At 41.0% G+C, this 288,358-nt stretch overlaps 6 protein-coding genes across 11 annotated transcripts in view; all 6 read right to left on the bottom strand.

The window, feature by feature from the left end:
* Positions 1-36,905: 36,905 nt before the first annotated feature.
* On the bottom strand, positions 36,906-40,821 carry LOC129841891 (L-rhamnose-binding lectin CSL2-like). Its single transcript, XM_055910238.1, has 9 exons — positions 40,791-40,821; positions 40,461-40,492; positions 39,658-39,715; positions 39,491-39,577; positions 39,397-39,445; positions 39,100-39,209; positions 38,914-38,971; positions 37,088-37,221; positions 36,906-37,012 (listed from the first exon to the last, which is right to left on the bottom strand). The coding sequence occupies exons 1-9, from the start codon at positions 40,819-40,821 to the stop codon at positions 36,906-36,908; spliced, it is 666 nt and encodes a 221-aa protein (XP_055766213.1).
* Positions 40,822-60,517: 19,696 nt separating this feature from the next.
* LOC129841890 (L-rhamnose-binding lectin CSL2) lies at positions 60,518-70,378 on the bottom strand. Of its 2 annotated transcripts, none has more exons than XM_055910237.1 (10): positions 70,272-70,378; positions 68,445-68,547; positions 68,079-68,114; positions 65,452-65,505; positions 65,236-65,371; positions 63,500-63,609; positions 63,322-63,366; positions 61,053-61,191; positions 60,854-60,961; positions 60,518-60,756 (listed from the first exon to the last, which is right to left on the bottom strand). In XM_055910237.1, the coding sequence occupies exons 2-9, from the start codon at positions 68,473-68,475 to the stop codon at positions 60,856-60,858; spliced, it is 657 nt and encodes a 218-aa protein (XP_055766212.1). In that variant the 5' UTR covers positions 68,476-68,547; positions 70,272-70,378; the 3' UTR covers positions 60,518-60,756; positions 60,854-60,855. The 2 variants fall into 2 exon arrangements, with proteins under 2 accessions (XP_055766212.1, XP_055766211.1); XM_055910236.1 differs by having other exon boundaries at positions 60,834-60,961; positions 70,272-70,376.
* A 7,275-nt stretch (positions 70,379-77,653) lies between these two features.
* On the bottom strand, positions 77,654-214,451 carry LOC129841889 (L-rhamnose-binding lectin CSL2-like). Of its 2 annotated transcripts, none has more exons than XM_055910233.1 (9): positions 214,372-214,451; positions 213,270-213,305; positions 212,122-212,175; positions 211,906-212,041; positions 211,061-211,170; positions 210,888-210,932; positions 207,711-207,849; positions 78,420-78,547; positions 77,654-78,220 (listed from the first exon to the last, which is right to left on the bottom strand). In XM_055910233.1, the coding sequence occupies exons 1-8, from the start codon at positions 214,400-214,402 to the stop codon at positions 78,442-78,444; spliced, it is 657 nt and encodes a 218-aa protein (XP_055766208.1). In that variant the 5' UTR covers positions 214,403-214,451; the 3' UTR covers positions 77,654-78,220; positions 78,420-78,441. The 2 variants fall into 2 exon arrangements, with proteins under 2 accessions (XP_055766208.1, XP_055766210.1); XM_055910235.1 differs by having other exon boundaries at positions 78,440-78,547.
* A 325-nt stretch (positions 214,452-214,776) lies between these two features.
* Positions 214,777-259,099, bottom strand: LOC129841900 (myocardin-like). Of its 2 annotated transcripts, none has more exons than XM_055910251.1 (15): positions 258,809-259,099; positions 246,722-246,897; positions 241,657-241,704; positions 241,471-241,526; positions 240,512-240,578; positions 229,973-230,098; positions 229,677-229,873; positions 228,232-228,372; positions 221,292-221,460; positions 220,958-221,135; positions 220,651-220,795; positions 219,801-220,457; positions 219,202-219,339; positions 218,932-218,986; positions 214,777-218,811 (listed from the first exon to the last, which is right to left on the bottom strand). In XM_055910251.1, exons 2-15 carry the CDS (start codon positions 246,774-246,776, stop codon positions 218,384-218,386), a joined length of 2,460 nt encoding a protein of 819 aa, XP_055766226.1. In that variant the 5' UTR covers positions 246,777-246,897; positions 258,809-259,099; the 3' UTR covers positions 214,777-218,383. The 2 variants fall into 2 exon arrangements, with proteins under 2 accessions (XP_055766226.1, XP_055766227.1); XM_055910252.1 differs by having other exon boundaries at positions 220,651-220,792.
* Positions 259,100-273,248: 14,149 nt separating this feature from the next.
* Positions 273,249-283,225, bottom strand: LOC129841842 (transcription factor Sp8-like). Of its 3 annotated transcripts, XM_055910159.1 has the most exons (4): positions 282,788-283,225; positions 279,614-279,771; positions 277,160-278,640; positions 273,249-275,450 (listed from the first exon to the last, which is right to left on the bottom strand). In XM_055910159.1, exons 2-4 carry the CDS (start codon positions 279,720-279,722, stop codon positions 275,100-275,102), a joined length of 1,941 nt encoding a protein of 646 aa, XP_055766134.1. In that variant the 5' UTR covers positions 279,723-279,771; positions 282,788-283,225; the 3' UTR covers positions 273,249-275,099. The 3 variants fall into 3 exon arrangements, with proteins under 3 accessions (XP_055766134.1, XP_055766133.1, XP_055766132.1); XM_055910158.1 differs by lacking the exon at positions 282,788-283,225 and having other exon boundaries at positions 279,614-281,582; XM_055910157.1 differs by lacking the exon at positions 282,788-283,225 and having other exon boundaries at positions 277,160-279,704.
* Positions 283,226-283,325: 100 nt separating this feature from the next.
* Positions 283,326-288,358, bottom strand: part of ntd5 (ntl-dependent gene 5) — a 37,932-nt gene continuing 32,899 nt past the window's right edge. Inside the window, exons 4-8 of the mRNA XM_055910161.1 lie at positions 285,753-285,864; positions 284,924-284,997; positions 284,287-284,466; positions 283,962-284,159; positions 283,326-283,772 (exon numbers count right to left, since the gene is read on the bottom strand). Coding sequence (XP_055766136.1) covers positions 283,690-283,772; positions 283,962-284,159; positions 284,287-284,466; positions 284,924-284,997; positions 285,753-285,864 — 647 coding nt within the window. The 3' untranslated portion in view covers positions 283,326-283,689. The remainder of the gene's footprint in view (positions 283,773-283,961; positions 284,160-284,286; positions 284,467-284,923; positions 284,998-285,752; positions 285,865-288,358) is intronic.

The raw sequence follows: 288,358 nt of genomic DNA, 5'->3' as shown, positions 1-288,358 counted from the left end.
ACATGATGTTGTTAGAAGAATATATACAACACGTGGTAGAGAGAAGACACATATGATGTTGTTAGAAGAATATATACAACACGTGGTAGAGAGAAGACACACATGATGTTGTTAGAAGAATATATACAGCACGTGGTAGAGAAGACACACATGATGTTGTTAGAAGAATATATACAACACGTGGTAGAGAGAAGACACACATGATGTTGTTAGAAGAATATATACAACACGTGGTAGAGAGAAGACACACATGATGTTGTTAGAAGAATATATACAACACGTGGTAGAGAGAAGACACACATGATGTTGTTAGAAGAATATATACAACACGTGGTAGAGAGAAGACACATGATGTTGTTAGAAGAATATATACAACACGTGGTAGAGAGAAGACACACATGATGTTGTTAGAAGAATATATACAACACGTGGTGGAGAGAAGACACACATGATGTTGTTAGAAGAATATATACAACACGTGGTAGAGAGAAGACACATGATGTTTTTAGAAGAATATATACAACACGTGGTAGAGAGAAGACACACATGATGTTGTTAGAAGAATATATACAACACGTGGTAGAGAGAAGACACACATGATGTTGTTAGAAGAATATATACAACACGTGGTAGAGAGAAGACACACATGATGTTGTTAGAAGAATATATACAACACGTGGTAGAGAGAAGACACACATGATGTTGTTAGAAGAATATATACAACACGTGGTAGAGAGAAGACACATGATGTTGTTAGCAGAATATATACAACACGTGGTAGAGAGAAGACACACATGATGTTGTTAGAAGAATATATACAACACGTGGTGGAGAGAAGACACACATGATGTTGTTAGAAGAATATATACAACACGTGGTAGAGAGAAGACACATGATGTTTTTAGAAGAATATAAACAACACGTGGTAGAGAGAAGACACACATGATGTTGTTAGAAGAATATATACAACACGTGGTAGAGAAGACACACATGATGTTGTTAGAAGAATATATACAACACGTGGTAGAGAGAAGACACACATGATGTTGTTAGAAGAATATATACAACACATGGTAGAGAGAAGACACATGATGTTTTTAGAAGAATATAAACAACACGTGGTAGAGAGAAGACACACATGATGTTGTTAGAAGAATATATACAACACGTGGTAGAGAGAAGACACATGATGTTGTTAGAAGAATATATACAACACGTGGTAGAGAGAAGACACACATGATGTTGTTAGAAGAATATATACAACACGTGGTGGAGAGAAGACACACATGATGTTGTTAGAAGAATATATACAACACGTGGTAGAGAGAAGACACATGATGTTTTTAGAAGAATATATACAACACGTGGTAGAGAGAAGACACACATGATGTTGTTAGAAGAATATATACAACACGTGGTAGAGAGAAGACACACATGATGTTGTTAGAAGAATATATACAACACGTGGTAGAGAGAAGACACACATGATGTTGTTAGAAGAATATATACAACACGTGGTAGAGAGAAGACACACATGATGTTGTTAGAAGAATATATACAACACGTGGTAGAGAGAAGACACATGATGTTGTTAGAAGAATATATACAACACGTGGTAGAGAGAAGACACACATGATGTTGTTAGAAGAATATATACAACACGTGGTGGAGAGAAGACACACATGATGTTGTTAGAAGAATATATACAACACGTGGTAGAGAGAAGACACATGATGTTTTTAGAAGAATATAAACAACACGTGGTAGAGAGAAGACACACATGATGTTGTTAGAAGAATATATACAACACGTGGTAGAGAAGACACACATGATGTTGTTAGAAGAATATATACAACACGTGGTAGAGAGAAGACACACATGATGTTGTTAGAAGAATATATACAACACGTGGTAGAGAGAAGACACATGATGTTTTTAGAAGAATATAAACAACACGTGGTAGAGAGAAGACACACATGATGTTGTTAGAAGAATATATACAACACGTGGTAGAGAAGACACACATGATGTTGTTAGAAGAATATATACAACACGTGGTAGAGAGAAGACACACATGATGTTGTTGGAAGAATATAAACAACACGTGGTAGAGAGAAGACACACATGATGTTGTTAGAAGAATATATACAACACGTGGTAGAGAAGACACACATGATGTTGTTAGAAGAATATATACAACACGTGGTAGAGGGAAGACACACATGATGTTGTTAGAAGAATGTATACAACACGTGGTAGAGAGAAGACACATGATGTTGTTAGAAGAATATATACAACACGTGGTAGAGAGAAGACACACATGATGTTGTTAGAAGAATATATACAACACGTGGTAGAGGGAAGACACACATGATTTTGTTAGAAGAATATATACAACACGTGGTAGAGAGAAGACACATGATGTTTTTAGAAGAATATATACAACACGTGGTAGAGGGAAGACACACATGATGTTGTTAGAAGAATATATACAACACGTGGTAGAGGGAAGACACACATGATGTTGTTAGAAGAATATATACAACACGTGGTAGAGAGAAGACACACATGATGTTGTTAGAAGAATATATACAACACGTGGTAGAGAGAAGACACACATGATGTTGTTAGAAGAATATATACAACACGTGGTAGAGAGAAGACACACATGATGTTGTTAGAAGAATATATACAACACGTGGTAGAGAGAAGACACACATGATGTTGTTAGAAGAATATATACAACACGTGGTAGAGAGAAGACACACATGATGTTGTTAGAAGAATATATACAACACGTGGTAGAGGGAAGACACACATGATGTTGTTAGAAGAATATATACAACACGTGGTAGAGAGAAGACACACATGATGTTGTTAGAAGAATATATACAACACGTGGTAGAGAGAAGACACACATGATGTTGTTAGAAGAATATATACAACACGTGGTAGAGAGAAGACACACATGATGTTGTTAGAAGAATATATACAACACGTGGTAGAGAGAAGACACACATGATGTTGTTAGAAGAATATATACAACACGTGGTAGAGAGAAGACACACATGATGTTGTTAGAAGAATATATACAACACGTGGTAGAGAGAAGACACACATGATGTTGTTAGAAGAATATATACAACACGTGGTAGAGAGAAGACACACATGATGTTGTTAGAAGAATATATACAACACGTGGTAGAGAGAAGACACACATGTTGTTGTTAGAAGAATATATACAACACGTGGTAGAGAGAAGACACACATGATGTTGTTGGAAGAATATATACAACACGTGGTAGAGAAGACACACATGATGTTGTTAGAAGAATATATACAACACGTGGTAGAGAGAAGACACACATGATGTTGTTAGAAGAATATATACAACACGTGGTAGAGAGAAGACACACATGATGTTGTTAGAAGAATATATACAACACGTGGTAGAGAGAAGACACATATGATGTTGTTAGAAGAATATATACAACACGTGGTAGAGAGAAGACACACATGATGTTGTTAGAAGAATATATACAGCACGTGGTAGAGAAGACACACATGATGTTGTTAGAAGAATATATACAACACGTGGTAGAGAGAAGACACACATGATGTTGTTAGAAGAATATATACAACACGTGGTAGAGAGAAGACACACATGATGTTGTTAGAAGAATATATACAACACGTGGTAGAGAGAAGACACACATGATGTTGTTAGAAGAATATATACAACACGTGGTAGAGAGAAGACACATGATGTTGTTAGAAGAATATATACAACACGTGGTAGAGAGAAGACACACATGATGTTGTTAGAAGAATATATACAACACGTGGTAGAGAAGACACACATGATGTTGTTAGAAGAATATATACAACACGTGGTAGAGAGAAGACACACATGATGTTGTTAGAAGAATATATACAACACGTGGTAGAGAAGACACACATGATGTTGTTAGAAGAATATATACAACACGTGGTAGAGAGAAGACACACATGATGTTGTTAGAAGAATATAAACAACACGTGGTAGAGAGAAGACACACATGATGTTGTTAGAAGAATATATACAACACGTGGTAGAGGGAAGACACACATGATGTTGTTAGAAGAATATATACAACACGTGGTAGAGAGAAGACACACATGATGTTGTTAGAAGAATATATACAACACGTGGTAGAGAGAAGACACACATGATGTTGTTAGAAGAATAAATACAACACATGGTATAAAGGGAGTACACTGAAAGGTTATTCTAAGATGGACATTGAGGTCCGTCTGTGTGTGTGTATGTGTGTGTACTGTATGTGTGTATAAGTGTGTACTGTATGTGTGTATGTATGTGTAATGTATGTGTGTATGTGTGTGTACTGTATGTTTGTACGTGTGTATACTGTATGTGTGTATGTATGTGTACTGTATGTGTGTGTACGTTATGTGTATATGTGTGTGTACTGAGTATGTGTGTGTACTGTTTGTGTGTATGTGTGTGTACTGTATGTGTGTGTACTGTATGTGTGTATGTGTGTACTGTATGTGTATATGTGTGTGTATGTGTGTGTACTGTATGTGTGTGTACTGTATGTGTGTATGTGTGTGTATTGTATGTGTGTATGTGTGTGTACTGTATGTGTGTGAACTGTATGTGTGTATACTGTATGTATGTGTATGTGTGTGTACTGTATGTGTGTGTACTGTATGTGTGTGTACTGTATGTGTGTGTACTGTATGTGTGTATGTGTGTGTACTGTATGTATGTGTATGTGTGTGTACTGTTTGTGTGTGTACTGTACTGTATGTGTGTGCACTTTATGTGTGTACTGTATGTGTGTACTGTATGTGTGTACTGTGTGTGTACTGTATGTGTGTACTGTGTGTGTATTGTATGTGTGTGTACTGTATGTGTGTGTGTACTGTATGTGTGTGTACTGTATGTGTGTGCACTGTATGTGTGCACTGTATGTGTGTACTGTGTGTACTGTATGTGTGTGTACTGTATGTGTGTACTGTGTGTGTACTATATGTGTGTGTACTGTATGTGTGTACTGTGTGTGTACTGTATGTGTGTGTACTGTATGTGTGTATGTGTGTGTGTGTGTGTGTGTACTGTATTTGTGTGCACTGTATGTGTGTACTGTGTGTGTACTGTATGTGTGTACTGTATGTGTGTGTACTGTATGTGTGTGTACTGTATGTGTGTACTGTGTGTGTACTGTATGTGTGTGTACTGTATGTGTGTGTACTGTATGTGTGTGCACTGTATGTGTGTACTGTGTGTGTACTGTATGTGTGTGTACTGTATGTGTGTATGTGTGTGTACTGTATGTGTGTGTGTACTGTATGTGTGTATTTGTGTGTACTGTATGTGTGTGTGTACTGTATGTGTGTATTTCTGTGTACTGTATGTGTGTGTACTGTATGTGTGTACTGTGTGTGTACTGTATGTGTGTGTACTGTATGTGTGTGTGTATGTGTGTGTACTGTATGTGTGTATGTGTGTGTACTGTATGTGTGTGTACTGTATGTGTGTACTGTGTGTGTACTGTATGTGTGTGTACTGTATGTGTGTATGTGTGTGTGTGTGTACTGTATGTGTGTGCACTGTATGTGTGTACTGTGTGTGTACTGTATGTGTGTGTACTGTATGTGTGTGTGTGTGTACTGTATGTGTGTATGTGTGTGTACTGTATGTGTGTGTACTGTATGTGTGTATGGGTGTGTACTGTATGTGTGTATGTGTGTGTATTGTATGTGTGTATGTGTGTGTACTGTATGTATGTATGTGTGTGTATTGTATGTGTGTATGTGTGTGTACTGTATGTATGTGTTCCCAACAGATCTACACAATCTACTCCACATTTTAAAGTAAAAGAAAGTTATACACATTTTTTTTAATCTACATTTTCTTAATTTAAATATCATAATTGGATAAGTCTACACTGAGTTAATACATACAAGCATCTTCGGCAGCCATTACAGCTGTGAATTATTTTCAATAAGATTCTACCAACTCTTAGGACAACATATATCCATTAAGTTGCTCAGGCTCAGTAAATTTGTTTTGGGGATCATTGATGGACAGCAATATTTAAACCTTGCCTAGGAATTTTTAAGCAGATTTAAGTCAGGACTGAGACTAGACCACTCAAAAACACCCAACACCTCTTGGAAAGCCATCCTGGTGTGTTTTTCTGGCATTAAAATGTGTGTAATTGTCTTTCTGAAAAACAAAACACGATAACTGAAAATACAAAGGGATCAACAACATAGCATTCACTCCATATTACTGGCCTTTATGACAAAGTGAGAAGAAAACCTGTGTTAAAAGGCTGTTCAGTAATACAGACAGCACAGCCAATCAATACACTTTTTGGCCTAAATTAAAAACTACAAGGTTGGGTCAAATCCAATATACATGTAATACATTTACATTACATTTTAGTCATTTAGCAGACGCTCTTATCCAGAGCGACTTACAGTAGAGTGCATACATTTTATTACATTTTACATACTGAGACAAGGATATCCCTACCGGCCAAACCCTCCCTAACCCGGACGACGCTATGCCAATTGTGCGTCGCCCCACGGACCTCCCAGTTGCGGCCGGCTGCGACAGAGCCTGGGCGCAAACCCAGAGACTCTGGTGGCGCAGCTAGCACTGCGATGCAGTGCCCTAGACCACTGCGCCACCCAGGAGGTATAATACAGAGTGAAACCCTCTATTTTCAAATATTGTGGTAACAGGATCATGTTAGGGGTATGCTTGTCATCGGCAGGGACTGGAGAGTTTGTCAGGATCAAAATAAATATGAAAGCAGTAAAGCCCAGGTAAACACCCGCCTCAGTCTTCTGAGAACCTAAACCTGGGATATAGTTTTATTTTTCAGCAAGACAATTACACACATTCTAATGCCAAAGACAAACCAGAATTAATTCCAAGAGGTATTACGTGTGAGTGGTCTACTCTGTCTTGCCTTTATGAAAATCAGAGACAAGGTTTGAATATTGCTCTCCATCAATGATTCCCACCCAAATAATTTGCTTGAGAAAGTTTGACAAAAACAATGGATATATGTTGCCTTAAGAGCTGTGTGAAGTTGGCAGAATCTTATTCCAAATGATTCTCAGCTGTAACAGCTGTTATGGCTGCCAAAGGTGTCTCCACCAAGTATTAACTCAGGGGGGTGGAGACTTATCCAATTATTATATACTTAGTTTTTTTTCTTAATTTGGAACATTTTCTATAACTTTGTTTCACTTTGAAGAAGTGGAGTTTGTGCAGATCTGTAGGTTAAACATCAAATGTGACCCCTATTTAGATGTCCTTTAAGGCAGCAAACAGGGTTGTAGACATTCTATAGGCATATATGTATGTATATAATATATATGGATTAAGGATCCATTTGGGAAACAACTAATGTGTGTCCAGATCACAAACAGAGGACTGTATATAGTGTCCCCTTGTGACAGTAAAGCATATCTGAATATCTCATCGTTCTATTTTGGATGGTATATTTCAACAATACATTCTGTAGTTCTGCCCGTGCAAATAAAGCCTATCTGAATATCTCTGGTTCTATTTTGAGGAGATGTAAGTAAACCCTGTGATGAATAGTTTAAAAAGCCCCTAGCAGGGAGAATGGTAATGACTACACAGTCTTGATTCTGTAAAACAGATCACATTCTTTTCATCCTTCTCCAGCTCAGAGAGCGTCTATTACAACGTCCCATATAGCTCCAGGCCAGTCTTCTCTCTCTCTCTCTCTCTCTCTCTCTCTCTCTCTCTCTCTCTCTCTCTCTCTCTCTCTCTCTCTCTCTCTCTCTCTCTCTCTCTCTCTCTCTCTCTCTCTCTCTCTCTCTCTCTCTCTCTCTCTCTCTCTCTCTCTCTCTCTCTCTCTCTCTCTCTCTCTCTCTCTCTCTCTCTCTCTCTCTCTCTCTCTCTCTCTCTCTCTCTCTCTCTCGCTCCCCCCACCTTCCATGTCTCTACCTCTCAGCTCTCTCGCTCTTTCACTCTCCCGACTCTCTCTCTCGTCTGCATTCGTTTACACCTTCACCATCTCCCTTTTATTTGCAATTGAAAGTGATGAAATCCGACCACAGAGAGGTAATTTGCAAGATTGTGGAAATAAAGGAGAGAGAGGAAAGGAGGAGAGGAGAAAATGACAATACTGTCATCCCCTACTTCGAAGCGAGAGGGAAGATGAGAAACAGGAGGTGGTAGAGAAAGGCGAGAAAGAGGAGTGAAAATGGGCCAGAGAGGACAGCAGAGGAGAATAGAGGAGAGGAGAGGAGAGGAGAGGAAAGAAGAAAAGAGAAGAGAAGAGAGGAGAGGAGAGGAGAGGAGAGGAGAGGAGAGGAGAGGAGAGGAGAGGAGATGAGAGGAGATGAGATGAGATGAGATGAGATGAGATGAGATGAGATGAGAGGAGAGGAGAGGAGAGGAGAGGAGAGGAGAGGAGAGGAGAGGAGAGGAGAGGAGAGGAGAGGAGAGGAGAGGAGAGGAGAGGAGAAGAAAATATGTATATACTTTCCTCCTTTCTAGAGCATAACAGATAGGCCCAGCCACACAGTGACATGCTATACAAGGTTGGTAATGCATAAGGACATCAGGTGTGGTGGCATTGTGCTGGTGTGGTGTGAGCAGCTGCTATCTGGCTGTGTGTACCTGGTACAGCCCTATTATGGAGACATCAGAGGAGCAACACAGCTCTGACAGAGACAAACAGGTCACCTTAACCTGGGCTAGAGGATAAATTATTTCCCCCTCCGCTCCATCGCAGACCCACCCCTGCTATCCTCTACATCCCTCCATCCCCCTCTCCCTCTAAACTACCATCCCCTGCCTCTCTCTCCATCCCCTACCTCTCCCTCTAAACGTCCATTCCTCCACACCCTCCTCTCCCTGTAAACGTCCATCCCCCCATCCCCTGCCTCTCCCTCCATCCCCTGCCTCTCCCTGTCCCCATCCCTCCATCCCTCTCTCCTCTATACTGTGTGTACTGGTAGGGACTGGGGAGACAAGGTGTTGAGAAGAGAACATAGTGTACTGTGACCTTACTAACAGACCACTGGGTCTTGTAGTGCATGCACGTCCATGTTCCCACATGCACACACACAGTCACACACACAGATGTTTGGTTTGGCACAAACTTACAGTGATAGTACAGCAGCAAAGTGTAGCACTGAACCTGTTGCCGCAGACACAGAGAAGTCCAGTATGAAACGACACAGCCTTTTTAACTCTGACACTTGGTTCTCCCTTAACTGTCATAGAGAGGGACAACTGATGTCTGGTCTGACACCTTCCTGGTTCTCCCTTAACTGTCATAAAGAGGGACAACTGATGTCTGGTCTGACACCTTCCTGGTTCTCCCTTAACTGTCATAGAGAGGGACAACTGATGTCTGGTCTGACACCTTCCTGGTTCTCCCTTAACTGTCATAGAGAGGGACAACTGATGTCTGGTCTGACACCTTCCTGGTTCTCCCTTAACTGTCATAGAGAGGGACAACTGATGTCTGGTCTGACACCTTCCTGGTTCTCCCTTAACTATCATAGAGAGGGACAACTGATGTCTGGTCTGACACCTTCCTGGTTCTCCCTTAACTATCATAGAGAGGGACAACTGATGTCTGGTATGACACCTTCCTGGTTCTCCCTTAACTATCATAGAGAGGGACAACTGATGTCTGGTCTGACACCTTCCTGGTTCTCCCTTAACTGTCATAGAGAGGGACAACTGGTGTCTGGTCTGACACCTTCCTGGTTCTCCCTTAACTGTCATAGAGAGGGACAACTGGTGTCTGGTCTGACACCTTCCTGGTTCTCCCTTAACTATCATAGAGAGGGACAACTGATGTCTGGTCTGACACCTTCCTGGTTCTCCCTTAACTATCATAGAGAGGGACAACTGATGTCTGGTCTGACACCTTCCTGGTTCTCCCTTAACTATCATAGAGAGGGACAACTGATGTCTGGTATGACACCTTCCTGGTTCTCCCTTAACTATCATAGAGAGGGACAACTGATGTCTGGTCTGACACCTTCCTGGTTCTCCCTTAACTGTCATAGAGAGGGACAACTGGTGTCTGGTCTGACACCTTCCTGGTTCTCCCTTAACTGTCATAGAGAGGGACAACTGGTGTCTGGTCTGACACCTTCCTGGTTCTCCCTTAACTGTCATAGAGAGGGACAACTGGTGTCTGGTCTGACACCTTCCTGGTTCTCCCTTAACTGTCATAGAGAGGGACAACTGATGTCTGGTCTGACACCTTCCTGGTTCTCCCTTAACTATCATAGAGAGGGACAACTGATGTCTGGTCTGACACCTTCCTGGTTCTCCCTTAACTATCATAGAGAGGGACAACTGATGTCTGGTCTGACACCTTCCTGGTTCTCCCATAACTATCATAGAGAGGGACAACTGATGTCTGGTCTGACACCTTCCTGGTTCTCCCTTAACTATCATAGAGAGGAACAACTGATGTCTGGTCTGACACCTTCCTGGTTCTCCCTTAACTATCATAGAGAGGGACAACTGATGTCTGGTCTGACACCTTCCTGGTTCTCCCTTAACTGTCATAGAGAGGGACAACTGATGTCTGGTCTGACACCTTCCTGGTTCTCCCTTAACTATCATAGAGAGGGACAACTGATGTCTGGTCTGACACCTTCCTGGTTCTCCCTTAACTATCATAGAGAGGGACAACTGATGTCTGGTCTGACACCTTCCTGGTTCTCCCATAACTATCATAGAGAGGGACAACTGATGTCTGGTCTGACACGTGGTTCTCCCTTAACTATCATAGAGAGGGACAACTGATGTCTGGTCTGACACCTTCCTGGTTCTCCCTTAACTGTCATAGAGAGGGACAACTGATGTCTGGTCTGACACCTTCCTGGTTCTCCCTTAACTGTCATAGAGAGGGACAACTGATGTCTGGTCTGACACCTTCCTGGTTCTCCCTTAACTATCATAGAGAGGGACAACTGATGTCTGGTCTGACACCTTCCTGGTTCTCCCTTAACTATCATAGAGAGGGACAACTGATGTCTGGTCTGACACCTTCCTGGTTCTCCCTTAACTGTCATAGAGAGGGACAACTGATGTCTGGTCTGACACCTTCCTGGTTCTCCCTTAACTGTCATAGAAAGGGACAACTGATGTCTGGTCTGACACCTTCCTGGTTCTCCCTTAACTGTCATGGAGAGACACAACTGATGTCTGGTCTGACACCTTCCTGGTTCTCCCTTAACTGTCATAGAAAGGGACAACTGATGTCTGGTCTGACACCTTTCTGGTTCTCCCTTAACTGTCATAGAAAGGGACAACTGATGTCTGGTCTGACACCTTCCTGGTTCTCCCTTAACTGTCATAGAGAGGGACAACTGATGTCTGGTCTGACACCTTCCTGGTTCTCCCTTAACTGTCATAGAGAGGGACAACTGATGTCTGGTCTGACACCTTCCTGGTTCTCCCTTAACTGTCATAGAGAGACACAACTGATGTCTGATCTGACACCTTCCTGGTTCTCCCTTAACTGTCATAGAGAGGGACAACTGATGTCTGGTCTGACACCTTCCTGGTTCTCCCTTAACTGTCATAGAGAGACACAACTGATGTCTGGTCTGACACCTTCCTGGTTCTCCCTTAACTGTCATAGAAAGGGACAACTGATGTCTGGTCTGACACCTTCCTGGTTCTCCCTTAACTGTCATAGAGAGGGACAACTGATGTCTGGTCTGACACCTTCCTGGTTCTCCCTTAACTGTCATAGAAAGGGACAACTGACGTCTAACTCTGTTGCCACTGCTTCGAAGCTCCTCGTCACACGTCCTCTAAAAAAGCCCCGGAGCATCAGCATTTAATAACATTCAGATGAGACAGGTGTCTTCACACACTCAGCTGTGTGTGTCATCTCATCAAGCGAAGAGCTTGTGTGTGTGTGTGTGTGTGTGTGTGTGTGTGTGTGTGTGTGTGTGTGTGTGTGTGTGTGTGTGTGTGTGTGTGTGTGTGTGTGTGTGTGTGTGTGTGTGTGTGTGTGTGTGTGTGTGTGTGTGCCTTTGTGTGTGGGCCTTTGTGTGTGTGTAGGCATGCATGTATAAGCATGTGCCATCTCATCCAGTGGAAAGTGTGTGTTTTTGTGTGTCTGCTGTGATGGCGTAAATCATTGGAGATGAGTGGAAGGCTGGTGCTGCTCTCTCCATCTGTCTCTGTCTGCGGGGGTGAGGTATTTTACACTGGCGAAGGATAGAGGGAGGAGGGAGAAAGTGAAGCATGCCTTTAGCTGTGCGGGATGGGTGGAGGGAGGGAGGGAGTCTCTGAAAGATGAATGCTGTAGTATCAGTGGGCAGGGGCAGCATACTATTAGTACTAATGAGAACATAGTCTTTACCTCGTAGATTTATCCAGATCTAGATATGCAAATAAACAATGCCCCCTTGGCAACAGGCAGCCCACTCCGCCCCCATCATCTTCCCCCTCCCCTACAATGTAACATTAATGAATATGAATTGGGAGATGTGGTGTGATTTGGGTGGAAGCCAGCAGAGGAAGGAGATGTTCGGGGCCCTCAAGGCTCCATGCAGGAAAAGCTATAGCTACCTCCTGTCCTCCAGAGCAGTAGTGTCTGCTGGTTTTAGTTCTCACCTCCAGGGACACCAGGTGGGAGCTCCCTCTGAGCAATTAGTGACATTAACAGACCAATTAAGAGCCCGAAGAAGCTGAGAAAACCAGCAGACCCTGCAGCTCCCCAGGACTTCCCTTGTTCCCTAATGCCTTCCCCAGACATGTGATAGGTGATCCATCTCTTCTCTAATTTACCTTCACTTCAAATCAGAGCATGCAATATGTGATTGGACAACCAGCAGCATCCGAAGCAGTGAAATCTGAGGTAAGCTGGTTGCAGCTATAGTCTCATGCAGTAGCCTACCCTGAGATTCCGACCCACGTCTTGTCTTCAACATAGCAATAAGGATTATGAAATATTTCAGGGACTGAAAGGGAACGAAAGAGTCTTCTTTGGTCATCCATGCATGGCTTGGTTCTTTGATAAGGTTGCCTTAGCATGAAGACTCTCCACAGAACTATTCCAGAACAGAACTTAGAATGACTGAGGAACAGAGGAACAGAACAGTGGAACGGGTGGGTAGAACCCTGCTAGAAGTCAACATCACAAATATCTTTATGGGCCGGAAAGAGTTAAATTAAGCAAATACAAAATATTCCAAATGAACTCGGTACACATCGAGCAACACGGGGAAAAGAGACTGTCGGGACCATGTCATCATACATTATTACTACAAAGACTGTGTTCAACATCTCCATCTCTCTCTTCTGTGTAGGATCGATGTAGGATGTATTTCCCTGCAGTCTCTCCAGTACAGTGATGTGTAGACAGATTCCTCAGAGCCTCTATCTAATCTCCTTGATCATAACACCTGACCCTCTCAGCTCAGTCTGCTGTGAAGGCTATGTGCTTCCTAGGAGGCCAACACGCTAGCTCTCTAAATATACATGCTGCAGGCATGAAAGAAACATGGCGGCGAGATAATTCCCCTCTCTATCGCTGTGTCTATACTGATGTCTGTACTGCGCAGGATGTTCTACTGATGTCTAGGAACAGTGATCATAGAGTCATAAAATAAGGATGTAAATGAAATGTCCTGTGTCTATATTGATGGATTTACAACCCTAGGAGACTCAAGGCCTAAGGTCCGGTTTGCTCCTAGCAGAACTCGGCTAGGGGAAGCAAACGTCTGTTCCTCGCAATACTCCCTTAAAAAGAAGGAATATTGCTGTTTGTCCCTCTTGAGATGCCGTAGCAACAACATAGCCAGTATACGTCCTCAAAATAATCAGAATCTACGACAAATCAAGAAATCTGTAATTGTTTTTGACATTTTCGCTGAGGAGGTCTAACTAAGATGTTTGGTGCGATATTTCTCAAGTGAAGAAAATGTGCATGGAAACTAGTAGTTTCTCGTTGAATGACAACAAACCCTTCATTGAAGAATCCCATCCATAGTTCCCACTCCTACTAGGAGTAGTACTGTTGACCAATCACCAACGAAGGGGCGTAGACTTTGGCAGCTGAACTTCAACTTGCCTCAAGAAAAGCAATCTGTGTGCTCGAACAGCCCCCCCCCCCCCCCCCCCAATAAAAGACTGCAGAAAAACAAAACAAACAAAAGCGGAACAAAATGTTATGATAATATATGTGCGAACTGTTTCGACTAGGAAGCAGGCGACAGACATAACACTTTCACCTCATGTACATGGTGAGGTAAAGGGGTGTGACTGTCAGTACAGTATCACACACACATGCACGCACAAACACACACTCAAACATGTGCTCAAACATGCTTTATTTTTCTCTCCTGCTTTCTCCCGCTACACACACACACATCCACCTGCTGAGGTCAATGTCATCTCTCTCTGTCCATGGTCGTATAGAGAGAGCATACGGGATTAAGGATGCAGGGGGAAGTTAGTTAATCCCCATAGGGCAGAGTAGTGACCTTGTAGAGACAGGATAGGCTTTGTACACTCATTAACATGTACGAAGGACTGAAGCAGGGCCAGGGGCGCACACACACATACACACACACACACACACACACACATACATACACACACACATACACACATACACACATACACACACACACACATACACACACACATACACACACACATACACACACACACACACACACACATATACACACACACATATACACACACACATACACACACACACATACACACACATACACACATACACACACACACACATACACACACACACACACACACACACACACATACACACACAGCATCTATTTTTCCTTATTACCAAACATTCAGCTGGAGGCAAGGTTACTTCATTACTAGTGTGAGGGTGGTGGTGGTGGTGAGGTGGGCTACCTGACTAGGCCTCAGACATTGACTATGGGCTGTAGGCTGGCTCTTGTCCTGACTGAGAAATATAACCTACACAGTATTACTTACAGTAAACCAACCAATCCACTTACTAAAAGGCTACATCCAGTAATGTTTGGGACAATGTTAAGGATAATCCATTCTAAAATGCCCGTGACATAATATTATGTTTTGTGCTAATTAAAATTAAAATTATATTTCCAATTACCGTGAAATGTATTAGTTTCAAATAAATGTGTATTGTATTTTATTTTGAGGTGTAGGCTGTTTTTGTAGTGTGTGGATCCCATTGAATTCTACCTTTTCAAGGGTATGGGACCATTTCCGGTTTCAGGCAGTTTACTCGTAAATCAGGAGGCCTGGTGATGTGTAGACAGTGTGCTGTTCATGAGGCTCTCATGTATTAGCCATTTTGGGAGGTGTTTGGGTGGTGGTGTTTTTCAATGGAAACCTCTTTGAAGTACAACTATTCTTTACCCTTGAATTACTGGACTGTACATTTGTAAATATCATCACTGTTGCACTGTGGGCATACAGTGTAACACTGTAAATCAAACCATCTACTGTCCAACTGTGTGCCCAAAACCCAAAGAACTATGGTGCTGGATCCGCCATCCCACTGTTGAACTGAGTAACAGGTTAGATTCTCCCATCACCCTAAACAACCCCAGGCCTCATTTGAATGGCTTAGCCTGGAGTAATCTTTTACCTTTGTTCTGTTACATCACACATTCCTTGGCTATGTTCTCAAAATATTCCACGAGGACACGATTTCCATGTATTGGGTCAACAACACCAGTGTGTATAAAGAAGGGGACTGAGCCCAGTAGACTACATTAGTTCTGAAGAGACATTGTTTCAGAATGAGGGGTGTTGTAGATCTGCTGGTGTTGCAGTACTGTCTGTCTGGGACATGAGCTCAGGGGGAGAGTGGAGGGGACAGAGAAAGATATCACTGAACAGTGTCACAGTGAAGGAGGAAAGAGCAAGGAGAGGGATGCTGAATAGTTGACTACCCAGCCTTGCATCTGGACTGAGGAACATGGTGGTGGAACAGAGAGTGGAGCTGAGGAACATGGTGGTGGAACAGAGAGTGGAGCTGAGGAACATGGTGGTGGAACAGAGAGTGGAGCTGAGGAACATGGTGGTGGAACAGAGAGTGGAGCTGAGGAACATGGTGGTGGAACAGAGAGTGGAGCTGAGGAACATGGTGGTGGAACAGAGAGTGGAGCTGAGGAACATGGTGGTGGAACAGAGAGTGGAGCTGAGGAACATGGTGGTGGAACAGAGAGTGGAGCTGAGGAACATGGTGGTGGAACAGAGAGTGGAGCTGAGGAACATGGTGGTGGAACAGAGAGTGGAGCTGAGGAACATGGTGGTGGAACAGAGAGTGGAGCTGAGGAACATGGTGGTGGAACAGAGAGTGGAGCTGAGGAACATGGTGGTGGAACAGAGAGTGGAGCTGAGGAACATGGTGGTGGAACAGAGAGTGGAGCTGAGGAACATGGGAGCCAGAGTGACAGCCAGGTGGACAAATTGAAAGGAGAGGTGGAGGGGTTGAAGAGAGAGTATGCAGGTGAAGTGCTGTACTAAATGACTGCGTAAAGGTATTGTATTTTTCCAACCTGGTCCATATAAGTGTTGGCATCTGAACATGAAAGAGCATTTCCTGTAATTCCAGTCCACACAGGTGAACTATCAGCCATGGGGGCTAGACTGAGCGCTAGTGAGAGCCAGGTGAAGGAGCTGCAGAAAGATGGAGTGAACCAGAGAGTGGAGATGAGTGTCACTAAGTGTAAAGGCAGTCATTGTTGTTCTCCCCCTTAGACGAGGAGGAGCATGGATAGGACCAAGATGCGGATTGAGGGAAATAAGCCATCTTTTAATGAAAACAGCAAACAAGCCACTACAAAACTACAAAACAACAAACGTGACTAACCTTCAACCGTCCATGTGTGGACACAGGAACAAACACCCACAAAACCCCAGTGAGACCCTGGCTGCCTTAGTATGACTCTCAATTAGAGACAAACGATACACACCTGTCTCTAATTGAGAATCATACCAGGCCGAACACAAAACCCAACCTAGAAATACAAAACATAGACTGCCCACCCAAAACACACGCCCTGACCATAAACACATACCAAAACAACATAAAACAGGTCAGGACCGTTACACTAAGACTGAACTGCAGTTCCACAAAAACAAGGTGGAGGAACTGGAGAGAGAAGACAGGTAAAGAAGACAGGTAAAGAAGACAGGTAAAGAAGACAGGTAAAGCCCAGAAGTTACCTCTAGCCTTATTACTTTGATGTAGAAAGAAGCTGTTTGTTTGAATTCATCAACGCATAATTTACATTTTCTTTACATGCCATTTTAGCACTAGATGGCAGATTGACAGCCAGTGAGGGCCAGGTGGAGGAGCTGAAGACAGAGAACAGAGGGAAAGTAAGACAGCTACATGTCCTCTGATTACTTTGATCAACAAAGACATGGTTTGTTGAAGTCATCAACAGTTTATTTGTATTGTTACATGATATCCTAGGACTTGGGACCAGAGTGACAGTCAGTGGAGGAGCTGAAGACAGAGAATGCATGTAAGACATGGATATTCATATACTTATAAAGCGATTTGAAGGCTGTTTATGTGAACTATTTACAACAAGTTTTTGTGTTTTATTCAATATGGGTCAGAAAGTCTATTTTTTATATTGTTGCAGTTTTGGGGGGCAGAGTGACAGCCACAGAGAGAGGTGGAGGAACTGAAGACAGTCAATTCAGGTAAGACGAACGCAGTCTTGCAGAACAAGAGGTGTTACTATTTTCTGTTATTATCTTCAGCATAATATTAACCATGTTGTCATTGTGTATGCATGTGAACACTTTCCTTTGTTCACAGAGACACCAAAGGTGGCATTCTCTGCTGCTTTAGGTAGTACAGTGGGACCCTTCAATTCTGAAACCACTCTGATCTACACCAATGTCATCACTAACATCAGCCAGGCCTACTGACATCACCCTGATCTCCACCAATGTCATCACCAACATCAGCCAGGCCTACTGACATCACCCTGATCTCAACCAATGTCATCACCAACATCAGCCAGGCCTACTGACATCACCCTGATCTCCACCAATGTCATCACCAACATCAGCCAGGCCTACTGACATCACCCTGATCTCCACCAATGTCATCACCAACATCAGCCAGGCCTACTGACATCACCCTGATCTCAACCAATGTCATCACTAACATCAGCCAGGCCTACTGACATCACCCTGATCTCCACCAATGTCATCACTAACATCTGCCAGGCCTACTGACATCACCCTGATCTCAACCAATGTCATCACCAACATCAGCCAGGCCTACTGACATCACCCTGATCTCCACCAATGTCATCACCAACATCAGCCAGGCCTACTGACATCACCCTGATCTCAACCAATGACATCACCAACATCAGCCAGGCCTGCAATCCAGTTACAGGTAGTGCACACACATCAATCTACATGTATGAACACACATGTCCATAGGGACCAGATACAGACACTGAGTCTCAATAACAGGCTGCTCCAGTGTCTATGAAAGACTGAGTGTTGATCTCGCTCTGTTTCCTCTGATGCAGGTTTCTTCACAGTACCAGTGAGAGGACTCTACTTCTTCAGGTTCCCAAGCCATGGTGACGGCTCATCATCTTACGTGGGTGCAGCCTTGTACAAGAATGACCAGATGATAATGCAGGTGCATCAGTATAACTATGGATGTGATCCGGATGTATCCAGTGCAGCAACTCTAGAGCTGGAGGAGGTGGATTTGGTCTGCCGCGCCTCTACTCTACTTACAGATTACATGATGACTCAAAAAAACACAACATCTTAAGTGATCTTCCCTATGTAATGATGCATGAGATCCAATTGTTTCTGTATACAAAAATCCAAGTATTTTTGTGTCATTTACTGTCAGTGTTGAATTTAATTTTGGAAAAGATCTTCTCATTGTTTAAATTCTACACATCTGGTGAATGGTGTTGAGTAAGTGAGGGAAGAGGATTTTGAGTTTGCACTTTTGAAGAAAGAGAGAGAAATAAATAAAAAAGAAGGAAAGAGAGAGAGAGTTGGGGTGAGAGGGGGATGAGAGAGAGAGGAAGGAGGTAGATTTGTAAGAGCTCAGCTGTGTCCTTCAGATGTAGCTCTGTCCCTCTGTGGGGAGCAGCTGCACCATGACACACACAGGCCTGGGCTACATTCAAGATCACAACGCTCTGCAATGTTTCTATTTTCTGTTCACCATAATACAGAGGAGGCTGCTGGGAGCAGCTAAAGGAGGACGGGTACAGTGGAATGGCTGGAATGAATGGAACAGAGTCAAACGTGTTGTTTCCATATGTTTGACGTGTTTGATACGGTTCCATTAATACTGTACCATTTCAGCCATTACAAAGAGCCCTTCCTCCTATAGATCCTCCCACCAGCCTCCTCTGTCGTAAAGCTTAGTAACATTTTGCTCTGTAGCTCTATGGTTTAACTTAGACAACCTTACGAAAACCACCACTGACAGATGCTCATTCAGTAACAACATACAGTAGGCCTATATTCAACACAAACACCATAATACACAGTTATGTTGTGACTTTTGGCTAATGAATATTCAAGATAAAGTATTGATTAATTACTGGAATAATTAAATGATCTGATTTGATTAATTTGGTTATCCTATCCAAATTCATATTAGAGGGCACCATTAAGGGTTGGATGTAGAGAAACCCTTGAATTAACTCTATCAGTAGCAGTTGTTAAAAGTTATACCGTTAATTACTATATCAACAATATAATCCAGTCAATTTGACTATATTCTCATTCTGAATAGCCAATAAACTCTGGCGCCTGGAAGACTTGCTGATAATCCCCCGTAACACGTGAGTCAGAAATGATGGTCGGCTGATTGGCTGAGAGTGTCAGTCTTTTGACACTCAGAGTGGTAAAACGGGAAGAGAGAGGAGTTAAGTTTTACCTTGTGATAGGGCGTAAGCAACTCCGTCAAAGGAAGGACTGCCCCCCTTTCACGCCATTTAATGCAGGCACAGGGAATATATGTTCTCCAACACCTACCACTGAGGGGCCTTTGTCAATAAAAACCTGTAAATGTTGGTCTGTAGGGTGTGTGTTTTCACTCGTGGGCTCTTGTTACAACAGTGACTAAAAGTGAGTTAAACATTAATGTAAGTGTGAGTGGAGCTGCCAAGACCGTAACCACCTATTGTGAACTAACAGAGAGGTAGACAGATGGAGAGAACTGAGGGGAATAGAATCACCTGTAGCTAGCCGCATTGAAGCATTCGGACATCCCGAAGCTCCGCCATGCGCTTGCCATGCAGCTGTCCCCGGCCAAGTTTGCCTTCAGGGTAAATGAAGAATGTCTCATCACCCTTCCTCCTTGTTTATTCTGGCTGTTAAATGGATAGTAAGCAGCCTATGGCTCTGTTTCACTCAGGGACATGACAAAAGAAAGAGGAGGTGTAACAGTTGTAACTTTACGTCGTCCCCTCACCCCGACACGGGCGTGAACCAGGGACCCTCTGCACACATCAACAACAGTCAACCACGAAGCGTCGTTACCCATCGCTCCACAAAAGCCGCGGCCCTTGCAGAGCAAGGGGCAACACTACTTAAGTCTCAGAGCAAGTGACGTAACTGATTGAAATGCTACTAGCGCGTACCCGCTAACTAGCTAGCCATTTCACATCCGTTACACTCACCCCCCTTTCAACCTCCTCCTTTTCCGCAGCAACCAGTGATCCGGGTCAACAGCATCAATGTAACAGTATAACTTTACGTCGTCCCCTCGCCCCGACACGGGCGCGAACCAGGGACCTTCTGCACACATCAACAACTGACACCCACGAAGCGTCGTTACCCATCGCTCCACAAAAGCCACGGCCCTTGCAGAGCAAGGGGCAACACTACTTAAGTCTCAGAGCAAGTGACGTAACTGATTGAAATGCTACTAGCGCGTACCCGCTAACTAGCTAGCCATTTCACATCCGTTACAGAGGCATAGCACAGACAGTGGTATGGGGAGTTCTGGCACTGACAAACTTCAGATTTTTGTGATTGGCCAGCTGTTTGAACTACGGAAAGCTTAAACTTTACATTTTCCACAACGTCTATATCCAATTTGCCAAACGTTTGTTATGGCATATTTTAAAATTGTATGTTATGACACCTTTTTTTGAGTAAGTCTAACTTGTGTTTTATAACCATTTTCCAAATAATTATTTCCTGTTAAACTAGTCCACTGGGATGAACATAATCTAACAGCTTGTCATTAGAAGTAAATGTATGCAACCTAGACCTAGGTTGAATTGGGATGCAGGTTGTTGAAGCGGCCTTCGAATAGGCTTGAGATTCTAATGCCAATTTAAATTGGCAGTTTTATCATATTCAATTGCTTGAAGTTCCGTCTTTCCCCTAATGCGATTCGGATCAATTTAACCCCTTACTGTCCCTATAGGGACAAACTTCAGCTGATTGAGATTCATAGCACACACTCTATACTATCTGTGACTGCAGTGTCCTATCCTGCCTGGTTGGATTTGTGTGTGTGTGTGTGTGTGTGTGTGTGTGTGTGTGTGTGTGTGTGTGTGTGTGTGTGTGTGTGTGTGTGTGTGTGTGTGTGTGTGTGTGTGTGTGTGTGTGTGTGTGTGTGTGTGTGTGTGTGTGTGTGTGTGTGTGTGTGTTTTATGGTTTATACAGGCATGGATATCCATTTCACTTAGCCTGCTGATTGTGTGTGAACAAACCCAAGGGAAGGTCTTCAGAGAAACAGTCTTCCCTCTGACGGAATCACACAACAGAACAGTTTATTTATTCAGTGTTTGTGGGGATTCATTCAATAAAGATTGAATGACAGAGCAGAAAATACCCTAATATACTGCAATAAGGACACACGTTGGTTTATAACAACAAAGAGGCATTTTCTATGTAACCTCCATTGTCCTCCAAGAGTGGCTGAATACACAGTATCTCACACAGTACCATGGCTCAATAAGTCATCTATATTCCATTAGCAATGATCCCTTTTGGGGCACTGGGCAAATGTTTAGGTCTTGTGAGGGGAAACCTGAACATTGTGAGAATTTTACAGTGAACACTGAGGCTGTACCCTTACAGCTTTAGACAGTAGCCAATAGGCTATTGTGGCTATTTGAGCATAATGTAGGCCTACCAACCAAACCAATGGAGCAAATCCCATAACATTATCACATGGAAATAGCTTTTGAGTTCTATGATATAGCCTACAGTAGCCTATATGTGGTGTTTAATGCAGGCCTACATTGCATGAGACTTCTAAAACATGAATTAAGGATGTTTTACTTGGTCTGTAACACCATGTGCCAAATAGGTGACTGTAAATTGCATTGTATTGTGTTGTATGATGCAAGAAAACACTTTACAAAATAACATGTATTATTATTACCATACAGAGAATTAGACAATGTAGGCTACCCCTCTACCTATTGGCATAGATGCATATTCAAGCCTGTCTCAAAATACAACACTGCCCCTTTAATTAAGACGTAAGCTTTTTACATGACTGGCTTTTCAAAGACATCTTGAAATGTAGTCTACACGTTTTGTGCTCTTGCAAGAAGCAGTAACTCCCCATTACAGACCTATACCCATCTATAACTGGATTAATAACTCGCTAACTAACCAAGAATATCAACAAATGTGCAGACGCGCGGATCTGTGCACTGATCTTAAAGGCGCATTCACTGATTGAAACTCAGGTAGTGATGGGCATTCCGGCTCTTTTCAGTGAGCCGTCTCTTTTGACTCCCAAACGGCTCTTTAAAAAAGATATGTTTTGTATTTTTTCAAGTCAAACAGTTTGCGATAGTTTGACTATGATTGGTGTTAAAACTATTCTAATTAAATTATTAAATGAAATCATACTCTACCTTGACCACAATGTATTTAAAAATGCATTGGTTTGTTATGAAAAAGAATGCTATTAAACATTTGCATTTAAAGTATAACTTTTTCATGTTTATAAACAAAGAGCATATAAATCTAAACATTCAAAACGAATACAATCTGAACAGCATAATAGAATATTGCACCATATCAAAGAAAAATAAATAACAATTTGCAAAACTGCAGCATGCCACAAATTGAAATAAATGTAAAAAAGAAGGATGCTATTACACATGTGTATTTAAAGTATAACTTTTGTAATGTATATAAACAAAGTGCATATAAATGTAACAATTCAAAACGAATACAATCTGAACAGCATAATAGAATATTGCACCATATCAAAGAAAAATAAATAACAATGTGCAAAACTGCAGCATCCCACTTAAAACATTAAACTGGTCCCTCTTTTCTCTCTCTTCTTTACTACCATGTTATAACCAGCAGCATACTGCAATGCTGACCATATTTTGCTTTATGAGAGATTTGCATTCAGAAGTCTCACTTTCGAGGGGCTGATGTGAGAGCCGGCTCTTAGAGCCGACTCGTTCGCGAACGAACCATCACTAATTGAAAGACTGCTGGTGGGCTACCCCCACCAATATAATTATACTCCGTTGCGCTCTGGTTCTGCCTACAACAAAATCCCAGACTCAATCTTAAAAAGTTACATTCGTTTTTCTTTGTTGCGTTGAAAATGGCCTGATGTAATGTTGATTCGCTCACAGAAAAAACTTTGATCTATATAGTGCAAACTAATGGGGCGAAATCAGTGAAGTTCAATGTCTTGCATCTCTGCGCAGCATGGCATTTCTTCTGTGCTGCAGTCCTGGAGGAAATGCGCGGCCCGGCACACACGCAGTTTAGAGGGAACATCGCTAATTAACCTAATTAGCCTTTGGATCTTTGTCACATTTACACAAAGAGCATCCCACCGAGTACCATACCTGTATCTCACACATAACTAATGTTTAAGTATAGATAACCTGAGGTTAGTGAGATACTCAAGGGCAGAGCTGGAGACCTGGAGCCCTCTGGTCACAGGCAGGCTAGAGCCTTCTTTTTACATTGGCCTATCTACAGTATGTTAAATTGGTACACTGGATCGTTTCTTAGAATGTTTAAAGGTCTTTCCTCCCTAAGATCAGAACAGAAAAATGTTTAAAGGTCTTTCCTCCCCAAAACCAGAACAGAAGAAAGTTTAAAAGTATTTTCTCCCCAAGATCAGAATAGAAGAATGTTTAAAGGTGTGGTCTTTCCTCCCCAAGGTCAGGAGAAAAACACTCCAGGATCCAACATGTGGAAGAGGCCTTCAGGATATTCTTTATATGCAGTGCTAAAAGACATGTAGTCTGGTTAGTGTGGACAGTGCTGCAGTGTGATATCCCAGTCAGCTGGAGCCAGGGCAGGGTGAGCTACCGCTGTCTCTGTTCTTTCAGTCAGCTCAGCATTTTCCTCCTCTGCCACAGCTGGTCAGGCCAAGAAGAAGGTCAGGGGTCAGACAGACAGACATTCCAAAGGCATCTCTCCCCTCAGAACAGCTGTTTTATGCCCCCCGCACAATGATACAGTATGTGTTTTCAATGTGGCTATGGCTGTACCATGTACAATCTAGGGGTCAGGAACGTCATTCGGAGACCTGAAGAGTAATCAATATTAGTCTTGAATGGTTCCCTATGGACTATAGGCCATAGCATAGCAACAAGAGAGGATCTGGTCCATTAGATCATAAGACACATGCTACTGTAGTAGTAAACCACCATTCTGTGTGTTAAAGAGCATTGATGTGGACTGTTTCTATTCCATAAGGCCATGTGATACAGGCTACTCAGCTACTGATCCGCCATTCTGTACCCTATAGAGTAAAGAGTATTGATGTTGGCTGGCTGTACGATACAGACTAGTACAACTGTGGCTTTGAACAATTAGCCATCCTCCTGCTTCTCCTCCCAGGGGTTATAATTGCACAGCAACCCTCTCGCTGGAGCGCCACAGAAATCGAACCGCAGCGGCCTTCCGCCAGTGATCAAAGCCTGAGCCCACATCTTACCAGTCCCCAAAGAGAAGGAAAGAGATAACGAAGAGAGAAGAGAAGAGAAGACAGAAACAGAGAAAGGGAGGGAATCCACGCAGTTCATCTCCCATCTTGGCAGCACTGGCTGCTTTACATATTGTGCACCTTTCTCTTTTTAATTCCCATAACAGGAAATGGTTATCGCAGGATGCCCAGAGGGAGAGCAAAGACGAGAAAGGTCATTACCCAAGATCCTTCAATATCCTTCTTTACACCCTGGTCACAGCTTTGGTCTTACCCATGTGAATACACACACTCTCTCACACGCTTGCACATGCACGTACACACACACACAGACACACACACACACACTTACCCCTGAATGGATTAGATGTTGTCTAATTTCATTTATTTTTCGATAGGTCTTCTTTCTAGATGCTTCTAGGGTATGGTTGAGTTGCAGTGGCGGTCAGTGCCGTTTAAGATGTGGGAAGACTATTTTTTTTCTTATTTCTTTAACAGCATATTGGATGGATGTCTGTCATTCATATTCCATTCCCCAGTTCAATGTAACAACGATAGGTTTAGGCCGCTCAAATGTTCCCTATACCCATCATGAGGTTGCTACAACCTAGCCTATAAATTAAAGTTTACAACGTAGGTGCACACAGGTCGAAAAAATTTGAGGTGACAGACAGTGACACATGGACAGACAGTGACACATTCCATACCGCCTTGTATCTAACTGATATAGGGTGTAATCATTAGTCCAACAGTTGCAAACGAAAGTTTCTCTTAACATATTCAGGTATGTTTATCCCCGTTTTGTTCCATTTGCTTCCATTTAAGAAACGTTTTTCAACAGAATTATCAGAATAAATACACTCCTGATCACACGTAAACACAGTTCACTTTCATAGCAGCCACGTTGTGTTCCTTCTCGTGTCTATGTGCTCTCCTCCTCTCACCTTTTCCCTTTGCTTGTGGACTTCAATTCACAACACATCAGCTGTATGTAACTAGGCGAAAAAACCTTTCCAAGCCAAACCATATCATAACCGCTACACACAGCCTGCATCGTTGTCACCATATTAGCCAAAGTAACGTCATTGTCAACATAGCTAATATAACTAATGCGTTAGTAAACCCACTTCATTCATGTAGTAACGTTACAGTGTATAGTCTGTAAGGAGTTTAGCACTTACACCGGGTGGCCCCGGTGGCAATACATTTGTAAAACCAAAAGCTTAACTTGACTTGGAAGAGTTCTAGTGTTGGGTTGGATAGTCATAGCCAGCGAGCTAACATAGCATCTCTCTGTCTGAGCAGGGTGTTTCAGTAGGCTAAACTGGAAGAAATAGATTTGTTCAAAACTGTTCAACTATTGTCTTTCTCTCTCTTTGAGTCAACTACTCAACTAGCTAGCTGTAGCTTGTGCTTTCAGTATTAGATTAATACTCTGATCCTTTGACTGGGTGGACAACATGTCAGTTCATGCTACAAGAGCTCTGATTGTCACGGCCGTTTAAAGGAGTGGACCAAGGTGCAGCGCGATTGGAATACATCTTTTAATTCCACGAAGAACACTTAACAAACTAACAAAATAACAAACTAACAAACGAACAAACGAAACGTGAAGCCAACGTAGTGCTCACAGGCAACTAAACATGGACAACTACCCACCAAACCAACATGGAAAATGGCAAACTAAATAGGCTCCCCAATCAGAGACAACGATAAACAGCTCTCTGATTGGGAACCCACTCAGGCCACCATAAACCTACAACCCCTAGACAATACAAAATCCCCATAGATAACAAAAAACCCTAGACAAGACAAAAAACCCTAGACAAGACAAAAAATAAACAAACCACCTGTCATGTTTTTGATCATCATGTCTTGTCCCTGTGCTTCCCTCTGCTGGTCTTATTAGGTTCTTTCCCTCTTTCTATCCTTCTCTCTCCTCCTCCCTTTCTCCCTCTCCCGCTCTCTCTCTATCGTTCCGTTCCTGCTCCCAGCTGTTTCTCATTCTCCTAACGACCTCATTTACTCTTTCACACCTGTCCCCTATTTTTGCCCTCATTAGAGTTCCTATTTCTTCCTCTGTTTTCCGCTTCAGTCCTTGTCGGATTCTTGTTTGATGTTTGCTGTTCTGTGTCCTTGTTCCGCCCTGTCGTGTTTTTGCCTTCATCAGATGCTGCATGTGAGCAGGTGTCTAGTGGTCGCGTCTCCAGTCGTTCATCTCTACTGACGAGAGGATTTCAGTTTTCCTGTTTTGTTTTTACCTTAGATATATCAGGAGTATCGTTTTTGTCTAAGACTGGAATAAAGACTCTGTTTCTATTACGTCGCTTTTGGGTCCTCCTTCATCAGCATAACAGAAGAATCCGACCAAGAATGGACCCAGCGACTACGGATTCTCGCAAGACTGCCATCGAGATCCAGGGAGAAGTGCTCGGTAGACACGAGCAGGAATTGTCTGCTGCTCGTCATGCCGTTGAGACCCTGGCCGCTCATGTCTCCGATCTCTCAGGACAGTTTCAGAGTCTTCGTCTCGTGCCACCAGCTACTTCCTGGTCTTCCAGGTCTCCGGAACCTAGGGTTAATAACCCACCTTGTTACTCTGGGCAGCCCACTGAGTGTCGCTCCTTTTTCACCCAGTGTGATATTGTGTTCTCTCTCCAGCCCAACACATACTCAGGAGAGAGAGCTCGGATCGCTTACGTCATATTGCTCCTGACTGGTCGGGCTCGGGAGTGGGGCACAGCTATCTGGGAGGCAAGGGCTGAGTGTTCTAACGTTTATCAGAACTTTAAGGAGGAGATGATACGCGTTTTTGATCGTTCTGTTTTTGGGAAGGAGGCTTCCAGGGTCCTGGCTTCCCTATGTCAAGGTGATCGATCCATAACGGATTACTCTATAGAGTTTCGCACTCTTGCTGCATCCAGTGACTGGAACGAGCCGGCGTTGCTCGCTCGTTTTCTGGAGGGACTTCACGCTGAGGTTAAGGATGAGATTCTCTCCCGGGAGGTTCCTTCCAGCGTGGACTCTTTGATTGCACTCGCCATCCGCATAGAACGACGGGTAGATCTTCGTCACCGAGCTCGTGGAAGAGAGCTCGCGTTAACGGTGTTTCCCCTCTCCGCATCTCAACCATCTTCTCCCATCAGCTCAGAGACTGAGCCCATGCAGCTGGGAGGTATTCGCATCTCGACTAAGGAGAGGGAACGGAGAATCACCAACCGCCTTTGTCTCTATTGCGGTTCTGCTGGACATTTTGTCATATCATGTCCAGTAAAAGCCAGAGCTCATCAGTAAGCGGAGGGCTACTGGTGAGCGCTACTACTCAGGTCTCTCCATCAAGATCCTGTACTACCTTGTCGGTCCATCTACGCTGGACCGGTTCGGCTGCTTCCTGCAGTGCCTTGATAGACTCTGGGGCTGAGGGTTGTTTTATGGACGAAGCATGGGCTCGGAAACATGAGATTCCTCTCAGACAGTTAGGGAGGCCCACGCCCATGTTCGCCTTAGATGGTAGTTCTCTCCCCAGTATCAGATGTGAGACACTACCTTTAACCCTCACAGTATCTGGTAACCACAGTGAGACCATTTCCTTTTTGATTTTTCGTTCACCTTTTACACCTGTTGTTTTGGGTCATCCCTGGCTAGTATGTCATAATCCTTCTATTAATTGGTCTAGTAATTCTATCCTATCCTGGAATGTTTCTTGTCATGTGAAGTGTTTAATGTCTGCTATACCTCCTGTTTCTTCTGTCCCCTCTACTCAGGAGGAACCTGGTGATTTGACAGGAGTGCCGGAGGAATATCATGATCTACGCACGGTCTTCAGTCGGTCCAGAGCCAGCTCTCTTCCTCCTCACCGGTCGTATGATTGTTGTATTGATCTCCTTCCGGGGACCACTCCTCCTCGGGGTAGACTATTCTCTCTGTCGGCTCCCGAACGTAAGGCTCTCGAGGATTATCTGTCTGTTTCTCTCGACGCCGGTACTGTGGTGCCTTCTTCCTCTCCCGCCGGAGCGGGGTTTTTCTTTGTTAAGAAGAAGGACGGTACTCTGCGCCCCTGCGTGGATTATCGAGGGCTGAATGACATAACGGTTAAGAATCGTTATCCGCTTCCCCTTATGTCGTCAGCCTTCGAGATGCTGCAGGGAGCCAGGTTCTTTACTAAGTTGGACCTTCGTAACGCTTACCATCTCGTACGCATCAGAGAGGGGGACGAGTGGAAAACGGCGTTTAACACTCCGTTAGGGCATTTTGAATACCGGGTTCTGCCGTTCGGTCTCTCTAATGCTCCAGCTGTCTTTCAGGCATTAGTTAATGATGTACTGAGAGACATGCTGAACATCTTTGTTTTCGTTTACCTTGACGATATCCTGATTTTTTCACCGTCACTCGAGATTCATGTTCAGCACGTTCGACGTGTACTCCAGCGCCTTTTAGAGAATTGTCTCTACGTGAAGGCTGAGAAGTGCGCCTTTCATGTCTCCTCTGTCACTTTTCTCGGTTCTGTTATTTCCGCTGAAGGCATTCAGATGGATCCCGCTAAGGTCCAGGCTGTCAGCGATTGGCCTGTTCCTAAGTCACGTGTCGAGTTGCAGCGCTTTCTCGGTTTCGCTAATTTCTATCGGCGTTTCATTCGTAATTTCGGTCAAGTGGCTGCCCCTCTCACAGCTCTGACTTCTGTCAAGACTTGCTTTAAGTGGTCCGGTTCCGCCCAGGGAGCTTTTGATCTCCTCAAGAAGCGTTTTACATCCGCCCCTATCCTTGTTACTCCTGACGTCACTAAACAATTCATTGTCGAGGTTGACGCTTCAGAGGTGGGCGTGGGAGCCATTCTGTCCCAGCGCTTCCAGTCTGATGATAAGGTTCATCCTTGCGCTTACTTTTCTCATCGCCTGTCGCCATCGGAACGCAACTATGATGTGGGTAACCGCGAACTGCTCGCTATCCGCTTAGCCATAGGCGAATGGCGACAGTGGTTGGAGGGGGCGACCGTTCCTTTTGTCGTTTGGACTGACCATAAGAACCTTGAGTACATCCGTTCTGCCAAACGACTTAATGCACGTCAAGCTCGTTGGGCGTTGTTTTTCGCTCGTTTCGAGTTCGTGATTTCCTATCGCCCGGGAAATAAGAACACCAAGCCTGATGCCTTATCCCGTCTCTTTAGTTCTTCTGTGGTTTCTACCGACCCCGAGGGGATTCTTCCTGAAGGGCGTGTTGTCGGGTTGACTGTCTGGGGAATTGAGAGACAGGTAAAGCAAGCACTCACTCACACTGCGTCGCCGCGCGCTTGTCCTAGTAACCTTCTGTTTGTTCCTGTCTCTACTCGTCTGGCTGTTCTTCAGTGGGCTCATTCTGCCAAGTTAGCTGGCCACCCCGGCGTTCGGGGTACGCTTGCTTCTATTCGCCAGCGGTTTTGGTGGCCTACTCAGGAGCGGGACACGCGCCGTTTCGTGGCTGCTTGTTCGGACTGCGCGCAGACTAAGTCAGGTAACTCTCCTCCTGCCGGTCGTCTCAGACCGCTTCCCATTCCTTCTCGACCATGGTCTCACATCGCCTTAGACTTTATTACCGGTCTGCCTTCGTCTGCGGGGAAGACTGTGATTCTTACGGTTATCGATAGGTTCTCTAAGGCGGCACATTTCATTCCCCTCGCTAAGCTTCCTTCCGCTAAGGAGACGGCACAAATCATCATTGAGAATGTGTTCAGAATTCATGGCCTCCCGTTAGACGCCGTTTCAGACAGAGGTCCGCAATTCACGTCACAGTTTTGGAGGGAGTTCTGTCGTTTGATTGGTGCTTCCGTCAGTCTCTCTTCCGGATTTCATCCCCAGTCTAACGGTCAAGCAGAAAGGGCCAATCAGTCGATTGGTCGCATTTTACGCAGCCTTTCGTTTCGAAACCCTGCGTCTTGGGCAGAACAGCTCCCCTGGGCTGAGTACGCTCACAACTCGCTTCCTTCGTCTGCTACCGGGCTATCTCCGTTTCAGAGTAGTCTTGGTTACCAGCCTCCTCTGTTCTCGTCCCAGCTCGCCGAGTCCAGCGTTCCCTCCGCTCAGGCTTTTGTCCAACGTTGTGAGCGCACTTGGAGGAGGGTCAGGTCTGCACTTTGCCGTTACAGGGCGCAGACTGTGAGAGCCGCCAATAAACGTAGGATTAAGAGTCCTAGGTATTGTCGCGGTCAGAGAGTGTGGCTTTCCACTCGTAACCTTCCCCTTACGACAGCTTCTCGCAAGTTGACTCCGCGGTTCATTGGTCCGTTCCGTGTCTCTCAGGTCGTCAATCCTGTCGCTGTGCGACTGCTTCTTCCGCGACATCTTCGTCGCGTCCACCCTGTCTTCCATGTCTCTTGTGTCAAGCCTTTTCTTCGCGCTCCCGTTCGTCTTCCCTCCCCCCCTCCCGTCCTTGTCGAGGGCGCACCTATTTACAAGGTACGGAAGATCATGGACATGCGTTCTCGGGGACGTGGTCACCAGTATTTAGTGGATTGGGAGGGTTACGGTCCTGAGGAGAGGAGTTGGGTTCCATCTCGGGATGTGCTGGACCGTTCGTTGATTGATGATTTCCTTCGTTGCCGCCAGGGTTCCTCCTCGAGTGCGCCAGGAGGCGCTCGGTGAGTGGGGGGGTACTGTCATGTTTTTGATCATCATGTCTTGTCCCTGTGCTTCCCTCTGCTGGTCTTATTAGGTTCTTTCCCTCTTTCTATCCTTCTCTCTCCTCCTCCCTTTCTCCCTCTCCCGCTCTCTCTCTATCGTTCCGTTCCTGCTCCCAGCTGTTTCTCATTCTCCTAACGACCTCATTTACTCTTTCACACCTGTCCCCTATTTTTGCCCTCATTAGAGTTCCTATTTCTTCCTCTGTTTTCCGCTTCAGTCCTTGTCGGATTCTTGTTTGATGTTTGCTGTTCTGTGTCCTTGTTCCGCCCTGTCGTGTTTTTGCCTTCATCAGATGCTGCATGTGAGCAGGTGTCTAGTGGTCGCGTCTCCAGTCGTTCATCTCTACTGACGAGAGGATTTCAGTTTTCCTGTTTTGTTTTTACCTTAGATATATCAGGAGTATCGTTTTTGTCTAAGACTGGAATAAAGACTCTGTTTCTATTACGTCGCTTTTGGGTCCTCCTTCATCAGCATAACACCACCCCTTGTCACACCCTGACCTAACCAAATAATAAAAGCAAATATAACTAAAGTCAGGGCGTGACACTGATAGGTTGGAGGACGTCCTCCGGAAGTTGTCATAATTGCTGTGTAAATCTATGGAAGATGGTGAGAACCATGAGCCTCCTAGGTTTTGTATTGAAGTCAATGTACCCAGAGGAGGATGGAAGCTAGCTGTCCTCCCTCTACACCATGGTGCTACCCTACAGAGTGCAGTTGAGGCTACTGTAGACCTTCATTGCAAAATAATCTGTTTTAATCAATTATTTGGTGATGTGGTTATATTTAGTATAGTTTTATCTAAAAAGGATTCACTGAGGAGTATGGTCCTCCCTTCCTCCTCCGAGGAGCTTCCACTGTTGTTGGACTTCAACAAAAGGCTTTGACATGTTAATGCTTTAGAAGCGGTGTTTGTGAGACATCATATGGTGGCGTTAGCCTGTGATCTGCAGGCTTGTGACTGAATCTATAGACAGGGGTTGTGGTTGTATCTATACAAGCCTGGCTTTGATGGTTCAAACTGGAATAGTGTTGGATCTGCACTAGAGATGTGCAGTTTGCAAACTATTTGTTATTTTTACTAACTCGCAAGACATGATTCGTTTTTCTAAGTGACTTGTTTATTTTAGTAATTCATTTGACTTGCTGGCCACTATGAGACCTACAGCAGAATTGATACACACTCCTCGGGCTCAGCGGCTCCAGAGACATGCTCCCACCAACAACTGTCTGTCATATATTCGCGCAGGGAAATAGATTATGCTGCTGGCAGCAGGCAGAATATTTTTTTTTACAACTGATCATTAATCGCATGGTGCAAGAATAAATGCAATTAATTGATTATTGAATGTTATTACGGAGACAGCTTTATTGAACCAAAACAATCTTATTTGTTTGCCTAGCAATCAAGCATACTGGAGCTGTCATTTGTGACTGAGACTCGTAAAAGTGGGCTTTAATAGAACTCCCTCCTTGAGCGGGTGTTCGTGGGGCGGGAACACGGTTATAATTAGTACACTGTGAATTGACCGCAAGAATCCAAAACAGATATAGTACTTGACAAAAACAGAATAATTTCAAACCTTGATTACATTGCGATACTGTGACGGCCCTGAATATGTCTTAACCGTCTCAGTGCTTCTCCTTCCAATAGGGCGCTTCCTCTTTAATTCCCAGAATTGGGTTTTTTGTTAAAATAACGTGCCCAACGTAGACGGACATTTCGTAGAATATGCATATAATTTACAGATTAGGATAGAAAACACTCCAAAGTTTCCAAAACTGTCAAAATAGTGTCTGTGAGAATAAGAATACTTATTCTGCAAGCGAAATCCTGAGAAAAAGTAACCCGGAAGTGATTTTTAAAATGTTGTATCTTTGTTTCCTGGCCCGTCTAACCTCCATTTAAAGGGGTATCAACCAGATTACTTCTCCAATGGCTTCCTCAGGCTGTGACCAGGCTTTAGACATAGTTTCAGGCTTTTATTTAGAAAAATGAACGAGATCTTTCAAAACTAATCAGGTGTCCTCGGAATATTTCCTGCGAGCGCGGGAGGAGCTCACCATTTTCCTTTTCTCTCTTAATGAATAGGTTATGCTCCGGTTGAAATATGATCGATTATGTTTGTTAAAGACAACCTGAAGTTTGATTATAAAAAACATTTGAAATGTTTCTACGACCATTTCGGATACTTTTTGGGATTTATTGAACAGAACACGGCTTTTGTTTTCTCAAAATAATACGCAACCCAAATGGCGTTTTTTTGTGATAAAAGTAATATTTATCGAACAAAAATAACATTTGTTGTGTAACTGGGAGTCTCGTGAGTGGAAACACCCGAAGATTATCAAAGGTAAGCGATTAATTTTATTGCTTTTCTTACTTTCGTGACCAAGCTAACCAAGCTAATATAAGGCTAAGCTGTTATAGCATTGAAAGCTACACTCACAAAAGCTTGGATTTCTTTCGCTGTAAAATATATTTTCAAAATCTGACATGATAGGTTGATTAACAACAAGCTAAGCTGTGTTTTGGTATATTTCACTTGTGATTGCATGATTATAGATATTTTTTGTAATATTTTTTAATCTGATACGTTTGGAAATTTTCATCTTCCTTTCAGGACCGGAAACGAGGCTGTAGTTCTCATCATAACGAGCAACACAAATGGCATTTTTTTGTGATAAAAGTAATATTTATCGAACAAAAAGAAGATTTGTTGTGTAACTGGGAGTCTCGTGAGTGGAAACGTACGAAGATTATCTAAGGTAAGCGATTAGTTTTATTGCTTTTCTGACTTTTGTGACCATGCTAATTTGGGGCTAGCTGATGTAGCATTGAAAGCTACACTCACAAAAGCTTGGATTTCTTTCACTGTAAAATATATTTTCAAAATCTGACACGATAGGTGGATTAACAACAAGCTAAACTGTGTTTTGGTATAGTTCACTTGTGATTGCAGGATTATAAATATTTTTAGTAATATTTTTGAATTTGGCGCCCTGCAATTCAGCGGTTGTTTAGGAAAGTGAACCCGTATTCGGTATCCATAGCGCAGAAAAGTTAAATAGCCAGCAACAGTTGCGCCAAAGTGGGGTTGTGATGAAGACTCGAATGAGGATGTGTTCAACCCTCTTCTCTATTCCGTTTGTTTTGTTGTATTTAAAAGTGTGCCTTGTAGGCTAATAGCACGTTCTGTTGGCAGATTGGGTTGTCTGACTGAGCGACTGACTACAACCATTTTGGATATGGTATTATTTGTTTTGGTGTGATGTATACCGTGATTATTTATGTGGTCAGTTTTAGTTGAAGACTTATTGAGCTTTGATATTCTTTATGGTTGTGTGCTAAAAGAGTTGATATTTTGATTGTATGATTGAGACTGGGTTTACACTACACTTGTATGAACGGACAAACATTGCGTACCTAAGGTCACTTGAGTTCCCTGAACTCCTTTACCGGGCTCATTATTTGTTATATTATTATGTGTGTGTGATCATTTATGTTGGTAATACAACCCACGCAAAAGAATACAGTTGTATTGAAGTTATCTCCAATGTTTTAAGGGTTTATGAAAAGTGTATTACCATCCAGACTTTGACATGAGTCCTTTGTATTGGTTTAGATTTGACGGACCAGATGGGACTCATTCCCTCCCAAACCAAAAGGAGAAACCAATATTTTCTCTGGTAGGCACAACCTACCTGGCACCCCTATAAACAATAACCTCAAGTCAAACCCGTTACAATACGATCACATACTGTATGTCTCTATGTGTGGGAATACTTGGGAACAGTTTTTTCATGTATACATTGAATATTCATTTATCGTCCAACATCCCTATGTTTTGGCTTTGTAAGTAGAGCCCAGGTTTGTGGAGGGAAACCTTTCTATTCAAGCAGACTGGTCTGTCTCATGAAGACCTGTGAATGGAACAGTGACTATGCTCTGTCCTCCTTGTGTGGGAGTCAATTAGAGCATTTCATTTTGGCCTGATTTTGGCTAAATTAGTGTCACGTTTATGAATGTATATCTTATTTTCATCAAGTGTAAATATGAGCACCCCATTGCTTTTGCAACTGCACCTTTGCCCTTGAAGTCCTGCGTCCACGTGTGGACTACCATCTCCTTTGGACGCCAGGTCCCTGTAAATTCTTAATAGCGCAAAGAATTGAAAATGTTCTTCCCCTTCATGTCGCTGGGTTGGACAGTGAGGTAGTGACAGATGCTACAGTAACTCAGGTCTCAGTGTATGGACACTTGCTGCTCTGGACCCATTTCATGTACCAGAATGATACTATGGGTGAAAAGATTCTCACCTTAACAGTAAAGGCTGCAGGCTCTATCAACAAAATACACAAGCACTCTGGTACCCTTTAAACCATTATCCGTTCTGTATCTCACACACGGAATCAAACGTAAATGGTTGGAACTGTACATTGCTAAACATGACCCAATAGCCAGCGAAGTAAGACATGTAGAGGGGGGGGGGCTCATTTTGAAAGTGTGCTGCTTATTTGACTGTTACAGATGGAGCAGACCTTCACTGACAAGCTTCTAAACTACCAGCCCCTCATATCACACTTGGACATAAGTTAGTGGCACTGATATTTGGTAGTCTGGGCCACATAGACTGACAGTACCTTGGCTTCCAGATTGCAGGCCTGCCTAAGACTAAAGCAAAGTAACTAGTGAGGTACTGCTCTGTTTCAGCTGTGATGGGCAGCCTAGCTGTATGGATAAGAATGTGTGTTTTGTATGCTTAGTGTCCATGTATCCAAGACCTTTGAATCCTTCTTGATGTAATAATGATAGCATGAACATGACTCTTTTGTTCAATATTACTATTTCATTTAGATCAACCACCTCAGTTCAGAAAATAAAAGAGAAATGCTTTAGTACACAAACTATTATATCAATGTTATTTGAAGAGTTTATTTTGGGTTTCATGTTTTATTTCTCCATGTGTCCTTCTGACCGCACGTTGCTTTTAGAAAACGTTCCTAAACAGTGTTGATCGTAAATGCCGATGCCAAAATAAAGAATAAATGTAATTGACAAACCTTGACAAGAAAATTATAGATTTTACTAAATTTTGAGATTCATGTGGAAGAGGAGAGAGGACAGGAAAGACAGATCCACCCGATGAAGATATACCAGAAGTATCTGATCTTCATGTTCATCAGAGAAGATCTCCTGCAAGACAAAAACAGTCAGCCTCAGCATTCTACTTCCCAGTCGTGTGAGTGCGTTAGTGTGCGTGCCTCACGTTTAGCCACAGGTGTAAGCCACATCCAGGTACTTGTAGGTTCCTACACAGGGATCCCCATACAGAGAACTGGACGCCGGGACGTCACACTGGCTCTTCCCATCACAACAGTGTGTGTCAACAACAGGTACAGGTTAACAGTACAGTAACGCGTTTAAAATAGTACACTGCAGGTTTCAGTAACTCTCTGCCACCTTACTGGCAGTGGTGGATTGGCTGAGGCAGTTGGTGTTGGCTAGTTGGTTAGCGGGCCGTTTAAAGGAACACACGAGCTGGTCACGGCGGCCATAGTTGGCACTGTGGATCTGGATCGTACATCTGAGGGAGGAGGAGAGGTAAGACTGGATGTCTGGTGTGTGCTAGTGATGGTAATATAAACCATATATGATACTGCTCTACTATATAATATATATCATAAGACAGAAGAATACTGTACAGCCGAGTTGACGAGCTTTACCACATTCTAATAGAGCATCAGAGCCTTACCACATTCTAGTAGAGCATCAGAGCCTTACCACATTCTAGTAGAGCATCAGAGCCTTCCCACATTCTAGTAGAGCATCAGAGCCTTACCACATTCTAATAGAACATCAGAGCCTCCCCACATTTTAGTAGAGCATCAGAGCCTCCCCACATTCTAATAGAGCATCAGAGCCTCCCCACATTCTAATAGAGCATCAGAGCCCTACCACATTCTAATAGAGCATCAGAGCCCTACCACATTCTAGTAGAGCATCAGAGCCTTCCCACATTCTAGTAGAGCATCAGAGCCTTACCACATTCTAATAGAACATCAGAGCCTCCCCACATTTTAGTAGAGCATCAGAGCCTCCCCACATTCTAATAGAGCATCAGAGCCTCCCCACATTCTAATAGAGCATCAGAGCCCTACCACATTCTAATAGAGCATCAGAGCCCTACCACATTCTAGTAGAGCATCAGAGCCCTACCACATTCTAGTAGAGCATCAGAGCCTTACCACATTCTAGTAGAGCATCAGAGCCTTACCACATTCTAGTAGAACATCAGAGCCTTACCACATTCTAGTAGAGCATCAGAGCCTCCCCACATTCTAATAGAGCATCAGAGCCTCCCCACATTCTAATAGAGCATCAGAGCCCTACCACATTCTAATAGAGCATCAGAGCCCTACCACATTCTAGTAGAGCATCAGAGCCTTCCCACATTCTAGTAGAGCATCAGAGCCTTACCACATTCTAATAGAACATCAGAGCCTCCCCACATTTTAGTAGAGCATCAGAGCCTCCCCACATTCTAATAGAGCATCAGAGCCTCCCCACATTCTAATAGAGCATCAGAGCCCTACCACATTCTAATAGAGCATCAGAGCCCTACCACATTCTAGTAGAGCATCAGAGCCCTACCACATTCTAGTAGAGCATCAGAGCCTTACCACATTCTAGTAGAGCATCAGAGCCTTACCACATTCTAGTAGAACATCAGAGCCTTACCACATTCTAGTAGAGCATCAGAGCCTTACCACATTCTAGTAGAGCATCAGAGCCTTACCACATTCTAGTAGAATATCAGAGCCTTACCACATTCTAGTAGAGCATCAGAGCCCTACCACATTCTAGTAGAGCATCAGAGCCTCCCCAAATTCTAGTAGAGCATCAGAGCCTTACCACATTCTAGTAGAACATCAGAGCCTTACCACATTCTAGTAGAACATCAGAGCCTTACCACATTCTAGTAGAACATCAGAGCCTTACCACATTCTAATAGAGCATCAGAGCCTTACCACATTCTAGGAGAGCATCAGAGCCTTACCACATTCTAGTAGAGCATCAGAGCCTTACCACATTCTAGTAGAGCATCAGAGCCTTACCACATTCTAGTAGAGCATCAGAGCCTTACCACATTCTAGTAGAGCATCAGAGCCTTACCACATTCTAGTAGAGCACCAGAGCCTCCCCACATTCTAGTAGAACATCAGAGCCTTACCACATTCTAGTAGAACATCAGAGCCTTACCACATTCTAGTAGAACATCAGAGCCTTACCACATTCTAGGAGAGCATCAGAGCCTTCACACGTGATGCTGCGTGCTGCCAGGACAAACAAACAGGAATTACACACCACACTGGCCACTGCTGGGCAGACATAAATAAAGACATACCTTTTCATAGCAGACATTAGCCTGGTGTAGTATTATTATACATAGAAACAGACTGACTTGCTAGGATGCAGGTGTAGGTGGTTTCCAGGTATTTGTAGATTCCAACACAGGGGTCAGAAGTACGGAAGACTTCAGTGTTCACTTCACACACCCGTTTCCCATTGCACCTGGGGGATATCAGGAGGTAAGGATTTAATCAAAGGCGTTGTCGAAAAGCATGCGTCGCTTGACATTTAAAGCAGACATCTGCAGTGTTTACCGGGAACGTCAGGACAATTGGCTTAAAAAAAAAAAGGCACATTGATGATTATGCGGCCTATCTTTATCAAATAAACACTGTGTGTGACTGAGTACCTCTGTGAGAGGAGCTCCAGGGTGCCTGTCTTTATCAAATTAACACTGGCTGAGTACCTCTGTGAGGACCTCTAGGGTGCCTGTCTTTGAACACTGTGTTGGTCAGCAGGTCTTCCTTCTCTGCAGGTGGTTCTGTCAGTCCGACCGTACAGAGCTCTCTCAATGAAGATCACTCCAGAATCTAGCAGGGCAAGAAACACAATGTAAAGAAACAGACAGCACTATGGAGAGACCATCAGGATAGAATGTGTGTGTTCTTACCACAGTTCAGGAACTGGACGTTTTCTCCATTGTCACAGGTGACCACTCTCGTCGCTGAGTGAGAAACAATCACTGTCACATTAACTGAACAAAAGATATAAAACGCAACAAATAATGTGTTGGTCCCATGTTTCATGAGCAAAAAATTTAAAAATCCCAGTAATTTTCCATATGCACAGAAAGTTCAAATGTTCTGCACAAATTTGTTTACATCCCGTTTAGTGAGCATTTGTCCTTTGCCAAGATAATTCATCCACCTGATAGGTGTGGCAAATCAAGAAGCTGATTAAACAGCATGATCATTACACAGGTGCACCTTGTGCTGGGGACAATAAAATACCACTCTAAAATGTTCAGTCAACACAATGCCACAGATGTCTCAAGTTGAGGGTGCAATTGTTATGCTGACTGCAGTAGTGTCCACCAGAGCTGTTGCCAGAGAATATAATTTTAATTTCTTTACCACAAGCCACCTCCATTTTTGAGAATTTGGCAATACATCTAACCGGCCTCAACTGCAGACCATGTGTAATCACGCCAACGCAGGACCTCCACATCCGGCTTCTTCACCTGCGGGATTGTCTGAGAGAAGGGAGGGGGGTGCTGAGAATTATTTCTGCCTGTAATAAACCCTTGTGAGGAAAATCTAATTATAATTGGCTGGGCCTGGCGCCAATGAGTGGGGGCCCACGGTGGGTCATGAATTCGCCATGTGAAATCCACTGGATAGGACCTAATGAATTTATTTCAATTGACCGATTTCTTTATATGAACTGTAGCTCAGTAAAATCTTTGAAATTGATAGTTGATAGTGTACAGCAAACTGCAGCCAGCACTGAAACACATCACACAGCTAGTTCAGCTTTTCTAACCTTGGTCAGTCTCTTCGCAATTCTTTACAGGAGAAGAGTAGTGTACAGCATATACAGTAAGTATATACATACTGTACAGTATATAGTATGGTACAGAGTATAGACAGACATGGAACATCACCTAATACAGGATGGTATATACTAGACCTGGGTCAAACTGTTTATATTAGACTTCAGTTACTTTCAAATAAACATACATTTAGAACCATCTGGAAAATACTGGAATGAAAATACATATTTGTTACAATTCAGTATACTCACAGGTGAATGCAGTCAGTTTTAAAAGGAGCATGATGCTGGGTACAGGTGTTTAGTAACAGGTAAGATGCTACGGATGGTCACCTGGCCAAATAAAGCTTTGATTAACATGTGATACTTGCCAAGGACAGATCCTTGTTCGCAAAGCATCAACCAGGAACACTAAACACAACAGATTAGCAGTCATCTTGGCAACACATAACTAAAATCTCACGCCAGCTCAAACCACAAGTACTGTGATGTGCCGTCCTCCCTTTACTCAGTCACCACAGCATGAAGCCAATTTTAGTTATGTTTGTATTTTATTTTCTCTGGGTGTCAATTTACCCGTGATTATGTAACTTAATACTGATTGTTTGCCTAAAAATGTAGTTAATTCTCCGATAGGGAGATCATTTAACCAGTGCTTACTTTCAGCCAGATGGCATCTTTCAGTTTTGGACTGTTTCATTCAGGAACCTATTTGGCCGGATCCAGTACCTTTTGTTGCAAGAACAATTATGAACTTTTTGCAATGTAAAAATGAGTACTGAGCGTTTAACCGAAATGTGTTATTTTTCCAACTAACAGACCAATGTCAGTTCTATTTGAATTACATTTTGTTTAGGTTTTTCTGTGAGCTCAATGCGAATGTTCCCTGGAGATAAATCAGATCCAGCCTGAACTGTGTAATGTAAGAGGGAGTTGTAGTTTTGCAACAGGCCAATATTCTACATAGTGTAGTGCATAACATAGTAAATAACTACAATAACCATAGTCCATTGCGTATATACGGTGTTTTTCTTTTATACCTGGTACAGAAGAACGTGCGATTGTGAGGGGATAGAGAGAGCTGTTGCATAGTGTCGTGGCAATTTCCTGTATTACCAAATGAGGAGAGTTACAAACCACACACCAGTCAGAGTTATACTTATATTTCATCTTTAATAATATGAGCTTTACCATAGCCCTGTGACTTTCAACAATTCACTATCTATAATGAATTGTTGAGAGTCCCTACAAAAGAATACCAAGATATTTTATAGCCAAGATACACCCCTCTCAACTTACATGACGAACCACAGATCTCAGGAACTCTTCACAAAGGGCCTTTTACTTGAGAAAGGAGTATCCCTTAGCCAGATTGCATTCGCTATAAATTATCGCTCAGTTTTGTCTCTAAAACGAGGTTCTAATCAAATCAAATGTATTTATATAGCCCTTCGTACATCAGCTGATATCTCAAAGTGCTGTACAGAAACCCAGCCTAAAACCCCAAACAGCAAGCAATGCAGGTGTAGAAGCACGGTGGCTAGGAAAAACTCCCTAGAAAGGCCAAAACCTAGGAAGAAACCTAGAGAGGAACCAGGCTATGAGGGGTGGCCAGTCCTCTTCTGGCTGTGCCGGGTGGAGATTATAACAGAACATGGCCAAGATGTACAAATGTTCATAAATGACCAGCATGGTCAAATAATAATAATCACAGTAGTTATCGAGGGTGCAGCAACTCAGCACCTCAGGAGTAAATGTCAGCTGGCTTTTTTAGCACGTCCGGTGAACAGGTCAGGGTTCCATAGCCGCAGGCAAAACAGTTGAAACTGGAGCAGCAGCAAGGCCAGGTGGACTGGGGACAGCAAGGAGTCATCATGACAGGTAGTCCTGACGCATGGTCCTAGGGCTCAGGTCCTCCGAGAGAGAGTGAAAGAAAGAGAGAAGGAGAGAATTAGAGAGAGCATACTTAAATTCACACAAGACACCGGATAAGACAGGAGAAGTCCTCCAGATATAACAAACTGACCCTAGCCCCCCGACACATTAACTACTGCAGCATAAATACTGGAGGCTGAGACAGGAGGGGTCAGGAGACACTGTGGCCCTATCCGATGATACCCCCGGACAGGGCCAAACAGGAAGGATATAACCCCACCCACTTTTGCCAAAGCACAGCCCCCACACCACTAGAGGGAAATCTTCAACCACCAACTTAACATCCTGAGACAAGGCCGAGTATAGCCCACAAAGATCTCCGCCACGGCACAAACCAAGGGGGGGGCGCCAACCCAGACGGGAAGATCACGTCAGTGACTCAACCCACTCAAGTGACGCACCCCTCCTAGGGACGGCATGAAAGAGCACCAGTAAGCCAGTGACTCAGCCACTGTAATAGGGTTAGAGGCAGAGAATCCCAGTGGAGAGAGGGGAACCGGTCAGGCAGAGACAGCAAGGGCGGTTTGTTGCTCCAGAGCCGTTCCGTTCATCTTCACACTCCTGGGCCAGACTACACTCAATCATATGACCTACTGAAGAGATAAGTCTTCAGTAAAGACTTAAAGGTTGAGACCGAGTCTGCGTCTCTCACATGGGTAGGCAGACCATTCCATAAAAATGGAGATCTATAGGAGAAAGCCCTGCCTCCCGCTGTTTGCTTAGAAATTCTAGGGACAATTAGGAGGCCTGCGTCTTATGACCGTAGCGTACGTGTAGGTATGTACGGCAGGACCAACTCGGAAAGATAGGTAGGAGCAAGCCCATGTAACGCTTTGTAGGTTAACAGTAAAACCTTGAAATCAGCCCTTGCCTTAACAGGAAGCTAGTGTAGGGAAGCAAGCACTGGAGTAATATGATCCAATTTTTTGGTTCTAGTCAGGATTCTAGCAGCCGTATTTAGCACTAACTGAAGTTTATTTAGTGCTTTATCCGGGTAGCCGGAAAGTAGAGCATTGCAGTAGTCTAACCTAGAAGTAACAAAAGTGTGGATTAATTTTTCTGCATCATTTTTGGACAGAAAATTCGAATTTTTGCAATGTTACGTAGATGGAAAAAAGCTGTCCTTGAAACAGTCTTGATATGTTCGTCAAAAGAGAGATCAGGGTCCAGAGTAACGCCGAGGTCCTTCACAGATTTATTTGAGACTACTTTACAACCATCAAGATTAATTGTCAGATTCAACAGAAGATCTCTTTGTTTCTTTGGACCTAGAACAAGCATCTCTGTTTTGTCCGAGTTTAAAAGTAGAACGTTTTCAGCCATCCACTTCCTTATGTCTGAAACACAGGCTTCTAGCAAGGGCAATTTTGGGGCTTCACCATGTTTCATTGAAATGTACAGCTGTGTGTCATCCGCATAGCAGTGAAAGTTAACATTATGTTTTCGAATGACATCCCCAAGAGGTAAAATATATAGTGAAAACAACAGTGGTCCTAAAACGGAACCTTGAGGAACACCGAAATGTACAGTTGATTTGTCAGAGGACAAACCATTCACAGAGACAAACTGATATCTTTCCAACAGATAAGATCTAAACCAGGCCAGAACTTGTCCGTGTAGACCCATTTCGGTTTCCAATCTCTCCAAAAGAATGTGGCGATCGATGGTATCAAAGGCAGCACTAAGGTCTAGTAGCACGAGGACAGATGCAGAGCCTCGGTCTGACGCCATTAAAAGGTAATTTACCACCTTCACAAGTGCAGTCTCAGTGCTATGATAGGGTCTAAAACCAGACTGAAGCATTTCGTATACATTGTTTGTCTTCAGGAAGGCAGTGAGTTGCTGCGCAACAGCTTTTTCAAAAAAAATTGAGAGGAATGGAAGATTCTATATAGGCCGATCATTTTTTATATTTTCTGGGTCAAGGTTTGGCTTTTTCAAGAGAGGCTTTATTACTGCCACTTTTTTAGTGAGTTTGGTACACATCCGGTGGATAGAGAGCCGTTTATTATGTTCAACATAGGAGGGCCGAGCACAGGAAGCAGCTCTTTCAGTAGTTTAGTTGGAATAGGGTCCAGTATGCAGCTTGAAGGTTTAGAGGCCATGATTATTTTCATCATTGTGTCAAGAGATATTGTACTAAAACACTTAAGTGTCTCTTGATCCTAGGTCCTGGCAGAGTTGTGCAGACTCAGGACAGCTGAGCTTTGGAGGAATACGCAGATTTAAAGAGGAGTCCGTAATTTTCTTTCTAATGATCATGATCTTTTCCTCAAAGAAGTTCATGAATTTATTACTGCTGAAGTGTAAGCCATCCTCACTTGGGGAATGCTGCTTTTTAGTTAGCTTTGCGACAGTATCAAAAATAAATTTAGGATTGTTCTTATTTTCCTCAATTAAGTTGGAAAAATAGGATGATCGAGCAGCAGTGAGGGCTCTTCGATACTGCACGGTACTGTCTTTCCAAGCTAGTCGGAAGACTTCCAGTTTGGTGTGGCACATATTTCCGTTCCAATTTTGTGGAAGCTTGCTTGTATATTCTGTTTACCAGGGAGCTAGTTTCTTATGACAAATATTTTTAGATTTTATGGGTGCGACTGCATATAGGGTATTGCGCAAGGTTAAATTGAGTTCCTCAGTTAGGTGGTTAACTGATTAACTGAGATGCTTGTTCTCTGACGTCCTTGGGTAGGCAGAAGGAGTCTGGAAGGACATCAAGGAATCTTTGTGTTGTCTGAGAATTTATAGCACAACTTTTGATGCTCCTTGGTTGGGGTCTGAGCAGATTATTTGTTGCGATTGCAAACGTAATAAAATGGTGGTCCGATAGTCCAGGATTATGAGGAAAAACATTAAGATCTACAACATTTATTCCATGGGACAAAACTAGGTCCAGAGTATGACTGTGGCAGTGTGTAGGTCCAGAGACATGTTGAACAAAACCCACTGAGTCGATGATGGATCCAAAAGCCTTTTGGAGTGGGTCTGTGGACTTTTCCATGTGAATATTAAAATCACCAAAAATTAGAATAATATCTGCTATGACTACAAGGTCCGATAAGAATTCAGGGAACTCAGTGAGGAACGCTGTATATGGCCCAGGAGGCCTGTAAACAGTAGCTATAAAAAGTGATTGAGTAGGCTGCATAGATTTCATGACTAGAAGCTCAAAAGACGAAAACATGGGCCTCCCGGGTGGCGCAGTGGTCTAGGGCACTGCATCACAGTGCTAACTGCGCCACCAGAGTCTCTGGGTTCGCGCCCAGGCTCTGTCGCAGCCGGCCGCGACCGGGAGGTCCGTGGGGCGACGCACAATTGGCATAGCGTCGTCCGGGGTAGGGAGGGTTTGGCCGGTAGGGATATCCTTGTCTCATCGCGCTCCAGCGACTCCTGTGGCGGGCCGGGCGCAGTGCGCGCCAACCAAGGGGGCCAGGTACACGGTGTTTCCTCCGACACATTGGTGCGGCTGGCTTCCGGGTTGGAGGCGCGCTGTGTTAAGAAGCAGTACGGCTGGTTGGGTTGTGCTTCGGAGGACGCATGGCTTTCGACCTTCGTCTCTCCCGAGCCCGTACGGGAGTTGTAGGGATGAGACAAGGTAGTAATTACTGGCGATTGGATAACACGAAAAATTGGGGAGAAAATGGGATAAAAATAAAAAAAAAAAAAAAAAAAGACGAAAACATTTTTTTTTGTAAATTGAAATTTGCTATCGTAAATGTTAGCAACACCTCCGCCTTTGCGGGATGCACGGGGGATATGGTCACTAGTGTAACCAGGAGGTGAGGCCTCATTTAACACAGTAAATTCATCAGGCTTAAGCCAGGTTTCAGTCAGGCCAATCACATCAAGATTATGATCAGTGATTAGTTCATTGACTATAACTGCCTTTGAAGTGAGGGATCTAACATTAAGTAGCCCTATTTTGAGATGTGAGGCATCACGATCTCTTTCAATAATGGCAGGAATGGAGGAGGTCTTTATCCTAGTGAGATTGCTAAGGCGAACACCGCCATGTTTAGTTTTGCCCAACCTAGGTCGAGGCACAGACAGTCTCAATGGGGATAGCTGAACTGACTACACTGACTATGCTAGTGGCAGACTCCACTAAGCTGGCAGGCTGGCTAACAGCCTGCTGCCTGGCCTGAACCCCATCTCATTGTGGAGCTAGAGGAGTTAAAGCCCTGTCTATGTTGGTAGATAAGATGAGAGCACCCCTCCAGCTAGGATGGAGTCCGTCACTCCTCAGCAGGCCAGGCTTGGTCCTGTTTGTGGGTGAGTCCCAGAAAGAGGGCCAATTATCTACAAATTCTATCTTTTGGGAGGGGCAGAAAACAGTTTTCAACCAGCGATTGAGTTGTGAGACTCTGCTGTAGAGCTCATCACTCCCCCTAAATGGGAGGGGGCCAGAGACAATTACTCGATGCCGACATATCTTTCTAGCTGATTTACACGCTGAAGCTATGTTGCACTTGGTGACCTCTGACTGTTTCATCCTAACATCGTTGGTGCCGACGTGGATAACAATATCTCTATACTCGCCAGTTTTAGCTTTAGCCAGCACCATCTTCAGATTAGCCTTAACGTCGGTAGCCCTGCCCCCTGGTAAACAGTGTATGATCGCTGGGTGATTCGTTTTAAGTCTAATACTGCGGGTAATGGAGTCGCCAATGACTAGGGTTTTCAATTTGTCAGAGCTAATGGTGGGAAGCTTCGGCATCTCAGACCCCGTAACGGGAGGAGTAGAGACAAGAGAAGACTCGGCTTCAGACTCCGACTCGCTGCTTAATGGGGAAAACCGGTTGAAAGTTTCTGTCGGCTGAATGAGCGACACCGGTTGAGCATTCCTACAGCATTTCCCTCCAGAAACAATGAGAAAGTTGTCCGGCTGCGGGGACTGTGCGAGGGGATTTATACTACTATCTGTACTTACTGGTGGCACAGACGCTGTTTCATCCTTTCCTACACTGAAATTACCCTTGCCTAACGATTGCGTCTGAAGCTGGGCTTGCAGCACATCTATCCTCGCCGTAAGACGATCGTTCTCCTGTATATTATGAGTACAGCGACTGCAATTAGAAGGCATCATGTTAATAATGTTACTACTTAGCTTCGGCTGTTGAAGGTGCTGACGAACAATGTCCAGATAAAACGTCCGGAGTTAAAAAGTTGAAAGAAAAAAAAAATTGAGGGAAAAACTAAAAATATAAACAGTAATTAAAAAGTAAAAACCGTAAAGTTGTCAGGTAGCAAAGTAAGGTTGGCAACAAAACGCACAGCAACACGTCTGCAAGTTCAAGAGGAAGTGACGAAGTCACTCGTTCCTGGTGCTTCATAGTACCAAAACATTACCTCATCCAAGGCATGACTCAATTGTTAACTCTATGTACTCCCATCTCAAGTAAACCCCCTCTTCTCCCCACTCCTGGACAAGCTCACTGAGGGGAGTGACTTGCGCACAGACATTGTGGAGCCAAGAGATAATTGGTTCCCCCTTAATCACGCCATCCCTTCACATGGTTTAACAGATACATTCACATATGAAGACAATGTTCCATTCTGACCTCTCCCCTCTCTGGGCCCCAAGTGACTGAGCCCTAGCTGAGAAGGGAAAAGTGCAGCTGCCAACAGTATAGTCCAAAGGGATACATTCTAATGACAAGTATCTCACATAAGCATATTATGTAAATAAAACATCTTATTTATCTATGTTCACCAACTAATTCTGATTCATCCTCCACAATAGCTATGCATCTAAAAAATGAAAAATACATGATCTAAGTCACAGGTGTCCAACTCATTCCACGGAGGGCCGAGTGTCAGCGGGTTTTCGCTCCTCCCTTGTACTTGATTGATGAATTAACATCACTAATTAGTTAGGAACTCCCCACACCTGGTTGTCTAGGGCTTTATTGAAAGAAAAACCAAAAACCTGCAGACACTAGGCCCTCCGTGGAATGAGTTTGACACCCCTGATCTAAGTGATTGATAGTTGCTATTTAGCAGTCAAAAGTATGCCCTATGTACTTTGAAGACCTTCGTATGACGAACGTGACACTGCAACTCATCTCTGGCGTTGCACTTAATTTATTTCCTCATAGAATCCTAGCCGCACGGGTTCTGGAGGAGCTGCAGCTGTCTATTTTTTTATTTCACCTTTATTTAACCAGGTAGGCTAGTTGAGGACAAGTTCTCATTTACAACTGCGACCTGGCCAAGATAAATCACAGCAGTTCGACACATACAACAACACAGAGTTACACATGGAATAAACAAACATACAGTCAATAATACAGTAGAAAAAAGAAAACTCTATATACAGTGTGTGCAAATGAGGTAAGATAGAGGTAAGCCATTAAATAGGCCATGGTGGCAAAGTAATTACAGTATAGCAATTAGACACTGGAATGGTAGATGTACAGAATATTAATGTGCAAGTAAAGATACTGGGGTGCAAAGGAGCAAGATAAATAAATAAATACAGTATGAGGTAGTTGGATGGGCTATGTACAGGTGGGCTATGTACAGGTGCAGTGATCTGTGAGCTGCTCTGACAGCTGGTGCTTAAAGCTAGTGAGAGAAATATAACACTCCAGCTTCATTGATTTTTGCAGTTCGTTCCAGTCATTGGCAGCAGAGAACTGGAAGGAATGGCGGCCAAATGAGGAATTGGCTTTGGGGGTGACCAGTGAGCTATACCTGCTGGAGCGCGTGCTACGGGTGGGTGCTGCTATGGTAACCAGTGAGCTGAGATAAGGCGGTGCTTTACCTAGCAGAGACTTGTAGATGACCTGGAGCCAGTGGGATTGGTGACGAGTATGAAGCGATGACCAACCGACGAGAGCGTACAGGTCGCAGTGGTGGGTAATATATGGGGCTTTGGTGACAAAACGGATTGCACTGTGATAAACTGTATCCAATTTGTTGAGTAGAGTGTTGGAGGCTATTTTATAGATGACATCGCCGAAGTCGAGGATCGGTAGGATGGTCAGTTTTACGAGGGTATGTTTGGCAGCATGAGTGAAGGATGCTTTGTTGCGAAATAGGAAGCCGATTCTAGATTTCATTTTGGATTGGAGATGCTTAATGTGAGTCTGGAAGGAGAGTTTACAGTCTAGCCAGACACCTAGGTATTTGTAGCTGTCCACATATTCTAAGTCAGAACCGTCCAGAGTAGTGATCCTGGACGGGTGGGTAGCGATCGGTTGAAGAGCATGCACTTAGTTTTACTTGCATTTAAGAGCAGTTGGAGGCCACAGAAGGAGAGTTGTATGGAATTGAAGCACGTCTGGAGGTTAGTTAACAAAGTGTCCAAAGAAGGGCCAGAAGTATACAGAATGGTGTCGTCTGCGTAGAGGTGGATCAGAGAATCACCAGCAGCGAGAGCGACATCATTGATGTATACAGAGAAGAGAGTCGGCCCGAGAATTGAACAGTGTGGCACCCCCATAGAGACTGCAAGAGGTCCGGACAACAGGCCCTCCGATTTGACACACTTAACTCTATCAGAGAAGTAGTTGGTGAACCAGGCAAGGCAATCATTTGAGAAAAATTCAGAAAAACATAGAAAAATTCAGAATAGCCTACTACACCATGAGGCCTAGAATTTAGCCAGAGGATTAATAGCATATTATATATATCCTAGCTGTGGATTGTGTGTCGCCCAATAACAAGGCATAGCCTAAATTCGGGAACGCGCTGCAAATGTCAGTTAACAGTATACAGACATCAGGAATTTCCCAATATTTCAAATACAATCGCGGGAAAAGACAAGTTGAAGCCAATGCCTCTTGCTGAAAAGGCAACACTACTGTCTGTTGCATGCCACAACAATATTTGAACAATTTCCAAATATGGATTCCCAATAACATTCAGCCGTGGGCCGAACAAGAGCGATAGGCTTTAGACACGAACACGTCGACAGTGAACTGCCCGTTAATGGGTGAGCCAGTGAAACGAAAGCATTTTTAGGACCAATGTGTGCGTGTCTCCACACATCCAGGTCTGCCATTGATGGATTCAAGACAAGACAGTTATATTGATCTCCGATTCAGTTGGTCTGTCAAAATATCCTGTCACTTCGCTCATTTATGCTGTATTGAAGGTTTTGCCAAAGTCTCCAGTCATGTAAAATAATGCAGAATCGCATGACGGAAATTTATAAAAGGCCAACATTTTCCTAGACTCCAGGCGACAAAAAATAAATTCCCCATGTGTGCAACTTCTGTAAGCGCCTATACTCCACGCAAATGCGATGACATGCATGCAATGCCTAAATTATAAAGCTGTTTTTTTTCTCCCCGTGCGTTCCGGTACCTCCCCAGGTCACCCGCCTCTCACGCTCACTTTTTGTTCTGGCAAATCCCAATTTACAAATTAAGGACGGAATTTAAAAAGTTTTCATGCACCTGTCTTCCCTCATACATGACTACGCCATATGTGAGTGAATCGCAAGACCGCATTCCCTTGGTATTTCAATACTACAATCTCCTATTATAATAGATTTCAACATAATTTACACTATTGACTATGTCCTTTGTTGTTTCTTTACTGGACCTATTACAGATTTAAACTTTGATTATTTCAAGTTGTTTGTATTGTTTGATCATATCACCTTGAGCTGGCGTGTTTCTCTAAAAGGAGCGTGCTCTTGTATAAATGCGCATCCTATAGCACGGGTCCGAAATTACATTCAGCCCCGTTTGCCGATTTTTTGCTCGAGGGGATTCTATCAATGACCCAGGTGAACCGGGTAAGCGTTGATTGCATTTGTTTAGGAAACGGGCCGCCTCCCGGGCATGAGCTGGCTGCCCCAAATTTGGCCGACGACGAAGTGTACATGCCATGCCTACGTCACTGGGCCCCTAATCAATCAATCAATCACACTTTATTGGTATGGTAATATTTCCCTAATTTGTCACAAAATCTCAAACTGTCCTTTTAATATGGAAAAATGTACCAGCTAATTTACAGGGGTTTCTGTTTATTTTATTTATTTCTGTAAAATTCTTAGGCGGGTCATGTAAGTGGTAATTTTCGGGATGAAAAAACTGTTTCAGTGCCAACTTAAATGACCAAAAGCAGATAGAAAGCATGCAGAAAAAATATTGAACACCTATATATTTTGAATAATATCTTCTTTGAGAACCAACAATCCTATAAAAGCTACACAGTCGGGGAGAAAAAAAGAGGTTAACGCTACAGTCATGCATTTCTACAGGCAGAGGTTAACACTACAGTACACACTGCAGGTTTCAGGGAACATGCCCTTTGATATTTGAGCAGAGGAACACCACATTAACCATGGCAAAATGCATAAAATTGTAGGAAATTAGCTTTAAAATTGAAAAATTGTCTCTCAGCTCCATGCCAAACTGTGTAGAATTGCAGAAAATGTGCTTCAAAACAGCAACATTTTCTCTCCGCTGCTAAGATACTGTACCTTTAACTTGCTAGCTAATCAAATTTAAATGTTGATTACTTCTACTTGCCATTGTCATTCACCTGATGATAAGACAATACATTACTTTTTTGGGGGTAATATATGATGGGGATCCGGTTTTCCTGGGTGGGGGTACCTGGGTAAGAAAGGTTTGAAAACCCCTGCATTAGATGATGTAGGCTACAATCAGTCAATCCCATTTTAGCAATATATACAGTATGCTACGAGCCACCTTGTTGAGTTCATTACCTTATACATACGTTTATATGAGTACATGATGACTGATAATATTCTGGAAACTCTCAATCAAGACATGTGGAAGTCCTAAAATGTTTCATGGTTATTTAAACAGCATTTATTAGTATCAATGGATATTTGATTAATCCATTACTATAAATAGTTAACGATGCGGTAAATTGAATTTGGGGTCAGATTTTGTGACTTAGTAAATAGTCCTACTCTTGAATTCACCAAAAATAAATCCTCTGTATGGCTTCAACCTCATGATCTACTTACCTGGGTGAGTTTTAGTCGGAGTAATGTATGTTTGTGTGGAAGCTACATTGAAATGTCCAGAAATGTTATTAACCTGTTGAGGCTGGGGGCGCTGTTGTCACTATTTATGCTAATCGTGTAATTTTTGAAACGGCTTCCCACAAAATTCTTGATCGTACAATATGCATATTATTATTATTATTGGATAGAAAACAGTCTATAGTTTCTATAGGAGTTGAAATTTTGTCTCTAAGTGGAACAGAACCCATTCTACAGCAATTTCCCTGACATGGAGTCAGATTTCAGAAATGTTGGCCCCTGATCTGGAGTCAGTTAAAAGGCCACAGTTATTGCTATGAGTATACGGACACTGCTTACGTCTTCCCCTGGATGCCTTTACGTGATGACGATTTGAATGGGGTCGATTGCGCGTTCACAGGCACTACAAATTAAAAAACCCTGAGGCTAGTCACTCTTTTGGAGCTGCGTCATGCGCCTGGAGGACACCGACCCGCACCTGTTCCAAGCATTAGTGGAGGGAGTAATATTACTCTGGTCATGTTTCTACTCGTTATAGGAGTTAAAAACATCATAAGGTAGTTAATTTAAAGCGTTTTATAGCAATTTATATCCGTTTAGTGCGATTTTGGGACATTTATTTCTGAAACGCTGTGAATGGCTGGGCACGCTTCCAGTTCATCCCGAACGCAGTTGGCATTTCCACATGGCAAGAGGACAGCTTTCCACCAAAAGACGATTAGACCCAAGAAAGGATCCTTTGCCCAAGATACTGATGGAAGAACAGCTCAAAGTAGGACATTTTTATTATGATAAATCGTGTTTCTGTCGAAAAATGTTAGTGGCTTAGGACGCCATGTTTTTTGACGTGGCTTCGCTTGGCGCAAACTGTATTGAAAAGTAAGGATAATTTAAAAAATGTAATTCCGCGATTGTATTAAGAATTAAATTGTCTATCAATCCCTGTCCACCCTATATTTTTTAGTCACGTTTATGAGTATTTATGTATAAGAGTAGATCACTGTCTAATATGGCGCACGGACATTTTCTCACCAGCTGGGCTACATTTCACATTGTCTAACCATGATTTTGGTGGCTAAATATGCACATTTTCGAACAAACTGTATATGTATGTTGTAATGTGATGTTACAGGGGTGTCATCTGAAGAATTCTGAGAAGGTTAGTGAAAAAAATAATATATTTTGGCGATGTTGACGTTATTGCTCACTTTGGCTAGAATCAATGCTGGGCTGCTATGTGCTATGTGCTATGCTAATATAACGATTTATTGTGTTTTCGCTGTAAGACACTTAGAAAATCTGAAATATTGTCTGTATTCACAGGATCTGTGTCTTTCGATTAGTGTATGCTGTGTATTTTTACGAAATGTTTGATGATTAGTAAGTAGGTAAACACGTTGCTCTATGTAGTTATTCTAGTCCATTTGTGACGGTGGGTTCAATTGTAACCTATGCCATCTACCTGAAATATGCACATTTTTCTAACAAAACCTATCCCATACCATAAATATGTTATCAGACTGCCATCTGATGAGTTTTTTTCTTGGTTAGGGGCTATAAATATCTTAGTTTAGCCGAATTGGTGATAGCTACTGGTGTTGGTGGACAAATAAAAGATGGTGGATTATGCTAATGTTTTTTAGGTAATAGATTTACATCTTTACATATTGTGTCTTCCCTGTAAAACATTTTAAAAATCGGACATGTTGGCTGGATTCACAAGATCTGTGTCTTTCATTAGCTGTATTGGACTTTAATGTGTGAAAGTTAAATATTTTAAAAAAAATATTTTTTTTGAATTTCGCGGCTCTGCCTTTTCAGTGGGGGTGGGGGGGGAGTGCCGCTAGCGGCACCCTCATCCTAGACAGGTTAACTTTTTGTATTATCAGTCACATTGCGACAAATAGAGAACGAGCAAATTATTAATGTTCCCTTCTCCTGAGCAATGGTTGTAATTTATGATGATGCCGTTTCCTAATCAATGATTTTAATTTGCTGTCAAAATCACCTCCATTAAGGACATTTACTGGAAGACCCTGATCAGACACAAGACAATGACATAGTGGATGGAAAATCTATTAAGACTTCATTTCTTAATGGTTTTTTTACAATACAATTTGAACATTGATCAATAACATTTTTGCCTGAATAAGTTACATAATATATCAATTAATGAATGATTCAAATGAAAAACAGATTGTCTTTTTGCCTTTGGGTTGTCCTTAAACTTTCTGGTTACAGAACTAGATTGAGATGAAGAAGGTTTAGACAGTGATGTCATCAATCTGAAGATTATCCAGGAAGTATATTGGCATTGGAAGCCAAATTGAACTCCCAATGGATGGAGCTGACTGAAACAATGGCAACAGTTGGCTCCGATACTTCCAGGTCTCGTTTAGGACATCTCAGTCTAATCCTTCTTTCTCTCATTCTGGCTTCAGAAAGACTACAGGGGGACAGAAATACATTCACAACACAGACGGACACAGACAGACAGGAAGGGGGAGGGATCAGGTATTTACAACATAGCAGCATAGCTTTGCCTAGTTTCCTGTTGCTTTCCCTGGAATAACCTAGCGTAGACAGTTCTTCCAACCAACCTCCACTGATTCTGAAAGCTATACACTCCTCACATAAGTCATGTGATATCAGAACAGAGTTAGGGGAAGAGCTTTCACTGATTCACAGATGCAGATGAAAATCAGCTTTCACAGTAGTCGTCCTCTGTTACAAAATGTTGATTCATCAAATCAAATTATATTTGTCACATACACATGTTTACCAGATGTTATTGCGGGTTTAGCGAAATGCTTGTGTTTCTAGTGCAGTAATATCTAACAATTTCCCAGCAATACAGACAAATCTAAAGGAATGGAATTAAGAATTTTTAAATATTTGGGCGAGCAATGTCAGAGGGGCATAGACTAAGATACAGTCAAATAAGATATAATACAGTATATACAGTTGAAGTCGGAAGTTTACATACATTTAGGTTGGAGTCATTAAAACTAGTTTTTCAACCACTCCACAAATGTCTTGTTAACAAACTATAGTTTTGGCAAGTCGGTTAGGACATCTACTTTGTGCATGACACAAGTCATTTTTCCAACAATTGTTTACAGACAGATTATTTCACAAAAAAATTCACTGTATCACAATTCCAGTGGGTAAGAAGTTTACATACACTAAGTTGATTGTGCCTTTAAACAGCTTGGAAAATTCCAGAAAATGATGTCATGGCTTTAGAGCTTCTGACAGGCTAATTTACATAATTTGAGTCAATTGGAGGTGTACCTGTGGATGTATTCCAAGGCCTACCTTCAAACTCAGTGCCTCTTTGCTTGACATCATGGGAAAATCAAAAGAAATCAGCCAAGACCTCAGAAAAAAATGTGTAGACCTCCACAAGTCTGGTTCATCCTTGGGAGCAATTTCCAAATGCCTGAAGGTACCACGTTCATCTGTACAAACAATAGTCCCGAAGTATAAACACCATGGGGCCACGCAGCCATCATACCGCTCAGGAAGGAGATGCGTTCTGTCTCCTAGAGATGAACTTACTTTGGTGTGAAAAGTGCAAATCAATCCCAGAACAACAGCAAAGGATCTTGTGAAGATGCTGGAGGAAACAGGTACAAAAGTATCTATATCCACGGTAAAACGAGTCCTATATCGACATAACCTGAAAGGCCGCTCAGCAAGGAAGAAGCCACTGCTCCAAAACAGTCATAAGAAAGCCAGACTATGGTTTGCAACTGCACATGGGGACAAAGATCATACTTTTTGGAGAAATGTCTTCTGGTCAAATGAAACAAAAATAGAACTGTTTGGCCATAATGACCATCGTTATGTTTGGAGGAAAAAGGGGGAGGTTTGCAAGCAAAAGACACCATCCCAAGCGTGAAGCACGGGGGTGGCAGCATCATGTTGTGGGGGTGCTTTGCTCCAGGAGGGACTGGTGCACTTCACAAAATACATGGGATCAAGAGGAAGGAAAATTATGTGGATATATTGAAGCAACATCTCAAGACATCAGTCAGGAAGTTAAAGCATGGTCACAAATTAGTCTTCTAAATGGACAATGACCCCACGTATACTTCCAAAGTTGTGGCAAAATGGCTTAAGGACAACAAAGTCAAAGTATTGAGGTCGCCATCACAATGCCCTGACCTCAATCCATTAGAAAATGTTTGGGCAGAACTGAAAAAGCGAGTGCGAGCAAGGAGGCCTACCAACCTGACTCAGTTACACCAGCTCTGTCAGGAAGAATGGGCCAAAATTCACCTAACTTATTGTGGGAAACTTGTGGAAGGCTACCCGAAACGTTTGACCCAAGTTAAACAATTTAAAGGCAATGCTACCAAATATTAATTGAGTGTATCTTCTGACACACTGTGAATGTGATGTAAGAAATAAAAGCTGAAATAAATCATTCTCTCTACTATTATTCTGACATTTCCCATTCTTAAAATAAAGTGGTGATCCTAACTGACCAAAGACAGGGAATTTTTACTAGGATTAAATGTCAGGAATGGTGAAAAACTGAGTTTATATGTATTTGACTAGGGTGTATGTAAACTTCCGACTTAAACTGTTCATATGAGATGAGTATTGCAAAATATGTAAATAAAGTGACTGTTAAAAAGTGGCCAGTGATGATTTCAAGTCTATGCATATAGGGCAGCAGCCTCTAATGTGCTAGTGATGGCTATTTAACAGTCTGATGACCTTGTGATAGAAGCTGTTTTTCAGTCTCTCGGTCCCAGCTTTGATGCACCTGTACTGACCTCGCCTTCTGGATGATAGTGGGATGAACAGGCAGTGGCTCGAGTGGTTGTTGTCCTTGATTATCTTTTTGGCCTTCCTGTGACATGAGGGCAGGTAGTTTGCCCCCGGTGATGGGTTGGGCAGACTGCACCACCCTCTGGAGAGCGCTGCGGTTGCGGGTGTTGCAGTTGCCGTACCTGGCGGTGATACAGCCCGACAGGATCCTCTCAATTATGCATCTGTAAAAGTTTGTGAGGGTCTTCAGCCTTCTGAGGTTGAAGAGGTGCTGTTGCACCTTCTTCACCACACTGTCTGTGTGGGTGGACCATTTCAGTTTGTCAGGGATGTGTACGCCGAGGAACTTGAAGCATTTCACCTTGTTTGTTGTTGTTTTGTTTTGTTGACGTTGGGTGATAGGTTATTGTCCTGGCACCACACTCCCAGGGCACTCATCTCCTCCCTGTAGGCTGTCTCATCATTGTTGGCTAGGGATGCCGTCAGCCTTGCGATGGTTAACACGTTTAAATGTCTTACTTACATCAGCCACAGAGAAGAAGAGCCCACAGTCCTTGGTAGCGGGCCGCATCGGTGGCACTGTGTTATCCTCAAAGCGGGCGAAGAAGGTGTTTAGCTTGTCCGGAAGCAAGACGTCAGTGTCCTCGACGTGGCTGGTTTTCCCTTTGTAGTCCATGATTGTCTGTAGACCCTGCCACATACTGTACGTCTTGTGTCTGAGCCGTTGAATTGCGACTCCACTTTGTCTCTATACTGACGTTTTGCATGTTTGATTGCCTTACCGAGGGAATAACCACAATGTTTTGTATTCGACCATATTCCCAGTCACCTTACCATGGTTAAATGCGTTGGTTTGCACTTCAGTTTTGCGCGAATGCTGCCATCTATCCACGGTTTCTGGTTAGGGTAGGTTTTAATAGTCACAGTGGGTACAACATCTTCTATACACTTCCTGATAAACTCAGTCCTCGTATCAGTGTTTTCGTCTATGTTGTTCTCGGAGGCTACCCGGAAAATATCCCAGTCTGCTTGATCAAAGCAATCTTGAAGTGTGGATTCCGATTGGTCAGACCAGCGATGAATAGTCCCTAGCATGTGTACTTCCTGTATGAGTTTCTGCCTATAGGAGGGGAGGAGCAAAATGGAGTCGTGATCAGATTTCCCGAAGGGAGGGCGGGGGAGGGTCTTGTAGGCATCCCGGAAGTTGGAGTAGCAGTGGAAGGGTTTTAGCAGCGTGAGTACTACATTCAATATGTTGATGGAACTTCGGTAGCATTTTCCTCAAATTTGCTTTGTTAAAATCCCCAGTTACAATAAATGTGGCCTCAGGATATGTGGTTTGAGGGGGAATATACACGGCTGTGACTACAACCGAAGAGAATTCTCTTCGGAGATAATACGGTCGGCACTTGATTGTGAGGTATTCTTGGTCGGATACACAAAAGGACTTGAGTTCCTGTATGTTATCACAATCACACCATGAGTAGTTAATCATGAAACATACACCCCCGCCCTTCTTCCCAGAGCGATATTTATTCCTGTCTGCGAGATGAACTGAGAACCCAACTGACTGTACGGACTCAGCCAGTATATCCCGAAAGAGCCATGTTTCCGTGAAACAGAGTATGTTACAATCCCTGATGTCTCTATGGAAGGAAATCCTCACCCTGAGCTCATCAACTTTATTATCCAGAGACTGAACATTAGCGAGTAATATACTCAGAAGCAGTGGGTGGTGTGCTTGCCTCCTGAGTCAGACTAGACGTCCACTCCGAGTACCTCTCCTCCACCAGTGGTGTTTTTTTGGTCAGCCTCTGGAATCAGTTCAAATGCCCTAGGGGGTACGAACCAAGGATCCGATTCGGGAAAGTCATGTTCCTGGTCATAATGCTGGTGAGTTACCGCCCCACTGATATCCAAAAGTTCTTCCCGGATGTATATAATAACACATTTTCTGGGCTAATGTAAGAAATACTGCAAAGTTTCCTAAGAGCTAGAAGCACGGCAGTGAAATTTTATCAGCACATCTAATGTTCTTGGTATTTCCTTTTGTGAGTTGGTGATGCATGAAGTGATGTTTGCCTTTTTACATTGAATAATTTACCGTCCAACATCTGTGTTTTGGCTTTGTAAGTAGAGCCCAGGTTTGTGGAGGGAAACCTTTCTATTCAAGCAGACTGGTCTGTCTCTTGAAGATCTGTGAATGGAACAGTGACTGTTTGCACTGTCCTCCTAGTTGTGTGGGAGTCAATTTCAAAATTTTATTTTGGCCTGATTTTGACTACATTCTGATCTAAAGTGTGATGTTTTGTTTACTGTAAATGAGCACCTCACTGCTTTTGCAAGTGCACCTTTGCCCTTGAAGTCCTGCGTCCACGTGTATGTGTAGACTACCATCTCTGGACGCCAGGTCCCGGTAAATTCTTAATGGACAATTGGAAAAGTTGAACATTTTCTTCCTCTTGTTCATGCTGCTGGTTTGGACAGTGACAGGTACAATAACACAGGTCTGTGAACAGTTCCTTCAGAAAGCATTCATACACCTTGATTCAGTCCACACTATTACAGCCTGAATTAAAATCTTACCCATCTACACTTTCAATAATTGTTTTGCAAATTTTTTGAAAATGAACCGAAATTAATTTACATAACTATTCACTGCCATAGGTGATTTTAAGAGCTTTGCAAACCTGGACTGTCCAATATCTGCACACTAAATTCATCAAGCTCTATTAAGTTGATCATAGCTTGACAGCCATTTAAGTCAACTTGGCCACTTGAACATTCAACGTGGTCTTGGTAAGCAACTTGTGTATAATTGGCCTCATTTTAGGTGCTGCTGAAAGTTTAGTCTTCCAGTGTCTGCTGGAAAGCAGACAACCAGGGTTTCCTCTAGGATTATGCATGTGCTTCACACTACGCCATTTATTTTCTCTTTAAAAACTCTAGTCCTTGCCGATGACAAGCAAACGCACATGCTTCAGCCACCACCAAGCTTGAAAATATGAAGACTGGTACTCAGTCATTTTGTGTTTGCCCCAAACACTTTGTATTCGGGACATTAAGTTAACTTCTTTGCTACATGTTATGTGGTATTGCTGTTATGGGCAGCGTAGCTGTATGCAGTAGACTGTGCTTTTTGTATCCTTAAGGGTCCATGTATCCAAGACTTTCAAATTCTTCTTGGTGTGATGTAATTTGTGGATTAAAATAAAGACTTTAAAGTATGCGAGTGGTGATGTTTCATTATATTGAACAAAGGACACCAAGTCTTGTCTATGCTGAATAGTTTAATTCAGATCAAACAGCACAGTTCAGAAGAAATACTTTAGTACAAAGTGCACTAAGTATTATGGTAACAATGTTATTTGAAGTAAAGTTCATGGAAATATGGAATATGGAAATATGCAATTTACAGATTTTACATTCAATTGAGATTTCAAATGAGGAGAGGACAGGAAAGAAAGACATCCACCCAATGCAGAGGAAGATATCCAAGTCTCTGGTCTTTGTTCCTAAGAAGATCTCCTGCAAAACAAAAATTGTCAACCTCAGCATTCTACTTCCCAGTGGTGTGAGTGCGTTAGTGCGTGTGCGTGTATTACCGTATGCGTGCTTGCCTCACATTTAGCCACAGGTGTAAGCCACATCCAGGTACTTGTAGGTTCCTACACAGGGATCCCCATACAGAGAACTGGACGCCGGGACGTCACACTGGCTCTTCCCATTACACCTGTGTCAACGACAGGTACAGGTTAACACTACAGTCATGCATTTCTACAGGTAGAAGTTAACACTACAGTACACACTGCCGGTTTCAGTACCTCTTTGCCACCTTACTGGCAGTGGTGGATTGGCTGAGACAGTTGGTGTTGGCTAGTTGGTTAGCGGGCCGATTAAAGGAACACACTAGCTGGTCACGGCGGCCATAGTTGGCACTGTGGATCTGGATCGTACCTTCATCTGAGGGAGAGGAGGAAGGGGGATGAGGTAAGGTTGAATGTCTTTGGTGTACAAGTGATGGTAATAAACAGTGTATATATAATACTGCTCTACTATATCATCATATGAGATGTGACTACACTGTACAGCAGTATTGACCAGTTTACCACATTCTAATAGATCACATTCTGATAGAGCAGCATACTACCCTGCATCCCACTGCTGGCTTGCTTCTGAAACTAAGCAGGGTTGGTCCTGTTGAGTCCCTTGATGGGTACCAGATGCTGCTGGAAGTGGTGTTGAAGGGCCAGTAGGAGGCACCCTTTGCTCTGGTCTAAAAAAAGATCCCATAGCCCTGTGTAGGGTGCCGTCTTTCGGATGGGACATTAAACAGGTGTCCTGACTCTGGTCACTAAAGAGCCAATGGCACTTTACGTAAGAGTAGGGGTGTTAACCCCGGTGTCCTGGCTAAATGCCCAAATCTGGCTCTCATACCATCATGGTCACCTAATCATCCCCAGCTTACAATTGGCTCATTCATCCTCCCTGTAACTATTCCTCAAGTCATTGCTGTAAATTAGAATATATTCAGTCAACTTACCTGGTAAAATAAGGTATATATAAAAAAAGAAAAATAGAGACCCACATTCTAGGAGGGCACCGGCGCCTCCCCACATTCTAGGAGAGCACCGGCGCCTCCCCACATTCTAGGAGAGCACCGGCGCCTCCCCACATTCTAGGAGAGCACCGGCGCCTCCCCACATTCTAGGAGAGCACCGGCGCCTCCCCACATTCTAGGAGAGCACCGGCGCCTCCCCACATTCTAGGAGAGCACCGGCGCCTCCCCACATTCTAGGAGAGCACCGGCGCCTCCCCACATTCTAGGAGAGCACCGGCGCCTCCCCACATTCTAGGAGAGCACCGGCGCCTCCCCACATTCTAGGAGAGCACCGGCGCCTCCCCACATTCTAGGAGAGCACCGGCGCCTCCCCACATTCTAGGAGAGCACCGGCGCCTCCCCACATTCTAGGAGAGCACCGGCGCCTCCCCACATTCTAGGAGAGCACCGGCGCCTCCCCACATTCTAGGAGAGCACCGGCGCCTCCCCACATTCTAGGAGAGCACCGGCGCCTCACCACATTCTAGGAGAGCACCGGCGCCTCACCACATTCTAGGAGAGCACCGGCGCCTCACCACATTCTAGGAGAGCACCGGCGCCTCACCACATTCTAGGAGAGCACCGGCGCCTCACCACATTCTAGGAGAGCACCGGCGCCTCACCACATTCTAGGAGAGCACCGGCGCCTCACCACATTCTAGGAGAGCACCGGCGCCTCACCACATTCTAGGAGAGCACCGGCGCCTCACCACATTCTAGGAGAGCACCGGCGCCTCACCACATTCTAGGAGAGCACCGGCGCCTCACCACATTCTAGGAGAGCACCGGCGCCTCACCACATTCTAGGAGAGCACCGGCGCCTCACCACATTCTAGGAGAGCACCGGCGCCTCACCACATTCTAGGAGAGCACCGGCGCCTCACCACATTCTAGGAGAGCACCGGCGCCTCACCACATTCTAGGAGAGCACCGGCGCCTCACCACATTCTAGGAGAGCACCGGCGCCTCACCACATTCTAGGAGAGCACCGGCGCCTCACCACATTCTAGGAGAGCACCGGCGCCTCACCACATTCTAGGAGAGCACCGGCGCCTCACCACATTCTAGGAGAGCACCGGCGCCTCACCACATTCTAGGAGAGCACCGGCGCCTCACCACATTCTAGGAGAGCACCGGCGCCTCACCACATTCTAGGAGAGCATCAGAGCCTCACCACATTCTAGGAGAGCATCAGAGCTTTACCACATTCTAGGAGAGCATCAGAGCTTTACCACATTCTAGGAGAGCATCAGAGCTTTACCACATTCTAGGATGGCATCAGAGCCTTACCACATTCTAGTAGAGCATCAGAGCTTTACCACATTCTAGTAGAGCATCAGAGCCTTACCACATTCTAGGAGAGCATCAGAGCTTTACCACATTCTAGGAGAGCATCAGAGCTTTACCACATTCTAGTAGAACATCAGAGCCTTACCACATTCTAGGAGAGCATCAGAGCCTTACCACATTCTAGGAGAGCATCAGAGCCTTACCACATTCTAGGAGAGCATCAGAGCCTTCACACGTGATGCTGCGTGCTGCAAGGACAAACAAAAAGTAATTACACACCACACTGGCCACTGCTGGGCAGACAAATAAAGACATACCTTTTCATAGCAGACATTAGCCTGGTGTAGTATTTTGTATTATTATACATAGAAACAGACTGACTTGCTAGGATGCAGGTGTAGGTGGTTTCCAGGTATTTGTAGATTCCAACACAGGGGTCAGAAGTACGGAAGACTTCAGTGTTCACTTCACACACCCGTTTCCCATTGCACCTGGGGGATATCAGGAGGTAAGATGAGCTATGGCTGGGATTTAATCAAACGCGTTGTCAACAGGCATGCAGCACTTGACATTTAAAGCAGACATCTGCAGTGTTTACCGGTAACGTCAGGAAAATTGGCTTTAAAAAGGCACATTGACAATACTGCAATGTGCTTTCAACAACGTGCCTCTGACTGAAACCCAGCATGTCTATCAAATAAACACTGACTGAGTACCTCTGTGAGAGGACCTCCAGGGTGCCTGTCTATCAAATAAACACTGACTGAGTACCTCTGTGAGAGGACCTCCAGGGTGCCTGTCTTTATCAAATAAACACTGACTGAGTACCTCTGTGAGAGGACCTCCAGGGTGCCTGTCTTTATCAAATAAACACTGACTGAGTACCTCTGTGAGAGGACCTCCAGGGTGCCTGTCTATCAAATAAACACTGACTGAGTACCTCTGTGAGAGGACCTCCAGGGTGCCTGTCTATCAAATAAACACTGACTGAGTACCTCTGTGAGAGGACCTCCAGGGTGCCTGTCTTTATCAAATAAACACTGACTGAGTACCTCTGTGAGAGGACCTCCAGGGTGCCTGTCTTTATCAAATAAACACTGGCTGAGTACCTCTGTGAGAGGACCTCCAGGGTGCCTGTCTTTATCAAATAAACACTGGCTGAGTACCTCTGTGAGAGGACCTCCAGGGTGCCTGTCTATCAAATAAACACTGACTGAGTACCTCTGTGAGAGGACCTCCAGGGTGCCTGTCTATCAAATAAACACTGACTGAGTACCTCTGTGAGAGGACCTCCAGGGTGCCTGTCTATCAAATAAACACTGACTGAGTACCTCTGTGAGAGGACCTCCAGGGTGCCTGTCTATCAAATAAACACTGACTGAGTACCTCTGTGAGAGGACCTCCAGGGTGCCTGTCTATCAAATAAACACTGACTGAGTACCTCTGTGAGAGGACCTCCAGGGTGCCTGTCTATCAAATAAACACTGACTGAGTACCTCTGTGAGAGGACCTCCAGGGTGCCTGTCTTTATCAAATAAACACTGACTGAGTACCTCTGTGAGAGGACCTCCAGGGTGCCTGTCTTTATCAAATAAACACTGACTGAGTACCTCTGTGAGAGGACCTCCAGGGTGCCTGTCTTTATCAAATAAACACTGACTGAGTACCTCTGTGAGAGGACCTCCAGGGTGCCTGTCTTTATCAAATAAACACTGACTGAGTACCTCTGTGAGAGGACCTCCAGGGTGCCTGTCTTTATCAAATAAACACTGACTGAGTACCTCTGTGAGAGGACCTCCAGGGTGCCTGTCTTTATCAAATAAACACTGACTGAGTACCTCTGTGAGAGGACCTCCAGGGTGCCTGTCTATCAAATAAACACTGACTGAGTACCTCTGTGAGAGGACCTCCAGGGTGCCTGTCTATCAAATAAACACTGACTGAGTACCTCTGTGAGAGGACCTCCAGGGTGCCTGTCTTTATCAAATAAACACTGGCTGAGTACCTCTGTGAGAGGACCTCCAGGGTGCCTGTCTTTATCAAATAAACACTGACTGAGTACCTCTGTGAGAGGACCTCCAGGGTGCCTGTCTATCAAATAAACACTGACTGAGTACCTCTGTGAGAGGACCTCCAGGGTGCCTGTCTGTGAACACTGTGTGTTGGTCAGCTGGTTGGCAGGTCGTCCTTCTTTGCATGTTGTTCCGTCAGTCCGTCCATACAGAGCTCTCTCAATGAAGATCACTCCAGAATCTAGCAGGGCAAGAAACACAATGTAAAGAAACAGACAGCACTATGGAGAGACCATCAGGATAGAATGTGTGTGTTCTTACCACAGATCAGGAACTGGACGTTTTCTCCATTGTCACAGGTGACCACTCTAGTCGCTGAGTGAGAAACAATCACATATACACTGAACAAAAAATAAAACACAAGTGTTGGTCCCATGTTTCATGAGCAGAAATAAAAAATCCCAGACGTGTTCCATATGCAAAACTGCATATTTCTCTTAAATGTTTTACACATTTTTTTACATCCCTTTTAGTAAGCATTTCTTCTTTGCCAAGATAATCCAGCCACCTGACAGATGCGTCAAATCAAGAAGCTGATTAAACAGCATGCCCATTACACAGGTACACATACTGGGAACAAGAAAATGTGCAGATTTGTCACAACACAATGCCACAGATGTCTCAAGTTGAGGGAGCGTGCAATTGGCATGCTGATCGCAGGAATGTCCACCAGAGCTGTTGCCACAGAATTTTATGTTCATTTCTCTACCATAAGCAGCCTCCAACGCTGTTCTAGAGAATTTGGCAATCTGTCCAACCAGCCTCACAAACGCAAACCACGTGTAACACCACCAATCCAGGACCACCACATCCAGCTTCTTCACCTGCGAGATTGTCGGATATGCCCTCCGAAGAAACATCACATGCAAAGCGTCAATACAGAACTAAGATCAAATTGTACTACACCGGCACCGATGCCCGTCAGCTGTAGCAGGGCTTGCAAACTATTACAGACTACAAAGGGAAGCACAACCAAGAGCTGACCAGTGACAAGCCTACCAGTTGAGCTAAATCAACTATGCTCGCGTCACGTAACACTGAAACATGCATGATAGCATCAGCTGTTCCGGATGACTGATCACGCTCTCCGCAGCCGATGTAAGACCTTTAAACAGGTCAACATTCACAAGGCCGCAGGGCCAGACGGATTACCAGGACGAGTACTCCGAGCATGCACTGACCAACTGGCAAATGTCTTCACTGACATTTTCAACCTCTGTCAGTCTAATACCAACATGTTTCAAGCAGACCACCATAGTGCCTGTGCCCAAGAACACTAAGGTAACCTGCCTAAATGACTATCGACCCATAGCACTCACATCTGTAGCATGAAGTGCTTTGAAAGGCTGGCCATGGCACACGTCAACACCTCATCCCAGAAACCCAAGACCCACTCCAAATAGCACACCGCGCCAACAGGTCCATAGATGATGCAATCTCTATTGCACTCCACACTGCCCTTTCCCACCTGGACAAAAGGAACACCTATGTGAGAATGCTATTCATTGACTACAGCTCAGCATTCAACACCAGAGTGCCCTCAAAGCTCATCACTAAGCTAAGGACCCTGGGACTAAACATCTCCCTCTGCAACTGGATCCTGCTCTTCCTGACAGGCCAACCCAGGTGGTAAGGGTAGCTTTCAAAACATACGCCACACTCATCGTCAACACGTGGGCCCTTAGGGGTGGGTGCTCAGTACCCTCCTGTACTCCGTTTACACGACTGCACGGCCAGGCACGACTCCAACGCCATCATTAAGTTTGCCGATGTCAACAGTGGTAGGCCTGTTCAACGACGAGACAGACTATAGGGAGGAGATCAGAGACCTGACCGTGTGGTGCAAGGACAACAACCTCTCTCTCAACATGATCAAGACAAAGGAGATGATTGTGGACTACACGAAAAGGAGGACCGAACACGCCCCCATTCTCATCAACGGGGCTGTAGTGGAGCAGGTTGAGAACTTCAAGTTCCTTAGCATCCACATCACCAACAAAGTAACATGGTCCAAGCACACCAAGACAGTCAGACTGAAAAGACTTGGCATGCACCATCGAGTGCACTGTGACGGGTTGCATAACTGCCTGGTATGGCAACTGCTCGGCCTCTGATCTCAAGGTACTAAAGAGGGTAGTGAGTACGGCCCAGTATATCACAGGGGTCAAGCTTCCTGCCATCCAGGACCTCTATACCAGGCAGTGTCAAAGGAAGGTCCTAAATTGTCAAAGACTCCAGCCACCTTAGACTTCTCTCTGCTACCGCACAGCAAGCGCTATCAGAGCGCCAAGTCTAGGTCCAAGAGGCTTCTAAACAGCTTCTACCCCCAAGACATACAACTCCAGAACATGTAATCAAATGGCTGAACCCCTTTACACCACTACCACTGTTATTATCTATGCATAGTCACTTTAATAACTCTACCTACGTGTACATATGACCTAAATTAACAATTGGTACCCACTGTATATAGCCTTGCTACTGTTATTTTACTGCTGCTCTTTAATCATTTGTTACTTTAACTTTTTTCTATTAAAACTGCTGTTTAAGGGCTTGTAAGTAAACATTCCCTTGTAAAGTTCGGCACTTGTGACAAATAACATTTGATTTGCTGAGGAGTATTTCTGTCTGTAATAAAGACCTTGTGGGGAAAAACAAATTCAAATTGGCTGAGCCTGGCTACCCAATGGGTGGTGCTAGGCCCACCCACTTGGGAGCCAGGCCCACCTGTGGCTGCGCCCTTGCCCAGTCAAGTGAAATCCATAGATTAGGGCCTAATGAATTAATTTCATATATGAACTGTAACTCAGTAAAATCTTTGAAATTGTTGTGTGGTTATTTTTCTTCAGTTTAGAAAATGATGTGCTCACACACAATCACCAACGTACCTGCAGCTGGTAGTGTACAGCAAACTGCAGCCAGCACTGAAACACATCACACAGCTAGTTCAGCTTTTCTAACCTTGGTCAGTCTCTTTGCAATTCTTTACAGGAGAAGAGTAGTGTACAGCATATACAGTAAGTATATACATACTGTACAGTATATAGTATAGTACAGCGTATAGACAGACATGGAACATCACCTAGTCCTCAATACAGGATGGTGTATACTAGACCTGGGTCATACTGTTTATATTGGACTTCAATTACTTTCAATACTAACTGATACATTTAGAAGCTTCTGGAAAATACTGGAATGTATATTTTAAACTCTGTCAAATGCGTATTTTGTTACAAGTCAGTCAGTATACTCACAGGTGAACGCAGTCAGTCTTACAAGGCGCATGATGCTGGGTACAGGTGTGGTAGTAGCTGGTTCAATTGTAGTAGTAACAGGTAAGATGTTACAGATGGTCACCTGGACAAATACAACTAACATTTATTGATACTTCTCAAGAACAGATCCTTGTTTGCAAAGCATCAACCAGGAACACAAAGCACAGCGGATTAGCAGTCAACTCGGCAACACAGATCTAATATCTGACGCCAGCTCAAACCACATGTTAAGTGTGATGGTGCTGTCCTCCCGTTACGCAACCACCACAGCATGAAGCCCTTTTTAGTTATCTTCGGGTTTTAGGTGTCGATCTACCTGTGATAATGTCACGTAATACAGTTTCTGTAAACATTTTAGATAATTCTCCACGAGAGACAATCTAATTAACGAGTGCTTAATTTTAGCCGGCTGGCACCTTCCTGTTTTAGACTTTCGTTGGGAACCTTTTTGGCCAGATTCAGTACCTCTCCCAGAATTTCATTTTTATCTTCACTTTTTCCCAATGTGAAAATTATTATAAAAATCAAAGTTCATTTGAGTTGCCTCATTGGCAATTCTTCCCAACAGGCCATTCCCAATATTTCAAATACAATCACAGGAAAAGACAGGTTGGAAAGCAAATGGCTCCTGCTGAAGAGAAGACATCGGTCTGCTGTAGGCTACCAAAATATATTTGATCAGCTTCCAAATATTGTTTTACAATGTGAAACGAGAGATATGGTCTTTTGGCACGAACATCTCGGACATCTCCGGCGAGAGTACTGCGCATCATTGGTGAGTCAGTGACACTGGTAACTATTTTCAGTGTCACTGACTTGCCGAATGATACCTCGCATGTGTCTCCACACACCTAGGCCAAGGCTATTGAAGGATTCAAGACAAGGTGGTTTTTAATGAGCTCAGAGTCAGTTTGTCAGTGTCAAAGTAGCCTGTCATTGCGATCATTTGTGCACTATTAAAGATTCTGCCAAAGTCAGTCATGTAAAATTATGCAGAATTGCATTAAATGTATTTATATAAAAGGCCACATTTTCCCCAGACCCTAGGCTACAAAACATTTTTCCCCGTGTGTGTGCGCACAACTTCTTTAATAAGCAGTTCTACTCTATGCCACTACACACATACACAATCTGGTCTCAGAGCATTTTGTATTATTCTATACTTAGGGTTGGCTAAAAGGGTTAAGGGATGTGTTAGTTAACATGCTAAGTAGTTACAAAGTAGCTAAAAAGTAGCCAGTAGCTGAAAAGTTGCTAAAGTGCTAATATTGTTTCAAACTCGTCACCTTTGTGTTGCTACAAATTTGCCTTCTACACCCACCCTGACCAATCACTATGCTTACATTTGTCTTAAGTAACCATACTGTATCATTCTAAACTGAGTGTTCCGGATTTACTTTTACTATGTATAGTCTGAGACCAGGCTGCAATGCGATGATATGCATGCAATGCTTTATTATAAAAGCGATATTCCCTCATGCGTTCCGGTACCTCAGAGTTCCCCAGGTCACCGTCTTCTCGCGCTCACTTTTTGTTCCTGCACCTACCGATTTACCAAATAAACACTGAATTTAACAAAGTTTTCATGCGCCGGTCTTCCCATATTCACATAGATGACTACACCATATGTGAGTGAATCGCAAGAAGCATTATATTGGTTTTTCATTTCAATAGTACAATCGCCAGTTACCATAGATTCCAACATAATTTACGCTATGACTATGTCCTTTGTTGTTTCTTTATTGGACCAATTACAAGTGTACACTTTGATTATTTCAAGTTGTTTGTATTGTTTGCTCATCTCACCCTGAGCTGGCTTGTTTCTCCTGCGTCTCTGAAAGGAGCGTGCTCAGGTATTAATGATTATATATCCTATGGCAGACGTCCCCAATTACATTCAGCCGTGGGATGTTTTGCTTGACGGGAATTCTATTAATGCCCCTGGCCTGCGCCCCGGGTGAACCCGGTAAGCGTTGATTGCCTTCGTTTTGAACCGGGCTGCCTCCCGGCATTGAGCTGGGTGCCCCAAATTTGTCGGGCGGCGAATTGTACACACCATGCTTACATCACTGGGCCCGTAATAGGTCAATCAAACTTTATTGGTATGGTAATATTTACCTAATTTGTCACAATGTTTTTAACCACCATCTGGGTTCAAATCCTGAAAGAGGGTTAGCAACCTTTTGTTGTTCAATGTACGGGGAGAATTACGGACGAAAGATGGCGGAAACTGGGGTTTTGTTTGACACTACTAGTGAGTCGAGTGAAGCTAATAGTACACAAAGTGAGAATGAGTGGGTTACAGGGGTGAAGAAAAAGGGAAACAAGAAAAGTAAAGCTATGTTGGAAAATAAGAAACCACTAGACTCGTTTTTGGTCTTCGTCAGGGTTTTGGATGAATGCTACTTGGTAAATCCATTCAATGTCTCTAGGAAAATCTGGAACGTGTTGGAAGAAAGTGTGGAGTCGGTGAGAGTCACAATAAGTGGTCTTATTTTTGTGTATATGTACTGAGCAGAAGAAGCGTGTGTTAATTAAACAGTGACGACCCGTCATTCAGGGCAGGTGGGGCTCAGTCAGACCCACATTTTTAGCAACAAAAAATATATACATATTTTTTTGGGGGGGGCTTGCCTGTTTTGCATGTTATTTTGGCATTAACTTCTTATGGCTGCAGGGGCAGTATTGAGTATTTTGGATGAAAGGTGCCCATAGTAAACTGCCTGCTCCTCAGTCCAATTTGCTAATATATGCATACTATTATTAGTATTGGATAGAAAATACTCTGAAGTTTCTAAAACTGTTTGAAAGATGTCTGTGAGTATAACAGAACTCATATGGCAGGCAAAAACCTGAGAAAAAATCCAAACAGGAAGTGGGAATTCTGAGGTTGGTCGATTTTCAACCAAGGCCCTATTGAATACACAGTGGGATATGGATGAGTTTGCGCTTCCTACGGCTTCCACTAGATGTCAACAGTCTGTAGAACCTTGTCTGATGCCTCTACTGTGAAGTGGGGCCGAAGGAGACAGGAATTAGTCAGGTATGTCATGACCTGACCATGCGCGTTCACATGAGAGGGAGCTCTGTTCCATCACACATCTGAAGTCAATGTAATTCTCGGTTGGAACGTTACTGAAGATTTATGTTAAAAACATTCTAAAGATTGATTCAATACATCGTTTGACATGTTTCTACTGACTGTTACGGAACTTTTTGACATATCAAATCAAATTTTATTTGTCACATACACATGGTTAGCAGATGTTAATGCGAGTGTAGCGAAATGCTTGTGCTTCTAGTTCCGACAATGCAGTAATAACCAACGAGTAATCTAACCTAACAATTCCACAACTACTACCATATACACACAAGTGTAAAGGGATATATAATATTTACATAAAGATATATGAATGAGTGATGGTACAGAACGGCATAGGCAAGATGCGTAGATGGTATCGAGTACAGTATTAACATATGAGATGAGTAATGTAGGGTATGTAAACATAAAAGTGCATAGTTTAAAGTGGCTAGTGATATATGTATTACATAAAGATGGCAAGATGCAGTAGATGATATAGAGTACAGTATATACATATACATTATATTAAGTGGCATTGTTTAAAGTGGCTAGTGATACATTTTTTATCAATTTCCATTATTAAAGTGAACTGGAGTTGAGTCAGTATGTTGGCAGCAGCCACTCGATGTTAGTGGTGGCTGTTTAACAGTCTGATGGCCTTGAGATAGAAGCTGTTTTTCAGTATCTCGGTCCCTGCTTTGATGCACCTGTACTGACCTCGCCTTCTGGATGATAGCGGGGTGAACAGGCAGTGGCTCGGGTGGTTGTTGTCCTTGATGATCTTCATTGCCTTCCTGTGACATCGGGTGGTGTAGGTGTCCTGGAGGGCAGGTAGTTTGCCACCAGTGATGCGTTGTGCAGACCTCACTACCCTCTGGAGAGCCTTACGGTTGTGGGCGGAGCAGTTGCCGTACCAGGCGGTGATACAGCCTGACAGGATGCTCTCGATTGTGCATCTGTAGAAGTTTGTGAGTGCTTTTGGTGACAAGCCGAATTTCTTCAGCCTCCTGAGGTTGAAGAGGCGCTGCTGCGCCTTCTTCACAACACTGTCTGTGTGGGTGGACGAATTCAGTTTGTCCGTGATGTGTACGCCGAGGAACTTAAAACTTACTACCCTCTCCACTACTGTCCCTTCGATGTGGATAGGGGGATGCTCCCTCTGCTGTTTCCTGAAGTCCACAATCATCTCCTTTGTTTTGTTGACGTTGAGTGTGAGGTTATTTTCCTGACACCACACTCCGAGGGCCCTCACCTCCTCCCTGTAGGCCGTCTCGTCACTGTTGGTAATCAAGCCTACCACTGTAGTGTCGTCCGTAAACTTGATGATTGAGTTGGAGGCGTGCATGGCCACGCAGTCGTGGGTGAACAGGGAGTACAGTAGAGGGCTCAGAATGCACCCTTGTGGGGCCCCAGTGTTGAGGATCAGCGGGGTGGAGATGTTGTTACCTACCCTCACCACCTGGGGGCGGCCCTTCAGGAAGTCCAGGACCCAGTTGCACAGGGCGGGGTCGAGACCCAGGGTCCCAGGGTCTCGAACTTGATGACGAGTTTGGAGGGTTTCATGGTGTTAAATGCTGAGCTGTAGTCGATGAACAGCATTCTCACATAGGTATTCCTCTTGTCCAGATGGGTTAGGGCAGTGTGCAGTGTGGTTGCGATTGCGTCGTCTGTTGACCTATTGGGGCGGTAAGCAGATTGGAGTGTGTCTAGGGTGTCAGGTAGGGTGGAGGTGATATGGTCCTTGGCTAGTCTCTCAAAGCACTTCATGATGACGGAAGTGAGTGCTACGGGGCGGTAGTCATTTAGCTCAGTTACCTTAGCTTTCTTGGGAACAGGAACAATGGTGGCCCTCTTGAAGCATGTGGGAACAGCAGACTGGGATAAGGATTGATTGAATATGTCCATAAACACACCAGCCAGCTGGTCTGCGCATGCTCTGAGGACGCGGCTGGGGATGCCGTCTGGGCCTGCAGCCTTGCGAGGGTTAACACGTTTAAATGTTTTACTCACGTCGGCTGCAGTGAAGGAGAGTCCGCAGGGTTTGGTAGCGGGCCGTGTCAGCGGCACTGTATTGTCCTCAAAGCGAGCAAAGAAGTTATTTAGTCTGTCTGGGAGCAAGACATCCTGGTCCGCGACGGGGCCGGTTTTCTTTTTGTAATCCGTGATTGACTGTAGACCCTGCCACATACCTCTTGTGTCTGAGCCGTTAAATTGCAACTCTACTTTGTCTCTATACTGATGCTTAGCTTGTTTGATTGCCTTGCGGAGGGAATAGCTACACTGTTTGTATTCGGTCATGTTTCCGGTCACCTTGCCCTGGTTAACCTGTTTGGGCTGCAGGGGCAGTATTGAGTAGCCAGATAAAAGGTGCCCATTTCAAACGGCCTCGTACTCAATTCTTGCTCGTACAATATGCATATTATTATTACTATTGGATAGAAAACACTCTCTAGTTTCTAAAACCGTTTGAATTATATCTGTGACTAAAACAGAACTCATTTGGCACAAACTTCCTGACCAGGAAGTGGAAAGTCTGAAATCGAGGCTCTGTTCTACTTCCTGCCTATAAATGGGCATGATACGTATTAGTATACGTGCACTTCATAGACCTTCCCCTGGATGTCAAGAGGCGGTGAGAGAAGAAATTTAGTGTTTATCTTGGTCTGAAGTGGAATACAAGCTCTTTGAATGACGTGTCCGTCCATTTCCTGTTTTCTGGAGAGTGCGAAGGGGGACCTGGATTTGCCTTCTGTTTAGCTGCCGTTATAGGCGACTAATATCTCCGGCTTTGATTTTATTTGATACATGTGACCATATCATCGTAAAGTATGTTTTTTCAATATAGTTTCATCAGATTATTGAACATTTTTCGGGAGTTTTGCCGTGTTCCGAGCCACTTGGCTAGTGCGCTTGCTAATTCAAGAGGGAAAATGGACGTTCTAAATCCAAACAACGATTGTTCTTGACAAAGGACACCTTGTCCAACATTCTGATGGAAGATCAGCAAAAGTAAGAAACATTTTATGATGCTATTTCATATATCTGTCGTGCATGTGAACTAGTCGCCGGCGCCCAACTTTGGGGAACTCTAGCTATACCGAAGCTGGATGTCGTAATGAAGTTATTTTTTAGAATTCTAACACTGCGATTTCATTAAGAACTAATGGATCTATCATTTACTATACAACATGTATTTTTTAGTTATGTTTATGAATAGCTATTTGGTCAGAATATGTGTGTCAGAAAAAGTGTCCGAAAAATATCGTTGCTGTTTAGACGTTGTGGAAAAAGTAGCTACGATAGCAACATGTATAACCACTGATTTCAGCTCTAAATATGCACATTTTCGAACAAAACATAAGTGTATGTATAACCTGATGTTATAGGACTGTCATCTGATGAAGAATATCAAGGTTAGTCAAAAAATATATATCTCTTACTGGTTTGTTACGATCGCTAACTTTTGCTACTGGGAAATGGCTTGTCTTTCTGGCTATTGTGGTAAACTAATATAACGCTATATTGTGTTTTCGCTGTAAAACACTTAATAAATCGGAAATATTGGCTGGAATCACAAGATGCCTGTCTTTCATTTGCTGTGCACTATGTATTTTTCAGAAATGTTTTATGATGAGTAAATAGGTATTTGACGTTGGTGTCTGTAATTATTATGGCTGCTTTCGGTGCAATTTCTGATTGTAGCTGCAATGTAAACTATGATTTATACCTGAAATATGCACATTTTTCGAACAAAACATAGATTTATTGAATAACATGTTATAAGACTGTCATCTGATGAAGTTGTTTGTTGGTTAGTTTGGTTGGTTCTTGGTTAGTTAGGTTGGCTTTGTGCATGCTACCTGTGCTGTGAAAAATGTCTGTCCTTTTTTGTATTTGGTGGTGAGCTAACATAAATATACGTGCTCTTTTCGCTGTAAAACATTTTAAAAATCGGACATGTTGGCTGGATTCACAAGATGTGTACCTTTCATTTGCTGTATTGGACTTGTTAATGTGTGAAAGTTAAATATTTAAAAAAAATATATTTTGAATTTCGCGCCCTGCACTTGAGCTGGCTGTTGTCATATTGTGGGCGGCCTCGGGCTTGCAGCCATAATATTTTCCTCACATAAATCGGGTGAGAACAGATTTAGGGGAAGAGCTTTCACAGATTCAGATGAACACCCACTTTCACAGTAGTCGTCCTCTGTTAAAATGTTTATTTATCACCGCCTCTAATGTTCTTGATATACCGTTTCCTTTTGTGAGTTGAAGGAGATGCATGAAATAATGTTTATTGCCTGCTTACATTGAATCATAATTTACCCTCCAATATCCCCGTGTTTTGGCTTTGTTGGTATACCCCAGGTTTTGTGGAGGGAAACCTTTCTCTTCAAGCAGACTGCTCTGTCTCATGACGGTCAATGAATGGAACAGTAACTGTTTGCTCTGTCCTCCTAGGTGTCTGGGAGTCAGTTTGAGCATTTCATTGTGTTTTGGCCTGATTTTGGCTACATTCATTACTGATCTAAAGTGTGACGGAAAAGCAGCCAAGAAGTGCTCAGCATATGTGGGAAGTCCTTCAAGACTGTTGGAAAAGCATTCCAGAGGAAGCCGGTTGAGAGAATGCCAAGAGTGTGCAAAGCTGTCATCAAGGCAAAGGGTGGCTACTTTTGAAGAATCTAAAATATATTTTGATGTAACACTTTTTTAGTTACTACATGATTCCATATGTGTTATTTCATAGTTTTGATATCTTCACTGTTATTCTACAATGTTGAAAATAGTACAAATAAAAACCCTTGAATGAGTAGGTGTGTCCAAACTTCTGAATGGTACTGTATACTTGAGCAATAAGGCCTGAGGAGGTGTAGTATATGGCCAATATACCACGGCTAAGGGCTGTTCTTATGTGCGACACAACAGAGTGCCTGGACACAGCCCTTAGCCGTGGTATATTGGCTATATATCACAAACCCCCGAGGTGCCTTATTGCTATTATAAACTAGTTACCAACGTAATTATAGCAGTAAAAATAAATGTTTTGTCATACCCATGGTATACGGTCTGATATACCATGGCTGTCAGCCAATCGGCTTTCAGGGCTCGAACCACCCAGTTTATAATTTATTTTTGTCTACTGTAAATATGAGCACCACACTGCTTTTGCAACTGCACCTTTGCCCTTGAAGTCCTGCGTCCACGTGAATGTGTAGACTACCATCTTCTTTGGACGCCAGGTCCCGGTAAATTCTTAACGGGAAAGAGTTGAACATTTTCTTTCTCTTCTGTTCATGCTGCTGGGTTGAACAGTGAGGTAGTGACAGATGCTACAATAACTCAGGTCTATGTGTAGAGTGCCTTCAGAAAGCATTCATACACCTTGACTTACTCCACTTTGTGTTACAGCCTGAATTCAAAATGGATGACAAAATAAATCTCACCCATCTACACATTTAATACATGTTTTGCAAATGTATTGAAAATGAAATATAGAAATATCTCATTTAGATAAGTATTCAAACCCCTGAGTCAATACATGTTAGAATCACCTTTGTCAGTGATTACAGCTGTGAACCTTTATGGGTCTAACAGCTTTGCATACCTGGACTGTACAAAACTTGCACATTATTTAAAAAAATCTTCAAGCTCTGTCAAGTTGGTTGTTGACCATTACTAAACAGCCATTTAAGTTTTGCCTTCGATTTTCAAGTCGATTTAAGCCTAAACTAAGTAACTCCAGTGTATATTTTGCCTTGTGTTTTAGGTTATTGTCCTGCTGAAAGGTGAATTTGTCTCCCAGTGTCTGTTGGAAGCAGACTAAACCAGGTTTTCCTCTAGGATTTTGCCTGTGCTTAGCTCTATTCCATTTTATTTTTTATCCTATTGCCAATAACAAGCATACCCACAACATGATGCAGCCACCAGCATGCTCGAAAATATGAAGACTGGTACTCGTGTTTTATTTGCCCCAAACATAAACCATGTATCCAAGATCTTCAAATGTTTTAATCCTTCTTGGTGTAATATCATTTGTGGATTCAAATAAAGTATTTAGTGTGTAAGGACATGTTTCATCATATTGAACAAAAGACACCAAGTCCTGTCTTTATGCTGCTTAGTTTAATTCAGACCAACCACCACAGTTCTTAGTTAAATCATACCAACCACCACAGTTCTCAGTTCAAATCAGACCAACCACCACAGTCCTTAGTTCAAATCAGACCAACCACCTCAGTTCTTAGTTAAATCATACCAACCACCACAGTTCTTAGTTAAATCAGACCAACCACCACAGTTCAGAAAATCAACATTGTTTTGAAGAAAAACTTTAGTACACAAAATGCACAAAGTATTATGTCACAGTGTTATTTGAAGAATAGTTTATTTTTGGGGTTAATGTTTTATTTCTCCATGCTTCCTCCTGACCGTGCCTTGCTGCAGCACAAGAGGGGTCTCATTATGTTTTTACTACACACAAATTATGCCTGACGAAATACACAATCAATGGGATTTACACATTTTGAACTTGACATGGAAATATGCAATTTACATAGATTTTACACTCAATTGAGACTTCAGAGGAGAGAAGACAGGAAAGAAAGACAAATCCACCCAATGAAGAGGAGGATATCCAAGAAGTCTCTGGTCTTTGTTCCTCGGAGAAGATCTCCTGCAAGACAAAAATGGTCAGCCCCAGTGTTTTACTTCCCAGTTGTGTGTGTGTGTGTGTGTGTGTGTGTGTGTGTGTGTGTGTGTGTGTGTGTGTGTGTGTGTGTGTGTGTGTGTGTGTGTGTGTGTGTGTGTGTGTGTGTGTGTGTGTGTGTGTGTGTGTGTGTGTGTGTGTGTGTGTGTGTGTGTGTGTGCATTACCGTATGCATGCGTGCCTCACATTTAGCCACAGGTGTAAGCCACATCCAGGTACTTGTAGGTTCCTACACAGGGATCTCCATACAGAGAGTTGAACACCGGGACGTCACACTGGCTCTTCCCATCACACCTGTGTCAACAACAGGTACAGGTTAACACTACAGTCATGTTTCTACAGTACAGGTTAACACTACAGTCATGTTTCTACAGTACAGGTTAACACTACAGTCATGTTTCTACAGTACAGGTTAACTCTACAGTCATGTTTCTACAGTACAGGTTAACACTACAGTCATGTTTCTACAGTACAGGTTAACAATACAGTCATGTTTCTACAGTACAGGTTAACACTACAGTCATGTTTCTACAGTACAGGTTAACACTACAGTCATGTTTCTACAGTACAGGTTAACACTACAGTCATGTTTCTACAGTACAGGTTAACACTACAGTCATGTTTCTACAGTACAGGTTAACACTACAGTCATGTTTCTACAGTACTGGTTAACACTACAGTCATGTTTCTACAGTACAGGTTAACACTACAGTCATGTTTCTACAGTACAGGTTAACACTACAGTCATGTTTCTACAGTACAGGTTAACACTACAGTCATGTTTCTACAGTACAGGTTAACTCTACAGTCATGTTTCTACAGTACAGGTTAACTCTACAGTCATGTTTATACAGTACAGGTTAACACTACAGTCATGTTTCTACAGTACAGGTTAACACTACAGTCATGTTTCTACACTACAGTCATGTTTCTACAGTACAGGTTAACACTACAGTCATGTTTCTACAGTACAGGTTAACTCTACAGTCATGTTTCTACAGTACAGGTTAACTCTACAGTACAGGTTAACTCTACAGTACAGGTTAACACTACAGTCATGTTTCTACAGTACAGGTTAACACTACAGTCATGTTTCTACACTACAGTCATGTTTCTACAGTACAGGTTAACACTACAGTCATGTTTCTACACTACAGTCATGTTTCTACAGTACAGGTTAACACTACAGTCATGTTTCTACAGTACAGGTTAACACTACAGTCATGTTTCTACACTACAGTCATGTTTCTACAGTACAGGTTAACACTACAGTCATGTTTCTACAGTACAGGTTAACACTACAGTCATGTTTCTACAGTACAGGTTAACACTACAGTCATGTTTCTACAGTACAGGTTAACACTACAGTCATGTTTCTACACTACAGTCATGTTTCTACAGTACAGGTTAACACTACAGTCATGTTTCTACAGTACAGGTTAACTCTACAGTCATGTTTCTACAGTACAGGTTAACACTACAATCATGTTTCTACACTACAGTCATGTTTCTACAGTACAGGTTAACACTACAGTCATGTTTCTACAGTACAGGTTAACACTACAGTCATGTTTCTACAGTACTGGTTAACACTACAGTCATGTTTCTACAGTACAGGTTAACACTACAGTCATGTTTCTACAGTACAGGTTAACACTACAGTCATGTTTCTACAGTACAGGTTAACACTACAGTCATGTTTCTACAGTACAGGTTAACACTACAGTCATGTTTCTACAGTACAGGTTAACACTACAGTCATGTTTCTACAGTACAGGTTAACACTACAGTCATGTTTCTACAGTACAGGTTAACACTACAGTCATGTTTCTACAGTACAGGTTAACACTACAGTCATGTTTCTACAGTACAGGTTAACACTAAAGTCATGTTTCTACAGTACAGGTTAACACTACAGTCATGTTTCTACAGTACAGGTTAACTCTACAGTCATGTTTCTACAGTACAGGTTAACACTACAGTCATGTTTCTACAGTACTGGTTAACTCTACAGTCATGTTTCTACAGTACAGGTTAACATTACAGTCATGTTTCTACAGTACAGGTTAACTCTACAGTCATGTTTCTACAGTACAGGTTAACACTACAGTCATGTTTCTACAATACAGGTTAACTCTACAGTCATGTTTCTACAGTACAGGTTAACTCTACAGTCATGTTTCTACAGTACAGGTTAACACTACAGTCATGTTTCTACAGTACAGGTTAACTCTAGAGTACAGGTTAACACTACAGTCATGTTTCTACAGTACAGGTTAACACTACAGTCATGTTTCTACAGTACAGGTTAACACTACAGTCATGTTTCTACAGTACAGGTTAACACTACAGTCATGTTTCTACAGTACAGGTTAACACTACAGTCATGTTTCTACAGTACAGGTTAACACTACAGTCATGTTTCTACAGTACAGGTTAACACTACAGTCATGTTTCTACAGTACAGGTTAACACTACAGTCATGTTTCTACAGTACAGGTTAACACTAAAGTCATGTTTCTACAGTACAGGTTAACACTACAGTCATGTTTCTACAGTACAGGTTAACTCTACAGTCATGTTTCTACAGTACAGGTTAACACTACAGTCATGTTTCTACAGTACTGGTTAACTCTACAGTCATGTTTCTACAGTACAGGTTAACATTACAGTCATGTTTCTACAGTACAGGTTAACTCTACAGTCATGTTTCTACAGTACAGGTTAACACTTCAGTCATGTTTCTACAATACAGGTTAACTCTACAGTCATGTTTCTACAGTACAGGTTAACTCTACAGTCATGTTTCTACAGTACAGGTTAACACTACAGTCATGTTTCTACAGTACAGGTTAACTCTACAGTCATGTTTCTACAGTACAGGTTAACACTACAGTACAGGTTAACTCTACAGTCATGTTTCTACAGTACAGGTTAACACTACAGTCATGTTTCTACAGTACAGGGTAACACTACAGTCATGTTTCTACAGTACAGGTTAACACTACAGTCATGTTTCTACAGTACAGGTTAACTCTACAGTCATGTTTCTACAGTACAGGTTAACACTACAGTCATGTTTCTACAGTACAGGTTAACACTACAGTCATGTTTCTACAGTACAGGTTAACTCTACAGTCATGTTTCTACAGTACAGGTTAACACTACAGTCATGTTTCTACAGTACAGGTTAACTCTACAGTACAGGTTAACACTACAGTCATGTTTCTACAGTACAGGTTAACACTACAGTCATGTTTCTACAGTACAGGTTAACTCTACAGTCATGTTTCTACAGTACAGGTTAAACCTACAGTCATGTTTCTACAGTACAGGTTAACACTACAGTCATGTTTCTACAGTACAGGTTAACACTACAGTCATGTTTCTACAGTACAGGTTAACACTACAGTCATGTTTCTACAGTACAGGTTAACACTACAGTCATGTTTCTACAGTACAGGTTAACACTACAGTGATGTTTCTACAGTACAGGTTAACACTACAGTCATGTTTCTACAGTACAGGTTAACTCTACAGTCATGTTTCTACAGTACAGGTTAACACTACAGTCATGTTTCTACAGTACAGGTTAACACTACAGTCATGTTTCTACAGTACAGGTTAACACTACAGTCATGTTTCTACAGTACAGGTTAACACTACAGTCATGTTTCTACAGTACAGGTTAACACTACAGTCATGTTTCTACAGTACAGGTTAACACTACAGTCATGTTTCTACAGTACAGGTTAACTCTACAGTCATGTTTCTACAGTACAGGTTAACTCTACAGTCATGTTTCTACAGTACAGGTTAACTCTACAGTCATGTTTCTACAGTACAGGTTAACACTACAGTCATGTTTCTACAGTACAGGTTAACACTACAGTCATGTTTCTACACTACAGTCATGTTTCTACAGTACAGGTTAATACTACAGTCATGTTTCTACAGTACAGGTTAACACTACAGTCATGTTTCTACAGTACAGGTTAACTCTACAGTCATGTTTCTACAGTACAGGTTAACACTACAGTCATTTTTCTACAGTACTGGTTAACTCTACAGTCATGTTTCTACAGTACAGGTTAACACTACAGTCATGTTTCTACAGTACAGGTTAACACTACAGTCATGTTTCTACAGTACAGGTTAACACTCAGTCATGTTTCTACAGTACAGGTTAACACTACAGTCATGTTTCTACAGTACAGGTTAACACTACAGTCATGTTTCTACAGTACAGGTTAACACTACAGTCATGTTTCTACAGTACAGGTTAACACTACAGTCATGTTTCTACAGTACAGGTTAACTCTACAGTCATGTTTCTACAGTACAGGTTAACTCTACAGTCATGTTTCTACAGTACAGGTTAACACTACAGTCATGTTTCTACAGTACAGGTTAACACTCAGTCATGTTTCTACAGTACAGGTTAACTCTACAGTCATGTTTCTACAGTACAGGTTAACACTACAGTCATGTTTCTACAGTACAGGTTAACTCTACAGTCATGTTTCTACAGTACTGGTTAACACTACAGTCATGTTTCTACAGTACTGGTTAACACTACAGTCATGTTTCTACACTACAGTCATGTTTCTACAGTACAGGTTAACACTACAGTCATGTTTCTACAGTACAGGTTAACACTACAGTCATGTTTCTAGAGTACAGGTTAACACTACAGTCATGTTTCTACAGTACAGGTTAACTCTACAGTCATGTTTCTACAGTACAGGTTAACACTACAGTCATGTTTCTACAGTACAGGTTAACACTACAGTCATGTTTCTACAGTACAGGTTAACACTACAGTCATGTTTCTACAGTACAGGTTAACACTACAGTCATGTTTCTACAGTACAGGTTAACACTACAGTCATGTTTCTACAGTACAGGTTAACACTACAGTCATGTTTCTACAGTACAGGTTAACTCTACAGTCATGTTTCTACAGTACAGGTTAACTCTACAGTCATGTTCCTACAGTACAGGTTAACACTACAGTCATGTTTCTACAGTACAGGTTAACACTACAGTCATGTTTCTACACTACAGTCATGTTTCTACAGTACAGGTTAACACTACAGTCATGTTTCTACAGTACAGGTTAACACTACAGTCATGTTTCTACAGTACAGGTTAACTCTACAGTCATGTTTCTACAGTACAGGTTAACTCTACAGTCATGTTTCTACAGTACAGGTTAACACTACAGTCATGTTTCTACAGTACAGGTTAACTCTACAGTCATGTTTCTACAGTACAGGTTAACACTACAGTCATGTTTCTACAGTACAGGTTAACTCTACAGTCATGTTTCTACAGTACAGGTTAACACTACAGTCATGTTTCTACAGTACAGGTTAACACTACAGTCATTTTTCTACACTACAGTCATGTTTCTACAGTACAGGTTAACACTACAGTCATGTTTCTACAGTACAGGTTAACTCTACAGTACAGGTTAACACTACAGTCATGTTTCTACAGTACAGGTTAACACTACAGTCATGTTTCTACAGTACAGGTTAACTCTACAGTCATGTTTCTACAGTACAGGTTAACACTACAGTCATGTTTCTACAGTACAGGTTAACACTACAGTCATGTTTCTACAGTACAGGTTAACACTACAGTCATGTTTCTACAGTACAGGTTAACACTACAGTCATGTTTCTACAGTACAGGTTAACTCTACAGTCATGTTTCTACAGTACAGGTTAACACTACAGTCATGTTTCTACACTACAGTCATGTTTCTACAGTACAGGTTAATACTACAGTCATGTTTCTACAGTACAGGTTAACACTACAGTCATGTTTCTACAGTACAGGTTAACTCTACAGTCATGTTTCTACAGTACAGGTTAACTCTACAGTCATGTTTCTACAGTACAGGTTAACACTACAGTCATGTTTCTACAGTACAGGTTAACTCTACAGTCATGTTTCTACAGTACAGGTTAACACTACAGTCATGTTTCTACAGTACAGGTTAACTCTACAGTCATGTTTCTACAGTACAGGTTAACACTACAGTCATGTTTCTACAGTACAGGTTAACTCTAAAGTCATGTTTCTACAGTACAGGTTAACTCTACAGTCATGTTTCTACAGTACAGGTTAACACTACAGTCATGTCTCTACAGTACAGGTTAACACTACAGTCATGTTTCTACACTACAGTCATGTTTCTACAGTACAGGTTAATACTACAGTCATGTTTCTACAGTACAGGTTAACACTACAGTCATGTTTCTACAGTACAGGTTAACTCTACAGTCATGTTTCTACAGTACAGGTTAACTCTACAGTCATGTTTCTACAGTACAGGTTAACACTACAGTCATGTTTCTACAGTACTGGTTAACTCTACAGTCATGTTTCTACAGTACAGGTTAACACTACAGTCATGTTTCTACAGTACAGGTTAACACTACAGTCATGTTTCTACAGTACTGGTTAACACTACAGTCATGTTTCTACAGTACAGGTTAACACTACAGTCATGTTTCTACAGTACAGGTTAACACTACAGTCATGTTTCTACAGTACAGGTTAACACTACAGTCATGTTTCTACACTACAGTCATGTTTCTACAGTACAGGTTAACACTACAGTCATGTTTCTACAGTACTGGTTAACTCTACAGTCATGTTTCTACAGTACAGGTTAACACTACAGTCATGTTTCTACAGTACAGGTTAACACTACAGTCATGTTTCTACAGTAGAGGTTAACACTACAGTCATATCTCTACAGTACAGGTTAACACTACAGTCATGTTTCTACACTACAGTCATGTTTCTACAGTACAGGTTAATACTACAGTCATGTTTCTACAGTACAGGTTAACACTACAGTCATGTTTCTACAGTACAGGTTAACTCTACAGTCATGTTTCTACAGTACAGGTTAACTCTACAGTCATGTTTCTACAGTATAGGTTAACACTACAGTCATGTTTCTACAGTACTGGTTAACTCTACAGTCATGTTTCTACAGTACAGGTTAACACTACAGTCATGTTTCTACAATACAGGTTAACACTACAGTCATGTTTCTACAGTACAGGTTAACACTACAGTCATTTTTCTACAGTACAGGTTAACTCTACAGTCATGTTTCTACAGTACAGGTTAACACTACAGTCAAGTTTCTACAGTACAGGTTAACACTACAGTCATGTTTCTACACTACATTCATGTTTCTACAGTACAGGTTAACACTACAGTCATGTTTCTACAGTACAGGTTAACACTACAGTCATGTTTCTACAGTACAGGTTAACACTACAGTCATGTTTCTACACTACAGTCATGTTTCTACAATACAGGTTAACACTACAGTCATGTTTCTACAGTACAGGTTAACTCTACAGTCATGTTTCTACAGTACAGGTTAACACTACAGTCATGTTTCTACAGTACAGGTTAACTCTACAGTCATGTTTCTACAGTACAGGTTAACTCTACAGTCATGTTTCTACAGTACAGGTTAACACTACAGTCATGTTTCTACAGTACAGGTTAACTCTACAGTCATGATTCTACAGTACAGGTTAACACTACAGTCATGTTTCTACAGTACAGGTTAACACTACAGTCATGTTTCTACAGTACAGGTTAACACTACAGTCATGTCTCTACAGTACAGGTTAACACTACAGTCATGTTTCTACAGTACAGGTTAACACTACAGTCATGTTTATTCAGTACAGGTTAACACTACAGTCATGTTTCTACAGTACAGGTTAACACTACAGTCATGTTTCTACAGTACAGGTTAACACTACACTCATGTTTCTACAGTACAGGTTAACACTACACTCATGTTTCTACAGTACAGGTTAACTCTACAGTCATGTTTCTACAGTACAGGTTAACTCTACAGTCATGTTTCTACAGTACAGGTTAACTCTACAGTACAGGTTAACACTACAGTCATGTTTCTACAGTACAGGTTAACACTACAGTCATGTTTCTACAGTACAGGTTAACACTACAGTCATGTTTCTACAGTACAGGTTAACACTACAGTCATGTTTCTACAGTACAGGTTAACACTACAGTCATGTTTCTACAGTACAGGTTAACACTACAGTCATGTTTCTACAGTACAGGTTAACTCTACAGTCATGTTTCTACAGTACAGGTTAACACTACAGTCATGTTTCTACAGTACAGGTTAACTCTACAGTCATGTTTCTACAGTACAGGTTAACTCTACAGTCATGTTTCTACAGTACAGGTTAACACTACAGTCATGTTTCTACAGTACAGGTTAACACTACAGTCATGTTTCTACAGTACAGGTTAACTCTACAGTCATGTTTCTACAGTACAGGTTAACTCTACAGTCATGTTTCTACAGTACAGGTTAACACTACAGTCATGTTTCTACAGTACAGGTTAAATCTACAGTCATGTTTCTACAGTACAGGTTAACACTACAGTCATGTTTCTACAGTACAGGTTAACACTACAGTCATGTTTCTACACTACAGTCATGTTTCTACAGTACAGGTTAACACTACAGTCATGTTTCTACAGTACAGGTTAACACTACAGTCATGTTTCTACAGTACAGGTTAACACTACAGTCATGTTTCTACACTACAGTCATGATTCTACAGTACAGGTTCACACTACAGTCATGTTTCTACAGTACAGGTTAACACTACACTCATGTTTCTACAGCACAGGTTAACACTACAGTCATGTTTCTACAGTACAGGTTAACACTACAGTCATGTTTCTACAGTACAGGTTAACTCTACAGTCATGATTCTACAGTACAGGTTAACACTACAGTCATGTTTCTACAGTACAGGTTAACACTACAGTCATGTTTCTACAGTACAGGTTAACACTACAGTCATGTCTCTACAGTACAGGTTAACACTACAGTCATGTTTCTACAGTACAGGTTAACACTACAGTCATGTTTCTACACTACAGTCATGTTTCTACAGTACAGGTTCACACTACAGTCATGTTTCTACAGTACAGGTTAACACTACAGTCATGTTTCTACACTACAGTCATGTTTCTACAGTACAGGTTAACACTACAGTCATGTTTCTACAGTACAGGTTAACACTACAGTCATGTTTCTACAGTACAGGTTAACACTACACTCATGTTTCTACAGTACAGGTTAACACTACAGTCATGTTTCTACAGTACAGGTTAACACTACAGTCATGTTTCTACAGTACAGGTTAACACTACAGTCATGTTTCTACAGTACAGGTTAACACTACAGTCATGTTTCTACAGTACTGGTTAACTCTACAGTCATGTTTCTACAGTACAGGTTAACACTACAGTCATGTTTCTACAGTACAGGTTAACTCTACAGTCATGTTTCTACAGTACAGGTTAACACTACAGTCATGTTTCTACAGTACAGGTTAACTCTACAGTCATGATTCTACAGTACAGGTTAACACTACAGTCATGTTTCTACAGTACAGGTTAACACTACAGTCATGTTTCTACAGTACAGGTTAACACTACAGTCATGTCTCTACAGTACAGGTTAACACTACAGTCATGTTTCTACAGTACAGGTTAACACTACAGTCATGTTTCTACAGTACAGGTTAACACTACAGTCATGTTTCTACAGTACAGGTTAACACTACAGTCATGTTTCTACAGTACAGGTTAACACTACACTCATGTTTCTACAGTACAGGTTAACACTACACTCATGTTTCTACAGTACAGGTTAACTCTACAGTCATGTTTCTACAGTACAGGTTAACTCTACAGTCATGTTTCTACAGTACAGGTTAACACTACAGTCATGTTTCTACAGTACAGGTTAACACTACAGTCATGTTTCTACACTACAGTCATGTTTCTACAGTACAGGTTAACACTACAGTCATGTTTCTACAGTACAGGTTAACACTACAGTCATGTTTCTACAGTACAGGTTAACTCTACAGTCATGTTTCTACAGTACAGGTTAACTCTACAGTCATGTTTCTACAGTACAGGTTAACACTACAGTCATGTTTCTACAGTACAGGTTAACACTACAGTCATGTTTCTACAGTACAGGTTAACTCTACAGTCATGTTTCTACAGTACAGGTTAACTCTACAGTCATGTTTCTACAGTACAGGTTAACACTACAGTCATGTTTCTACAGTACAGGTTAAATCTACAGTCATGTTTCTACAGTACAGGTTAACACTACAGTCATGTTTCTACAGTACAGGTTAACACTACAGTCATGTTTCTACACTACAGTCATGTTTCTACAGTACAGGTTAACACTACAGTCATGTTTCTACAGTACAGGTTAACACTACAGTCATGTTTCTACAGTACAGGTTAACACTACAGTCATGTTTCTACACTACAGTCATGATTCTACAGTACAGGTTCACACTACAGTCATGTTTCTACAGTACAGGTTAACACTACACTCATGTTTCTACAACACAGGTTAACACTACAGTCATGTTTCTACAGTACAGGTTAACACTACAGTCATGTTTCTACAGTACAGGTTAACTCTACAGTCATGATTCTACAGTACAGGTTAACACTACAGTCATGTTTCTACAGTACAGGTTAACACTACAGTCATGTTTCTACAGTACAGGTTAACACTACAGTCATGTCTCTACAGTACAGGTTAACACTACAGTCATGTTTCTACAGTACAGGTTAACACTACAGTCATGTTTCTACACTACAGTCATGTTTCTACAGTACAGGTTCACACTACAGTCATGTTTCTACAGTACAGGTTAACACTACAGTCATGTTTCTACACTACAGTCATGTTTCTACAGTACAGGTTAACACTACAGTCATGTTTCTACAGTACAGGTTAACACTACAGTCATGTTTCTACAGTACAGGTTAACACTACACTCATGTTTCTACAGTACAGGTTAACACTACAGTCATGTTTCTACAGTACAGGTTAACACTACAGTCATGTTTCTACAGTACAGGTTAACACTACAGTCATGTTTCTACAGTACAGGTTAACTCTACAGTCATGTTTCTACAGTACAGGTTAACACTACAGTCATGTTTCTACAGTACAGGTTAACTCTACAGTCATGTTTCTACAGTACAGGTTAACTCTACAGTCATGTTTCTACAGTACAGGTTAACACTACAGTCATGTTTCTACAGTACAGGTTAACACTACAGTCATGTTTCTACAGTACAGGTTAACACTACAGTCATGTTTCTACAGTACAGGTTAACACTACAGTCATGTTTCTACAGTACAGGTTAACACTACAGTCATGTTTCTACACTACAGTCATGTTTCTACAGTACAGGTTAACACTACAGTCATGTTTCTACAGTACTGGTTAACTCTACAGTCATGTTTCTACAGTACAGGTTAACACTACAGTCATGTTTCTACAGTACAGGTTAACACTACAGTCATGTTTCTACAGTAGAGGTTAACACTACAGTCATATCTCTACAGTACAGGTTAACACTACAGTCATGTTTCTACACTACAGTCATGTTTCTACAGTACAGGTTAATACTACAGTCATGTTTCTACAGTACAGGTTAACACTACAGTCATGTTTCTACAGTACAGGTTAACTCTACAGTCATGTTTCTACAGTACAGGTTAACTCTACAGTCATGTTTCTACAGTATAGGTTAACACTACAGTCATGTTTCTACAGTACTGGTTAACTCTACAGTCATGTTTCTACAGTACAGGTTAACACTACAGTCATGTTTCTACAATACAGGTTAACACTACAGTCATGTTTCTACAGTACAGGTTAACACTACAGTCATTTTTCTACAGTACAGGTTAACTCTACAGTCATGTTTCTACAGTACAGGTTAACACTACAGTCAAGTTTCTACAGTACAGGTTAACACTACAGTCATGTTTCTACACTACATTCATGTTTCTACAGTACAGGTTAACACTACAGTCATGTTTCTACAGTACAGGTTAACACTACAGTCATGTTTCTACAGTACAGGTTAACACTACAGTCATGTTTCTACAGTACAGGTTAACACTACAGTCATGTTTCTACAATACAGGTTAACACTACAGTCATGTTTCTACAGTACAGGTTAACTCTACAGTCATGTTTCTACAGTACAGGTTAACACTACAGTCATGTTTCTACAGTACAGGTTAACTCTACAGTCATGTTTCTACAGTACAGGTTAACTCTACAGTCATGTTTCTACAGTACAGGTTAACACTACAGTCATGTTTCTACAGTACAGGTTAACTCTACAGTCATGATTCTACAGTACAGGTTAACACTACAGTCATGTTTCTACAGTACAGGTTAACACTACAGTCATGTTTCTACAGTACAGGTTAACACTACAGTCATGTCTCTACAGTACAGGTTAACACTACAGTCATGTTTCTACAGTACAGGTTAACACTACAGTCATGTTTATTCAGTACAGGTTAACACTACAGTCATGTTTCTACAGTACAGGTTAACACTACAGTCATGTTTCTACAGTACAGGTTAACACTACACTCATGTTTCTACAGTACAGGTTAACACTACACTCATGTTTCTACAGTACAGGTTAACTCTACAGTCATGTTTCTACAGTACAGGTTAACTCTACAGTCATGTTTCTACAGTACAGGTTAACTCTACAGTACAGGTTAACACTACAGTCATGTTTCTACAGTACAGGTTAACACTACAGTCATGTTTCTACAGTACAGGTTAACACTACAGTCATGTTTCTACAGTACAGGTTAACACTACAGTCATGTTTCTACAGTACAGGTTAACACTACAGTCATGTTTCTACAGTACAGGTTAACACTACAGTCATGTTTCTACAGTACAGGTTAACTCTACAGTCATGTTTCTACAGTACAGGTTAACACTACAGTCATGTTTCTACAGTACAGGTTAACTCTACAGTCATGTTTCTACAGTACAGGTTAACTCTACAGTCATGTTTCTACAGTACAGGTTAACACTACAGTCATGTTTCTACAGTACAGGTTAACACTACAGTCATGTTTCTACAGTACAGGTTAACTCTACAGTCATGTTTCTACAGTACAGGTTAACTCTACAGTCATGTTTCTACAGTACAGGTTAACACTACAGTCATGTTTCTACAGTACAGGTTAAATCTACAGTCATGTTTCTACAGTACAGGTTAACACTACAGTCATGTTTCTACAGTACAGGTTAACACTACAGTCATGTTTCTACACTACAGTCATGTTTCTACAGTACAGGTTAACACTACAGTCATGTTTCTACAGTACAGGTTAACACTACAGTCATGTTTCTACAGTACAGGTTAACACTACAGTCATGTTTCTACACTACAGTCATGATTCTACAGTACAGGTTCACACTACAGTCATGTTTCTACAGTACAGGTTAACACTACACTCATGTTTCTACAGCACAGGTTAACACTACAGTCATGTTTCTACAGTACAGGTTAACACTACAGTCATGTTTCTACAGTACAGGTTAACTCTACAGTCATGATTCTACAGTACAGGTTAACACTACAGTCATGTTTCTACAGTACAGGTTAACACTACAGTCATGTTTCTACAGTACAGGTTAACACTACAGTCATGTCTCTACAGTACAGGTTAACACTACAGTCATGTTTCTACAGTACAGGTTAACACTACAGTCATGTTTCTACACTACAGTCATGTTTCTACAGTACAGGTTCACACTACAGTCATGTTTCTACAGTACAGATTAACACTACAGTCATGTTTCTACACTACAGTCATGTTTCTACAGTACAGGTTAACACTACAGTCATGTTTCTACAGTACAGGTTAACACTACAGTCATGTTTCTACAGTACAGGTTAACACTACACTCATGTTTCTACAGTACAGGTTAACACTACAGTCATGTTTCTACAGTACAGGTTAACACTACAGTCATGTTTCTACAGTACAGGTTAACACTACAGTCATGTTTCTACAGTACAGGTTAACACTACAGTCATGTTTCTACAGTACTGGTTAACTCTACAGTCATGTTTCTACAGTACAGGTTAACACTACAGTCATGTTTCTACAGTACAGGTTAACTCTACAGTCATTTTTCTACAGTACAGGTTAACACTACAGTCATGTTTCTACAGTACAGGTTAACTCTACAGTCATGATTCTACAGTACAGGTTAACACTACAGTCATGTTTCTACAGTACAGGTTAACACTACAGTCATGTTTCTACAGTACAGGTTAACACTACAGTCATGTCTCTACAGTACAGGTTAACACTACAGTCATGTTTCTACAGTACAGGTTAACACTACAGTCATGTTTCTACAGTACAGGTTAACACTACAGTCATGTTTCTACAGTACAGGTTAACACTACAGTCATGTTTCTACAGTACAGGTTAACACTACACTCATGTTTCTACAGTACAGGTTAACACTACACTCATGTTTCTACAGTACAGGTTAACTCTACAGTCATGTTTCTACAGTACAGGTTAACTCTACAGTCATGTTTCTACAGTACAGGTTAACACTACAGTCATGTTTCTACAGTACAGGTTAACACTACAGTCATGTTTCTACACTACAGTCATGTTTCTACAGTACAGGTTAACACTACAGTCATGTTTCTACAGTACAGGTTAACACTACAGTCATGTTTCTACAGTACAGGTTAACTCTACAGTCATGTTTCTACAGTACAGGTTAACTCTACAGTCATGTTTCTACAGTACAGGTTAACACTACAGTCATGTTTCTACAGTACAGGTTAACACTACAGTCATGTTTCTACAGTACAGGTTAACTCTACAGTCATGTTTCTACAGTACAGGTTTACTCTACAGTCATGTTTCTACAGTACAGGTTAACACTACAGTCATGTTTCTACAGTACAGGTTAAATCTACAGTCATGTTTCTACAGTACAGGTTAACACTACAGTCATGTTTCTACAGTACAGGTTAACACTACAGTCATGTTTCTACACTACAGTCATGTTTCTACAGTACAGGTTAACACTACAGTCATGTTTCTACAGTACAGGTTAACACTACAGTCATGTTTCTACAGTACAGGTTAACACTACAGTCATGTTTCTACACTACAGTCATGATTCTACAGTACAGGTTCACACTACAGTCATGTTTCTACAGTACAGGTTAACACTACACTCATGTTTCTACAACACAGGTTAACACTACAGTCATGTTTCTACAGTACAGGTTAACACTACAGTCATGTTTCTACAGTACAGGTTAACTCTACAGTCATGATTCTACAGTACAGGTTAACACTACAGTCATGTTTCTACAGTACAGGTTAACACTACAGTCATGTTTCTACAGTACAGGTTAACACTACAGTCATGTCTCTACAGTACAGGTTAACACTACAGTCATGTTTCTACAGTACAGGTTAACACTACAGTCATGTTTCTACACTACAGTCATGTTTCTACAGTACAGGTTCACACTACAGTCATGTTTCTACAGTACAGGTTAACACTACAGTCATGTTTCTACACTACAGTCATGTTTCTACAGTACAGGTTAACACTACAGTCATGTTTCTACAGTACAGGTTAACACTACAGTCATGTTTCTACAGTACAGGTTAACACTACACTCATGTTTCTACAGTACAGGTTAACACTACAGTCATGTTTCTACAGTACAGGTTAACACTACAGTCATGTTTCTACAGTACAGGTTAACACTACAGTCATGTTTCTACAGTACAGGTTAACACTACAGTCATGTTTCTACAGTACTGGTTAACTCTACAGTCATGTTTCTACAGTACAGGTTAACACTACAGTCATGTTTCTACAGTACAGGTTAACTCTACAGTCATGTTTCTACAGTACAGGTTAACACTACAGTCATGTTTCTACAGTACAGGTTAACTCTACAGTCATGATTCTACAGTACAGGTTAACACTACAGTCATGTTTCTACAGTACAGGTTAACACTACAGTCATGTTTCTACAGTACAGGTTAACACTACAGTCATGTCTCTACAGTACAGGTTAACACTACAGTCATGTTTCTACAGTACAGGTTAACACTACAGTCATGTTTCTACAGTACAGGTTAACACTACAGTCATGTTTCTACAGTACAGGTTAACACTACAGTCATGTTTCTACAGTACAGGTTAACACTACACTCATGTTTCTACAGTACAGGTTAACACTACACTCATGTTTCTACAGTACAGGTTAACTCTACAGTCATGTTTCTACAGTACAGGTTAACTCTACAGTCATGTTTCTACAGTACAGGTTAACACTACAGTCATGTTTCTACAGTACAGGTTAACACTACAGTCATGTTTCTACACTACAGTCATGTTTCTACAGTACAGGTTAACACTACAGTCATGTTTCTACAGTACAGGTTAACACTACAGTCATGTTTCTACAGTACAGGTTAACACTACAGTCATGTTTCTACAGTACAGGTTAACACTACACTCATGTTTCTACAGTACAGGTTAACACTACAGTCATGTTTCTACAGTACAGGTTAACACTACACTCATGTTTCTACACTACAGTCATGTTTCTACAGTACAGGTTAACACTACAGTCATGTTTCTACAGTACAGGTTAACACTACAGTCATGTTTCTACAGTACAGGTTAACACTACAGTCATGTTTCTACACTACAGTCATGTTTCTACAGTACAGGTTCACACTACAGTCATGTTTCTACAGTACAGGTTAACACTACACTCATGTTTCTACAGCACAGGTTAACACTACAGTCATGTTTCTACAGTACAGGTTAACACTACAGTCATGTTTCTACAGTACAGGTTAACTCTACAGTCATGATTCTACAGTACAGGTTAACACTACAGTCATGTTTCTACAGTACAGGTTAACACTACAGTCATGTTTCTACAGTACAGGTTAACACTACAGTCATGTCTCTACAGTACAGGTTAACACTACAGTCATGTTTCTACAGTACAGGTTAACACTACAGTCATGTTTCTACACTACAGTCATGTTTCTACAGTACAGGTTCACACTACAGTCATGTTTCTACAGTACAGGTTAACACTACAGTCATGTTTCTACACTACAGTCATGTTTCTACAGTACAGGTTAACACTACAGTCATGTTTCTACAGTACAGGTTAACACTACAGTCATGTTTCTACAGTACAGGTTAACACTACACTCATGTTTCTACAGTACAGGTTAACACTACAGTCATGTTTCTACAGTACAGGTTAACACTACAGTCATGTTTCTACAGTACAGGTTAACACTACAGTCATGTTTCTACAGTACAGGTTAACACTACAGTCATGTTTCTACAGTACTGGTTAACTCTACAGTCATGTTTCTACAGTACAGGTTAACACTACAGTCATGTTTCTACAGTACAGGTTAACTCTACAGTCATGTTTCTACAGTACAGGTTAACACTACAGTCATGTTTCTACAGTACAGGTTAACTCTACAGTCATGATTCTACAGTACAGGTTAACACTACAGTCATGTTTCTACAGTACAGGTTAACACTACAGTCATGTTTCTACAGTACAGGTTAACACTACAGTCATGTCTCTACAGTACAGGTTAACACTACAGTCATGTTTCTGCAGTACAGGTTAACACTACAGTCATGTTTCTACAGTACAGGTTAACACTACAGTCATGTTTCTACAGTACAGGTTAACACTACAGTCATGTTTCTACAGTACAGGTTAACACTACACTCATGTTTCTACAGTACAGGTTAACACTACACTCATGTTTCTACAGTACAGGTTAACTCTACAGTCATGTTTCTACAGTACAGGTTAACTCTACAGTCATGTTTCTACAGTACAGGTTAACACTACAGTCATGTTTCTACAGTACAGGTTAACACTACAGTCATGTTTCTACACTACAGTCATGTTTCTACAGTACAGGTTAACACTACAGTCATGTTTCTACAGTACAGGTTAACACTACAGTCATGTTTCTACAGTACAGGTTAACACTACAGTCATGTTTCTACAGTACAGGTTAACACTACAGTCATGTTTCTACAGTACAGGTTAACACTACAGTCATGTTTCTACAGTACAGGTTAACACTACACTCATGTTTCTACAGTACAGGTTAACACTACACTCATGTTTCTACAGTACAGGTTAACTCTACAGTCATGTTTCTACAGTACAGGTTAACTCTACAGTCATGTTTCTACAGTACAGGTTAACACTACAGTCATGTTTCTACAGTACAGGTTAACACTACAGTCATGTTTCTACACTACAGTCATGTTTCTACAGTACAGGTTAATACTACAGTCATGTTTCTACAGTACAGGTTAACACTACAGTCATGTTTCTACAGTACAGGTTAACTCTACAGTCATGTTTCTACAGTACAGGTTAACTCTACAGTCATGTTTCTACAGTACAGGTTAACACTACAGTCATGTTTGTACAGTACTGGTTAACTCTACAGTCATGTTTCTACAGTACAGGTTAACACTACAGTCATGTTTCTACAGTACAGGTTAACTCTACAGTCATGTCTCTACAGTACAGGTTAACACTACAGTCATGTTTCTACAGTACAGGTTAACACTACAGTCATGTTTCTACAGTATAGGTTAACACTACAGTCATGTTTCTACAGTACAGGTTAACACTACAGTCATGTTTCTACAGTACAGGTTAACACTACACTCATGTTTCTACAGTACAGGTTAACTCTACAGTCATGTTTCTACAGTACAGGTTAACACTACAGTCATGTTTCTACAGTACAGGTTAACTCTACAGTCATGTTTCTACAGTACAGGTTAACACTACAGTCATGTTTCTACAGTACAGGTTAACACTACAGTCATGTTTCTACACTACAGTCATGTTTCTACAGTACAGGTTAACACTACAGTCATGTTTCTACAGTACAGGTTAACTCTACAGTCATGTTTCTACAGTACAGGTTAACTCTACAGTCATGTTTCTACAGTACAGGTTAACACTACAGTCATGTTTCTACAGTACTGGTTAACTCTACAGTCATGTTTCTACAGTACAGGTTAACACTACAGTCATGTTTCTACAGTACAGGTTAACTCTACAGTCATGTTTCTACAGTACAGGTTAACACTACAGTCATGTTTCTACAGTACAGGTTAACTCTACTGTCATGTTTCTACAGTACAGGTTAACTCTACAGTAATGTTTCTACAGTACAGGTTAACTCTACAGTCATGTTTCTACAGTACAGGTTAACACTACAGTCATGTTTCTACAGTACAGGTTAACACTACAGTCATGTTTCTACACTACAGTCATGTTTCTACAGTACAGGTTAACACTACAGTCATGTTTCTACAGTACAGGTTAACACTACAGTCATGTTTCTACACTACAGTCATGTTTCTACAGTACAGGTTAACACTACAGTCATGTTTCTACAGTACAGGTTAACACTACACTCATGTTTCTACAGCACAGGTTAACACTACAGTCATGTTTCTACAGTACAGGTTAACACTACAGTCATGTTTCTACAGTACAGGTTAACACTACAGTCATGTTTCTACAGTACAGGTTAACACTACAGTCATGTTTCTACAGTACAGGTTAACACTACAGTCATGTTTCTACAGTACTGGTTAACTCTACAGTCATGTTTCTACAGTACAGGTTAACACTACAGTCATGTTTCTACAGTACAGGTTAACTCTACATTCATGTTTCTACAGTACAGGTTAACACTACAGTCATGTTTCTACAGTACAGGTTAACACTACAGTCATGTTTCTACAGTACAGGTTAACACTACAGTCATGTTTCTACAGTACAGGTTAACACTACAGTCATGTTTCTACAGTACAGGTTAACACTACACTCATGTTTCTACAGTACAGGTTAACTCTACAGTCATGTTTCTACAGTACAGGTTAACACTACAGTCATGTTTCTACAGTACAGGTTAACTCTACAGTCATGTTTCTACAGTACAGGTTAACACTACAGTCATGTTTCTACAGTACAGGTTAACACTACAGTCATGTTTCTACACTACAGTCATGTTTCTACAGTACAGGTTAATACTACAGTCATGTTTCTACAGTACAGGTTAACACTACAGTCATGTTTCTACAGTACAGGTTAACACTACACTCATGTTTCTACAGTACTGGTTAACACTACAGTCATGTTTCTACAGTACAGGTTAACTCTACAGTCATGTTTCTACAGTACAGGTTAATACTACAGTCATGTTTCTACAGTACAGGTTAATACTACAGTCATGTTTCTACAGTACAGGTTAATACTACAGTCATGTTTCTACAGTACAGGTTAATACTACAGTCATGTTTCTACAGTACAGGTTAATACTACAGTCATGTTTCTACAGTACAGGTTAATACTACAGTCATGTTTCTACAGTACAGGTTAATACTACAGTCATGTTTCTACAGTACAGGTTAACACTACAGTCATGTTTCTACAGTACAGGTTAATACTACAGTCATGTTTCTACAGTACAGGTTAATACTACAGTCATGTTTCTACAGTACAGGTTAACACTACAGTCATGTTTCTACAGTACAGGTTAACACTACAGTCATGTTTCTACAGTACTGGTTAACACTACAGTCATGTTTCTACAGTACAGGTTAACTCTACAGTCATGTTTCTACAGTACAGGTTAACACTACAGTCATGTTTCTACAGTACAGGTTAACACTACACTCATGTTTCTACAGTACAGGTTAACTCTACAGTCATGTTTCTACAGTACAGGTTAACATTACAGTCATGTTTCTAGAGTACAGGTTAACACTACAGTCATGTTTCTACAGTACAGGTTAACACTACAGTCATGTTTCTACAGTACAGGTTAACACTACAGTCATGTTTCTACAGTACAGGTTAACACTACAGTCATGTTTCTACAGTACAGGTTAAATCTACAGTCATGTTTCTACAGTACAGGTTAACACTACAGTCATGTTTCTACAGTACAGGTTAACACTACAGTCATGTTTCTACAGTACAGGTTAACACTACAGTCATGTTTCTACACTACAGTCATGTTTCTACAGTACAGGTTAACACTACAGTCATGTTTCTACAGTACAGGTTAACACTACAGTCATGTTTCTACAGTACAGGTTAACACTACAGTCATGTTTCTACACTACAGTCATGTTTCTACAGTACAGGTTAACACTACAGTCATGTTTCTACAGTACAGGTTAACACTACACTCATGTTTCTACAGCACAGGTTAACACTACAGTCATGTTTCTACAGTACAGGTTAACACTACAGTCATGTTTCTACAGTACAGGTTAACACTACAGTCATGTTTCTACAGTACAGGTTAACACTACAGTCATGTTTCTACAGTACAGGTTAACACTACAGTCATGTTTCTACAGTACTGGTTAACTCTACAGTCATGTTTCTACAGTACAGGTTAACACTACAGTCATGTTTCTACAGTACAGGTTAACTCTACATTCATGTTTCTACAGTACAGGTTAACACTACAGTCATGTTTCTACAGTACAGGTTAACACTACAGTCATGTTTCTACAGTACAGGTTAACACTACAGTCATGTTTCTACAGTACAGGTTAACACTACAGTCATGTTTCTACAGTACAGGTTAACACTACACTCATGTTTCTACAGTACAGGTTAACTCTACAGTCATGTTTCTACAGTACAGGTTAACACTACAGTCATGTTTCTACAGTACAGGTTAACTCTACAGTCATGTTTCTACAGTACAGGTTAACACTACAGTCATGTTTCTACAGTACAGGTTAACACTACAGTCATGTTTCTACACTACAGTCATGTTTCTACAGTACAGGTTAATACTACAGTCATGTTTCTACAGTACAGGTTAACACTACAGTCATGTTTCTACAGTACAGGTTAACACTACACTCATGTTTCTACAGTACTGGTTAACACTACAGTCATGTTTCTACAGTACAGGTTAACTCTACAGTCATGTTTCTACAGTACAGGTTAATACTACAGTCATGTTTCTACAGTACAGGTTAATACTACAGTCATGTTTCTACAGTACAGGTTAATACTACAGTCATGTTTCTACAGTACAGGTTAATACTACAGTCATGTTTCTACAGTACAGGTTAATACTACAGTCATGTTTCTACAGTACAGGTTAATACTACAGTCATGTTTCTACAGTACAGGTTAATACTACAGTCATGTTTCTACAGTACAGGTTAACACTACAGTCATGTTTCTACAGTACAGGTTAATACTACAGTCATGTTTCTACAGTACAGGTTAATACTACAGTCATGTTTCTACAGTACAGGTTAACACTACAGTCATGTTTCTACAGTACAGGTTAACACTACAGTCATGTTTCTACAGTACTGGTTAACACTACAGTCATGTTTCTACAGTACAGGTTAACTCTACAGTCATGTTTCTACAGTACAGGTTAACACTACAGTCATGTTTCTACAGTACAGGTTAACACTACACTCATGTTTCTACAGTACAGGTTAACTCTACAGTCATGTTTCTACAGTACAGGTTAACATTACAGTCATGTTTCTAGAGTACAGGTTAACACTACAGTCATGTTTCTACAGTACAGGTTAACACTACAGTCATGTTTCTACAGTACAGGTTAACACTACAGTCATGTTTCTACAGTACAGGTTAACACTACAGTCATGTTTCTACAGTACAGGTTAAATCTACAGTCATGTTTCTACAGTACAGGTTAACACTACAGTCATGTTTCTACAGTACAGGTTAACACTACAGTCATGTTTCTACAGTACAGGTTAACACTACAGTCATGTTTCTACACTACAGTCATGTTTCTACAGTACAGGTTAACACTACAGTCATGTTTCTACAGTACAGGTTAACACTACAGTCATGTTTCTACAGTACAGGTTAACACTACAGTCATGTTTCTACACTACAGTCATGTTTCTACAGTACAGGTTCACACTACAGTCATGTTTCTACAGTACAGGTTAACACTACACTCATGTTTCTACAGCACAGGTTAACACTACAGTCATGTTTCTACAGTACAGGTTAACACTACAGTCATGTTTCTACAGTACAGGTTAACTCTACAGTCATGATTCTACAGTACAGGTTAACACTACAGTCATGTTTCTACAGTACAGGTTAACACTACAGTCATGTTTCTACAGTACAGGTTAACACTACAGTCATGTCTCTACAGTACAGGTTAACACTACAGTCATGTTTCTACAGTACAGGTTAACACTACAGTCATGTTTCTACACTACAGTCATGTTTCTACAGTACAGGTTCACACTACAGTCATGTTTCTACAGTACAGGTTAACACTACAGTCATGTTTCTACAGTACAGGTTAACACTACAGTCATGTTTCTACAGTACAGGTTAACACTACACTCATGTTTCTACAGTACAGGTTAACACTACAGTCATGTTTCTACAGTACAGGTTAACACTACAGTCATGTTTCTACAGTACAGGTTAACACTACAGTCATGTTTCTACAGTACAGGTTAACACTACAGTCATGTTTCTACAGTACTGGTTAACTCTACAGTCATGTTTCTACAGTACAGGTTAACACTACAGTCATGTTTCTACAGTACAGGTTAACTCTACAGTCATGTTTCTACAGTACAGGTTAACACTACAGTCATGTTTCTACAGTACAGGTTAACTCTACAGTCATGATTCTACAGTACAGGTTAACACTACAGTCATGTTTCTACAGTACAGGTTAACACTACAGTCATGTTTCTACAGTACAGGTTAACACTACAGTCATGTCTCTACAGTACAGGTTAACACTACAGTCATGTTTCTACAGTACAGGTTAACACTACAGTCATGTTTCTACAGTACAGGTTAACACTACAGTCATGTTTCTACAGTACAGGTTAACACTACAGTCATGTTTCTACAGTACAGGTTAACTCTACAGTCATGTTTCTACAGTACAGGTTAATACTACAGTCATGTTTCTACAGTACAGGTTAATACTACAGTCATGTTTCTACAGTACAGGTTAATACTACAGTCATGTTTCTACAGTACAGGTTAATACTACAGTCATGTTTCTACAGTACAGGTTAATACTACAGTCATGTTTCTACAGTACAGGTTAATACTACAGTCATGTTTCTACAGTACAGGTTAACACTACAGTCATGTTTCTACAGTACAGGTTAATACTACAGTCATGTTTCTACAGTACAGGTTAATACTACAGTCATGTTTCTACAGTACAGGTTAACACTACAGTCATGTTTCTACAGTACAGGTTAACACTACAGTCATGTTTCTACAGTACTGGTTAACACTACATTCATGTTTCTACAGTACAGGTTAACTCTACAGTCATGTTTCTACAGTACAGGTTAACACTACAGTCATGTTTCTACAGTACAGGTTAACACTACACTCATGTTTCTACAGTACAGGTTAACTCTACAGTCATGTTTCTACAGTACAGGTTAACACTACAGTCATGTTTCTAGAGTACAGGTTAACACTACAGTCATGTTTCTACAGTACAGGTTAACACTACAGTCATGTTTCTACAGTACAGGTTAACACTACAGTCATGTTTCTACAGTACAGGTTAACACTACAGTCATGTTTCTACAGTACAGGTTAAATCTACAGTCATGTTTCTACAGTACAGGTTAACACTACAGTCATGTTTCTACAGTACAGGTTAACACTACAGTCATGTTTCTACAGTACAGGTTAACACTACAGTCATGTTTCTACACTACAGTCATGTTTCTACAGTACAGGTTAACACTACAGTCATGTTTCTACAGTACAGGTTAACACTACAGTCATGTTTCTACAGTACAGGTTAACACTACAGTCATGTTTCTACACTACAGTCATGTTTCTACAGTACAGGTTCACACTACAGTCATGTTTCTACAGTACAGGTTAACACTACACTCATGTTTCTACAGCACAGGTTAACACTACAGTCATGTTTCTACAGTACAGGTTAACACTACAGTCATGTTTCTACAGTACAGGTTAACTCTACAGTCATGATTCTACAGTACAGGTTAACACTACAGTCATGTTTCTACAGTACAGGTTAACACTACAGTCATGTTTCTACAGTACAGGTTAACACTACAGTCATGTCTCTACAGTACAGGTTAACACTACAGTCATGTTTCTACAGTACAGGTTAACACTACAGTCATGTTTCTACACTACAGTCATGTTTCTACAGTACAGGTTCACACTACAGTCATGTTTCTACAGTCATGTTTCTACAGTCATGTTTCTACACTACAGTCATGTTTCTACAGTACAGGTTAACACTACAGTCATGTTTCTACAGTACAGGTTAACACTACAGTCATGTTTCTACAGTACAGGTTAACACTACAGTCATGTTTCTACAGTACAGGTTAACACTACAGTCATGTTTCTACAGTACAGGTTAACACTACAGTCATGTTTCTACAGTACAGGTTAACACTACAGTCATGTTTCTACAGTACAGGTTAACACTACAGTCATGTTTCTACAGTACTGGTTAACTCTACAGTCATGTTTCTACAGTACAGGTTAACACTACAGTCATGTTTCTACAGTACAGGTTAACTCTACAGTCATGTTTCTACAGTACAGGTTAACACTACAGTCATGTTTCTACAGTACAGGTTAACTCTACAGTCATGATTCTACAGTACAGGTTAACACTACAGTCATGTTTCTACAGTACAGGTTAACACTACAGTCATGTTTCTACAGTACAGGTTAACACTACAGTCATGTCTCTACAGTACAGGTTAACACTACAGTCATGTTTCTACAGTACAGGTTAACACTACAGTCATGTTTCTACAGTACAGGTTAACACTACAGTCATGTTTCTACAGTACAGGTTAACACTACAGTCATGTTTCTACAGTACAGGTTAACACTACACTCATGTTTCTACAGTACAGGTTAACACTACACTCATGTTTCTACAGTACAGGTTAACTCTACAGTCATGTTTCTACAGTACAGGTTAACTCTACAGTCATGTTTCTACAGTACAGGTTAACACTACAGTCATGTTTCTACAGTACAGGTTAACACTACAGTCATGTTTCTACACTACAGTCATGTTTCTACAGTACAGGTTAACACTACAGTCATGTTTCTACAGTACAGGTTAACACTACAGTCATGTTTCTACAGTACAGGTTAACACTACAGTCATGTTTCTACAGTACAGGTTAACACTACAGTCATGTTTCTACAGTACAGGTTAACACTACAGTCATGTTTCTACAGTACAGGTTAACACTACACTCATGTTTCTACAGTACAGGTTAACACTACACTCATGTTTCTACAGTACAGGTTAACTCTACAGTCATGTTTCTACAGTACAGGTTAACTCTACAGTCATGTTTCTACAGTACAGGTTAACACTACAGTCATGTTTCTACAGTACAGGTTAACACTACAGTCATGTTTCTACACTACAGTCATGTTTCTACAGTACAGGTTAATACTACAGTCATGTTTCTACAGTACAGGTTAACACTACAGTCATGTTTCTACAGTACAGGTTAACTCTACAGTCATGTTTCTACAGTACAGGTTAACTCTACAGTCATGTTTCTACAGTACAGGTTAACACTACAGTCATGTTTGTACAGTACTGGTTAACTCTACAGTCATGTTTCTACAGTACAGGTTAACACTACAGTCATGTTTCTACAGTACAGGTTAACTCTACAGTCATGTCTCTACAGTACAGGTTAACACTACAGTCATGTTTCTACAGTACAGGTTAACACTACAGTCATGTTTCTACAGTACAGGTTAACACTACAGTCATGTTTCTACAGTACAGGTTAACACTACAGTCATGTTTCTACAGTACAGGTTAACACTACACTCATGTTTCTACAGTACAGGTTAACTCTACAGTCATGTTTCTACAGTACAGGTTAACACTACAGTCATGTTTCTACAGTACAGGTTAACTCTACAGTCATGTTTCTACAGTACAGGTTAACACTACAGTCATGTTTCTACAGTACAGGTTAACACTACAGTCATGTTTCTACACTACAGTCATGTTTCTACAGTACAGGTTAACACTACAGTCATGTTTCTACAGTACAGGTTAACTCTACAGTCATGTTTCTACAGTACAGGTTAACTCTACAGTCATGTTTCTACAGTACAGGTTAACACTACAGTCATGTTTCTACAGTACTGGTTAACTCTACAGTCATGTTTCTACAGTACAGGTTAACACTACAGTCATGTTTCTACAGTACAGGTTAACTCTACAGTCATGTTTCTACAGTACAGGTTAACACTACAGTCATGTTTCTACAGTACAGGTTAACTCTACTGTCATGTTTCTACAGTACAGGTTAACTCTACAGTCATGTTTCTACAGTACAGGTTAACACTACAGTCATGTTTCTACACTACAGTCATTTTTTCTACAGTACAGGTTAACACTACAGTCATGTTTCTACAGTACAGGTTAACACTACAGTCATGTTTCTACACTACAGTCATGTTTCTACAGTACAGGTTAACACTACAGTCATGTTTCTACAGTACAGGTTAACACTACACTCATGTTTCTACAGCACAGGTTAACACTACAGTCATGTTTCTACAGTACAGGTTAACACTACAGTCATGTTTCTACAGTACAGGTTAACACTACAGTCATGTTTCTACAGTACAGGTTAACACTACAGTCATGTTTCTACAGTACAGGTTAACACTACAGTCATGTTTCTACAGTACTGGTTAACTCTACAGTCATGTTTCTACAGTACAGGTTAACACTACAGTCATGTTTCTACAGTACAGGTTAACTCTACATTCATGTTTCTACAGTACAGGTTAACACTACAGTCATGTTTCTACAGTACAGGTTAACACTACAGTCATGTTTCTACAGTACAGGTTAACACTACAGTCATGTTTCTACAGTACAGGTTAACACTACAGTCATGTTTCTACAGTACAGGTTAACACTACACTCATGTTTCTACAGTACAGGTTAACTCTACAGTCATGTTTCTACAGTACAGGTTAACACTACAGTCATGTTTCTAGAGTACAGGTTAACACTACAGTCATGTTTCTACAGTACAGGTTAACTCTACAGTCATGTTTCTACAGTACAGGTTAACACTACAGTCATGTTTCTACAGTACAGGTTAACACTACAGTCATGTTTCTACACTACAGTCATGTTTCTACAGTACAGGTTAATACTACAGTCATGTTTCTACAGTACAGGTTAACACTACAGTCATGTTTCTACAGTACAGGTTAACACTACACTCATGTTTCTACAGTACTGGTTAACACTACAGTCATGTTTCTACAGTACAGGTTAACTCTACAGTCATGTTTCTACAGTACAGGTTAATACTACAGTCATGTTTCTACAGTACAGGTTAATACTACAGTCATGTTTCTACAGTACAGGTTAATACTACAGTCATGTTTCTACAGTACAGGTTAATACTACAGTCATGTTTCTACAGTACAGGTTAATACTACAGTCATGTTTCTACAGTACAGGTTAATACTACAGTCATGTTTCTACAGTACAGGTTAATACTACAGTCATGTTTCTACAGTACAGGTTAACACTACAGTCATGTTTCTACAGTACAGGTTAACACTACAGTCATGTTTCTACAGTACTGGTTAACACTACAGTCATGTTTCTACAGTACAGGTTAACTCTACAGTCATGTTTCTACAGTACAGGTTAACACTACAGTCATGTTTCTACAGTACAGGTTAACACTACACTCATGTTTCTACAGTACAGGTTAACTCTACAGTCATGTTTCTACAGTACAGGTTAACACTACAGTCATGTTTCTAGAGTACAGGTTAACACTACAGTCATGTTTCTACAGTACAGGTTAACTCTACAGTCATGTTTCTACAGTACAGGTTAACACTACAGTCATGTTTCTAGAGTACAGGTTAACACTACAGTCATGTTTCTACAGTACAGGTTAACTCTACAGTCATGTTTCTACAGTACAGGTTAACACTACAGTCATGTTTCTACAGTACAGGTTAACACTACAGTCATGTTTCTACACTACAGTCATGTTTCTACAGTACAGGTTAATACTACAGTCATGTTTCTACAGTACAGGTTAACACTACAGTCATGTTTCTACAGTACAGGTTAACTCTACAGTCATGTTTCTACAGTACAGGTTAACACTACAGTCATGTTTCTACAGTACAGGTTAACTCTACAGTCATGTTTCTACAGTACAGGTTAACACTACAGTCATGTTTCTACAGTACTGGTTAACTCTACAGTCATGTTTCTACTGTACAGGTTAACACTACAGTCATGTTTCTACTGTACAGGTTAACACTACAGTCATGTTTCTACAGTACAGGTTAACACTACAGTCATGTTTCTACACTACAGTCATGTTTCTACAGTACGGGTTAACACTACAGTCATGTTTCTACAGTAAAGGTTAACACTACAGTCATGTTTCTACAGTACAGGTTAACACTACAGTCATGTTTCTACAGTACTGGTTAACACTACAGTCATGTTTCTACACTACAGTCATGTTTCTACAGCACTGGTTAACACTACAGTCCTGTTTCTACAGTACAGGTTAACACTACAGTCATGTTTCTACAGTACAGGTTAACACTACAGTCATGTTTCTACAGTACAGGTTAACACTACAGTACAGGTTAACACTACAGTCATGTTTCTACAGTACAGGTTAACACTACACTCATGTTTCTACAGTACAGGTTAACACTACAGTCATGTTTCTACAGTACAGGTTAACACTACAGTCATGTTTCTACAGTACTGGTTAACACTACAGTCATGTTTCTACACTACAGTCATGTTTCTACAGTACTGGTTAACACTACAGTCATGTTTCTACACTACAGTCATGTTTCTACAGTACTGGTTAACACTACAGTCATGTTTCTACAGCACAGGTTAACACTACAGTCATGTTTCTACAGTACAGGTTAACACTACAGTCATGTTTCTACACTACAGTCATGTTTCTACAGTACAGGTTAACACTACAGTCATGTTTCTACAGTACAGGTTAACACTACAGTCATGTTTCTACAGTACAGGTTAACACTACAGTCATGTTTCTACAGTACAGGTTAACACTACAGTCATGTTTCTAAAGTACAGGTTAACACTACAGTCATGTTTCTACACTACAGTCATGTTTCTACAGTACTGGTTAACACTACAGTCATGTTTCTACAGTACAGGTTAACACTACAGTCATGTTTCTAAAGTACAGGTTAACACTACAGTCATGTTTCTACAGTACAGGTTAACACTACAGTCATGTTTCTACAGTACAGGTTAACACTACAGTCATGTTTCTACAGTACAGGTTAACACTACAGTCATGTTTCTACACTACAGTCATGTTTCTACAGTACAGGTTAATACTACAGTCATGTTTCTACAGTACAGGTTAACACTACAGTCATGTTTCTACAGTACACGTTAACTCTACAGTCATGTTTCTACAGTACAGGTTAACTCTACAGTCATGTTTCTACAGTACAGGTTAACACTACAGTCATGTTTCTACAGTACTGGTTAACTCTACAGTCATGTTTCTACAGTACAGGTTAACACTACAGTCATGTTTCTACAGTACAGGTGAACTCTACAGTCATGTTTCTACAGTACAGGTTAACACTACAGTCATGTTTCTACAGTACAGGTTAACACTACAGTCATGTTTCTACACTACAGTCATGTTTCTACAGTACAGGTTAACACTACAGTCATGTTTCTACAGTACAGGTTAACACTACAGTCATGTTTCTACAGTACAGGTTAAAACTGAAGTCATGTTTCTACAGTACAGGTTAACACTACAGTCATGTTTCTACAGTACAGGTTAACACTACAGTCATGTTTCTACAGTACAGGTTAACACTACAGTCATGTTTCTACAGTACAGGTTAAAACTGAAGTCATGTTTCTACAGTACAGGTTAACACTACAGTCATGTTTCTACAGTACAGGTTAACACTACAGTCATGTTTCTACACTACAGTCATGTTTCTACAGTACAGGTTAACACTACAGTCATGTTTCTACACTACAGGTTAACACTACAGTCATGTTTCTACAGTACAGGTTAACACTACAGTCATGTTTCTACAGTACAGGTTAACACTACAGTCATGTTTCTACAGTACAGGTTAACACTACAGTCATGTTTCTACAGTACAGGTTAACACTACAGTCATGTTTCTACAGTACAGGTTAACACTACAGTCATGTTTCTACAGTACAGGTTAACACTACAGTACAGGTTAACACTACAGTCATGTTTCTACACTACAGTCATGTTTCTACAGTACTGGTTAACACTACCGTCATGTTTCTACAGTACAGGTTAACACTACAGTCATGTTTCTACAGTACTAGTTAACACTACAGTCATGTTTCTACACTACGGGTTAACACTACAGTCATGTTTCTACAGTACAGGTTAACACTACAGTCATGTTTCTACAGTACAGGTTAACACTACAGTCATGTTTCTACAGTACTGGTTAACACTACAGTCATGTTTCTACAGTACAGGTTAACACTACAGTCATGTTTCTACAGTACAGGTTAACTCTACAGTCATGTTTATACACTACAGTCATGTTTCTACAGTACTGGTTAACACTAGAGTCATGTTTCTACACTACAGTCATGTTTCTACAGTACTGGTTAACACTACAGTCATGTTTCTACACTACAGTCATGTTTCTACAGTACAGGTTAACACTACAGTCATGTTTCTACAGTACAGGTTAACACTACAGTCATGTTTCTACACTACAGTCATGTTTCTACAGTACAGGTTAACACTACAGTCATGTTTCTACAGTACAGGTTAACACTACAGTCATGTTTCTACAGTACAGGTTAACACTACAGTCATGTTTCTACAGTACTGGTTAACACTACAGTCATGTTTCTACAGCACAGGTTAACACTACAGTCATGTTTCTACAGTACAGGTTAACACTACAGTCATGTTTCTACACTACAGTCATGTTTCTACAGTACAGGTTAACACTACAGTCATGTTTCTACAGTACAGGTTAACACTACAGTCATGTTTCTACAGTACAGGTTAACACTACAGTCATGTTTCTACAGTACAGGTTAACACTACAGTCATGTTTCTAAAGTACAGGTTAACACTACAGTCATGTTTCTACACTACAGTCATGTTTCTACAGTACTGGTTAACACTACAGTCATGTTTCTACAGTACAGGTTAACACTACAGTCATGTTTCTAAAGTACAGGTTAACACTACAGTCATGTTTCTACAGTACAGGTTAACACTACAGTCATGTTTCTACAGTACAGGTTAACACTACAGTCATGTTTCTACAGTACAGGTTAACACTACAGTCATGTTTCTACACTACAGTCATGTTTCTACAGTACAGGTTAATACTACAGTCATGTTTCTACAGTACAGGTTAACACTACAGTCATGTTTCTACAGTACACGTTAACTCTACAGTCATGTTTCTACAGTACAGGTTAACTCTACAGTCATGTTTCTACAGTACAGGTTAACACTACAGTCATGTTTCTACAGTACTGGTTAACTCTACAGTCATGTTTCTACAGTACAGGTTAACACTACAGTCATGTTTCTACAGTACAGGTGAACTCTACAGTCATGTTTCTACAGTACAGGTTAACACTACAGTCATGTTTCTACAGTACAGGTTAACACTACAGTCATGTTTCTACACTACAGTCATGTTTCTACAGTACAGGTTAACACTACAGTCATGTTTCTACAGTACAGGTTAACACTACAGTCATGTTTCTACAGTACAGGTTAAAACTGAAGTCATGTTTCTACAGTACAGGTTAACACTACAGTCATGTTTCTACAGTACAGGTTAACACTACAGTCATGTTTCTACAGTACAGGTTAACACTACAGTCATGTTTCTACAGTACAGGTTAAAACTGAAGTCATGTTTCTACAGTACAGGTTAACACTACAGTCATGTTTCTACAGTACAGGTTAACACTACAGTCATGTTTCTACACTACAGTCATGTTTCTACAGTACAGGTTAACACTACAGTCATGTTTCTACACTACAGGTTAACACTACAGTCATGTTTCTACAGTACAGGTTAACACTACAGTCATGTTTCTACAGTACAGGTTAACACTACAGTCATGTTTCTACAGTACAGGTTAACACTACAGTCATGTTTCTACAGTACAGGTTAACACTACAGTCATGTTTCTACAGTACAGGTTAACACTACAGTCATGTTTCTACAGTACAGGTTAACACTACAGTACAGGTTAACACTACAGTCATGTTTCTACACTACAGTCATGTTTCTACAGTACTGGTTAACACTACCGTCATGTTTCTACAGTACAGGTTAACACTACAGTCATGTTTCTACAGTACTAGTTAACACTACAGTCATGTTTCTACACTACGGGTTAACACTACAGTCATGTTTCTACAGTACAGGTTAACACTACAGTCATGTTTCTACAGTACAGGTTAACACTACAGTCATGTTTCTACAGTACTGGTTAACACTACAGTCATGTTTCTACAGTACAGGTTAACACTACAGTCATGTTTCTACAGTACAGGTTAACTCTACAGTCATGTTTATACACTACAGTCATGTTTCTACAGTACTGGTTAACACTACAGTCATGTTTCTACACTACAGTCATGTTTCTACAGTACTGGTTAACACTACAGTCATGTTTCTACACTACAGTCATGTTTCTACAGTACAGGTTAACACTACAGTCATGTTTCTACAGTACAGGTTAACACTACAGTCATGTTTCTACACTACAGTCATGTTTCTACAGTACAGGTTAACACTACAGTCATGTTTCTACAGTACAGGTTAACACTACAGTCATGTTTCTACAGTACAGGTTAACACTACAGTTATGTTTCTACAGTACAGGTTAACACTACAGTCATGTTTCTACAGTACAGGTTAACACTACAGTCATGTTTCTACAGTACAGGTTAACACTACAGTCATGTTTCTACAGTACTGGTTAACACTACAGTCATGTTTCTACACTACAGTCATGTTTCTACAGTACAGGTTAACACTACAGTCATGTTTCTACAGTACAGGTTAACACTACAGTCATGTTTCTACAGTACAGGTTAACACTACAGTCATGTTTCTACAGTACAGGTTAACACTACAGTCATGTTTCTACAGTACAGGTTAACACTACAGTCATGTTTCTACAGTACAGGTTAACACTACAGTCATGTTTCTACAGTACAGGTTAACACTACAGTCATGTTTCTACAGTACAGGTTAACACTACAGTCATGTTTCTACAGTACAGGTTAACACTACAGTCATGTTTCTACACTACAGTCATGTTTCTACAGTACAGGTTAACACTACAGTCATGTTTCTACAGTACAGGTTAACACTACAGTCATGTTTCTACAGTACAGGTTAACCCTACACTCATGTTTCTACAGTACAGGTTAACACTACAGTCATGTTTCTACAGTACAGGTTAACACTACAGTCATGTTTCTACAGTACAGGTTAACACTACAGTCATGTTTCTACAGTACAGGTTAACACTACAGTCATGTTTCTACAGTACAGGTTAACACTACAGTCATGTTTCTACAGTACAGGTTAACACTACAGTCATGTTTCTACAGTACAGGTTAACACTACAGTCATGTTTCTACAGTACAGGTTAACACTACAGTCATGTTTCTACAGTACAGGTTAACACTACAGTCATGTTTCTACAGTACAGGTTAACACTACAGTCATGTTTCTACAGTACAGGTTAACTCTACAGTCATGTTTCTACAGTACAGGTTAACTCTACAGTCATGTTTCTACAGTACAGGTTAACTCTACAGTCATGTTTCTACAGTACAGGTTAACTCTACAGTCATGTTTCTACAGTACAGGTTAACACTACAGTCATGTTTCTACACTACAGTCATGTTTCTACAGTACAGGTTAACACTACAGTCATGTTTCTACAGTACAGGTTAACACTACAGTCATGTTTCTACAGTACAGGTTAACACTACAGTCATGTTTCTACAGTACAGGTTAACACTACAGTCATGTTTCTACAGTACAAGGTAACACTACAGTCATGTTTCTACAGTACAAGGTAACACTACAGTCATGTTTCTACAGTACAGGTTAACTCTACAGTCATGTTTCTACAGTACAGGTTAACACTACAGTCATGTTTCTACAGTACAGGTTAACACTACAGTCATGTTTCTACAGTACAGGTTAACACTACAGTCATGTTTCTACAGTACTGGTTAACACTACAGTCATGTTTCTACAGTACAGGTTAACACTACAGTCATGTTTCTACAGTACTGGTTAACACTACAGTCATGTTTCTACAGTACAGGTTAACACTACAGTCATGTTTCTACCATACAGGTTAACTCTACAGTCATGTTTCTACCATACAGGTTAACTCTACAGTCATGTTTCTACAGTACAGGTTAACACTACAGTCATGTTTCTACAGTACAGGTTAACACTACAGTCATGTTTTTACACTACAGTCATGTTTCTACAGTACAGGTTAATACTACAGTCATGTTTCTACAGTACAAGGTAACACTACAGTCATGTTTCTACAGTACTGGTTAACACTACAGTCATGTTTCTACAGTACAGGTTAACACTACAGTCATGTTTCTACAGTACAGGTTAACTCTACAGTCATGTTTCTACAGTACAGGTTAACACTACAGTCATGTTTCTACAGTACAGGTTAACACTACAGTCATGTTTCTACAGTACAAGGTAACACTACAGTCATGTTTCTACAGTACTGGTTAACACTACAGTCATGTTTCTAGAGTACAGGTTAACACTACAGTCATGTTTCTACAGTACAGGTTAACACTACAGTCGTGTTTCTACACTACAGGTTAACACTACAGTCATGTTTCTACAGTACAGGTTAACTCTACAGTCATGTTTCTACAGTACAGGTTAACACTACAGTCATGTTTCTACAGTACAAGGTAACACTACAGTCATGTTTCTACAGTACAGGTTAACACTACAGTCATGTTTCTACAGTACAGGTTAACACTAGAGTCATGTTTCTACAGTACAGGTTAACACTAGAGTCATGTTTCTACAGTACAGGTTAACACTACAGTCATGTTTCTACAGTACTGGTTAACACTACAGTCATGTTTCTACACTACAGTCATGTTTCTACAGTACAGGTTAACACTACAGTCATGTTTCTACAGTACAGGTTAACACTACAGTCATGTTTCTACACTACAGTCATGTTTCTACAGTACAGGGTAACACTACAATCATGTTTCTACAGTACTGGTTAACACTACAGTCATGTTTCTACAGTACAGGGTAACACTACACTCATGTTTCTACAGTACAGGTTAACACTACAGTCATGTTTCTACACTACAGTCATGTTTCTACAGTCATGTTTCTACACTACAGTCATGTTTCTACAGTACTGGTTGACACTACAGTCATGTTTCTACAGTACAGGTTAACACTACAGTCATGTTTCTACACTACAGTCATGTTTCTACAGTACAGGTTAACACTACAGTCATGTTTCTACAGTACAGGTTAACACTACAGTCATGTTTCTACACTACAGTCATGTTTCTACAGTACAGGGTAACACTACAATCATGTTTCTACAGTACTGGTTAACACTACAGTCATGTTTCTACAGTACAGGGTAACACTACACTCATGTTTCTACAGTACAGGTTAACACTACAGTCATGTTTCTACAGTACAGGTTAACACTACAGTCATGTTTCTACAGTACAGGTTAACACTACAGTCATGTTTCTACAGTACAGGTTAACACTACAGTCATGTTTCTACAGTACAGGTTAACACTACAGTCATGTTTCTACAGTACAGGTTAACACTACAGTCATGTTTCTACAGTACAGGTTAACACTACAGTCATGTTTCTACAGTACTGGTTAACTCTACAGTCATGTTTCTACAGTACAGGTTAACACTACAGTCATGTTTCTACAGTACAGGTTAACTCTACATTCATGTTTCTACAGTACAGGTTAACACTACAGTCATGTTTCTACAGTACAGGTTAACACTACAGTCATGTTTCTACAGTACAGGTTAACACTACAGTCATGTTTCTACAGTACAGGTTAACACTACAGTCATGTTTCTACAGTACAGGTTAACACTACACTCATGTTTCTACAGTACAGGTTAACTCTACAGTCATGTTTCTACAGTACAGGTTAACACTACAGTCATGTTTCTAGAGTACAGGTTAACACTACAGTCATGTTTCTACAGTACAGGTTAACTCTACAGTCATGTTTCTACAGTACAGGTTAACACTACAGTCATGTTTCTACAGTACAGGTTAACACTACAGTCATGTTTCTACACTACAGTCATGTTTCTACAGTACAGGTTAATACTACAGTCATGTTTCTACAGTACAGGTTAACACTACAGTCATGTTTCTACAGTACAGGTTAACACTACACTCATGTTTCTACAGTACTGGTTAACACTACAGTCATGTTTCTACAGTACAGGTTAACTCTACAGTCATGTTTCTACAGTACAGGTTAATACTACAGTCATGTTTCTACAGTACAGGTTAATACTACAGTCATGTTTCTACAGTACAGGTTAATACTACAGTCATGTTTCTACAGTACAGGTTAATACTACAGTCATGTTTCTACAGTACAGGTTAATACTACAGTCATGTTTCTACAGTACAGGTTAATACTACAGTCATGTTTCTACAGTACAGGTTAATACTACAGTCATGTTTCTACAGTACAGGTTAATACTACAGTCATGTTTCTACAGTACAGGTTAACACTACAGTCATGTTTCTACAGTACAGGTTAACACTACAGTCATGTTTCTATAGTACTGGTTAACACTACAGTCATGTTTCTACAGTACAGGTTAACTCTACAGTCATGTTTCTACAGTACAGGTTAACACTACAGTCATGTTTCTACAGTACAGGTTAACACTACACTCATGTTTCTACAGTACAGGTTAACTCTACAGTCATGTTTCTACAGTACAGGTTAACACTACAGTCATGTTTCTAGAGTACAGGTTAACACTACAGTCATGTTTCTACAGTACAGGTTAACACTACAGTCATGTTTCTACAGTACAGGTTAACACTACAGTCATGTTTCTACACTACAGTCATGTTTCTACAGTACAGGTTAACACTACAGTCATGTTTCTACAGTACAGGTTAACACTACAGTCATGTTTCTACAGTACAGGTTAACACTACAGTCATGTTTCTACACTACAGTCATGTTTCTACAGTACAGGTTCACACTACAGTCATGTTTCTACAGTACAGGTTAACACTACACTCATGTTTCTACAGCACAGGTTAACACTACAGTCATGTTTCTACAGTACAGGTTAACACTACAGTCATGTTTCTACAGTACAGGTTAACTCTACAGTCATGATTCTACAGTACAGGTTAACACTACAGTCATGTTTCTACAGTACAGGTTAACACTACAGTCATGTTTCTACAGTACAGGTTAACACTACAGTCATGTCTCTACAGTACAGGTTAACACTACAGTCATGTTTCTACAGTACAGGTTAACACTACAGTCATGTTTCTACACTACAGTCATGTTTCTACAGTACAGGTTCACACTACAGTCATGTTTCTACAGTCATGTTTCTACAGTCATGTTTCTACACTACAGTCATGTTTCTACAGTACAGGTTAACACTACAGTCATGTTTCTACAGTACAGGTTAACACTACAGTCATGTTTCTACAGTACAGGTTAACACTACACTCATGTTTCTACAGTACAGGTTAACACTACAGTCATGTTTCTACAGTACAGGTTAACACTACAGTCATGTTTCTACAGTACTGGTTAACTCTACAGTCATGTTTCTACAGTACAGGTTAACACTACAGTCATGTTTCTACAGTACAGGTTAACTCTACAGTCATGTTTCTACAGTACAGGTTAACACTACAGTCATGTTTCTACAGTACAGGTTAACTCTACAGTCATGATTCTACAGTACAGGTTAATACTACAGTCATGTTTCTACAGTACAGGTTAACACTACAGTCATGTTTCTACAGTACAGGTTAACACTACAGTCATGTCTCTACAGTACAGGTTAACACTACAGTCATGTTTCTACACTACAGTCATGTTTCTACAGTACAGGTTAACACTACAGTCATGTTTCTACAGTACAGGTTAACACTACAGTCATGTTTCTACAGTACAGGTTAACACTACAGTCATGTTTCTACAGTACAGGTTAACACTACAGTCATGTTTCTAAAGTACAGGTTAACACTACAGTCATGTTTCTACACTACAGTCATGTTTCTACAGTACTGGTTAACACTACAGTCATGTTTCTACAGTACAGGTTAACACTACAGTCATGTTTCTAAAGTACAGGTTAACACTACAGTCATGTTTCTACAGTACAGGTTAACACTACAGTCATGTTTCTACAGTACAGGTTAACACTACAGTCATGTTTCTACAGTACAGGTTAACACTACAGTCATGTTTCTACACTACAGTCATGTTTCTACAGTACAGGTTAATACTACAGTCATGTTTCTACAGTACAGGTTAACACTACAGTCATGTTTCTACAGTACACGTTAACTCTACAGTCATGTTTCTACAGTACAGGTTAACTCTACAGTCATGTTTCTACAGTACAGGTTAACACTACAGTCATGTTTCTACAGTACTGGTTAACTCTACAGTCATGTTTCTACAGTACAGGTTAACACTACAGTCATGTTTCTACAGTACAGGTGAACTCTACAGTCATGTTTCTACAGTACAGGTTAACACTACAGTCATGTTTCTACAGTACAGGTTAACACTACAGTCATGTTTCTACACTACAGTCATGTTTCTACAGTACAGGTTAACACTACAGTCATGTTTCTACAGTACAGGTTAACACTACAGTCATGTTTCTACAGTACAGGTTAAAACTGAAGTCATGTTTCTACAGTACAGGTTAACACTACAGTCATGTTTCTACAGTACAGGTTAACACTACAGTCATGTTTCTACAGTACAGGTTAACACTACAGTCATGTTTCTACAGTACAGGTTAAAACTGAAGTCATGTTTCTACAGTACAGGTTAACACTACAGTCATGTTTCTACAGTACAGGTTAACACTACAGTCATGTTTCTACACTACAGTCATGTTTCTACAGTACAGGTTAACACTACAGTCATGTTTCTACACTACAGGTTAACACTACAGTCATGTTTCTACAGTACAGGTTAACACTACAGTCATGTTTCTACAGTACAGGTTAACACTACAGTCATGTTTCTACAGTACAGGTTAACACTACAGTCATGTTTCTACAGTACAGGTTAACACTACAGTCATGTTTCTACAGTACAGGTTAACACTACAGTCATGTTTCTACAGTACAGGTTAACACTACAGTACAGGTTAACACTACAGTCATGTTTCTACACTACAGTCATGTTTCTACAGTACTGGTTAACACTACCGTCATGTTTCTACAGTACAGGTTAACACTACAGTCATGTTTCTACAGTACTAGTTAACACTACAGTCATGTTTCTACACTACGGGTTAACACTACAGTCATGTTTCTACAGTACAGGTTAACACTACAGTCATGTTTCTACAGTACAGGTTAACACTACAGTCATGTTTCTACAGTACTGGTTAACACTACAGTCATGTTTCTACAGTACAGGTTAACACTACAGTCATGTTTCTACAGTACAGGTTAACTCTACAGTCATGTTTATACACTACAGTCATGTTTCTACAGTACTGGTTAACACTACAGTCATGTTTCTACACTACAGTCATGTTTCTACAGTACTGGTTAACACTACAGTCATGTTTCTACACTACAGTCATGTTTCTACAGTACAGGTTAACACTACAGTCATGTTTCTACAGTACAGGTTAACACTACAGTCATGTTTCTACACTACAGTCATGTTTCTACAGTACAGGTTAACACTACAGTCATGTTTCTACAGTACAGGTTAACACTACAGTCATGTTTCTACAGTACAGGTTAACACTACAGTCATGTTTCTACAGTACAGGTTAACACTACAGTCATGTTTCTACAGTACAGGTTAACACTACAGTCATGTTTCTACAGTACAGGTTAACACTACAGTCATGTTTCTACAGTACTGGTTAACACTACAGTCATGTTTCTACACTACAGTCATGTTTCTACAGTACAGGTTAACACTACAGTCATGTTTCTACAGTACAGGTTAACACTACAGTCATGTTTCTACAGTACAGGTTAACACTACAGTCATGTTTCTACAGTACAGGTTAACACTACAGTCATGTTTCTACAGTACAGGTTAACACTACAGTCATGTTTCTACAGTACAGGTTAACACTACAGTCATGTTTCTACAGTACAGGTTAACACTACAGTCATGTTTCTACAGTACAGGTTAACACTACAGTCATGTTTCTACAGTACAGGTTAACACTACAGTCATGTTTCTACACTACAGTCATGTTTCTACAGTACAGGTTAACACTACAGTCATGTTTCTACACTACAGTCATGTTTCTACAGTACTGGTTAACACTACAGTCATGTTTCTACAGTACAGGTTAACACTACAGTCATGTTTCTAAAGTACAGGTTAACACTACAGTCATGTTTCTACAGTACAGGTTAACACTACAGTCATGTTTCTACAGTACAGGTTAACACTACAGTCATGTTTCTACAGTACAGGTTAACACTACAGTCATGTTTCTACACTACAGTCATGTTTCTACAGTACAGGTTAATACTACAGTCATGTTTCTACAGTACAGGTTAACACTACAGTCATGTTTCTACAGTACACGTTAACTCTACAGTCATGTTTCTACAGTACAGGTTAACTCTACAGTCATGTTTCTACAGTACAGGTTAACACTACAGTCATGTTTCTACAGTACTGGTTAACTCTACAGTCATGTTTCTACAGTACAGGTTAACACTACAGTCATGTTTCTACAGTACAGGTGAACTCTACAGTCATGTTTCTACAGTACAGGTTAACACTACAGTCATGTTTCTACAGTACAGGTTAACACTACAGTCATGTTTCTACACTACAGTCATGTTTCTACAGTACAGGTTAACACTACAGTCATGTTTCTACAGTACAGGTTAACACTACAGTCATGTTTCTACAGTACAGGTTAAAACTGAAGTCATGTTTCTACAGTACAGGTTAACACTACAGTCATGTTTCTACAGTACAGGTTAACACTACAGTCATGTTTCTACAGTACAGGTTAACACTACAGTCATGTTTCTACAGTACAGGTTAAAACTGAAGTCATGTTTCTACAGTACAGGTTAACACTACAGTCATGTTTCTACAGTACAGGTTAACACTACAGTCATGTTTCTACACTACAGTCATGTTTCTACAGTACAGGTTAACACTACAGTCATGTTTCTACACTACAGGTTAACACTACAGTCATGTTTCTACAGTACAGGTTAACACTACAGTCATGTTTCTACAGTACAGGTTAACACTACAGTCATGTTTCTACAGTACAGGTTAACACTACAGTCATGTTTCTACAGTACAGGTTAACACTACAGTCATGTTTCTACAGTACAGGTTAACACTACAGTCATGTTTCTACAGTACAGGTTAACACTACAGTACAGGTTAACACTACAGTCATGTTTCTACACTACAGTCATGTTTCTACAGTACTGGTTAACACTACCGTCATGTTTCTACAGTACAGGTTAACACTACAGTCATGTTTCTACAGTACTAGTTAACACTACAGTCATGTTTCTACACTACGGGTTAACACTACAGTCATGTTTCTACAGTACAGGTTAACACTACAGTCATGTTTCTACAGTACAGGTTAACACTACAGTCATGTTTCTACAGTACTGGTTAACACTACAGTCATGTTTCTACAGTACAGGTTAACACTACAGTCATGTTTCTACAGTACAGGTTAACTCTACAGTCATGTTTATACACTACAGTCATGTTTCTACAGTACTGGTTAACACTACAGTCATGTTTCTACACTACAGTCATGTTTCTACAGTACTGGTTAACACTACAGTCATGTTTCTACACTACAGTCATGTTTCTACAGTACAGGTTAACACTACAGTCATGTTTCTACAGTACAGGTTAACACTACAGTCATGTTTCTACACTACAGTCATGTTTCTACAGTACAGGTTAACACTACAGTCATGTTTCTACAGTACAGGTTAACACTACAGTCATGTTTCTACAGTACAGGTTAACACTACAGTCATGTTTCTACAGTACAGGTTAACACTACAGTCATGTTTCTACAGTACAGGTTAACACTACAGTCATGTTTCTACAGTACAGGTTAACACTACAGTCATGTTTCTACAGTACTGGTTAACACTACAGTCATGTTTCTACACTACAGTCATGTTTCTACAGTACAGGTTAACACTACAGTCATGTTTCTACAGTACAGGTTAACACTACAGTCATGTTTCTACAGTACAGGTTAACACTACAGTCATGTTTCTACAGTACAGGTTAACACTACAGTCATGTTTCTACAGTACAGGTTAACACTACAGTCATGTTTCTACAGTACAGGTTAACACTACAGTCATGTTTCTACAGTACAGGTTAACACTACAGTCATGTTTCTACACTACAGTCATGTTTCTACAGTACAGGTTAACACTACAGTCATGTTTCTACAGTACAGGTTAACACTACAGTCATGTTTCTACAGTACAGGTTAACCCTACACTCATGTTTCTACAGTACAGGTTAACACTACAGTCATGTTTCTACAGTACAGGTTAACACTACAGTCATGTTTCTACAGTACAGGTTAACACTACAGTCATGTTTCTACAGTACAGGTTAACACTACAGTCATGTTTCTACAGTACAGGTTAACACTACAGTCATGTTTCTACAGTACAGGTTAACACTACAGTCATGTTTCTACAGTACAGGTTAACACTACAGTCATGTTTCTACAGTACAGGTTAACACTACAGTCATGTTTCTACAGTACAGGTTAACACTACAGTCATGTTTCTACAGTACAGGTTAACTCTACAGTCATGTTTCTACAGTACAGGTTAACTCTACAGTCATGTTTCTACAGTACAGGTTAACTCTACAGTCATGTTTCTACAGTACAGGTTAACTCTACAGTCATGTTTCTACAGTACAGGTTAACACTACAGTCATGTTTCTACACTACAGTCATGTTTCTACAGTACAGGTTAACACTACAGTCATGTTTCTACAGTACAGGTTAACACTACAGTCATGTTTCTACAGTACAGGTTAACACTACAGTCATGTTTCTACAGTACAGGTTAACACTACAGTCATGTTTCTACAGTACAAGGTAACACTACAGTCATGTTTCTACAGTACAGGGTAACACTACAGTCATGTTTCTACAGTACAGGTTAACACTACAGTCATGTTTCTACAGTACAGGTTAAAACTGAAGTCATGTTTCTACAGTACAGGTTAACACTACAGTCATGTTTCTACAGTACAGGTTAACACTACAGTCATGTTTCTACACTACAGTCATGTTTCTACAGTACAGGTTAACACTACAGTCATGTTTCTACACTACAGGTTAACACTACAGTCATGTTTCTACACTACAGGTTAACACTACAGTCATGTTTCTACAGTACAGGTTAACACTACAGTCATGTTTCTACAGTACAGGTTAACACTACAGTCATGTTTCTACAGTACAGGTTAACACTACAGTCATGTTTCTACAGTACAGGTTAACACTACAGTCATGTTTCTACAGTACAGGTTAACACTACAGTACAGGTTAACACTACAGTCATGTTTCTACACTACAGTCATGTTTCTACAGTACTGGTTAACACTACCGTCATGTTTCTACAGTACAGGTTAACACTACAGTCATGTTTCTACAGTACTAGTTAACACTACAGTCATGTTTCTACACTACGGGTTAACACTACAGTCATGTTTCTACAGTACAGGTTAACACTACAGTCATGTTTCTACAGTACAGGTTAACACTACAGTCATGTTTCTACAGTACTGGTTAACACTACAGTCATGTTTCTACAGTACAGGTTAACACTACAGTCATGTTTCTACAGTACAGGTTAACTCTACAGTCATGTTTATACACTACAGTCATGTTTCTACAGTACTGGTTAACACTACAGTCATGTTTCTACACTACAGTCATGTTTCTACAGTACTGGTTAACACTACAGTCATGTTTCTACACTACAGTCATGTTTCTACAGTACAGGTTAACACTACAGTCATGTTTCTACAGTACAGGTTAACACTACAGTCATGTTTCTACACTACAGTCATGTTTCTACAGTACAGGTTAACACTACAGTCATGTTTCTACAGTACAGGTTAACACTACAGTCATGTTTCTACAGTACAGGTTAACACTACAGTCATGTTTCTACAGTACAGGTTAACACTACAGTCATGTTTCTACAGTACAGGTTAACACTACAGTCATGTTTCTACAGTACAGGTTAACACTACAGTCATGTTTCTACAGTACTGGTTAACACTACAGTCATGTTTCTACACTACAGTCATGTTTCTACAGTACAGGTTAACACTACAGTCATGTTTCTACAGTACAGGTTAACACTACAGTCATGTTTCTACAGTACAGGTTAACACTACAGTCATGTTTCTACAGTACAGGTTAACACTACAGTCATGTTTCTACAGTACAGGTTAACACTACAGTCATGTTTCTACAGTACAGGTTAACACTACAGTCATGTTTCTACAGTACAGGTTAACACTACAGTCATGTTTCTACAGTACAGGTTAACACTACAGTCATGTTTCTACAGTACAGGTTAACACTACAGTCATGTTTCTACACTACAGTCATGTTTCTACAGTACAGGTTAACACTACAGTCATGTTTCTACAGTACAGGTTAACACTACAGTCATGTTTCTACAGTACAGGTTAACCCTACACTCATGTTTCTACAGTACAGGTTAACACTACAGTCATGTTTCTACAGTACAGGTTAACACTACAGTCATGTTTCTACAGTACAGGTTAACACTACAGTCATGTTTCTACGGTACAGGTTAACACTACAGTCATGTTTCTACAGTACAGGTTAACACTACAGTCATGTTTCTACAGTACAGGTTAACACTACAGTCATGTTTCTACAGTACAGGTTAACACTACAGTCATGTTTCTACAGTACAGGTTAACACTACAGTCATGTTTCTACAGTACAGGTTAACACTACAGTCATGTTTCTACAGTACAGGTTAACACTACAGTCATGTTTCTACAGTACAGGTTAACTCTACAGTCATGTTTCTACAGTACAGGTTAACTCTACAGTCATGTTTCTACAGTACAGGTTAACTCTACAGTCATGTTTCTACAGTACAGGTTAACTCTACAGTCATGTTTCTACAGTACAGGTTAACACTACAGTCATGTTTCTACACTACAGTCATGTTTCTACAGTACAGGTTAACACTACAGTCATGTTTCTACAGTACAGGTTAACACTACAGTCATGTTTCTACAGTACAGGTTAACACTACAGTCATGTTTCTACAGTACAGGTTAACACTACAGTCATGTTTCTACAGTACAGGTTAACACTACAGTCATGTTTCTACAGTACAGGTTAACACTACAGTCATGTTTCTACAGTACAGGTTAACACTACAGTCATGTTTCTACAGTACAGGTTAACACTACAGTCATGTTTCTACAGTACAGGTTAACACTACAGTCATGTTTCTACAGTACAGGTTAACACTACAGTCATGTTTCTACAGTACAGGTTAACACTACAGTCATGTTTCTACAGTACTGGTTAACACTACAGTCATGTTTCTACACTACAGTCATGTTTCTACAGTACAGGTTAACACTACAGTCATGTTTCTACAGTACAGGTTAACACTACAGTCATGTTTCTACAGTACAGGTTAACACTACAGTCATGTTTCTACAGTACAGGTTAACACTACAGTCATGTTTCTACAGTACAGGTTAACACTACAGTCATGTTTCTACAGTACAGGTTAACTCTACAGTCATGTTTCTACAGTACAGGTTAACTCTACAGTCATGTTTCTACAGTACAGGTTAACACTACAGTCATGTTTCTACACTAGTCATGTTTCTACAGTACAGGTTAACACTACAGTCATGTTTCTACAGTACAGGTTAACACTACAGTCATGTTTCTACAGTACAGGTTAACACTACAGTCATGTTTCTACAGTACAGGTTAACACTACAGTCATGTTTCTACAGTACAAGGTAACACTACAGTCATGTTTCTACAGTACAGGGTAACACTACAGTCATGTTTCTACAGTACAGGTTAACACTACAGTCATGTTTCTACAGTACAGGTTAAAACTGAAGTCATGTTTCTACAGTACAGGTTAACACTACAGTCATGTTTCTACAGTACAGGTTAACACTACAGTCATGTTTCTACACTACAGTCATGTTTCTACAGTACAGGTTAACACTACAGTCATGTTTCTACACTACAGGTTAACACTACAGTCATGTTTCTACACTACAGGTTAACACTACAGTCATGTTTCTACAGTACAGGTTAACACTACAGTCATGTTTCTACAGTACAGGTTAACACTACAGTCATGTTTCTACAGTACAGGTTAACACTACAGTCATGTTTCTACAGTACAGGTTAACACTACAGTCATGTTTCTACAGTACAGGTTAACACTACAGTACAGGTTAACACTACAGTCATGTTTCTACACTACAGTCATGTTTCTACAGTACTGGTTAACACTACCGTCATGTTTCTACAGTACAGGTTAACACTACAGTCATGTTTCTACAGTACTAGTTAACACTACAGTCATGTTTCTACACTACGGGTTAACACTACAGTCATGTTTCTACAGTACAGGTTAACACTACAGTCATGTTTCTACAGTACAGGTTAACACTACAGTCATGTTTCTACAGTACTGGTTAACACTACAGTCATGTTTCTACAGTACAGGTTAACACTACAGTCATGTTTCTACAGTACAGGTTAACTCTACAGTCATGTTTATACACTACAGTCATGTTTCTACAGTACTGGTTAACACTACAGTCATGTTTCTACACTACAGTCATGTTTCTACAGTACTGGTTAACACTACAGTCATGTTTCTACACTACAGTCATGTTTCTACAGTACAGGTTAACACTACAGTCATGTTTCTACAGTACAGGTTAACACTACAGTCATGTTTCTACACTACAGTCATGTTTCTACAGTACAGGTTAACACTACAGTCATGTTTCTACAGTACAGGTTAACACTACAGTCATGTTTCTACAGTACAGGTTAACACTACAGTCATGTTTCTACAGTACAGGTTAACACTACAGTCATGTTTCTACAGTACAGGTTAACACTACAGTCATGTTTCTACAGTACAGGTTAACACTACAGTCATGTTTCTACAGTACTGGTTAACACTACAGTCATGTTTCTACACTACAGTCATGTTTCTACAGTACAGGTTAACACTACAGTCATGTTTCTACAGTACAGGTTAACACTACAGTCATGTTTCTACAGTACAGGTTAACACTACAGTCATGTTTCTACAGTACAGGTTAACACTACAGTCATGTTTCTACAGTACAGGTTAACACTACAGTCATGTTTCTACAGTACAGGTTAACACTACAGTCATGTTTCTACAGTACAGGTTAACACTACAGTCATGTTTCTACAGTACAGGTTAACACTACAGTCATGTTTCTACAGTACAGGTTAACACTACAGTCATGTTTCTACACTACAGTCATGTTTCTACAGTACAGGTTAACACTACAGTCATGTTTCTACAGTACAGGTTAACACTACAGTCATGTTTCTACAGTACAGGTTAACCCTACACTCATGTTTCTACAGTACAGGTTAACACTACAGTCATGTTTCTACAGTACAGGTTAACACTACAGTCATGTTTCTACAGTACAGGTTAACACTACAGTCATGTTTCTACAGTACAGGTTAACACTACAGTCATGTTTCTACAGTACAGGTTAACACTACAGTCATGTTTCTACAGTACAGGTTAACACTACAGTCATGTTTCTACAGTACAGGTTAACACTACAGTCATGTTTCTACAGTACAGGTTAACACTACAGTCATGTTTCTACAGTACAGGTTAACACTACAGTCATGTTTCTACAGTACAGGTTAACACTACAGTCATGTTTCTACAGTACAGGTTAACTCTACAGTCATGTTTCTACAGTACAGGTTAACTCTACAGTCATGTTTCTACAGTACAGGTTAACTCTACAGTCATGTTTCTACAGTACAGGTTAACTCTACAGTCATGTTTCTACAGTACAGGTTAACACTACAGTCATGTTTCTACACTACAGTCATGTTTCTACAGTACAGGTTAACACTACAGTCATGTTTCTACAGTACAGGTTAACACTACAGTCATGTTTCTACAGTACAGGTTAACACTACAGTCATGTTTCTACAGTACAGGTTAACACTACAGTCATGTTTCTACAGTACAGGTTAACACTACAGTCATGTTTCTACAGTACAGGTTAACACTACAGTCATGTTTCTACAGTACAGGTTAACACTACAGTCATGTTTCTACAGTACAGGTTAACACTACAGTCATGTTTCTACAGTACAGGTTAACACTACAGTCATGTTTCTACAGTACAGGTTAACACTACAGTCATGTTTCTACAGTACAGGTTAACACTACAGTCATGTTTCTACAGTACTGGTTAACACTACAGTCATGTTTCTACACTACAGTCATGTTTCTACAGTACAGGTTAACACTACAGTCATGTTTCTACAGTACAGGTTAACACTACAGTCATGTTTCTACAGTACAGGTTAACACTACAGTCATGTTTCTACAGTACAGGTTAACACTACAGTCATGTTTCTACAGTACAGGTTAACACTACAGTCATGTTTCTACAGTACAGGTTAACACTACAGTCATGTTTCTACAGTACAGGTTAACACTACAGTCATGTTTCTACAGTACAGGTTAACACTACAGTCATGTTTCTACAGTACAGGTTAACACTACAGTCATGTTTCTACACTACAGTCATGTTTCTACAGTACAGGTTAACACTACAGTCATGTTTCTACAGTACAGGTTAACACTACAGTCATGTTTCTACAGTACAGGTTAACCCTACACTCATGTTTCTACAGTACAGGTTAACACTACAGTCATGTTTCTACAGTACAGGTTAACACTACAGTCATGTTTCTACAGTACAGGTTAACACTACAGTCATGTTTCTACAGTACAGGTTAACACTACAGTCATGTTTCTACAGTACAGGTTAACACTACAGTCATGTTTCTACAGTACAGGTTAACACTACAGTCATGTTTCTACAGTACAGGTTAACACTACAGTCATGTTTCTACAGTACAGGTTAACACTACAGTCATGTTTCTACAGTACAGGTTAACACTACAGTCATGTTTCTACAGTACAGGTTAACACTACAGTCATGTTTCTACAGTACAGGTTAACTCTACAGTCATGTTTCTACAGTACAGGTTAACTCTACAGTCATGTTTCTACAGTACAGGTTAACTCTACAGTCATGTTTCTACAGTACAGGTTAACTCTACAGTCATGTTTCTACAGTACAGGTTAACACTACAGTCATGTTTCTACACTACAGTCATGTTTCTACAGTACAGGTTAACACTACAGTCATGTTTCTACAGTACAGGTTAACACTACAGTCATGTTTCTACAGTACAGGTTAACACTACAGTCATGTTTCTACAGTACAGGTTAACACTACAGTCATGTTTCTACAGTACAAGGTAACACTACAGTCATGTTTCTACAGTACAGGGTAACACTACAGTCATGTTTCTACAGTACAGGTTAACACTACAGTCATGTTTCTACAGTACAGGTTAAAACTGAAGTCATGTTTCTACAGTACAGGTTAACACTACAGTCATGTTTCTACAGTACAGGTTAACACTACAGTCATGTTTCTACACTACAGTCATGTTTCTACAGTACAGGTTAACACTACAGTCATGTTTCTACACTACAGGTTAACACTACAGTCATGTTTCTACAGTACAGGTTAACACTACAGTCATGTTTCTACAGTACAGGTTAACACTACAGTCATGTTTCTACAGTACAGGTTAACACTACAGTCATGTTTCTACAGTACAGGTTAACACTACAGTCATGTTTCTACAGTACAGGTTAACACTACAGTCATGTTTCTACAGTACAGGTTAACACTACAGTACAGGTTAACACTACAGTCATGTTTCTACACTACAGTCATGTTTCTACAGTACTGGTTAACACTACCGTCATGTTTCTACAGTACAGGTTAACACTACAGTCATGTTTCTACAGTACTAGTTAACACTACAGTCATGTTTCTACACTACGGGTTAACACTACAGTCATGTTTCTACAGTACAGGTTAACACTACAGTCATGTTTCTACAGTACAGGTTAACACTACAGTCATGTTTCTACAGTACTGGTTAACACTACAGTCATGTTTCTACAGTACAGGTTAACACTACAGTCATGTTTCTACAGTACAGGTTAACTCTACAGTCATGTTTATACACTACAGTCATGTTTCTACAGTACTGGTTAACACTACAGTCATGTTTCTACACTACAGTCATGTTTCTACAGTACTGGTTAACACTACAGTCATGTTTCTACACTACAGTCATGTTTCTACAGTACAGGTTAACACTACAGTCATGTTTCTACAGTACAGGTTAACACTACAGTCATGTTTCTACACTACAGTCATGTTTCTACAGTACAGGTTAACACTACAGTCATGTTTCTACAGTACAGGTTAACACTACAGTCATGTTTCTACAGTACAGGTTAACACTACAGTCATGTTTCTACAGTACAGGTTAACACTACAGTCATGTTTCTACAGTACAGGTTAACACTACAGTCATGTTTCTACAGTACAGGTTAACACTACAGTCATGTTTCTACAGTACTGGTTAACACTACAGTCATGTTTCTACACTACAGTCATGTTTCTACAGTACAGGTTAACACTACAGTCATGTTTCTACAGTACAGGTTAACACTACAGTCATGTTTCTACAGTACAGGTTAACACTACAGTCATGTTTCTACAGTACAGGTTAACACTACAGTCATGTTTCTACAGTACAGGTTAACACTACAGTCATGTTTCTACAGTACAGGTTAACACTACAGTCATGTTTCTACAGTACAGGTTAACACTACAGTCATGTTTCTACAGTACAGGTTAACACTACAGTCATGTTTCTACAGTACAGGTTAACACTACAGTCATGTTTCTACACTACAGTCATGTTTCTACAGTACAGGTTAACACTACAGTCATGTTTCTACAGTACAGGTTAACACTACAGTCATGTTTCTACAGTACAGGTTAACCCTACACTCATGTTTCTACAGTACAGGTTAACACTACAGTCATGTTTCTACAGTACAGGTTAACACTACAGTCATGTTTCTACAGTACAGGTTAACACTACAGTCATGTTTCTACAGTACAGGTTAACACTACAGTCATGTTTCTACAGTACAGGTTAACACTACAGTCATGTTTCTACAGTACAGGTTAACACTACAGTCATGTTTCTACAGTACAGGTTAACACTACAGTCATGTTTCTACAGTACAGGTTAACACTACAGTCATGTTTCTACAGTACAGGTTAACACTACAGTCATGTTTCTACAGTACAGGTTAACACTACAGTCATGTTTCTACAGTACAGGTTAACTCTACAGTCATGTTTCTACAGTACAGGTTAACTCTACAGTCATGTTTCTACAGTACAGGTTAACTCTACAGTCATGTTTCTACAGTACAGGTTAACTCTACAGTCATGTTTCTACAGTACAGGTTAACACTACAGTCATGTTTCTACACTACAGTCATGTTTCTACAGTACAGGTTAACACTACAGTCATGTTTCTACAGTACAGGTTAACACTACAGTCATGTTTCTACAGTACAGGTTAACACTACAGTCATGTTTCTACAGTACAGGTTAACACTACAGTCATGTTTCTACAGTACAAGGTAACACTACAGTCATGTTTCTACAGTACAGGGTAACACTACAGTCATGTTTCTACAGTACAGGTTAACTCTACAGTCATGTTTCTACAGTACAGGTTAACACTACAGTCATGTTTCTACAGTACAGGTTAACACTACAGTCATGTTTCTACAGTACAGGTTAACACTACAGTCATGTTTCTACAGTACTGGTTAACACTACAGTCATGTTTCTACAGTACAGGTTAACACTACAGTCATGTTTCTACAGTACTGGTTAACACTACAGTCATGTTTCTACAGTACAGGTTAACACTACAGTCATGTTTCTACCATACAGGTTAACTCTACAGTCATGTTTCTACCATACAGGTTAACTCTACAGTCATGTTTCTACAGTACAGGTTAACACTACAGTCATGTTTCTACAGTACAGGTTAACACTACAGTCATGTTTTTACACTACAGTCATGTTTCTACAGTACAGGTTAATACTACAGTCATGTTTCTACAGTACAAGGTAACACTACAGTCATGTTTCTACAGTACTGGTTAACACTACAGTCATGTTTCTACAGTACAGGTTAACACTACAGTCATGTTTCTACAGTACAGGTTAACTCTACAGTCATGTTTCTACAGTACAGGTTAACACTACAGTCATGTTTCTACAGTACAAGGTAACACTACAGTCATGTTTCTACAGTACAGGTTAACACTACAGTCATGTTTCTACAGTACAGGTTAACACTAGAGTCATGTTTCTACAGTACAGGTTAACACTAGAGTCATGTTTCTACAGTACAGGTTAACACTACAGTCATGTTTCTACAGTACTGGTTAACACTACAGTCATGTTTCTACACTACAGTCATGTTTCTACAGTACAGGTTAACACTACAGTCATGTTTCTACACTACAGTCATGTTTCTACAGTCATGTTTCTACACTACAGTCATGTTTCTACAGTACTGGTTGACACTACAGTCATGTTTCTACAGTACAGGTTAACACTACAGTCATGTTTCTACACTACAGTCATGTTTCTACAGTACAGGTTAACACTACAGTCATGTTTCTACAGTACAGGTTAACACTACAGTCATGTTTCTACACTACAGTCATGTTTCTACAGTACAGGGTAACACTACAATCATGTTTCTACAGTACTGGTTAACACTACAGTCATGTTTCTACAGTACAGGGTAACACTACACTCATGTTTCTACAGTACAGGTTAACACTACAGTCATGTTTCTACAGTACAGGTTAACACTACAGTCATGTTTCTACAGTACAGGTTAACACTACAGTCATGTTTCTACAGTACAGGTTAACACTACAGTCATGTTTCTACAGTACAGGTTAACACTACAGTCATGTTTCTACAGTACAGGTTAACACTACAGTCATGTTTCTACAGTACAGGTTAACACTACAGTCATGTTTCTACAGTACTGGTTAACTCTACAGTCATGTTTCTACAGTACAGGTTAACACTACAGTCATGTTTCTACAGTACAGGTTAACTCTACATTCATGTTTCTACAGTACAGGTTAACACTACAGTCATGTTTCTACAGTACAGGTTAACACTACAGTCATGTTTCTACAGTACAGGTTAACACTACAGTCATGTTTCTACAGTACAGGTTAACACTACAGTCATGTTTCTACAGTACAGGTTAACACTACACTCATGTTTCTACAGTACAGGTTAACTCTACAGTCATGTTTCTACAGTACAGGTTAACACTACAGTCATGTTTCTAGAGTACAGGTTAACACTACAGTCATGTTTCTACAGTACAGGTTAACTCTACAGTCATGTTTCTACAGTACAGGTTAACACTACAGTCATGTTTCTGCAGTACAGGTTAACACTACAGTCATGTTTCTACACTACAGTCATGTTTCTACAGTACAGGTTAATACTACAGTCATGTTTCTACAGTACAGGTTAACACTACAGTCATGTTTCTACAGTACAGGTTAACACTACACTCATGTTTCTACAGTACTGGTTAACACTACAGTCATGTTTCTACAGTACAGGTTAACTCTACAGTCATGTTTCTACAGTACAGGTTAATACTACAGTCATGTTTCTACAGTACAGGTTAATACTACAGTCATGTTTCTACAGTACAGGTTAATACTACAGTCATGTTTCTACAGTACAGGTTAATACTACAGTCATGTTTCTACAGTACAGGTTAATACTACAGTCATGTTTCTACAGTACAGGTTAATACTACAGTCATGTTTCTACAGTACAGGTTAATACTACAGTCATGTTTCTACAGTACAGGTTAATACTACAGTCATGTTTCTACAGTACAGGTTAACACTACAGTCATGTTTCTACAGTACAGGTTAACTCTACAGTCATGTTTCTACAGTACAGGTTAACACTACAGTCATGTTTCTAGAGTACAGGTTAACACTACAGTCATGTTTCTACAGTACAGGTTAACTCTACAGTCATGTTTCTACAGTACAGGTTAACACTACAGTCATGTTTCTACAGTACAGGTTAACACTACAGTCATGTTTCTACACTACAGTCATGTTTCTACAGTACAGGTTAATACTACAGTCATGTTTCTACAGTACAGGTTAACACTACAGTCATGTTTCTACAGTACAGGTTAACACTACACTCATGTTTCTACAGTACTGGTTAACACTACAGTCATGTTTCTACAGTACAGGTTAACTCTACAGTCATGTTTCTACAGTACAGGTTAATACTACAGTCATGTTTCTACAGTACAGGTTAATACTACAGTCATGTTTCTACAGTACAGGTTAATACTACAGTCATGTTTCTACAGTACAGGTTAATACTACAGTCATGTTTCTACAGTACAGGTTAATACTACAGTCATGTTTCTACAGTACAGGTTAATACTACAGTCATGTTTCTACTGTACAGGTTAATACTACAGTCATGTTTCTACAGTACAGGTTAATACTACAGTCATGTTTCTACAGTACAGGTTAACACTACAGTCATGTTTCTACAGTACAGGTTAACACTACAGTCATGTTTCTATAGTACTGGTTAACACTACAGTCATGTTTCTACAGTACAGGTTAACTCTACAGTCATGTTTCTACAGTACAGGTTAACACTACAGTCATGTTTCTACAGTACAGGTTAACACTACACTCATGTTTCTACAGTACAGGTTAACTCTACAGTCATGTTTCTACAGTACAGGTTAACACTACAGTCATGTTTCTAGAGTACAGGTTAACACTACAGTCATGTTTCTACAGTACAGGTTAACACTACAGTCATGTTTCTACAGTACAGGTTAACACTACAGTCATGTTTCTACACTACAGTCATGTTTCTACAGTACAGGTTAACACTACAGTCATGTTTCTACAGTACAGGTTAACACTACAGTCATGTTTCTACAGTACAGGTTAACACTACAGTCATGTTTCTACACTACAGTCATGTTTCTACAGTACAGGTTCACACTACAGTCATGTTTCTACAGTACAGGTTAACACTACACTCATGTTTCTACAGCACAGGTTAACACTACAGTCATGTTTCTACAGTACAGGTTAACACTACAGTCATGTTTCTACAGTACAGGTTAACTCTACAGTCATGATTCTACAGTACAGGTTAACACTACAGTCATGTTTCTACAGTACAGGTTAACACTACAGTCATGTTTCTACAGTACAGGTTAACACTACAGTCATGTCTCTACAGTACAGGTTAACACTACAGTCATGTTTCTACAGTACAGGTTAACACTACAGTCATGTTTCTACACTACAGTCATGTTTCTACAGTACAGGTTCACACTACAGTCATGTTTCTACAGTCATGTTTCTACAGTCATGTTTCTACACTACAGTCATGTTTCTACAGTACAGGTTAACACTACAGTCATGTTTCTACAGTACAGGTTAACACTACAGTCATGTTTCTACAGTACAGGTTAACACTACACTCATGTTTCTACAGTACAGGTTAACACTACAGTCATGTTTCTACAGTACAGGTTAACACTACAGTCATGTTTCTACAGTACAGGTTAACACTACAGTCATGTTTCTACAGTACAGGTTAACACTACAGTCATGTTTCTACAGTACTGGTTAACTCTACAGTCATGTTTCTACAGTACAGGTTAACACTACATTCATGTTTCTACAGTACAGGTTAACTCTACAGTCATGTTTCTACAGTACAGGTTAACACTACAGTCATGTTTCTACAGTACAGGTTAACTCTACAGTCATGATTCTACAGTACAGGTTAATACTACAGTCATGTTTCTACAGTACAGGTTAACACTACAGTCATGTTTCTACAGTACAGGTTAACACTACAGTCATGTCTCTACAGTACAGGTTAACACTACAGTCATGTTTCTACAGTACAGGTTAACACTACAGTCATGTTTCTACAGTACAGGTTAACACTACAGTCATGTTTCTACAGTACAGGTTAACACTACAGTCATGTTTCTACAGTACAGGTTAACACTACACTCATGTTTCTACAGTACAGGTTAACACTACACTCATGTTTCTACAGTACAGGTTAACTCTACAGTCATGTTTCTACAGTACAGGTTAACACTACAGTCATGTTTCTACAGTACAAGGTAACACTACAGTCATGTTTCTACAGTACAGGTTAACACTACAGTCATGTTTCTACAGTACAGGTTAACACTAGAGTCATGTTTCTACAGTACAGGTTAACACTAGAGTCATGTTTCTACAGTACAGGTTAACACTACAGTCATGTTTCTACAGTACTGGTTAACACTACAGTCATGTTTCTACACTACAGTCATGTTTCTACAGTACAGGTTAACACTACAGTCATGTTTCTACACTACAGTCATGTTTCTACAGTCATGTTTCTACACTACAGTCATGTTTCTACAGTACTGGTTGACACTACAGTCATGTTTCTACAGTACAGGTTAACACTACAGTCATGTTTCTACACTACAGTCATGTTTCTACAGTACAGGTTAACACTACAGTCATGTTTCTACAGTACAGGTTAACACTACAGTCATGTTTCTACACTACAGTCATGTTTCTACAGTACAGGGTAACACTACAATCATGTTTCTACAGTACTGGTTAACACTACAGTCATGTTTCTACAGTACAGGGTAACACTACACTCATGTTTCTACAGTACAGGTTAACACTACAGTCATGTTTCTACAGTACAGGTTAACACTACAGTCATGTTTCTACAGTACAGGTTAACACTACAGTCATGTTTCTACAGTACAGGTTAACACTACAGTCATGTTTCTACAGTACAGGTTAACACTACAGTCATGTTTCTACAGTACAGGTTAACACTACAGTCATGTTTCTACAGTACAGGTTAACACTACAGTCATGTTTCTACAGTACTGGTTAACTCTACAGTCATGTTTCTACAGTACAGGTTAACACTACAGTCATGTTTCTACAGTACAGGTTAACTCTACATTCATGTTTCTACAGTACAGGTTAACACTACAGTCATGTTTCTACAGTACAGGTTAACACTACAGTCATGTTTCTACAGTACAGGTTAACACTACAGTCATGTTTCTACAGTACAGGTTAACACTACAGTCATGTTTCTACAGTACAGGTTAACACTACACTCATGTTTCTACAGTACAGGTTAATACTACAGTCATGTTTCTACAGTACAGGTTAATACTACAGTCATGTTTCTACAGTACAGGTTAATACTACAGTCATGTTTCTACAGTACAGGTTAATACTACAGTCATGTTTCTACAGTACAGGTTAATACTACAGTCATGTTTCTACAGTACAGGTTAATACTACAGTCATGTTTCTACAGTACAGGTTAATACTACAGTCATGTTTCTACAGTACAGGTTAACACTACAGTCATGTTTCTACAGTACAGGTTAACACTACAGTCATGTTTCTATAGTACTGGTTAACACTACAGTCATGTTTCTACAGTACAGGTTAACTCTACAGTCATGTTTCTACAGTACAGGTTAACACTACAGTCATGTTTCTACAGTACAGGTTAACACTACACTCATGTTTCTACAGTACAGGTTAACTCTACAGTCATGTTTCTACAGTACAGGTTAACACTACAGTCATGTTTCTAGAGTACAGGTTAACACTACAGTCATGTTTCTACAGTACAGGTTAACACTACAGTCATGTTTCTACAGTACAGGTTAACACTACAGTCATGTTTCTACACTACAGTCATGTTTCTACAGTACAGGTTAACACTACAGTCATGTTTCTACAGTACAGGTTAACACTACAGTCATGTTTCTACAGTACAGGTTAACACTACAGTCATGTTTCTACACTACAGTCATGTTTCTACAGTACAGGTTCACACTACAGTCATGTTTCTACAGTACAGGTTAACACTACACTCATGTTTCTACAGCACAGGTTAACACTACAGTCATGTTTCTACAGTACAGGTTAACACTACAGTCATGTTTCTACAGTACAGGTTAACTCTACAGTCATGATTCTACAGTACAGGTTAACACTACAGTCATGTTTCTACAGTACAGGTTAACACTACAGTCATGTTTCTACAGTACAGGTTAACACTACAGTCATGTCTCTACAGTACAGGTTAACACTACAGTCATGTTTCTACAGTACAGGTTAACACTACAGTCATGTTTCTACACTACAGTCATGTTTCTACAGTACAGGTTCACACTACAGTCATGTTTCTACAGTCATGTTTCTACAGTCATGTTTCTACACTACAGTCATGTTTCTACAGTACAGGTTAACACTACAGTCATGTTTCTACAGTACAGGTTAACACTACAGTCATGTTTCTACAGTACAGGTTAACACTACACTCATGTTTCTACAGTACAGGTTAACACTACAGTCATGTTTCTACAGTACAGGTTAACACTACAGTCATGTTTCTACAGTACAGGTTAACACTACAGTCATGTTTCTACAGTACAGGTTAACACTACAGTCATGTTTCTACAGTACTGGTTAACTCTACAGTCATGTTTCTACAGTACAGGTTAACACTACAGTCATGTTTCTACAGTACAGGTTAACTCTACAGTCATGTTTCTACAGTACAGGTTAACACTACAGTCATGTTTCTACAGTACAGGTTAACTCTACAGTCATGATTCTACAGTACAGGTTAATACTACAGTCATGTTTCTACAGTACAGGTTAACACTACAGTCATGTTTCTACAGTACAGGTTAACACTACAGTCATGTCTCTACAGTACAGGTTAACACTACAGTCATGTTTCTACAGTACAGGTTAACACTACAGTCATGTTTCTACAGTACAGGTTAACACTACAGTCATGTTTCTACAGTACAGGTTAACACTACAGTCATGTTTCTACAGTACAGGTTAACACTACACTCATGTTTCTACAGTACAGGTTAACACTACACTCATGTTTCTACAGTACAGGTTAACTCTACAGTCATGTTTCTACAGTACAGGTTAACTCTACAGTCATGTTTCTACAGTACAGGTTAACACTACAGTCATGTTTCTACAGTACAGGTTAACACTACAGTCATGTTTCTACACTACAGTCATGTTTCTACAGTACAGGTTAACACTACAGTCATGTTTCTACAGTACAGGTTAACACTACAGTCATGTTTCTACAGTACAGGTTAACACTACAGTCATGTTTCTACAGTACAGGTTAACACTACAGTCATGTTTCTACAGTACAGGTTAACACTACAGTCATGTTTCTACAGTACAGGTTAACACTACACTCATGTTTCTACAGTACAGGTTAACACTACACTCATGTTTCTACAGTACAGGTTAACTCTACAGTCATGTTTCTACAGTACAGGTTAACTCTACAGTCATGTTTCTACAGTACAGGTTAACACTACAGTCATGTTTCTACAGTACAGGTTAACACTACAGTCATGTTTCTACACTACAGTCATGTTTCTACAGTACAGGTTAATACTACAGTCATGTTTCTACAGTACAGGTTAACACTACAGTCATGTTTCTACAGTACAGGTTAACTCTACAGTCATGTTTCTACAGTACAGGTTAACTCTACAGTCATGTTTCTACAGTACAGGTTAACACTACAGTCATGTTTGTACAGTACTGGTTAACTCTACAGTCATGTTTCTACAGTACAGGTTAACACTACAGTCATGTTTCTACAGTACAGGTTAACTCTACAGTCATGTCTCTACAGTACAGGTTAACACTACAGTCATGTTTCTACAGTACAGGTTAACACTACAGTCATGTTTCTACAGTACAGGTTAACACTACAGTCATGTTTCTACAGTACAGGTTAACACTACAGTCATGTTTCTACAGTACAGGTTAACACTACAGTCATGTTTCTACAGTACAGGTTAACACTACACTCATGTTTCTACAGTACAGGTTAACTCTACAGTCATGTTTCTACAGTACAGGTTAACACTACAGTCATGTTTCTACAGTACAGGTTAACTCTACAGTCATGTTTCTACAGTACAGGTTAACACTACAGTCATGTTTCTACAGTACAGGTTAACACTACAGTCATGTTTCTACACTACAGTCATGTTTCTACAGTACAGGTTAACACTACAGTCATGTTTCTACAGTACAGGTTAACTCTACAGTCATGTTTCTACAGTACAGGTTAACTCTACAGTCATGTTTCTACAGTACAGGTTAACACTACAGTCATGTTTCTACAGTACTGGTTAACTCTACAGTCATGTTTCTACAGTACAGGTTAACACTACAGTCATGTTTCTACAGTACAGGTTAACTCTACAGTCATGTTTCTACAGTACAGGTTAACACTACAGTCATGTTTCTACAGTACAGGTTAACTCTACTGTCATGTTTCTACAGTACAGGTTAACTCTACAGTCATGTTTCTACAGTACAGGTTAACACTACAGTCATGTTTCTACACTACAGTCATGTTTCTACAGTACAGGTTAACACTACAGTCATGTTTCTACAGTACAGGATAACACTACAGTCATGTTTCTACACTACAGTCATGTTTCTACAGTACAGGTTAACACTACAGTCATGTTTCTACAGTACAGGTTAACACTACACTCATGTTTCTACAGCACAGGTTAACACTACAGTCATGTTTCTACAGTACAGGTTAACACTACAGTCATGTTTCTACAGTACAGGTTAACACTACAGTCATGTTTCTACAGTACAGGTTAACACTACAGTCATGTTTCTACAGTACAGGTTAACACTACAGTCATGTTTCTACAGTACTGGTTAACTCTACAGTCATGTTTCTACAGTACAGGTTAACACTACAGTCATGTTTCTACAGTACAGGTTAACTCTACATTCATGTTTCTACAGTACAGGTTAACACTACAGTCATGTTTCTACAGTACAGGTTAACACTACAGTCATGTTTCTACAGTACAGGTTAACACTACAGTCATGTTTCTACAGTACAGGTTAACACTACAGTCATGTTTCTACAGTACAGGTTAACACTACACTCATGTTTCTACAGTACAGGTTAACTCTACAGTCATGTTTCTACAGTACAGGTTAACACTACAGTCATGTTTCTAGAGTACAGGTTAACACTACAGTCATGTTTCTACAGTACAGGTTAACTCTACAGTCATGTTTCTACAGTACAGGTTAACACTACAGTCATGTTTCTACAGTACAGGTTAACACTACAGTCATGTTTCTACACTACAGTCATGTTTCTACAGTACAGGTTAACACTACAGTCATGTTTCTACAGTACAGGTTAACACTACACTCATGTTTCTACAGTACTGGTTAACTCTACAGTCATGTTTCTACAGTACAGGTTAACACTACAGTCATGTTTCTAGAGTACAGGTTAACACTACAGTCATGTTTCTACAGTACAGGTTAACACTACAGTCATGTTTCTACAGTACAGGTTAACACTACAGTCATGTTTCTACAGTACTGGTTAACACTACAGTCATGTTTCTACAGTACAGGTTAACTCTACAGTCATGTTTCTACAGTACAGGTTAACACTACAGTCATGTTTCTACAGTACAGGTTAACACTACACTCATGTTTCTACAGTACAGGTTAACTCTACAGTCATGTTTCTACAGTACAGGTTAACACTACAGTCATGTTTCTAGAGTACAGGTTAACACTACAGTCATGTTTCTACAGTGCAGGTTAACTCTACAGTCATGTTTCTACAGTACAGGTTAACACTACAGTCATGTTTCTACAGTACAGGTTAACACTACAGTCATGTTTCTACACTACAGTCATGTTTCTACAGTACAGGTTAACACTACAGTCATGTTTCTACAGTACAGGTTAACACTACAGTCATGTTTCTACAGTACTGGTTAACACTACAGTCATGTTTCTACAGTACAGGTTAACTCTACAGTCATGTTTCTACAGTACAGGTTAACACTACAGTCATGTTTCTACAGTACAGGTTAACACTACACTCATGTTTCTACAGTACAGGTTAACTCTACAGTCATGTTTCTACAGTACAGGTTAACACTACAGTCATGTTTCTAGAGTACAGGTTAACACTACAGTCATGTTTCTACAGTACAGGTTAACTCTACAGTCATGTTTCTACAGTACAGGTTAACACTACAGTCATGTTTCTACAGTACAGGTTAACACTACAGTCATGTTTCTACACTACAGTCATGTTTCTACAGTACAGGTTAATACTACAGTCATGTTTCTACAGTACAGGTTAACACTACAGTCATGTTTCTACAGTACAGGTTAACTCTACAGTTATGTTTCTACAGTACAGGTTAACACTACAGTCATGTTTCTACAGTACAGGTTAACTCTACAGTCATGTTTCTACAGTACAGGTTAACACTACAGTCATGTTTCTACAGTACTGGTTAACTCTACAGTCATGTTTCTACTGTACAGGTTAACACTACAGTCATGTTTCTACTGTACAGGTTAACACTACAGTCATGTTTCTACAGTACAGGTTAACACTACAGTCATGTTTCTACACTACAGTCATGTTTCTACAGTACGGGTTAACACTACAGTCATGTTTCTACAGTAAAGGTTAACACTACAGTCATGTTTCTACAGTACAGGTTAACACTACAGTCATGTTTCTACAGTACTGGTTAACACTACAGTCATGTTTCTACACTACAGTCATGTTTCTACAGTACTGGTTAACACTACAGTCCTGTTTCTACAGTACAGGTTAACACTACAGTCATGTTTCTACAGTACAGGTTAACACTACAGTCATGTTTCTACAGTACAGGTTAACACTACAGTACAGGTTAACACTACAGTCATGTTTCTACAGTACAGGTTAACACTACACTCATGTTTCTACAGTACAGGTTAACACTACAGTCATGTTTCTACAGTACAGGTTAACACTACAGTCATGTTTCTACAGTACTGGTTAACACTACAGTCATGTTTCTACACTACAGTCATGTTTCTACAGTACTGGTTAACACTACAGTCATGTTTCTACACTACAGTCATGTTTCTACAGTACTGGTTAACACTACAGTCATGTTTCTACAGTACAGGTTAACACTACAGTCATGTTTCTACAGTACAGGTTAACACTACAGTCATGTTTCTACACTACAGTCATGTTTCTACAGTACAGGTTAACACTACAGTCATGTTTCTACAGTACAGGTTAACACTACAGTCATGTTTCTACAGTACAGGTTAACACTACAGTCATGTTTCTACAGTACAGGTTAACACTACAGTCATGTTTCTAAAGTACAGGTTAACACTACAGTCATGTTTCTACAGTACAAGTTAACACTACAGTCATGTTTCTACAGTACAGGTTAACACTACAGTCATGTTTCTACAGTACAGGTTAACACTACAGTCATGTTTCTACACTACAGTCATGTTTCTACAGTACAGGTTAATACTACAGTCATGTTTCTACAGTACAGGTTAACACTACAGTCATGTTTCTACAGTACACGTTAACTCTACAGTCATGTTTCTACAGTACAGGTTAACTCTACAGTCATGTTTCTACAGTACAGGTTAACACTACAGTCATGTTTCTACAGTACTGGTTAACTCTACAGTCATGTTTCTACAGTACAGGTTAACACTACAGTCATGTTTCTACAGTACAGGTGAACTCTACAGTCATGTTTCTACAGTACAGGTTAACACTACAGTCATGTTTCTACAGTACAGGTTAACACTACAGTCATGTTTCTACACTACAGTCATGTTTCTACAGTACAGGTTAACACTACAGTCATGTTTCTACAGTACAGGTTAACACTACAGTCATGTTTCTACAGTACAGGTTAAAACTGAAGTCATGTTTCTACAGTACAGGTTAACACTACAGTCATGTTTCTACAGTACAGGTTAACACTACAGTCATGTTTCTACAGTACAGGTTAACACTACAGTCATGTTTCTACAGTACAGGTTAAAACTGAAGTCATGTTTCTACAGTACAGGTTAACACTACAGTCATGTTTCTACAGTACAGGTTAACACTACAGTCATGTTTCTACAGTACAGGTTAACACTACAGTCATGTTTCTACAGTACAGGTTAACACTACAGTCATGTTTCTACAGTACAGGTTAACACTACAGTCATGTTTCTACACTACAGGTTAACACTACAGTCATGTTTCTACAGTACAGGTTAACACTACAGTCATGTTTCTACAGTACAGGTTAACACTACAGTCATGTTTCTACAGTACAGGTTAACACTACAGTCATGTTTCTACAGTACAGGTTAACACTACAGTCATGTTTCTACAGTACAGGTTAACACTACAGTCATGTTTCTACAGTACAGGTTAACACTACAGTACAGGTTAACACTACAGTCATGTTTCTACACTACAGTCATGTTTCTACAGTACTGGTTAACACTACCGTCATGTTTCTACAGTACAGGTTAACACTACAGTCATGTTTCTACAGTACTAGTTAACACTACAGTCATGTTTCTACACTACGGGTTAACACTACAGTCATGTTTCTACAGTACAGGTTAACACTACAGTCATGTTTCTACAGTACAGGTTAACACTACAGTCATGTTTCTACAGTACTGGTTAACACTACAGTCATGTTTCTACAGTACAGGTTAACACTACAGTCATGTTTCTACAGTACAGGTTAACTCTACAGTCATGTTTATACACTACAGTCATGTTTCTACAGTACTGGTTAACACTACAGTCATGTTTCTACACTACAGTCATGTTTCTACAGTACTGGTTAACACTACAGTCATGTTTCTACACTACAGTCATGTTTCTACAGTACAGGTTAACACTACAGTCATGTTTCTACAGTACAGGTTAACACTACAGTCATGTTTCTACACTACAGTCATGTTTCTACAGTACAGGTTAACACTACAGTCATGTTTCTACAGTACAGGTTAACACTACAGTCATGTTTCTACAGTACAGGTTAACACTACAGTCATGTTTCTACAGTACAGGTTAACACTACAGTCATGTTTCTACAGTACAGGTTAACACTACAGTCATGTTTCTACAGTACAGGTTAACACTACAGTCATGTTTCTACAGTACTGGTTAACACTACAGTCATGTTTCTACACTACAGTCATGTTTCTACAGTACAGGTTAACACTACAGTCATGTTTCTACAGTACAGGTTAACACTACAGTCATGTTTCTACAGTACAGGTTAACACTACAGTCATGTTTCTACAGTACAGGTTAACACTACAGTCATGTTTCTACAGTACAGGTTAACACTACAGTCATGTTTCTACAGTACAGGTTAACACTACAGTCATGTTTCTACAGTACAGGTTAACACTACAGTCATGTTTCTACAGTACAGGTTAACACTACAGTCATGTTTCTACACTACAGTCATGTTTCTACAGTACAGGTTAACACTACAGTCATGTTTCTACAGTACAGGTTAACACTACAGTCATGTTTCTACAGTACAGGTTAACCCTACACTCATGTTTCTACAGTACAGGTTAACACTACAGTCATGTTTCTACAGTACAGGTTAACACTACAGTCATGTTTCTACAGTACAGGTTAACACTACAGTCATGTTTCTACAGTACAGGTTAACACTACAGTCATGTTTCTACAGTACAGGTTAACACTACAGTCATGTTTCTACAGTACAGGTTAACACTACAGTCATGTTTCTACAGTACAGGTTAACACTACAGTCATGTTTCTACACTACAGGTTAACACTACAGTCATGTTTCTACAGTACAGGTTAACACTACAGTCATGTTTCTACAGTACAGGTTAACTCTACAGTCATGTTTCTACAGTACAGGTTAACTCTACAGTCATGTTTCTACAGTACAGGTTAACTCTACAGTCATGTTTCTACAGTACAGGTTAACTCTACAGTCATGTTTCTACAGTACAGGTTAACACTACAGTCATGTTTCTACACTACAGTCATGTTTCTACAGTACAGGTTAACACTACAGTCATGTTTCTACAGTACAGGTTAACACTACAGTCATGTTTCTACAGTACAGGTTAACACTACAGTCATGTTTCTACAGTACAGGTTAACACTACAGTCATGTTTCTACAGTACAAGGTAACACTACAGTCATGTTTCTACAGTACAGGGTAACACTACAGTCATGTTTCTACAGTACAGGTTAACTCTACAGTCATGTTTCTACAGTACAGGTTAACACTACAGTCATGTTTCTACAGTACAGGTTAACACTACAGTCATGTTTCTACAGTACAGGTTAACACTACAGTCATGTTTCTACAGTACTGGTTAACACTACAGTCATGTTTCTACAGTACAGGTTAACACTACAGTCATGTTTCTATAGTACTGGTTAACACTACAGTCATGTTTCTACAGTACAGGTTAACACTACAGTCATGTTTCTACCATACAGGTTAACTCTACAGTCATGTTTCTACCATACAGGTTAACTCTACAGTCATGTTTCTACAGTACAGGTTAACACTACAGTCATGTTTCTACAGTACAGGTTAACACTACAGTCATGTTTTTACACTACAGTCATGTTTCTACAGTACAGGTTAATACTACAGTCATGTTTCTACAGTACAAGGTAACACTACAGTCATGTTTCTACAGTACTGGTTAACACTACAGTCATGTTTCTACAGTACAGGTTAACACTACAGTCATGTTTCTACAGTACAGGTTAACTCTACAGTCATGTTTCTACAGTACAGGTTAACACTACAGTCATGTTTCTACAGTACAGGTTAACACTACAGTCATGTTTCTACAGTACAAGGTAACACTACAGTCATGTTTCTACAGTACTGGTTAACACTACAGTCATGTTTCTAGAGTACAGGTTAACACTACAGTCATGTTTCTACAGTACTAGTTAACACTACAGTCGTGTTTCTACACTACAGGTTAACACTACAGTCATGTTTCTACAGTACAGGTTAACTCTACAGTCATGTTTCTACAGTACAGGTTAACACTACAGTCATGTTTCTACAGTACAAGGTAACACTACAGTCATGTTTCTACAGTACAGGTTAACACTACAGTCATGTTTCTACAGTACAGGTTAACACTAGAGTCATGTTTCTACAGTACAGGTTAACACTACAGTCATGTTTCTACAATACTGGTTAACACTACAGTCATGTTTCTACACTACAGTCATGTTTCTACAGTACAGGTTAACACTACAGTCATGTTTCTACACTACAGTCATGTTTCTACAGTCATGTTTCTACACTACAGTCATGTTTCTACAGTACTGGTTAACACTACAGTCATGTTTCTACAGTACAGTCATGTTTCTACAGTACAGGTTAACACTACAGTCATGTTTCTACAGTACAGGTTAACACTACAGTCATGTTTCTACACTACAGTCATGTTTCTACAGTACAGGGTAACACTACAGTCATGTTTCTACAGTACTGGTTAACACTACAGTCATGTTTCTACACTACAGTCATGTTTCTACAGTACAGGGTAACACTACAGTCATGTTTCTACAGTACAGGTTAACACTACAGTCATGTTTCTACAGTACAGGTTAACACTACAGTCATGTTTCTACAGTACAAGGTAACACTACAGTCATGTTTCTACAGTACAGGGTAACACTACAGTCATGTTTCTACAGTACAGGTTAACTCTACAGTCATGTTTCTACAGTACAGGTTAACACTACAGTCATGTTTCTACAGTACAGGTTAACACTACAGTCATGTTTCTACAGTACAGGTTAACACTACAGTCATGTTTCTACAGTACTGGTTAACACTACAGTCATGTTTCTACAGTACAGGTTAACACTACAGTCATGTTTCTACAGTACTGGTTAACACTACAGTCATGTTTCTACAGTACAGGTTAACACTACAGTCATGTTTCTACCATACAGGTTAACTCTACAGTCATGTTTCTACCATACAGGTTAACTCTACAGTCATGTTTCTACAGTACAGGTTAACACTACAGTCATGTTTCTACAGTACAGGTTAACACTACAGTCATGTTTTTACACTACAGTCATGTTTCTACAGTACAGGTTAATACTACAGTCATGTTTCTACAGTACAAGGTAACACTACAGTCATGTTTCTACAGTACTGGTTAACACTACAGTCATGTTTCTACAGTACAGGTTAACACTACAGTCATGTTTCTACAGTACAGGTTAACTCTACAGTCATGTTTCTACAGTACAGGTTAACACTACAGTCATGTTTCTACAGTACAGGTTAACACTACAGTCATGTTTCTACAGTACAAGGTAACACTACAGTCATGTTTCTACAGTACTGGTTAACACTACAGTCATGTTTCTAGAGTACAGGTTAACACTACAGTCATGTTTCTACAGTACTAGTTAACACTACAGTCGTGTTTCTACACTACAGGTTAACACTACAGTCATGTTTCTACAGTACAGGTTAACTCTACAGTCACGTTTCTACAGTACAGGTTAACACTACAGTCATGTTTCTACAGTACAAGGTAACACTACAGTCATGTTTCTACAGTACAGGTTAACACTACAGTCATGTTTCTACAGTACAGGTTAACACTAGAGTCATGTTTCTACAGTACAGGTTAACACTACAGTCATGTTTCTACAGTACTGGTTAACACTACAGTCATGTTTCTACACTACAGTCATGTTTCTACAGTACAGGTTAACACTACAGTCATGTTTCTACACTACAGTCATGTTTCTACAGTCATGTTTCTACACTACAGTCATGTTTCTACAGTACTGGTTAACACTACAGTCATGTTTCTACAGTACAGGTTAACACTACAGTCATGTTTCTACACTACAGTCATGTTTCTACAGTACAGGTTAACACTACAGTCATGTTTCTACAGTACAGGTTAACACTACAGTCATGTTTCTACACTACAGTCATGTTTCTACAGTACAGGGTAACACTACAGTCATGTTTCTACAGTACTGGTTAACACTACAGTCATGTTTCTACACTACAGTCATGTTTCTACAGTACAGGGTAACACTACAGTCATGTTTCTACAGTACAGGTTAACACTACAGTCATGTTTCTACAGTACAGGTTAACACTACAGTCATGTTTCTACAGTACAGGTTAACACTACAGTCATGTTTCTACAGTACAGGTTAACTCTACAGTCATGTTTCTACAGTACAGGTTAACACTACAGTCATGTTTCTACAGTACAGGTTAACACTACAGTCATGTTTCTACAGTACAGGTTAACACTACAGTCATGTTTCTACAGTACAGGTTAACACTACAGTCATGTTTCTACAGTACAGGTTAACACTACAGGCATGTTTCTACAGTACAAGTTAACACTACAGTCATGTTTCTACAGTACAGGTTAACTCTACAGTCATGTTTCTACAGTACAGGTTAACTCTACAGTCATGTTTCTACAGTACAGGTTAACTCTACAGTCATGTTTCTACAGTACAGGTTAACACTACAGTCATGTTTCTACAGTACAGGTTAACACTACAGTCATGTTTCTACAGTACAGGTTAACACTACAGTCATGTTTCTACAGTACAGGTTAACACTACAGTCATGTTTCTACAGTACAGGTTAACACTACAGTCATGTTTCTACAGTACAGGTTAACTCTACAGTCATGTTTCTACAGTACAGGTTAACTCTACAGTCATGTTTCTACAGTACAGGTTAACTCTACAGTCATGTTTCTACAGTACAGGTTAACTCTACAGTCATGTTTCTACAGTACAGGTTAACACTACAGTCATGTTTTTACACTACAGTCATGTTTCTACAGTACAGGTTAATACTACAGTCATGTTTCTACAGAACAGGTTAACACTACAGTCATGTTTCTAAAGTACAGGTTAACACTACAGTCATGTTTCTACAGTACAGGTTAACTCTACAGTCATGTTTCTACAGTACAGGTTAACTCTACAGTCATGTTTCTACAGTACAGGTTAACTCTACAGTCATGTTTCTACAGTACAGGTTAACTCTACAGTCATGTTTCTACAGTACAGGTTAACTCTACAGTCATGTTTCTACAGTACAGGTTAACTCTACAGTCATGTTTCTACAGTACAGGTTAACTCTACAGTCATGTTTCTACAGTACAGGTTAACACTACAGTCATGTTTCTACACTACAGTCATGTTTCTACAGTACAGGTTAACACTACAGTCATGTTTCTACAGTACAGGTTAACACTACAGTCATGTTTCTACAGTACAGGTTAACACTACAGTCATGTTTCTACAGTACAGGTTAACACTACAGTCATGTTTCTACAGTACAGGTTAACACTACACTCATGTTTCTACAGTACAGGTTAACACTACAGTCATGTTTCTACAGTACAGGTTAACACACCAGTCATGTTTCTACAGTACAGGTTAACTCTACAGTCATGTTTCTACAGTACAGGTTAACACTACAGTCATGTTTCTACAGTACAGGTTAACACTACAGTCATGTTTCTACAGTACAGGTTAACTCTACAGTCATGTTTCTACAGTACAGGTTAACACTACAGTCATGTTTCTACAGTACAGGTTAACACTACAGTCATGTTTCTACAGTACAGGTTAACACTACAGTCATGTTTCTACAGTACAGGTTAACACTACAGTCATGTTTCTACAGTACAGGTTAACACTACAGTCATGTTTCTACAGTACAGGTTAACACTACAGTCATGTTTCTACAGTACAGGTTAACACTACAGTCATGTTTCTACAGTACAGGTTAACTCTACAGTCATGTTTCTACAGTACAGGTTAACTCTACAGTCATGTTTCTACAGTACAGGTTAACTCTACAGTCATGTTTCTACAGTACAGGTTAACTCTACAGTCATGTTTCTACAGTACAGGTTAACACTACAGTCATGTTTCTACACTACAGTCATGTTTCTACAGTACAGGTTAACACTACAGTCATGTTTCTACAGTACAGGTTAACACTACAGTCATGTTTCTACAGTACAGGTTAACACTACAGTCATGTTTCTACAGTACAGGTTAACACTACAGTCATGTTTCTACAGTACAAGGTAACACTACAGTCATGTTTCTACAGTACAGGGTAACACTACAGTCATGTTTCTACAGTACAGGTTAACTCTACAGTCATGTTTCTACAGTACAGGTTAACACTACAGTCATGTTTCTACAGTACAGGTTAACACTACAGTCATGTTTCTACAGTACAGGTTAACACTACAGTCATGTTTCTACAGTACTGGTTAACACTACAGTCATGTTTCTACAGTACTGGTTAACACTACAGTCATGTTTCTACAGTACAGGTTAACACTACAGTCATGTTTCTACAGTACTGGTTAACACTACAGTCATGTTTCTACAGTACAGGTTAACACTACAGTCATGTTTCTACAGTACAGGTTAACACTACAGTCATGTTTCTACAGTACTGGTTAACACTACAGTCATGTTTCTACAGTACTGGTTAACACTACAGTCATGTTTCTACACTACAGTCATGTTTCTACAGTACTGGTTAACACTTCAGTCATGTTTCTACACTACAGTCATGTTTCTACAGTACTGGTTAACACTACAGTCATGTTTCTACAGTACAGGTTAACACTACAGTCATGTTTCTACAGTACTAGTTAACACTACAGTCATGTTTCTACACTACAGGTTAACACTACAGTCATGTTTCTACAGTACAGGTTAACACTACAGTCATGTTTCTACAGTACTGGTTAACACTACAGTCATGTTTCTACACTACAGTCATGTTTCTACAGTACAGGTTAACACTACAGTCATGTTTCTACACTACAGTCATGTTTCTACAGTACAGGTTAACACTACAGTCATGTTTCTACACTACAGTCATGTTTCTACAGTACAGGTTAACACTACAGTCATGTTTCTACACTACAGTCATGTTTCTACAGTACAGGTTAACACTACAGTCATGTTTCTACAGTACTAGTTAACACTACAGTCATGTTTCTACAGTACAGGTTAACACTACAGTCATGTTTCTACAGTACAGGTTAACACTACAGTCATGTTTCTACAGTACAGGTTAACACTACAGTCATGTTTCTACAGTACAGGTTAACACTACAGTCATGTTTCTACAGTACAGGTTAACACTACAGTCATGTTTCTACAGTACTGGTTAACACTACAGTCATGTTTCTACACTACAGTCATGTTTCTACAGTACAGGTTAACACTACAGTCATGTTTCTACACTACAGTCATGTTTCTACAGTACAGGTTAACACTACAGTCATGTTTCTACAGTACAGGTTAACACTACAGTCATGTTTCTACACTACAGTCATGTTTCTACAGTACAGGTTAACACTACAGTCATGTTTCTACAGTCAAGGTTAACACTACAGTCATGTTTCTACAGTAGAGGTTAACACTACAGTCATGTTTCTAAAGTACAGGTTAAAACTACAGTCATGTTTCTACAGTACAGGTTAACACTACAGTCATGTTTCTACAGTACTGGTTAACACTACAGTCATGTTTCTACAGTACAGGTTAACACTACAGTCATGTTTCTACTGTACAGGTTAACACTACAGTCATGTTTCTACACTACAGTCATGTTTCTACAGTACAGGTTAACACTACAGTAATGTTTCTACAGTACTGGTTAACACTACAGTCATGTTTCTACACTACAGTCATGTTTCTACAGTACTGGTTAACACTACAGTCATGTTTGTACACTACAGTCATGTTTCTACAGTACTGGTTAACACTACAGTCATGTTTCTACAGTACAGGTTAACACTACAGTCATGTTTCTACAGTACTAGTTAACACTACAGTCATGTTTCTACACTACAGGTTAACACTACAGTCATGTTTCTACAGTACAGGTTAACACTACAGTCATGTTTTTACAGTACAGGTTAACACTAGAGTCATGTTTCTACAGTACAGGTTAACACTACAGTCATGTTTCTACAGTACAGGTTAACACTACAGTCATGTTTCTACAGTACAGGGTAACACTACAGTCATGTTTCTACAGTACAGGGTAACACTACAGTCATGTTTCTACAGTACAGGTTAACTCTACAGTCATGTTTCTACAGTACAGGTTAACACTACAGTCATGTTTCTACAGTACAGGTTAACACTACAGTCATGTTTCTACAGTACAGGTTAACACTACAGTCATGTTTCTACAGTACTGGTTAACACTACAGTCATGTTTCTACAGTACAGGTTAACACTACAGTCATGTTTCTACAGTACAGGTTAACACTACAGTCATGTTTCTACAGTACTGGTTAACACTACAGTCATGTTTCTACAGTACAGGTTAACACTACAGTCATGTTTCTACAGTACAGGTTAACACTACAGTCATGTTTCTACAGTACAGGTTAACACTACAGTCATGTTTCTACAGTACTGGTTAACACTACAGTCATGTTTCTACACTACAGTCATGTTTCTACAGTACTGGTTAACACTACAGTCATGTTTCTACACTACAGTCATGTTTCTACAGTACAGGTTAACACTACAGTCATGTTTCTACAGTACTGGTTAACACTACAGTCATGTTTCTACAGTACAGGTTAACACTACAGTCATGTTTCTACAGTACAGGTTAACACTACAGTCATGTTTCTACAGTACAGGTTAACACTACAGTCATGTTTCTACAGTACATGTTAACACTACAGTCATGTTTCTACAGTACTAGTTAACACTACAGTCATGTTTCTACACTACAGGTTAACACTACAGTCATGTTTCTACAGTACAGGTTAACACTACAGTCATGTTTCTACAGTACTGGTTAACACTACAGTCATGTTTCTACACTACAGTCATGTTTCTACAGTACAGGTTAACACTACAGTCATGTTTCTACACTACAGTCATGTTTCTACAGTACAGGTTAACACTACAGTCATGTTTCTACACTACAGTCATGTTTCTACAGTACAGGTTAACACTACAGTCATGTTTCTACAGTACTAGTTAACACTACAGTCATGTTTCTACAGTACAGGTTAACACTACAGTCATGTTTCTACAGTACAGGTTAACACTACAGTCATGTTTCTACAGTACAGGTTAACACTAGAGTCATGTTTCTACAGTACAGGTTAACACTACAGTCATGTTTCTACAGTACTGGTTAACACTACAGTCATGTTTCTACACTACAGTCATGTTTCTACAGTACAGGTTAACACTACAGTCATGTTTCTACACTACAGTCATGTTTCTACAGTACAGGTTAACACTACAGTCATGTTTCTACAGTACAGGTTAACACTACAGTCATGTTTCTACACTACAGTCATGTTTCTACAGTACAGGTTAACACTACAGTCATGTTTCTACAGTACAGGTTAACACTACAGTCATGTTTCTACAGTAGAGGTTAACACTACAGTCATGTTTCTAAAGTACAGGTTAAGACTACAGTCATGTTTCTACAGTACAGGTTAACACTACAGTCATGTTTCTACAGTACTGGTTAACACTAAAGTCATGTTTATACAGTACAGGTTAACACTACAGTCATGTTTCTACAGTACTGGTTAACACTACAGTCATGTTTCTACACTACAGTCATGTTTCTACAGTACTGGTTAACACTACAGTCATGTTTGTACACTACAGTCATGTTTCTACAGTACTGGTTAACACTACAGTCATGTTTCTACAGTACAGGTTAACACTACAGTCATGTTTCTACAGTACTAGTTAACACTACAGTCATGTTTCTACACTACAGGTTAACACTACAGTCATGTTTCTACAGTACAGGTTAACACTACAGTCATGTTTCTACACTACAGTCATGTTTCTACAGTACAGGTTAACACTACAGTCATGTTTCTACAGTACAGGTTAACACTACAGTCATGTTTCTACAGTACAGGTTAACACTACAGTCATGTTTCTAAAGTACAGGTTAACACTACAGTCATGTTTCTACAGTACAGGTTAACACTACAGTCATGTTTCTACACTACAGTCATGTTTCTACAGTACAGGTTAACACTACAGTCATGTTTCTACAGTACAGGTTAACACTACAGTCATGTTTCTACACTACAGTCATGTTTCTACAGTACAGGTTAACACTACAGTCATGTTTCTACAGTCAAGGTTAACACTACAGTCATGTTTCTACAGTAGAGGTTAACACTACAGTCATGTTTCTAAAGTACAGGTTAAAACTACAGTCATGTTTCTACAGTACAGGTTAACACTACAGTCATGTTTCTACAGTACTGGTTAACACTACAGTCATGTTTCTACAGTACAGGTTAACACTACAGTCATGTTTCTACTGTACAGGTTAACACTACAGTCATGTTTCTACACTACAGTCATGTTTCTACAGTACAGGTTAACACTACAGTCATGTTTCTACAGTACTGGTTAACACTACAGTCATGTTTCTACACTACAGTCATGTTTCTACAGTACTGGTTAACACTACAGTCATGTTTGTACACTACAGTCATGTTTCTACAGTACTGGTTAACACTACAGTCATGTTTCTACAGTACAGGGTAACACTACAGTCATGTTTCTACAGTACAGGTTAACTCTACAGTCATGTTTCTACAGTACAGGTTAACACTACAGTCATGTTTCTACAGTACAGGTTAACACTACAGTCATGTTTCTACAGTACAGGTTAACACTACAGTCATGTTTCTACAGTACTGGTTAACACTACAGTCATGTTTCTACAGTACTGGTTAACACTACAGTCATGTTTCTACAGTACAGGTTAACACTACAGTCATGTTTCTACAGTACTGGTTAACACTACAGTCATGTTTCTACAGTACAGGTTAACACTACAGTCATGTTTCTACAGTACAGGTTAACACTACAGTCATGTTTCTACAGTACTGGTTAACACTACAGTCATGTTTCTACAGTACTGGTTAACACTACAGTCATGTTTCTACACTACAGTCATGTTTCTACAGTACTGGTTAACACTTCAGTCATGTTTCTACACTACAGTCATGTTTCTACAGTACTGGTTAACACTACAGTCATGTTTCTACAGTACAGGTTAACACTACAGTCATGTTTCTACAGTACTAGTTAACACTACAGTCATGTTTCTACACTACAGGTTAACACTACAGTCATGTTTCTACAGTACAGGTTAACACTACAGTCATGTTTCTACAGTACTGGTTAACACTACAGTCATGTTTCTACACTACAGTCATGTTTCTACAGTACAGGTTAACACTACAGTCATGTTTCTACACTACAGTCATGTTTCTACAGTACAGGTTAACACTACAGTCATGTTTCTACACTACAGTCATGTTTCTACAGTACAGGTTAACACTACAGTCATGTTTCTACACTACAGTCATGTTTCTACAGTACAGGTTAACACTACAGTCATGTTTCTACAGTACTAGTTAACACTACAGTCATGTTTCTACAGTACAGGTTAACACTACAGTCATGTTTCTACAGTACAGGTTAACACTACAGTCATGTTTCTACAGTACAGGTTAACACTACAGTCATGTTTCTACAGTACAGGTTAACACTACAGTCATGTTTCTACAGTACAGGTTAACACTACAGTCATGTTTCTACAGTACTGGTTAACACTACAGTCATGTTTCTACACTACAGTCATGTTTCTACAGTACAGGTTAACACTACAGTCATGTTTCTACACTACAGTCATGTTTCTACAGTACAGGTTAACACTACAGTCATGTTTCTACAGTACAGGTTAACACTACAGTCATGTTTCTACACTACAGTCATGTTTCTACAGTACAGGTTAACACTACAGTCATGTTTCTACAGTCAAGGTTAACACTACAGTCATGTTTCTACAGTAGAGGTTAACACTACAGTCATGTTTCTAAAGTACAGGTTAAAACTACAGTCATGTTTCTACAGTACAGGTTAACACTACAGTCATGTTTCTACAGTACTGGTTAACACTACAGTCATGTTTCTACAGTACAGGTTAACACTACAGTCATGTTTCTACTGTACAGGTTAACACTACAGTCATGTTTCTACACTACAGTCATGTTTCTACAGTACAGGTTAACACTACAGTAATGTTTCTACAGTACTGGTTAACACTACAGTCATGTTTCTACACTACAGTCATGTTTCTACAGTACTGGTTAACACTACAGTCATGTTTGTACACTACAGTCATGTTTCTACAGTACTGGTTAACACTACAGTCATGTTTCTACAGTACAGGTTAACACTACAGTCATGTTTCTACAGTACTAGTTAACACTACAGTCATGTTTCTACACTACAGGTTAACACTACAGTCATGTTTCTACAGTACAGGTTAACACTACAGTCATGTTTTTACAGTACAGGTTAACACTAGAGTCATGTTTCTACAGTACAGGTTAACACTACAGTCATGTTTCTACAGTACAGGTTAACACTACAGTCATGTTTCTACAGTACAGGGTAACACTACAGTCATGTTTCTACAGTACAGGGTAACACTACAGTCATGTTTCTACAGTACAGGTTAACTCTACAGTCATGTTTCTACAGTACAGGTTAACACTACAGTCATGTTTCTACAGTACAGGTTAACACTACAGTCATGTTTCTACAGTACAGGTTAACACTACAGTCATGTTTCTACAGTACTGGTTAACACTACAGTCATGTTTCTACAGTACAGGTTAACACTACAGTCATGTTTCTACAGTACAGGTTAACACTACAGTCATGTTTCTACAGTACTGGTTAACACTACAGTCATGTTTCTACAGTACAGGTTAACACTACAGTCATGTTTCTACAGTACAGGTTAACACTACAGTCATGTTTCTACAGTACAGGTTAACACTACAGTCATGTTTCTACAGTACTGGTTAACACTACAGTCATGTTTCTACACTACAGTCATGTTTCTACAGTACTGGTTAACACTACAGTCATGTTTCTACACTACAGTCATGTTTCTACAGTACAGGTTAACACTACAGTCATGTTTCTACAGTACTGGTTAACACTACAGTCATGTTTCTACAGTACAGGTTAACACTACAGTCATGTTTCTACAGTACAGGTTAACACTACAGTCATGTTTCTACAGTACAGGTTAACACTACAGTCATGTTTCTACAGTACATGTTAACACTACAGTCATGTTTCTACAGTACTAGTTAACACTACAGTCATGTTTCTACACTACAGGTTAACACTACAGTCATGTTTCTACAGTACAGGTTAACACTACAGTCATGTTTCTACAGTACTGGTTAACACTACAGTCATGTTTCTACACTACAGTCATGTTTCTACAGTACAGGTTAACACTACAGTCATGTTTCTACACTACAGTCATGTTTCTACAGTACAGGTTAACACTACAGTCATGTTTCTACACTACAGTCATGTTTCTACAGTACAGGTTAACACTACAGTCATGTTTCTACAGTACTAGTTAACACTACAGTCATGTTTCTACAGTACAGGTTAACACTACAGTCATGTTTCTACAGTACAGGTTAACACTACAGTCATGTTTCTACAGTACAGGTTAACACTAGAGTCATGTTTCTACAGTACAGGTTAACACTACAGTCATGTTTCTACAGTACTGGTTAACACTACAGTCATGTTTCTACACTACAGTCATGTTTCTACAGTACAGGTTAACACTACAGTCATGTTTCTACACTACAGTCATGTTTCTACAGTACAGGTTAACACTACAGTCATGTTTCTACAGTACAGGTTAACACTACAGTCATGTTTCTACACTACAGTCATGTTTCTACAGTACAGGTTAACACTACAGTCATGTTTCTACAGTACAGGTTAACACTACAGTCATGTTTCTACAGTAGAGGTTAACACTACAGTCATGTTTCTAAAGTACAGGTTAAGACTACAGTCATGTTTCTACAGTACAGGTTAACACTACAGTCATGTTTCTACAGTACTGGTTAACACTAAAGTCATGTTTATACAGTACAGGTTAACACTACAGTCATGTTTCTACAGTACTGGTTAACACTACAGTCATGTTTCTACACTACAGTCATGTTTCTACAGTACTGGTTAACACTACAGTCATGTTTGTACACTACAGTCATGTTTCTACAGTACTGGTTAACACTACAGTCATGTTTCTACAGTACAGGTTAACACTACAGTCATGTTTCTACAGTACTAGTTAACACTACAGTCATGTTTCTACACTACAGGTTAACACTACAGTCATGTTTCTACAGTACAGGTTAACACTACAGTCATGTTTCTACACTACAGTCATGTTTCTACAGTACAGGTTAACACTACAGTCATGTTTCTACAGTACAGGTTAACACTACAGTCATGTTTCTACAGTACAGGTTAACACTACAGTCATGTTTCTAAAGTACAGGTTAACACTACAGTCATGTTTCTACAGTACAGGTTAACACTACAGTCATGTTTCTACACTACAGTCATGTTTCTACAGTACAGGTTAACACTACAGTCATGTTTCTACAGTACAGGTTAACACTACAGTCATGTTTCTACACTACAGTCATGTTTCTACAGTACAGGTTAACACTACAGTCATGTTTCTACAGTCAAGGTTAACACTACAGTCATGTTTCTACAGTAGAGGTTAACACTACAGTCATGTTTCTAAAGTACAGGTTAAAACTACAGTCATGTTTCTACAGTACAGGTTAACACTACAGTCATGTTTCTACAGTACTGGTTAACACTACAGTCATGTTTCTACAGTACAGGTTAACACTACAGTCATGTTTCTACTGTACAGGTTAACACTACAGTCATGTTTCTACACTACAGTCATGTTTCTACAGTACAGGTTAACACTACAGTCATGTTTCTACAGTACTGGTTAACACTACAGTCATGTTTCTACACTACAGTCATGTTTCTACAGTACTGGTTAACACTACAGTCATGTTTGTACACTACAGTCATGTTTCTACAGTACTGGTTAACACTACAGTCATGTTTCTACAGTACAGGTTAACACTACAGTCATGTTTCTACAGTACTAGTTAACACTACAGTCATGTTTCTACACTACAGGTTAACACTACAGTCATGTTTCTACAGTACAGGTTAACACTACAGTCATGTTTTTACAGTACAGGTTAACACTAGAGTCATGTTTCTACAGTACAGGTTAACACTACAGTCATGTTTCTACAGTACAGGTTAACACTACAGTCATGTTTCTACAGTACAGGGTAACACTACAGTCATGTTTCTACAGTACAGGGTAACACTACAGTCATGTTTCTACAGTACAGGTTAACTCTACAGTCATGTTTCTACAGTACAGGTTAACACTACAGTCATGTTTCTACAGTACAGGTTAACACTACAGTCATGTTTCTACAGTACAGGTTAACACTACAGTCATGTTTCTACAGTACTGGTTAACACTACAGTCATGTTTCTACAGTACAGGTTAACACTACAGTCATGTTTCTACAGTACAGGTTAACACTACAGTCATGTTTCTACAGTACTGGTTAACACTACAGTCATGTTTCTACAGTACAGGTTAACACTACAGTCATGTTTCTACAGTACAGGTTAACACTACAGTCATGTTTCTACAGTACAGGTTAACACTACAGTCATGTTTCTACAGTACTGGTTAACACTACAGTCATGTTTCTACACTACAGTCATGTTTCTACAGTACTGGTTAACACTACAGTCATGTTTCTACACTACAGTCATGTTTCTACAGTACAGGTTAACACTACAGTCATGTTTCTACAGTACTGGTTAACACTACAGTCATGTTTCTACAGTACAGGTTAACACTACAGTCATGTTTCTACAGTACAGGTTAACACTACAGTCATGTTTCTACAGTACAGGTTAACACTACAGTCATGTTTCTACAGTACATGTTAACACTACAGTCATGTTTCTACAGTACTAGTTAACACTACAGTCATGTTTCTACACTACAGGTTAACACTACAGTCATGTTTCTACAGTACAGGTTAACACTACAGTCATGTTTCTACAGTACTGGTTAACACTACAGTCATGTTTCTACACTACAGTCATGTTTCTACAGTACAGGTTAACACTACAGTCATGTTTCTACACTACAGTCATGTTTCTACAGTACAGGTTAACACTACAGTCATGTTTCTACACTACAGTCATGTTTCTACAGTACAGGTTAACACTACAGTCATGTTTCTACACTACAGTCATGTTTCTACAGTACAGGTTAACACTACAGTCATGTTTCTACAGTACTAGTTAACACTACAGTCATGTTTCTACAGTACAGGTTAACACTACAGTCATGTTTCTACAGTACAGGTTAACACTACAGTCATGTTTCTACAGTACAGGTTAACACTAGAGTCATGTTTCTACAGTACAGGTTAACACTACAGTCATGTTTCTACAGTACTGGTTAACACTACAGTCATGTTTCTACACTACAGTCATGTTTCTACAGTACAGGTTAACACTACAGTCATGTTTCTACACTACAGTCATGTTTCTACAGTACAGGTTAACACTACAGTCATGTTTCTACAGTACAGGTTAACACTACAGTCATGTTTCTACACTACAGTCATGTTTCTACAGTACAGGTTAACACTACAGTCATGTTTCTACAGTACAGGTTAACACTACAGTCATGTTTCTACAGTAGAGGTTAACACTACAGTCATGTTTCTAAAGTACAGGTTAAAACTACAGTCATGTTTCTACAGTACAGGTTAACACTACAGTCATGTTTCTACAGTACTGGTTAACACTACAGTCATGTTTATACAGTACAGGTTAACACTACAGTCATGTTTCTACAGTACAGGTTAACACTACAGTCATGTTTCTACACTACAGTCATGTTTCTACAGTACAGGTTAACACTACAGTCATGTTTCTACAGTACAGGTTAACACTACAGTCATGTTTCTACAGTACTGGTTAACACTACAGTCATGTTTCTACACTACAGTCATGTTTCTACAGTACTGGTTAACACTACAGTCATGTTTGTACACTACAGTCATGTTTCTACAGTACTGGTTAACACTACAGTCATGTTTCTACAGTACAGGTTAACACTACAGTCATGTTTCTACAGTACTAGTTAACACTACAGTCATGTTTCTACACTACAGGTTAACACTACAGTCATGTTTCTACAGTACAGGTTAACACTACAGTCATGTTTCTACACTACAGTCATGTTTCTACAGTACAGGTTAACACTACAGTCATGTTTCTACAGTACAGGTTAACACTACAGTCATGTTTCTACAGTACAGGTTAACACTACAGTCATGTTTCTAAAGTACAGGTTAACACTACAGTCATGTTTCTACAGTACAGGTTAACACTACAGTCATGTTTCTACAGTACAGGTTAACACTACAGTCATGTTTCTACAGTACAGGTTAACACTACATTCATGTTTCTACAGTACAGGTTAACTCTACAGTCATGTTTCTACAGTACAGGTTAACACTACAGTCATGTTTCTACAGTAGAGGTTAACACTACTGTCATGTTTCTACAGTACAGGTTAACACTACAGTCATGTTTCTACAGTACAGGTTAACACTACAGTCATGTTTCTACAGTACAGGTTAACACTACAGTCATGTTTCTACAGTACAGGTTAACACTACAGTCATGTTTCTACAGTACAGGTTAACACTACAGTCATGTTTCTACAGTACTGGTTAACACTACAGTCATGTTTCTACAGTACTGGTTAACACTACAGTCATGTTTCTACACTACAGTCATGTTTCTACAGTACTGGTTAACACTTCAGTCATGTTTCTACACTACAGTCATGTTTCTACAGTACTGGTTAACACTACAGTCATGTTTCTACAGTACAGGTTAACACTACAGTCATGTTTCTACAGTACTAGTTAACACTACAGTCATGTTTCTACACTACAGGTTAACACTACAGTCATGTTTCTACAGTACAGGTTAACACTACAGTCATGTTTCTACAGTACTGGTTAACACTACAGTCATGTTTCTACACTACAGTCATGTTTCTACAGTACAGGTTAACACTACAGTCATGTTTCTACACTACAGTCATGTTTCTACAGTACAGGTTAACACTACAGTCATGTTTCTACACTACAGTCATGTTTCTACAGTACAGGTTAACACTACAGTCATGTTTCTACACTACAGTCATGTTTCTACAGTACAGGTTAACACTACAGTCATGTTTCTACAGTACTAGTTAACACTACAGTCATGTTTCTACAGTACAGGTTAACACTACAGTCATGTTTCTACAGTACAGGTTAACACTACAGTCATGTTTCTACAGTACAGGATAACACTACAGTCATGTTTCTACAGTACAGGTTAACACTACAGTCATGTTTCTACAGTACAGGTTAACACTACAGTCATGTTTCTACAGTACTGGTTAACACTACAGTCATGTTTCTACACTACAGTCATGTTTCTACAGTACAGGTTAACACTACAGTCATGTTTCTACACTACAGTCATGTTTCTACAGTACAGGTTAACACTACAGTCATGTTTCTACAGTACAGGTTAACACTACAGTCATGTTTCTACACTACAGTCATGTTTCTACAGTACAGGTTAACACTACAGTCATGTTTCTACAGTCAAGGTTAACACTACAGTCATGTTTCTACAGTAGAGGTTAACACTACAGTCATGTTTCTAAAGTACAGGTTAAAACTACAGTCATGTTTCTACAGTACAGGTTAACACTACAGTCATGTTTCTACAGTACTGGTTAACACTACAGTCATGTTTCTACAGTACAGGTTAACACTACAGTCATGTTTCTACTGTACAGGTTAACACTACAGTCATGTTTCTACACTACAGTCATGTTTCTACAGTACAGGTTAACACTACAGTCATGTTTCTACAGTACTGGTTAACACTACAGTCATGTTTCTACACTACAGTCATGTTTCTACAGTACTGGTTAACACTACAGTCATGTTTGTACACTACAGTCATGTTTCTACAGTACTGGTTAACACTACAGTCATGTTTCTACAGTACAGGTTAACACTACAGTCATGTTTCTACAGTACTAGTTAACACTACAGTCATGTTTCTACACTACAGGTTAACACTACAGTCATGTTTCTACAGTACAGGTTAACACTACAGTCATGTTTTTACAGTACAGGTTAACACTAGAGTCATGTTTCTACAGTACAGGTTAACACTACAGTCATGTTTCTACAGTACAGGTTAACACTACAGTCATGTTTCTACAGTACAGGGTAACACTACAGTCATGTTTCTACAGTACAGGGTAACACTACAGTCATGTTTCTACAGTACAGGTTAACTCTACAGTCATGTTTCTACAGTACAGGTTAACACTACAGTCATGTTTCTACAGTACAGGTTAACACTACAGTCATGTTTCTACAGTACAGGTTAACACTACAGTCATGTTTCTACAGTACTGGTTAACACTACAGTCATGTTTCTACAGTACAGGTTAACACTACAGTCATGTTTCTACAGTACAGGTTAACACTACAGTCATGTTTCTACAGTACTGGTTAACACTACAGTCATGTTTCTACAGTACAGGTTAACACTACAGTCATGTTTCTACAGTACAGGTTAACACTACAGTCATGTTTCTACAGTACAGGTTAACACTACAGTCATGTTTCTACAGTACTGGTTAACACTACAGTCATGTTTCTACACTACAGTCATGTTTCTACAGTACTGGTTAACACTACAGTCATGTTTCTACACTACAGTCATGTTTCTACACTACAGTCATGTTTCTACAGTACAGGTTAACACTACAGTCATGTTTCTACAGTACTGGTTAACACTACAGTCATGTTTCTACAGTACAGGTTAACACTACAGTCATGTTTCTACAGTACAGGTTAACACTACAGTCATGTTTCTACAGTACATGTTAACACTACAGTCATGTTTCTACAGTACTAGTTAACACTACAGTCATGTTTCTACACTACAGGTTAACACTACAGTCATGTTTCTACAGTACAGGTTAACACTACAGTCATGTTTCTACAGTACTGGTTAACACTACAGTCATGTTTCTACACTACAGTCATGTTTCTACAGTACAGGTTAACACTACAGTCATGTTTCTACACTACAGTCATGTTTCTACAGTACAGGTTAACACTACAGTCATGTTTCTACACTACAGTCATGTTTCTACAGTACAGGTTAACACTACAGTCATGTTTCTACACTACAGTCATGTTTCTACAGTACAGGTTAACACTACAGTCATGTTTCTACAGTACTAGTTAACACTACAGTCATGTTTCTACAGTACAGGTTAACACTACAGTCATGTTTCTACAGTACAGGTTAACACTACAGTCATGTTTCTACAGTACAGGTTAACACTAGAGTCATGTTTCTACAGTACAGGTTAACACTACAGTCATGTTTCTACAGTACAGGTTAACACTACAGTCATGTTTCTACAGTACAAGGTAACACTACAGTCATGTTTCTACAGTACAGGGTAACACTACAGTCATGTTTCTACAGTACAGGTTAACTCTACAGTCATGTTTCTACAGTACAGGTTAACACTACAGTCATGTTTCTACAGTACAAGGTAACACTACAGTCATGTTTCTACAGTACAGGTTAACACTACAGTCATGTTTCTACACTACAGTCATGTTTCTACAGTACAGGTTAACACTACAGTCATGTTTCTACACTACAGTCATGTTTCTACAGTACAGGTTAACACTACAGTCATGTTTCTACACTACAGTCATGTTTCTACAGTACAGGTTAACACTACAGTCATGTTTCTACACTACAGTCATGTTTCTACAGTACAGGTTAACACTACAGTCATGTTTCTACAGTACTAGTTAACACTACAGTCATGTTTCTACAGTACAGGTTAACACTACAGTCATGTTTCTACAGTACAGGTTAACACTACAGTCATGTTTCTACAGTACAGGTTAACACTACAGTCATGTTTCTACAGTACAGGTTAACACTACAGTCATGTTTCTACAGTACAGGTTAACACTACAGTCATGTTTCTACAGTACTGGTTAACACTACAGTCATGTTTCTACACTACAGTCATGTTTCTACAGTACAGGTTAACACTACAGTCATGTTTCTACACTACAGTCATGTTTCTACAGTACAGGTTAACACTACAGTCATGTTTCTACAGTACAGGTTAACACTACAGTCATGTTTCTACACTACAGTCATGTTTCTACAGTACAGGTTAACACTACAGTCATGTTTCTACAGTCAAGGTTAACACTACAGTCATGTTTCTACAGTAGAGGTTAACACTACAGTCATGTTTCTAAAGTACAGGTTAAAACTACAGTCATGTTTCTACAGTACAGGTTAACACTACAGTCATGTTTCTACAGTACTGGTTAACACTACAGTCATGTTTCTACAGTACAGGTTAACACTACAGTCATGTTTCTACTGTACAGGTTAACACTACAGTCATGTTTCTACACTACAGTCATGTTTCTACAGTACAGGTTAACACTACAGTCATGTTTCTACAGTACTGGTTAACACTACAGTCATGTTTCTACACTACAGTCATGTTTCTACAGTACTGGTTAACACTACAGTCATGTTTGTACACTACAGTCATGTTTCTACAGTACTGGTTAACACTACAGTCATGTTTCTACAGTACAGGTTAACACTACAGTCATGTTTCTACAGTACTAGTTAACACTACAGTCATGTTTCTACACTACAGGTTAACACTACAGTCATGTTTCTACAGTACAGGTTAACACTACAGTCATGTTTTTACAGTACAGGTTAACACTAGAGTCATGTTTCTACAGTACAGGTTAACACTACAGTCATGTTTCTACAGTACAGGTTAACACTACAGTCATGTTTCTACAGTACAGGGTAACACTACAGTCATGTTTCTACAGTACAGGGTAACACTACAGTCATGTTTCTACAGTACAGGTTAACTCTACAGTCATGTTTCTACAGTACAGGTTAACACTACAGTCATGTTTCTACAGTACAGGTTAACACTACAGTCATGTTTCTACAGTACAGGTTAACACTACAGTCATGTTTCTACAGTACTGGTTAACACTACAGTCATGTTTCTACAGTACAGGTTAACACTACAGTCATGTTTCTACAGTACAGGTTAACACTACAGTCATGTTTCTACAGTACTGGTTAACACTACAGTCATGTTTCTACAGTACAGGTTAACACTACAGTCATGTTTCTACAGTACAGGTTAACACTACAGTCATGTTTCTACAGTACAGGTTAACACTACAGTCATGTTTCTACAGTACTGGTTAACACTACAGTCATGTTTCTACACTACAGTCATGTTTCTACAGTACTGGTTAACACTACAGTCATGTTTCTACACTACAGTCATGTTTCTACACTACAGTCATGTTTCTACAGTACAGGTTAACACTACAGTCATGTTTCTACAGTACTGGTTAACACTACAGTCATGTTTCTACAGTACAGGTTAACACTACAGTCATGTTTCTACAGTACAGGTTAACACTACAGTCATGTTTCTACAGTACATGTTAACACTACAGTCATGTTTCTACAGTACTAGTTAACACTACAGTCATGTTTCTACACTACAGGTTAACACTACAGTCATGTTTCTACAGTACAGGTTAACACTACAGTCATGTTTCTACAGTACTGGTTAACACTACAGTCATGTTTCTACACTACAGTCATGTTTCTACAGTACAGGTTAACACTACAGTCATGTTTCTACACTACAGTCATGTTTCTACAGTACAGGTTAACACTACAGTCATGTTTCTACACTACAGTCATGTTTCTACAGTACAGGTTAACACTACAGTCATGTTTCTACACTACAGTCATGTTTCTACAGTACAGGTTAACACTACAGTCATGTTTCTACAGTACTAGTTAACACTACAGTCATGTTTCTACAGTACAGGTTAACACTACAGTCATGTTTCTACAGTACAGGTTAACACTACAGTCATGTTTCTACAGTACAGGTTAACACTAGAGTCATGTTTCTACAGTACAGGTTAACACTACAGTCATGTTTCTACAGTACTGGTTAACACTACAGTCATGTTTCTACACTACAGTCATGTTTCTACAGTACAGGTTAACACTACAGTCATGTTTCTACACTACAGTCATGTTTCTACAGTACAGGTTAACACTACAGTCATGTTTCTACAGTACAGGTTAACATTACAGTCATGTTTCTACACTACAGTCATGTTTCTACAGTACAGGTTAACACTACAGTCATGTTTCTACAGTACAGGTTAACACTACAGTCATGTTTCTACAGTAGAGGTTAACACTACAGTCATGTTTCTAAAGTACAGGTTAAAACTACAGTCATGTTTCTACAGTACAGGTTAACACTACAGTCATGTTTCTACAGTACTGGTTAACACTACAGTCATGTTTATACAGTACAGGTTAACACTACAGTCATGTTTCTACAGTACAGGTTAACACTACAGTCATGTTTCTACACTACAGTCATGTTTCTACAGTACAGGTTAACACTACAGTCATGTTTCTACAGTACAGGTTAACACTACAGTCATGTTTCTACAGTACTGGTTAACACTACAGTCATGTTTCTACACTACAGTCATGTTTCTACAGTACTGGTTAACACTACAGTCATGTTTGTACACTACAGTCATGTTTCTACAGTACTGGTTAACACTACAGTCATGTTTCTACAGTACAGGTTAACACTACAGTCATGTTTCTACAGTACTAGTTAACACTACAGTCATGTTTCTACACTACAGGTTAACACTACAGTCATGTTTCTACAGTACAGGTTAACACTACAGTCATGTTTCTACACTACAGTCATGTTTCTACAGTACAGGTTAACACTACAGTCATGTTTCTACAGTACGGGTTAACACTACAGTCATGTTTCTACAGTACAGGTTAACACTACAGTCATGTTTCTAAAGTACAGGTTAACACTACAGTCATGTTTCTACAGTACAGGTTAACACTACAGTCATGTTTCTACAGTACAGGTTAACACTACAGTCATGTTTCTACAGTACAGGTTAACACTACATTCATGTTTCTACAGTACAGGTTAACTCTACAGTCATGTTTCTACAGTACAGGTTAACACTACAGTCATGTTTCTACAGTAGAGGTTAACACTACTGTCATGTTTCTACAGTACAGGTTAACACTACAGTCATGTTTCTACAGTACAGGTTAACACTACAGTCATGTTTCTACAGTACAGGTTAACACTACAGTCATGTTTCTACAGTACAGGTTAACACTACAGTCATGTTTCTACAGTACAGGTTAACACTACAGTCATGTTTCTACAGTACAGGTTAACACTACAGTCATGTTTCGACAGTACAGGGTAACACTACAGTCATGTTTCTACAGTACAGGTTAACACTACAGTCATGTTTCTACAGTACAGGTTAACACTACAGTCATGTTTCTACAGTACAGGTTAACACTACACTCATGTTTCTACAGTACAGGTTAACACTACAGTCATGTTTCTACAGTACAGGTTAACACTACACTCATGTTTCTACAGTACAGGTTAACACTACAGTCATGTTTCTACAGTACAGGTTAACACTACAGTCATGTTTCTACAGTACAGGTTAACTCTACAGTCATGTTTCTACAGTACAGGTTAACTCTACAGTCATGTTTCTACAGTACAGGTTAACTCTACAGTCATGTTTCTACAGTACAGGTTAACTCTACAGTCATGTTTCTACAGTACAGGTTAACACTACAGTCATGTTTCTACACTACAGTCATGTTTCTACAGTACAGGTTAACACTACAGTCATGTTTCTACAGTACAGGTTAACACTACAGTCATGTTTCTACAGTACAGGTTAACACTACAGTCATGTTTCTAAAGTACAGGTTAACACTACAGTCATGTTTCTACAGTACAGGTTAACACTACAGTCATGTTTCTACAGTACAGGTTAACACTACAGTCATGTTTCTACAGTACAGGTTAACACTACACTCATGTTTCTACAGTACAGGTTAACACTACAGTCATGTTTCTACAGTACAGGTTAACACTACACTCATGTTTCTACAGTACAGGTTAACACTACAGTCATGTTTCTACAGTACAGGTTAACACTACAGTCATGTTTCTACAGTACAGGTTAACTCTACAGTCATGTTTCTACAGTACAGGTTAACTCTACAGTCATGTTTCTACAGTACAGGTTAACTCTACAGTCATGTTTCTACAGTACAGGTTAACTCTACAGTCATGTTTCTACAGTACAGGTTAACACTACAGTCATGTTTCTACACTACAGTCATGTTTCTACAGTACAGGTTAACACTACAGTCATGTTTCTACAGTACAGGTTAACACTACAGTCATGTTTCTACACTACAGTCATGTTTCTACAGTACAGGTTAACACTACAGTCATGTTTCTACAGTACAGGTTAACACTACAGTCATGTTTCTACAGTAGAGGTTAACACTACAGTCATGTTTCTAAAGTACAGGTTAAAACTACAGTCATGTTTCTACAGTACAGGTTAACACTACAGTCATGTTTCTACAGTACTGGTTAACACTACAGTCATGTTTCTACAGTACAGGTTAACACTACAGTCATGTTTCTACAGTACAGGTTAACACTACAGTCATGTTTCTACACTACAGTCATGTTTCTACAGTACAGGTTAACACTACAGTCATGTTTCTACAGTACAGGTTAACACTACAGTCATGTTTCTACAGTACTGGTTAACACTACAGTCATGTTTCTACACTACAGTCATGTTTCTACAGTACTGGTTAACACTACAGTCATGTTTGTACACTACAGTCATGTTTCTACAGTACTGGTTAACACTACAGTCATGTTTCTACAGTACAGGTTAACACTACAGTCATGTTTCTACAGTACTAGTTAACACTACAGTCATGTTTCTACACTACAGGTTAACACTACAGTCATGTTTCTACAGTACAGGTTAACACTACAGTCATGTTTCTACACTACAGTCATGTTTCTACAGTACAGGTTAACACTACAGTCATGTTTCTACAGTACAGGTTAACACTACAGTCATGTTTCTACAGTACAGGTTAACACTACAGTCATGTCTCTAAAGTACAGGTTAACACTACAGTCATGTTTCTACAGTACAGGTTAACACTACAGTCATGTTTCTACAGTACAGGTTAACACTACAGTCATGTTTCTACAGTACAGGTTAACACTACATTCATGTTTCTACAGTACAGGTTAACTCTACAGTCATGTTTCTACAGTACAGGTTAACACTACAGTCATGTTTCTACAGTAGAGGTTAACACTACTGTCATGTTTCTACAGTACAGGTTAACACTACAGTCATGTTTCTACAGTACAGGTTAACACTACAGTCATGTTTCTACAGTACAGGTTAACACTACAGTCATGTTTCTACAGTACAGGTTAACACTACAGTCATGTTTCTACAGTACAGGTTAACACTACAGTCATGTTTCTACAGTACAGGTTAACACTACAGTCATGTTTCTAAAGTACAGGTTAACACTACAGTCATGTTTCTACAGTACAGGTTAACACTACAGTCATGTTTCTACAGTACAGGGTAACACTACAGTCATGTTTCTACAGTACAGGTTAACACTACAGTCATGTTTCTACAGAACAGGTTAACACTACAGTCATGTTTCTACAGTACAGGTTAACACTACACTCATGTTTCTACAGTACAGGTTAACACTACAGTCATGTTTCTACAGTACAGGTTAACACTACACTCATGTTTCTACAGTACAGGTTAACACTACAGTCATGTTTCTACAGTACAGGTTAACACTACAGTCATGTTTCTACAGTACAGGTTAACTCTACAGTCATGTTTCTACAGTACAGGTTAACTCTACAGTCATGTTTCTACAGTACAGGTTAACTCTACAGTCATGTTTCTACAGTACAGGTTAACTCTACAGTCATGTTTCTACAGTACAGGTTAACACTACAGTCATGTTTCTACACTACAGTCATGTTTCTACAGTACAGGTTAACACTACAGTCATGTTTCTACAGTACAGGTTAACACTACAGTCATGTTTCTACAGTACAGGTTAACACTACAGTCATGTTTCTAAAGTACAGGTTAACACTACAGTCATGTTTCTACAGTACAGGTTAACACTACAGTCATGTTTCTACAGTACAGGTTAACACTACAGTCATGTTTCTACAGTACAGGTTAACACTACACTCATGTTTCTACAGTACAGGTTAACACTACAGTCATGTTTCTACAGTACAGGTTAACACTACACTCATGTTTCTACAGTACAGGTTAACACTACAGTCATGTTTCTACAGTACAGGTTAACACTACAGTCATGTTTCTACAGTACAGGTTAACTCTACAGTCATGTTTCTACAGTACAGGTTAACTCTACAGTCATGTTTCTACAGTACAGGTTAACTCTACAGTCATGTTTCTACAGTACAGGTTAACTCTACAGTCATGTTTCTACAGTACAGGTTAACACTACAGTCATGTTTCTACACTACAGTCATGTTTCTACAGTACAGGTTAACACTACAGTCATGTTTCTACACTACAGTCATGTTTCTACAGTACAGGTTAACACTACAGTCATGTTTCTACAGTACAGGTTAACACTACAGTCATGTTTCTACAGTACAGGTTAACACCACAGTCATGTTTCTACAGTACAGGTTAACACTACAGTCATGTTTCTACAGTACAAGGTAACACTACAGTCATGTTTCTACAGTACAGGGTAACACTACAGTCATGTTTCTACAGTACAGTCATGGTTCTACAGTACAGGTTAACACTACAGTCATGTTTCTACAGTACAGGTTAATACTACAGTCATGTTTCTACAGTACAGGTTAACACTACAGTCATGTTTCTACAGTACAGGTTAATACTACAGTCATGTTTCTACAGTACAGGTTAACACTACAGTCATGTTTCTACAGTACAGGTTAACACTACAGTCATGTTTCTACAGTACAGGTTAACACTACAGTCATGTTTCTACAGTACAGGTTAATACTACAGTCATGTTTCTACAGTACAGGTTAACACTACAGTCATGTTTCTACAGTACTGGTTAACACTACAGTCATGTTTCTACAGTACAGGTTAACACTACAGTCATGTTTCTACAGTACAGGTTAACACTACAGTCATGTTTCTACAGTACTGGTTAACACTACAGTCATGTTTCTACAGTACAGGTTAACACTACAGTCATGTTTCTACAGTACAGGTTAACACTACAGTCATGTTTCTACAATACAGGTTAACTCTACAGTCATGTTTCTACAGTACAGGTTAACACTACAGTCATGTTTCTACAGTACTGGTTAACACTACAGTCATGTTTCTACACTACAGTCATGTTTCTACAGTACTGGTTAACACTACAGTCATGTTTCTACACTACAGTCATGTTTCTACAGTACTGGTTAACACTACAGTCATGTTTCTACAGTACAGGTTAACACTACAGTCATGTTTCTACAGTACTAGTTAACACTACAGTCATGTTTCTACACTACAGGTTAACACTACAGTCATGTTTCTACAGTACAGGTTAACACTACAGTCATGTTTCTACAGTACAGGTTAACACTAGAGTCATGTTTCTACAGTACAGGTTAACACTACAGTCATGTTTCTACAGTACTGGTTAACACTACAGTCATGTTTCTACACTACAGTCATGTTTCTACAGTACAGGTTAACACTACAGTCATGTTTCTACACTACAGTCATGTTTCTACAGTACAGGTTAACACTACAGTCATGTTTCTACAGTACAGGTTAACACTACAGTCATGTTTCTACACTACAGTCATGTTTCTACAGTACTGGTTAACACTACAGTCATGTTTCTACACTACAGTCATGTTTCTACAGTACAGGTTAACACTACAGTCATGTTTCTACACTACAGTCATGTTTCTACAGTACTGTTTAACACTACAGTCATGTTTCTACAGTACAGGTTAACACTACAGTCATGTTTCTACAGTACAGGTTAACACTACAGTCATGTTTCTACACTACAGTCATGTTTCTACAGTACAGGTTAACACTACAGTCATGTTTCTACACTACAGTCATGTTTCTACAGTACAGGTTAACACTACAGTCATGTTTCTACACTACAGTCATGTTTCTACAGTACAGGTTAACACTACAGTCATGTTTCTACACTACAGTCATGTTTCTACAGTACAGGTTAACACTACAGTCATGTTTCTACAGTACTAGTTAACACTACAGTCATGTTTCTACAGTACAGGTTAACACTACAGTCATGTTTCTACAGTACAGGTTAACACTACAGTCATGTTTCTACAGTACAGGTTAACACTACAGTCATGTTTCTACAGTACAGGTTAACACTAGAGTCATGTTTCTACAGTACAGGTTAACACTACAGTCATGTTTCTACAGTACTGGTTAACACTACAGTCATGTTTCTACACTACAGTCATGTTTCTACAGTACAGGTTAACACTACAGTCATGTTTCTACACTACAGTCATGTTTCTACAGTACAGGTTAACACTACAGTCATGTTTCTACAGTACAGGTTAACACTACAGTCATGTTTCTACACTACAGTCATGTTTCTACAGTACAGGTTAACACTACAGTCATGTTTCTACAGTACAGGTTAACACTACAGTCATGTTTCTACAGTAGAGGTTAACACTACAGTCATGTTTCTAAAGTACAGGTTAAAACTACAGTCATGTTTCTACAGTACAGGTTAACACTACAGTCATGTTTCTACAGTACTGGTTAACACTACAGTCATGTTTATACAGTACAGGTTAACACTACAGTCATGTTTCTACAGTACAGGTTAACACTACAGTCATGTTTCTACACTACAGTCATGTTTCTACAGTACAGGTTAACACTACAGTCATGTTTCTACAGTACAGGTTAACACTACAGTCATGTTTCTACAGTACTGGTTAACACTACAGTCATGTTTCTACACTACAGTCATGTTTCTACAGTACTGGTTAACACTACAGTCATGTTTGTACACTACAGTCATGTTTCTACAGTACTGGTTAACACTACAGTCATGTTTCTACAGTACAGGTTAACACTACAGTCATGTTTCTACAGTACTAGTTAACACTACAGTCATGTTTCTACACTACAGGTTAACACTACAGTCATGTTTCTACAGTACAGGTTAACACTACAGTCATGTTTCTACACTACAGTCATGTTTCTACAGTACAGGTTAACACTACAGTCATGTTTCTACAGTACGGGTTAACACTACAGTCATGTTTCTACAGTACAGGTTAACACTACAGTCATGTTTCTAAAGTACAGGTTAACACTACAGTCATGTTTCTACAGTACAGGTTAACACTACAGTCATGTTTCTACAGTACAGGTTAACACTACAGTCATGTTTCTACAGTACAGGTTAACACTACATTCATGTTTCTACAGTACAGGTTAACTCTACAGTCATGTTTCTACAGTACAGGTTAACACTACAGTCATGTTTCTACAGTAGAGGTTAACACTACAGTCATGTTTCTACAGTACAGGTTAACACTACAGTCATGTTTCTACAGTACAGGTTAACACTACAGTCATGTTTCTACAGTACAGGTTAACACTACAGTCATGTTTCTACAGTACAGGTTAACACTACAGTCATGTTTCTACAGTACAGGTTAACACTACAGTCATGTTTCTACAGTACAGGTTAACACTACAGTCATGTTTCGACAGTACAGGGTAACACTACAGTCATGTTTCTACAGTACAGGTTAACACTACAGTCATGTTTCTACAGTACAGGTTAACACTACAGTCATGTTTCTACAGTACAGGTTAACACTACACTCATGTTTCTACAGTACAGGTTAACACTACAGTCATGTTTCTACAGTACAGGTTAACACTACACTCATGTTTCTACAGTACAGGTTAACACTACAGTCATGTTTCTACAGTACAGGTTAACACTACAGTCATGTTTCTACAGTACAGGTTAACTCTACAGTCATGTTTCTACAGTACAGGTTAACTCTACAGTCATGTTTCTACAGTACAGGTTAACTCTACAGTCATGTTTCTACAGTACAGGTTAACTCTACAGTCATGTTTCTACAGTACAGGTTAACACTACAGTCATGTTTCTACACTACAGTCATGTTTCTACAGTACAGGTTAACACTACAGTCATGTTTCTACAGTACAGGTTAACACTACAGTCATGTTTCTACAGTACAGGTTAACACTACAGTCATGTTTCTAAAGTACAGGTTAACACTACAGTCATGTTTCTACAGTACAGGTTAACACTACAGTCATGTTTCTACAGTACAGGTTAACACTACAGTCATGTTTCTACAGTACAGGTTAACACTACACTCATGTTTCTACAGTACAGGTTAACACTACAGTCATGTTTCTACAGTACAGGTTAACACTACACTCATGTTTCTACAGTACAGGTTAACACTACAGTCATGTTTCTACAGTACAGGTTAACACTACAGTCATGTTTCTACAGTACAGGTTAACTCTACAGTCATGTTTCTACAGTACAGGTTAACTCTACAGTCATGTTTCTACAGTACAGGTTAACTCTACAGTCATGTTTCTACAGTACAGGTTAACTCTACAGTCATGTTTCTACAGTACAGGTTAACACTACAGTCATGTTTCTACACTACAGTCATGTTTCTACAGTACAGGTTAACACTACAGTCATGTTTCTACAGTACAGGTTAACACTACAGTCATGTTTCTACACTACAGTCATGTTTCTACAGTACAGGTTAACACTACAGTCATGTTTCTACAGTACAGGTTAACACTACAGTCATGTTTCTACAGTAGAGGTTAACACTACAGTCATGTTTCTAAAGTACAGGTTAAAACTACAGTCATGTTTCTACAGTACAGGTTAACACTACAGTCATGTTTCTACAGTACTGGTTAACACTACAGTCATGTTTCTACAGTACAGGTTAACACTACAGTCATGTTTCTACAGTACAGGTTAACACTACAGTCATGTTTCTACACTACAGTCATGTTTCTACAGTACAGGTTAACACTACAGTCATGTTTCTACAGTACAGGTTAACACTACAGTCATGTTTCTACAGTACTGGTTAACACTACAGTCATGTTTCTACACTACAGTCATGTTTCTACAGTACTGGTTAACACTACAGTCATGTTTGTACACTACAGTCATGTTTCTACAGTACTGGTTAACACTACAGTCATGTTTCTACAGTACAGGTTAACACTACAGTCATGTTTCTACAGTACTAGTTAACACTACAGTCATGTTTCTACACTACAGGTTAACACTACAGTCATGTTTCTACAGTACAGGTTAACACTACAGTCATGTTTCTACACTACAGTCATGTTTCTACAGTACAGGTTAACACTACAGTCATGTTTCTACAGTACAGGTTAACACTACAGTCATGTTTCTACAGTACAGGTTAACACTACAGTCATGTCTCTAAAGTACAGGTTAACACTACAGTCATGTTTCTACAGTACAGGTTAACACTACAGTCATGTTTCTACAGTACAGGTTAACACTACAGTCATGTTTCTACAGTACAGGTTAACACTACATTCACGTTTCTACAGTACAGGTTAACTCTACAGTCATGTTTCTACAGTACAGGTTAACACTACAGTCATGTTTCTACAGTAGAGGTTAACACTACTGTCATGTTTCTACAGTACAGGTTAACACTACAGTCATGTTTCTACAGTACAGGTTAACACTACAGTCATGTTTCTACAGTACAGGTTAACACTACAGTCATGTTTCTACAGTACAGGTTAACACTACAGTCATGTTTCTACAGTACAGGTTAACACTACAGTCATGTTTCTACAGTACAGGTTAACACTACAGTCATGTTTCTAAAGTACAGGTTAACACTACAGTCATGTTTCTACAGTACAGGTTAACACTACAGTCATGTTTCTACAGTACAGGGTAACACTACAGTCATGTTTCTACAGTACAGGTTAACACTACAGTCATGTTTCTACAGAACAGGTTAACACTACAGTCATGTTTCTACAGTACAGGTTAACACTACACTCATGTTTCTACAGTACAGGTTAACACTACAGTCATGTTTCTACAGTACAGGTTAACACTACACTCATGTTTCTACAGTACAGGTTAACACTACAGTCATGTTTCTACAGTACAGGTTAACACTACAGTCATGTTTCTACAGTACAGGTTAACTCTACAGTCATGTTTCTACAGTACAGGTTAACTCTACAGTCATGTTTCTACAGTACAGGTTAACTCTACAGTCATGTTTCTACAGTACAGGTTAACTCTACAGTCATGTTTCTACAGTACAGGTTAACACTACAGTCATGTTTCTACACTACAGTCATGTTTCTACAGTACAGGTTAACACTACAGTCATGTTTCTACAGTACAGGTTAACACTACAGTCATGTTTCTACAGTACAGGTTAACACTACAGTCATGTTTCTAAAGTACAGGTTAACACTACAGTCATGTTTCTACAGTACAGGTTAACACTACAGTCATGTTTCTACAGTACAGGTTAACACTACAGTCATGTTTCTACAGTACAGGTTAACACTACACTCATGTTTCTACAGTACAGGTTAACACTACAGTCATGTTTCTACAGTACAGGTTAACACTACACTCATGTTTCTACAGTACAGGTTAACACTACAGTCATGTTTCTACAGTACAGGTTAACACTACAGTCATGTTTCTACAGTACAGGTTAACTCTACAGTCATGTTTCTACAGTACAGGTTAACTCTACAGTCATGTTTCTACAGTACAGGTTAACTCTACAGTCATGTTTCTACAGTACAGGTTAACTCTACAGTCATGTTTCTACAGTACAGGTTAACACTACAGTCATGTTTCTACACTACAGTCATGTTTCTACAGTACAGGTTAACACTACAGTCATGTTTCTACACTACAGTCATGTTTCTACAGTACAGGTTAACACTACAGTCATGTTTCTACAGTACAGGTTAACACTACAGTCATGTTTCTACAGTACAGGTTAACACTACAGTCATGTTTCTACAGTACAGGTTAACACTACAGTCATGTTTCTACAGTACAAGGTAACACTACAGTCATGTTTCTACAGTACAGGGTAACACTACAGTCATGTTTCTACAGTACAGTCATGGTTCTACAGTACAGGTTAACACTACAGTCATGTTTCTACAGTACAGGTTAATACTACAGTCATGTTTCTACAGTACAGGTTAACACTACAGTCATGTTTCTACAGTACAGGTTAATACTACAGTCATGTTTCTACAGTACAGGTTAACACTACAGTCATGTTTCTACAGTACAGGTTAACACTACAGTCATGTTTCTACAGTACAGGTTAACACTACAGTCATGTTTCTACAGTACAGGTTAATACTACAGTCATGTTTCTACAGTACAGGTTAACACTACAGTCATGTTTCTACAGTACTGGTTAACACTACAGTCATGTTTCTACAGTACAGGTTAACACTACAGTCATGTTTCTACAGTACAGGTTAACACTACAGTCATGTTTCTACAGTACTGGTTAACACTACAGTCATGTTTCTACAGTACAGGTTAACACTACAGTCATGTTTCTACAGTACAGGTTAACACTACAGTCATGTTTCTACAATACAGGTTAACTCTACAGTCATGTTTCTACAGTACAGGTTAACACTACAGTCATGTTTCTACAGTACTGGTTAACACTACAGTCATGTTTCTACACTACAGTCATGTTTCTACAGTACTGGTTAACACTACAGTCATGTTTCTACACTACAGTCATGTTTCTACAGTACTGGTTAACACTACAGTCATGTTTCTACAGTACAGGTTAACACTACAGTCATGTTTCTACAGTACTAGTTAACACTACAGTCATGTTTCTACACTACAGGTTAACACTACAGTCATGTTTCTACAGTACAGGTTAACACTACAGTCATGTTTCTACAGTACAGGTTAACACTAGAGTCATGTTTCTACAGTACAGGTTAACACTACAGTCATGTTTCTACAGTACTGGTTAACACTACAGTCATGTTTCTACACTACAGTCATGTTTCTACAGTACAGGTTAACACTACAGTCATGTTTCTACACTACAGTCATGTTTCTACAGTACAGGTTAACACTACAGTCATGTTTCTACAGTACAGGTTAACACTACAGTCATGTTTCTACACTACAGTCATGTTTCTACAGTACTGGTTAACACTACAGTCATGTTTCTACACTACAGTCATGTTTCTACAGTACAGGTTAACACTACAGTCATGTTTCTACACTACAGTCATGTTTCTACAGTACTGTTTAACACTACAGTCATGTTTCTACAGTACAGGTTAACACTACAGTCATGTTTCTACAGTACAGGTTAACACTACAGTCATGTTTCTACAGTACAGGTTAACACTACAGTCATGTTTCTAAAGTACAGGTTAACACTACAGTCATGTTTCTACAGTACAGGTTAACACTACAGTCATGTTTCTACAGTACAGGTTAACACTACAGTCATGTTTCTACACTACAGGTTAATACTACAGTCATGTTTCTACAGTACTGGTTAACACTACAGTCATGTTTCTACACTACAGTCATGTTTCTACAGTACTGGTTAACACTACAGTCATGTTTGTACACTACAGTCATGTTTCTACAGTACTGGTTAACACTACAGTCATGTTTCTACAGTACAGGTTAACACTACAGTCATGTTTCTACAGTACTAGTTAACACTACAGTCATGTTTCTACACTACAGGTTAACACTACAGTCATTTTTCTACAGTACAGGTTAACACTACAGTCATGTTTCTACAGTACAGGTTAACACTACAGTCATGTTTCTACACTACAGTCATGTTTCTACAGTACAGGTTAACACTACAGTCATGTTTCTACAGTACAGGTTAACACTACAGTCATGTTTCTACACTACAGTCATGTTTCTACAGTACAGGTTAACACTACAGTCATGTTTCTACAGTACAGGTTAACACTACAGTCATGTTTCTACAGTACAGGTTAACACTACAGTCATGGTTCTAAAGTACAGGTTAACACTACAGTCATGTTTCTACAGTACAGGTTAACACTACAGTCATGTTTCTACAGTACAGGTTAACACTACAGTCATGTTTCTACACTACAGTCATGTTTCTACAGTACAGGTTAACACTACAGTCATGTTTCTACAGTACAGGTTAACACTACAGTCATGTTTCTACAGTACTGGTTAACACTACAGTCATGTTTCTACAGTACAGGTTAACACTACAGTCATGTTTCTACAGTACAGGTTAACACTACAGTCATGTTTCTACAGTACAGGTTAACTCTACAGTCATGTTTCTACAGTACAGGTTAACTCTACAGTCATGTTTCTACAGTACAGGTTAACTCTACAGTCATGTTTCTACAGTACAGGTTAACACTACAGTCATGTTTCTACAGTACAGGTTAACACTACAGTCATGTTTCTACAGTACAGGTTAACTCTACAGTCATGTTTCTACAGTACAGGTTAACACTACAGTCATGTTTCTACAGTACAGGTTAACACTACAGTCATGTTTCTACAGTACAGGTTAACACTACAGTCATGTTTCTACAGTACAGGTTAACACTACAGTCATGTTTCTACAGTACAGGTTAACACTACAGTCATGTTTCTACAGTACAGGTTAACACTACAGTCATGTTTCTACAGTACAGGTTAACACTACAGTCATGTTTCTACACTACAGTCATGTTTCTACAGTACTGGTTAACACTACAGTCATGTTTCTACACTACAGTCATGTTTCTACAGTCATGTTTCTACACTACAGTCATGTTTCTACAGTACTGGTTAACACTACAGTCATGTTTCTACAGTACAGGTTAACACTACAGTCATGTTTCTACAGTACAGGTTAACTCTACAGTCATGCTTCTACAGTACAGGTTAACTCTACAGTACAGGTTAACACTACAGTCATGTTTCTACAGTACAGGTTAACACTACAGTCATGTTTCTACAGTACAGGTTAACACTACAGTCATGTTTCTACAGTACAGGTTAACACTACAGTCATGTTTCTACAGTACAGGTTACCACTACAGTCATGTTTCTACAGTACAGGTTAATACTACAGTCATGTTTCTACAGTACAGGTTAACACTACAGTCATGTTTCTACAGTACAGGTTAACACTACAGTCATGTTTCTACAGTACAGGTTAACACTACAGTCATGTTTCTACAGTACAGGTTAACACTACAGTCATGTTTCTACACTACAGTCATGTTTCTACAGTACAGGTTAACACTACAGTCATGTTTCTACAGTACAGGTTAACACTACAGTCATGTTTCTACAGTACAGGTTAACACTACACTCATGTTTCTACAGTACAGGTTAACACTACAGTCATGTTTCTACAGTACAGGTTAACACTACAGTCATGTTTCTACAGTACAGGTTAACACTACAGTCATGTTTCTACAGTACAGGTTAACACTACAGTCATGTTTCTACAGTACTGGTTAACTCTACAGTCATGTTTCTACAGTACAGGTTAACACTACAGTCATGTTTCTACAGTACAGGTTAACTCTACAGTCATGTTTCTACAGTACAGGTTAACACTACAGTCATGTTTCTACAGTACAGGTTAACTCTACAGTCATGATTCTACAGTACAGGTTAACACTACAGTCATGTTTCTACCGTACAGGTTAACACTACAGTCATGTTTCTACAGTACAGGTTAACACTACAGTCATGTTTCTACAGTACAGGTTAACTCTACAGTCATGTTTCTACAGTACAGGTTAACACTACAGTCATGTTTCTACAGTACAGGTTAACTCTACAGTCATGTTTCTACAGTACAGGTTAACACTACAGTCATGTTTCTACAGTACAGGTTAACACTATAGTCATGTTTCTACAGTACAGGTTAACACTACAGTCATGTTTCTACAGTACAGGTTAACACTACAGTCATGTTTCTACAGTACAGGTTAACACTACAGTCATGTTTCTACAGTACAGGTTAACACTACAGTCATGTTTCTACAGTACAGGTTAACACTACAGTCATGTTTCTACAGTACAGGTTAACACTACAGTCATGTTTCTACAGTACAGGTTAACACTACAGTCATGTTTCTACACTACAGTCATGTTTCTACAGTACTGGTTAACACTACAGTCATGTTTCTACACTACAGTCATGTTTCTACAGTCATGTTTCTACACTACAGTCATGTTTCTACAGTACTGGTTAACACTACAGTCATGTTTCTACAGTACAGGTTAACACTACAGTCATGTTTCTACAGTACAGGTTAACTCTACAGTCATGCTTCTACAGTACAGGTTAACTCTACAGTACAGGTTAACACTACAGTCATGTTTCTACAGTACAGGTTAACACTACAGTCATGTTTCTACAGTACAGGTTAACACTACAGTCATGTTTCTACAGTACAGGTTAACACTACAGTCATGTTTCTACAGTACAGGTTACCACTACAGTCATGTTTCTACAGTACAGGTTAATACTACAGTCATGTTTCTACAGTACAGGTTAACACTACAGTCATGTTTCTACAGTACAGGTTAACACTACAGTCATGTTTCTACAGTACAGGTTAACACTACAGTCATGTTTCTACAGTACAGGTTAACACTACAGTCATGTTTCTACACTACAGTCATGTTTCTACAGTACAGGTTAACACTACAGTCATGTTTCTACAGTACAGGTTAACACTACAGTCATGTTTCTACAGTACAGGTTAACACTACACTCATGTTTCTACAGTACAGGTTAACACTACAGTCATGTTTCTACAGTACAGGTTAACACTACAGTCATGTTTCTACAGTACAGGTTAACACTACAGTCATGTTTCTACAGTACAGGTTAACACTACAGTCATGTTTCTACAGTACTGGTTAACTCTACAGTCATGTTTCTACAGTACAGGTTAACACTACAGTCATGTTTCTACAGTACAGGTTAACTCTACAGTCATGTTTCTACAGTACAGGTTAACACTACAGTCATGTTTCTACAGTACAGGTTAACTCTACAGTCATGATTCTACAGTACAGGTTAACACTACAGTCATGTTTCTACCGTACAGGTTAACACTACAGTCATGTTTCTACAGTACAGGTTAACACTACAGTCATGTTTCTACAGTACAGGTTAACTCTACAGTCATGTTTCTACAGTACAGGTTAACACTACAGTCATGTTTCTACAGTACAGGTTAACTCTACAGTCATGTTTCTACAGTACAGGTTAACACTACAGTCATGTTTCTACAGTACAGGTTAACACTATAGTCATGTTTCTACAGTACAGGTTAACACTACAGTCATGTTTCTACACTACAGTCATGTTTCTACAGTACAGGTTAACACTACAGTCATGTTTCTACAGTACAGGTTAACACTACAGTCATGTTTCTACAGTACAGGTTAACACTACAGTCATGTTTCTAAAGTACAGGTTAACACTACAGTCATGTTTCTACAGTACAGGTTAACACTACAGTCATGTTTCTACAGTACAGGTTAACACTACAGTCATGTTTCTACACTACAGTCATGTTTCTACAGTACAGGTTAACACTACAGTCATGTTTCTACAGTACAGGTTAACACTACATTCATGTTTCTACAGTACTGGTTAACACTACAGACATGTTTCTACACTACAGTCATGTTTCTACAGTACTGGTTAACACTACAGTCATGTTTGTACAGTACAGGTTAACACTATAGTCATGTTTCTACAGTACAGGTTAACACTACAGTCATGTTTCTACACTACAGTCATGTTTCTACAGTACAGGTTAACACTACAGTCATGTTTCTACAGTACAGGTTAACACTACAGTCATGTTTCTACAGTACAGGTTAACACTACAGTCATGTTTCTACAGTACAGGTTAACACTAGAGTCATGTTTCTACAGTACAGGTTAACACTACAGTCATGTTTCTACAGTACTGGTTAACACTACAGTCATGTTTCTACACTACAGTCATGTTTCTACAGTACAGGTTAACACTACAGTCATGTTTCTACACTACAGTCATGTTTCTACAGTACAGGTTAACACTACAGTCATGTTTCTACAGTACAGGTTAACACTACAGTCATGTTTCTACACTACAGTCATGTTTCTACAGTACTGGTTAACACTACAGTCATGTTTCTACACTACAGTCATGTTTCTACAGTACAGGTTAACACTACAGTCATGTTTCTACACTACAGTCATGTTTCTACAGTACTGTTTAACACTACAGTCATGTTTCTACAGTACAGGTTAACACTACAGTCATGTTTCTACAGTACAGGTTAACACTACAGTCATGTTTCTACAGTACATGTTAACACTACAGTCATGTTTCTAAAGTACAGGTTAACACTACAGTCATGTTTCTACAGTACAGGTTAACACTACAGTCATGTTTCTACAGTACAGGTTAACACTACAGTCATGTTTCTACACTACAGGTTAATACTACAGTCATGTTTCTACAGTACTGGTTAACACTACAGTCATGTTTCTACACTACAGTCATGTTTCTACAGTACTGGTTAACACTACAGTCATGTTTGTACACTACAGTCATGTTTCTACAGTACTGGTTAACACTACAGTCATGTTTCTACAGTACAGGTTAACACTACAGTCATGTTTCTACAGTACTAGTTAACACTACAGTCATGTTTCTACACTACAGGTTAACACTACAGTCATTTTTCTACAGTACAGGTTAACACTACAGTCATGTTTCTACAGTACAGGTTAACACTACAGTCATGTTTCTACACTACAGTCATGTTTCTACAGTACAGGTTAACACTACAGTCATGTTTCTACAGTACAGGTTAACACTACAGTCATGTTTCTACACTACAGTCATGTTTCTACAGTACAGGTTAACACTACAGTCATGTTTCTACAGTACAGGTTAACACTACAGTCATGTTTCTACAGTACAGGTTAACACTACAGTCATGGTTCTAAAGTACAGGTTAACACTACAGTCATGTTTCTACAGTACAGGTTAACACTACAGTCATGTTTCTACAGTACAGGTTAACACTACAGTCATGTTTCTACACTACAGTCATGTTTCTACAGTACAGGTTAACACTACAGTCATGTTTCTACAGTACAGGTTAACACTACAGTCATGTTTCTACAGTACTGGTTAACACTACAGTCATGTTTCTACAGTACAGGTTAACACTACAGTCATGTTTCTACAGTACAGGTTAACACTACAGTCATGTTTCTACAGTACAGGTTAACTCTACAGTCATGTTTCTACAGTACAGGTTAACTCTACAGTCATGTTTCTACAGTACAGGTTAACTCTACAGTCATGTTTCTACAGTACAGGTTAACACTACAGTCATGTTTCTACAGTACAGGTTAACACTACAGTCATGTTTCTACAGTACAGGTTAACTCTACAGTCATGTTTCTACAGTACAGGTTAACACTACAGTCATGTTTCTACAGTACAGGTTAACACTACAGTCATGTTTCTACAGTACAGGTTAACACTACAGTCATGTTTCTACAGTACAGGTTAACACTACAGTCATGTTTCTACAGTACAGGTTAACACTACAGTCATGTTTCTACAGTACAGGTTAACACTACAGTCATGTTTCTACAGTACAGGTTAACACTACAGTCATGTTTCTACACTACAGTCATGTTTCTACAGTACTGGTTAACACTACAGTCATGTTTCTACACTACAGTCATGTTTCTACAGTCATGTTTCTACACTACAGTCATGTTTCTACAGTACTGGTTAACACTACAGTCATGTTTCTACAGTACAGGTTAACACTACAGTCATGTTTCTACAGTACAGGTTAACTCTACAGTCATGCTTCTACAGTACAGGTTAACTCTACAGTACAGGTTAACACTACAGTCATGTTTCTACAGTACAGGTTAACACTACAGTCATGTTTCTACAGTACAGGTTAACACTACAGTCATGTTTCTACAGTACAGGTTAACACTACAGTCATGTTTCTACAGTACAGGTTACCACTACAGTCATGTTTCTACAGTACAGGTTAATACTACAGTCATGTTTCTACAGTACAGGTTAACACTACAGTCATGTTTCTACAGTACAGGTTAACACTACAGTCATGTTTCTACAGTACAGGTTAACACTACAGTCATGTTTCTACAGTACAGGTTAACACTACAGTCATGTTTCTACACTACAGTCATGTTTCTACAGTACAGGTTAACACTACAGTCATGTTTCTACAGTACAGGTTAACACTACACTCATGTTTCTACAGTACAGGTTAACACTACAGTCATGTTTCTACAGTACAGGTTAACACTACAGTCATGTTTCTACAGTACAGGTTAACACTACAGTCATGTTTCTACAGTACAGGTTAACACTACAGTCATGTTTCTACAGTACTGGTTAACTCTACAGTCATGTTTCTACAGTACAGGTTAACACTACAGTCATGTTTCTACAGTACAGGTTAACTCTACAGTCATGTTTCTACAGTACAGGTTAACACTACAGTCATGTTTCTACAGTACAGGTTAACTCTACAGTCATGATTCTACAGTACAGGTTAACACTACAGTCATGTTTCTACCGTACAGGTTAACACTACAGTCATGTTTCTACAGTACAGGTTAACACTACAGTCATGTTTCTACAGTACAGGTTAACTCTACAGTCATGTTTCTACAGTACAGGTTAACACTACAGTCATGTTTCTACAGTACAGGTTAACTCTACAGTCATGTTTCTACAGTACAGGTTAACACTACAGTCATGTTTCTACAGTACAGGTTAACACTATAGTCATGTTTCTACAGTACAGGTTAACACTACAGTCATGTTTCTACACTACAGTCATGTTTCTACAGTACAGGTTAACACTACAGTCATGTTTCTACAGTACAGGTTAACACTACAGTCATGTTTCTACAGTACAGGTTAACACTACAGTCATGTTTCTAAAGTACAGGTTAACACTACAGTCATGTTTCTACAGTACAGGTTAACACTACAGTCATGTTTCTACAGTACAGGTTAACACTACAGTCATGTTTCTACACTACAGTCATGTTTCTACAGTACAGGTTAACACTACAGTCATGTTTCTACAGTACAGGTTAACACTACATTCATGTTTCTACAGTACTGGTTAACACTACAGACATGTTTCTACACTACAGTCATGTTTCTACAGTACTGGTTAACACTACAGTCATGTTTGTACAGTACAGGTTAACACTAGAGTCATGTTTCTACAGTACTGGTTAACACTACAGTCATGTTTGTACACTACAGTCATGTTTCTACAGTACAGGTTAACACTACAGTCATGTTTCTACAGTACAGGTTAACACTACAGTCATGTTTCTACAGTACAGGTTAACACTACAGTCATGTTTCTACAGTACAGGTTAACACTAGAGTCATGTTTCTACAGTACTGGTTAACACTACAGTCATGTTTCTACACTACAGTCATGTTTCTACAGTACAGGTTAACACTACAGTCATGTTTCTACACTACAGTCATGTTTCTACAGTACAGGTTAACACTACAGTCATGTTTCTACAGTACAGGTTAACACTACAGTCATGTTTCTACACTACAGTCATGTTTCTACAGTACAGGTTAACACTACAGTCATGTTTCTACAGTACAGGTTAACACTACAGTCATGTTTCTACAGTACAGGTTAACACTACAGTCATGTTTCTACAGTACAGGTTAACACTACAGTCATGTTTCTACAGTACAGGTTAACACTACAGTCATGTTTCTACACTACAGTCATGTTTCTACAGTACAGGTTAACACTACAGTCATGTTTCTACAGTACAGGTTAACACTACAGTCATGTTTCTACAGTACAGGTTAACACTACAGTCATGTTTCTACAGTACAGGTTAACACTACAGTCATGTTTCTACAGTACAGGTTAACTCTACAGTCATGTTTCTACAGTACAGGTTAACTCTACAGTCATGTTTCTACAGTACAGGTTAACTCTACAGTCATGTTTCTACAGTACAGGTTAACACTACAGTCATGTTTCTACAGTACAGGTTAACACTACAGTCATGTTTCTACAGTACAGGTTAACTCTACAGTCATGTTTCTACAGTACAGGTTAACACTACAGTCATGTTTCTACAGTACAGGTTAACACTACAGTCATGTTTCTACAGTACAAGGTAACACTACAGTCATGTTTCTACAGTACAGGTTAACACTACAGTCATGTTTCTACACTACAGTCATGTTTCTACAGTACTGGTTAACACTACAGTCATGTTTCTACACTACAGTCATGTTTCTACAGTCATGTTTCTACACTACAGTCATGTTTCTACAGTACTGGTTAACACTACAGTCATGTTTCTACAGTACAGGTTAACTCTACAGTCATGTTTCTACAGTACAGGTTAACACTACAGTCATGTTTCTAGACTACAGTCATGTTTCTACACTACAGTCATGTTTCTACAGTACTGGTTAACACTACAGTCATGTTTCTACACTACAGTCATGTTTCTACAGTCATGTTTCTACACTACAGTCATGTTTCTACAGTACTGGTTAACACTACAGTCATGTTTCTACAGTACAGGTTAACTCTACAGTCATGTTTCTACAGTACAGGTTAACACTACAGTCATGTTTCTACACTACAGTCATGTTTCTACAGTACTGGTTAACACTACAGTCATGTTTCTACAGTACAGGTTAACTCTACAGTCATGTTTCTACAGTACAGGTTAACACTACACTCATGTTTCTACAGTACAGGTTAACACTACAGTCATGTTTCTACAGTACAGGTTAACACTACAGTCATGTTTCTACAGTACAGGTTAACACTACAGTCATGTTTCTACAGTACAGGTTAACACTACAGTCATGTTTCTACAGTACAGGTTAACACTACAGTCATGTTTCTACAGTACAGGTTAACACTACAGTCATGTTTCTACAGTACAGGTTAACTCTACAGTCATGTTTCTACAGTACAGGTTAACACTACAGTCATGTTTCTACAGTACTGGTTAACACTACAGTCATGTTTCTACAGTACAGGTTAACAATACAGTCATGTTTCTACAGTACAGGTTAACTCTACAGTCATGTTTCTACAGTACAGGTTAACACTACAGTCATGTTTCTACAGTACAGGTTAACACTACAGTACAGGTTAACACTACAGTCATGTTTCTACAGTACAGGTTAACACTACAGTCATGTTTCTACAGTACAGGTTAACACTACAGTCATGTTTCTACAGTACAGGTTAACACTCAGTCATGTTTCTACAGTACAGGTTAACACTACAGTCATGTTTCTACAGTACAGGTTAACACTACAGTCATGTTTCTACAGTACAGGTTAACACTCAGTCATGTTTCTACAGTACAGGTTAACAATACAGTCATGTTTCTACAGTACAGGTTAACTCTACAGTCATGTTTCTACAGTACAGGTTAACACTACAGTCATGTTTCTACAGTACAGGTTAACACTACAGTCATGTTTCTACAATACAGGTTAACACTACAGTCATGTTTCTACAGTACAGGTTAACTCTACAGTCATGTTTCTACAGTACAGGTTAACTCTACAGTCATGCTTCTACAGTACTGGTTAACTCTACAGTACAGGTTAACACTACAGTCATGTTTCTACAGTACTGGTTAACACTACAGTCATGTTTCTACACTACAGTCATGTTTCTACAGTACAGGTTAACACTACAGTACAGGTTAACACTACAGTCATGTTTCTACAGTACAGGTTAACACTACAGTCATGTTTCTACAGTACAGGTTAACTCTACAGTCATGTTTCTACAGTACAGGTTAACACTACAGTCATGTTTCTACACTACAGTCATGTTTCTACAGTACTGGTTAACACTACAGTCATGTTTCTACACTACAGTCATGTTTCTACAGTCATGTTTCTACACTACAGTCATGTTTCTACAGTACTGGTTAACACTACAGTCATGTTTCTACAGTACAGGTTAACACTACAGTCATGTTTCTACAGTACAGGTTAACACTACAGTACAGGTTAACACTACAGTCATGTTTTTACAGTACAGGTTAACACTACAGTCATGTTTCTACAGTACAGGTTAACTCTACAGTCATGTTTCTACAGTACAGGTTAACACTACAGTCATGTTTCTACACTACAGTCATGTTTCTACAGTACTGGTTAACACTACAGTCATGTTTCTACACTACAGTCATGTTTCTACAGTCATGTTTCTACACTACAGTCATGTTTCTACAGTACTGGTTAACACTACAGTCATGTTTCTACAGTACAGGTTAACACTACAGTCATGTTTCTACAGTACAGGTTAACACTACAGTCATGTTTCTACAGTACAGGTTAACACTACAGTCATGTTTCTACAGTACAGGTTAACTCTACAGTCATGTTTCTACACTACAGTCATGTTTCTACAGTACAGGTTAACACTACAGTCATGTTTCTACAGTACAGGTTAACACTACAGTCATGTTTCTACAGTACAAGTTAACTCTACAGTCATGTTTCTACAGTACAGGTTAACTCTACAGTCATGTTTCTACAGTACTGGTTAACACTACAGTCATGTTTCTACAGTACAGGTTAACACTACAGTCATGTTTCTACAGTACAGGTTAACACTACAGTCATGTTTCTACAGTACAGGTTAACACTACAGTCATGTTTCTACAGTACAGGTTAACACTACAGTCATGTTTCTACAGTACAGGTTAACTCTACAGTCATGTTTCTACAGTACAGGTTAACTCTACAGTACTGGTTTACACTACAGTCATGTTTCTACAGTACAGGTTAACGCTACAGTCATGTTTCTACAGTACAGGTTAACTCTACAGTACAGGTTAACACTACAGTCATGTTTCTACAGTACAGGTTAACACTACAGTCATGTTTCTACAGTACAGGTTAACACTACAGTCATGTTTCTACAGTACAGGTTAACACTACAGTCATGTTTCTAAAGTACAGGTTAACACTACAGTCATGTTTCTACAGTACTGGTTAACACTACAGTCATGTTTCTACAGTACAGGTTAACACTACAGTCATGTTTCTACAGTACAGGTTAACACTACAGTCATGTTTCTACAGTAGAGGTTAACACTACAGTCATGTTTCTACAGTACAAGGTAACACTACAGTCATGTTTCTACAGTACAGGTTAACACTACAGTCATGTTTCTACAGTACAGGTTAACACTACAGTCATGTTTCTACACTACAGTCATGTTTCTACACTACAGTCATGTTTCTACAGTACAGGTTAACACTACAGTCATGTTTCTACAGTACAGTTTAACTCTACAGTCATGTTTCTACAGTACAGGTTAACTCTACAGTCATGTTTCTACAGTACAGGTTAACACTACAGTCATGTTTCTACAGTACAGGTTAACACTAGAGTCATGTTTCTACAGTACAGGTTAACACTACAGTCATGTTTCTACAGTACAGGTTAACTCTACAGTCATGTTTCTACAGTACAGGTTAACACTACAGTCATGTTTCTACAGTACAGGTTAACTCTACAGTCATGTTTCTACAGTACAGGTTAACACTACAGTCATGTTTCTACAGTACAGGTTAACTCTACAGTCATGTTTCTACAGTACAGGTTAACTCTACAGTCATGTCTCTACAGTACAGGTTAACACTACAGTCATGTTTCTACAGTACAGGTTAACACTACAGTCATGTTTCTACAGTACAGGTTAACTCTACAGTCATGTTTCTACAGTACAGGTTAACACTACAGTCATGTTTCTACAGTACTAGTTAACACTACAGTCATGTTTCTACAGTACAGGTTAACACTACAGTCATGTTTCTACAGTACAGGTTAACACTACAGTCATGTTTCTACAGTACAGGTTAACACTACAGTCATGTTTCTACAGTACAGGTTAACACTACAGTCATGTTTCTACAGTACAGGTTAACTCTACAGTCATGTTTCTACAGTACAGGTTAACTCTACAGTACAGGTTAACACTACAGTCATGTTTCTAAAGTACTGGTTAACACTACAGTCATGTTTCTACAGTACAGGTTAACTCTACAGTCATGTTTCTACAGTACAGGTTAACGCTACAGTCATGTTTCTACAGTACAGGTTAACTCTACAGTACAGGTTAACACTACAGTCATGTTTCTACAGTACAGGTTATTAACACTACAGTCATGTTTCTACAGTACAGGTTAACACTACAGTCATGTTTCTACAGTACAGGTTAACACTACAGTCATGTTTCTACAGTACAGGTTAACACTACAGTCATGTTTCTACAGTACTGGTTAACACTACAGTCATGTTTCTACAGTACAGGTTAACACTACAGTCATGTTTCTACAGTACAGGTTAACACTACAGTCATGTTTCTACAGTAGAGGTTAACACTACAGTCATGTTTCTACAGTACAAGGTAACACTACAGTCATGTTTCTACAGTACAGGTTAACACTACAGTCATGTTTCTACAGTACAGGTTAACACTACAGTCATGTTTCTACACTACAGTCATGTTTCTACACTACAGTCATGTTTCTACAGTACAGGTTAACACTACAGTCATGTTTCTACAGTACAGGTTAACTCTACAGTCATGTTTCTACAGTACAGGTTAACTCTACAGTCATGTTTCTACAGTACAGGTTAACACTACAGTCATGTTTCTACAGTACAGGTTAACACTAGAGTCATGTTTCTACAGTACAGGTTAACACTACAGTCATGTTTCTACAGTACAGGTTAACTCTACAGTCATGTTTCTACAGTACAGGTTAACACTACAGTCATGTTTCTACAGTACAGGTTAACTCTACAGTCATGTTTCTACAGTACAGGTTAACACTACAGTCATGTTTCTACAGTACAGGTTAACTCTACAGTCATGTTTCTACAGTACAGGTTAACTCTACAGTCATGTCTCTACAGTACAGGTTAACACTACAGTCATGTTTCTACAGTACAGGTTAACTCTACAGTCATGTTTCTACAGTACAGGTTAACACTACAGTCATGTTTCTACAGTACAGGTTAACTCTACAGTCATGTTTCTACAGTACAGGTTAACTCTACAGTCATGTCTCTACAGTACAGGTTAACACTACAGTCATGTTTCTACAGTACAGGTTAACGCTACAGTCATGTTTCTACAGTACAGGTTAACTCTACAGTACAGGTTAACACTACAGTCATGTTTCTACAGTACAGGTTAACACTACAGTCATGTTTCTACAGTACAGGTTAACACTACAGTCATGTTTCTACAGTACAGGTTAACACTACAGTCATGTTTCTAAAGTACAGGTTAACACTACAGTCATGTTTCTACAGTACTGGTTAACACTACAGTCATGTTTCTACAGTACAGGTTAACACTACAGTCATGTTTCTACAGTACAGGTTAACACTACAGTCATGTTTCTACAGTAGAGGTTAACACTACAGTCATGTTTCTACAGTACAAGGTAACACTACAGTCATGTTTCTACAGTACAGGTTAACACTACAGTCATGTTTCTACAGTACAGGTTAACACTACAGTCATGTTTCTACACTACAGTCATGTTTCTACACTACAGTCATGTTTCTACAGTACAGGTTAACACTACAGTCATGTTTCTACAGTACAGTTTAACTCTACAGTCATGTTTCTACAGTACAGGTTAACTCTACAGTCATGTTTCTACAGTACAGGTTAACACTACAGTCATGTTTCTACAGTACAGGTTAACACTAGAGTCATGTTTCTACAGTACAGGTTAACACTACAGTCATGTTTCTACAGTACAGGTTAACTCTACAGTCATGTTTCTACAGTACAGGTTAACACTACAGTCATGTTTCTACAGTACAGGTTAACTCTACAGTCATGTTTCTACAGTACAGGTTAACACTACAGTCATGTTTCTACAGTACAGGTTAACTCTACAGTCATGTTTCTACAGTACAGGTTAACTCTACAGTCATGTCTCTACAGTACAGGTTAACACTACAGTCATGTTTCTACAGTACAGGTTAACACTACAGTCATGTTTCTACAGTACAGGTTAACTCTACAGTCATGTTTCTACAGTACAGGTTAACACTACAGTCATGTTTCTACAGTACTAGTTAACACTACAGTCATGTTTCTACAGTACAGGTTAACACTACAGTCATGTTTCTACAGTACAGGTTAACACTACAGTCATGTTTCTACAGTACAGGTTAACACTACAGTCATGTTTCTACAGTACAGGTTAACACTACAGTCATGTTTCTACAGTACAGGTTAACTCTACAGTCATGTTTCTACAGTACAGGTTAACTCTACAGTACAGGTTAACACTACAGTCATGTTTCTAAAGTACTGGTTAACACTACAGTCATGTTTCTACAGTACAGGTTAACTCTACAGTCATGTTTCTACAGTACAGGTTAACGCTACAGTCATGTTTCTACAGTACAGGTTAACTCTACAGTACAGGTTAACACTACAGTCATGTTTCTACAGTACAGGTTATTAACACTACAGTCATGTTTCTACAGTACAGGTTAACACTACAGTCATGTTTCTACAGTACAGGTTAACACTACAGTCATGTTTCTACAGTACAGGTTAACACTACAGTCATGTTTCTACAGTACTGGTTAACACTACAGTCATGTTTCTACAGTACAGGTTAACACTACAGTCATGTTTCTACAGTACAGGTTAACACTACAGTCATGTTTCTACAGTACAGGTTAACACTACAGTCATGTTTCTACAGTAGAGGTTAACACTACAGTCATGTTTCTACAGTACAAGGTAACACTACAGTCATGTTTCTACAGTACAGGTTAACACTACAGTCATGTTTCTACAGTACAGGTTAACACTACAGTCATGTTTCTACAGTAGAGGTTAACACTACAGTCATGTTTCTACAGTACAAGGTAACACTACAGTCATGTTTCTACAGTACAGGTTAACACTACAGTCATGTTTCTACAGTACAGGTTAACACTACAGTCATGTTTCTACACTACAGTCATGTTTCTACACTACAGTCATGTTTCTACAGTACAGGTTAACACTACAGTCATGTTTCTACAGTACAGGTTAACTCTACAGTCATGTTTCTACAGTACAGGTTAACTCTACAGTCATGTTTCTACAGTACAGGTTAACACTACAGTCATGTTTCTACAGTACAGGTTAACACTAGAGTCATGTTTCTACAGTACAGGTTAACACTACAGTCATGTTTCTACAGTACAGGTTAACTCTACAGTCATGTTTCTACAGTACAGGTTAACACTACAGTCATGTTTCTACAGTACAGGTTAACTCTACAGTCATGTTTCTACAGTACAGGTTAACACTACAGTCATGTTTCTACAGTACAGGTTAACTCTACAGTCATGTTTCTACAGTACAGGTTAACTCTACAGTCATGTCTCTACAGTACAGGTTAACACTACAGTCATGTTTCTACAGTACAGGTTAACTCTACAGTCATGTTTCTACAGTACAGGTTAACACTACAGTCATGTTTCTACAGTACAGGTTAACTCTACAGTCATGTTTCTACAGTACAGGTTAACTCTACAGTCATGTCTCTACAGTACAGGTTAACACTACAGTCATGTTTCTACAGTACAGGTTAACTCTACAGTCATGTTTCTACAGTACAGGTTAACACTACAGTCATGTTTCTACAGTACAGGTTAACTCTACAGTCATGTTTCTACAGTACAGGTTAACACTACAGTCATGTTTCTACAGTACAGGTTAACTCTACAGTCATGTTTCTACAGTACAGGTTAACTCTACAGTCATGTCTCTACAGTACAGGTTAACACTACAGTCATGTTTCTACAGTACAGGTTAACACTACAGTCATGTTTCTACAGTACAGGTTAACTCTACAGTCATGTTTCTACAGTACAGGTTAACACTACAGTCATGTTTCTACAGTACTAGTTAACACTACAGTCATGTTTCTACAGTACAGGTTAACACTACAGTCATGTTTCTACAGTACAGGTTAACACTACAGTCATGTTTCTACAGTACAGGTTAACACTACAGTCATGTTTCTACAGTACAGGTTAACACTACAGTCATGTTTCTACAGTACAGGTTAACTCTACAGTCATGTTTCTACAGTACAGGTTAACTCTACAGTACAGGTTAACACTACAGTCATGTTTCTAAAGTACTGGTTAACACTACAGTCATGTTTCTACAGTACAGGTTAACTCTACAGTCATGTTTCTACAGTACAGGTTAACGCTACAGTCATGTTTCTACAGTACAGGTTAACTCTACAGTACAGGTTAACACTACAGTCATGTTTCTACAGTACAGGTTATTAACACTACAGTCATGTTTCTACAGTACAGGTTAACACTACAGTCATGTTTCTACAGTACAGGTTAACACTACAGTCATGTTTCTACAGTACAGGTTAACACTACAGTCATGTTTCTACAGTACTGGTTAACACTACAGTCATGTTTCTACAGTACAGGTTAACACTACAGTCATGTTTCTACAGTACAGGTTAACACTACAGTCATGTTTCTACAGTACAGGTTAACACTACAGTCATGTTTCTACAGTACAGGTTAACTCTACAGTCATGTTTCTACAGTACAGGTTAACTCTACAGTCATGTTTCTACAGTACAGGTTAACACTACAGTCATGTTTCTACAGTACAGGTTAACACTACAGTCATGTTTCTACAGTACAGGTTAACTCTACAGTCATGTTTCTACAGTACAGGTTAACACTACAGTCATGTTTCTACAGTACAGGTTAACACTACAGTCATGTTTCTACAGTACAAGGTAACACTACAGTCATGTTTCTACAGTACAGGTTAACACTACAGTCATGTTTCTACACTACAGTCATGTTTCTACAGTACTGGTTAACACTACAGTCATGTTTCTACACTACAGTCATGTTTCTACAGTCATGTTTCTACACTACAGTCATGTTTCTACAGTACTGGTTAACACTACAGTCATGTTTCTACAGTACAGGTTAACTCTACAGTCATGTTTCTACAGTACAGGTTAACACTACAGTCATGTTTCTAGACTACAGTCATGTTTCTACACTACAGTCATGTTTCTACAGTACTGGTTAACACTACAGTCATGTTTCTACACTACAGTCATGTTTCTACAGTCATGTTTCTACACTACAGTCATGTTTCTACAGTACTGGTTAACACTACAGTCATGTTTCTACAGTACAGGTTAACTCTACAGTCATGTTTCTACAGTACAGGTTAACACTACAGTCATGTTTCTACACTACAGTCATGTTTCTACAGTACTGGTTAACACTACAGTCATGTTTCTACAGTACAGGTTAACTCTACAGTCATGTTTCTACAGTACAGGTTAACACTACACTCATGTTTCTACAGTACAGGTTAACACTACAGTCATGTTTCTACAGTACAGGTTAACACTACAGTCATGTTTCTACAGTACAGGTTAACACTACAGTCATGTTTCTACAGTACAGGTTAACACTACAGTCATGTTTCTACAGTACAGGTTAACACTACAGTCATGTTTCTACAGTACAGGTTAACACTACAGTCATGTTTCTACAGTACAGGTTAACTCTACAGTCATGTTTCTACAGTACAGGTTAACACTACAGTCATGTTTCTACAGTACTGGTTAACACTACAGTCATGTTTCTACAGTACAGGTTAACAATACAGTCATGTTTCTACAGTACAGGTTAACTCTACAGTCATGTTTCTACAGTACAGGTTAACACTACAGTCATGTTTCTACAGTACAGGTTAACACTACAGTACAGGTTAACACTACAGTCATGTTTCTACAGTACAGGTTAACACTACAGTCATGTTTCTACAGTACAGGTTAACACTACAGTCATGTTTCTACAGTACAGGTTAACACTCAGTCATGTTTCTACAGTACAGGTTAACACTACAGTCATGTTTCTACAGTACAGGTTAACACTACAGTCATGTTTCTACAGTACAGGTTAACACTCAGTCATGTTTCTACAGTACAGGTTAACAATACAGTCATGTTTCTACAGTACAGGTTAACTCTACAGTCATGTTTCTACAGTACAGGTTAACACTACAGTCATGTTTCTACAGTACAGGTTAACACTACAGTCATGTTTCTACAATACAGGTTAACACTACAGTCATGTTTCTACAGTACAGGTTAACTCTACAGTCATGTTTCTACAGTACAGGTTAACTCTACAGTCATGCTTCTACAGTACTGGTTAACTCTACAGTACAGGTTAACACTACAGTCATGTTTCTACAGTACTGGTTAACACTACAGTCATGTTTCTACACTACAGTCATGTTTCTACAGTACAGGTTAACACTACAGTACAGGTTAACACTACAGTCATGTTTCTACAGTACAGGTTAACACTACAGTCATGTTTCTACAGTACAGGTTAACTCTACAGTCATGTTTCTACAGTACAGGTTAACACTACAGTCATGTTTCTACACTACAGTCATGTTTCTACAGTACTGGTTAACACTACAGTCATGTTTCTACACTACAGTCATGTTTCTACAGTCATGTTTCTACACTACAGTCATGTTTCTACAGTACTGGTTAACACTACAGTCATGTTTCTACAGTACAGGTTAACACTACAGTCATGTTTCTACAGTACAGGTTAACACTACAGTACAGGTTAACACTACAGTCATGTTTTTACAGTACAGGTTAACACTACAGTCATGTTTCTACAGTACAGGTTAACTCTACAGTCATGTTTCTACAGTACAGGTTAACACTACAGTCATGTTTCTACACTACAGTCATGTTTCTACAGTACTGGTTAACACTACAGTCATGTTTCTACACTACAGTCATGTTTCTACAGTCATGTTTCTACACTACAGTCATGTTTCTACAGTACTGGTTAACACTACAGTCATGTTTCTACAGTACAGGTTAACACTACAGTCATGTTTCTACAGTACAGGTTAACACTACAGTCATGTTTCTACAGTACAGGTTAACACTACAGTCATGTTTCTACAGTACAGGTTAACTCTACAGTCATGTTTCTACACTACAGTCATGTTTCTACAGTACAGGTTAACACTACAGTCATGTTTCTACAGTACAGGTTAACACTACAGTCATGTTTCTACAGTACAAGTTAACTCTACAGTCATGTTTCTACAGTACAGGTTAACTCTACAGTCATGTTTCTACAGTACTGGTTAACACTACAGTCATGTTTCTACAGTACAGGTTAACACTACAGTCATGTTTCTACAGTACAGGTTAACACTACAGTCATGTTTCTACAGTACAGGTTAACACTACAGTCATGTTTCTACAGTACAGGTTAACACTACAGTCATGTTTCTACAGTACAGGTTAACTCTACAGTCATGTTTCTACAGTACAGGTTAACTCTACAGTACTGGTTTACACTACAGTCATGTTTCTACAGTACAGGTTAACGCTACAGTCATGTTTCTACAGTACAGGTTAACTCTACAGTACAGGTTAACACTACAGTCATGTTTCTACAGTACAGGTTAACACTACAGTCATGTTTCTACAGTACAGGTTAACACTACAGTCATGTTTCTACAGTACAGGTTAACACTACAGTCATGTTTCTAAAGTACAGGTTAACACTACAGTCATGTTTCTACAGTACTGGTTAACACTACAGTCATGTTTCTACAGTACAGGTTAACACTACAGTCATGTTTCTACAGTACAGGTTAACACTACAGTCATGTTTCTACAGTAGAGGTTAACACTACAGTCATGTTTCTACAGTACAAGGTAACACTACAGTCATGTTTCTACAGTACAGGTTAACACTACAGTCATGTTTCTACAGTACAGGTTAACACTACAGTCATGTTTCTACACTACAGTCATGTTTCTACACTACAGTCATGTTTCTACAGTACAGGTTAACACTACAGTCATGTTTCTACAGTACAGTTTAACTCTACAGTCATGTTTCTACAGTACAGGTTAACTCTACAGTCATGTTTCTACAGTACAGGTTAACACTACAGTCATGTTTCTACAGTACAGGTTAACACTAGAGTCATGTTTCTACAGTACAGGTTAACACTACAGTCATGTTTCTACAGTACAGGTTAACTCTACAGTCATGTTTCTACAGTACAGGTTAACACTACAGTCATGTTTCTACAGTACAGGTTAACTCTACAGTCATGTTTCTACAGTACAGGTTAACACTACAGTCATGTTTCTACAGTACAGGTTAACTCTACAGTCATGTTTCTACAGTACAGGTTAACTCTACAGTCATGTCTCTACAGTACAGGTTAACACTACAGTCATGTTTCTACAGTACAGGTTAACACTACAGTCATGTTTCTACAGTACAGGTTAACTCTACAGTCATGTTTCTACAGTACAGGTTAACACTACAGTCATGTTTCTACAGTACTAGTTAACACTACAGTCATGTTTCTACAGTACAGGTTAACACTACAGTCATGTTTCTACAGTACAGGTTAACACTACAGTCATGTTTCTACAGTACAGGTTAACACTACAGTCATGTTTCTACAGTACAGGTTAACACTACAGTCATGTTTCTACAGTACAGGTTAACTCTACAGTCATGTTTCTACAGTACAGGTTAACTCTACAGTACAGGTTAACACTACAGTCATGTTTCTAAAGTACTGGTTAACACTACAGTCATGTTTCTACAGTACAGGTTAACTCTACAGTCATGTTTCTACAGTACAGGTTAACGCTACAGTCATGTTTCTACAGTACAGGTTAACTCTACAGTACAGGTTAACACTACAGTCATGTTTCTACAGTACAGGTTATTAACACTACAGTCATGTTTCTACAGTACAGGTTAACACTACAGTCATGTTTCTACAGTACAGGTTAACACTACAGTCATGTTTCTACAGTACAGGTTAACACTACAGTCATGTTTCTACAGTACTGGTTAACACTACAGTCATGTTTCTACAGTACAGGTTAACACTACAGTCATGTTTCTACAGTACAGGTTAACACTACAGTCATGTTTCTACAGTAGAGGTTAACACTACAGTCATGTTTCTACAGTACAAGGTAACACTACAGTCATGTTTCTACAGTACAGGTTAACACTACAGTCATGTTTCTACAGTACAGGTTAACACTACAGTCATGTTTCTACACTACAGTCATGTTTCTACACTACAGTCATGTTTCTACAGTACAGGTTAACACTACAGTCATGTTTCTACAGTACAGGTTAACTCTACAGTCATGTTTCTACAGTACAGGTTAACTCTACAGTCATGTTTCTACAGTACAGGTTAACACTACAGTCATGTTTCTACAGTACAGGTTAACACTAGAGTCATGTTTCTACAGTACAGGTTAACACTACAGTCATGTTTCTACAGTACAGGTTAACTCTACAGTCATGTTTCTACAGTACAGGTTAACACTACAGTCATGTTTCTACAGTACAGGTTAACTCTACAGTCATGTTTCTACAGTACAGGTTAACACTACAGTCATGTTTCTACAGTACAGGTTAACTCTACAGTCATGTTTCTACAGTACAGGTTAACTCTACAGTCATGTCTCTACAGTACAGGTTAACACTACAGTCATGTTTCTACAGTACAGGTTAACTCTACAGTCATGTTTCTACAGTACAGGTTAACACTACAGTCATGTTTCTACAGTACAGGTTAACTCTACAGTCATGTTTCTACAGTACAGGTTAACTCTACAGTCATGTCTCTACAGTACAGGTTAACACTACAGTCATGTTTCTACAGTACAGGTTAACGCTACAGTCATGTTTCTACAGTACAGGTTAACTCTACAGTACAGGTTAACACTACAGTCATGTTTCTACAGTACAGGTTAACACTACAGTCATGTTTCTACAGTACAGGTTAACACTACAGTCATGTTTCTACAGTACAGGTTAACACTACAGTCATGTTTCTAAAGTACAGGTTAACACTACAGTCATGTTTCTACAGTACTGGTTAACACTACAGTCATGTTTCTACAGTACAGGTTAACACTACAGTCATGTTTCTACAGTACAGGTTAACACTACAGTCATGTTTCTACAGTAGAGGTTAACACTACAGTCATGTTTCTACAGTACAAGGTAACACTACAGTCATGTTTCTACAGTACAGGTTAACACTACAGTCATGTTTCTACAGTACAGGTTAACACTACAGTCATGTTTCTACACTACAGTCATGTTTCTACACTACAGTCATGTTTCTACAGTACAGGTTAACACTACAGTCATGTTTCTACAGTACAGTTTAACTCTACAGTCATGTTTCTACAGTACAGGTTAACTCTACAGTCATGTTTCTACAGTACAGGTTAACACTACAGTCATGTTTCTACAGTACAGGTTAACACTAGAGTCATGTTTCTACAGTACAGGTTAACACTACAGTCATGTTTCTACAGTACAGGTTAACTCTACAGTCATGTTTCTACAGTACAGGTTAACACTACAGTCATGTTTCTACAGTACAGGTTAACTCTACAGTCATGTTTCTACAGTACAGGTTAACACTACAGTCATGTTTCTACAGTACAGGTTAACTCTACAGTCATGTTTCTACAGTACAGGTTAACTCTACAGTCATGTCTCTACAGTACAGGTTAACACTACAGTCATGTTTCTACAGTACAGGTTAACACTACAGTCATGTTTCTACAGTACAGGTTAACTCTACAGTCATGTTTCTACAGTACAGGTTAACACTACAGTCATGTTTCTACAGTACTAGTTAACACTACAGTCATGTTTCTACAGTACAGGTTAACACTACAGTCATGTTTCTACAGTACAGGTTAACACTACAGTCATGTTTCTACAGTACAGGTTAACACTACAGTCATGTTTCTACAGTACAGGTTAACACTACAGTCATGTTTCTACAGTACAGGTTAACTCTACAGTCATGTTTCTACAGTACAGGTTAACTCTACAGTACAGGTTAACACTACAGTCATGTTTCTAAAGTACTGGTTAACACTACAGTCATGTTTCTACAGTACAGGTTAACTCTACAGTCATGTTTCTACAGTACAGGTTAACGCTACAGTCATGTTTCTACAGTACAGGTTAACTCTACAGTACAGGTTAACACTACAGTCATGTTTCTACAGTACAGGTTATTAACACTACAGTCATGTTTCTACAGTACAGGTTAACACTACAGTCATGTTTCTACAGTACAGGTTAACACTACAGTCATGTTTCTACAGTACAGGTTAACACTACAGTCATGTTTCTACAGTACTGGTTAACACTACAGTCATGTTTCTAGAGTACAGGTTAACACTACAGTCATGTTTCTACAGTACAGGTTAACACTACAGTCATGTTTCTACAGTAGAGGTTAACACTACAGTCATGTTTCTACAGTACAAGGTAACACTACAGTCATGTTTCTACAGTACAGGTTAACACTACAGTCATGTTTCTACAGTACAGGTTAACACTACAGTCATGTTTCTACACTACAGTCATGTTTCTACACTACAGTCATGTTTCTACAGTACAGGTTAACACTACAGTCATGTTTCTACAGTACAGGTTAACTCTACAGTCATGTTTCTACAGTACAGGTTAACTCTACAGTCATGTTTCTACAGTACAGGTTAACACTACAGTCATGTTTCTACAGTACAGGTTAACACTAGAGTCATGTTTCTACAGTACAGGTTAACACTACAGTCATGTTTCTACAGTACAGGTTAACTCTACAGTCATGTTTCTACAGTACAGGTTAACACTACAGTCATGTTTCTACAGTACAGGTTAACTCTACAGTCATGTTTCTACAGTACAGGTTAACACTACAGTCATGTTTCTACAGTACAGGTTAACTCTACAGTCATGTTTCTACAGTACAGGTTAACTCTACAGTCATGTCTCTACAGTACAGGTTAACACTACAGTCATGTTTCTACAGTACAGGTTAACTCTACAGTCATGTTTCTACAGTACAGGTTAACACTACAGTCATGTTTCTACAGTACAGGTTAACTCTACAGTCATGTTTCTACAGTACAGGTTAACTCTACAGTCATGTCTCTACAGTACAGGTTAACACTACAGTCATGTTTCTACAGTACAGGTTAACTCTACAGTCATGTTTCTACAGTACAGGTTAACACTACAGTCATGTTTCTACAGTACTAGTTAACACTACAGTCATGTTTCTACAGTACAGGTTAACACTACAGTCATGTTTCTACAGTACAGGTTAACACTACAGTCATGTTTCTACAGTACAGGTTAACACTACAGTCATGTTTCTACAGTACAGGTTAACACTACAGTCATGTTTCTACAGTACAGGTTAACTCTACAGTCATGTTTCTACAGTACAGGTTAACTCTACAGTACAGGTTAACACTACAGTCATGTTTCTAAAGTACTGGTTAACACTACAGTCATGTTTCTACAGTACAGGTTAACTCTACAGTCATGTTTCTACAGTACAGGTTAACGCTACAGTCATGTTTCTACAGTACAGGTTAACTCTACAGTACAGGTTAACACTACAGTCATGTTTCTACAGTACAGGTTATTAACACTACAGTCATGTTTCTACAGTACAGGTTAACACTACAGTCATGTTTCTACAGTACAGGTTAACACTACAGTCATGTTTCTACAGTACAGGTTAACACTACAGTCATGTTTCTACAGTACTGGTTAACACTACAGTCATGTTTCTACAGTACAGGTTAACACTACAGTCATGTTTCTACAGTACAGGTTAACACTACAGTCATGTTTCTACAGTACAGGTTAACACTACAGTCATGTTTCTACAGGACAAGGTAACACTACAGTCATGTTTCTACAGTACAGGTTAACACTACAGTCATGTTTCTACAGTACAGGTTAACACTACAGTCATGTTTCTACACTACAGTCATGTTTCTACACTACAGTCATGTTTCTACAGTACAGGTTAACACTACAGTCATGTTTCTACAGTACAGGTTAACTCTACAGTCATGTTTCTACAGTACAGGTTAACTCTACAGTCATGTTTCTACAGTACAGGTTAACACTACAGTCATGTTTCTACAGTACAGGTTAACACTAGAGTCATGTTTCTACAGTACAGGTTAACACTACAGTCATGTTTCTACAGTACAGGTTAACTCTACAGTCATGTTTCTACAGTACAGGTTAACACTACAGTCATGTTTCTACAGTACAGGTTAACTCTACAGTCATGTTTCTACAGTACAGGTTAACACTACAGTCATGTTTCTACAGTACAGGTTAACTCTACAGTCATGTTTCTACAGTACAGGTTAACTCTACAGTCATGTCTCTACAGTACAGGTTAACACTACAGTCATGTTTCTACAGTACAGGTTAACACTACAGTCATGTTTCTACAGTACAGGTTAACTCTACAGTCATGTTTCTACAGTACAGGTTAACACTACAGTCATGTTTCTACAGTACTAGTTAACACTACAGTCATGTTTCTACAGTACAGGTTAACACTACAGTCATGTTTCTACAGTACAGGTTAACACTACAGTCATGTTTCTACAGTACTGGTTAACACTACAGTACAGGTTAACACTACAGTCATGTTTCTACAGTACTGGTTAACACTACAGTCATGTTTCTACAGTACAGGTTAACTCTACAGTCATGTTTCTACAGTACAGGTTAACACTACAGTCATGTTTCTACAGTACTGGTTAACACTACAGTCATGTTTCTACACTACAGTCATGTTTCTACAGTACAGGTTAACTCTACAGTCATGTTTCTACAGTACAGGTTAACTCTACAGTCATGTTTCTACAGTACTGGTTAACACTACAGTCATGTTTCTACACTACAGTCATGTTTCTACAGTACTGGTTAACACTACAGTCATGTTTCTACAGTACAGGTTAACACTACAGTCATGTTTCTATTGTACTGGTTAACACTACAGTCATGTTTCTACAGTACAGGTTAACTCTACAGTCATGTTTCTACAGTACAGGTTAACACTACAGTCATGTTTCTACAGTACAGGTTAACACTACAGTCATGTTTCTACACTACAGTCATGCGTTTCTAATAGTACACACTGCATGTACAATACCTCTCTGCCACCTTACTGGTGGTTATGGATTGGCTGAGGCAGTTGGTGTTGTCTAGTTGGTTAGCGGGCCGATTAAAGGAACACATTATCTGGTCACGGCGGCCATAGTTGGCACTGTGGATCTGGATCGTACCTTCATCTGAGGGAGAGGAGGAGGAGAGGTAAGACTGGATGTCTTTGGTGTGATCTAGTGATGGTAATATTAACCGTATATAATACTGTCCTACTATGCTATTATATAATATACACTGCTCAAAAAAATAAAGGGAACACTTAAATAACACAATGTAACTCCAAGTCAATCACACTTCTGTGAAATCAAACTGTCCACTTAGGAAGCAACACTGATTGACAATAAATTTCACATGCTGTTGTGCAAATGGAATAGACAAAAGGTGGAAATTATAGGCAATTAGCAAGACACCCCCCAAAACAGGAGTGATTCTGCAGGTGGTGACCACAGACCACTTCTCAGTTCCTTTGCTTCCTGGCTGATGTTTTGGTCACTTTTGAATGCTGGCGGTGCTCTCACTCTAGTGGTAGCATGAGACGGAGTCTACAACCCACACAAGTGGCTCAGGTAGTGCAGTTCATACAGGATGGCACATCAATGCGAACTGTGGCAAAAAGGTTTGCTGTGTCTGTCAGTGTAGTGTCCAGAGCATGCAGGCGCTACCAGGAGACAGGCCAGTACATCAGGAGACGTGGAGGAGGCCGTAGGAGGGCAACAACCCAGCAGCAGGACCGCTACCTCCGCCTTTGTGCAAGGAGGTGCACTGCCAGCGCCCTGCAAAATGACCTCCAGCAGGCCACAAATGTGCATGTGTCTGCTCAAACGGTCAGAAACAGACTCCATGAGGGTGGTATGAGGGCCCGACGTCCACAGTTGGGGGTTGTTCTTACAGCCCAACACCGTGCAGGACGTTTGGCATTTGCCAGAGAACACCAAGATTGGCAAATTCGCCACTGGCGCACCGGGCTCTTCACAGATGAAAGCAGGTTCACACTGAGCACATAAGCACATGTGACAGACGTGACAGAGTCTGGAGACGCCGTGGAGAACGTTCTGCTGCCTGCAACATCCTCCAGCATAACCGGTTTGGCGATGGGTCAGTCATGGTGTGGGGTGGCATTTCTTTGTGGGGCCGCACAGCCCTCCATGTGCTCGCCAGAGGTAGCCTGACTGCCATTAGGTACCGAGATGAGATCCTCAGACCCATTGTGAGACCATATGCGGACACATGCACATTTGTGGCCTGCTGGAGGTCATTTTGCAGGGCTCTGGCAGTGCACCTCCTTGCACTAAGGAGGAGGTACCGGTCCTGCTGCTGGGTTGTTGCCCTCCTACGGCCTCCTCCACGTCTCCTGATGTACTGGCCTGTCTCCTGGTAGCGCCTGCATGCTCTGGACACTACGCTGACAGACACAGCAAACCTTTTTGCCACAGTTCGCATTGATGTGCCATCCTGGATGAACTGCACTACCTGAGCCACTTGTGTGGGTTGTAGACTCCGTCTCATGCTACCACTAGAGTGAGAGCACCGCCAGCATTCAAAAGTGACCAAAACATCAGCCAGGAAGCATAGGAACTGAGAAGTGGTCTGTGGTCACCACCTGCAGAATCACTCCTGTTTTGGGGGGAGTCTTGCTAATTGCCTATAATTTCCACCTTTTGTCTATTCCATTTGCACAACAGCATGTGAAATTTATTGTCAATCAGTGTTGCTTCCTAAGTGGACAGTTTGATTTCACAGAAGTGTGATTGACTTGGAGTTACATTGCGTTGTTTAAGTGTTCCCTTTATTTTTTTGAGCAGTGTATATATCATCATATGAGAGGAGAATATATTGTACAGCAGAGTGTTGACAAGCTTACCACATTCTAGAACATTAGAGCCTTACCACATTCTAGTAGAGCATCAGACTCTTACCACATTCTAATAGAACATCAGAGCCTTACCACATTCTAGTAGAACATCAGAGCCTTACCACATTCTAGTAGAACATCGGAGACTTACCACATTCTAATAGAACATCAGAGCTTTACCACATTCTAGTAGAACATCAGAGCCTTACCACATTCTAGTAGAACATGAGAGCCTTACCACATTCTAATAGAACATCAGAGCCTTACCACATTCTAGTAGAGCACCAGAGCCTTACCACATTCTAGTAGAGCACCAGAGCTTTAGCACATTCTAGTAGAACATCAGAGCCTTACCACATTCTAGTAGAACATCAGAGCCTTACCACATTCTAATAGAACATCAGAGCCTTACCACATTATAGTAGAGCATCAGAGCCTTACCACATTCTAGTAGAGCATCAGAGCTTTAGCACATTCTAGTAGAACATCAGAGCCTTACCACATTCTAGTAGAATATCAGAGCCTTACCACATTCTAATAGAACATCAGAGCCTTACCACATTCTAATACAACATCAGAGTCTTACCACATTATAGTAGAGCATCAGAGCCTTACCACATTCTAGTAGAACATGAGAGCCTTACCACATTCTAATAGAACATCAGAGCCTTACCACATTCTAGTAGAGCATCAGAGCCTTACCACATTCTAGTAGAGCATCAGAGCTTTAGCACATTCTAGTAGAACATCAGAGCCTTACCACATTCTAGTAGAGCATCAGAGCTTTAGCACATTCTAGTAGAACATTAGAGCCTTACCACATTCTAATAGAACATCAGAGTCTTACCACATTCTCGTAGAACATGAGAGCCTTACCACATTCTAGTAGAATATCAGAGCCTTACCACATTCTCGTAGAACATGAGAGCCTTACCACATTCTAGTAGAACATCAGAGCCTTACCACATTCTCGTAGAACATGAGAGCCTTGCCACATTCTAGTAGAACATCAGAGCCTTACCACATTCTAGTAGAACATCAGAGCCTTACCACATTCTCGTAGAACATGAGAGCCTTACCACATTCTAATAGAACATCAGAGTCTTACCACATTCTAGTAGAACATCGGAGACTTACCACATTCTAATACAACATCAGAGCCTTACCACATTCTAGTAGAACATCAGAGCCTTATCACATTCTAGTAGAACATGAGAGCCTTACCACATTCTAGTAGAACATCAGAGCCTTACCACATTCTAGTAGAGCATCAGAGCCTTACCACATTCTAGGAGAGCATCAGAGCCTTACCACATTCTAGGAGAGCATCAGAGCCTTCACACGTGATGCTGCGTGCTGCCAGGACAAACAAACAGGAATTACACACCACACTGGCCACTGCTGGGCAGACATAAATAAAGACATACCTTTTCATAGCAGACATTAGCCTGGTGTAGTATTATTATACATAGAAACATACTGACTTGCTAGGATGCAGGTGTAGGTGGTTTCCAGGTATTTGTAGATTCCAACACAGGGGTCAGAAGTACGGAAGACTTCAGTGTTCACTTCACACACCCGTTTCCCATTGCACCTGGGGGATATCAGGAGGTAAGATGAGCTATGGCTGGGATTTAATCAAACGCGGTGTCAACAAGGATGCAGCGCTTGACATTTAAAGCAGACATCTGCAGTGTTTACCGGCAACGTCAGGAAAATTGGCTTTAAAAAGGCACATTGACAATACTGCAATGTGCTTTTCAACAACGCGCCTCTGACTGAATCCCAGCCTGTCTTTATCAAATAAACACTGACTGAGTACCTCTGTGAGAGGACCTCCAGGGTGCCTGTCTATCAAATAAACACTGACTGAGTACCTCTGTGAGAGGACCTCCAGGGTGCCTGTCTTTATCAAATAAACACTGACTGAGTACCTCTGTGAGAGGACCTCCAGGGTGCCTGTCTTTATCAAATAAACACTGACTGAGTACCTCTGTGAGAGGACCTCCAGGGTGCCTGTCTTTATCAAATAAACACTGACTGAGTACCTCTGTGAGAGGACCTCCAGGGTGCCTGTCTATCAAATAAACACTGACTGAGTACCTCTGTGAGAGGACCTCCAGGGTGCCTGTCTTTATCAAATAAACACTGACTGAGTACCTCTGTGAGAGGACCTCCAGGGTGCCTGTCTATCAAATAAACACTGACTGAGTACCTCTGTGAGAGGACCTCCAGGGTGCCTGTCTTTATCAAATAAACACTGACTGAGTACCTCTGTGAGAGGACCTCCAGGGTGCCTGTCTTTATCAAATAAACACTGACTGAGTACCTCTGTGAGAGGACCTCCAGGGTGCCTGTCTGTGAACACTGTGTGTTGGTCAGCTGGTCAGCAGGTCGTCCTTCTCTGCAGGTGGTTCCGTCAGTCCGTCCGTACAGAGCTCTCTCAATGAAGATCACTCCAGAATCTAGCAGGGCAAGAAACACAATGTAAAGAAACAGACAGCACTATGGAGAGACCATCAGGATAGAATGTGTGTGTTCTTACCACAGATCAGGAACTGGACGTTTTCTCCATTGTCACAGGTGACCACTCTAGTCGCTGAGTGAGAAACAATCACCATCACATTATAGATGTAGATGCGCGCACACACACAACCACCCACACACACTAACATAGACAACCACCCACACACACAACCACCCACACACACTAACATAGACAACCACCCACACACACAACCACCCACACACACTAACATAGACAACCACCCACACACACAACCACCCACACACACTAACATAGACAACCACCCACACACACAAACATAGACAACCACCCACACACAACCACCCACACACAACCACCCACACACAACCATACACACTAACATAGACAACCACCCACACACACAACCATAGACAACCACCCACACACACAACCATAGACAACCACCCACCCACATAACCATAGACAACCACCCACACACACAACCATAGACAACCACCCACACACACAACCATAGACAACCACCCACACACACAAACATACACAACCACCCACACACACAACCACCCACACACACAAACACACACAACCATAGACAACCACCCACACACACAACCACCCCCCCACACAACCATAGACAATCACCCACACACACAAACATACACAACCACCCACACACACAACCACCCACACACACAAACACACATAAACATAGACAACCACCCACACACACAACCATAGACAACCACCCACACACACAACCACCCACACACACAACAATAGACAACCACCCACACACACAACCACCCACACACACAAACATAGACAACCACCCACACACACAACCACCCACACACACAAACATAGACAACCACCCACACACACAACCACCCACACACACAAACATAGACAACCACCCACACACACAACCACCCACACACAAACATAGACAACCACCCACACTAACAAACATACACAACCACCCACACACACAAACATAGACAACCACCCACACACACAACCACCCACACACACAAACATAGACAACCACCCACACACACAACCACCCACACACAAACATAGACAACCACCCACACTAACAAACATACACAACCACCCACACACAACCACCCCCACACACAACCACCCACACACACAAACATACACAACTACCCACACCAACGTACCTGCAGCTGGTAGTGTACAGCAAACTGCAGCCAGCACTGAAACACATCACACAGCTAGTTCAGCTTTTCTAACCTTGGTCAGTCTCTTCGCAATTCTTTACAGGAGAAGAGTAGTGTACAGCATATACAGGAAGTATCTACATACTGTACAGTATATAGTATGGTACAGCGTATAGACAGACATGGGACATCACCTCGTCCTCAGATAGGGCTACCTAGACCCCCCTTATATGCTGCTGCTACTCTCTGTTTATAATCTATGCATAGTCACTTTAACTCTACCTACATGTACATATTACTTAAATTACCTCGACTAACCTGTGGCCGCACACATTGACTCTGTACCGGTACCCCCTGTAAATAGCCTCCACATTGACTCTGTACCGGTACCCCCTGTAAATAGCCTCCACATTGACTCTGTACCGGTACCCCCTGTATATAGCCTCCACATTGACTCTGTACCGGTACCCCCTGTAAATAGCCTCCACATTGACTCTGTACCGGTACCCCCTGTAAATAGCCTCCACATTGACTCTGTACCGGTACCCCCTGTATATAGCCTCCACATTGACTCTGTACCGGTACCCCCTGTAAATAGCCTCCACATTGACTCTGTACCGGTACCCCCTGTATATAGCCTCCACATTGACTCTGTACCGGTACCCCCTGTAAATAGCCTCCACATTGACTCTGTACCGGTACCCCCTGTATATAGCCTCCACATTGACTCTGTACCGGTACCCCCTGTAAATAGCCTCGCTTGTTATTTTACTGCTGCTGTTTAATTATTTGTTACTTTTATTTTCTATTTTTTACTTAACACTTATTTTTAAAACTTCTTAAAGCATTGTTGGTTAAGGGCTTGTAAGTAAGCATTTCATTGTAAGGTCTACACTTGTTGTACTTGGCGCATGTGACAAATAAAATGTGATTTGATTTGATACAGGACGGTGTATACTAGACCTGTGTCATACTGTTTATACTGGACTTCAATTACTTTCAATACAAACTGATACACTTAGAAGCTTCTGGAAAATACTGGAATATATATTTTAAACTCTGTCAAATGCGTATTTTGTTACAAGTCAGTCAGTATACTCACAGGTGAACGCAGTCAGTCTTACAAGGCGCATGATGCTGGGTACAGGTGTGGTAGTAGCTGGTTCAGTTGTAGTAGTAACAGGTAAGATGTTACAGATGGTCACCTGGACAAATACACTTGATATTTATGTGGTATTTTTACTTCCTTAAGAAGCCCCCTCATTACCTTATTTAACTAACCTTTATTGATATTAGTCAAGAACAGATCCTTGTTGGCAAAGCATCAACCAGGAACACAAACTTCTTCAGCAGATTAGCAGTCATCTTGGCAACACTAAACAAACATTTCACAACAGCTCAAACCACAAGTGTTTGATGATGTGTCGTCCATGGCCGCGGGAAGATGTTTTGGGTTAAGTGATGCTGTCGTAATAAAGGCAAACACAATACAACGAGACAGTGGATGGGAAATCTATTAAGACTTTTAATTTCTTAATGTTTTTTACAATACAATTTGAACACGTATTGATAACATTATGCCTGAATAAGTTACATAATAAATAAATCGAATTAAATACTAATTGTATTTTTGCCATTGGGTCATCCCTACACTATCTGGTTACAGTACTAGAATGAGATGAAGAGAGATTAGACAGTGATGTCATCAATCTGAAGATTATCCAGGAAGTATATCGGCATTGGAAGCCAAGTTGAACTCCCAATGAATGGAGCTGACTGAAACAATGGCAACAGTTGGCTCCGATACTTCCAGCTCTCGTTTATGACATCTCAGTCTCATCCCTCTTTGTCTCATTCTGGCTACAGAAAGCCTAAAGGGGGAAAGAAATACCTTCGACAGACAGACAGACAGACAGACAGACAGACAGACAGACAGACAGACAGACAGACAGACAGACAGGAAGGGGGAAGGATCAGGCATTTGCAGCATAGCTTCACCTAGTCTCCTGTTGCTTTCCCTGGAATAACCTAGCATAGACAGTTCTCCCAACCAACCCACCAACCTTTCCACTGATTCTGAAAGTGATACACTCCTAACATGAGTCAGGTGATATCAGCACAGATGTAGGGGAAGAGACTGGTTCAGATGAAAACCAGCATACACAGTGGTTGTCCAGGACAGAGTACAGTAGGTCTAAAGCATCTCCATCCACAAGAGGTAGCATGTTACTCTCCCGCGTTTCTCTCTCTCGTCATCCTAAGTGCAGCAGACAGAGAACGTCTTCGACCACCATGATTATCATGGTCGTCAGTCTGTCCCATTGTCACCATTCAACATGGTTTTGTACAGTTCTACGATGAAAGCTGCTCGTGAAATGCTTCAACATGAAAGCTTGGCAAATGATTGGTAGCCCTACTTAGAAGCACCTGCTGCTAATCTATTGTACCCTACAAATGCTGTTTTGAATTCAAATACATTTGTACCTACACACTGAAGAAGGCTGTGAAGCCGAAACATTTGTATATGCTATCCCTGATGCAGTGAAAACCGTATAATGAACTTAGCTTTATGCAACATCTTGTTGAGTGAGGACCCATTACACCATTTTGTTTAGAGTAACGACAAGACAGAGATATGGGGGCCTGGTATTTCCCAATGGCTGTGCCCTTCACATACACCATATTGCACATAGCGCAGTGGTTATTATTCAGAGACTGGGTGGGGAACATCAGAGCCATATATATAGATATAAATAAATATGTCTCTGGGGAACATTAGTAAGATCACAGTTTGTTGTTCACACAATGGTTTTTAAGAAGGGTGTCAAGTCAGCTAGGAGGTTAGGAAAGCACACTATGCGTTGTATTCTCCCAATGAACATAACACAGGCCTGGTCCAAAAACAACCCCTAGCCCCTACACCCCTTTGGTTTTCTAATCTACATGAACCAGATAGGCAGAAGAAATATGGCAGAAGTTCCCCTAAGCCTATTGGAAGGCTAGGTGGAGCTGTCGCCATACTGCTAACAGAGGCTGTGGGTTGCTCTCAGACCAGGCCATAATCAGTGCTCGCATACTTCACTAATTGACAGGCCATACAACTAATCGGAATCACAACAGCTGAATTAAGTCTGTCATGACCTCAGAACCATTGGATCTGGTAGAACATCATGTGGAATGGAGAATAATATCTGCTCTGTAAATACTGAACGTTCTGACCCTGAGAATAAGCCCTTGGACTGCCTTGTCAATCACTGATAGCACGGAAACACAGACAACTTCATCATGATCCATGTTAGGGAGAAGTACAGTATTTACCTCCTCAGCTCTTTACTGATGGGACACCCCTGGTGGTCATTTAAAATGAATATGGCCAATCCCATACGGACCCCTAGCCTCTAGCCCCTTGCCCCAGGGCACAACTTCTAGTAGGCTGGATAGCTGTGAGCGATATGGGGAAAGTTCCACATAGCCTATCAGGGAAATGGTGGAGCTATTACCATATTGATTATATCTATCCAGTTCTATCCTCCTAAAGTGCCTAGGCGGTAGGGGCTAGGGGTCCATTTGGAACTGGCCAAGAGAGAGATTGTGGTCTCAGGGAACACCTGTGTCACTTCCTGCAATCAGAACAGCCTTTCTTTGGGACAGATTTATTTCCAAATTCTACCTGTTTTTACAGTATGGGATAAAGCACCAAAAAAATCGAAGCTAAAATCATGAAATTGTTTCATGAAATTAATTGACATTGTTATCCTGCGCATAACCTTTATTTGACCTTTTTATCTCCATAACAACAGGTGTAAACAGTGACTGTGGCCCTTACAGTGTGTAGAGCACCACGCTGTTTCCTCCAAACACTGTGGGAGGTCCTCATAAAACAGTGACCACCTGTTCTCATACACTGATGAGAACATACACTCTGGTAATATGGCTGTGTAGCATGCGCTGAAGCCTCTCAGAGTGATTGCTATTTATCTCTTGGCTTAATAGGATGTTTACCAGTTTTTTTTCTTAAATAAAAAAAAGACAAGCAATGAATTGAACATTGTGGTTCATTAGGTTTTAGTGACCCCCTCATAGTGTTATATATTGCTACAACAGACTAGTGTTGAGACCACAATGTGGAAGCAGTCTCTCTTCTCTCTCTCTCGCTCTCTCTCTCGCTCTCTCTCTCTCACAGATCAACCGTACAAAATCAATACTCAGAGACATTGCACACTGAGTCTACACAAACAAGGAGCTACAAGTATATTTGCAACAATTCACATAAATATACAATGGGGGTGTGTATTAACACACACACACACACACCGACACAAACAGAAGCAGCCAGGTGTGCACAAACACACACAAACGCACACACACAGAGACACACATACACTTCCCTGTAAGGGTTGTGTGGTGTCTGCCAGCTCTCTCTCTCCACATGCCGACTGTGTGTCTGGCACTAGGGGAAAGGTCTGGAGACATGGACAAGCTGTGGGCCCTGTCTGCCCAGTCTGGCTTTAATGGTCTTTATGAATGACTAGGACTCAATGACTGTAGCTGGGGGAACACCAGGGGCCCTGTTCAACTGGGTTTCTTTGTTTCTCACTGTAAACAATGTGTTGGATTGTGTGTGACTCCGAATATGCATTGTTCATTTGTTGTATTTGACCATTTTTTATTTAACAGGACAACCCAAGGTTTGTGTGTGTGTGTGTGTGCGTGTGTGCGTGTGTGCGTGTGTGCGTGTGCGTGTGCGTGTGTGTGTGTGTGTGTGTGCGTGTGCGTGTGCGTGTGCGTGTGCGTGTGCGTGTGCGTGTGCGTGCGTGTGTGTGTGTGATTCCCTCTGCCAGTTATTGTTCCACCAATGCAACTCAGTCTTTTTTCATCTCTTCCAATGCAGTAGCATCTGTCTCTCGACATTGCTTGGGGTACAGACCTGCAGTCAGCTCTCTCAAACAGACTACTCACTCACAAAGTGGACAGAGGGGATGGATGGATAGACAGATGGATTGATGGATGGACATTCACAAATCTGTTCCCATTGTTTGGGAGGTGTATGTTGAAGTTCGACTAACACACACACATACAAACACACACACTGACACTCAGTCCACCTAAGACGTTCACCACTGCTCCACCATGAGATCCAACGCTCGGTTGACGTTCAGATCCAAATTGAGGCCAAAGTCGGTCTCAACGAATGGGGCAGATGGTGGACTGAGAGGGCGGAGTCCAGAGGCTAGCGACTCCAACCAATCAGCAGGGTCAAAGGTTGCCTGAGCCCGCCTCTTCCGTGAGGTCACAGTGGGAGGCAGGGGAGAAGTACAGATGGAGGGAGGGAGAGGGGGTGGGGCGGCTTGGCGGGGAACCATCATCGAAGGCGACGGCGGGAGCTCCAGCAGGAGGGAGGAGCAGAGAGGAGAGGACAGGAAGTTGTCATCCTTTGAATGACAACGGAACGGCTGGGATTGGTCTGTTTGGGGAGGAGGGGAGGGGCCAGGGAGGATAGTGACAGGGGATTGGAAGTCTGAGACAGAGGAGGAGTGAGAGTCTAGAAGAAAGGGGGAAGGCAATACAAACAAACAAAAGCCTGTAATTATCCATGACCAGTCTTGATGACTACAGAACAATAAAATGTCATTGTTAAGAGGCCAGAGAGCTATCCACTCACCCACACAGGTGGTAGGTTCCTCCAGAATGTCCTCTATTGACTGACTGGGGTCCATCTAAGGAGGGCAGGACAGAGACAGGGAAATCACCCAAGGGTTTACTTGACAGGGTCACCTTTTACAAAATACAATGAATGTCAGCAGTGACTCTGATTTACACACACACGCACGCACACACCCACCCACCCACGCACACACACACACACACACACACACACACACACACACACACACACACACACACACACACACACACACACACACACACTGACCAGTACTCTGTTAATGGCCTCCTGCAGCTCCTCCTCCAGACTGCGGACGCTGGGTGGGGCTTGAATGGGACTGGCTGTGATCTGCATGGGCAGCTCAAAGTCCTGGCCAATCACGTCCCACGGCTGGCAGCAGAACACCTGATTGGACAGTGGAGGAGGTTAAATTGTACATACTGTATGAAGCTATACAGTATTTAACTGTGAATATTGTAAACGGTAAGATAAAATCACAGTGATGTGTTGCACTGTCTCAGCTAAATCCTGTGGATGATATAGTTGTGTACCTGCGTGAAGTTTGTTGGGGTAAGATGAGTCAAGTATAGGAGAGACTATGGTGTATCTGTCTATCTGTTGGGTATATGAAAGACTATGGTGTATCTGTCTGTCTGAGTCAGATATAGAAGACACTGGTGTATCTGTCTGTCTGAGTCAGGTATAGGAGAGACTATGGTGTATCTGTCTGTCTGAGTCAGATACAGGATAGACTATAGTGTATCTGTCTATCTGTTGATTATATGAGAGACTATGGTGTATCTGTCTGTCTGTCAGGTATAGGAGAGACTATGGTGTATCTGTCTGAGTCAGGCGTGTTAGTTTACCTGTGTGAACAGGATCTCTGTCTGTCCTTCCCTCTCTGGTGTCCCTCTGGGCCATCCTGGATCCTGTTGCAGGAAGGGATGGAGGGAACCCCCACAGGATAGAGACAGAGGAGGAGATAGCCTCTCCCTGGGCCTGCTCCTCATCCTCTCCCTCATCTCTAGCTCCAGGCTCAGCTCCTGCTGCTCCTGTTCCGACCGCCAGGAGGTGCCAGTCGACAGTGGCGAAGAGGAGCGTGGGGGGAGACCGGGGCTGGGTGTCAACGATGGGGTTAACGCAGGGGCCAGGAAGCCACACTGCTCCCCCACCACACTGACCCCTATTCCATTAGTATTACCATTAGTATTACCATTCAGAATGCCATTAACAATTCCGTTTGGAACCCCGCTCAGAACTCCAGTGGACTGGATGTAGACCTGATGGTTAGGGCTGTTGGTGGGGGAATCAGTTCCAGAGCTGGGGCAGGAGCTGGGGTAGTGGCTGGGGGTGAGCAAGGAGGTGGGGGTAAGGGGTTCCAGGCTGGTACCCAGCTGGCAGAGGGGCACAGGGGTCAAACACAGGTGGGGCAGCTGGAAAGGGCGGAGCCTCTGGAGGAGGGCAGGCTTGGTGCCGGAGACAGGAAGACCTCGCTTACGCAGCTGCTGTCGCAACTCAGACACCTGGGTGAGAAGGAGGACGGAGTATGACAGAGGACAGGGTCAGGGACAGCAGATAGAGAGGGATGAGAGAAAGAGGTCAGAGAATGAAGAGAAGCAAGCAAGGACAAAATAAAGAAGAGGAGGTACAGATAAATAGGAAGTGAGAAGTGCTATAAACATTCAAATGTTCAAGTTATTGTCCTGCCCATATTACCGTGAGGTCGACCAGGTTAGGTGGGAGGAGCTCAGACTTGTTGGAGGGACTTGTGTCCACAGAGGTGTGGTTTGTTGCCTTGGATACAGGCTGAGGGTCCTGGTGCATGGCTCCAGAGAACCTCACCATTTGGTTGGTGTCTCTGCTTTGATAAAAACAAAACATTCATGATAGTTGCCAGCGCACATGTAATGGTTAACCAACTTGAAATAGTCTGATGAACAGTATAAGATCTGAATGAAAGCACAGTTGTTGTGAGAAGGCCCAGGGGAGGGAGCTTTGGTGTGGTGTATGTAGTGGTACCTACCTGGATGTGACGGTGAGCTGCTGCTGTTGCTGCTGGTCCTGTTGCTGCTGGTTCTGCTGTTGTTGTTGGTTCTGGAGGATCTGCAGCTGGAGGAACACCTGCTGTTGCTGCAGGAGGCTGGAGTAGGCGGGGTCTAAGAGCTGGGCTGGGGTGGGGCTCCTCTGACTGGCCCCTCCCCCTGAGCACAATGTTAACAATGATCAACTTTCCTGCTATTTAATGGACTCATTTTGACAACATTTGTCATGTAAAGCAGAATGGGCTTCAAGTATTGCATGAAAGGTAAAATATACATAAAAGATAATCATGTTTTTTAAAGTATAAAGACTATTACCGGCAGTCCCGGCCGTGGCTCTCTGGTCGGGGGGAATGTACTGATGGTATTTGAGTTTCCTCATCTTGGGCTGTGAATCCCGTGGTTTCCGCAGGCGGGGGGGGCGAGAGGAAGTCAGGGAGCAAGTAAGGGAGGAAGAGTCGGAGGGAGGTGTGAGAGACCGGGCTGTCTGAGAAAGGTGGAGAAAGGAAGAGGAAGAGGGGGGAGGGGATGGGGAGGGAGAGGTGGGAGGGGATGGGGAGGGAGAGGGGGAGACAGAGAATGAATCAAAGTAATATTTCTCATATCCCATATTTTTCTTAGAAATATATTATTCAAGCATTGTCAAAATACATAAACAGTATAACCTGAGAGAGGTCAGATCAGTTATGATGAGTACAGCCAGTTCTGAAAGTACTACCATGTCATGAGTTCCTAAGGCAAAGTTAACAGCAGGATGTATACAGTCGTGGCCAAAGGTTTTGAGAATGACACATATATTAATTTTCACAAAGTCTATATTTTTGTCAGATGTTACTATGGAATACTGAAGTATAATTTCAAGCATTTAATACGTGTCAAAGGCTTTTATTGACAATTACATGAAGTTGATGCAAAAAGTCAATTTTTGCAGTGTTGACCCTTCTTTTTCAAGACCTCTGCAATCCGCCCTGGCATGCTGTCAATTAACTTCTGGGCCACATCCTGACTGATGGCAGCCCATTATTGCATAATCAATGCTTGGAGTTTGTCAGAATTTGTGGGTTTTTGTTTGTCCACCCTCCTCTTGATGATTGACCATAAATTCTCAATGGGATTACGCTCGGTGGAGTTTCCTGGCCATGTACCCAAAATATCGATGTTTTGTTCCCCGAGCCACTTAGTTATCACTTTTGCCTTATGGCAAGGTGCTCCATCATGCTGGAAAAGGCATTGTTCGTCACCAAACTGTTCCTGGATGGTTGGGAGAAGTTGCTCTCGGAGGATGTGTTGGTACCATTCTTTATTCATGGCTGTGTTCTTAGGCAAAATTGTGAGTGAGCCCACTCCCTTGGCTGAGAAGCAACCCCACACATGAATGGTCTCAGGATGCTTTACTGTTGGCATGACACAGGACTGATGGTAGTGCTCACCTTGTCTTCTCCGGACAAGCTTTTTTCCAGATGCCCCAAACAATCGGAAAGTGGATTCATCAGAGAAAATGACTTTACCCCAGTCCTCAGCAGTCCAATCCCTGTACCTTTTGCAGAATATCAGTCTGTCCCTGATGTTTTTCCTGGAGAGAAGTGGCTTCTTTGCTGCCCTTTTTGACACCAGGCCATCCTCCAAAAGTCTTCGCCTCACTGTGCGTGCAGATGCACTCACACCTGCCTGCTGCCATTCCACAGCAAGCTCTGTACTGGTGGTGCCCCGATTCTGCAGCTGAATCAACTTTAGGAGACGGTCCTGGCGCTTGCTGGACTTTCTTGGGAGCCCTGAAGCCTTCTTCACAACAATTGAACTGCTCTCCTTGAAGTTCTTGATGAGCCAATAAATGGTTGATTCTTGGTTGATGGTTGATTCAATCTTACTGGCAGCAATAGCCTTTTTGTGTAAAGAAATGATGACGGCACGTGTTTCCTTGCAGGTAACCATGATTGACAAAGGAAGAACAATGATTCCAAGCACCACCCTCCTTTTGAAGCTTCCAGTCTGTTATTCGAACTCAATCAGCATGACAGAGTGATCTCCAGCCTTGTCCTTGTCAACACTCACACCTGTGTTAACGAGAGAATCACTGACATGATGTCAGCTGGTCCTTTTGTGGCAGGGCTGAAATTCAGTGGAAATGTTTTTGGGGGATTCAGTTCATTTGCATGGCAAATAGGGACTTTGCAATTAATTGCAATTCATCTGATCACTCTTCATAACATTCTGGAGTATATGCAAATTGCCATCATACAAACTGCGGCAGCAGACTTCGTGAAAATTTATATTTGTGTCATTCTCAAAACTTTTGGCCACGACTGTACAATATGTCATCTAACATATGTGATCCTTTCAGGTTGAACAGTCAGTATCCTAGCTGAATCCTGACATTAAACGCATGTGTGAAACCGTGACAACTGACAGTGTGTCCAGTCAGCTGTGACATCTAGCAGGTGTGTGTGTGTGTGTGTGTGTGTGTGTGTGTGTGTGTGTGTGTGTGTGTGTGTGTGTGTGTGTGTGTGTGTGTGTGTGTGTGTGTGTGTGTGTGTGTGTGTGTGTGTGTGTGTGTGTGTGTGTGTGTGTGTGCATGCGTGCGTGTCTAAATCCATAGGGCATAGCTCCGTTGGTAGTGACTGTCGACACTAATAAATGCGTAACACCAGAGTGAGTGTGTACATTATGCTATGTGGTTGAATACCTATCAGTAGACACCGGGAGAAGAAGAGACTGATATACTGTATCTGACCCTCACAGTCAAAACATTTCTGTCTCTCTATGCAGACAATGCATTAACATCTGTAATGCTGTAATACTGTAATACTGTAATACTGTAATACCGTAACAATGTAATACTGTAATACCGTAATACCGTAATACCGTAATACTGTAATACCGTAATACTGTATATGCATGGGATTATTTTTTATTTTTTTATACTTTGTTTTTATTGTAGGAACACAAAGAAAGTACAAATAAAGTAAAATAAAAGAATAACAAAAATGATCTGGCAGTTACAGTGCACTTCATACCTTCATCATCATATCATCATATTAGTTACATTGGCATCTTTGAATTAGACCTTTTCCAAGTACGAAACCCATTTCTCCCAGTATTCCTGACCTCTCTCCTGTTGAGTTCTTAAAGCAAAGGTCATATGCTCCATGTGGTGTATTTCTTCTACAATGTCTATCCATTGTGTCACTGTGGGAGGGTCTTTTTGTAGACATTTCCTAGTGATAGCCTTTTTACTGGCTGCCAGTAGGACCTTCAAGAGGTACTTTTTTCTATTGTGTAAGTTATCAGGTATTTCAGCCAAGTACAAAGAAATGAATGTTTGTTCGATGTCAAATCCCATTATTTTTCCAAATGTTAGATCTCATTTCTCCCCAGTAAGTTTTGGTTGCAGGGAAGGACCAAAAGATATGAGAGTGGTCCGCCCTCAATAGACTGCATTCTCTCCAACAAGGGTGTAGGGAGCCAGTCTGTTATGATTTCAGTTTAGGTGTTATGAAGAAACGTATAACATTCTCTCCAACAAGGGTGTAGGGAGCCAGTCTGTTATGATTTCAGTTTAGGTGTTATGAAGAAATGTGTAACATTCTCTGTGGTCCATGACATGTAGTGTTCTCCTTATATTGTCCTGTGTCTGCCTATTTTGTATGAAACAAGTTTGATCTCCGTCAATCAATTCTGGGATTATGTTCTCCATTCTTTTGGCTATTATTGATGCATATAGTTTATAATCTGTGTTAAGAATTGTGATAGGTCTATATGAACTGCATTCTTTCTTATCTTTACCCTCTTTTGGGATTACAGATATGATGGCCTCTCTCCATGACGGTGGGAGACCCCCCTCCCTCAGAGTCCAGTTAAAACAGGCCTTAAGTAGAGGTGTTAGTTGTTCTCTGAAGGTCTTGAACCATTCTGAAGGGAAGCCATCAGTGCCTGGAGACTTGTTGACTTTTTGTTGAGATATTGCTTTATTCATTTCTTCGGTGGATATTTCTAAAGTTAGTCTATCATTTTGCTCTGTCCCAATTGAGGGGAGATCAAGTGAGTTCAAAAAGTGCTCTATTGTCTGTGCATCTGCCTTCTCTGGTTGCTTGTACAGATTTGTGTAATATGATTCAAATGCATTCTGTATTTCATCTAATTTGCATGTGATCTTTTTTGTTTTGGGGTCTTTTATTTTTAAAAAATGTTATTCTGTGCTTGTTGTTTCCTGAGTCTCCATGTTAGTAATTTGGTTGCCTTTGAGCCTGCTTCATAATATCGTTGTTTCAGGAACCTAAACTTTTTCTCTACTTCTTCTCTATAAATCTGGTCAATTTCCTGTTTTACCTTTTTAATCTCTCATAATATAAGAGGGTCTTTGTATTGACTATGAGAGCGTTCTAAGTTTCTTAGGGTTTCCTGTAATTTCAGCAGTTTCTGTGCTTTAATCTTTTTCTTGAGAGATGATGTGGCTATGATCCTCTAATATCCGCCTTAGCTCCATCCCACAATATAGCAGGAGATACTTCCCCGTTATCATTATTTATATTCTCCAGATAGATGTTCAATTCTGTCTTTATTGATTCCTTGAATGCTGGATCATTCAGCATGCTTGTATTAAGTCTCCATAGAGTATTTCTTGGTTTGCTATCAAGGTGTAGAGTGAGGTAAACTCCATTATGACCTGATAAGTCGCTCTGCCCGATCCTACAATCCTTAAGCCTGTGTCTATCTGCACTGTACATAAAAAAGTAGTCTAACCTGGAGTATTCAGTGTGGCGGGCTGAGTAAAAAGTATATTCCTTATCGGTCTTGTGGGTGTCACGCCATACATCGAGCAGTCCTAGATCCTGCAGTATCCTATTGATCTTTTTGGCAACTAGGCTCATTTTCCTATTTTGATTTGTGCTGTCCAATTTTGAGTTTAGAATTGTGTTAAAATCCCCTCCACAGATAAGAGTGCCAGTGGTTTCTGTGGCAATTAAATCAAACACCTTCCTATAGAAGACCATGTCACTCCCTGGGGGTGCGTATACATTAAATAATGTAACTTCCTTGTTATCCAGTTTACATTTAACAAGTATAAATCTACCCTCCTTGTCTTTTATTTCTAACATAAACTCAAAATTAACTGAATTTGGGATCAAGATTACAACTCCCCTTCTACCCATTTTGTAAGAAGAAAAAAAAGTGTTCCTATATCCCATTTTCTTGAGTTTCTCGTGTTCAGGTGTGGATAAGTGAGTTTCCGTTTCATCTTTGCTATTACCTTACTTCTCTTGATGGCACTCCCCAGTCTGTTTACATTGAGACTTATGACCTTAAACAACTTCTTATGGCTGCAAGGGGCAGCACTGAGTAACCTGAAAAGAGGTGGCCATTTCAAACGGCCTCCTACTCAATTCTTGCTCGTACAATATGCATATTATCATTTCTATTGGATAGAAAACACTCTCTAGTTTCTTAAACCGTTTGAATTATTTCTCTAGGTGAACCAGAACTCTTTCTGCAGCCCATTTCCTATCCGGAAGTGAGATTTTCAAATGCGAGGCCTTTTTTCAAGAGCTTGTCTATAAAAGGGCATGTCACTTGGGACCATAGAAACACGTCATACGCCTTCCCCTGGGTGTCATGCGGAAGTGAGAGCAGAAAGGACTTGAATATCTCGTTCAGGGATTGCATACAGCCTCTTGGAGTGAGAGGTCCGCCATAAAAAAAAATCTCGAAGGCGCGAAGTTGGACCTTGTATTGCCTCCTGGAAAACTGTCGTTATAGGTGAATATAATCTCCGGCTTCGATTTTGCTTGATACATGTCACAATATCATCCTAAAGTATGTTTTTTCAATATAGTTTAATTATATTATTGAAATTTATTCGGGACTTTAGACGTGATGTGTTGGAAGAATTTTTTCAAGAAGGAGAGGTTAGCGTCGCACGGCCAGTGTGCTTGCTAATTCAAGAGGGAAATAGTTCGTTCTGGATCCAAACAAAGACGGTGCTGGACAATGGACCGCTTTACAACATTCTGATGGAAGATCAACAAAGATAAGGACCCAATTTGGGATGCTATTTCCTATATCTGTCGAGCTGTGCTATCGCTACCGATTACTTGGAATCAATGCTGTTGTGTGTTAGCCATTGCAGTAAGCTAATATAACGATATATTGTGTTTTCGCTGTAAAACACTTAGAAAATCGGAAATATTGTCTGTATTCACAAGATCTTTGTCTTTCATTTTGCTATACACCATATATTTTTCTGAAATGTTTTATGATGAGTAATTAGGTAGTTGACGTTGGTGTCTGTATTTACTCTGGCTACTCCCGTGCTATTTCTGACTATAGCTATGATGGTAGCATCAATGTAAAACTGATTTATAGCTCAAATATGCACATTTTTCGAACAAAATATAGATTTATTGTGTAACATGTTATAGGACTGTCATCTGAGGAAGTTGTTTCTAGGTTTGTTTGGTTGGATCTTGGTTAGTTAGGTTGGCTTTGTGCATGCTACCTGTGCTGTGAAAAATGTCTGTCCTCTTTTGTATTTGGTGGTGAACTAACATAAATATACGTGGTGTTTTTGCTGTAAAACATTTAAAAAATCGGACACGTTGGCTGGATTAACAAGATGTTTATCTTTCAAATGCTGTATTGGACTTGTTAATGTGTGAAAGTTAAATATAAAAAAAAAATAGATTTTGAATTTCTCGCCCTGCACCTGAGCTGGATGTTGTCATAAGTGTACCGGTGTTGGGCTGCGGCCATAACAGGTTAAATTCCCGATGATGCATCGATATAAATAAAAAACACTGTGCACCATATCTGCCTGCTTATCATGAACCTAAAAATGAACGAAAAATCAAGAACGATAATAAAGTAAACCAAAGTGGGAAAGTACTTTGGTATTTGGACTCCCATGTCAGAGGACTGTCTCTTGCCTCTGGGGTTTGAGGGGATGAGCCTGTCCGCAGGATGGGCCCCTCGCTCAGATATGAAAATGCGTGACGTAGTCACAAACAAGACCTGGTGGAAGCGAAAATAATAAGGGCGCCTATTTCGTCGCTTATACACATCGGTTAATTACAAGTTAAAACTATATCGGTCGCATGGGATTATTTTTGATTGACTTTACCACCAATCAATCAATAAATCAATCAATCCATTGTTAATGCTTCAATCAATTCATTCTTCATTTCTATAATGCTTTTTACAGATGCATTTCCACATTGTTCTGGATGTGTGTTTGGTCTATTTCTGAGTAGCCCTATTCCAGTACCTTTGGCAGCAGGGGCGTGGCATGGGAGGTCAGATACATCCCCTTTGGTCTCCCGGTCGTTGCCATGGAGTTGGAGTCTCCCACGGTCATGCTCATTGGCTGGCTGATGCCCTCGGTTGCTGGGAGCAACGCCAAGATAGACTGCAGGAAAGCAGGACAGAAATATAAACAGGTCATAGCAAAGGATGTAATCCAAACATGACTTGCAGATCTAAAGTCAGTTTTGTATTTCCCGTGTTGATGGTTGAGGTTAGGATTTAGGGGAAGGTAATCTCACCTGATGGTTAGGATTTAGGGGAAGGTAATCTCACATGATGGCCGAGGTTATAATTTAGGGGAAGGTAATCTCACCTGATGGTTGAGGTTAGGATTTAGGGGAAGGTAATCTCACTTGATGGTTGAGGTTAGGATTTAGGGGAAGGTAATCTCACCTGATGGTTGAGGTTAGGATTTAGGGGAAGGTAATCTCACCTGATGGTTGAGGTTAGGATTTAGGGGAAGGTAATCTCACCTGATGGTTAGGATTTAGGGGAAGGTAATCTCACTTGATGGTTAGGATTTAGGGGAAGGTAATCTCACCTGATGGTTGAGGTTAGAATTTAGGGGAAGGTAAGCTCACCTGATGGTTAGGATTTAGGGGAAGGTAATCTCACCTGATGGTTGAGGTTAGGATTTAGGGGAAGGTAATCTCACCTGATGGTTAGGATTTAGGGAAAGGTAATCTCACCTGATGGTTGAGGTTAGGATTTAGGGGAAGGTAATCTCACCTGATGGTTGAGGTTAGGATTTAGGGGAAGGTAATCTCACCTGATGGTTAGGATTTAGGGAAAGGTAATCTCACCTGATGGTTGAGGTTAGGATTTAGGGGAAGGTAATCTCACCTGATGGTTGAGGTTAGGATTTAGGGGAAGTTAATCTCACCTGATGGTTAGGATTTAGGGGAAGGTAATCTCACCTGATAGTTGAGGTTAGGATTTAGGGGAAGGTAATCTCACCTGATGGTTAGGATTTAGGGAAAGGTAATCACATTTAATGGTTGTGGTTAGGAATTAGGGGAAGGTAATCGCACTTGATGGTTGAGGTTAGGATTTAGGGGAAGGTAATCTCACCTGATGGTTAGGATTTAGGGAAAGGTAATCACATTTAATGGTTGAGGTTAGGATTTAGGGGAAGGTAATCTCACCTGATGGTTGAGGTTAGGATTTAGGGGAAGGTAATCTCACCTGATGGTTAGGATTTAGGGGAAGGTAATCTCACTTGATGGTTGAGGTTAGGATTTAGGGGAAGGTAATCTCACCTGATGGTTAGGATTTAGGGAAAGGTAATCACATTTAATGGTTGAGGTTAGGATTTAGGGGAAGGTAATCTCACCTGATGGTTAGGATTTAGGGAAAGGTAATCTCATTTAATGGTTGAAGTTAGGATTTAGGGGAAGGTAATCTCACCTGAACATGGGCGGGACTGTTGTTAAAGGGCAAGACCCCAGGGGACAGGTCACTCAGTGATTGGTCATCTGAGAACCCTGGCGACGAGGAGAAGGCTGGTGATTGGAGGACCCCGAGTTGCTCGGGAGACAAGGAGGAAGAGCAGGAAGAGATGTCATCTTGGAAGACATCTGAAGAGAGAGGGAAGGAAACGGGGCCTAAGGGAAGAGGGGGAGAAGGAATAGGTTAATTAGTAATGACATCTGGACTGTTTGAAAACGTCTATAGTTCTTTCGTGCGTGTGTGCATTAACTCACGGTTCTCCGGAGGCAGTATGTGTTTATGCAGTAGGTCCAGAGGTCCGGGCCGATGCCGGACCTTCTCTCCAAGGTTGTTAGCCAGCCGAGCCTTCTTCTGCCTTCCGGTCCCACACACACTCCTGTCTGTTAGAGAGAGAAGCAACAGGAGTTGAGAGCAGATTTGTGTTTGCGTATGCATAACTGTGTTGCTGTGGGCACTCAATCCCAGTTCAACCCAGCAGGGGTACCCAAAACGTCTGCCTTAAAGGAACCACATACCCCTGGAGACACATAAAATAACAACAACAACACAACCAGAAATGCAACAATAATAGTGGTATTTTAATCACAATGGACAATGAGATAAATACAAGAGGAAAGGTTACAGAGAAGAAGAGGAGGAGAGGATAGAGGGGAGAAGAGAGAGGAGGATAGAGAGTAGAAGAGAGAGTAGAGAGAGGAGGATAGAGAGTAGAAGAGAGAGTAGAGAGAGGAGGACTGGATATAGATGAGAAGAGATAGGAGAGGATAGAGAGAAGAGAGAGGAGGGGATATAGAGTAGAAGAGAGAGGAGAGGAGAAGAAAGAGGAGGAGAGGATAGAGAGAAGAAGAGAGAGGAGGAGAGGATAGAGGGGAGAAGAGAGAGGAGGATAGAGAGTAGAAGAGAGAGTAGAGAGAGGAGGACTGGATATAGATGAGAAGAGATAGGAGAGGATAGAGGGGAGAAGAGAGAGGAGGATAGAGAGTAGAAGAGAGAGTAGAGAGAGGAGGACTGGATATAGATGAGAAGAGATAGGAGAGGATAGAGAGAAGAGAGAGGAGGGGATATAGAGTAGAAGAGAGAGGAGAGGAGAAGAAAGGGGAGGAGAGGATAGAGAGAAGAAGAGAGAGGAGGAGAGGATAGAGAGAAGAAGAGAGAGGAGGAGAGGATAGAGGGGAGAAGAGAGAGCTAGATAGGATAGAGGGGAGAAGAGAGAGGAGGAGAGGATAGAGAGGAGAAGAGAGAGGAGGAGAGGATAGAGGGGAGAAGAGAGAGGAGGGGATGATAGAGAGGAGGAGGATAGAGAGTAGAAGAGCGAGGAGAAGAGGATAGAGAGCAGAAGAGAGAGGAGGAGAGTAGAAGAGAGAGGTGAGGAGAGAGAGAGAGAGAGAGAGAGAGAGAGAGAGAGAGGATAGGGTAGAGGGGAGAAGAGAGAGGATGATAAGACAGAGGAGAAGAGAGAGGAGGATAGGATAGAGAGTAGAAGAGAGAGGAGGATAGGAGAAGAGAGAAGATGAGAGGATTGAGAGGAGAAGAGAGACGAGGAGAGGATAGAGGGGAGAAGAGAGAGGAGGATATGAGAAGAAAGAGGAGAGGATAGAGAGTAGAAGAGAGAGGATGACAGGATGGAGGGAAGAAGAGAGAGGAGGAGATAATAGAGAGGAGGAGAGGATAGAGAGCAGAAGAGAGAGGAGGAGAGGATAGAGAGGAGGAGAGGATAGAGAGTAGAAGAGAGAGGAGGAGAGGATAGAGAGGAGGAGAGGATAGAGAGTAGAAGAGAGAGGAGGAGAGGATAGTGAGGAGGAGAGGATAGAGAGTAGAAGAGAGAGGAGGAGAGGATAGAGGGGAGATGAGAGAGGAGGACAGGATAGAGGACAAGAGAGAGGAGGAGAGGATAGAGAGCAGAAAAGAGAGGAGAAGAGGATAGAGAGCAGAAGAGAGAGGAGGAGAGGAGAAGAGAGAGGAGGAGAGTTGAGGAGAGAGAGAGAGAGAGAGAGAGAGAGAGGGATAGGATAGAGGGGAGAAGAGAGAGGAGGATAGGATAGAGAGAAGAGAGAGGAGGGCTGGATTTAGAGGAGAAGAGAGAGGATGATAGGATAGAGAGGAGAAGATGATAGAGAGTAGAAGAGAGAGGAGGATAGGAGAAGAGAGAGGAGGAGAGGATAGAGAGCAGAAGAGAGAGGAGAAGAGGATAGAGAGCAGAAGATAGAGGAGGAGAGGAGGAGAGAGAGGAGGATAGGATAGGATAGGATAGAGAGTAGAAGAGAGAGGAGGAGAGGATAGAGAGCAGAAGAGAGAGGAGAAGAGGATAGAGAGCAGAAGATAGAGGAGGAGAGGAGGAGAGAGAGGAGGATAGGATAGGATAGGATAGAGAGTAGAAGAGAGAGGAGGAGAGGATAGAGAGGAGGGGAGGATAGAGAAAGAAGAGGGAGGAAGGCTGAATATAGAGGAGAAGAGAGAGGAGGAGAGGATAGAGAGTAGACGAGAGAGGAGGAGAGAGAGGAGGATAGGATAGAGAGTAGAAGAGAGAGGAGGAGAGGATAGAGAGGAGGAGAGGATAGAGAGTAGAAGAGAGAGGAGGATAAGAGAAGAGAGAGGAGGAGAGGATAGAGGGGAGATGAGAGAGGAGGAGATGATAGAGAGGATAGAGAGTAGAGGAGAGAGGAGGACAGGATAGAGAGGAGAAGAGAGAGGATAGAGAGGAGAAAAGAGAGGAGGAGAGGACAGAGAGGAGAAGAGAGAGGAGGAGAGGATAGAGAGTAGAAGAGAGAGGAGGAGAGGAGAAGAGAGAGGATAGAGAGGAGAAGAGAGAGGAGGACAGGATAGAGAGGAGAAGAGAAAGGATATAGAGGAGTAGAGAGAGGAGGAGAGGACAGAGAGGAGAAGAGAGAGGAGGAGAGAGGGGAGGAGAGGATAGAGAGTAGAAGAGAGAGGAGGATAGGAGAAGAGAGAGGAGGAGAGGATAGAGGGGAGATGAGAGAGGAGGAGATGATAGAGAGGATAGAGAGTAGAAGAGAGAGGAGGAGAGGATAGAGAGCAGAAGAGAGAGGAGAAGAGGATAGAGAGCAGAAGATAGAGGAGGAGAGGAGGAGAGAGAGGAGGATAGGATAGAGAGTAGAAGAGAGAGGAGGAGAGGATAGAGAGGAGGGGAGGATAGAGAGAGAAGAGGGAGGAAGGCTGAATATAGAGGAGAAGAGAGAGGAGGAGAGGATAGAGAGTAGACGAGAGAGGAGGAGAGAGAGGAGGATAGGATAGAGAGTAGAAGAGAGAGGAGGAGAGGATAGAGAGGAGGAGAGGATAGAGAGTAGAAGAGAGAGGAGGATAGGAGAAGAGAGAGGAGGAGAGCATAGAGGGGAGATGAGAGAGGAGGAGATGATAGAGAGGATAGAGAGTAGAGGAGAGAGGAGGACAGGATAGAGAGGAGAAGAGAGAGGATAGAGAGGAGAAAAGAGAGGAGGAGAGGACAGAGAGGAGAAGAGAGAGGAGGAGAGGATAGAGAGTAGAAGAGAGAGGAGGAGAGGAGAAGAGAGAGGATAGAGAGGAGAAGAGAGAGGAGGACAGGATAGAGAGGAGAAGAGAAAGGATATAGAGGAGTAGAGAGAGGAGGAGAGGACAGAGAGGAGAAGAGAGAGGAGGAGAGAGGAGGAGGAGAGGATAGAGAGTAGAAGAGAGAGGAGGATAGGAGAAGAGAGAGGAGGAGAGGATAGAGGGGAGATGAGAGAGGAGGAGATGATAGAGAGGATAGAGAGTAGAAGAGAGAGGAGGAGAGGATAGAGGGGAGATGAGAGAGGAGGACAGGATAAAGGAGAAGAGAGAGGAGGGGATAGAGAGTAGAAGAGAGAGGAGGAGAGGATTAGAGCAGAAGAGAGAGGAGAGGATATAGAGTAGAAGAGAGAGGAGGAGGGGATAGAGAGAAGAGAGAGGAGGAGAGGATAGAGAGAGAAGAGAGAGGAAGACTGGATATAAAGGAGAAGAGAGAGGAGGATAGGAGAAGAGAGAGGAGGAGAGGATAGAGAGCAGAAGACAGAGGAAGAAAGGAGAGAGAGTAGAAGAGAGAGGAGGGCTGGATTTAGAGGGGAAGAGAGAGGAGGATAGGATAGAGAGGAGAAGAGAGAGGGTGAGAGGATAAAGAGTAGAGGAGAGAGGAGGACAGGATAGAGAGGAGAAGAGAGAGGATAGAGAGGAGAAAAGAGAGGAGGAGAGGACAGAGAGGAGAAGAGAGAGGAGGATAGAGAGGATAGAGAGTAGAAGAGAGAGGAGGATAGAGAGTAGAAGAGAGAGTAGAGAGAGGAGGACTGGATATAGATGAGAAGAGATAGGAGAGGATAGAGAGAAGAGAGAGGAGGGGATATAGAGTAGAAGAGAGAGGAGAGGAGAAGAAAGAGGAGGAGAGGATAGAGAGAAGAAGAGAGAGGAGGAGAGGATAGAGGGGAGAAGAGAGAGGAGGATAGAGAGTAGAAGAGAGAGTAGAGAGAGGAGGACTGGATATAGATGAGAAGAGATAGGAGAGGATAGAGGGGAGAAGAGAGAGGAGGATAGAGAGTAGAAGAGAGAGTAGAGAGAGGAGGACTGGATATAGATGAGAAGAGATAGGAGAGGATAGAGAGAAGAGAGAGGAGGGGATATAGAGTAGAAGAGAGAGGAGAGGAGAAGAAAGGGGAGGAGAGGATAGAGAGAAGAAGAGAGAGGAGGAGAGGATAGAGAGAAGAAGAGAGAGGAGGAGAGGATAGAGGGGAGAAGAGAGAGCTAGATAGGATAGAGGGGAGAAGAGAGAGGAGGAGAGGATAGAGAGGAGAAGAGAGAGGAGGAGAGGATAGAGGGGAGAAGAGAGAGGAGGGGATGATAGAGAGGAGGAGGATAGAGAGTAGAAGAGCGAGGAGAAGAGGATAGAGAGCAGAAGAGAGAGGAGGAGAGTAGAAGAGAGAGGTGAGGAGAGAGAGAGAGAGAGAGAGAGAGAGAGAGAGAGAGGATAGGGTAGAGGGGAGAAGAGAGAGGATGATAAGACAGAGGAGAAGAGAGAGGAGGATAGGATAGAGAGTAGAAGAGAGAGGAGGATAGGAGAAGAGAGAAGATGAGAGGATTGAGAGGAGAAGAGAGACGAGGAGAGGATAGAGGGGAGAAGAGAGAGGAGGATATGAGAAGAAAGAGGAGAGGATAGAGAGTAGAAGAGAGAGGATGACAGGATGGAGGGAAGAAGAGAGAGGAGGAGATAATAGAGAGGAGGAGAGGATAGAGAGCAGAAGAGAGAGGAGGAGAGGATAGAGAGGAGGAGAGGATAGAGAGTAGAAGAGAGAGGAGGAGAGGATAGAGAGGAGGAGAGGATAGAGAGTAGAAGAGAGAGGAGGAGAGGATAGTGAGGAGGAGAGGATAGAGAGTAGAAGAGAGAGGAGGAGAGGATAGAGGGGAGATGAGAGAGGAGGACAGGATAGAGGACAAGAGAGAGGAGGAGAGGATAGAGAGCAGAAAAGAGAGGAGAAGAGGATAGAGAGCAGAAGAGAGAGGAGGAGAGGAGAAGAGAGAGGAGGAGAGTTGAGGAGAGAGAGAGAGAGAGAGAGAGAGAGAGGGATAGGATAGAGGGGAGAAGAGAGAGGAGGATAGGATAGAGAGAAGAGAGAGGAGGGCTGGATTTAGAGGAGAAGAGAGAGGATGATAGGATAGAGAGGAGAAGATGATAGAGAGTAGAAGAGAGAGGAGGATAGGAGAAGAGAGAGGAGGAGAGGATAGAGAGCAGAAGAGAGAGGAGAAGAGGATAGAGAGCAGAAGATAGAGGAGGAGAGGAGGAGAGAGAGGAGGATAGGATAGGATAGGATAGAGAGTAGAAGAGAGAGGAGGAGAGGATAGAGAGCAGAAGAGAGAGGAGAAGAGGATAGAGAGCAGAAGATAGAGGAGGAGAGGAGGAGAGAGAGGAGGATAGGATAGGATAGGATAGAGAGTAGAAGAGAGAGGAGGAGAGGATAGAGAGGAGGGGAGGATAGAGAAAGAAGAGGGAGGAAGGCTGAATATAGAGGAGAAGAGAGAGGAGGAGAGGATAGAGAGTAGACGAGAGAGGAGGAGAGAGAGGAGGATAGGATAGAGAGTAGAAGAGAGAGGAGGAGAGGATAGAGAGGAGGAGAGGATAGAGAGTAGAAGAGAGAGGAGGATAAGAGAAGAGAGAGGAGGAGAGGATAGAGGGGAGATGAGAGAGGAGGAGATGATAGAGAGGATAGAGAGTAGAGGAGAGAGGAGGACAGGATAGAGAGGAGAAGAGAGAGGATAGAGAGGAGAAAAGAGAGGAGGAGAGGACAGAGAGGAGAAGAGAGAGGAGGAGAGGATAGAGAGTAGAAGAGAGAGGAGGAGAGGAGAAGAGAGAGGATAGAGAGGAGAAGAGAGAGGAGGACAGGATAGAGAGGAGAAGAGAAAGGATATAGAGGAGTAGAGAGAGGAGGAGAGGACAGAGAGGAGAAGAGAGAGGAGGAGAGAGGGGAGGAGAGGATAGAGAGTAGAAGAGAGAGGAGGATAGGAGAAGAGAGAGGAGGAGAGGATAGAGGGGAGATGAGAGAGGAGGAGATGATAGAGAGGATAGAGAGTAGAAGAGAGAGGAGGAGAGGATAGAGAGCAGAAGAGAGAGGAGAAGAGGATAGAGAGCAGAAGATAGAGGAGGAGAGGAGGAGAGAGAGGAGGATAGGATAGAGAGTAGAAGAGAGAGGAGGAGAGGATAGAGAGGAGGGGAGGATAGAGAGAGAAGAGGGAGGAAGGCTGAATATAGAGGAGAAGAGAGAGGAGGAGAGGATAGAGAGTAGACGAGAGAGGAGGAGAGAGAGGAGGATAGGATAGAGAGTAGAAGAGAGAGGAGGAGAGGATAGAGAGGAGGAGAGGATAGAGAGTAGAAGAGAGAGGAGGATAGGAGAAGAGAGAGGAGGAGAGCATAGAGGGGAGATGAGAGAGGAGGAGATGATAGAGAGGATAGAGAGTAGAGGAGAGAGGAGGACAGGATAGAGAGGAGAAGAGAGAGGATAGAGAGGAGAAAAGAGAGGAGGAGAGGACAGAGAGGAGAAGAGAGAGGAGGAGAGGATAGAGAGTAGAAGAGAGAGGAGGAGAGGAGAAGAGAGAGGATAGAGAGGAGAAGAGAGAGGAGGACAGGATAGAGAGGAGAAGAGAAAGGATATAGAGGAGTAGAGAGAGGAGGAGAGGACAGAGAGGAGAAGAGAGAGGAGGAGAGAGGAGGAGGAGAGGATAGAGAGTAGAAGAGAGAGGAGGATAGGAGAAGAGAGAGGAGGAGAGGATAGAGGGGAGATGAGAGAGGAGGAGATGATAGAGAGGATAGAGAGTAGAAGAGAGAGGAGGAGAGGATAGAGGGGAGATGAGAGAGGAGGACAGGATAAAGGAGAAGAGAGAGGAGGGGATAGAGAGTAGAAGAGAGAGGAGGAGAGGATTAGAGCAGAAGAGAGAGGAGAGGATATAGAGTAGAAGAGAGAGGAGGAGGGGATAGAGAGAAGAGAGAGGAGGAGAGGATAGAGAGAGAAGAGAGAGGAAGACTGGATATAAAGGAGAAGAGAGAGGAGGATAGGAGAAGAGAGAGGAGGAGAGGATAGAGAGCAGAAGACAGAGGAAGAAAGGAGAGAGAGTAGAAGAGAGAGGAGGGCTGGATTTAGAGGGGAAGAGAGAGGAGGATAGGATAGAGAGGAGAAGAGAGAGGGTGAGAGGATAAAGAGTAGAGGAGAGAGGAGGACAGGATAGAGAGGAGAAGAGAGAGGATAGAGAGGAGAAAAGAGAGGAGGAGAGGACAGAGAGGAGAAGAGAGAGGAGGAGAGGATAGAGAGTAGAAGAGAGAGGAGGAGAGGAGAAGAGAGAGGATAGAGAGGAGAAGAGAGAGGAGGACAGGATAGAGAGGAGAAGAGAAAGGATATAGAGGAGAAGAGAGAGGAGGAGAGGACAGAGAGGAGAAGAGAGAGGAGGAGAGAGAGGAGGAGAGGATAGAGAGTAGAAGAGAGAGGAGGATAGGAGAAGAGAGAGGAGGAGAGGATAGAGGGGAGAAGAGAGAGGAGGAGATGATAGAGAGGATAGAGAGTAGAAGAGAGAGAAGGAGAGGATAGAGGGGAGATGAGAGAGGAGGACAGGATAAAGGAGAAGAGAGAGGAGGAGAGGATAGAGAGCAGAAGAGAGGAGGAGAGTAGAAGAGAGAGGTGAGAGAGAGAGAGAGAGAGAGAGAGAGAGAGAGAGAGAGAGAGAGAGAGAGAGAGAGAGAGAGAGAGAGAGAAGAGAGAGAGAGAGAGATGAGAGCGAGAGAGAGATGAGAGGAGAGAGAGAGAGAGAGAGAGAGAGAGAGAAGGATAGGATAGAGGGGAGAATAGAGAGGATGATAAGACAGAGGAGAAGAGAGAGACGGATAGGATAGAGAGTAGAAGAGAGAGGAGGATAGGATAGAGGGGAGAAGAGAGAGGAGGATATGAGAAGAAAGAGGAGAGGATAGAGAGTAGAAGAGAGAGGATAACAGGATGGAGGGAAGAAGAGAGAGGAGGAGATAATATAGAAGAGGAGAGGATAGAGAGTAGAAGAGAGAGGAGGAGAGGATAGAGAGGGGGAGAGGATAGAGAGTAGAAGAGAGAGGAGGAGAGGATAGAGAGGAGGAGAGGATAGAGAGTAGAAGAGAGAGGAGGAGAGGATAGTGAGGAGCAGAGGATAGAGAGTAGAAGAGAGAGGAGGAGAGGATAGAGGGGAGATGAGAGAGGAGGACAGGATAGAGGACAAGAGAGAGGAGGAGAGGATAGAGAGCAGAAGAGAGAGGAGAAGAGGATAGAGAGCAGAAGAGAGAGGAGGAGAGGAGAAGAGAGAGGAAGAGAGTTGAGGAGAGAGAGAGAGAGAGAGAGAGAGAGAGAGAGAGAGAGTGATAGGATAGAGGGGAGAAGAGAGAGGAGGATAGGATAGAGAGAAGAGAGAGGAGGGCTGGATTTAGAGGAGAAGAGAGAGGATGATAGGATAGAGAGGAGAAGATGATAGAGAGTAGAAGAGAGAGGAGGATAGGAGAAGAGAGAGGAGGAGAGGATAGAGGGCAGAAGAGAGAAGAGAAGAGGATAGAGAGCAGAAGATAGAGGAGGAGAGGAGAAGAGAGAGGAGGATAGGATGGAGAGTAGAAGAGAGAGGAGGAGAGGCTAGAGAGGAGGGGAGGATAGAGAGAGAAGAGGGAGGAAGGCTGAATATAGAGGAGAAGAGAGAGGAGGAGAGGATAGAGAGTAGACGAGAGAGGAGGAGAGAGAGGAGGATAGGATAGAGAGTAGAAGAGAGAGGAGGAGAGGATAGAGAGGAGGAGAGGATAGAGAGTAGAAGAGAGAGGAGGAGAGGATAGAGAGGAGGAGAGGATAGAGAGTAGAAGAGAGAGGAGGATAGGAGAAGAGAGAGGAGGAGAGGATAGAGGGGAGATGAGAGAGGAGGACAGGATAAAGGAGAAGAGAGAGGAGGAGAGGATAGAGAGCAGAAGAGAGAGGAGGGGATAGAGAGTAGAAGAGAGAGGAGGAGAGGATTAGAGAGAAGAGAGAGGAGGAGAGGATAGAGAGAGAAGAGAGAGGAAGACTGGATATAAAGGAGAAGAGAGAGGAGGATAGGAGAAGAGAGAGGAGGAGAGGATAGAGAGCAGAAGACAGAGGAAGAAAGGAGAGAGAGTAGAAGAGAGAGGACGGCTGGATTTAGAGGGGAAGAGAGAGGAGGATAGGATAGAGAGGAGAAGAGAGAGGGGGAGAGGATAGAGAGCAGAAGAGAGAGGAGGAGATGATAGAGAGTAGAGGAGAGAGGAGGACAGGATAGAGAGGAGAAGAGAGAGGATAGAGAGGAGAAAAGAGAGGAGGAGAGGACAGAAAGGAGAAGAGGGAGGAGGAGAGGATAGAGAGTAGAAGAGAGAGGAGGAGAGGAGAAGAGAGAGGATAGAGAGGAGAAGAGAGAGGAGGACAGGATAGAGAGAAGAGAAAGGATATAGAGGAGAAGAGAGAGGAGGAGAGGACAGAGAGGAGAAGAGAGAGGAGGAGAGAGAGGAGGAGAGGATAGAGAGTAGAAGAGAGAGGAGGAGAGGAGAAGAGAGAGGATGAGAGGATATAGAGAAGAAGAGAGAGGAGGACAAGAAAAGAGAGAGGAGGATAGTAGAAGAGAGTGGAGAGAGTACAGAGGAGGAGAGGAGGGTGAGAGGGATGTGAGTGGTTGAGAAAATGACAGTTCTCCACCCCTGGATGGGTGGGGTTTTGTGTTCTGTCCATCATTGCTTGGCTGACAGGTTTAATCCAATGAAACCTGCCTGTAATGAAGAGCAACATGGTTCATATCTATGTGTGATTGACAGCTAATGGAATAACAATTCCATCATAGGGCTCTGAACCTTAATTTCCTCATCACTTTACAGGTAAAGAGGAGTGGAGGAATTAGAGTAGAAAAGAGAGAGAGAGAGAGAGAGAGAGAGAGAGAGAGAGAGAGAGAGAGAGAGAGAGAGAGAGAGAGAGAGAGAGAGAGACGAGGAGAGAGCGAGTGGGAGAGAGAGAGAGAGAGAGAGAGAGAGAGAGAGAGAGAGAGAGAGAGAGAGAGAGAGAGAGAGAGAGAGAGAGACGAGAGAGAGAGAGAGAGAGAGAGAGAGAGAGAGAGAGAGAGAGAGAGAGAGAGAGAGATAGATAGATAGATAGATAGATAGATAGATAGATAGATAGATAGATAGATAGATAGATAGATAGATAGATAGATAGATAGGTGATGAGGAGTGTTATGCTTGGCTGGGAGCTTACTAAATGAGTCAGACAACAGACAGCAGGAATACAGTGGACAGACAGACGGGGCATCATCACCTTGTGCAGTTTTAATGTTCAGACCACACAGGGGCGACTGCTGAGTGGCGCCATCGTCAGTTAGATGCTGCATTGGGAGATAGCAGGTCAAACCAGCAAGCCAGTTTTGGGGTCAGTTCCATATCAATTCTTTAGGTTGAGACAAACAGTGAGACAACAAGTCTCTTCTTTAGGTTGAGACAAACAGTGAGACAACAAGTCTCTTCTTTAGGTTGAGACAAACAGTGAGACAACAAGTCTCGTCTTTAGGTTGAGACAAACAGTGAGACAACAAGACTCTTCTTTAGGTTGAGACAAACAGTGAGACAACAAGTCTCTTCTTTAGGTTGAGACAAACAGTGAGACAACAAGTCTCTTCTTTAGGTTGAGACAAACAGTGAGACAACAAGTCTCTTCTTTAGGTTGAGACAAACAGTGAGACAACAAGACTCTTCTTTAGGTTGAGACAAACAGTGAGACAACAAGTCTCTTCTTTAGGTTGAGACAAACAGTGAGACAACAAGTCTCTTCTTTAGGTTGAGACAAACAGTGAGACAACAAGACTCTTCTTTAGGTTGAGACAAACAGTGAGACAACAAGACTCTTCTTTAGGTTGAGACAAACAGTGAGACAACAAGTCTCGTCTTTAGGTTGAGACAAACAGTGAGACAACAAGACTCTTCTTTAGGTTGAGACAAACAGTGAGACAACAAGTCTCTTCTTTAGGTTGAGACAAACAGTGAGACAACAAGACTCTTCTTTAGGTTGAGACAAACAGTGAGACAACAAAACTCTTCTTTAGGTTGAGACAAACAGTGAGACGACAAGACTCTTCTTTAGGTTGAGACAAACAGTGAGACAACAAGTCTCTTCTTTAGGTTGAGACAAACAGTGAGACAACAAGACTCTTCTTTAGGTTGAGACAAACAGTGAGACAACAAGACTCTACTTTAGGTTGAGACAAACAGTGAGCTACTTACCAGAGCTTTACTCTGGTCTTTCTCTCCTTTGCGAGAGGAACAGGTAGTTTTCAACCCTAGAGAGAGAGAGAGAGAGAGAGAGAGAGAGAAAGCAGTCATAGCAGTCATTAGAAGGTAGTGTAACGAAGAGAGAACACCCAACCCTGTCAGTGAACATTAACAGTAGAGTTACTGAGTCTCACTCACCAGAGTCGATTTCATTTTGCCTTCGGTTCTGAATCCTCAACTGCAAGACTGAAAGACAAGCAGTAGAGAGGTGGTGAATTAGATGTATGAGAATACCTGGAATAACCTGCAAGGTAACTATGGTTAAAAGGTACTGTCCTATGTTCTGTAGTACAATACCCCTCTGTAATAGTATCGTAAAATGTGACGGAGCAATCTCTACACACACACACATACACTGCACACACACCTTCACACTACGAGGTTCATTGGGGGAGGGGCTGATAAGTTTGGTGATGTTTCCCACAATGCATTCCAGTGCTGAGTTTTGAGATCTGAGAGAAATGGAGGGAGGGATGGAGGGAGGGGACAGCAGGATGAGAAGGGTTTGGAGGGGCTGTAACTATTTATCCGTCAGTATGTCTATTTCTGTCACCCCCATCCCCCCTTCAGCTGTCCCTCTCTCTCCAGAACTCTCTACCTCCCTCCCTTCATCACTGTCATGCAAGTTAATTCTTCCTCCCCTATTTTCTGTCAGCCGACCGCCACTCGAAAAGAGACCCCATTACATTACTTCAGTAAAAACACCGCTTAGCCTGGTTCTACAGTAAACACCTACCTCTTAGCCTGGGAACTGCACATCTTAGCCTGGTAACACCTACCTCTTAGCCTGGTAACAGCTACCTCTTAGCCTGGAAACACCTACCTCTTAGCCTGAAAACAGCTACCTCTTAGCCTGGTAACTGCTACCTCTTAGCCTGGTAACTGCTACCTCTTAGCCTGGTAACAGCTACCTCTTAGCCTGGAAACACCTACCTCTTAGCCTGGTAACAGTTACCTCTTAGCCTGGTAACAGCTACCTCTTAGCCTGGTAACACCTACCTCTTAGCCTGAAAACAGCTACCTCTTAGCCTGGTAACAGCTACCTCTTAGCCTGGTAACAGCTACCTCTTAGCCTGGTAACACCTACCTCTTAGCCTGGTAACAGCTACCTCTTAGCCTGGAAACACCTACCTCTTAGCCTGGAAACAGCTACCTCTTAGCCTGAAAACACCTACCTCTTAGCCTGGTAACAGCTACCTCTTAGCCTGGTAACAGCTACCTCTTAGCTTCTTATGGCTGAAGGGGCAGTATTGAGTAGCTTGGATGAAAGGTGCTTAACAGCTACCTCTTAGCCTGAAAACACCTACCTCATAGCCTGGTAACTGCTACCTCTTAGCCTGGTAACAGCTACCTCTTAGCCTGGAAACACCTACCTCTTAGCCTGGTAACAGCTACCTCTTAGCCTGGTAACACCTACCTCTTAGCCTGAAAACAGCTACCTCTTAGCCTGGTAACTGCTACCTCTTAGCCTGGTAACAGCTACCTCTTAGCCTGGTAACACCTACCTCTTAGCCTGGTAACAGCTACCTCTTAGCCTGGTTCTACAGTAAACAGCTACCTCTTAGCCTGTAAACACCTACCTCATAGCCTGGTAACTGCTACCTCTTAGCCTGGTAACAGCTACCTCTTAGCCTGGTAACAGCTACCTCTTAGCTTCTTATGGCTGAAGGGGCAGTATTGAGTAGCTTGGATGAAAGGTGCTTAACAGCTACCTCTTAGCCTGAAAACACCTACCTCATAGCCTGGTAACTGCTACCTCATAGCCTGGTAACAGCTACCTCTTAGCCTGGTAACAGCTACCTCTTAGCCTGGTACCTGCTACCACTTAGCCTGGTAACAGCTACCTCTTGGTATCGTATTGGACTGGATACTCTGGTTGACTCACATAGGCCTCCATGCTGACTCGGTCATGGTACTGTGTGTGTAATTGGTTGTGAGGTGGAATAATTGATTGGACTCTCAGAGGTGAAATTTGACCAGATTTGTATACAGGACCCAACTACAGACATAGGCCCTGGCCCACTCCACACAACTAACACATCACTTAAAAGGTACCCTGAAGAGTTGATTGACTACTTATACACCATTTATTTATTTATTTTATTTTTTGTACCAGGTAAGTTGACTGAGAACACGTTCTCATTTGCAGCAACGACCTGGGGAATAGTTACAGGGGAGAGGAGGGGGATGAATGAGCCAATTGTAAACTGGGGATTATTAGGTGACCATGATGGTTTGAGGGCCAGATTGGGAATTTAGCCAGGACACCGGGGTTAACACCCCTACTCTTACGATAAGTGCCATGGGATCTTTAATGACCTCAGAGAGTCAGGACACCCGTTTAACGTCCCATCCGAAAGACGGCACCCTACACAGGGCAGTGTCCCCAATCACTGCCCTGGGGCATTGGGATATTTTTTAGACCAGAGGAAAGAGTGCCTCCTACTGGCCCTCCAACACCACTTCCAGCAGCATCTGGTCTCCCATCCAGGGCCTGACCAGGACCAACCCTGCTTAGCTTCAGAAGCAAGCCAGTAGTGGTATGCAGGGTGGTATGCTGCTGGCATTATAAGCCCTGTACAGATGGTAGGTCAATTTAGTTTACCGTTAACAATTAACAATCTGTAACTGAGTGGAAACAAATGAAGCCAGAATCTTGATGACAGATAAGAGCAGGAAGGTGACAGTGTAAACTACTATTGTGCATGGATTTAGCTCAGTGAGATTATCTTCCTGCTTTGGGCAAGCGTTCATGGACAGAGAGAAATAACAGAGATTGGATTGAGGTTATAATCGTCTCCTCAACCGTCTATTGTGTGAAGTAATCTCATAGTGAACCTTATAGGTTATCAATGATCTGTAACGATTTTCTTCTTCTTCAGATGAGGAATATGAAGGATCGGACCAAAATGCAGCGTGGTAAGTGTCCATGTTACTTTACTATAACAGAACACGAAAAAATACAAAAATAACAAAGTGAATGACAAAGACAACCGAAACAGTCCTGAATGGTAAAAACAAACACAAAACAGGAAACAACCACCCACAAACACAGGTGGGAACAGGCTACCTAAGTATGATTCTCAATCAGAGACAACGATAAACAGCTGCCTCTGATTGAGAACCATACCAGGCCAAACACACAGAAATACAAAACAAGGACAACATAGAACACCAGACATAGAATGCCCACCCAAACTCATGCCCTGACCAACCAAAATAGAGACATAAAAAGGATCTCTACGGTCAGGGCGTGACATGATCATTGATCATTTAGCAGCTACCAAATGCAGCATTATCATTACCATGATTTCACCGCTGATGTAAGTACAGATGTAAGATCTTAATTTGATCACCCTGTTGTTGCAGAAAATGTTCTGCACAACAGGACATGCACATTTGTAATATATTCAAGGTTTAAAAAGGCTTCTAAAGTTTGTAATTTTCCCTTCAAAATGTATCAACCTCTACAAAAATGTCAAATTTTTACCGTCCACACAATAGCACACATTTCCTGTTACTGCAGGATTATTTTCCTGCCATGAGAAACTGATCAAATAAAATTGTTGACTACCACCACCACTGTCTACAGGCACAGCACACCCTACCTCTTTTCTGTTTTGATCACAATCATGGTAACATACTCAGGGTATAGTAGTACATCTTCCTCAACACAACCCATATTGCCATCCTTCCATCCATAGGCTATTAATTCAACATCAACCAATCAGACAACATTCACCTATTGACAAAAGTATTGATTGGTCCTTCATAGCCTTCAACCATTTCCTCCATAGCTGAATAGATAGTGGGTTCAAAGCAGCAGGACAGCTGATACTTAGTTAGCCAGTCTAACTCATTTAAATATCTCTTCTAATGAATCCAATCTGGAAACCTCAAGACACTTCCTGGTATTTAAATAAATAAATAAACTCATCAAATCTAATCTGAACCTCCAGCTGCCCAAGACAGGCCTGGTAATGAACAGCTGGTGGAAAAAAACAACAACAGGAATGTCTCTATGACCTCATTTCCTGTCCCTACCAAGCCTTTTTATGACAGGAGCAGACTGATAACAACAGCGGTGGCCATTTTTAAGGAGCACGTTCCAATTCTAGAACACAACTGCTGCTAGTTAAAGGACAGCAACCTATGGCTGATGGACCTAACACAAAACATAAAGAAATACAACTTGCAAAAGGATTCAGTAGCTGTACAATTTTCTTGCTACAGATGTAGGATCTTAATTTGAGCCAGTTTGCAACAGCAGGAAAATAATCCTGCAGCAACAGAAAATGGAACTGTTGTTGTGGATTATACTTTGTAGAGGTTGATACATTTTTCGTTAGGCAAATCAAGTCAGACATTGTTAAGTGGAAATTGCAAACTTTAGAAGCCTTTTTAAACCTGCAACTACAGGATAATCAAATTAAGATACGGCATCTGTATAATGTCCTCCAAACATTTTCCAATCTTATAACTGTAACTCTAATGCTGTCTTATTTAATGAGTTATGTGTTTGAATTTTCCTAAGAGTTTTTAGTTCACTGTGTACTGAGCCCTCAGTGTAAACAAACAGAACTTCACATCGTTATGGTTTGAAATGGAGACAGGAGCAATGTGGCAGTAGCTATATGCCTCTTGTCTCTCATGACAGATTAAAACATAGCTAGGTGTAAAACTTGGTTCTGGGTTCTGAGATGAATATGCTACAAATACTGTCATTGGGAGATTAAAAGATTTGTGGTCGACACTGGTATGTCTATTCAGGAGAGCTCTGTGGTTTCAATCAATAAATAGATATACGACGATCAATATGTTTACCTGATTAATCATCCTCATAATTAATATAACCAAGACTAGACTTATCTGCCACAATCATACAGGAACAACTTATTGCCAATGATATAGTCATCAATCATTACTAGTTACCATAGTGTCAGCCATGGGCTTGGCTGATAGAGAGAGAAGAGGCTGAGTGACACTTTATGACATAATACAGACAGCACTGTATATATGACCCAAATATATGACACCCCAGGCCTAATTCCTCCCTGCCAGCCCCACCCCAACCGGCCCGATCCAGCCCCAACCAGCCTGGCCCGATCCAACCCCACTCCAACCGGCCTGGCCCGATCCAACCCCACTCCAACCGGCCTGGCCTGATGCAGCCCCACCCCAACTGGCCCAGACAGATACTCACCTGAGCGGAATTTGTTCCGGATGAGAAGAGACCTCTCAGAGGCCAGCAACGTCATGACGGAGAGGAGGAGGGGAATGAGGGATGAGAGGAGGAACAGAAAGAAAGAGTGGAATCCTGTTTTTATTCCCACTAGGGTGGGAATCAGGAGGAATAGACTCTTCTGATTCTGTCTCTCTCTGTGTGGAAAGCAGAGAACAACAGATAGAGGGAGAGATGGAACAGGGGAGGTCAATGCTTTTGTTTATCCCTTGAGAAAAATATATTGACACTGAGTACAAGACACACAGACCAGAGCAGTAGACAGAAGAGAGAGTTATAAAGTGGAAAGAATTAGAGAGACACATCATCTGAAACACACAGGATAGAGTGGACAGTAGTAGAGACACATCATCTGACACACACAGGATAGAGTGGACAGTAGTAGAGACACAAACTATCTGACACCCACAGGATAGAGTGGACAGTAGTAGAGACACACCATCTGACACACACAGGATAGAGTGGAGAATAGTAGTAGAGACTCAAACTATCTGACACACACAGGATAGAGTGGACAGTAGTAGAGACACACCATCTGACACACACAGGACAGAGTGGACACAGTAGTAGAGACTCAAACTATCTGACACACACAGGATAGAGTGGACAGTAGTAGAGACACACCATCTGACACACACAGGATAGAGTGGACAGTAGTAGAGACTCAAACTATCTGACACACACAGGATAGAGTGGACAGTAGTAGAGACACACCATCTGACACACACAGGATAGAGTGGACAGTAGTAGAGACACACCACCTGACACACACAGGATAGAGTGGAGAATAGTAGAGACACACCATCTGACACACAGGATAGAGTGGACAGTAGTAGAGACACAAACTATATGACACACACAGGATAGAGTGGACAGTAGTAGAGACACACCATCTGACACACAGGATAGAGTGGACAGTAGTAGAGACACAAACTATCTGACACACACAGGATAGAGTGGACAGTAGTAGAGACACACCACCTGACACACACAGGATAGAGTGGAGAATAGTAGAGACACACCATCTGACACACAGGATAGAGTGGACAGTAGTAGAGACACAAACTATATGACACACACAGGATAGAGTGGACAGTAGTAGAGACACACCATCTGAAACATACAGGATAGAGTGGACAGTAGTAGAGACACACCATCTGAAACACACAGGATAGAGTGGACAGTAGTAGAGACACATCATCTGACACCCACAGGATAGAGTGGACAGTAGTAGAGACACACCATCTGACACACACAGGATAGAGTGGAGAATAGTAGTAGAGACTCAAACTATCTGACACACACAGGATAGAGTGGACAGTAGTAGAGACACACCATCTGACACACACAGGACAGAGTGGACACAGTAGTAGAGACTCAAACTATCTGACACACACAGGATAGAGTGGACAGTAGTAGAGACACACCATCTGACACACACAGGATAGAGTGGACAGTAGTAGAGACTCAAACTATCTGACACACACAGGATAGAGTGGACAGTAGTAGAGACACACCATCTGACACACACAGGATAGAGTGGACAGTAGTAGAGACACACCACCTGACACACACAGGATAGAGTGGAGAATAGTAGAGACACACCATCTGACACACAGGATAGAGTGGACAGTAGTAGAGACACAAACTATATGACACACACAGGATAGAGTGGACAGTAGTAGAGACACACCATCTGACACACAGGATAGAGTGGACAGTAGTAGAGACACAAACTATCTGACACACACAGGATAGAGTGGACAGTAGTAGAGACACACCACCTGACACACACAGGATAGAGTGGAGAATAGTAGAGACACACCATCTGACACACAGGATAGAGTGGACAGTAGTAGAGACACAAACTATATGACACACACAGGATAGAGTGGACAGTAGTAGAGACACACCATCTGAAACATACAGGATAGAGTGGACAGTAGTAGAGACACACCATCTGAAACACACAGGATAGAGTGGACAGTAGTAGAGACACATCATCTGACACACACAGGATAGAGTGGACAGTAGTAGAGACACACCATCTGAAACACACAGGATAGAGTGGACAGTAGTAGAGACACATCATCTGACACACACAGGATAGAGTGGACAGTAGTAGAGACACATCATCTGACGCATACAGGATAGAGTGGACAGTAGTAGAGACACATCATCTGACGCATACAGGATAGAGTGGACAGTAGTAGAGACACATCATCTGACGCATACAGGATAGAGTGGACAGTAGTAGAGACACACCATCTGAAACACACAGGATAGAGTGGACAGTAGTAGAGACACATCATCTGACACACACAGGATAGAGTGGACAGTAGTAGAGACACAAACTATCTGACACCCACAGGATAGAGTGGACAGTAGTAGAGACACACCATCTGACACCCACAGGATAGAGTGGACAGTAGTAGAGACACAAACTATCTGACATACACAGGATAGAGTGGACAGTAGTAGAGACACACCATCTGACACACAGGATAGAGTGGACAGTAGTAGAGACACACCATCTGACACACAGGATAGAGTGGACAGTAGTAGAGACACAAACTATCTGACACACACAGGATAGAGTGGACAGTAGTAGAGACACAAACTATCTGACACACACAGGATAGAGTGGAGAGTAGTAGAGACACACCATCTGAAACACACAGGATAGAGTGGACAGTAGTAGAGACACATCATCTGACACACACAGGATAGAGTGGACAGTAGTAGAGACACAAACTATCTGACACCCACAGGATAGAGTGGACAGTAGTAGAGACACACCATCTGACACACACAGGATAGAGTGGACAGTAGTAGAGACACAAACTATCTGACACACACAGGATAGAGTGGAGAATAGTAGAGACACACCATCTGACACACAGGATAGAGTGGACAGTAGTAGAGACACAAACTATCTGACACACACAGGATAGAGTGGACAGTAGTAGAGACACATCATCTGACACACACAGGATAGAGTGGACAGTAGTAGAGACACTTGATCTGACACACACAGGATAGAGTGGACAGTAGTAGAGACACAAACTATCTGACACACACAGGATAGAGTGGACAGTAGTAGAGACACACCATCTGACACACAGGATAGAGTGGACAGTAGTAGAGACACACCATCTGACACACAGGATAGAGTGGAGAATAGTAGAGACACACCATCTGACACACACAGGATAGAGTGGACAGTAGTAGAGACACAAACTATCTGACACACACAGGATAGAGTAGACAGTAGTAGAGACACAAACTATCTGACACACACAGGATAGAGTGGACAGTAGTAGAGACACACCATCTGAAACACACAGGATAGAGTGGACAGTAGTAGAGACACATCATTTGACACACACAGGATAGAGTGGACAGTAGTAGAGACACACCATCTGACACACACAGGATAGAGTGGACAGTAGTAGAGACACACCATCTGACACACACAGGACAGAGTGGACACAGTAGTAGAGACTCAAACTATCTGACACACACAGGATAGAGTGGACAGTAGTAGAGACACACCATCTGACACACACAGGATAGAGTGGACAGTAGTAGAGACTCAAACTATCTGACACACACAGGATAGAGTGGACAGTAGTAGAGACACACCATCTGACACACACAGGATAGAGTGGACAGTAGTAGAGACACACCACCTGACACACACAGGATAGAGTGGAGAATAGTAGAGACACACCATCTGACACACAGGATAGAGTGGACAGTAGTAGAGACACAAACTATCTGACACACACAGGATAGAGTGGACAGTAGTAGAGACACACCACCTGACACACACAGGATAGAGTGGAGAATAGTAGAGACACACCATCTGACACACAGGATAGAGTGGACAGTAGTAGAGACACAAACTATATGACACACACAGGATAGAGTGGACAGTAGTAGAGACACACCATCTGAAACATACAGGATAGAGTGGACAGTAGTAGAGACACACCATCTGAAACACACAGGATAGAGTGGACAGTAGTAGAGACACATCATCTGACACCCACAGGATAGAGTGGACAGTAGTAGAGACACACCATCTGACACACACAGGATAGAGTGGAGAATAGTAGTAGAGACTCAAACTATCTGACACACACAGGATAGAGTGGACAGTAGTAGAGACACACCATCTGACACACACAGGACAGAGTGGACACAGTAGTAGAGACTCAAACTATCTGACACACACAGGATAGAGTGGACAGTAGTAGAGACACACCATCTGACACACACAGGATAGAGTGGACAGTAGTAGAGACTCAAACTATCTGACACACACAGGATAGAGTGGACAGTAGTAGAGACACACCATCTGACACACACAGGATAGAGTGGACAGTAGTAGAGACACACCACCTGACACACACAGGATAGAGTGGAGAATAGTAGAGACACACCATCTGACACACAGGATAGAGTGGACAGTAGTAGAGACACAAACTATATGACACACACAGGATAGAGTGGACAGTAGTAGAGACACACCATCTGACACACAGGATAGAGTGGACAGTAGTAGAGACACAAACTATCTGACACACACAGGATAGAGTGGACAGTAGTAGAGACACACCACCTGACACACACAGGATAGAGTGGAGAATAGTAGAGACACACCATCTGACACACAGGATAGAGTGGACAGTAGTAGAGACACAAACTATATGACACACACAGGATAGAGTGGACAGTAGTAGAGACACACCATCTGAAACATACAGGATAGAGTGGACAGTAGTAGAGACACACCATCTGAAACACACAGGATAGAGTGGACAGTAGTAGAGACACATCATCTGACACACACAGGATAGAGTGGACAGTAGTAGAGACACACCATCTGAAACACACAGGATAGAGTGGACAGTAGTAGAGACACATCATCTGACACACACAGGATAGAGTGGACAGTAGTAGAGACACATCATCTGACGCATACAGGATAGAGTGGACAGTAGTAGAGACACATCATCTGACGCATACAGGATAGAGTGGACAGTAGTAGAGACACATCATCTGACGCATACAGGATAGAGTGGACAGTAGTAGAGACACACCATCTGAAACACACAGGATAGAGTGGACAGTAGTAGAGACACATCATCTGACACACACAGGATAGAGTGGACAGTAGTAGAGACACAAACTATCTGACACCCACAGGATAGAGTGGACAGTAGTAGAGACACACCATCTGACACCCACAGGATAGAGTGGACAGTAGTAGAGACACAAACTATCTGACATACACAGGATAGAGTGGACAGTAGTAGAGACACACCATCTGACACACAGGATAGAGTGGACAGTAGTAGAGACACACCATCTGACACACAGGATAGAGTGGACAGTAGTAGAGACACAAACTATCTGACACACACAGGATAGAGTGGACAGTAGTAGAGACACAAACTATCTGACACACACAGGATAGAGTGGAGAGTAGTAGAGACACACCATCTGAAACACACAGGATAGAGTGGACAGTAGTAGAGACACATCATCTGACACACACAGGATAGAGTGGACAGTAGTAGAGACACAAACTATCTGACACCCACAGGATAGAGTGGACAGTAGTAGAGACACACCATCTGACACACACAGGATAGAGTGGACAGTAGTAGAGACACAAACTATCTGACACACACAGGATAGAGTGGAGAATAGTAGAGACACACCATCTGACACACAGGATAGAGTGGACAGTAGTAGAGACACAAACTATCTGACACACACAGGATAGAGTGGACAGTAGTAGAGACACATCATCTGACACACACAGGATAGAGTGGACAGTAGTAGAGACACTTGATCTGACACACACAGGATAGAGTGGACAGTAGTAGAGACACAAACTATCTGACACACACAGGATAGAGTGGACAGTAGTAGAGACACACCATCTGACACACAGGATAGAGTGGACAGTAGTAGAGACACACCATCTGACACACAGGATAGAGTGGAGAATAGTAGAGACACACCATCTGACACACACAGGATAGAGTGGACAGTAGTAGAGACACAAACTATCTGACACACACAGGATAGAGTAGACAGTAGTAGAGACACAAACTATCTGACACACACAGGATAGAGTGGACAGTAGTAGAGACACACCATCTGAAACACACAGGATAGAGTGGACAGTAGTAGAGACACATCATTTGACACACACAGGATAGAGTGGACAGTAGTAGAGACACACCATCTGACACACACAGGATAGAGTGGACAGTAGTAGAGACACAAACTATCTGACACACACAGGAGAGAGTGGACAGTAGTAGAGACACAAACTATCTGACACACACAGGATAGAGTGGACAGTAGTAGAGACACATCATCTGACACACACAGGATAGAGTGGACAGTAGTAGAGACACAAACTATCTGACACACACAGGATAGAGTGGACAGTAGTAGAGACACATCATCTGACACACACATGATAGAGTGGACAGTAGTAGAGACACAAACTATCTGACACCCACAGGATAGAGTGGACAGTAGTAGAGACACACCATCTGACACACACAGGATAGAGTGGACAGTAGTAGAGACACAAACTATCTGACACACACAGGATAGAGTGGAGAATAGTAGAGACACACCATCTGAAACACACAGGATAGAGTGGACAGTAGTAGAGACACAAACTATCTGACACACACAGGATAGAGTGGACAGTAGTAGAGACACACCATCTGACACACAGGATAGAGTGGACAGTAGTAGAGACACACCATCTGACACACAGGATAGAGTGGACAGTAGTAGAGACACACCATCTGACACACAGGATAGAGTGGACAGTAGTCGAGACACACCATCTGACACACAGGATAGAGTGGACAGTAGTAGAGACACACCATCTGACACACAGGATAGAGTGGACAGTAGTAGAGACACTTGATCTGACACACACAGGATAGAGTGGACAGTAGTAGAGACACAAACTATCTGACACACACAGGATAGAGTGGACAGTAGTAGAGACACACCATCTGACACAGACAGGATAGAGTGGACAGTAGTAGAGACACACCATCTGACACACAGGATAGAGTGGAGAATAGTAGAGACACACCATCTGACACACAGGATAGAGTGGACAGTAGTAGAGACACACCATCTGACACACACAGGATAGAGTGGACAGTAGTAGAGACACAAACTATCTGACACACACAGGATAGAGTGGACAGTAGTAGAGACACAAACTATCTGACACACACAGGATAGAGTGGACAGTAGTAGAGACACACCATCTGACACACAGGATAGAGTGGACAGTAGTAGAGACACACCATCTGACACACACAGGATAGAGTGGACAGTAGTAGAGACACAAACTATCTGACACACACAGGATAGAGTGGACAGTAGTAGAGACACATCATCTGACACACACAGGATAGAGTGGACAGTAGTAGAGACACACACCATCTGACACACACAGGATAGAGTGGACAGTAGTAGAGACACTTGATCTGACACACACAGGATAGAGTGGACAGTAGTAGAGACACAAACTATCTGACACACACAGGATAGAGTGGACAGTAGTAGAGACACACCATCTGACACAGACAGGATAGAGTGGACAGTAGTAGAGACACACCATCTGACACACAGGATAGAGTGGAGAATAGTAGAGACACACCATCTGACACACAGGATAGAGTGGACAGTAGTAGAGACACAAACTATCTGACACACACAGGATAGAGTGGACAGTGGTAGAGACACAAACTATCTGACACACACAGGATAGAGTGGACAGCAGTAGAGACACACCATCTGACACAGACAGGATAGAGTGGACAGTAGTAGAGACACACCATCTGACACACAGGATAGAGTGGAGAATAGTAGAGACACACCATCTGACACACAGGATAGAGTGGACAGTAGTAGAGACACAAACTATCTGACACACACAGGATAGAGTGGACAGTAGTAGAGACACAAACTATCTGACACACACAGGATAGAGTGGACAGTAGTAGAGACACACCATCTGAAAAACACAGGATAGAGTGGACAGTGGTAGAGACACACCATCTGACACACACAGGATAGAGTGAACAGTAGTAGAGACACAAACTATCTGACACACACAGGATAGAGTGGACAGTAGTAGAGACACACTGTCTGACACACACAGGATAGAGTGGACAGTAGTAGAGACACAAACTATCTGACACACACAGGATAGAGTAGACAGTAGTAGAGACACAAACTATCTGACACACACAGGATAGAGTGGAAAGTAGTAGAGACACACCATCTGAAACACACAGGATAGAGTGGACAGTAGTAGAGACACATCATTTGACACACACAGGATAGAGTGGACAGTAGTAGAGACACACCATCTGACACACACAGGATAGAGTGGACAGTAGTAGAGACACAAACTATCTGACACACACAGGAAAGAGTGGACAGGAGTAGAGACACAAACTATCTGACACACACAGGATAGAGTGGACAGTAATAGAGACGCATCATCTGACACACACAGGATAGAGTGGACAGTAGTAGAGACACAAACTATCTGACACACACAGGAAAGAGTGGACAGGAGTAGAGAGACAAACTATCTGACACACACATGATAGAGTGGACAGTAGTAGAGACACACCATCTGACACACACATGATAGAGTGGACAGTAGTAGAGACACACCATCTGACACACACATGATAGAGTGGACAGTAGTAGAGACACACCATCTGACACACACAGGATAGAGTGGAGAATAGTAGAGACACACCATCTGACACACAGGATAGAGTGGACAGTAGTAGAGACACAAACTATCTGACACACACAGGATAGAGTGGACAGTAGTAGAGACACAAACTATCTGACACACACAGGATAGAGTGGACAGTAGTAGAGACACAAACTATCTGACACACACAGGATAGAGTGGACAGTAGTAGAGACACAAACTATCTGACACACACAGGATAGGATGGAGAATAGTAGAGACACACCATCTGAAACACACAGGATAGAGTGGACAGTAGTAGAGACACATCATCTGACACACACAGGATAGAGTGGACAGTAGTAGAGACACATCATCTGACACACACAGGAGAGAGTGGACAGTAGTAGAGACACACCATCTGACACACACAGGATAGAGTGGACAGTAGTAGAGACACACCACCTGACACACACAGGATAGAGTGGACAGTAGTAGAGACACATCATCTGACACACACAGGATAGAGTGGACAGTAGTAAAGACACAAACTATCTGACACACACAGGATAGAGTGGACAGTAGTAGAGACACACCACCTGACACACACAGGATAGAGTGGACAGTAGTAGAGACACAAACTATCTGACACACACAGGATAGAGTGGACAGTAGTAGAGACACAAACTATCTGACACACACAGGATAGAGTGGACAGTAGTAGAGACACAAACTATCTGATACACACAGGTTAGAGTGGACAATAGTAGAGACACACCATCTGACACACACAGGATAGAGTGGGCAGTAGTAGAGACTCAAACTATCTGACACACACAGGATAGAGTGGACAGTAGTAGAGACACACCATCTGACACACAGGATAGAGTGGACACAGTAGTAGAGACACACCATCTGAAACACACAGGATAGAGTGAACAGCAGTAGAGACACAAACTATCTGACACACACAGGATAGAGTGGACAGTGGTAGAGACACAAACTATCTGACACACACAGGATAGAGTGGAGAATAGTAGAGACACACCATCTGAAACACACAGGATAGAGTGGACAGTAGTAGAGACACATCATCTGACACACACAGGATAGAGTGGACAGTAGTAGAGACACACCATCTGACACACACAGGATAGAGTGGACAGTAGTAGAGACACAAACTATCTGACACACACAGGATAGAGTGGACAGTAATAGAGACGCATCATCTGACACACACAGGATAGAGTGGACAGTAGTAGAGACACAAACTATCTGACACACACAGGATAGAGTGGACAGTAGTAGAGACACAACTATCTGACACACACAGGATAGAGTGGACAGTAGTAGAGACACAAACTATCTGACACACACAGGATAGAGTGGACAGTAGTAGAGACACAAACTATCTGACACACACAGGATAGAGTGGACAGTAGTAGAGACACAAACTATCTGACACACACAGGATAGAGTGGACAGTAGTAGAGACACATCATCTGACACACACAGGATAGAGTGGACAGTAGTAGAGACACACCATCTGACACACACAGGATAGAGTGGACAGTAGTAGAGACACAAACTATCTGACACACACAGGATAGAGTGGACAGTAGTAGAGACACACCATCTGACACACACAGGATAGAGTGGAGAATAGTAGAGACACACCATCTGACACACAGGATAGAGTGGACAGTAGTAGAGACACAAACTATCTGACATACACAGGATAGAGTGGACAGTAGTAGAGACACTTGATCTGACACACACAGGATAGAGTGGACAGTAGTAGAGACACACCACCTGACACACACAGGATAGAGTGGAGAATAGTAGAGACACACCATCTGACACACAGGATAGAGTGGACAGTAGTAGAGACTCAAACTATCTGACACACACAGGATAGAGTGGACACAGTAGTAGAGACACACCATCTGACACACACAGGATAGAGTGGACAGTAGTAGAGACACATCATCTGAAACACACAGGATAGAGTGGACAGTAGTAGAGACACATCATCTTACATACACAGGATAGAGTGGACAGTAGTAGAGACACACCATCTGACACATACAGGATAGAGTGGACAGTAGTAGAGACTCAAACTATCTGACACACACAGGATAGAGTGGACACAGTAGTAGAGACACACCATCTGACACACACAGGATAGAGTGGACAGTAGTAGAGACACATCATCTGAAACACACAGGATAGAGTGGACAGTAGTAGAGACACATCATCTTACATACACAGGATAGAGTGGACAGTAGTAGAGACACACCATCTGAAACACACAGGATAGAGTGGACAGTAGTAGAGACACATCATCTGACACACACAGGATAGAGTGGACAGTAGTAGAGACACACCATCTGACACACACAGGATAGAGTGGACAGTAGTAGAGACACAAACTATCTGACACACACAGGATAGAGTGGACAGTAGTAGAGAGACAACATCGACATTGACTAGACCAAGCCTCTCACGGCAGCCTGCCACAATCACAGAAAGATAGGAGGGACACACACATACTGTAGATATAACGAGAAAGAACGAGGAAGAGACAGTAGGAAGCATATAGAACGACAGAGGAAGAGGAGGAGAGGCGAGGAGAAGAGAGACAGGGTGATTTAGGCCATATGATTGACAGAGACAGAGGCAGTGACAGATACCCAGATGCCAAACAGTGAGTGCACAGGGGACACTTATTATAATGGACCCATAAAAGCCACAACACCTATCACAGAGGACACAACTATGTAGAGGACCGTGCTCTGATGGCTGGATGCACAGATTTAAAAGCGAAAGAAAGCAAAAACTGCCACAGAGAAATAGATGGTTTTATCTACACACAGAGAACCATAGGAGAGAGACAGAGGTTATTACCACTAATTCACACACACTTCATTAATGCACACACACCATTTATTGACTATATTGACTATGCCGCTGGCCACCCATAAGACAAATTGGGAAAGCCTGAACAGCATGATGTGGACACACACCGAGCGACTGAGATTATTTACACGAAATCACTGAGCTGGTGTTCATTAACACACAATCACACACACAGTTATTTACAAACTAGATTAGAGCACTACCCATCCAGTAGGATATTGATGAGTCCTCATATCACACAGTAGGGCACTGAGACGCAAAAAGAGAGAGAGAAAGAGAGCGAGGAAGGGAAATAGAGAGGAAGACAGAGAGAGAGGGAGAGTAAATGAGATAGAATGGAAGATAATACTTACTGAAACAGAGAGAGAAGTCCTTGGGGGAACTCGGAGTGGGTTTCAGATGAAATTAGAGGAGCAAGAAGGAAGAGATAACTTCAAGTGCGTTTAATGACGATTTCTTTCATGTTCCTTTTCTTGTCATATTGTTTCTCTCTCTCTCCACACTCGTTAATCCCCTGGGAAAGGGTTCTAAAGGTGAACTTGGGGAGGAAAGGATCTGATGTTCCTTCCTTCCTTATCATAGAACTAACCTTATCCTTCTCTCGCTCTTTCTCTCTGGACCTCTCCTGTCCACCCTAAAGCGTCCTGGATCCTTGGTGCCAACTGTGGGGGACTGTCAAAGTTGTCACTCCCCTTCTCCCCTGTCTCTCTCTCTACAACCCCCTCACCCCTCTCCCCCTCCTTCACCCGTACCAGCAACATACATCTGTTGACTGATTGGTTGATTGATGGAGAGATCGAGTGACGATAAGTGGTTGTGTGTTTGTGTCTTTGTCAAAAGTATCCACAAAATGGATGACTCATGTCAACATGCACATGGCATTGTTACAAACTTTGGCCAGATACACTACACTAGTCTGAGGCCTATACTTTTTCCTCCCTTATGTATTTAAAAGCAAATAATGGGGATATTGGATATTGCTGAGGTGTGATATGGTGTGGTAGGTAGGTATTACTGTAGGACTTTGCAGTAAGTACTACAGTATGATTTAATGTGTAGACTTCCATCTGATAATGTTCCATGTAAATCAAGGAATGCAACTTTAGTAAGTCAGTGTCCCTGTCTAAATACCTACGTCATCCTCTTACACATGATGTATTCTGTGTGTGTGTGTGCGTGTCCGTGTGCGTTTGCGTGTGCGTGAAACATGTGGCAGGCACAGAAACCCAGGCCAAGTCAGTTTACGTCAGTGTATATATCTGAATATGAGGTGATACTGTACCTGACTTTATCCAATGCATGTTATTAACTGGCACTGCTAGCAGTATGCTAGAAAACAGTGTGTGTGTGTGTGTGTGTGTGTGTGTGTGTGTGTGTGTGTGTGTGTGTGTGTGTGTGTGTGTGTGTGTGTGTGTGTGTGTGTGTGTGTGTGTGTGTGTGTGTGTGTGTGTGTGTGTGTGTGTGTGTGTGTGTGTGTGTGTGTGTCTGTCAGTAGGCTTAGCAGGGGGAGAGGGGGACATTGGGGACGGGAAGGGTGGTCTTTGCAGGAGCACCTGTTCTGTTAGTTTGACAGACAGGCCGGTGTGTGCTGGTTCAGCAGGTCGGGGGGGGGGGGGGGGGGGGGGGGGTAGTGATAGGGAGCGAGATAGAACGATGGAGTGGTGGGGAGACAGGGAAGTAGTGGGAGCGAGAGGTAGAGAGAGAGAGGGAGAGAGGTAAGGAGTCAGGACTACAGGAAGAGAGGAATGGAAGAGAGGAGAGGAAGGGAAGACAGGAGAGGAAGTTACAGCTAATGAATTATGTTATCTGTAGAGAAGCCCATTTTGATCCACAGCCTGACTACACTGAGCACAGCTAGGAGAGACTGACTGCAGCAGACAAGACATTGGTACAGACGCCACCCAGATAACCACCAGTCACAGCCACAGTCACAGCCACAGTCAGAGCCACTGTACGGGTGAATTGTGGTTGTACAGATTTAGATGACATTAAAAGATTTCTACAATGATGAGGTTTACTCCTAAATCCAAACTTGGCAGACGTTCTACAGTGGTCTAACGTGAGAGTCCCTTTCCACACCATATGTTGTCTAATGTAGATCCACCTCTAAACTATATGCCTCACTACCTTTAGTTATTTTTTCATTGGCAAGATTAGCAAAATTATGCATGACATGCCAGCAACAAATTCTGAACCTACACATACACACACAACTGACCAACTTATGAAAGACAAGCATTGGCATTTTGAATTCCGTAAAACGAGTGTGGAAGAGGTCAAATTTGTATTGTTGTCTATCAACAATAACAAGCCACCTGGGTCTGACAACTTGGACAGAAAATGACTGAGGATGATGGCAGACTATATTGCCACTCCTATTTGCCATCTCTTCGATCTAAGCCTACTGGAAAGTGTGTGCCCTCAAGCCTGGAGGGAAGAAAAAGTCATTCTGCTACCCAGGAATAGTAAAGTACCCTTTAAAGGCTCAAACAGCTGACAAATCAGCCTGTTACAAAACCTTAGAAACTTTTGGACCAGATACAATGCTATTTCACAGTAAACAAATGAACAACAGGTTTACAGCACGCTTATAGGGAAGGGCATTAAACATGCACGGCACTTACACAAATAACTAATGATTGGCTGAGAGAAATTGATACTAAAAAGATTGTGGGAGCTGTTTGGTTAGTCTTCAGTGCAGCTTTTAACATTATTGATCATAATGTTCTGCTGGAAAAACATCTGTGTTATGGTTTTACACCCCCTGCTATACTGTGGATTAGAGGTACCTGTCTAACAGAACACAGAGGGTGTTCTTTAATGGAAGACTCTCCAACATAATCCAGGTATAGTCGGGCATTCCCCAAGGCAGCTGTCTAGGCTCCTTACATTTTTCAATCTTTATTAATGACCTGCCACTGGCTCTGAGTAAAGCCAGTGTGTCTATGTATGCGGATGATTCAACACTATACACGTCAGCTACTACAGCGAGTGAAACACACACACTGATGGCATTGGAAGAAAGATTATGTAATCGTTGTTTCCTCTGGTTGCCCCCTCCCCCTGTCCGGGACTCCCTTTCTGATTAGCACCTGTTACCCTCCTTTCTCTCCCCCCCTCTCTCTCTCACTCTGAGTGTTAATCCTATACTGTGTCTGGTGCAGCCTTGTTGCAGGGACGTAACCTTTCTCTGTTACTGGTGACGTGAACGGCTTCTCACGGCACACACATTGCAGACCTAATTGTGCACTGTGGTAACCTTGTCATGCTACTGCATACAGAAAGGCCTTTCACATCTCTCTCTCTCTTTCACACATGCACACACGCATACACACATACACACACACACACACACACACACACACACACAGACACACACACACACACACACACACACACACACACACACACACACACACACACACACACACACACACACACACACACACACACACACACACACACACACACACACACACACACAGTCTGCAGATGTAAAGGAATCCTGTCCTGAAGCCCTCGCTGGCTTTAGCAGAGTAATGCATAATGTGGGTACAGCACAGTGCATTATCAGAATAAGTGTGCCCACAAGTGGCCACAGTCTGCAATGACAGGTATTACCGATATACTATCACCATGGCAACCCAGACCAATTCTGCAGGCACTGAGTAGAAGAGACAGTTAAACCTCAATCACGTGTGTGTTAGTGGACTTTAGTACAAGGTAACAGACAACCTTCTATCCTATGAGTTCTCTCCATAGAGCCCGATCCTTCTGTTCACATTTAATGTGGAACAAGATGAAGTAACACTCAGAGGAAGCTGGTGGGAGGAGCTATAGTAGAACAGGCTCATTGTAATGGCTGGAGTGGAATAAATGGAACGGAGTCAAACACTTTTTTACCATGTATTTGATGTGTTTGGTACCATTCCATTCTAGCCATTACAATGAGCCGTTCTCCTATAGCTCCTCCCACCAGCCTCTTCTGGTAACAGTGTATGTGCTGCTGCTAAATCTTTTAAATGTTCTTTTGTTTGAGTTTGTGAGTGGTAACATAAAGAGCTTTAAAATTCAACTCTGTCATTGAAAGTTTATTGTAATCTGTGTGGGTAACTGGACAGGTAGGATGAGGAAATTCACCAATAAGGTTCCATAGGAATTCAACATGAAGCAGAATGGAGTCATTTAGGATCATAACCATTCATCATGATCATGAGAAGGATAAGACATATATATCGATCAGTTATTCAATCTATAATCTCCATCAGTTTGATATCACAATTTATCAGTTCAGCAAACAATAATTACGTTTCATATTTCATCCTTTCAGTTTTGTCTTCATATGTACATCTCATTACATATTAACCATATATCAATGGCATGATTGGCTTGTGAGGATCTGTAGGGCCATGATCATTGTCTATTTACATACCACAGTAGGCTTGAAGCGTGCGCTCCAAGCCGCGCTCCAAGCCGCGCTCCAAGCCGCGCTCCAAGCCGCGCTCCGCGGTATTAACTATAAACAATAACTGATGGCCTGCTCTCCCGATCACAACAGATAGTTCAGATGAAAGGTAACAGATTCGGTGGATTTACATTGATTCATGGACACACAGAATGCCTGGATTAGACGGGGTTGAGGAAGAGAAAGCAGGCGGTGGTGGTTTCCTCCTTTTAATGAGTTGAGATCTGTCCAACATTTCCACCTGACCTAATTAAGCGCCCCTGGCCCAGCTGAGCAAGTGGCCATGATTTAAAGGACGATTCCACCAACTCCATGGGCCTTTCTACAGTCATCCTCCTCTGCTGCCATGTGTATCTCTTCAATCGCTTGGCTTTGAGCCCTGGGCCACTCAGAGGCCACAGCCTGTGCCACTTCACTCTCTCTCTCTCTCTCTCTCTCTCTCTCTCTCTCTCTCTCTCTCTCTCTCTCTCTCTCTCTCTCTCTCTCTCTCTCTCTCTCTCTCTCTCTCTCTCTCTCTCTCTCTCTCTCTCTCTCTCTCTCTCTCCCTGTCTCTCTCTCTCTGTCACACACACACACACACACACACACAAACACCAACCCCACAGATCTCTGTGTCCATCAGTCCATCTGTCTGTCTGTCACTTCTCTTTGAAGGGCCATAGGAACAAGGCGCACACACACATGCACGCACCTGCACACAACTGCACACAGCTGCACTGAGGCTTTCACACACCTACCCAGCAAAAAATGCATCATCATCATCTCCATCATCATCATCAGACTTTATAAACTGTCTGATTCATTTGCAAGCGTTGCAACAGCCCAGTGGCGTCAACAAAGGGAGAGACTCTTGAATTAATTAGTCACTTTTATGGTAGAGTCGCATTGAATTAATGACCACATATGACCTCAGTTACTGTACCTCACAGTGGCCTAACATCAGAGAAGGTGCAGTACAGCGTGTCTCCGAATAGGAGGGTCAGGACCCATCATAGGCTTGTGCATTGAGGGTAAATACAGGGTCATGACTTGAACAAAATTGATTCTGTACTTGGCACATTTGGTGAATCACCAGAAAAGTTAAGGTGGATTGCAAAACAGAACACACATCAAAAGAATAGTGCTGTAGTGTAATACTCTAGAGTAACACAGTATTAGAGAACAGTGCTGTAGTGTAATAATCTAGAGTAACACAGTATTGGAGAACAGCGCTGTAGTGTAATAATCTAACAGTAACACAGTATTGGAGAACAGTGCTGTAGTGTAAAAATCTAGAGTAACACAGTATTGGAGAACAGTGCTGTAGTGTAATAATCTAGAGTAACACAGTATTGGAGAACAGTGCTGTAGTGTAATAATCTAGAGTAACACAGTATTGGAGAACAGTGCTGTAGTGTAATAATCTAGCAGCAACACAGTATTGGAGAACAGCGCTGTAGTGTAATAATCTAGAGTAACACAGTATTGGAGAACAGTGCTGTAGTGTAATAATCTAGAGTAACACAGTATTGGAGAACAGTGCTGTAGTGTAATAATCTAGCAGTAACACAGTATTGGAGAACAGTGTTGTAGTGTAATAATCTAGAGTAACACAGTATTGGAGAACAGTGTTGTAGTGTAATAATCTAGCAGTAACACAGTATTGGAGAACAGCGCTGTAGTGTAATAATCTAGCAGTAACACAGTATTGGAGAACAGCGTTGTAGTGTAATAATCTAGAGTAACACAGTATTGGAGAACAGTGCTGTAGTGTAATAATCTAGAGTAACACAGTATTGGAGAACAGTGCTGTAGTGTAATAATCTAGAGTAACACAGTATTGGAGAACAGTGTTGTAGTGTAATAATCTAGAGTAACACAGTATTGGAGAACAGTGTTGTAGTGTAATAATCTAGAGTAACACAGTATTGGAGAACAGCGCTGTAGTGTAATAATCTAGAGTAACACAGTATTGGAGAACAGTGCTGTAGTGTAATAATCTAACAGTAACACAGTATTGGAGTACAGTGCTGTAGTGTAATAATCTAGAGTAACACAGTATTGGAGAACAGTGCTGTAGTATAATAATCTAGAGTAACACAGTATTGGAGAACAGTGCTGTAGTGTAATAATCTAGAGTAACACAGTATTGGAGAACAGTGCTGTAGTATAATAATCTAGAGTAACACAGTTTTGGAGTACAGTGCTGTAGTGTAATAATCTAGAGTAACACAGTATTGGAGAACAGTGCTGTAGTGTAATAATCTAGCAGTAACAGAGTATTGGAGAACAATGCTGCAGTGTAATAATCTAGAGTAACACAGTATTGGAGAACAGCGCTGTAGTGTAATAATCTAACAGTAACACAGTATTGGAGTACAGTGCTGTAGTGTAATAATCTAGAGTAACACAGTATTGGAGAACAGTGCTGTAGTGTAAAAATCTAGAGTAACACAGTATTGGAGAACAGTGCTGTAGTGAAATAATCTAGTCTAACACAGTATTGGAGAACAGCACTGTAGTGTAATAATCTAGCAGTAACACAGTATTGGAGAACAGTGCTGTAGTGTAATAATCTAGAGTAACAAAGTATTGGAGAACAGCACTGTAGTGTAATAATCTAGCAGTAACACAGTTTTGGAGAACAGTGCTGTAGTGTAATAATCTAGAGTAACACAGTATTGGAGAACAGTGCTGTAGTGTAATAATCTAGAGTAACACAGTATTGGAGAACAGTGCTCTAGTGCATTAACCTAGCAGAAACACAGTATTGGAGAACAGTGCTGTAGTGTAATAGTCTAGAGTAACACAGTATTGGAGAACAGTGTTGTAGTGTAATAATCTAGCAGTAATACAGTATTGGAGAACAGTGCTGTAGTGTAATAATCTAGAGTAACACAGTATTGGAGAACAGTGCTGTAGTGAAATAATCTAGTCTAACACAGTATTGGAGAACAGCACTGTAGTGTAATAATCTAGCAGTAACACAGTATTGGAGAACAGCGCTGTAGTGTAATAATCTAGAGTAACACAGTATTGGAGAACAGCGCTGTAGTGTAATAATCTAGAGTAACACAGTATTGGAGAACAGTGCTGTAGTATAATAATCTAGAGTAACACAGTATTGGAGAACAGTGCTGTAGTGTAATAATCTAGAGTAACACAGTATTGGAGAACAGCGTTGTAGTGTAATAATCTAGCAGTAATACAGTATTGGAGAACATTGCTGTAGTGCAATAACCTAGCAGTAACACAGTATTGGAGAACAGTGCTGTAGTGTAATAGTCTAGAGTAACACAGTATTGGAGAACAGTGCTGTAGTGTAATAATCTAGAGTAACACAGTATTGGAGAACAGGGCTGTAGTGTAATAATCTAGCAGTAACACAGTATTGGAGAACAGCGCTGTAGTGTAATAATCTAACAGTAACACAGTATTGGAGAACAGCGCTGTAGTGTAATAATCCATCAGTAACACAGTATTGGAGAACAGTGCTGTAGTGTAATAATCTAGCAGTAACACAGTATTGGAGAACAGTGCTGTAGTGTAATAATCTAGAGTAACACAGTATTGGAGAACAGCACTGTAGTGTAATAATCTAGAGTAACACAGTATTGGAGAACAGCGCTGTAGTGTAATAATCTAGAGTAACACAGTATTGGAGAACAGTTCTGTAGTGTAATAATCTAGAGTAACACAGTATTGGAGAACAGCGCTGTAGTGTAATAATCTAGAGTAACACAGTATTGGAGAACAGTGCTGTAGTGTAATAATCTAGCAGTAACACAGTATTGGAGAACAGCGCTGTAGTGTAATAATCTAGAGTAACACAGTATTGGAGAACAGTGCTGTAGTGTAATAATCTAGCAGTAACACAGTATTGGAGAACAGTGCTGTAGTGTAATAATCTAGAGTAACACAGTATTGGAGCACAGTGCTGTAGTGTAATAATCTAGAGTAACACAGTATTGGAGAACAATGCTGTAGTGTAATAATCTAGAGTAACACAGTATTGGAGAACAGTGCTGTAGTGTAATAATCTAGCAGTAACACAGTATTGGAGAACAGTGCTGTAGTGTAATAATCTAGAGTAACACAGTATTGGAGCACAGTGCTGTAGTGTAATAATCTAACAGTAACACAATCTTGGAGAACAGTGCTGTTGTGTAATAATCTAGAGTAACACAGTATTGGAGAACAGCGCTGTAGTGTAATAATCTAGAGTAACACAGTATTGGAGAACAGTGTTGTAGTGTAATAATCTAGAGTAACACAGTATTGGAGAACAGTGCTGTAGTATAATAATCTAGCAGTAACACAGTATTGGAGAACAGCACTGCAGTGTAATAATCTAGCAGTAACACAGTATTGGAGAACAGTGCTGTAGTGTAATAATCTAGCAGTAACACAGTATTGGAGAACAGTGATGTAGTGTAATAATCTAGAGTAACACAGTATTGGAGAACAGTGCTGTAGTGTAATAATCTAGAGTAACACAGTATTGGAGAACAGCGCTGTAGTGTAATAATCTAGAGTAACACAGTATTGGAGAACAGCACTGTAGTGTAATAATCTAGCAGTAACACAGTATTGGAGAACAGCGCTGTAGTGTAATAATCTAGAGTAACACAGTATTGGAGAACAGCACTGTAGTGTAATAATCTAGAGTAACACAGTATTGGAGCACAGTGCTGTAGTGTAATAATCTAACAGTAACACAATCTTGGAGAACAGTGCTGTTGTGTAATAATCTAGAGTAACACAGTATTGGAGAACAGCGCTGTAGTGTAATAATCTAGAGTAACACAGTATTGGAGCACAGTGCTGTAGTGTAATAATCTAACAGTAACACAATCTTGGAGAACAGCGCTGTAGTGTAATAATCTAGAGTAACACAGTATTGGAGAACAGCACTGTAGTGTAATAATCTAGAGTAACACAGTATTGGAGCACAGTGCTGTAGTGTAATAATCTAACAGTAACACAATCTTGGAGAACAGTGCTGTAGTGTAATAATCTAGCAGTAACACAGTATTGGAGAACAGTGTTGTAGTGTAATAATCTAACAGTAACACAGTATTGGAGAACAGTGCTGTAGTGTAATAATCTAGCAGAAACACAGTATTGGAGAACAGTGCTGTAGTGTAATAATCTAACAGTAACACAGTATTGGAGAACAGTGCTGTAGTGTAATAATCTAGCAGTAACACAGTATTGGAGAACAGTGCTGTAGTGTAATAATATAGAGTAACACAGTATTGGAGAACAGTGCTGTAGTGTAATAATCTAGCAGTAACACAGTATTGGAGAACAGCGCTGCAGTGTAATAATCTAGAGTAACACAGTATTGGAGAACAGTGCTGTAGTGTAATAATCTAGCAGTAACACAGTATTGGAGAACAGTGCTGTAGTGTAATAATCTAGAGTAACACAGTATTGGAGAACAGCGCTGTAGTGTAATAATCTAACAGTAACACAGTATTGGAGAACAGTGCTGTAGTGTAATAATCTAGAGTAACACAGTATTGGAGAACAGTGCTGTAGTGTAATAATCTAGAGTAACACAGTATTGGAGAACAGCGCTGTAGTGTAATAATCTAGCAGTAACACAGTATTGGAGAACAGTGCTGTAGTGTAATAATCTAGAGTAACGCAGTATTGGAGAACAGTGCTGTAGTGTAATAATCTAGAGTAACACAGTATTGGAGAACAGCGCTGTAGTGTAATAATCTAGAGTAACACAGTATTGGAGAACAGTGCTGTAGTGTAATAATCTAGAGTAACACAGTATTGGAAAACAGTGCTGTAGTGTAATAATCCAGAGTAACACAGTATTGGAGAACAGTGTTGTAGTGTAATAATCTAGCAGTAACACAGTATTGGAGAACAGTGCTGTAGTGTAATAATCTAACAGTAACACAGTATTGGAGAACAGTGCTGTAGTGTAATAATCTAGAGTAACACAGTATTGGAGAACAGTGCTGTAGTGTAATAATCTAGAGTAACACAGTATTGGACAACAGTGCTGTAGTGTAATAATCTAGCAGTAATACAGTATTGGTATTAATAATGAACCAGTAGCTAGCACTGGAACTTGTTACCAAGGGCATTCATATGGTAGGTTCCATATGCACATACAGGACTCTGGCCTCTCCTCTCCTCTCTCTCCCTTCCTTCTGCACAGGAGTGTTAGGGAGATCAGTGAGATCAGCCTAGAGATGAAGGCCGCCTTGTGTGAAGGTTTTTGTTCCGGCCAAGCTCTAATTTACATGTTAGTGCTGTGCTGAAACAAAATCCTGCAAACTGCAGCCCTCCAGGATTGAGATTGCTAGCCCTTGCTACAGAGCAATTCATTCAGAGCCTGTCAGACTGTCATCTGTGTCACTTTCCTGACCTATTGTTCCTTTTTTCTTTTATTTATTTAGTTGGTCAGGGCGTGAGTTGGGGTGGGTTGTCTTTGTGTGTTTTGTCTATGTCTATGTGTAGTGTTTGTGTCAGCACTACTTGTCTTTATAGCTTCACGGTCGTCAGTTTGTTATTTTGTTAGTTTGTGTATAGTTGTTCGTTTCGTGTTTTTTTCTCTCTTCTAAATAAAAGAAGATGTATTTTGCACACGCTGCGCCTTGGTCCTCTCTCTCACCCTTAGACGATCGTGACAATCTGATATCCAGGAACACTGTGGTATGTCTGGTCAGCAGTAATGGTATGGTCGAGGTCAATAGAAATGGTATGGTCCTGGTCAGAAATAATGGTATGGTCCAAGTCAATAGAAATTGTATGGTCCTAGTCAGTAGTAATGGTATGGTCCTGGTCAGCAGTAATGGTATATTCCTGGTCAGCAGTAATGGTATGGTCCTGGCCAGTAGTAATGGTATGGTCCTAGTCAGTAGTAATGGTATGGTCCTGGTCAGCAGTAATGGTATATTCCTGGTCAGAAGTAATGGTATAGTGCTAGTCAGTAGTAATGGTATGGTCCTAATTAGAAGTAATGGTATGGTCCGGGTCAGCAGTATCGATATGGTCTGGGTCAGTAGTAATTGTATGGTCCTGGTCAGTAGTAATGGTATAGTCCTGGCCAGTAGTAATGGTATGGTCCTGGTCAGTAGTAATGGTATGGTCCTGTTCAGCAGTAATGGTATATTCCTGGTCAGCAGTAATGGTATAGTCCTGGTCAGTATTAATGGTATAGTGCTGGTCAGTATTAATGGTATGGTCCTGGTCAGTAGTAATGGTATGGTCCTGGTCAGCAGTAATGGTATAGTCCTGGTCAGTATTAATGGTATAGTGCTGGTCAGTATTAATGGTATGGTCCTGGTCAGTAGTAATGGTATGGTCCTGGTCAGTAGTAATGGTATGGTCCTGGTCAGTATTAATGGTATGGTCCTGGCCAGTAGTAATGGTATGGTCCTGGCCAGTAGTAATGGTATGGTCCTGGTCAACAGTAATGGTATAGTCCTGGTCAGTAGTAATGGTATGGTCAGCAGTGATGGTATAGTCCTTGTCAGTAGTAATGGTATGGTCCTGGTCAGCAGTAATGGTATGGTCCTGGCCAGTAGTAGTGGTATGGTCCTGGTCAGTAGTAATGGTATGGTCCTGGTCAGTAGTAATGGTATGGTCCTGGTCAGTATTAATGGTATGGTCCTGGCCAGTAGTAATGGTATGGTCCTGGCCAGTAGTAATGGTATGGTCCTGGTCAGCAGTAATGGTATGGTTCAGGTCAGTATTAATGGTATGGTCCTGGTCAGTAGCAATGGTATGCTCCTTGTCAGTATTAATGGTATGGTCCCGGTCAGTAGTAATGGTATGGTCAGCAGTAATGGTATAGTCCTGGTCAGTAGTAATGGTATGGTCCTGGTCAGCAGTAATTGTATAGTCCTGGTCAGTAGTAATGGTATGGTCCTGGTCAGTATTAATGGTATGGTCCTGGCCAGTAGTAATGGTATGGTCCTGGTCAGTAGTAATGGTATGGTCCTGGTCAGTAGTAATGGTATGGTCCTGGTCAGCAGTAATGGTATGGTCCTGGCCAGTAGTAATGGTATGGTCCTGGTCAGTAGTAATGGTATGGTCCTGGTCAGTAGTAATGGTATGGTCAGCAGTAATGGTATAGTCCTGGTCAGTAGTAATGGTATGGTCCTGGTCAGTAGTAATGGTATGGTCCTGGCCAGTAGTAATGGTAAGGTCCTGGTCAGTAGTAGTTGTATGGTCCTGGTCAGCAGTAATGGTATAGTCCTGGTCAGTAGTAATGGTATGGTCCTGGTCAGTAGTAATGGTATGGTCCTGGCCAGTAGTAATGGTATGGTCCTGGTCAGTAGTAATGGTATGGTCCTGGTCAGTAGTAATGGTATGGTCAGCAGTAATGGTATAGTCCTGGTCAGTAGTAATGGTATGGTCCTGGTCAGTAGTAATGGTATGGTCCTGGCCAGTAGTAATGGTAAGGTCCTGGTCAGTAGTAGTTGTATGGTCCTGGTCAGCAGTAATGGTATAGTCCTGGTCAGTAGTAATGGTATGGTCCTGGTCAGTAGTAATGGTATGGTCCTGGCCAGTAGTAATGGTATGGTCCTGGCCAGTAGTAATGGTATGGTTCTGGTCAGTAATAATGGTATGGTCCTGGTTAGTAGTAATGGTATGGTCCTGGTCAGTAATCATGGTATGGTCCTGGTTAGTAGTAATGGTATGGTCCTGGTCAGTAGTAATGGTATGGTCCTGGTTAGTAGTAATGGTATGGTCCTGGTCAGTAGTAATGGTATGGTCCTGGTTAGTAGTAATGGTATGGTCCTGGTCAGTAGTAATGGTATGGTTCTGGTCATTATTAATGTTATGGTCCTGTTCAGCAGTAATAGTTTTATCCTAGTCAGTAATAATGAACTTTACCCTGATGATGCAGAGTACAGATTCAGTCAGGTCATTTAGGTGATACACCATTTAATGATGTATCGTCAGCGAGGTTCTATTAGCCTAAAGAAAGATTAATGGAACAGAAAATTGTGGGAAGGAGGATAAAAAAACTGAAGCCTGCCTTACAAACCCAATTAGCCCCTAGGAAACATCCCAATTGCACAGGTCACAAACCTAGCACATATATCAGCTACCACAGAGACCAGGACAGAAAGACCTGAATGGATTTCACTGTGAATGATGTCAACGTGATTTAAAAAATAAAATGCATTATCTTAATAGAGCGACACTTGGCCCAAAATAAATAAAGTTCATCAAGTATTAAACTTGTATTTAACTTGATTCACTTTGTGCCCTTGTTTCCATTTCTCCATGACTACTGATCTGACAGGATTTGATGGATGGTCCTGAAGGAAAGGAGACTAGTGAAGGATGCCAGAAGGATGCCAGGAACACCATGTACAAATCTTGTAATGTACAATGTAGGTACAGTGCATTCAGGAAGTATTCACATCCTTTCACTTTTTCCACATTTTGTTGTGTTACAGCCTGAATTTAAAATCGATTACATTTTGATTTTGTGTCACTGGCCTAATAATGTCAAAGTGGAATTGTGTTTTTCCCCAAAAATATTTAAGTAATAAAATATTAAAAGCTGAAATGTCTTGAGTCAATAAGTATTCAACCCCTTTGTTAAGGCAAACCTAAATAATTAATAAGGAGTTACAAATTTGCTTAGCATAGTCACATAATAAGTTGAATGGACTTACTCTATGTGCAATAATAGTGTTTAAAATGATTTTTGAAGGGCTACCTCATCTCTGTAAGGTCCCTGAGACGAGCAGTGAATTTCAAACACAGATTCAACCATAAAAGACCATGGGAGTTTTCCAATGCCTCGCAAAGGGCTGGGTAAAAAAAAAAGCAGACATTGACTATACCTTTGAGCCTGGTGTAGTTATTAATTGCAATTTGGATGGTGTATTAATACACCCAGTCACTACAAGGATACATGCATCCTTCCTAACTCATTTTCCTGAGAGGAAGGAAACCGCTCAGGGATTTCCCCATGAGGCCAATGATGACTTTAAAACAGTTACAGAGTTTAATGTCTGTGATAGGAGAAAACTGAGGATGGCTCAATAACCTTATAGTTACTCAGAGTGGTCTCATAGACTAGACGTAACATAGTAAATGTAAATCCGGGATACTCAAATTAGTATAATATGTTACGTTTGGTATGGTTACATAAGACAGAAGATTACTGAAGGCAAAACCAAAAAGAGGATGGTTGGTCATGGTGGATGGGTAGGCATACAACGCGAACGTCTAGCAACCCAAGCGTTTCGTGTTTGAATCTCATCACCAGCTAGCTAACGTTAGCATTAGCCCCCTAGCTAACGTTAGCCACAACAAATTAAAATTAGTAACATATTGTACGTATTGGAAATTCATAACATATTATACAAATTTTAATTCGTAACATATCAAACAAAATGGATGATGGACATCCACAATACACAGTAACATATGATACTAAATGGAGCGTTGCGAATTTACCTACAGAATTATACGAAATGCTCTGAGACCAGGTTGTCTAAATGACAGCATGAAAAAAAGAAAGCCTGTAAAGAATAAAAATATTCCAGAGATGCATCCTGTTTGCAATAAGGCACTAAAGTAACATTTTAAAAAATGTGGCAAAGAAACTAACTCTATTCCGTTCATTTTTATCCTAAAAAACTCCCTAGCCTTTGCCGTTGACAAGCATACCCATACCATGTTGCAGCCACCACCATGCTTAAAAATATGAAGAGTGGTACTCTGATGTACTGTGTTTGATTTGCCCCAAACATAACACTTTTTTTATTCAGGACATAAAGTTAAGCACAGGCAAAACCCTAGAGGAAACCCTGGTTCATTCTGCTTTCCAACAGATACTGGGAGACAAATTCACCTTCCAGCAGGACAATAACCTAAAACACAAGGAAAATATACACTGGAGTTGCTTACCAAGGCAACATTGAATGTTCCTGAGAAGCCTAGTTACAGTTTTGACTTAAATCGTCTTGAAAATCAATGTCAAGAGTTGAAAATGTCTATCTAGTAATGACCAACAACCAACTTGACAGAGCTTAAAGAATTGTAAAAATAATGATGTGCAAATGTTGTAGAATCCAGGTGTGCAAAGCTCTTAGAGACCCAGAAAGACTCACAGCTGTAATCACTGCTAAAGGTGATTCCAACATGTATTGACTCAGGTGTGTGAATACTTACGTAAATTAGATGTTTATGTTTTTCATTTTCAATACATTTGCAAACATTTCTCAAAACATGTTTTCACTTTGTCATTATGGGGTATTGTGTGTAGGAGAAAAGAATCTGTTAAATACATGTTTAATTCAGGCTGTAACACAACAACATGTGGAATAACTCATGGTGTATGAACACTTTCTGAAGGCACTGTACACACACAGGGAGGTTGAACTGAAATAAGTTAACATGATTAGCATGTATCATAAGCTTCAATTGCATCAGTGGTGCAATCAGCAACAACAAAACATTGGTCAGAATTCTGTTCTATGCATTTAACAAATTAGTGCACCTTGTTTTGAAGGCATTAGCAGCAGAAATCACAATGTAAAAACCATGTAAAAAGGACAAATTGGAGGCTATTGTTCTCAAATTTGAACACAAAATCCACTTTTCAAAAGTGCAAACGACAGTGTCTTTAATAGTAAGAAAGTTAAATAATCTCACTCAATAATAATTACAGCTCCCACAAGAGAAGAAAAAAAATAGTAATAAAGAACAATTTTACAATAAAACATTGTGACAGCGCTTTTTACAACATAATTGTTTATACTCTGGTAGTGCAAATGAATTGTTATAGCAGGATGTCAAAGGGTGATCTTTTTAGAATGTCCATTAACATTTCCCGCCCTATAGTTGTGGAAATGACAAAAATCGAAGGAATACTTGATGGGAAATGGTTTATGAGATCAGTCATAATTTTCGGACCCTGTAAAGAAATGGAAATAAAATACATTCAAGTGTAATTAATAAATAAATATAACCAATGTTCTCATTGGAAAGTACCGTTCAGGTACTTTTCATTCAAAAGTAATTTTCAATCCCTTTCAGTGTCAAGAGTTGTCCAAGTCGAACACAGTGAAGCTACACCATCTTTGCTCTCCTCCTCCTCCTCCTCCTTCTTCTCCTTCTCATTCTCCTTCTCATCCACCTCCTCCTCCTCCTCCTTCTCCTCCTCCTCTTCTCCTTTCATTTATTCAAGAGGATCAGCCTCAGGAAATTACCTCAGAATCTGGTTCAGAGTCAGAGTTGTCCAAGTTGGACACAGTGGAACTATACCACTCTTCTGTGCCCTCATCTTCATCCCCTCCTTCTCTTCCTCCTCCCCCTGCTCCTCTCTCGGACAGCATCGCCATAGCTGCCTGGTGGTAAGGGTGTTTGCGTCTGGTGTGTCGACGCAGGGTGTTGCGCTCGGCGAAGCGTGTGTGGCACAGCGGGCACTGGTAGGGCTTCTCTCCTGTGTGTACCCTCTGATGGCGCTGCAGCTCGCCCGCCTCCCTGAAACGCTTGGAGCAGATGGGGCACACAAAGTTCCTCTCGCCCGTGTGAATGTGCTTGTGTCTCTGTTCAGGGTCAAAGGACGAAGGTCACGTTTGTTAGATAATAATATACATTCATGTTCATATATTATGATATGTTTATTTCTACTTATTACATAGCAGTCATAACAAGATGAAATCTGACACAAGGACCTAGTTCCACTTCAAACACAATCAAAACAGATAACCTGCCTAAATGACTACCAACCCGTAGCACTCACGTCTGTAGCTATGAAGTGCTTTGAAAGGCTGGTCATGGCTCACATCAACACCATTATCCCAAAAACCATAGACCCACTCCAATTTGCATACCACCATAACAGATCCACAGATGATGCAATCTCTATTGCACTCCACACTGCCCTTTCCCACCTGGACAAAAAGAACACCTATGTGAGAATGCTATTCATTGACTACAGCTCAGCGTTCAACACCATAGTACCCTCAAAGCTCATCACTAAGCTAAGGACCCTGGGACTGAACCGCTCCCTCTGCAACTGGATCCTGGACTTCCTGACGGGCCGCCCCCAGGTGGTAAGAGTAGGTAACAACACAGCCGCAACGCTGGTCATTAACACAGGGGCCCCTCAGGGCTGCGTGCTCACTCCCCTCCTGTACTCCCTGTTCACTCATGACTGCATGGCCAGGCACGACTCCAACACCATCATTAAGTTTGCTGATGACACAACAGTGGTAGGCCTGATCACCAACAACGACGAGACAGCCTATAGGGAGGAGGTCAGAGACCTGGCCGTGTGGTGCCAGGACAACAACCTCTCCCTCAACGTGATAAAGTCAAAGGAGATGATTGTGGACTACAGGAAAAGGAGGACCGAACACGCCCCCATTCTCATCGACGGGCTGTATAGGAGCAGGTTGAGAGCATCAAGTTCCTTGGTCTCCACATCACCAACAAACTATCATGGTACAAAGACCATGACAGTTGTGAAGAGGGCACGACAATGCCTATTCCCCCTCAGGAGACTGAAAAGATTTGGCAGGGGTCCTCAGATCCTCAAAAGGTTCTACAGCTGCACCATCGAGAGCATCCTAACTGGTTGCATCACTGCCTGGTATGGCAACTGCTCGTCCTCCGACCGCAAGGCACTACAGAGGGTAGTGCGTACGGCCCAGTACATCACTGTGGCCAAGCTTCCTGCCATACAGGACCTCTATACCGGGCAGTATCAGAGGAAGGCCCTAAAATTTGTCAAAGACTCCAGCCACCCTAGTCATAGACTGTTCTCTCTGCTACCAAATGGCAAGTGGTACTGTAGAACCATGTCTAGGTCCAAGAGGCTTTTAAACAGCTTCTACCTCCAAGCCATAAGACTCCTGAACATCTAATCAAATGGCTACCCAGACTATTTGCATTGCCCCCCCTCTTTTACACTGCTGCTACTCTCTGCTATTATCTATGCATAGTCACTTTAATAACTCTACCTACATGTGCATATTACCTCAATTACCTCTGTACCGGTACCCCCTTATTTTACTGCTGCTCTTTAAATTATTTGTTACTTTTATTTCTTGTTTTATTTCTTGTTAATTTTTTTATTGTATTTTTTAACTGGTTAGGGCCTTGTAAGTAAGCATTTCACTGTAAGGTCTACACCTGTTGTATTCGGTGCATGTGACAAATTACATTTGATTTGATTTGAAAACAATATGTCATCATGAGCCCACCAAATCACCACACCACAAGTCAAACATTTATGAACAACTGAGCTCACCTGCAAATGGCTGGAGCGTTTGAAGGCCTTGCCACACTGCAGGCAGACATGGGGTTTGTTCTGAGAGTGGGTGATGGAGTGACGCTCCAGGTCAGACAGGTAGTAGAAGATCCTGGGGCAGAGAGGGCAGTCGAGTACCCTTCGTGGCCCAGAGGAGGGAGAGGAGGCTGGGGACAGGGGGTCCAGAGGGTCCAGCGGGTTCAGGTTCCTGGGTCCGCTGGAGGGGAAGATGGGGGCAAGGGGAGGGGAGGGAGGAGCGGTGGCGGAGGAGAAGTAGAGATGGTCGTCCCATGGGAGGGAGGTGTGCTTTGACTCTGGGGCTTTTGATTGGTCGGATGCCTCCAAACTGAAGTCAAAGGACAGAGAAGGGGATTGCGGGTGTGTAAGGGGAGGGGATTTAGTAGGAGATGACCCATTTGGGACAGACTCCGTTTGGGTTTCTTCAGTAGATAGTGACTGATGATCGGTGTTGGGGTCACAACAGTTTGGTTCAGTGTGTTTGTGAGGAGGTGAGCTGAGTAGAACTGCTTTAGAACTGCCATCAGCACTGGGCTGCTTGGAGGGAGGGCAGGAGACCACAGAGGGGGAGGTCAGGGGGGCGGGAGGGTTAACGATGGGACTCTCTCTTGATAGGATGATAGGGGAGTTGTTGGGTGTCGATCTAATAACTGGGTGGGAGGGATTGGCAGGGAGGGATGACACTGATGTGGCGAGCTGACCAGAAGAGAGAGAGAGAGAAAGAGGGGATGAAGAGGAGGCAGTGATTTGGGAGAGCTGACCGGTGGAGGGGTCAATGAGAGCAATGGGGGTGGAGGTAGAGAAAGACTGACCAGAGGAAGAGGTGGAGGAGGAGGAGAGGAGAAGGAACATAGAGGTGGAGGCACTAGGAGTGTTCTGGGTGAGGGAGAAGGGGAGAGAGAAGGCCAGGAGGCCTGGGTTGGCATCAGTCTTGGTTAGGGGAATGGAGGAGAGCTGGGTGGAGGAGGGGAAGAGGAGGATGGGGGTGTTGGAGGAGGGGTTAGTCAGGATCTGGATAGGCTGAGGGGGTTGGAGGTGTACAGCAGAACCAGAGGGTTGGGAAACAGCAGCACTAGCCTCACTAACAGATTTCACACCTGAATCTAGAACCTTAGGGGGTTCCGCATTCTGTGAGAGTTCTGGGTTCTTTGAGTGTTCTGTATTTTTTAGAAGTTCTGACTTCTGTGAGGGTTTCATAGACGTAACAGGAGCGGGACATGTGTTTTCCTTGTGTGTGTGTGGAGTTTTTACTAAACTTTGGCTGAGGTAAGCGACCCTTGCTGTGGTTAAATGAGACGACCTGTCATCCTCTACCTCCAATGAGCTGGACTGCACCTTTGGCTGGCTTGAGGGGGGGTTGTCTGGCCTGGAAGAGTTCACTTGGGGCACTTTGTGCCCCTCAGGGTTGAGTGTGTATGGAATACCCTGGTCATCTATCAGGAGAAGACCTTCACTTTCAGAGTCTATGGAAGAGAGGGAGGTGAACACGGAGGTAGAGAAGAACAAGGGAGACAAGAGAGGTCCCCCCAAAATGTCAGCTCCATCCATTCTCAATATAGAATCCTCTTCATCATCATCACCATCATCTTCCTCTACTATGTCCCTATCTCCATCCCCCTCTACCTCATCAACCTCCATAAGCAGTGAGCTCTCATGCCAAAGGCTCCTCTCCTTAATCTCTCTCTTTTTAGGGAAGCTCAGATCCAATACTTCTCCCTCCTCTTCCTTTCTTCTCCCCCAAACTCCTTTCCCTGCCTCCTCTCTCTCACCTCTATCCTCTCCTGGTCTCTCTTTTGCACCATGACATCGACTAGGGGGTAGGAAAAGAGGGATTACTCTCTCATCCTCTCTATCTTTCCTTTCTTTCTCTCCCCTTATACCTCCAGCCCTCTCTGCCTTGGCTGTGTCGGCCATGAGAGGCGTTTCAGGGACAATGGGACTACCATTCCTGTCTTGTGTAACATCCCTCTCTCCATCTCTCCTCTGATCCCTCTCTTCTGTCTCCATCCTGTAGAGAGGCTCCTCAGTGTGTTCTATCTCTTCAACACAGACATCCTCCATCTGACCCGTACCAGTCACAGTAGTGGAGGTCAGGGCATTTCAACTGGTCCCAGACCAAACAGCTCTGGCTTCTAACCTACTCCCTTTAGAATCAGAGGGAGGTGCGTCTTTGGTAGAGCTGAGAGCTGCAGAGTCTGTGATTGGCCTGTTGCACAATCCAGGAACGTCTGATTTGACTCTGATTGGTTGATCGCACACACCAGGAGACTGTGATTGGTTGGTTGAGCCTGCAGGGTTCAACTGCTTCCTGTAATGCTGGCTGTGTCCCGCTCACATCTGGCGCTCTCCCAGCCCCTCCTCGTTTTGCCTAAAAAGGTTTTGATTGGAAACCTATACTGGAGTACACCTGTTTAAGGGAGCATTATTGGAGGTTACCTGGTGGGCAGGATAAGATCAAGGAGTCCACTGGCTCCTCATGGATCTCTGGCACAGTCCCCGATCTCTTCAAGGATTGGCCCGACACTCCTGTCATCTGAGCCGCCATTGGTCAGAACCCCTGTCTGTTGAGAATCCATTTTGGAACATGCCTGAATCTGTAAAATGGGGATTCAATATTTTATCATCTTAACAAGAGATTAATTATTACAATCAAATAATAAGAGAACTTGTCAATCAAATGACTATAGGCTTCATTGATAAGGAAGATGTCCTGAGGTGCCCAGGTGTCTTTATGCTATTTCACAGGATATCAGAGCAGCAAAATTAGGAAGTTGATTCAATTAGTATCATGTTGTTAGAATATCTTACTTGTTCTTTCATTGTGCATAATGAAATATGCCTAGACTCAAACTATTCACGTGGACTAAATAGGCTATTATGAATTTCTTAAACTCCTATTCTTGTTTTACTACAAAAACAGGGCCTTCAGGAAGTATTCACTCCCTTTGACCTGTTCCGCATTTTGTTGTGTGACAGCCTGAATTGAAAATGGGTTAAATTGAGATATGTTTGTCACCGGCCTACCACACAATACCCCATAATGTCCAAGTGGAATTATGTATTTTGAAAGTTTTACAAATTCCTTAAAAATGAAAAGCTGAAATGTCTTTAGTCAATAAGTATAATAAGTATTCAATCTCTTTGTTATGGCAAGCCTAAATAAGTCCAGGAGTAAAACATTGCTTAACAGGTCACATAATAAATTGCATGGACTCACTCTCTGTGCAATAATAGTTTTTAACATGAATGACTACCTCATCTCTGTACCCCAATTATCTCTAAGGTCCCTCAGTCGAGCAGTAAATTTCAAACACAGATTCAACCACAAATACCAGGGAAGTTTTCTAATGCCTCGCAAAGAAGGGCATCTATTAGTAAATGGGTACAAAAAAATCCCTTTGAGCATGGTGAAGTTATTAATTACACTTTGGATGGTGTATCAATACACCCAGTCACTACAAAGATACAGGTGTCCTTCCTCACTCAGTTGCCGGAGATTTCACCATGAGGCCAATGGTGACTTTAAAACAATTACATGGTTGAATGGCTGTGATAGGGGAAAACTGAGGATGGATCAACAACATTGTAGCTACTCAACAATACTAACCTAATTGACAGAGTGAAAGAAGGAAGAATGTACAGAATACAAATATTCCAAAACATGAATCCTGTTTGCAACAAGGCACTAAGGTAATACTGCAAAAAATGTGCAATTCACTTTTTGTCTTGGATACAAAGTGTTATGATTGGGGCATCCAATACAACACACATTACTGAGTACCACTCTCCATATTTTCAAGCATAGTGGTGGCTGCATCATGTTATGGGTATGCTTGTAATCGTTAAGGACTGTGGAGTTTTTCCTGGATAAAAAAGCTACGGAATTGAACTAAGCACAGGCAAAATACTAGAGGAAAACCTGGTTCAGTCTGCTTTCCCCTAGACGCTGGCATTTGAATTCACCCTTCAGCAGGACAATAACCTAAGACACAAGGCCAAATCTACACTGGAGTTGCTTACCAAGAAGACAGTGAATGTTCCTGAGTGTCCGAGTTACAGTTTTGACTTAAATATACTTGAAAATCTATGGCAAGCTCTGAAAATGGTTCTTCGGCAATGATCAACAACCAATTTGACAGAGTTGAAAGAATTTTGAAAAGAATAATGGACAAATGTTGCACAATCCAGGTGTGGAAATCTCTTAGAGATTTACCCAGAAAGACTCACAGCTGTAATCACTGCCAAAAGTGGTTCTAACATGTATTGACTCAGGGGGTTGAATACTTATTTAATCAAGATATTTTTGTGTTTTATTTTTCATAATTTTGTTTAAAAAATATTTTAAAACATATTTTAATATTTCTTACACTTTTACATTACAGAGTATTTGGTGTAGATTGTTGGGGGGGGGGGGGGGGGGACTGACAATTAAAACCATTTTAATCGCACTTTGTAACAACAAAATGTGTAAAAAGTCCAGGGGTGTGAATACTTTCTGAAGGCACTGTAGGTTAAATCATCCCCATCACCTTTATAACATCCCCACCACCACCTTCCACCTCGTCATTATCACCATTACATTGTCACCATCATCATCAATGATCGTCATCATCAACAACATTATCATCGTTCAAACCGGTTCCAATTCCTGCTATTATCTCAATAACTTGAGGCGAGATTTGTTTTAACGGCTACAGCGTGTGGTCTCATGCTCTACAATCAGTGATTACCTGATATGCTTAATTGCTATGATTGTCAATCTTCAAAATGTAACGCAACATGCGTAAATTACGCACATGTTACATTACATTTGCTGTTATTATGGACTTCACTGGTTTTATATCATTTGCTTACCGAGCTCTAAACAAAGTCGTCAATATACCAAATAGCATGAACGCGACAGTCTGCAGTGGAGGGTTCAAGAGAGCATGATGTTAGCGAAATCATACTATCCGGGGTAAATTTTTCTTTCGATTTCAGAATGTCATTTGTCTGCCATAGTCTAATACAAAATAAGACATTCGTTAAATATCTGGCAACGGGTTTGGGTCGATATCATATTTGTTTTTCCTCCATTTGAACCCTTATCCATCCTTGTACTGTATTTATGTTGGAATAAAAAGTGTCGCTGTTCATGGGAGACGCCATTGCGCGCAGTCCGAGGTTCGAATAGCCAAACCCTGTTTAATATCTGTGGATGTACTGCGCATCAATGGACACGACACTCGAACCTGGGACAATGTTTGCTAACTGCATTTAATGTAATATATTCGGCTCACTTATTTTTAATTACGCCGCGGTATTTGTCTAAATTATGTTGATATTTTTGCCGTAATAACTGCCCTTGCTGTCTATGGACCCACAACCAGCCATTTTACAAGTCGAGGGTTCGAGCCCTGTAGGGAGCGCAGCCCTACAGCTGGCAGAAAGAGCGATGTAGGAAACTTTACCGGCATATTGTAATTTATTTCACTAACTTAATTGTCTGGACATACACTTGTCAATATAACAGGTGTGGGATGCGTCCGGTATACTGTCCATACATTTAAAACTGGATAATAAACTACATACTCCACCCATAAGTCACTCGCTGCATAGACACTGGCTTACCCGAGCTGTGGATACTTCCGGAGGACCAAATATGAATGAGAGGCGGACTAGTTAGAAGTGGAGATTCTGCGCGCAGCTTGCTGCGCGAGCATAGAGAGGTAGGAGCTCATGGTGTCGCAGCATTCGCCGTCGGTTAACGCTATCTGGGATCCTTGGGCCGTCCTAACTTTAACCCCTACCCATACCATAACCTTAACCCTTAACCAAATGTAAACTTTTTGGGGGGTAGAGACGTCCCAAGGATACCGGATAGCAAGGACAATTCTGTGTCCGACTAGACTCAACCCATGTTGAGTAAACAGTGGGCAGCTACTGTGAATGGTATGAGATCAGATCAGATCACCATTTAATCCAAGTACATATAACATTAGAAAATACAAAAGATGGATATGTGTGTGTGCGTGCGTGCGTGCGCGTGTGTGTGTGTGTGTGTGCATGCTCGTGTGGGAGCGAGAGAGAGATATCAGGGTGTCCTAATTGTTGTGAGAATCAAGTGTTCATCTCTATTTCAATTACATGAAATATCACATTCATCACATCACAGCAAAACGTTGTTTTTATTTCAAAACCGTCACATCAATAGAACTTCCAAGCCTCAGGGCTTGGTGTGTCAACAACATAAGGAGGAGGAGTATCCTGAGGGCCAGCTTGGGGCAGGAACACACTATGTTAAAACAAAACAACACGTCAGGTCAGTCAGATCCCGCAGTGGGAGGAGTCAGAGTCACACGGTAACAACACATGAAGTGAACATTTGAACTATATGAGTTATGACTACGTTTTACTTCTGTATTAATGCATGTATTATCATTAACACAGCTATTATTAAGACATGTAGAGCCTATCATTGGTAGAGGCTGAGAGAGTGGGGGACAAGAGATAGAGATGGGAGTGTTGGGGTATTAGTCCAGGTCTACAAGAGAGCAGGCCTCGATCTCCGACACCAGCCGATGAGGGAACAGTTTGTACTGCAGCCAGGTGGGTTCTGGGACACAGAAGGAGGGAGGTGATAGACATGTTACATCAAATGAAGACAATATAAGCACATACTGTCTCTGACTGAACCCTGAGGTCTCCTGCACACTGAACAGTCACATAGAGGGACTAGTAAGGCACCAAGGGGTTTTCCATAGATCATGTTAGACAGGGCACCAGTTCTGTGGTCCCAACTCACCCAGGTAGCAGAATGGGGGGTTGAGCCTGCCGTCGAAACAGGTCTGTGTGTAGGGGAAGCTGCACTGCTTCCTGGAGTGTTTACAGTAGAACGTCACACTCTCCCCGTGGGGAACCACCGAGTCTGTCACGTCATAGGGCCAACGCTTCAGCCCACCAATCAGAACACGGCTCCGCTCCGCTGGGATTGGACAGCGCGCTAAGAGCAGGAAGTATAGGATGAAGAACAAATAAAGAAGAAAGGTCAATATTCTATCTACACTCTCTCTGTCTCTCACACACACACACACACACAGTGGGCCCTGGGTGTATCAGTTAGGACTCACCTCTGCAGTAGGGCACTGCGCTCCAGGTGCCGTTGGGCTGGCAGGTGACCCGGTTGGGTCCATCCAGCAGGTGGTTCTTCTTACAGAGGTAATAGATGGCATCGCCCACATCGTACTCAGTCCTCTGTACCGCCACCAGGTACCCCTGGTTTACCTCCTGGGGGGGCGGGCACCACACCCCTGGAACAGGAGAGAGAGGGTCACTGTATATACACATTTACATGTTCTTCCTGTTCAAGCCTGCACACCCTGTGAGTCCCTAGGATCAGACCAGGATGCAAGAACATTGCTGAATGAATTGGCAAGAGATGTTATTCTCTGTTTTGGCCAAAAGGTGGCAGTAAAGCACTATGAAACATAACAACCGACATGTCAGTCTCTCTCACATAAAAAGACACACACACACAAAGTAGAACGATTTCAAGTGCAGAGTGCAATAACCTCCTCCGCAAAATACACACACACAACCACACATTCACACACTCACACTCAAAAGGCCCAATCCATCCACCCACACGCCTACCATCACATTCCATGGCTCTGATGCTTGCCCTCTGCTTGCTCTCTCTCTCTCTCTCTCTCTCTCTCTCTCTCTCTCTCTATCAAACACTATATATTATAAAACACACACACATACTTTGACAGATGGGGTGAGGGTACTGCCAGGTCTGATCAATATTACAGAGATTCTCACTGTTTCCCACCCGCTCCCTGGAGAGAATTGGGGGGGGAGAGAATGAACGAGAGGGAAAGAGAGGGGGAGAGAGAGAGAAAGAGAGAGGGGGGGTGGTTATATGACTAATTGACTGGTAATACACTAAGCGGTGTAGCAGGGGTTAAATGTTCACCTCTCTGTGGGCTCTGTTTCAGAAAGTGTGTATTTTGCATACAATACATGATTCCAACTGACATATGCATTGGGATGTGATACATTATTAGATGTGAGTCAGTAAAAACCTCTCTAGCTTGCATCCCTACCTTCTCCCTCTCCCTCCCTCCCTCTCTCACCCTCCCTCTCTCTCTCTCCCTCCCTCTCTCTCCCTCAATCTCTCTCTCTCTCCCTCCCTCCCTCTCTCACCCTCCCTCCCGCTCTCTCCCTCCCTCTCTCACTCTCCCTCCCTCCCTCCCTCTCTCTCCCTTCCTCCCCTCCCTCTCTCCCCCTCCCTCCCTCTCTCTCTCTCCCTCCCTTTCTCACCCTCCCTCCCTCTCTCTCTCTCTCTCCCTCCCTCTCTCACCCTCCCTCCCTCTCCCTCCCTCCCTCTCTCACCCTCCCTCCCGCTCTCTTCCTCCCTCTCTCACTCTCCCTCCCTCCCTCTCTCTCCCTTCCTCCCCTCCCTCTCTCACCCTCCCTCTCTCTCTCTCCCTCCCTTTCTCACCCTCCCTCCCTCTCTCTCTCTCTCTCCCTCCCTCTCTCACCCTCCCTCCCTCCCTCTCTCTCCCTCCCTTTCTCTCCCTCCCTCTCTCACCCAGACAGACAGGTGTAGCGGATGGTTGTTCCAGCGACTGCAGATCCATCGATGCTGAAGGTGTCGGTCACCTCCTCAGGTAAAGGACATGAGACCTGAGGGGAGGTGGGGGCTACAGAGGGGGCAGACGTAGATGCACATGAGAGAGGGAGGAGGGAAGAGAAGAGTGGAAGAGAGAGGGAGAAGGGAAAGAGAGAGGGGGAGGGAAAGGGAGAGTGAGAAGCACATCTGTAACAAAACACATTTGTACATTCTGTTCTTCTGGTTCACACACACACACACACAGGGTGCTGATGATATTTTGCAGTGCCTTCAGAAAGTATTCACACCGCTTGACTTTTTCCACATTTTGTTGTGTTACAGCCTGAATTTAAAATGGATTAAATTTAGATTTTGTGTCATTGATCTACACACAATTCCCAATAATGTGGAATTATGTTTTTATACATTTTTGCTAATTAATGAAAAATTCAAAGCTGAAAGGTCTTAAGTCAATAACTATTCAACCCCTTTGTTACGGCAAGCCTAAATAACTTCAGGAATAAACATTTGCTTAACAAGTCACATAATAAGTTGCATGGACTAACTCTGTGTGGAATAATAGTGTTTATTAACATCATTATTTTTGAAGGACTACCTCATCTCTGTACCCCACACATACAATTATCTGTAAGGTCCCTCAGTCGAGCAGTGAATTTCAAACACAGATTCAACCACAAAGACCATGGAGGTTTTGCAAAAGTTGATGGGTAAAAAAAAAGCAGACATTGAGCATCCCTCTGAGCATGGTGAAGTTAGTAATTACACTTCGGATGGTGTATAAATACAATCAGTCACTACAAAGATACAGGCGTCCTTCCTCTGTTGCCAGAGAGGAAGGAAACCGCTCAGGGATTTCCCCATGACACGGAACCCAAACCGGCTGCGCACGTGCGCCATCGTGCCACATCGTGCATAAATGTATTTTGCCCCCCCACATGAAACGCGATCACGACACGCAGGTTAAAATATCAAAACAAACTCTGAACCAATGACATTAATTTGGGGACAGGTCGAAAAGCATTAAACATGTATGGCAATTTAGCTAGTTAGCTAGTTAGCTTGCACTTGCTAGCTAACGTTAATTTGTCCTATTTAGCTAGCTTGCTGTTGCTAGCCAATTTGTCCTGGGATATAAACATTGAGTTGTTATTTTACCTGAAATGCACAAGGACCTCTACTCCGACAATTAATCCACACATAAAACGACCAACCAAATCGTTTCTAGTCATCTCTCCTCCATCTAGGCTTTTTCATCTTTGAACTTATGTGGTGATCGCATCTAAACTTTCATTGTATTACCACGACAACCGGCAACAAAGTTTGTCTTTCAATCACCCACGTGGGTATAACCAATGAGGAGATGGCACGTTGGTACCTGCTTCTATAAACCAATGAGGAGATGGGAGAGGCAGGACTTTCAGCGCGATCTGCGTCAGAAATAGGAATGACTTCTATTTTAGCCCTTGGCGTCGCAGACGCTCGTTGGCGCACACAATAATTGAATAACATGGATTTCTAAATATATTTTGCGATGCTCGCACACGGGATGTGTCCGGTTTGGTCAGCATGTGAGGCCAATGGTGACTTTAAAACAGTTTGTCACACCCTGATCAGTTTCACCTGTCCTCGTTCTTGTCTCCACCCCCCCAGGTGTTGCTTGTTTTCCCCAGTGTATTTATCCCTGTGTTTCCAGTCTCTCTGTGCCAGTGTATTTATCCCTGTGTTTCCTGTCTCTCTGTGCCAGTGTATTTATCGCTGTGTTTCCTGTCTCTCTGTGCCAGTGTATTTATCCCTGTGTTTACTGTCTCTCTGTGCCAGTTCGTCTTGTATGTTCCAAGTCAACCAGCGGTTTTCCCGTACTCCTGCCTTTGCTATTCTCTTTTTTCCAGTCCTCCCGGTTTTGGCCCTTGCCTGTTCTGGACTCTGTACCCGCCTGCCTGACCATTCTGCCTGCCTTGACCACGAGCCTGTCTGCCACTCTGTACCTCCTGGACTCTGATCTGGTTTTGACCTTTTGCCTGTCCACGACCATTCTCTTGCCTACTCCTTTTGGATTATTAAACATTGTAAGACTCCAACCATCTGCTTCCTGTGTCTGCATCTGGGTCTCGCCTTGTGTCATGATACAGTTAGAGTTTAATGGCTGTGATAGGAGAAAACGGAGGATGGATCAACAACATTGTAGTTACTCCACAATACTAATCTAAATGACAGAATGAAACAAAGGAAGTCTGTACAGAATGAAAATATTCCAAACATGCACCCTGTTTGCAATAAGGCACTGAATTAATGCTGTATTATATGTTTGGGGCAAATCCAACACAACACATCACTGAGCACCAGTCTTCATATTTTCAAGCATAGTGGTGGCTGCATCATGTTGTGGGTATACTTGTCATCGGCAAAGACTAGGGAGGTTTTCTTCAATATAAAGAACATGAATAGAGCTAAGCACAGGCAAAGTAAAAAGAGAACCTGTTTCAGTCTGCTTTCCAACAGATACTGGGAGGCAAATCCCCCTTTCAGCAGGACAATAAACTAAACTGCAACTTACTAAGATGACA

Source organism: Salvelinus fontinalis, unplaced genomic scaffold (assembly GCF_029448725.1).
Source record: "Salvelinus fontinalis isolate EN_2023a unplaced genomic scaffold, ASM2944872v1 scaffold_0002, whole genome shotgun sequence".
NCBI classification, from domain to species: Eukaryota; Metazoa; Chordata; class Actinopteri; order Salmoniformes; family Salmonidae; genus Salvelinus; species Salvelinus fontinalis.
The sequence above is the reverse complement of the archived record's forward strand: the minus strand, read 5'-3'. Positions and strand labels throughout refer to the sequence as shown.

Bases quoted from the DNA above. Each gene is read 5' to 3' on its own strand.
- LOC129841890 (XM_055910237.1), bottom strand. From the start codon at position 68,475: ATGCGCCTTGTAAGACTGACTGCGTTCACCT. The intron at 65,506-68,078 runs GTACGTTGGTGA...TTTCTCACTCAG, and splicing joins CTGTACACTACCAGCTGCAG to CGACTAGAGTGGTCACCTGT. The intron at 60,962-61,052 runs GTACTGAAACCG...TCGTTGACACAG, and splicing joins GCCAGTAAGGTGGCAAAGAG to GTGTAATGGGAAGAGCCAGT.
- LOC129841900 (XM_055910251.1), bottom strand. From the start codon at position 246,776: ATGACGTTGCTGGCCTCTGAGAGGTCTCTTCTCATCCGGAACAAATTC. The intron at 218,987-219,201 runs GTCAGTGTGTGT...TGCCCTCCTTAG, and splicing joins AGGCCATTAACAGAGTACTG to ATGGACCCCAGTCAGTCAAT. The intron at 218,812-218,931 runs GTGAGTGGATAG...CCTTTCTTCTAG, and splicing joins GGAACCTACCACCTGTGTGG to ACTCTCACTCCTCCTCTGTC.
- LOC129841842 (XM_055910157.1), bottom strand. From the start codon at position 279,238: ATGGAGGATGTCTGTGTTGAAGAGATAGAACACACTGAGGAGCCTCTC. The intron at 275,451-277,159 runs GTGAGCTCAGTT...GACCCTGAACAG, and splicing joins AACGCTCCAGCCATTTGCAG to AGACACAAGCACATTCACAC.
- LOC129841889 (XM_055910233.1), bottom strand. From the start codon at position 214,402: ATGCGCCTTGTAAGACTGACTGCGTTCACCT. The intron at 211,171-211,905 runs GTACTCAGTCAG...GATATCCCCCAG, and splicing joins CTGGAGGTCCTCTCACAGAG to GTGCAATGGGAAACGGGTGT. The intron at 210,933-211,060 runs GTCAGTATGTTT...TTGTCCTGGCAG, and splicing joins CTACACCTGCATCCTAGCAA to CACGCAGCATCACGTGTGAA.
- LOC129841891 (XM_055910238.1), bottom strand. From the start codon at position 40,821: ATGCTCCTTTTAAAACTGACTGCATTCACCT. The intron at 39,716-40,460 runs ATCAATTTCAAA...ATTGTTTCTCAC, and splicing joins TTTGCTGTACACTATCAACT to TCAGCGACGAGAGTGGTCAC. The intron at 39,210-39,396 runs GTACTCAGTCAC...GATATCCCCCAG, and splicing joins CTGGAGCTCCTCTCACAGAG to GTGCAATGGGAAACGGGTGT.